Source organism: Cornus florida, unplaced genomic scaffold (genome assembly GCF_030987335.1).
Source record: "Cornus florida cultivar Cherokee Brave unplaced genomic scaffold, ASM3098733v1 CherokeeBrave_3.0.0_Hap2_Chr11, whole genome shotgun sequence".
NCBI lineage: Eukaryota > Viridiplantae > Streptophyta > Magnoliopsida > Cornales > Cornaceae > Cornus > Cornus florida.
In genome coordinates, this window is record NW_026775581.1 from 120524416 (window position 1) to 120804391 (window position 279976).

Here is a 279976-nt window from a genome sequence, read left to right on the forward strand (position 1 = left end):
CAAATTAAAATACATGTTTGGTCAGAATTCATTTTTGTCTTTTTTCACCATAAACTATCTTCTAAACATCATAAAATGTGTGTATGAATCCATCACCCACTATCTCTTATCATCTTTGTGAAATAAAATTTTCTCTTTCCAAAGACTTGTATGCAAATTGAAATACATGGCTTTTTTGTTTTTGGGCTGGGCTTGTCCCTTGTTGCTTCATTGCTGCCCTTTTGGTCCTGCTTTTGTACTTTGGCATAAGGCCTTCCATGTACACTTTTCTATATATTTATATATCATTTGCTTGAATTTCCAAAAAAAAAAAAAAAAATTGAAATACATGGTTAGAACTCCTTTTTTTATTTTTTAAGGACTTTGTAATTTCATAAAGTTTATTCTTGTGGATCCTATTTTAAGATTTTTTTTTTTTGTAGTATATTAATAAATATAACATAATTTTTTGTTTTTTGAACGAAAATTTTCTTTGTATTTTTTTCCTTCTCATCCATCAATAATCATATATACTACCTCTCCTTGTCACTTCAAAGTTTTATTTTTTAAGTTATTTATTATTTATTGTTTACTTGACATATAAAAGAAAAACTAAACTACTTAATAAGTTACAATATATCTTATCGACAAACAATCCTTTTAAAAATTATTTCCTTAATGCAAAACACTTCTTGTACTTTAATAGTTAGACAGAAAGGTGATAAAGACCCTCATATAAATCATATAATTAATAGTTACGTGACTATTTTTATTCTTAATATTAATAGTTATCACTCATAAAACTAATTTGTATTAACATATATTTCGTTAATATAAATTAATTCTAATTAAATTATTTTCTATTTGTATACATTTTTATTAAATTAATATTAACTTAAATAAGTTTAAATAAAAATAATTAAATAAAATTTTAAATTACATTGTTGTTATTAATAAGTTTATTCCTAAATAACACATCAATTGCCGAAGGATGCAAACTTTAATGTAAATAACACAACCGTTCACAAAAGACACACATGTCAAATAAATAATAAAATATCAGTTGTCCAACATTTTCAATAGAATAACTAAAACTAAATGATCACGAAATAAATAGCAAGATTAACATAAATATTAATAAAGGAGTAATTAGAAAAAGTCACATCACCGTTCAATAAAATTCAACAGAAAACATCAAAAACCAATTTAAAATGATTTTTCTAATAAAAGGAGTCATTGTGATAAAATGAAATTTTAAGTTATTTTCATTAGTTAGTCAATGTTCCGTGAAAAATATTGTCTTCTTCATTTTTAGTTTTGGAAGATTCAAATTAAAATTAATTTTATTTTATTTTGAGATATAATAATATATATATATATATATGTTAAATTCTTAGTTTAATAATATTATAATATTACTCTGTGTTACATTGTGCTACCACTTCCAGTGTGTTTGTGGGATGCTAGTCACTCCTTCAGACAGACAAACAAAAAAATACTCCGTACTACCAAAAGATTCTTCCAGCGTAGTCAACAGTCAATTCTCTCACCCTTTCTCTCTCTACAAAGAGAACAGGAAAAATAAAATAAAAAAGGGTGGATCGAGGTGAGGGATGAGAGTGAAGCTAAAGGAGATGAGATCAGAGACGTTGACTCTGATACTGGTGAATCTGGCAGGGATTATGGAGCGGGCCGACGAGTCTCTACTACCGGGAGTGTACAAGGAGGTTGGGGCGGCCCTACACACCGACCCAACGGGTCTGGGCTCACTCACTCTCTTCAGATCCATTGTGCAGTCCTTGTGTTACCCACTCGCCGCTTACCTGTCTCTGCGTCACAAACGTGCCCACGTCATCGCCCTCGGCGCTTTTCTTTGGGCTGCCGCCACCTTCCTCGTTGCTGTCTCCTCCACTTTTTTACAGGTCTACCCGCACTCACTATCTCTCTATATATATGTGTGTGTTGGACATAAATTTGTGTATTAGGTTTTTTATGGTTACATTAGTAGATCCATAGTATTAGTATGTGTCAAGGTAGCGTGGACCACACAATGTTGCGCCATTGTTTGAAATTTAAACCGGGTACATTTCGCAATACATAGAAATGAGATGATCATATATCCTTCGATTTTTTTATTTTTTTATTATTTTTTTTTCCCTGTGGCACTTGTGTGGGATAATATATGTTGATTTTGAAAAGTAAAATAAATCATTTTAAGTTCCGGAGAAAACTAAATTAGATCCATTTGGAATGCTTTAACTGAGTCGAGTTTGGATTAAAAGTGCGCTCCAAATTTTCTAGGTACAATCATGCCATTGATTACTCAAACCTAGAGAACTACGTAGTATTATGATGACTAAACCCAATAAATTTCAGAACTTACATTTATCAAGAATCCATTTGTGTGTCTACATTAAACAAATTCCAAAGTATTGTAAAATGAATGTACTTGGGGAAAATTTGAGGAATTTTCAATTTGTTGGTTTCAATTGTTCGGATCATCTGAAAAGTAGTGTGTAACCAACTGCATTATAATATGATAAGTCGTTGTGTCAACTGGTTATTCAGGTGGCAGTTTCAAGAGGTCTGAATGGAATAGGACTTGCCATAGTCACACCAGCTATTCAGTCCCTTGTTGCTGATTCAACTGATGAAAGCAACCGCGGTCTGGCTTTTGGATGGCTACAATTGACCGGGAACCTCGGCTCAATTATAGGTGGCCTATGTTCACTGCTAATAGCTTCAACATCATTCATGGGTATCCCTGGTTGGAGAATTGCATTCCATCTTGTTGGGCTTTTAAGTGTTGTAGTTGGCATTTTGGTCTACTTCTTTGCCAGTGATCCCCGCTTTTCTGATGGTGATGGTAAAGCTAGAGTTCAGAATCCACATAAACCCTTTTGGTCAGAAGTGAAGGACATGATTAAAGAAGCAAAATCAGTTATTAGAATTCCATCTTTTCAAATAATTGTGGCTCAAGGTGTCTCTGGAACATTCCCCTGGTCAGCTTTGTCATTTGCCCCCATGTGGTTGGAGCTTATTGGCTTCTCCCACAAAACAACAGCATTCCTCTGGACCCTCTTTGTTATTGCTGCTTCACTTGGGGGTCTGTTTGGAGGGAAAATGGGGGATATACTTGCCAAGCGCTTACCAAACACGGGCAGAATAATTCTCTCACAGATAAGTGCTGGTTCAGGCATCCCTTTTGCAGCAATACTGCTGCTCGTGTTGCCTGATGATCCTTCAACGGCATTCATGCACGGTTTAGTCCTTTTCATCATGGGATTAACCATGTCTTGGTGTGCTACGGCCACAAACAAGTAAGTCTCCAAATTAGTATAATCATTTTTGTGAATAAACAGATTTTAAATTTTGGGATTGGGTGGAGGGGAAACATGAAGGGAAGCAGAAGCATGCTTTTTCAAATCTCTCCAATACTTCACAATTCTTTCATGGCCTGAGCAACTAAGGAATCCTTAACAAATAATGAAACTTATGAATATAGACATATTAAGTAGGATGATGATCAAGCATAATTAAACTTTCGAGTAGAATAATGTGCCACTCTCTTCAGCATGTTTTGTTCCTCACTCCCTCCTGCAGATCACCTAAATACCACTGAAACGAATTATAGTATCCTATTTGTTTGCAATATAATGAACCTGGAATATTTGAATCACTCGCCTCTGCTTGCAGATATATATGATTCAGAGAGAGAATCTTGATCGAAACCTTTAAAATCATTCATAATTGGAGCTACAACTTTAATCACCTTTTGTCTGCGAAGTGTTATCCTTTGTGAAGAATTGGTCTGCAAAGTTGCGGATTTCATTACACATTTCGTGAGGAGAAAATTTTTTGTCCAACAAGCAATCTTCCATTACAACAGGGAATTCACTGCTTGAACCATGCCTGGAATTGCCTCCAGTGGAGACATCTCTTTTAATCAAGTAGGCATCCACAAGGATTACTTCATTTGATTTTCACTTTCCATCTCATTGTCTAAAGCATTGGAATTACATGGTAGCATATTTTTTTTTTAATGGGTAAATTAGCATAAACTACTTTTGTTTTTTAAAAACCTTGTCATGTTTTTACTCTTTCTGAGCAAGTATACATGCTCTCTAGATGGTATTTCTTTAATAACTGCACTATTATAAACCATGTAACTGTAAGCATGAATAATTTAAAGAGAGCAATCTTGGTTCAACTCTCTAATATTAGGATTGTCATCAGATGATTATGGTCATCCATGATCCAACTGAGGTTCAATAATTTTGGATAATAAATCAATCCTCCAGAGGCCAGAATTGTGTGTCACTCATTGAAAGTGTATTATTGCTGCATGCATAGTATGTTGAAGTTAGTATTTAGTTCTGCATAAAAAAAAAAATGGTGGAATTAGGGGAACTTGTTAAACTATTTAACCATTCATTTAATTGTTAACATGTATTCAGTCCAATATTTGCAGAGATAGTTCCTGAGAGATCACGAACGAGCATCTACGCTTTGGATCGGTCTTTTGAGACCATACTATCATCATTTGCTCCCCCTGTGGTTGGTATTTTGTCACAGCATGTTTATGGTTATAAACCAATTCCAAAAGGATCAACAGATTCAGAAGAAATTGAAACCGATAGAAAAAATGCTGCATCACTTGCCAAGGCACTTTACACGGCTATAGGCATTCCAATGGCAATCTGTTCCCTCATCTACTCCTTCCTCTACTGTACATATCCAAGAGACAGGGAACGGGCAAGAATGGATGCTCTAATAGAGTCGGAGATGCAACAGATGGAATCGGATAATCTTCCTTTCGGAGAAGAATACTCTCAACTTGTTCATGTCTCTGAATCAGATGAGCTACACGGAAACGAAAGAAGTGTGATTGAAATAGATTATGAAGGAGGGGAAATCCTTGATCTTGATGAAAATGATGAGAAGAGACTACTTTCCAACCAGTCGACATTCTCAGATCTAGGCAAGTAATAAACTCAAATCCATAGAAGCTCATTGTGCAAATCAGGTTCCTTCTTACCAACTCAAATGACATTTAACCTTCACCACTACGTGTTTTTTCTAACTTGGTATGTGGTCAAATAGCCCCTTTTGAGTTTATATTAAAAGGTTCTTTTCATGTTGTCGCCTTATATTTATTCATGCTCCGTATATCTGAGAGAGAAGCAGGTAAGATAATTGATTTTTTTTTTTTTTAGGTCACCCAGTTTCACCGTTTGATTTTCTAAACTCTTGTACCATGACCTGCTTGTATTTTCTATGACTATTTATTTTCGTGCTCCGTAGATGCATGTTGTTCCACTATTAATAGAACTGTATGTATCGCCATGTAGCATGAATAAATGAAAGAAAGCAGTGTACTCCCTGGTTAAACTCTTTTCATTAATTTTGATATTTTTTTGCCCTTTTTTAATTTAATGATCATCTGTCTTTATTCTCTTTTTTTCAATTTTTGTCAAGGATAGGCCATCTTTCTTTTTTCACTATGGGCATAAAAAGCATGTCACAGTCCTCGGATGATTAATTAGGGTCATCCAACTAATTAAAGTTGTGAAAAAAAAAAAAAAAAAAAAAAAAACAAAACAAAAATGTTCTAACTCTTTCAGACAATAGATAACATTTAATGGTTACCCAAAGAGTGAGGAATATTTTTTTTTTTTACAAGTCCAAAGGGTGAGGAATATTGAAGGAGGAAGTCATCTTCCCCTATTTAATTTATTTATTTTTTCTTTTTTTGATTTTACATTGGATTATTAAAAAAGAGTATCTTTTATTTGCTAAATGGTATAATAGTCAAATCACAACTCTACAACCCAGGAAAAAAATAATATTAATAATCACAACTCTACAACCCAGAAAATAATAATAATTACAACTCTACAGCCTGTACTCCGTTCAGGCAATCGTGTTGTGAAACACTTTTATTATGTCAAGTTTGCTTCAAGCTTGCCTATGTCAGGGCCTCCAACTGGTATTAAAAACATAGGTGTTACTTTGGGTGGCAAAAATTGACACGATTCAAACACGACTCGAGTTAAACGGATTTTGGTTGACCCTAAATGAATTCCGGTCATAAACGCGTCAATATGATTACCTCGTTTAATTAATCGTGTCGTATTTGGGTTGAGGGTTTCAACCTGTATAACCTGTTTATACACGTTTAACTATATATGTCGTAAATAAATTTCTATTTAAGTTCTAAAATTACTATATAAACTTGTATCTTATAATTTAATCATTTGTAAATTAAAAATTATTTAGTAATTTGGTTGATTAAAATTTATATTTTTTTTTTAACATTTATTATTTTATTGAGTATTATTAATAATTTAAATTATATATATATATATATATATATATATATATTGTAAATAGGTCATTAAACGCATAACCCGTTTAATAAACAGGTTGGATTAGTATTGAGAGTTCCTAATATGATTATTAAACGAGTCGTGTTCGAGTTGAACTATCTAATATAATACCCTTAAATTGACACGACACGATTACAACCTGCAAACACGAATTGCCACCCTAGTGTTACTTATGAACTCCTCGATAAAAGCTCATTCACTTTAGACAAGGCTCTAAAGCTCATTAATCTTCTTAAACAACTACCAGTACTTGAAAAGTCTACATTAATCTATATATATATATATATATATATATATATATATTATCAAATTGACTCTTTGAATTTAGATTTAGTTATAATTTAAATTTTCTTCAATTTTAAACCTAATTCCTTCCAATTTCAAATTTAAGGTATCAATGTAGTTAAATTTCCAAAATCCTACTTAAAGTCATTTTTGCGGAATTGAAATTGAATCCCCACCCCCAAAAGTTTGCAAATCCAATGCATTAATATTGGTCAGATCTGATTTTATTAATTTATTTTAGGCAAAATTGTAAAAATATTCCCTTAAACCATCAAGAAAGTGAAAAATAAATCAAATCCTGAACCGACGCCATGTTCCGGCATTTAGAAGATCAAAATTACCTAAATACCCCTACTAATTAATTTATATAAAAACATATAAAACTTAAATGATAAATACCAGGACCATCTTGCAACTAAATAATGGTTCTCAGGTTTGTTTTTTTTTTTTTTGTTTTTTGCTCTTTTGCCTAATACCACTAACAATAAAAATGACAATGTTTGTAATTTATTTTTGTTATTATTTTAAATTATTATTATTATTATTATTATTGCTCACCTCACCGGCCAAATACACTATAAACCCAAGAGGGAATTTTGATCCCCACAAAGCAGCAGAGTTTGTATCATGTAACCATAACTAAAAATACATGAATATCTTCTATTTTAATACATATTGCATTTTTTTTTTTTTTTTGTGCTTCTTATTTTAATAAACTAAACAAATTTACAATTGAAGAAAAAAAAGGTAAGAATGAACACTTAGATAAGTTTCTTTCTCTATCTATAATTTGCATTTTTCTACTAATATTTTTTATTATATATATATATATCTATCTTTTGGGTATATCTTTAAAATTTTACTGTAATCAGAAAATACCAAATTAAAATATAATTATAAAATTTAATGTTTTTTTTTTTTTTTCCCCTAGTTGGTACTTATACACAGATGCCTCTACTGAGGTTATTTCTCTTTGAGAAATAGGGACTTAGTACCGCTAGGTCACTATTTACGAAAAAGAAATCACTCATTCATAGAAAAAATTTGTAACTTTTTATTTTAATTATTCTAAAATTTAATAGAAAGAGTCTCCCAAACCAAAATATATAAAATCAATTGAATTCAAATTATTGAATTATTTTAAGATTTGAATTCTATATTGATAAATTTGGTTATCTAATTTGTCTTTCTATACTAATATCTTTCTTATATTAAAAAAATTACTTTTTAAAAATATACAAGAAGCTAAATAAGCAGCCACCAAATTTGAATACAAATTCCTCAAGGTGCTTTTCTTCTCAAAAATGTTTGCAAGGACTGTGATTGGTCTAAAGGCTACATTCCTCTCTCTCTCTCTCTCTCTCCATTACTTACTTTAAAAGTAATCGAAATTTACGTTAGCCAACAATAGGATATACTTATTTAAGTGCTTTCCATGAAACACCCTCCATCTGTCCTCCATCAACCCACAACCTTACACGTGGCAATAATACCAAATCCCGCAAAACCTCAGACCCCACAGTTTAGTAGTGGGTCCATACACCATTTTCGACTCTCACCTCTTCAGACAGTAGGAAAAATTACAACAAAAAGATTTTTCCATCCTGGTCAACTGTCAATTTTCTCTCCCTAAACAGAGCAGAGAAAAATACAGAGGATATGTCAGGGATGAAAGTGAGGGTAACGGAGATGAGATCGGAGACGTTAACTCTGATATTGGTGAATCTGGCGGCAATTATGGAGCGGGCCGACGAGTCTCTGCTACCGGGAGTGTACAAGGAGATTGGAACGGCCCTTCACACCGACCCAACGGGCCTGGGCTCACTCACCCTTTTCAGATCCATAGTACAGTCCTCGTGTTACCCACTCGCCGCTTACTTGTCTGTGCGTCACAACCGTGCCCACGTCATCGCCCTCGGCGCTTTCCTCTGGGCCGCCGCCACGTTCCTCGTGGCCGTCTCCTCCACTTTTTTAGAGGTTCACCCCCTCTCTCCCTCATTCTCTCTCTCTCTATATAGCTATATGTGCATATATATATATGTTGGAAATAAATTTGATTTGAGTGAAATTGGAGAGGAATGGCTTTTATTGTACTAAAAAGTATTATATCTATGCTTGTCGTAGATTTAGTATGATAGAATGTCAGAATGTGGATCACAAAATGTGGCCATTGCTGAAATTCTAACCGGGTGGGAAAATTTGATATGAGATGATATTTCTTTTACTCCTATTTTATTTTATTTTTTGGGGAGGAATTTATGTCAAGAGAACAGGTGAAAACTAAACACCCATTTTAAATGATTTAATTGAGTTGAGTTTGGAGTAAGTGTCTTGTATGAAAATTTATTTAGAAAAATGAACGGGATTAATATCCATTTTAGAATTTGTTTAGTTACACCCTATTAATGATTTACACATTTCAAACTTAAGAATATGTAAAGTGGGATTTGTAGTTTCTTCAAAAGGGGGAAAAAATCTCTGTAATTATCATCTCTTCCATTCACAATGAGCAAGTGCTAAGATATTTGGACGGGATAAAATTAGTTAAGTGGGTGCTTCAATTTGTCTACGTACAATCATGCCATTGATAATTCAAACATAGCAAACTATGGCTAAAACTATAAATTTCATAATTTAGATTCATCATTCCTAATTGAAAAATGGATTTGGGGAAAGTGAGATATTTCTTTTTGTTATTCGATTGTTTGGCCCCTCTGAAAAGTACTGTTTTCCTGCAACCAAACAACTGCATCATATAATAATTAGTTTTGTCAACCGGTTATTCAGGTTGCAGTTTCAAGAGGTCTGAATGGAATAGGACTTGCCATTGTCACACCAGCTATTCTGTCCCTTGTTGCTGACTCAACTGATGATAGCAACCGCGGTATGGCTTTCGGATGGCTACAATTGACGGGGAACCTGGGCTCAATTATAGGTGGGCTATGTTCAGTTCTAATAGCTTCAACATCATTCATGGGTATCCCTGGTTGGAGAATTGCCTTCCATCTCGTTGGACTTATTAGTGTTATAGTTGGCATTTTGGTCTATCTCTTTGCCAATGATCCTCGCTTTTCTGATAGCAATGGTACAGCTATAGCTGAAAATCCACAGAAACCCTTTTGGTCAGAAATGAAGGACCTGATTAAAGAAGCAAAATCAGTTATTAAAATTCTATCTTTTCAAATAATTGTGGCTCAAGGTGTCTCTGGATCATTCCCCTGGTCATCTTTGTCATTTGCCCCCATGTGGTTGGAGCTTATTGGCTTCTCCCACAAAACAACAGCATTCCTCTGGACCCTCTTTGTTATTGCTGCTTCACTTGGGGGTCTGTTTGGAGGAAAGATGGGGGATATTCTTTCCAAGCGCTTACCAAACTCTGGGCGAATAATGCTCTCACAAATAAGCTCTGGTTCAGCCATCCCTTTAGCAGCAATATTGTTGCTCGTGTTACCTGATGATCCGTCCACAGCATTCATGCATGGTTTGGTCCTGTTCGTCATGGGATTAATCATATCTTGGAATGGTCCAGCCACAAACAAGTAAGTCACCAAATTAATGTAATATTTTTGCCTCTTTTTTGTGAATCAACAGTATCTTTAATTTTGGGGTTGGGTGGAGGGGAAACATAAAGAAGCAGAAGCATGAGCTGCTTCAAATCTCTCTCATATTGCACCACACTTTCGTGGCTGAAGCAACTAAAGGAATCATGAACAAAGAGTGAAACTTATGAATATAGACATTTGTTGAGGAGGATGATGATCAAGCAGAATTAAACTTTGGTTTAGAATAGTGGGTCACTCTCTTCAACATGTTTTGTTCCTAACTCCCTTCCACAGATTTACTGAGGACTAGGTCTCCTAAATGCCACTGAAACAAATTATAGTATCCTATTTGTTTGCATAATAATGACCTGAAATGTTCAACATCACTCACTCCTGCTTGTAGATATATACGTAAGCACTAATCACAGAGAGAATCTTCATTAAATTTGTATAAACACTAATCGCAGAGAGAATCTTTATAGAAACCCTTAAATTCATGACGGCAGGCAATTAACTGCTTGAACCATGCCTGAAATCTAGAGTGCCTCCTGTGGAGAGACCTCTTTTAATCTATGAGGAGGCCCCGGACGACATGGGCCGGATCCGACTCGCAAACACTACATTCAGTTCGTACAGCTGGGTCGGCCCATATAAAGACACTGCCATATGGGCCGAACGCGAGTAAGCCCATCAAAGGTGACCAGGACTTATGGAGGAATAGGCCCAGATCCAGCAATCAGTAAATATCTTGTAAATATCTTGTAAATATCTATAAATAGGATAAGGAATGGAAAGGAAGGGGATCTTTTTGGGTTGAGGTGTAAGAATTCTAGAGAGAGAAAGAGGGGAACGAATTTCTTGCATCTTCAATTGGCGCCGTCTGTGGGAAACGCATGGAAGTTTGGTTGATCAATGAGGAATATCGAATGGATTCAAACCAATTCGGTTGATCGAGACTCGATCTTTGGGATTTGGATCCAGATCTGAGCGATTGTGACCTACTCTGGAGGAATTACAATTCTTGAAGCTTTGGCAGGAGTGACTTCAGATCTACGCAACAACGAGTTGTTCGATTGTGGCAGGATCTGACGGATTTAGGGTTCAGACAATTCAGATCTCGTAAACAGTGAGCATAATTCGGAGAATTAGAAGCCAGATCTAAAAATTCCTACTCACGAAGCTCGGATCTACTCGCGAACTTGAGATTAATGCCTTTACTCCGTTCGGGAATAATGATAGGTGAAAGCTCCAATCCGATGGAGGCTGTCCAGCAAACAAAGCTTGAGGAGTTGATGAACTTGATTGAAGCTCTCAAAAAAGAGAATGCAGAATTGAAAGCTGGAATGCAACATCGGCAAATACCTGCGGTTTCGCATCCACTTCCGGTCGGAGAAGGAGGTGTTCAATCTAATATCGCGCATCAAGGCGAACAGGACGAGAACAATCAGTCAGCTCACCACCGTGATGAAAGGATGATGGACAATTTGCCGCCAAATGTTCGTCGAGTTGAAGATCACGAAGGATCGACTCACGTTGATCCGCAGCGGGAAAGGTTCGACCGAGAGGAAGTGATGGAGGTTGATCGCCGTCGAGTAGCGTCGCCTTGGCAAAGAGAGTTCATAGAGGAACGGTCGTTCGATCCGTCTTACCGGCCCTCCATGGTTACTATCACTCATCACGGTTCGGAGGGCAGAACCGTAACTCACAGAGCTACCGCTGGACTCCAGAGAGAGAATGAAGCTCTCCGATCCGCAGCTCGGACGGTGGATTCACCATTCACCGACGAGATCTTGAATGCCCCGCATCCAAGGAAGTTTGCTATGCCAGTCTTTATTCTGTTCGACGGAACGACCGATCCGATCGATCATGTGTATCATATCCAGTTGAAAATGGCCCTGAATACGGAAAACGACTCTTTAATGTGCAAATGTTTCCCTACAAGCCTAGCCGGACCGGCGCTCAGCTGGTTCAAAAACTTGCCTAGGAGCTCCATTGGTAGTTTCAGAAACCTGTGCGATCGGTTCATAAGCCAGTACTATGGGAACAAACGCCCGCCGAAGGACATCTCGAGCCTATTCACGATGAGGCAGCACAAGGATGAACGTCTCCAGGCCTTTCTTACCAGGTTTAATCTCACTAAGAGTATGGTGATCGAATGCCACCCTTCTACGGCAGTTCAAGCCTTCAAGTTAGCCATGACACGCGGAACTCCGTTTCACACCAGTCTGGTAGTGAACACGCCGACTACTATGGATGAACTCAATGAAAGAGCCGATGGCTTTGTGCGCCTAGAAGAAGAGGAGGCAGCTAATGCTCGGACAACGTCGCTTGTGTCGACCGAGGAAAAGTCCAAGGCAAAGATCAGGCAGAAGCAGGCTCAGCCGCAACGTCAGACCTCTTGGAAGGCAGAAAAAAGGTCCAGGGAGGAAGAGCTGATTACTCCGCTGAAGGTCACTCTGGCGAGGCTGTATCAGGAGAACAAAGATAAGTTTCATCCACCACTGCCAATTAGGCAACCCCTCGAACAGAGGGATCAAACTAAACATTGTGCTTTTCATTCTGATTTCGGTCATCAGACTAACGAATGCAGGAACCTGAGGAGGCAAGTGGAGATGTTGATAGCTAGAGGGGAGTTCGCGAGTTATGTTCAAGGTTCGGCGATGGAGCAGAATCGACCGGTGGAACAAATAAAAAGGAGTCATAAACAAAGCTCCCACAATTCACAACCAGTTCGTATAATCAATGCTATCCATGGTCGACCCGAGCCTAGTGAAGAGTCAGAGGAGCTGCTCCGGGTGCGCCTGCGGCAGGCGCAGATGAAGAAAAGGGTCGGCAGTGTGAATACTCTACACCAGCAGAGCCCGTCGATGCAGATAAAGTTCGACTGGACAGACCTGCAGCGTGTTCAACTGCCTCATGACGACCCGTTGGTAGTCAGTTTGACAGTGGCAGATTGCTTGGTGCGCAGAGTTCTGATCGATCCTGGGAGCAGTGCGAATGTCATGCCGAGGGACACATTTGACAGGCTCGAGATTAAACCAGAGAGGCTCAAGCCCACTGGAAATCCCTTGTTGGGGTTCGATGGGAAGAGGGTGGAGCCCGTCGGGATGGTGGAAGTGGAAGTTCAAGCTGCAGAACGAGCTCTTATGGAAACTTTTGTGGTTGTGGAAATTCACCCCTCGTATAATCTCCTGATGGGAAGAGGATGGATTCACAGAGTCCGAGGTGTACCCTCAACTCTGCATCAGGTCATGAGGTGCCTCGGACCCGATGGAGATAAAGTGATAGACATTCGGGGGGATCAGGTCGCAGCCAAAGAGTGTTATTCCGTCACACTAAAGCATGCTGGGAAAGGAAAGGCACCCGTCCGTTCGGCAAGCCCCGGATAGCAATTACAGGAACCTCCGCTCGAGCAGAATAGGGTGGAGGAGTCAGTCGACTTGACCGAGGAGCCCCTTCTGGATGTGCAGATCGATCAGTCCAGGCCAGAACGAACTACCAGAGTAGGTATAAGACTGACCAGAGAAGAGCAGCAAGAGCTAGTGGATTTCTTGTCCCACAATGCCGACGTATTTGCATGGAGTCACCTAGACATGCCTGGAATTAGTCCCTCCGTATCCTGTCATTCCCTGAATGTCAATCCCAATTTCAAACCAGTGAAACAGAAGCAGCGAAGATTTGCTCCAGAACGTAATCAGATCATAGCGGAAGAAGTCGATAGGCTGCTTGATGCGGGATTTATCAGAGAGGTGCACTACCCTGAGTGGTTGTCCAACGTCGTCGTTGTGTAGAAGAAGAATGGGAAATGGCGAGTATGTATTGATTTCACCAATTTGAACAAAGCCTGTCCGAAGGACAGCTTCCCGTTGCCTAAGATTGATCAAATGGTGGATGCCACCACTGGGTATGAGCGTTTAACCTTTCTGGACGCTTATTTAGGTTATAATCAGATTCCTATGGACCCCGCAGATGAAGAAAAAACTTCTTTTGTCACCGAGCGAGGAACATACTGCTACAAAGTTATGCCTTTCGGACTAAAGAATGCGGGAGCAACTTATCAAAGACTTGTTAGCAAAGTTTTTAAGAATCAAATGGGTAAGATTGTGGAAGCCTATATTGATGATATGGTGGTAAAGAGTAGGAAGAAGGATGATCATCTGAAGCATCTGCAAGATGTATTTGATGTACTAAAGCGATATGGGATGAGGCTCAATCCAACCAAGTGCTCGTTCGGTGTGAGTTCCGGACAGTTTCTGGGACACGTGGTCAACCGCAGAGGCATCGAAGTTAGCCCCGCTCAAGCAAAGGCTTTGATTAAGAATGCCGAGCCAAAGACGATCAGAGAGATGCAAGCCCTCACAGGACGAATAGCTGCATTAAGTCGATTTATTTCAAAATTGTCAGATCACTGCAAACCATTCTTTGACACGATTCGGAGCCATGGAAGGCAGGTCTGGGGGGATGAGCAACGACAAGCATTGACTCATTTGAAGGAATATATGCAGAATCCACCAGTCCTGTCAGCCCCAGATCCGGAAGAAAAGTTATTTCTATATCTTGGAGTATCTGGTGTCGCGACGAGTGCCGTTCTGATTCGTTGCAAGGAAGGGGTGCAATACCCGGTATTTTATGTAAGCAAAACACTGACGGAGGCAGAAAAAAGATACTCAAAGGCCGAACGGGTGGTACTTGCACTTGTAAATGCAAAAAGAAAGTTGAGGCATTATTTCGAATCCCACCCCATAGCTGTTCTAACAACTTTCCCAATCAGAACGCTTATGCACAAGCCAGAGCTCTCGGGCAGAATGACAAAGTGGGCCATAGAGTTAAGTTCATTTGATATAACGTATGAGCCGAGAACAGCTGTTAAGGGGCAAGCGGTAGCCGATTTCCTACTAGAATGTGACGCCGAAGATACGGAAGAAGACCTTAGATGCGGTTCTTGGAAACTTTTTGTGGATGGCTCCTCTAACCAGATGGGGGCTGGGATTGGGATCAAACTGCAAACCCCAGAGGGTACTTCCTTGAGCCAAGCACTCAGACTTGAGTTCCGAGCCACCAATAATGAAGCGGAATACGAGGCGTTGCTAAATGGATTAAAGTTGGCCAGAGAGCTACAGATCAAAAGTTTGACAGTATACAGTGACTCGCAGCTGATTGTTCGGCAGGTAAATGGTGAGTACGCGACCAAGGATGACACGATGGGGGCATATCGTTCTGCCGTTCTGCATAAAGCCAAGGACTTTGCAAAGATTGAATTCATACAGCTGCCGAGGGAACAGAATGCAGATGCAGACCGTTTAGCATGCAGTGCTTCGAGTTGCGGTAAAACATTGGCGAGGGTGATTCCAGTAGGAATAGTGACCCAGCCATCTATTTTCGAAGAACCGTTGGACTCTGACCCTTGGCAAGTCAACGTCATACCGTATGAACCGAGTTGGATTGACCCCATCATTACCTATATTCGAGATGGCGTTTTGCCTATGCAAAGGGATGAAGCTAGGAGACTCAAAAAGAATGCTGCAAAGTACGCCATCGTGCGGAACCAGCTGTACAGAAGGTCCTACTCTGGCCCATACTTGAAATGTGTCACCCCCGCGGAGTCGCAGCAGGTATTGCGAGCTATTCATGAGGGTGTGTGTGGCAATCATTCTGGGGGGCGATCGTTAGCGCATAAAGCAATGACACAAGGGTATTTCTGGCCAAACATGTCAAGAGATGCGGAGGAGTTCTCTCGAAGGTGCGATAAATGCCAACGATATGGACCATTGATCCACCAACCACCTGAGGAATTGCACGTAATGGCCTCGCCATGGCCTTTCGCGCAATGGGGGATGGATGTGGTCGGCCCTCTGCCAACTGCAAGAGCTCAGAACAAGTATGTGTTACTGGCCACGGATTACTTCACTAAATGGGTGGAAGTAGAACCATATCCTAGCGTGACTCAGACTCATGTGAGACGATTTATTTGGAACAATATTATCTGCCGTTTCGGTGTTCCCAGATCAATAGTCATGGACAATGGCACAAACCTCGACAGCAGGCAAGTAAGAAAGCTGCTGGAGGAGTATGGAATCAACCAGAAGTTGGCTGCAGTAAGTCATCCTCAGGCCAACGGACAAGCAGAAATCACAAACAGAACCATTTTCGCCTGCATTAAGAAGAAGCTGGAAGATCATAAGGGGAAGTGGTTGGATGAACTCCCGAACGTTCTATGGGCTTACAGAACCACCCCAAGGCGGCCGACTGGGGAGAGCACGTTCGCAATGGCGTATGGTACCGAGGCAGTTATACCGGTTGAGCATTTAGTCCCCACTATCAGAAGCTTAGCATGGAGTCGAGATCAGAACGACAAGATGCTAAGATTGAACCTCGATATGATAGACGAAAGGAGGGACGCAACGGCTATAAGGCTAGCATCGTATCAGCAAGTGCTGGCGAATAGTCACAACAAGAGAGTAAAACACAGGGATTTTGCCCCTGGCGATCTGGTTCTGAAAAGAAAGGTGGGGATGGTCAAAAAAATGATGCCACCCTGGGAAGGCCCATACAGAATTGCAGAAGTCATTGGCAAGGGGGCATATACGTTGGAAACCATGGCGGGAAGGTTGGTCAGCAAGCCCTGGAACGCCACGTCTCTGAAGAGGTACTACCAATAAAAGCTAAGTTCCGGCTTTAATTGGATGTTGTTTGTTGTCAATCAAATACGTATGAATGAGCAAGTTACTGAGATTTACAAAAAAGAACTTTCTTTTCCAACGGTCTACTATTAAAATTTAAAGCCAAGTGGCAAGTGGCATTCTAGCCGAGCGCCAGGCACTTAAGCAAGATAAGTGGCAGCTGGCACTATAAGCCGAACGCCAGACACTTGCTAAAAATTTAAAGCCAAGTGGCAAGTGGCATTCTAGCCGAGCGCCAGGCACTTAAGCAAGATAAGTGGCAGCTGGCACTATAAGCCGAACGCCAGACACTTGCTAAAAATTTAAAGCCAAGTGGCAAGTGGCATTCTAGCCGAGCGCCAGGCACTTAAGCAAGATAAGTGGCAGCTGGCACTATAAGCCGAACGCCAGACACTTGCTAAAAACTTAAAGCCAAGTGGCAAGTGGCATTCTAGCCGAGCGCCAGGCACTTAAGCAAGATAAGTGGCAGCTAGCACCATGAGCCGAACGCCAGACACTTGCTAAAAATTTAAAGCCAAGTGGCAAGTGGCATTCTAGCCGAGCGCCAGGCACTTGCCATAAACAAACACACGGCAAAGCTAGTATAAAAGAAAAAGAGAGAAAAGATATGTATGTATTGAAGATAAGTTGAATAGAGCACAACACATAGGGAAAAAGAGTTCTGTCGTTTCATTAATATTGAGCATTGAGTTTACAAAAGAGAGATGTCCATCATTACAAAAAGATATGGAATGGAAGAATTCAAAGGAGCCCTAGCTAGACGCCTCAGTACCAACAGCATCCTGGTCGTGCCGACTCGCCTCCTCGGCCCCATCAGCCGTCTCACCTTCATGAGGTGGGGAATCAAGGTGAATGACTGAATCGTTCGGCTGGGGTTCAGCGTCAGCGGTGGCTATGGAAGGAACCACGGTTGACGATTGAGGAGCGGTCAGTGGCAGAGCGGTAGGAGGAGCTGTGATGATCCTTGAGGAAGTAATGTCCTGGCACTCATCGAATATGCGCTCCGCTTCGGTGGGTTCTGGGTCGACATAGACCCCCAGAGGTTCGATCCCCAGATCCTTGTCTACCTCATCCGGAGTGGAGCTGGTCTGTCCCTCATCCGGAACCCGGTCGGCGAAACCTTCCCGGAATCCTTGAGCATACCTAAGAGCACCGACCCTTGAGAACCGAGCGTGAAGGGCCAGCATCCCACCACCCACTCTGCTGATCGCGTCGATCAGAGCGGTACGCTCGTCCAGAGCTCTTTTTTCAAAAGCCATCCGAGCAGACTGTTCATCAGCTAGAAAGCGCTGGAGTTCTGCCTTTTCTTCTCTAATTGATTCCCGCTCAGTCTGCCAGACGCTCTTCTCAAGCTGGAGGGCGTCCTTCTCATCCTGAAGGGAATCATTCTCCTTCTTCAGGACATCTCTCTCTTGCTCGGTTTTGTCAAGCCGAGCCAGCACCTCGGTATTCTTCATGGCGAGGAGGTCGTTTTCTTTATTAGCCACCTCCAGGCTGTCAGAAAACTTACGGGCCCTGGCGTTCCCCATCTCCACCTGCTTCTGCATGGCCATCATCTTGAACAATGTCTGCATAGGTGCACATTAAAAACGGTTAAGCCAATAGTCAGGTCGGGGGAAGGCAAGACCAAATAATATGAGAGAATTCATGAGTTAGAAAATAAAAGTCACCTCCATAGCAGATTGGGGAAAGCGGCTGAACACATCCTTCTGGGAAAGGCCCTTTGCCGCCTCAAGGTCCTTCGGAGTCCACATGCTCCTGTAGTAGGCCATAGCGGTCTGGCCATCCTTCAGCATGGTCTCGTTCGGTTTCACGAACGTCCCATCCGTTCGGGTGTACCGAGGGGCCCATGGCGGTAAGGTGGGGATAGAAGGGGGGCCTGAAGCAGAAGCAGAGCCACCAGCTGCAGCAGGCCCAGAGGGAGCAGGAGCTCTGATCGCTCGGTGCAAGAGAGCACCCGGCCCGGAGACCCGGGTCCTTCTAATGAGAGGCTCCTCCTCAGGATCGACTTCACTGTCAGGATGAGGCCTTTTGCCTCGTTCTTTATCCCGACCGCCCCCCGCAGCAGCAGGAGCTATGGTAGCTGGGGAGGACGCGTTCTGGTTGGCAGCAGGGGCGCTGGCAACAGGGTTAATAGCCACTGCGCTCGGGACAGTGTCAGATATGGTGGCTGAGGAAGAAGCTGACGCTGGAGAGAAGGTCGCCCCAGCAGCAAGAGTGGCTGGGGGAGTATTTTTCTTCCTGCCAAAAGAAGGAATCTGAAGTCTGCTCATGTTGTAGCCGAGTGATGAGAGCGCTAAGAGGTTGTCTGAAGTGAGGAGATCTGAGCAGGAAGGAATATCGTTCAGAACGTATTTCTTCAAGTAGTTACTCCTATCCCTGCAAACACTATAGCTCAAGTCATCACAAGGTATTCCCAAGGAACGGCATAAGAAAGTGCAAAAACGAGGAACGCATGTTTCGCAGGGGCAGTCATGTTTATGAGATTTGAATTTCTTATAGGAGGAGACAGAACAGACACCAAAGGCGCTCGGGATTGGGTAATCCTCTGCAGCCGGCGAAGACCAAGCCCCACTAATGCCCACGATGCTATCCCTCCAACCCTTCTCAGATTTTATTGTGTCCGTACATATGGACATCTTCTCGAACGGGTAGAGGTGGTAGAAGGGTTCGTTAGTACGGATCTTACTGACCTTATAGCACAGAAGGAGGTCTATGAGGTCGAGGTCCAGATTTCTGTCACGCATCAACAAGAGCATAACAGATATGATTCTAAAGAAGTTGGGGTTGACCTGCAGAGGGGATATCCCCAATCTATTGAAGACATAACTAAAGAAAGGGTGCAGAGGGAACCTAACAACATTCAATTGAAGGTTCGTGAATAAGACTTCGCCGGGCAGGAGGCCGGCGCCGGTCATAATGTTAACATCCTGGGGGCAAACCCTAACTTCGATGTTGTCAGGAAGTCTAAGTCTCATACGAAGAACATCCAGATCTACAATCATGGTGGAAGTGCTAGAAGAATCTAAAAGGGGGTAAATGGAAGCCTGCCGAAAGTAAAAAAGAACGAAACTAACCTCGGAGGACTGCAAGATCGCTGGAAGAATGACTCTTGAAGGATTTCACCAGAAAAAGCTTAGCACTGTTCTAGAAAGAGAGAGACTTGACTGATGATGGAGACGGTAAAGGGAAGTGAAGTGGAATTCTAGAGCATTATAAAGGCGAGAGGGCCCGAGGGCCGAAGCGTCGGGAAGGCGAGAAATTCCTCGAGCCCCGGAACATTGATTCTGGATCTGACCGTCCGCTCCCCCACGTGGTTATCTCGAGCCGTCAACATCATGATGAGACGCCATCAATAATTACCCCTTATTAAATAAGGGGCAATTATGGGGGCAGTTGAGGAGGCCCCGGACGACATGGGCCGGATCCGACTCGCAAACACTACATTCAGTTCGTACAGCTGGGTCGGCCCATATAAAGACACTGCCATATGGGCCGAACGCGAGTAAGCCCATCAAAGGTGACCAGGACTTATGGAGGAATAGGCCCAGATCCAGCAATCAGTAAATATCTTGTAAATATCTATAAATAGGATAAGGAATGGAAAGGAAGGGGATCTTTTTGGGTTGAGGTGTAAGAATTCTAGAGAGAGAAAGAGGGGAACGAATTTCTTGCATCTTCAATCTAGTAGCTTTCTCCGAGGATTACTTCGTTCAATTCTCACTTGCCATTTCATATTCTAAAGCATTGGAATTGCATAGTAGCAAAAACTACTATTTTTTTTGTTTTAGGTAAATTTGCATAAACTACTATTTTTTCCAAGGAACTGTCATGCATATACTTTTTGTGAGCAAAATATACATGCTGTATAGATGCTGTTTGCACTACTATAAACGTGTAAGCATGAATAATTTAAAGAGAGCAATCTGCTCCCTGGTTCAACTATGTATTATTTGGAATTATTTCCATGCTTAGATTATCTGACATTCTTCACGGAGTACATAATCTTGGTAGAAAACTCTAGAAGCATGTGCACAAGGATTGCCATCAGATGATTATGGTCATCCAACTATTGCATGCCACCATATGTTTAAGTGTGATATGTTTTGTATAGAGTACACAAGGCCAAACAAGTTCTTAGTTCTGCATCAAAATGGTAGAATTAATTAGAAACATATGACCTTTTTAACCATTCATTGTTAACATGTATACAGTCCAATATTTGCAGAGATAGTTCCTGAGAGATCTCGAACGAGCATCTACGCTTTGGATCGGTCTTTTGAGTCCATATTATCATCATTTGCTCCCCCTGTGGTTGGAATTCTGTCACAGCATGTTTATGGTTATAAACCAATTCCAAAAGGATCAACAAATTCAGAAGAAATTGAAACGGATAGAGAGAATGCTGCAGCACTTGCTAAGGCACTTTACACAGCTATAGGCATTCCAATGGCAATCTGTTGCCTCATCTACTCCTTCCTCTACTGTACATATCCGAGAGACAGGGACCGAGCAAGAATGGATGCTATGATAGAGTCAGAGATGCAACAGATGGGGTCGGATAATCTTCCTTTTGGAGAAGAATACTCTCAACTTGTTCGTGTCCCTGAATCAGATGAGCTACATGGAAACGAAAAAAGCGTGATTGAAATAGATTATGAAGGAGAGGAAAGCCTTGATCTTGATGAGAATGATGAGAAGAGACTACTTTCCCATCAGTTGACATTCTCAGATTTTGGCAAGTAACAAACTCAATCAATAGAAGCGCATTGCACAAAACAGAGTCCTCGTTACCAACTCAAATGACATATAACCTTTACCAACGTGTTCTTTCAAACTTGTTATGTACTCAAAGAGCACTTTTTGATTTTATATTCAACCGTTTGTATGTTGTTACCTTAAATTTTTTTCTCTTTCTGAGAGATAAGCAGGTAAAGAAATTGATTCATTTTTTTTTAGGTGGCTGAGTTTTCACTATTTGATTTTACAACCTCTTGTACCATGGTCCCATGCCTTGTGTTTATCTTTCAATAATAATAATAATGAATGAATAAACTTGTCATCAACGCATGATGGCATACTTGTGAACTTCAAATCTCTTGTTGAAATAATCATATAATTTCCATTTTCATATTAACAATAATATTGAGTAGTAACAAGAGGTACATATTCTTTGAAATTGAAATTTAAGACTGGATGCTTTAATTGCCAAAACCGTTGAACACACAAGATGCTGACACCAATCTTATTGCCATCAGAAGATGGTGCCTTCAGTTCAAAATATTGCTTCCAATCCCACAACTCAAACCCAACTGATAACACTGATTATCTGATCTGCTTCAACAAAATGTATAACATGGTCATAGAATTATATTATGTCCCCTAAAACTATATAATCATTTTAGATTTTAATTCAACCTGATTTACTTGAAATGGGTTTGATTTCGTGAAAATTTTGTTCTCGACATCTAGCTTTTCATTTTTCAATTGTCCTTTCGGTTTGGCAGATTATAGTCTATACACAATGCCTAGTTTGCAAGATTTATAATGTTTTGAATCAAGGTTTCCAGATTTACTGCTCTAGATCCATTGGATCATAGCTTTTTATTCTGAAAAACTTTCATCTTTTGTTTTTATTCTGCATAGTCTGAAGTTGCTACTGGTTTGACTGTTATCACTATCTTAAAACCTATAACGGCCATTTATATATTCTTTTTCCTGCAGTTGAGTTACGAGTGGAATATAAACATTAAGAAATAGCAAAAAATTAATTGATAGAAATGAAATATTTAGCAGCAAAGACAGCTTATGTGTCAAAACGACATAGCCAGCTGATGTATGTTGAAACACAGTTGCGACACAGCAAAACTAAGGTATGGGACTTTGAATGTCGAAAATTTCTTTTACACCCCTTTATTAGATAAATCAAAATTTCATTGAAAACCCCCTTGGGTTATGCGACTTTTGATGTAAACTTCTTAGATTTGTCAACTTTATTTAGTGCAAGTCAATTCATTTCTTTCAAAATAAGAAAATTATTAGAAAATGCAATCATAGAAAATCACTCTCCTAATATCTTTTATATATATATATATATATATATATATTGAACAATTACGAACCAAGACTAATTTTGCATTTGTATATTAAGAAACAAATTTTCTGCTGATTGCCCATATCCTCGAGAAAGAACCTGAAATTTGCAAGTATTATTTGATTCTCAGAATGTTAATCTTAAGAATAGCAAATTCCAAACAAGAATACTACATGAGGCTCACCACTCGCGTGTAGTATATCAGCAATTAAGCATTAATTAACACAATTCTCAACACTCATGCAACTTTTCTCAACACTCATGCAACTTTTTGTGGGATTGGTCAACCTTGACATTGTATTAGAAACTCCTATTATTATGCTTGTCGCACCAAATTGGACAGTTTACAACTTACTGTTCTTCTGTATTATGACAAATTGAATATGTTACTTAAATTTGTACTTACCCATTTAATTATGAACAAATTCATGGTTGTTACATTCTTGCCACGAGTTTAAATTTCACAATCCATATTCGTGTCCATTGAGAGATGAGTATACTCGTAACTGCCCCCGCTTACGTGGGTGTGTGTGTATATATATTATCTATGTAAACAAATTCATAAATTCTATAAATTCTATACAATGTAAATACATAATAAATAATGATATATATATATATATATATATATGAACACAATTCTGTGCATATATGTATAACACATGTATACTCGTACCCGTGACGAATTTAAAATCTAATACCATATCCGCCCCTATAATATATAAACGGTTCTTATACTCATGCCATATATTAGGGATGGGGCGGGGCGGGGCGAAGTGGGGGATATATTAGATTTATTTTATTTTTTAATAATACTATAAAAAAAATTCCCTCAAATTTTATCGAGAAGAGTAAGAAATTAATTGCCGCTCAAGTTTTCATATAGTTACAAAGTTAATGCACATAAATTATCCAGAAAAAAAAAAAAAAAAAATAGAAAAAAGAAGAAGAAGAAGTTAGTGCACATTATACTCTTTTAAGTATAAATAAAATATAATAAAAAGAAAAGAAAAAATAGGTAACAAGGGTTCAGAGGCACTCTAGAGTTTTACTTCAACTCTTATTAGCTTTTACTATGGGCATGCATTTCGATTGTAAGAGCAGTCACTCTGCTCAAAGCAAATTATACACTTTTTCAGTGACAACGACACAGAGTTACATGCACAAGCTAAAAGGGGTCCGAATTGTGGATTCAACATGCAATTATAATTATAATGAAAAGAATCGATGGCATAAAGCAGTTGTGTGACCTTTTGCCTTCCGTGGTCTATATTTTGCTCCAGATTCATTGCTTCAAGTGCTTTCAGATGGTTTCTTTTTTAAAATAGTTCTGATATATCGCTCTTGGTTACTAAAGTAGATGTCCGTTTAGCTATGTGCTATAATTATCAGTTAATGTTTGGGTTGTGGGAAAACAGGGAGTTGGGAAAATAAAAAAGTTAGACTTTGCAGCCACATTTTAGTGGGAAAGTGAATACAGTACCCTACATGGAGGCGCTCATATTCAAGGTCCGATCTGCATAGTTTTATTAGCCAAACACATGCACTTCATAAATATCTGTATTTTATGACAATGACATGCTACCAAAACACACACACACACACACACACATATATTATAGTCTGGCATATGGTTAGAATATCATGAAATTGAGCCTCATTCTATCAAAGATTCCAGATTGAACTGTTCCAAAAAAATCTCCTCTTAACTAGTTGATTTTCATTTCATTTTCTTTCCTGGTTGTACTTTTCGTGGTATTAATTGTTCTGCCAAACCTTGAAACTAACTTGACTGGAATGCAATCTTAATATGACGTTACACCATTTTGTTTTTTTTCGGGAAAGTTAATTACCTGATGTTACGACATTAAACCTATGACAACGCATATAAGGATTACATTATTTCTTCAATAGACGGGCCAACATGATTTTTGAATAAACAGTAAATTACATTATACCCCAGGCCACAGGCGTCCAGGCTAAAGTCTCTCTCTCCGTGAATGAAAGCATTAAGATACGTAATGACATGCAGGTGGGTTTAAATTGATTGCCATTTGTTGGAGCTATATAAATCCCAAGTATAGAAATGATGGAAACTTTTAGTGCGGACTAGAGTGGGGTTGCACTATAAGTCTAGCACCATGGAAGTTGGTTATGAAGTAGTTGTGCGCTTGTTACTTACATGCGCGCATATATATATATATATATATATATATATATATATATATATATGTAGAGAGAGAGAGGATCCTCATGTGCAACTGTTTCGATCCTGTAATTCTAGTTATTTTCGTTGCAGGCCTCTTATCAATTGTTTTTTTGTTTTTGAGTTTCAACTTTTATATCAGAAAGTCAGAAACTACATAGTTATGGAGTTGTTCTTTCCTATCTCACTCAAGAATGTCACAATGATACAGAGGTGTGTGCAGGTTAATCAATGAAGAATTATTAGATAGGTTAAAATCACGTAATTATAATAAATTATAATGTATAAAATTTAATTAATTTTTTTAATTATATAGCAGTCTATAATTAATAAGAATTACATGAACGAAACTATGTAATAATTTTCTGCCCTTTCATAATGCAAGAAAACAGAGTGGAAATTCTATGCGACACATGGGTCTCACTACATTAAATGGTCCCACCCTTTTTTTTTTAAGATTCTAAAGTGGACCACATGGTGACATGGTTTCATGGACGACAGCGTGTCTCTGGCCTACCTATACGCACCTTTAAACTATGCCACATTTGTATGTGTTTGCCTGTTTGCATAGAATTTTTTTTTTTCTTTTTTCGATTTAAAAATTGCATAAACTTGCTTCCCTAAATGGAGAAACAAATTATTGTATAAATGTTAACGTATAGCTTGGTTACACTTAAGTCAGCTATTTCAACTATTGGTCTCTAACTCATAGAAGCAAAATTGCCAGATCATAGTATAAATCTTAGGTCTAGCTAAATGACCAAACGAACTTTGGTTACACCTAAGTCAACTATTTCAACTATTGGTCTCTAACTCACAGAAGCAAAATTGCCAGATCATAGTATAAATCTCAGGGCTAGCTAAGTCACCAAACTTTAGTCAAACCCCGAGTCAAGCTTCTGATACTAACAGATTTTGTAGCATTATTCTATGGCTCGGAGACTAGTGATATCACGTTAGGAGTCAAAAATAAGGTTTCATATATTTTAGTGATGATAATGAGTGTGATGTGATATTAGCTTCTTAGGTTGTAACATTTTTGACTTAATTATTATCCCAATTTACATATTAGTGCACACCCTTAATTGCCTTATCAAACAAAATAAGTACAACACTTTGAATAATTCCTACCACCTAAATTTCATATCACCACTCTTCTTAAAATATTCAATTTAAATTTTGATTTAACATAGCAAAAACTAATTAAGTTTCGAACACTACAACGATGTGTTTGGATAAGATGATTTGGAGGAATAAAGAGAGAAAAGAAAAGGAAAAAAAAGAAAAAAAGATAGGGCTCAAATGTGTTTGGGTGGCTTAAATAGTGAGAAAATAGAAGATAGGGAGAGATGGGCCTCATTTGCTATCTCCTCAAAATTGAGAAGACAGGGAGAGAAAGCAAGTGTGGTTTAGTGGTATTTTGATAATACCAAAATTAGCCTCCACAAATAAATATACAAATTTTTTCCATTCAAGTCGCAGTTAACCACTTACAATTATAAAATGATAGAACAGTAATTTAGTTATTATCCTTTCTTTTCTTTTCTCTTCTCTATGTTATCCAAAAATGATTATCATTTCTTTTCTTTTCTCCCTTATCCATCCAAACATGACTATCATTTCTTTTCTTTCCTATCTATCTAAACATAAATAGAAATTATTATTATTTTTTTTTTCTTTTTTTTTTCTCTCCTAACTAATACTATTTTTTTTTTCTCTCTCCTGTGTATCCAAACGCACCCTAAAGAAATTGAAAATAGTCGGACAATGTTCTTCTGGATATATTATATATACTATAGTGGATCCATTTTAAAATCATTTTCCATGTAAAAATTAAGCAAAACTAATTGACATTTGTTTAATGTTGAGCTAGAAAAGTTCAGATTTTTAACCAAATTAACCAATTAATTAAAATATAGGGTAAAGTACACTAACACTCCCTCAGGTTTCGCATAAGGATAGGCAGATACAAGTTGCTATATTTTTGGACAATCACACCCCTTAGTCAAAATTTTGATCCAAACAGCCCCTTAAATTTTGTAAAAAGTCAAGAATGCCCTTTAATATTTTATTAATTTAAATTATAAAATATCAAAACTTTTAAAAGACTCTTATACCATTATACACTAATTACATCTGTATATATATATGTGTGTGTGTGTATATACATTCAGTGGCCAAAGCCACCACCGATCAACACCGTCGCGTCCCACTTCTATCAGTGCTCTGTCCGATGACCCTCGCTGCCACCGCTTTCTGTGAATCCAATGTAAACGGTGACCCCTTTGTATCTCTAACCTCTCATCAACGGTGGACTAGTTTCTGTCTTTGCCGACATCATGTGTAGTCCATTATGCCGGAGAAGATGGTAGAGGTGGTTCGTCGGAGGAAACAGAGAAGATAGAGATGCACCTCAATCTGACCCAATCAATCTAAGACTTACAACATTAAAATTACTAAATCCATTCATCAATTAGACCACCCAAACAACCCCTACCACCTCCCGCCACCCATTACACCACCACCAACACCTCGCCATAACCCACCATCGTGACACCTCGATGAGACCCACCCACCCAACCCCACCACTACTATCTCTATCTTTCTACCAGCAAATCTACAACTCAAAATACAACACGAATCTGTGTAATCAAAATCAATCTCTTCTCCAATCGGATTGAATCTCCATCTTCGTCTCCAACACAGTGGAACGTAGTGAAATTGTTGACCTATTTTCATATCCAATCGAAACCGTAAACGATACACTCTACATCTCAAATCAAAACCCCAATTTTCTCACCGGAATTCTCCCTCGCCTTCATCATCACCGCCTCAATCTTCTCCTCGACCTTAACGTCATCACCGATGGCATTGGAGGGGTTGGAAGGCCGACGAGGGTTTAAAGAGAGGGTTTTGGAGGGGTTTGCAGAGATAATAGGATTACCTTTTTTATGCTCCTCCGGCGGCAGCACGAATTTCTCACAATCGACCCCTCCAACGTCGGTCCATTTTCGACAGTTCTGTGTACCTCGTTCATCACCGTGATGAATTGATGATGCCGATGATGATGCGGCAGTTAAGGGATGATGATGATCCGGCGGCGGTATATGCAGTGGGGCTGATTTGTGGTGGTGATATATATATATATATATATATATATATATATATATATATAACACACCACACAGAGAGATGGAAGAGAAGCTTTAGGATAACCCATTTGAACTTATTCAATTTAAGGGTATTTAAGTCAATTACATTTATTAATTTTATATCAAAGGGTAATAAAGTCAATTCACCATTGTCGTGGGTGTCTTTGTCCATTTTATTAAACTCGCGGGGTTTAATTGTTCAAAAACAGAACAACTTGCATCTATTTGTCCTTGTGTCAAACTTTAAAAGTGTTAATGTACTTTATCTTAAAATTATTAAATCAATTGATTATTGTTATTAAAATTATTAAATCAATTGATTATTGTTATGGAAGGAAAAATAGTTTATTACATTTTACACCGGTGCCCAGAGAGAGAAGAAAGAGAGGGTGAGGTGAGACAGAGAGGCAACACCGCGTTTACTATACCATACTTGTCTAGTTGCAGCATGTGACTCATCTCATCTTTTCACTCCCGAATTAAAGTCTTCCATTAGCTACATTGCTTTCACACACATGTAGTATATATCTCTCTCTAAATTCCTCTCCCTCTCTCTCTCTTATGCTTCTGCTCTCTCACTCTCTGTATAAAATCTAGAGATCCAACTGGGGCTCTAAATCTTACAACCCTCACCTACATACGTACATACATAGATCTCCGGGTTTCAGACTTTCACAGTTCATGGCTCCACTCCACTACTTGAGTCTCACAAAGGTACTCCTTTTTCTTGTTTTATTTCTCTTCACTTGTGTTCTTGTCTGTGCCGACACTCGAACCCAATCTCTCAACAATGAGTTGTTTCTGGGTACAAGAAGAATGTTAGAGGTACAAAATGAAGATCAGCCAATCAAGAAGAAAACAACACCTACACTCTCCACCAAAAATCAAACCAAACTCATCAAACCCACCACAACCAGTAACCAAACCACCAAATTGATTAAGAACACCACAAATTCAACATCCAAAAACCAAACCAAGCTCATCAAACTCAACTCTGATTCAACCAAAAACAAAACCAAGCTCCTCAAATCCACTACAGATTCAACACCCACCACTATCAAAATCCAGATCAAGAAGCTCAATTCCACTTCCAAAATCTCAAATTCAACCAAACCCACCTCGCTTCTCACCAAGAAGTCCTCAGATCTGAACAAACCAAGCACGCCCAAGAACAAGACAACCAACCCAATTACCACAAAACAGAGCCAAACCCAATTAGACAAATCCAAAAACCCAGATAGAAAGCCCAAACCCACACCCACACAAAAAAAGCCAACACAACCCAGTTGGATTGACCAGGAAGATGAGGACGACTTGGACCACCTAGTCTCTGAATTCAGAGATCTACCCTCAAAATTTCAAGAAACTTTTATGCCAGATTTAGATAGAATTTCAACAACTTCAAAAGTCTATCTCAACAAAGCCAACAAAGAGATCACAAAAGGGTTCAAACCCATTGTGGGTAACAAATATGCACCTATGATTGCTTCTTTTGTCTCTTTTGCCTTCATTTTAATCCCTCTACTTCTAGTCTCTCTCCTCTTCAACCGTATCAAAGCTTATTTCTCTCTCCAAAAGCTCTTGATCTTCGTCCAAGTTTATCTCTCCATCTACTTCTCTATACTCTGTTTATCTTCCTTGGTGACCGGGCTCGAGCCGTTGAGGTTTTTCTACGCTACTTCGCAGTCTACGTACGTCTGTGTACAGGTGCTGCAAACTCTTGCATATGTGCTGTACCTGTTGTTGCTCTTGATGTACTTGATTCTGGTGTTCTCGACTGATTCTGGGCTGGGCTCGAAGTTGTTGGGCCTGGGTCAGACCATCGTGGGCTTTGCGGTTGGGCTTCATTATTACGTGACGGTATTTCACAGGGTTGTGTTGCATCAACCGCCCAAGAGCAGTTGGAGGGTCCATGGAATGTATGCCACGTGTTTCCTCGTGATTTGTCTGTTAGCAAGGGCTGACAGGAGGAAGAAGGCTTACTTAGAAGAAGGTGGTGAGGAAGGCAAAAAGAACTAATCTGTGTCTCTCTCTCTGGCCTTTATATTTGGTTATTATTTTAACTGAAAGAAGCGAAAATTTGTCGCTTTTATTATTTTGGTGCACAATTTGTATGTTTATTAAGATTAAAAATAAATGAACGGAGATTTAAAATCAGCCGTTCATTTTATAAAGTCACACTTGTTTGGAAGATCATGTTATGATTGTATAATTTATATGCGTCTTCTGTTACTTCGTAAAAACTGAGAACTGTCCATTGTATAATTGGAAAAACTAATGCTATTCTATGCTTCCAACAATTGATTTTGGTTTCACTGCCACTCAAAAGATGAACATATCCATATTGTACATTTTTGTAAATTGTATTTGTTCTGCGCGGGAGATACTTTATTTTAGGAATAGTACACCACTAATTTGAAGATGTATTAAAAATGCAACTTTAAAATAAAGGTCCTGAGTGTTGTAACATTGACATAAATTTTACATACGTGCAACATCACCAAAGTAAAAGCGTGTTACATTCTTGAAATCACCATGTTACATGCGATTGAAAAGCACTAGTACTTCAGAGATTAATTTCTTTCTACATTAAATATAACGTATTTCGTTTTCAAAATTATAAATGTTGAAAATTAGGTCTTTTTATGAGACTGGGTTGAAACTCGAACTACTCTCCTCTTTTTTAAGAATTGAAAAATTATTGCAGTTGGATTGAAGGTCCTGTAATTGTATTGAAGGTCAGGCTAGATTAATATTGGAGGCCTCATACCTTAGATTGAGGGTTGAGAAAACTCCAACCAGACCAAGTTGTTTTTTCTGATACATAATCCAACCAGACCAAGTTACTGCTGATGAATGTAATAAATTGGAGGTTATGGGTTAGGGCATTGCAGAGGTGGAGGTTACTATAGTCCACAAATTAATGCAGCGAAACGCTTTAAAACGTAACAATCGGACACAGTTGTGCAACCGACACAATTGCTTAGCTTCAACACCGACACAGTCCTAGATCTCTGGGTTAATATAGTCAACTAAATTTAGGCTAACTAAATTATCTCTTTACGACCTCCTTATTGAGCCTATTGTCAAAGAGTTTTAACATCTATTAAATGTAGGGTCCATAGTCCCTTATTATTACCAATTATTAGATAATAACTAGATCAAACTATTTTCATTCAGACCTCAACTATTGAAGGGACAATAATGAAAGCGAAATTGCAGTTAAAAAGGTTGGAGCATCAAACACCAAACCGTCTAACTTTTAATCTTTTATTTTTAAGTTGGTGTAAAACCTTTGCATTATATATGATCCCAAACTAAATTTTTACTGTTTTTTTGTCTCATTTTAATTATTTTTAAGAGTTTAACTTTTTTTTTAAATGATAATTATTAGTAGTATTGAATAAATTATCAAATTTATCTCTAGTGAGTTTATAGTGATGTGATAGTTTATTTTTTATACATTTTACAAGAAGATTAAATTAGTAATATTACAAAAAATAGTACATGAATTTTTTGAAGTGTGACAATTATTTTGGAATGAATAAAAATAGAAATGTTAGACACTTATTTTGGGAGGGAATGAGTATTACTTTGCTATTATTAATAGGAATGTGAAGTTTTTTTGCCAAACTTTTCTTATTATTAGAAAAAAAACAAAAGGAGTGTGCATTACTTAGTGGCTTAGTGTTACAAGTTGGACTTGTCTCACATCGAATCCGAATGGAAATTATAATGAGTATATATGGGTTGAGTATTAGTTCTACTCAATAGTTTAAATTTTTTGGTAAATGGATAAACGCTCAACCGTTACAGTTTATATTAGAGTCTAACTCAATCCTTGATCATATACCACGCCAAGCGCATTCCAAATAAAATCAGTATCTCTATTTCATTTCAATAATAATTCAACATTATATTTATTTTCAACCCTCTCGCACATTAACTGCCTACAAAATAAAACATTATCTCTATTACATGCCAATAATTGTCATCATATTTCTTTTGGATCCTCACACATTAATTGCCTATAAAATTAAATTACTATTTCTAAATTTAAAAATCCAAATAATATTTTAGGTTTCCTTGAATAAAAATTATTAATATTATATTCATATAGTAAACATAGGAAAGTAGATGTCTGGATAGCCAAGTGAGTAAGTGTCTCTAGTGGATTTTGGAATACATCTACTAATATAATTTCTAACCCTTCTTGACTTGTAAAATATAGATATATAAAAAAGAAAAAGGCCTAATTTTTAAATTTTGTTTTAGGCCTCAAATAATATCAAACGCCCTGAGTATAAATTTGGATAAAAATTATAATGAGTATATATGAATTATATATTAACTTTACCTAATAATATAAGATTTAAGATAAATAGATACGCATTCACCGTTACAATATCAGCCAACTCCTCGGACACTCCCAAGTAGGCCAAGATTTTAGGCTTTGTCTAACATTGGTCTAAACTTCGGCTCCTCTTGCATCAACTATCACCTCAATACATTAAATTTTTTTATTTTTTTTGTAGGCCTACAAATGACAAATAAATCTAATCAATCAAGATGCCAATATCTATTTTTTCATCTTTTCCACATAATTCGTCACAAATGTGAATTGTTGATGTGAGTGAAGTTCAGGGTTAAATGGACATCATATTGGTGGGCTTCGATCATGGGTATTTCAGTTGGGCTTGGGTTTTCTTATCATCCTAAATTGTTTAATTGAAGAGAGATGGTACCTGCCATCTAGGGAGTTCTTATGGGCGTTAGACTTATGGTCTCTTTTACTCGTTAGAATCCGATAACAGAGAGACAAAAAGAACCAATGTTCAGTCTGATTCAATGTAAGCCTTAGGACCAGAAGGTATGGGATTGGCCAAACGTGGGTCCCACGCAGCTGCTGACCAAACAGCTTGGTACTCATAGCTAGGTTGGTATAACCTTATAGCTTCATCCCAATTCGACGCATGAAATGGTCAATTTGAGCTCAATCTTAACTCTACACCCAACCCTACTTGTTCAATATGAGCCCAAATTCATTTTTCTGGTCCTAAACTCGGATTTTCAATTCAAACTTAGATTTCGAATTAAAAAGTTAAGTTAATTCAAATTACTCATATGATCATCTCTATTATAAAAATTTAATGTGATGTTGAATTAATTTATGATTAAATTACTCTTAAACAAAAAAATACTTTTAAAACTTATTGGAAAATCTTAATAAAGTACAAACAAATTCTTAAAAATTTATATTTTATTTTTCATAGACAATATGGAAAAATATATTTTATTTGATATTGTTTTTAAACTTCTTTGTGAGATCTCTCTTGATATCCACATTATTTTTTACATTGTGAATCATACTCTGACGAGTAGAAATGTGTGCCATAAAAAATGATGGATTTCAATTGTAGTGTGGAAGGCGTATCGGCTCATTTATCGGAAGTGTCCATTTTAAATTGTCGCGCTCGTCTTATATGATTCACGTTATTGTTATCACGATGTTTTTTTTTTTTTTTTTTAATAATACATTAGTCCATGCATTATAGCCCACCTTATTTGCAGTACACCAAACGCCCGTTAAACATCATTTCCAATGACTTCTTGTGTCCTCTTTGGGAGACTGAAGTAGAGTTTGAAAGAGACATAATGCGCATCGAAGGCTACAACAAAAACATGGATCATTGCACAACAAAATACAATCTTAAATAAATTAACTTGAAGGGGTGGTCATATGTAATGTATTTTTATTTATGAGAAAATATGTAATGTCATTTTATTTTATTTGTTTATTATAAAATATGGAATGCCTTTTATTTATTTAATTACTTGTGAGAAAATACGTAATGTCTTTATATTTATTTTTAAAAAATTTGTTAACAAAAATGTTTCAAGAAATAAATAGTTTTCGAAACATGAGTGGTTGGAAAAATAACCATTTAAATAAATATGTTTTAAAAATATTTTACGATTATATTTTATAAATAATAATAATAATAAAAAAAAACTTAAATAAAATAATAAAAGGTGAGTGTTATACTGCTAAACTGGCCACAAATTGTAGTCAGGCACATCAGCCCAATGACTGAGGTAGTTAGCTGTAATTGAAAGTGTAGCATGATGCAATCATACGGGATGCTGTTTAAAAAAGAAAACAACTTGGGAATAAAATTATTTTCTATGAAATAGTAATTTTATTCCGTTTATATCACAATAATTTTTAACATGACAAAACATACCTTTCCTTCTTAAAATAGATGTCCCTTTAAAAATTGAGACTTATAATTTCCAAAATAAACATGTATGTTTATATATTTTAACGGAACAAACAGGACAACGGTAAAATACTGACCAAAACTGGGCCATGTGAAACAATGAACAAAACAGGACCATGTTTCACAGATGAAGACTTTAGTCCAACAAATTGTGTCTCTCTCTCCTTCATGAAACATGGCTTTATAGCTTTCGAACAAGACAGAAGGTACTAAACTATAAGACCCAAAAAGGCTAGGGGTTTAGGCTTAGTTATAGCTCTTGTAGGTTGGTAAGAAACCGCATTATATCAAACATTAATTATTGTTGAAATTTTATTGCGAAACTTTTTTTTTTTCTTTTTCAACAATGGTAGTGTAATTATTTGGATAGAAAAAATGACTCTATCACGACTATATATACAGTTGGTGACAAATAATTTTGAAGTAGAGCCAAAATACCTATTATCCTCTCTTATTCTATGAAAACTTGACATTCGATAAAACCCAGTTTTTTCATTTTAATGAATAATATGACAAGCATGGTTGGAATATAAATACATATAAAAAAAGAAAAAGAAAAAAAAAAGAAAAAGTTGGAACATAAATCCTAAACTAAAAAAATGTTGCACGGTCAACAGGTCTGAGTTGTCCATGTTGTGCTTGGGTCCCACCGTCCACTTTCCTTTGTAGGAGTCAAGATCGACATTGCTCTTTCCAAATATTTCTTCACCCTAATTAAGGTGTGGCCTCTCGCTATCCTGCTCCCCCAATCATGAAATAAAATTTAAAATTTAAAAAAAAAGAAAGATAGTTTTTTTGGGTTGAGCAAATAAGAAGAAGAAAAAGTTAAAACTTTTCTTATGTCCACATATATATATATATATATATATATATGTGTGTGTGTTTTAATCGTTTTTACTTTACATTACATCCAATTTCACATCAAATGAACTATAAATGTGGTGCAATAAAATAAAACCAAACTCTTCTGAAAATATATAAAGGAAATTGTACTCTGGTCACAGTTAGGAGCGAACATTGGTGGTTCATTTTAAAGCCTATAATTTCGCAGCTATAACCCCACGCGCAGCCCCTCTCACACACTCTCTCTCACACACACTAACGACATCAATCATTATCATACTCTATCAAATAAAGTGCACTCCTTGTGATCATCCTCCACTTTTATATGTATATATTATTTAATTTTTTAAGACACTAACTCAATAAATTATCGAGATATTTATTTTAAGTTTTAAACTCATGAACGAATAAGTACATATATATAATTTTAAAAAAGTTACAATCTTATAGCTTTTGTTTGGACAATATTTAAATTTTCACTAGTGAAAATGTACACCATTTTAGTGCTGACGTGGATCAATAATAAATAAATACGTTTTATTTTAATTACAAAATCAAAGATTAACATGCTTCAAAATTGTCATTTTTGTTTTTATTTCAAACTTTATCCACCAAAATCAACGATAACATCTTAATTAACAAATTGAATAAGATATATACTCCCTTTTTTCATAACTATATTTTCTTTATAAACAGATATACAATTAGGTCAAATATTCAATTCATTTCACAATTCACTCACGCAGAGAAAAGGAAAGAGGAAAATGTGGCTCATAAGCAAAAGCAAAATTAAAATAAATTAGCTGATAAAGAAGGAAAAATTCAAGAAAAAGTGGTATATGCTAAAATATATTTCTCGTTCTAATAAAGTGAAATTTAAAATAAAAGTCTTCAAACATGTTAACATTTTTTTTTTTTTAATGTTTGATTATTTCACAATCTCTTAATTTAATTATGGAGTACTTGTCATCGATAACATGTAATGGTATTAAAGTTTTTTATTTGCAAAATTTCATCATCACTGTTATTTTTATTTTTATCTCATTTGAATAAGGTTGGTCACACTAATTTAAAAGTTTATTACCAAAAAAAAAAATGGTGGTACAAAGTAGGCCGGAGTTTTGACCCGCGGTGGAGAAATACGACCGTTGTAAAGTTTATATCAATAATTGAATATTATCATTTGCAAAATTTATTCACAAAAAAGACGTTACAGTGCGCGTGAGGAAAAAGCGCGTGACATGACAAATTTATTTTGGGAAATTAATAGTAGTATTGCATTTAAAGGCGAAAAAATAGTGTAGTTTCATTACAAGATCTCCTTTGGCTGTCAGAATCGCCCACACCCCTTCAACTTCAGCGTGCACTGCTGCCTCTCTTCTTTGTCTACTTTCTCTCTCCTCTTTTGATCGACGCAACACAAAAGAAAGAAAGAAAGACACCACAGATTCAAAAAGCAAATTTTGCTCTTTTTCGCATCAGAAAAACCATTTTTATGCTTCGGCCACTGTTTCTGAAGCAACTTGATTCAACCTCTTTGGTTCACTACTCTTTCTTCTCACTCATCTGTACCAACTGATTCTTCCAGGTATCTTATTTACTCTCTCTTTGGGTTTTAATTTTTTTTTTTTCTTCCTTCTTGTAAAAATCAATGTAGATAAGGATCTTATTACTTGCTCGAGTTGTTTTTTTCTTTTGTTGTCTTTGTTTTGCTTGTTTCGAGTGTTCATGAGTTTGGTTTTAAGTCTCTGACTAGGGTTTCTTAAAAATTGAATCTTGCTTAAAGACTTGAGGATTTTGTTTTCAATGTTTCCTGGGTTTGTTATCTTACTTCAATCGAATTGAATTGCAAATGTACTACTTTTCTTTGTGACAAAGAAGCAATTTTGTTTGTTTATCCTTTAGATTTAATTGTTACATCTTTCTATTGTAAGTTTCCTGTCTGTCAAACTATCAATATAAATGAGGAATTTTGTGGGCACTATCACTGTTGATTCATGCTACTGATGGAATTGTTCTGTCTCTCTCTCTCTTTACTTTTTTGGGCGTTTTATTTTCGTTCTTGATCCTTTTTCCTACCTTCTCAAATATCTAGTTGCTTGAAATTTGATTCCAGAACTTGTATAATCCAGAAACAAAAACCTTTCGAACCGCAGGTCGCAGTTGCGTTGATGAAGCTCTCACGGTTGCATTAGCATTTTTAACAATATGGATTTTTGATATAATTTGAATTTGTGATCTAATTTCTACTGCAAGCCAATTGGTCGACACCAGAAGTGATATTTTGAATATTGTGTTTTATTGGTCATATTGGTGCACAGATATGAACACCTAAGAAATTGAATTGTTTGTTCTATAATTTTTTTTGATAATTGTTGGTATCCTTCTATAAGATAAACACAATCTATTTGCAGAGCTTCTTGTGTACATTCCAGAAATCATTTGCCTTGGGATCCAGAAGTTAGTTTGGAAAATTTCTCCCAAAAGTTGTTAAGCTGCTGATATTAAATAAGATTGAGCAAGTTTTTCATAATTATTTCAGTTACTAAAAATTGATGTGGTAGGGAAAAGTATTCATGACAGGAAAAGAAGCTATGTTGTCATTCTAGAATTTACTGGAACAATTTTGGAAAAATAATTAATTTGTTTTTTTAAAATATCGGATCTTTGCGAATTAATGCATATAAATGATAGAATAATATCATTTACATATGTTCACGGGTAGCTGAGTTGGCCCCTAAGATGCATGGAAAACCAGACACTTCCACGAAGGCGTCATGTTCGTGTTGAACACTAAAACTTACAATAGTCGTAGACATGTATCGGGCACCTCATGAATGTCTGTTATCCAAAAATAAGTTTCGTTTTTTTTATACACTTGCCAATATATCATAGACAACCCCCCAACATAGACCTTATGTAGCAAAAATATATTTTAAATGGAGCCATATCAATAATCTTGTGAGTAGGATGAACAGACAGCAAAATATCCAACCTTAGTTATTTAAAAAGAATTATATGCGACCATCACAAGGCAAAAATGCAATATACACTTTCCATTACAAGACATGAATATAATTTTAATGATAAAAATTTAATAGGAGTGGTAGTATTAGCATATAGTATAAAATAAAAATTCTCATGATCTTTTCATAGTTTCATCTTACACATTGTGCAATAATTTGTGTAGAAATTAGTAATTAATGAGAATTCTATACCTGTCCATGTAAGGGAAATGACACCAGCACTCCATTTTTGTACACTTTCAGACCACACTGTTTATTTATTTAAATTATTTATTTTCTAAATGAAATGACATAATTTTGATTCAAAAGCACTCTTATGCTTCACACTTATCCCAAAAAATAATCCTACATTTCACTTTTGATATTTTTGCCATTTTATTTATTTAAATAAGTAGAGTTCCGATATCATATCTCCCATATAATAGATGTATATTAATAAAATTTTATCTTTATACATTTTTGTGTTCATATTGTGTCTATATGATATCCGTGTCTCGTAACCATATTTATGCTACATAGATTGCACAAGTTGATGGTCAAAGACCAAACATGTCAGGTTCAATTTTCCGTGGCTTGCCAGATATTTGTGATTTCCAAGTAAACTGTGTCCATCAGAATATTAGGTCTTGGCTAAAAAATGGGCCAGGGGACACATTGGCATAGCAAATTTTGTTGTTTGTTTCGAATTGTCATGATAGAAATGATGTTTTGCATGATCTATGAAATTCAAATGTAGCTGGGGACTTGTCCAAAAACCTTATTACTATGGTTGCAAATACATGAACTTTTAAGTGTTGCTGCCACAGTTTTTTAAGCGGTGTATTTCAATTTATTGTCCATCTAATCTTCTAATGGGTACCAAACTAATCTTCTTATATGATGTTTGCAGTGCTATGATGAATTAACTTCATGCCCTGTTAAGAGTGAGTAATTAACTAACTGAGCATGGATAAAGTATCCCCTGACTGTCCATACCCAGGATGTTTCTTCTGTGTCATGAAAGAAGCGAACCCAAGTAAGCGCAGAGCAAGTGTATTAAAATTCTTCCGCGAACTTCCTTCGCAGGACGATGATGGTCAGGTTCTTCCTATCAGTGGCCTTTGGAACACTGCCATGGCGCATCCCAATGATCCCGAGTTCATTGAGTTGGGAATATTTGAATGCATGGCAGCACTAATTTGGAAGGGTTTAAAGAATCGTCGCTGGCTTTCTCATGACCAAAATATATATATTCCTTATTATGCTGCACATATAATTGGATCCTACACAATGAACATTGAAGAATTTGCTGAAAATGCTGTGCATGCTGGTGTGATCCCACCCCTAATTGAACTGCTGAGAGGTAGGTTAACTTGGGTTGAACAGAGAGTGGCTGTACGAGCTCTAGGCCATTTGGCTACTTATGCCAGCACTTTTCCTGCTCTATCAAGTCACGAGGAGATCCTTGAGCTTTCCATTCAACTAGCGATGAGTTCGCTTGAAATTGTTTACTCTCATTTTTATCAGTATGTTGACAGAAGGCTAAGTTATCATTGTGACCTACTAACACGTGGCATGGGTGGTGTTGAAATGGAGTCCAGGAAGGCAGAGGAATGGGCGAGTCAATTGCAGTGCTGGTCCCTTCAACTTATTAATTGCTTTGCATTTAAAACCGAGTTTCTTTCTATTATTTGCAAACCAGAATTTTTAATAAAACTACCAGGCATGTGGGGCGGACTTGTCAATGAAAACTCACCAGCTGGTATTGGTTTACTACGGACAATTTGTCATCATAGACATGGTAGGGGACCTGTGGCTAGCTGTCCTGGTATTATTGAAGCATTGTGTAATGTCGCGCGCTCATCAGACGACTGGCAGTATATGGCTATTGACTGTCTTCTTTGGTTGCTCCAAGATCCAAGTACTTGTCATAAGGTAATGCTTTTTCAGATCTCTGCTGCCTAGGCCCTGTCAGAAATGTGTTCTAAATTTTTGGAAATTAATTACATGGAAATTGGTTTTGCTGCGTTTTGATGGTGAATAGGTATTTTGATTGTTTATTGAAGATTGTTCAATTCTATCATTTTTCTTTTTTCTGATAACTTTTGAATCTATAAACATTTGATTACTAAGCTTTGTGATCACTTTACTACAGTGGTTACCATTATCTAGTCCAAATATAAACTGTTGACATTTAGCTTCCTCTGAACCTGGAAAGAGTTGAGCTGAGTCTGACAAATTAGTGATTGAGTCGATGTCATAAAAGGACATGTGAAGCATAACTCGATTCTAATTATCAAAAATCAACATTACCTGTTTGCTTTCATGACATAAAGTTACATCTCTTGTTAGCCAATATACCTGTTTGAGCCTATCTATGGCATGAGGAGTCTTTTTATTTATTATTATTATTATTATTAATTTTTATTTTTTTTTATGCTACAATATCAAACTTCACAAATTATTGAGACAATACTATACTTTTTCATATATATGTATAGATGTTGATTACATAGTTTTTGGTTTCTTTAAGACAGAAGATCTGATTCCACAAAGAGAAAAAAAGAAAGAAAGAGAATATATATCTATATATATATATATATATGTATGTATGTATGTATGTATGTATGTATTATGACTCAGTAGAAGCCACAAAGTCAATAAGGTACTTGTTTGATGCTTTGGTTTTGCAGATGCTAACATGCACCTCCAAGAAAATTCTTTCCTTTTATGTTACTATAGTACAGTATTTTGGAGGTAGATATGCACAACTGCTGTACCTTTAAATATGTTTCATGACAAAATTTGACTATTCTAATCTTGGTAATAACGTGCACCAGAAATTTGTATTTGTGGCCCAATGTTAATCAGAAAGTGAGGATGGTGTCCCTCATAAATTTTTTAGAAAGGATTTATGGACACTCACCTTGGATATATTTTGTCTGACTCATGTAATGAGTTTACTATCTCTCATTTTTGTCCCTCTCATTATTATCTATGGAGCCTTAATCATGTCATACCTGTTAAAACCCAAATTTTTGTTGGTGGAAACAAATGCATTCTGCTGTAACATGGTATATTGGTACTAGAAAAACATGAAGTGTTTTTGTAACTGCTGGGAATTCAATTCTGGCCTATAGCCATCTATCTGATTCTGAGCAGAGCGGGAAATAGTTCACTCCACCTTGAGCAAGTGCCAAGATTTTTAGCATCTTCCAATTGAATTCTTTCTAAATTATACATCTGTTATTATATCACACACACAGGCACAAAAAAAGAAAAAAGAAAAAAAAGGAGAGAGATAGATTAATATATTATCACGTCTCATATATCGAATTACAAGGACATGTCTAGATATATAGACATATGACCTGTCCTTCTATCTAGATTTTGGGAAGTTGCTGTGTGTAACATACTAACCAGTTGTGGCTGAAACATGAACTTTTGTCCATCTTTATAAGTCAACGGTGTTTTCTCCTTTTTGTCATGATATGTATTCTTGAACTCATAATCAAACTTTTTGTCATGATATGTCATGATTTTTAGCATCTTCCAATTGAATTCTTTCTAAATTATACATCTGTTATTATATCACACACACAGGCACAAAAAAAGAAAAAAGAAAAAAAAGGAGAGAGATAGATTAATATATTATCACGTCTCATATATCGAATTACAAGGACATGTCTAGATATATAGACATATGACATGTCCTTATATCTAACATACTAACCAGTTGTGGCTGAAACATGAACTTTTGTCCATCTTTATAAGTCAACGGTGTTTTCTCCTTTTTGTCATGATATGTATTCTTGAACTCATAATCAAACTTTGTTGTGTAGGTGATTGATAAGGCAGTACCTGCAATTGTGGATCTTGCTGAAATCTCGGCTCTTGGAGATCACAAAAGGCTTGGGGATTCCATTGTGAATGTTCTTCAGGAATGTATCCAATCACAAGGGATAGGACGTAACTCACTTAGCAATCACACTAAAGAACAGATTGAGGAAATAATAAATTCTCGACAGAGATTAAAATGGGAAAAGAATATGCCGAAAGAGGATCTCCATATCAAACAGGCAGCAGCACTAGTGGTAAAACTTGAAGGAAATTCACTGTTCTCATCAGGAAATATATCTGGTGCAGCATCAAAGTACTCAGAAGCATTGGCATTGTGTCCAGTGCGATCAAGGAAAGAGAGGGTAGTGCTGTTCAGTAATCGAGCTCAGTGTCATCTTTTGTTGCAACAACCCTTGGAGGCCATAAGTGATGCTACGCGCGCACTTTGTCTTCATAACCCCGTTAACCGTCATGCCAAAAGCCTTTGGAGAAGAGCTCAGGCTTATGACATGCTTGGGTTAGCTAAAGAGAGCTTATTAGATGCTATTCTTTTCATAAACGAGTGCTCTCAGTCAACCGATCCTGATCTCTCCTTGAGGCAAAATAAGGTTCCTGATTATGCTGAACGTTTAGTCAAGAAGCAGATGCGTGCAGCTTGGTTATTCAGAGAAGCGGCTATTAAACATGGGGGTGTCCACTGTGAGGGTGATGCTGGTGGCATTTACGGCCAAGAGACTGATGATTCTGAATGGGAGACAGCAAGTGAAAGTGATATAGGAAATAATGAAAGGGATGAAATTGGTGATGATGATTGTGAATGGACGAATGAGGATGAAAGGAAAGACAAGTACAATAAACCATCTTCCACAAAAGGTACTTTGATTGTCTGATTTAATCTTTAGTCTGATTAATATACATCTATCAAATAAAAATTCACAACATATATAAATATGCGTAGAGTAAAATCTTGTTGAATGCTAGTTACTCTGTTTGAGCCATTACATTGTTTTGCCTATTCAAACTCAATTTTACGAGCACACAGCAATTTTACCATAAGAATGCTCTACCATAAATGGTGAATCACTTTATTTTCTTGCAGTATCAAGAGTAGCATCACTTTGTACATCAGACAAAATGTCTAGTAACACACACAGACACATCAAACAAAACGCCTAGGAATACACACACTCCGTTTCCAGTGTACAGATTGTTCATGGGGGTGGGTGACAACTGACAAGTTGTATGTAACCAACTGTGAGAACTAAAATCAATAATCAGGCGTGGGGCTACATATGGTGCCAGGGAGGCTATGGTCTCCCAAAATGAGAATTCCTTATAAGATTGTTCATTGGGGTGGGTGACAACTGACAAGTTGTATGTAACCCAACTGTGAGAACTAAAATCAATAATCAGGCGTGGGGCTACATATAGTGCCACGGAGGCTATGGTCCCCCAAAATGAGAATTCCTTATAATATTATGTTAAGGCATAAGGACATTCATTTGAGAAATATCGAAGTGACACCCCAAGGAAATTTTATTTCTTAATATGCCCTAGCCCTGAATTTTAATACGAGGTGCTGGCTTGTAATTGTGTACGCTGCTTCTATTTTGGAGTTGGGCCTTGTAGCACTCTTGGAACAAAAAAGTTGATCTTTCAGGAATATATGCTTTTTGAGAATTATCTATACAAGGAAGATTGGCCATTCAAACCAATATGTACTCTCTACTCCGGCAACCATTTTGGGACTTTTGACATTTGAAGGAATGGGTGCCGAAATTTTATAGGACTTCCTTTTTATTCATTGAACAATTCTTTGCAATGTTATTATGCTCGATGCAGGATATTTAGATTCAAGAATAGAGTAAATCTGCTGAAAAGCTCAGAAAGTCCTTTTCTTGTTAAATATTTTCTTTGCTACACTGGTACTTATTAGGATGTAGCAATAAATCCATTGCCTCTTTCTTACCGGGGTCCCCTTCAGTAAAATATCAGTTGCCAATTATGTGCTGTGGCCGAAACACTTGAACGGCAATGCATTTGTTTCATCTAGATCTTGTCCTAAAGATGTTGCAGTACTTGATTTTAGCTTATTACTCCATGAAACTTGGTGGTGTGTTTTTCTAAAGATGAAACAAAAAAATTCATATCCTATAATGAGTTGTTAGATCCTGACTTGTAAGAGCTCTTGCAGGGAGAAACATATAAAATCTGTCTTTGTATTTATATGTTCTTGATATTAAGTGCTATGTCTTCGTTTCCACTCCACTATCTTTTGCTGCATTTTTACTGCAATTTTTCTTGTCTCTGTAAGCATAGTTCGTATTCTGATTTGCAATTATTAGAAACTACAACAAAGCTGGCCATTGAATGCATTTGAATGTATTATGCTTGTTTAAATTGGAGGTAGGGCAGCTTTATATTTGGAGTAAAGCTAAGATGTTTTGCTCTTGTAATTGTTGCAGCTTTACACCCAGAACAATATCACTTTTGAGTAAGTCTCCCAGAGAACCATATCATATGCATATATTGTTCTTACTGTCATGATGCGGAAGACAGATATTGTCTATCAGTAAACCACATGAGTCTCATTCTTAATTACCACAGGTTTATCTAATGGTGAGAAAACAAGAGAACTATGAGCTAGATGTGTCCTGTCTCCAGGAGGGAATGGGACTGTAGTATTGCAGAAAGTGCCAATTTTATTGCCAATGGGATGGTAACTATATGTAACAACGCCACATACAATTCAACTTCACAGCAACAAATTTACAAGAGCAGACACAGAAGATCACCAGATTGTTGCACATATTCTTACTTCTATATCTCGAAGTAGGCACTTTTAAATAATTAAAGATACCGTTGGAGGTTGGTTCGGTTTCCTTTAATTAGGTTTGAACTTGGTACTATTTGAGCAAGGCAATAATGCTTTATGATTATTTCACTATGTCTTTAAAATTTCGAATGATTTCATCTTGCCATGCGTGATTAGTCCACCATGTCGACAGGTTGAAGTGTAAATTGCAATTTTTAGCTGATGTAGATTGTCAGTTACTTGTCTTATGTGTTCAAATTCCAATTAGTGGTATTTATTCTTCTTAAGTTTCTGTCTTCTTTTATTTTTGTATTTCGGCATAATGTATTACTGTATATACAGTTCCTTGTGGTCTTTACTAACATTATTCTGGATGCCTTGAACTGATACAGACATGAAGCATGGATACAATATGCAGCTAACGGAAGATGAACCATAAGTCTTGGATGATCAGGGTCATCTAATATGCAAGTATTTACCGTTGTGGAATTTGAATTGTGAATGACACAGCTGTGTGGGTTATGCACCTATTTTAGCCTCTTTAGGTTGCTCATTGTAAGCATGTTGGAAGAGGAAACAAGTCCTTTGGTCTTTGTCTTTAGATGTAAAACCTGTGATATAGATATCTCATTTTGTCCCCCTATTTTTCAACTTAAAATCCAACTCTGGAAAGAACAAAGATACCGAGTCTAGAGTGTGTAATTTTCCTTCTTCTTTTCTTTCTTTTTTCTTTTTTCTTTTTGAGTTATTCAGAAGGCTTGTGTATATAAACCCTTGAGGGTTTTCTGATTGAAGCATATAATATCCATATTTGATTGTTTTTCCTTTTATATGTTGTATTGTTAATGCAAATTGACTGGTTTTTTTTCACATGCCTGTGTTCATGGGATATCTGCAATAATTATGGAGGATTGTGATTCACCATTTGATGTTTCAATGCTAGTACATTTGTCACTATGATGTTTCAGTTTCACTGAATTGCAAAGTTGGCTTTCAATGCTTTTTATGTATTTAAGTTGTCAAAGATGAAGGCATTACCAGGGTATACAGTAAACCAAGATGCTGGGAACCTTTGGTTTCTATGATGTACTCTCTTCCATGGACCCAATTAAGTTCCCTTTGTTTCCGAACCAAAAAATAATAATAAATAAATAAATACGTATTTCTTCTTTAAATGCTTTAATTATTTATAGGATGGAAAACAGTGCGGTTGTAGCACCTAAAAGAAGAAATGGAGTGGAGAGTTGAAAGGTAGTAACTTTAGGCTTCGTTTGGTTAGGCGGAATCAACTAGAAAAGAAACCAAAGAGAAAATTTTTAAACTTTTTTGGAGTTTGGACAAAAGGAAAAAGAAAAGAAAGAGAAAATCTGATTTCCCACATCTGTCTATTTGTCTCCAAAAATTTTCACGCACAAAATTTTCGCCTGAAAGGAGTCCCTTTTTATTTGACTTTTCTATTTTATCCAACTAACTTGTTTATATTTGTTGTTTGGTAACTCATCTCTTGTGACTTTGTAAGTTTTCAACGACTATTTTTATGAAGCAATATTTTTCTTTCTTTCAATAAAATAGGATAAGTGCGTCTTTTTAATGTAATCCACGTATCTAATTCGAAGGTTAAAAAATAAAAGAAAAAATATATTAATATTTAGTTGAGCATGCTCTCTAATTATGTGTAATCCAACTTTTAAAAATTAGTTGCCTTATTTTATTATAATTTTATTATTTTTTATTATTATTATTTTTTTTATCATCTATTGCACAATATTTATTTTTTTGTAAATTTTAACTGATGTAAAAGTAATTTTGATAAATAGAATAATTTTATTTTTACTTTCATCCTACCCAAATTGACAAAATCATATTTTATCGTAACTTTCTCGAAAGATTTTAATACTAACCACTTTAATACTAACCAAATTCATGATAAAATAAATCTTGCTTCTAGATAGAATTTTTTATATTTTTAATCCTCTGTTTTATGTTGCAATTCTAGCTATTCATAATCCGGTATTGATATATATATATATATATATATATATATATATATATATATATATATGGTGAAATATTTAATTTTTCTCCCAAAGAGTAATATTGCCTCTTCGTCTCTAATTTTTTTTTTTTTAATTTGTTTATCTTAAACTAATAATTAGTTTTACCTAGAAAATATTATGGAGCCTTATTCTAAATATAAATAATAAAAATGAATATAAACAATTATATATTTGAATTTAATAATTCATCATTTTACTTAAGGGTAGTTTTAGTATGCATAATCACTTTTTTTTTATTTTCATGCTATCCAAATGAACAAACTATTATTTTTCTACAATTTTCTTGGATAAATTTTCATACTAACCAAATGCAAACTAGAAAATCTTTTTTTTTTTTCATTCACTTCACTTTTCTTTCACTTTCTATTTCTTCTCTTTTCTTACTTATTTCCATCTAACCAAACGGAGCCTTATAGAAAAAGGTGGGCCCGAGGGAGATAGAAAGCAATATAACCATGAAACCCACTATTAGGGATGGCAACGGGATTGGCGGGGATCTCATTTTCCATTTCCATCTCTATTAAATTTTTCAATCCCCATACCCGCCCTCACCCCCGACCCCTTATCCTCGTCCCCGCCCCATCCCCAGTCCCAACCCCGATTAACATATATTAATTTTTTTAAAAAAAAAACATAATTTTTCTTATTTTCATATATATATTAAATCAATTTAGTAATAAATTATTAAATGTAAAGGTATATTAGTAATTTAACACTTAATCGAGGCGGAACGGGAATGGGATACCCATCCCTGCCGTACCCCATCTCCGCCCTGCGGTGGGTTTTCAAAATTTACTCCCATTCCTATTCTTGTTTACATAAAAAGATCCCAATTTTTGTTATAAACAAGGCGGGGCGGGGCGGTCCGAAGACCCAGTAAAATGGAGAATTTGTCATCCCTTCCCATTATCCCAGTAGCCTATGCTTTGGTGAACTTTGAAAAGGAAAAGGAAACATATGTATTGGCTGATTAGTACAATTTTGAGTTGGAAACACACTTCTTGAAACGTTTTACACCTTATTTTAATTTCAACTGGATGAAATTAAAATAAAAAATAAAAATAAGTACAGATGATATTAGACAGAATTAAAGATATTCCTCTCTACATGGGATGCTGAGGTTTCATGACGCAACTATCTATATATATATATATATAACCCAAGTGGAATTCATACGTGTCAGCAGATCAAGTTGATACTTAATTAGGAGATTAACCATCATTGTTCTCACCCCTCTCTCTCTCACACACGCAACCTATATGTGTATGAAGAAAGTGGCATCTCTTCATGGTCTCCAAAGGATCCAATCCCTTGTCAACCTTTTCAATTGTTAATTATTTGCCGACTCATTCCCAATTAAGTTAACCCGGGTGTTTCACAAAATGACAAGGGATGATGATCTAAACATTCCTTCCAATGTCGTCACTATCAATTATCATGCCCAATTTCTTTTGATGGGTGATACGATTTGAGCCTCAACTCCATTTTCTAATCGTCTCTTAAGTCATCACTGACGTTGCTATTACATACTGTAGTTCATAGTACGTAGTATGACATAAGCAACATACCTTTGTTTTTTTCTTCCCTCACACACATTCACAATATTATATTGTCCATGTGGTGCTTAGCGGACTGTTGAAAATTTTGATAGCAAAAGATCCAATGTAGGAGGAGTTGTTCTAAATTAGATAAAAAGAAAACACCCACGGAGTAATAGTTTAAAGAACTTGTATATAATATATATAGCTTGATTTGAAACATAACTTAATCTTACTATAAAACTCACACACTTTAACCATATATATATATTTTTTTTTGAAAGAGAAAAAAGTATCACTTTGATTACGTAGATCAAGTTATCTCTAATTTTATTTGTGGGTAAATAATATGTTTATGCATATGTTATTATCTAAGACTATACAAGATTTATACCAATATGCAAAATTATAACATAAATAATATATAAGAACATGTAGATCGAAATTTGCCAATATGAGTTTGTCAACCATAGTGTAATGATATTTCTTTCATTAGTAGCAACACTTCAAATTAAAGGAAATGAACCAAAGTTTGTTTTATACTCTCTCAAACCCTTAGACTCGGCCTCAAAATGAACCCTTAGACTCACAGTCAAAAATGAACCGTCAGACTTGGACATGGACAACCACTCAAAGAGCTTATAGACGAGAAAAATAAAGAAAGTTGAGAGTAAAGTGCGAATTGCAAATGAAAGAAAGGCCTAAAGGGCTAGTTATAGAGAAAATGGTGTTGATCCGAAATGGGTATGGTACCAGTTCGGGTCTATTTAACTCCCAACAGTCATCAGTTGCACCACTTTGCCAATGGGTACACTACTGTTGTTTAGTTGAACAGTTATCATTTGCACCACTTCAGCCAATGGGTGTAACTTTTCAATTGAATTTATTTGATCCTGGTGAACCACCAACCCAAACTATCATGTCTTATCCGAACCAGCATATTAATTATCCATGCATCATCGGTTCGGGTTTTGAAAGATTTGGATCAGGCCTATGCCCAACAAGCCCAACCAAGCCAAAGCAAAATAACTCATTTTTATCCATGATCAAATGAATTATTTTGGGTTCAATTTTTCGTTCACCCAAAAACAATTTTTGACATGGAAAAACGCATTTCAACGAGAACCCTCCTCAAAAAGTTTAGTGAAACTCACTTTAATTTTAACCTAATTAAATATTGTTTTATCGAGTCAGTTTCCAACTATCCCTATAAAACATCTTGTATCCTAAAAAATTCCCAATTTTGACCCGATACTTGTACATGAACGGACCTAAAAAAGAAAAGAGAAACTTGCATGAGACTGTCCTTATTAACTACTGTATATAATATATATATATATATATATATATATATATATATATATATATATATCAGCTAAAGCACGTGTCAAATAGGAAAGCAAGCACTAGATATGCTATCAATTGGGCAGGATACCACCAGAATATTTTGACTTCCAATGGTCGATCAACAAGTTAAATGATCAACCTTATGAGGAATGCTATTTTCTAATTATAATGGAATGTACAGTCATAGAAATATATCAATATGGATGGCAAAAGAAATGGAATTCAATTAACCCTACTACAAAGGTCCATTTAGAGAACATATATTAGCCACTGAAAATATGGGAAAGGGCTTATCTTAAATAAATATAATAATCTGTGTCTTGGTATCACACTATTCTGGGGAAGGGCTTATCTTAACTAAATACAATAATCTCTGTCTTGATATCACACTATTCACTTCGTGCTCATTCCAATGTGAAGTGTGTGTGTGTGTGTGTGTGTTTGTATATATATGTTCAATATTATATTGTATCTAAGATCTTGGTGGGTGATTTTCTCTGATTATTTTTGGAGCAACTTCCCCAAAAAATTATACCACCTTCCCTCCATTTGTCCTTACTTGATCAAATTACTATATATATTGCCCCAACCCCGATGCCTCCCTTCACCAAATAATAAATCATCTCTCTTTCCTCTCCTCACCAAATATAAACCTCTCTCTCTTTCTCTCCTCTTCTCACCAAAAATAAACCCCTCTCTCTCTCTTTTTCTCTCCATGGATGCACTTCAATATCTTTCCTCTCTCAGCTGTGAATTGAGAATCATAAGAGCCAAAAATATGGAGTTTGTCAAGTCCACGGGACACTTGTTTGTTAGGTGCTATCTCTCTGCAGGAAACAACAAGAGAGTTCGAATTAACAGCCAAGAAATCTCATCAAAATCAGACCTATTTTGGGACGAGTCGTTCTCATTGGAGTGTGCAGGCACCAAAGACTCCATGGACATGCTCGTGCAAGGAAGCGTCGTTCTCGAGCTCCGATGGAGAAGCACTGTACCAGTTCTGGGGAAACTTGGCGGGTCACGTCTCTTGGGTAGAGGTGAGATTCCATGGAAAACTGTTTTCGAATCCCCGGAGATGGAGATAGAGCAATGGTTTAGCTTGGTTCCCATGAGTAGACGCGTGCATGAAGATGTCAAACCTCCTGCACTGCAAGTATGGATGAAGGTTCGAGTTCCGGCAACGATAGAGACGGTGCCGAGGAGGAAAAATGGGAGATTGACAAAGTGGGACGAGTGTGGATGCATGGCTGGTGGGTGCCGTTGTGCAGATTATGAGATTTTTGCATTAGCTGCAGCTTTGGATGCCTTTTAGGCACAAGGTTTTGCAAAGCATGCATGCATGCACTAAGAAGCTCTAGGGTTGGTGGTGGGAGCATTTTGGCCTTTATTGGATTATTGAATATTTCATGTGACTTTTGAAATGTTCTTTTACAAATGTATATATAATGAGAAACACTACTACTCTCTTTTATAATAAATGTTTGATACTTCTTTGGATTAAACAGAATTAGACAAGCTTTATATATATATATATATATATATATATATATATATTGTGGCACTTTTGTATTGTAATTATTGCATCTAATTAGACTTAAATGATACTTAGGTCTACCATTCTAACAGAATTGCATGGCCTAATTAAGTATCACAACTCTTAGACTAAATAATAGGTTATTGGAGAACTATTGATCTCTGGCAATAACAAAACAACACATAAACAAATTTTTAATTAAAAATGACACAAAGCTGACACATTCTCCTCCAATAATATTGTACAAAAAAGATTCATAAACTCTAAATTATATTGTTGGTGCAACTATAGGGATTGAAATTGAGGGTAAAAGTTCCTTGAAATTAAAGCTACAAACATGTCAGCATTGCAAAACCTTTGAACATTCACTGAATTCTCCCCTTTATAACACCAATCCTTCTAGGGCTCCCCCAAAATAAAATAAAAAAAGGGACCACAATAGAGTAGAGAGACATATTCAAACGGTCAAAGCCAATTCAAACAAATGGCAAGAGACTCACATAAGAAATTGTGGATCTTTATACTACCTTCAAATAAGGGAAACGAAGTAACAAGCAATTCTACCAAAAAATTTAAAAATAAAAAATCCAATTTCAAAATTTTTCTCTCTTGCTTTTCTAATCGAAAATCTCAAAATATATCTACAACATGAATACCCTAATCAAGATGAAGGAATAGGAGTTGAGTAGATATTGGGTGTCATATCACTTTTTTTTTTTTTTTTTTTTTCAATGATAAAATAAATTCACACAATTTAAATTCGAATCTTTGATCACCAAGTTTGTACCAGTTAGACTATTACTCATTTGGTACATCATATCACTTGATTCAATTTATTGAGATTTTTTTTTCCCTTCAAGTGGGTCGCATTTGAGTGGATGTTTGGTGTATTAATGACGGGTATGTGTGTATATTTATATAATTGTATCGTGTATGGATAATATAGGATGGTGCTACAACTTTTTGAGGTAGATGCTCTTATCCCGTGATAGTTCATACAGTGTATTAAATACAATTTAAAAAGATAGAAAATTGCGGACCAAGATCTTATTTCTCAAACTAAACATGTTGGTATATGAAATGAAATTAATGAGTCATGACTCATGAGGGGTTATGATCAGTCAGATATATACTGTATATATATATATATAGTAATATTAAAATAAGCCCTTCAGATTCTTTAAAAGTCGAATCTCTAAATCCTTTGTACTTTACACCTCAATAGAATTAACAAAAGATTTGGATCCTTTGAAGATACAGAAGGGATCCATATCTTGTGCTCGTCTTAATCCAATGCATATATATTTTAGTATACGAAAATTACTAAACTAGTAAATTATTTGCTATCCACACTCCAAATACGTAGTAACTGAAAAGAGAGAGGGAGGTGTGACCCACACTCCCTCTATCTTTCTGCTGTTCCAAATTCGGATACTAAATGTGATATTGGACTTCTGTTAATACTTAACTTCATCTCGGAGCTGATTTGTATTGAATTTCAAATAATTAGTTGTTCATTATCATCCTCATCAATGATGGTGTTAGGTCTAGTAGAGTACTTCATAATCCAACCTTGGCATGTATAATTATGCAATCTTCTCGTCCCATCATCCAAGTATTCAAAAAAATTATTGAAGGTGATTCTAAAGAGATTCGACTTCTTAGATATGAGGTGAGAATTTTTATCACTAAACTATCCTTTAGACTTCCACCAATCCAACTATGTAGTTTATGAATAATCAATCAAAACTTATTTCAGGCTAACACGAGCTGGTGAAAATTATAATTTAGTCACCAAACCTAAAGACAGTTGTTACAGTGACCATCATCACTATAATGTGATAAAATTCACTAATGAGTTCATCTAAGAATCATTAATGGCCACAGGACACCAACTAAATTGGAGTATAATTTTTCTTAGGTATAAAATTTATATACATTCAGTTTGTTAATAACTGTCAAATAATTTAAAGTAATAGTTTAACTGCAAGATTCTCACATCACATCTTAAAAATTAAAAATTCAAATTTTTGTAGAGCTATCTCTATGGAAATTTTCGGAAATTACGTTAAATAAAATAAAAAAGAAATTGTCAAATAAATAAACAAAAATTTGCTTCTGGTACACTCTCTCAACCAACAAAACCCACTAATAGTACCGAGTAAAGTTATACATCAATTCTGGGTAGCCTATAAATGTCTGAATTTAAATCCCACCAAACATTCTTTATATTGTTAAGTGTGTTTTACCAACAATATACTTAATTTCATGTCATAATATAGTTTGAAAATGAATGATAATAATGGTCAAAGCTATTATGTAAGTATACATCAAGAAAAGAAAAGAAAAGAAATAAAAATAGGGGTGTCTTGTGAAGAAAATAAGCATAAACTTTCAAATAAAGGCACTTAAAATGTCTTCTAACTTTTACAAATCTGATTTGTGCAAATAAGAAGAACGAGGTGGTCACAATAATTGCAAATGTCTTGTTGAATGTAAGTTGGGGATAAAGCACGCTTTATGGATGGTTTGGGCTAACATTTGTAGGCCCAATAACTATGAAAACAAATTGACCAAACAAATGGAGTTAACATAGTTCAAAAACTAACGGACCCTGCAACTATGAACAGGATGGTGGAACTCACTGTCAAGATGACTAGTTGATTGTTGTCACCGGTGTCACACTTCCGATCAGAATGAAAAGTAAAATTAGTGTATATGAATTAGGTGTTAATCTCATTTAATTGATTAAATTTTTGAATTGAATTACAAAATATTCAACTCGTTATAATTAGTATCAGAGTCAAATTCATGATCATAATCCAGTGTCAGGCTAAGGGGAAAATGTTATGAGTGGCCCCGCGTTAGACTGGGCATATATGCTTTCTAATTAAATACATGAAAGGTCCAGGGTTAAGTATTCTAAAGGACAAAATCAATATGAGTATTTGAGTTATTTAAATATATATTTTTTAACAGGTGTGTTATTTAATTGTCAGCACAAAAAGATAAAAGAATAAAAATCTTGTAAGATGTGTGACAGTATATAAATTTACGACATCAATAAAACAAGCCAAAATAAAAGAGAAAAATAATAATTTCCGCATCTCTTTTAATACTTTTGTTATCTTAATTTCTTCAAAATGGTAGATACCTCCGTAGCTCAGTGGGTAAGTATCTTGGGTGAATTTTGTAATGTCAGACTTCGATTCTTTGCATTTACTAATTTAACTTTTAATACTTCTTGGCTTGTAAAAAAAAAACTTCAAAATAAATTCTTCTCAACTGAGAATAAGAGAAAAAATTAAAGTAATACAAGATTTTATGAATTTATATATAAAAATAAGCACAATTTAGTCAAAAATAAGTCTAATATGAAAATGCTTTTACTCTAAATTTGCATTCTAAACTATGAAAATTTCATAATTGGCCTTTCATTTTATGATAGAGTATTCAAATTTACCTAGGAGTACTATTGTGACTTCGACAAACACTGGCAGGCTACGGGGCAATATGCATTTTATAACACAATGCGTTTTAAAATTGTGATGCCCGAAAACTTACTAGAATTCCGGAGTTAAGCGTGTTTAACCTGAAGTAGTATCAGGATGTGTGACCCCTGGGAAGTCTCTAATCCGGGGAGTCAAAATTAGATAATATTGTGTCGGGATATGATGAAGATTGTTACAACTATCATTCCCCAAAACTACATTGCCTTTAATTTGAAATTGAAGAAATTTCAATACAAATTTTAAATTAAACTTCTTTTAATTCCAAATTTAAAGCACCAATAACTTCCTTCCAAGCATAACATATGGTCAAGTGCAAAAAAACCCCCCTGAATTTTCAAAAGTGTGCAAATAATACCCTTGTCGTTCAAAAACTACCCATGTAGTTTCAAAATTGTGCAAATAAGGACTTTTTGTCATAGGGATAGGTAAATATACGAAAATCCCCCCCAATATTCTTTATACAATAATAATAAAATTTTGCTAGAAGTTGAAATGACCTAAATAAACACAATTCTAAACGGCGTTGTTTTGGGTAATGAAACAAAAATAGTAGACAAAATTGTAAACGGTGTCGTTTTTGGTAATTAAGCACAAATAGGGCTATGATCAGTCATTATACCTCTTCTTCCCAAACACAGCCCCCACAGCCTCATATCACAACCAACACACACAAAGACGAAGCAATCTCTCCACCTCCCTATTCACATCTTGCACAAACATATGGGTGTTTCCTCTGCCGCTTCCTCCTTTGCTTCTCGCCAGTACACCGACAATGCATATCAAGGCCATCCACCCGGCGTCGTAGGAAAATTCCCACTTTGCTCGTCCACCAAAATCACATCCTAACCTACTTCGTACACATGATTGGGAAGCAGAATATAATCTCTAATTTACAGCTCGAGATAAACAGGCTTTGTACAGGTCTACACTCCTTTCGAATTTACTCTCTCGTGTAGTGAAGAAGGTCGTATAAATTAGGGGTGCAAAAAAAAACCGTGTAATCGGAGAACCGAACCGAACCGAACCAAACAGCTGCTTCGGTTCTGGTTTCTCGCGATTCGATTCTAGTTCCAGTTTGGAAATTAAAGAACCGTTATATTACGGTTCGGTTCCGGTTCCAAGTCATTCAGAACGGAACCGAATTATTGTATTAACAAATTATATATATATATATAAGTGTATTAAAATAACAATGTCCAAACAAAAATGAGACCAGTGAAGAGTACTCGAGTACTTTTGTCCATATTTATAGTTATATATATATATATATATTATATTATATTACATGCATGACATTACACAAAGAGTCAAAGATACATGCTTTATATTATATTATTATTATATTACAACACATCTAGGGAAAATAAATTCTCTCTCTAAAGTATAATTTTTTTTTTTTTTTTTTTTTTGGGCTTGCAACAGAAACCCAATGACATCTATAAGAAACAAGACCACAAACACAACCAAAACAAACCACTAACAAGCCACAACACCACAACAAAAACAACAAAACCCATAACCACAAACTTACAAAGACTAGCCCTATTGAATTTACAAAGATGATCAAACACACAAAAGACACCTGACAAAGCAAACCACCATAGGAATAAATCATGGGACCCATTGTAATAATTCCCATACTGCAACAACAGCCACCCAAATAAGGAAGTAAGTTTCAGAAGCGGACGGTAACAGCTTTGCTGGACGGCAACATCACAGACACGTAGCCATATTTCTAACCTTATGTGTTGGGGGCCCAGCCTTCTAGAAAAAGAAGCTTCTCCTAGAAGCATCTTTGCACCAGCGTGGTCCATACGCCCAAGAAACAACGTCAGCGGGTGCAAATCACCTGCTGTGTGATTCCCATGTTGTTTCCTACAGTGAACGATAAGTGGCATTGGTTTGGCTACGTTTTACTCCACTTAATAGACACTAAGACTGGGTTTGGCAATTGCACCACTATTTATAAGTAATATTTCACCACCATTTATAAGTAACATCACAGAAGTTTAAAAGTAATATCACATAGTCTAAAAAGTAACATCACCACTATTTATAAGTATCTTCACCTTCAAAACGTGGTGATGTTACTTTTTAGATTATGTGATAGTACTTTTAGACTTTTGTGATGTTACTTATAAATGGTGGTGAAATGTAAAAATATATATACATCTAAATATGTAACACCCAATTTAGCAAATTCAAGTTTTGGCCTAAATTTTAAACACTCAATTGAAAAAATCGATCTAATTGTGCAATTTTAACACTGGGCATTATTTTGAGCACTCAACTAAGAAAATTCAAATAAAATTAAGAAATCAACAAGGGTTAGAATAATATTTAGCATTTCCACAAATAAATTAATCAAATTAAACATATATTCAACAAATTGTGAAATTAATTACTTGTAGTGCTTGCATTTTCAAAAGATACAATTTTTTTTAGAGGCAAAATACAATTTTTTTTAGAGGCATTAACTACAATAATTCAATAAAGGAGTAGTACTTGTTTTAACAGAAAGAATAATGACAATATACAATTCCCAGATTCTGAAATTTATAAATAGTGGTGATGTTACTTTTTAGACTATTTTTACATTTCACCACCATTTATAAATAACATCACAGAAGTCTAAAAATAATACCACATAGTCTAAAAAGTAACATCACCACGTTTTGAGGGTGAAGATATTTATAAATAGTGGTGATGTTACTTTTTAAACTATGTGATATTACTTTTAGACTTCTGTGATGTTACTTGTAAATGGTGGTGAAATGTTACTTATAAATAGTGGTGCAATTGCCAAACAAAGTCTTAGTGTCTATTAAGTGGAGTAAAACGTGGCCAAACCAAGGCCACTTACTGTTCACTGTAGGAAACAGCATGGGAATCGCACAGTAGATGATTTGTGTTCCAACGTCAGCATGACGCAAGATGAATCCATCATCACCGGAAAACACCATAATCTGAGGACACCGGGAAACCGAAACTCCGTCCCCGACGACCAAGACGGCAACGAGGAAGATATATCCCGCAAAGGGATTTGACAAATAAAGGCTTGGCCATAAGAAATCAATTGAGGAGCCCGTGTTTCCTTGAAGGAATTATCCAAATGGCTACCAAAAGTGAAAGCACCATGGCCAAGAGCAAACAGAAAAAAGGCCGGTAAACGCCAGAACGGAGGACGTAGAAACATCGCCGACACAAGAAGGATGAGCTTTGGCTTCTAGATGTGCCTAAAAAATGGGGAAGAAGAGCTAAGCAACACCAACAACCCCAAGACGGGCACGGCGTAGACAGCGGCAACGAAGCTTCAGCCACATAAACAACCACCGCCCCAAAACAGCACCGCCAATGAAACCGATGACCGAAAAACACAGTCACCAACCACAAGCCGTTACACCCAAGGAAAGAGGAAACGAAAAGAAAACAAATTATCTTGACCATGGCAACCACCAGGAAACTAAGTACAAAAGACAGGGAAACAAAAGAAAGAGGAACAATACCCAGATCAAAAGGGAAGCGCGTTAAGGATTCTGTCAGAAATCGTCCACTGCACGAAATCCCCAAAGATTCTCTCTAATGAGTCTTATCGTCAACAGCCTTGGCCTCCCACTCCCAGGTCATTCTCACAGGCCTCCTTACCGTCATCGCCCTTTGTCGTCAACGAGAGCAATCGTCGTTCATAGTCAGCCTCTGTCACTCAGTCAATAATCTATCTTTTAACCGATGGAGAATCTTTACTCGATCCCTCTCCTAAGTAGTAAAGATCTTTTCACTTCCCGGATTGGCGCCGGAGATTACTCCGTCTCTTTCTTTCCTTTTTTTTATTTTTTTTATTTTTTTTTTTAATTTCTGTTTTAAGAACTGAACCGTGTTGGAACCGGTATCGAACCAATCTTTCATGGTTCGGTTTGGTTTGGTACCATGTGTTAACGGTACAGTTCTGGTTCCGACTCTCAAGAATCGTCAAAAACGGTTCGGTTCCGCCTAGAACCATACCTGTGTGCAGCCCTAGTATAAATCGCTCAATTTGGCAGTCAACTGAATGTTGTAGGTTTCGATTTTTGAATGTTTCTCTTCGATTTTGCCGACCAAGTATGAGTTTTCGTCAACAAAGACTGTTTGGCTGTTGTGATTGAAGAATTCCAGAGGTGGTTTCGTGGGTCAGAACAAAAATAAGAAGTCACAGGGTGTAAGGCAACGGCGATGGAACTAAGCTCGGCGGCGGACATTTTGTCGGAGGTGGGGAAATTGGGTGGGCGTAGTGGAAGAGGGCGAAAAAATCTTGATAGGTTGCCGCCGGTGGGATGGATAGATTTTATCTTCATCATGCAAGTTGTAACCGTTATATAGAAAGAGAATATTTAGATAGAGAGAGAGAGAGAGGGATAAAATAAATAAATAATAAAAATATGAAAAGAAAAATTATATTATATCGAGAGTGAAGAAAATAAATAAAGAATACAAATAAGAAAACAAAAGTATTAGAGAGAAATAAAAAATAAATAAAATACATAAATAGGAGTATTATATAGAATATAATGAGTAATATATATAGAAAATATAATGAGTAATATATAGAAAATACGTGTATTATATATAGAGTATTTATAAAAATAAAATTAATTAAATAAGACTATTATATATATTATACATATAGAAATGAGAGAGAAATGAGTAAATGGTAGTTTGGGTACTCCAAAAGGGCATTATTGGTATTAAAGAACTTTTTTTGTCACATCCTCACATGTCAATTTTGAGAGCGAGAAGTTCTTATTTGCACAATTTTAAAATTACAAAGAATAATTTTTTAATGTCCAGAAATATTATTCGCACACTTTTGAATACTTCACCCCCATACCCTTTCTTAAGACTTTTGATTTGGGTAAAAATTCTCCTTTTCGTGAATTAATACTGTAGTAAGTTTGGTAGAAATTCACTGTAATTTTTATCTAAATTGAGAGGGAAAAACCGCGGAAACATGTTCCAAATCAAAAGCTCTGCGACACAGAGAGAGCCCCTCAGATGTTTGTTGTTTATTCGGAGAGAATACTAATATGACGCGACTGTGATAATTGTGACCATTTTTAACCCCTGATACAGACTGAGTGGTCCGATATGGGCGTCACTTGTAATCACCTAACGTCGCGCACTAATATCCTTGACGACACTGCGCGTGATTATAGAATAGCTCCGAGTGAAGATATTAAAATAGGAGTAGTTAAATACAGTGACAGAGCAGCAGTATAGAGAGAGAAACAGTGTGTGTATCAGTGTGCAACCTCTCTCTCTCTCTCTCTCTCTAGACTCTCCACCCTTCTTCCCAGTCAATATCTTCCATTTCTTTTTCTTGGTTTGAGTAGAAAGTGAATCCAACAATGGAGAGGGCACAACCTGTACGGAAGTCACACACCTCCACCGCCGATCTGCTCACGTGGTCGGAGGTGCCGCCGGCGGAATCTCCTGCCACCGCCTCCGGCAATACCTCTCGCTCCCATCAGGTACGTCATTTTCCGGCCAGAAACGTCAGACCTTATTAGCCGCCGATTTACTAGGGTTTCCAGTCTTTTATTTTTATTTTTTGGAAAATTGTCAGCCATCGGACCGTATCAGTAAGGCGTTGTTTGGAGGTCAGATCACTGAAGAAGAAGCTGAGAGTCTGAATAAAAGGTGAGAGGGATCTGCTTTAGTATGTGCTTAAATCTGTTAATTTATAGTTTTGAAAAGTTGTTGTGTGATTAGTTTAGTACTTTAGTTCTAAAGTTCAAATCATTGTTTGCATTGTTCTTGTTTTGTTTGTATTTCGATGGTCTTGTGCTTTGTGAAGTTTGTACTTGGATGTGCTCAGATCTGCTAATGCATTTTCATCTTCCACATGTTTTTTGAATGTGTTATGAATGGTTGGTGATTTGTTTCAGTCTTTTATTGCTTGATTATTCGATTTGAAAGAATCGCCAGGAACATTGGTCTTCTTGTTGAGCTCTATCTTATGGATGATTGCAAAAATGGTTTAATTAGATCTGTTTGAAATGTGATTGGTTTGTTCAGAACTGTTTCTTTAAGCATGAACATGAACCCTCTCGTCTCTAGTTGTTTTCAGTGATTGTTTTGAGGGTATACAGATCATGCCCCAATATGTGTTTGTGTGCTTTTCTTTTAAACTTCATATATGAAATTTGGCTTCCTATTGCTATTTATTTTTCGTTTATTTATATATTACTTGGAACAGTTCAACTTGTGAATCAGGTTTATCTTGGTATCAATCAGAAGGAATTGAACAATTAACATGGTGCAAATTTATGTTTCTAAGATGAAGGCAATTATTTTTTCTTGTTCCTTCATTTGTTTTTGCTTGCGAAAAACACATCTTGAAAATCTTTTCTTAGTTTTCAATGCTGTAAACTATTTTGAATTATTTATTTATTTTTTAATATCTTTGTTGCCTCTTTCAGCAGTTCAGATCATGTTTAGTTTTTTCATATCTACATTAGGGAAAACCCTTATTAGGTTCATAGTTGTAAACATATCTTACTTTTTCCTTGTATGAGTTGTAATCTAAGTTTTTTTTGAGCTTTCTATTAGTGTATTTATTTATTATTTTTTTAAAGGTTTAAGACTAGGAATTGCGGAAGTACTGTTGCCTATTGAAAAATTAATTAAAGTGCTCCAAGTGTTATTATAGGAGGTTTTGTTGCTTCCAACCTCTTATTTAGAATTGTACAGCTTGACTGCCTTTTGGCCTGTACAAGCTACAACTTTGTAACATGTATATATACATATTCATACATACATACATACATATATATTTGCATATTCTTATCATGTAAGATACGACCTACTTCACTATTAAACAAACTAAGTCAGAATAAACTGAAGGAAAGCTAAGTTATGAACTGAAAGAAATCTTTGAAGAGCAGAACTTTAGAGTCACCTTTGATTGCCGGCGCTCTGACTGGCGATTGCAAATGGAAAAAACTAATGGTTATCTTTGAATAATTGATCTTTGGAGTCACCTTTGATGACCAGCCCTCTGATTGGCAATTGCAAATGAAAAGAAACTAATGCCATGTTTGGGTGCACCGAATCGGTGGCTTGAATTTGGAATTGGAAGAAATTTAGTTAAAATTTTGAACTAAATTTGTTCCAATTCCAAATCCAAGGCACCGATTCGGTGCTCCCAAATGCAACATAATGGTTTAGTATGCAGTGGAGTAAGAGCATCAATGGAAAGCCCTTTGGCTACCTTATTTAACCTTAACTACCTGAAACCATAAAGCTCCCAAGACTTTAGTGTGCTAATAATTATGATTGAGTAGTTTGACTGTTTTTAGTGAGTTAACATAATTGTACTTTGGAGTCTCCTTTGTTGTGTAAGCTGTTGGTAGAACCATATTCAAACTTCAGCTTTTTATTTGGGTATAATTTTTTTTTTTTTTTTTTGATGATTAATTGGTTTAGAAATAGTGGGCAGTAGTATGACTTCCTTATTGGCCAATGCAAGGCACAACTCTGCACAAAACTCAAAAGGATTTATTACCCATGCTTTGTGCCTGCTAAATTGGGTTTGGGCTATTCTAGTTAGAGTATTGCATAAAGCACTTGCGCTACTAATCACGAATCCAGCAATGTGACCATTAATAATTGATTGGGGAAAAGTGACCTCTCTTTTTTTTTTTGGTTAGTGATCAGTATTATTTGAACTATGGCATGCTGCCTTGTGTGGCTCATGATATTAATATTTTGCCTCAATGCTTTGGGAAATCATGATATGACTTGGTAGCTAAAATCTTGACTTGGAATGTAAAATTATGCGATTGACAATTGTATAGAGGGATTTTGTTGATATACTTCATAAAATATTCACTCAGTGCTTAGGGCCTATTATTTATTTATTTTTAAGTCAACATTTGAGCCAGTTAATGAACTTATGGTTCTTTTAGACAAAATATAATCCGTTTTCCAATTTAATATTTCTTCTTTTTTCTTCAGAAATTAATGCATTGGTTTTCCAATTATATATATATATATATATATATATATAAATAGCAGACAAAGTTGTAGTAGGCAAGAATGCAAGCTGGGTTCTCACTCGTAAAATCGAGCTACTCTGTTAATCAGACCTCATCAGTTGCAAAGTTTTGACTTCACATATTGAGCAGTACTTAATAAGTAGCCTCTCTTGCTGAGCTTGCATTCTTGCCCAAATAATATATTTTGTTAGCTCTATTCTTACCTTTTTTGCTGACATTAGGACTTGCCCTTTTGCTCAAGAGGAGCAATCTAAGTCTCTGCATACTAATTAACTTCTTTGTTAGTTTTGAACCCTATATTTATTTTATTTTTCCATCTCTACAATGAGCATTTAACTGATTTACTACTTCTTTTTCTTTCTTTTCTCGTGCTGGTTCCCCATTTTCATTGGTAAAGGATATCATTTATTTGTATTTGTTCTTGCATTGTCACCGCCTCTTAAATTCTGAATGTTTTGTAAGGGAGGATTCAAGATAGTTCTAACATTTGATATTTCACAAAGTGGCCGCGCTGGGGCTCAACTCGAACCAATGGCACTGATGTTCAAGCGTTGAACCGCTGAACCAACCAACTGCCTTTAAAAACTAGAAAATCACTGAGAACTTAGTGAAGGAGAAATAAGTATAACTTGTATGGTAGTTAAAACCTGCCAAGAATCTCACCTCGACTCGGCAATTATTTATTGAATCTCACCCTAAACAAATATGATAATCATGTCCTACCGAACTCTATTTATTCCAACTCCCAAATTGGGAACTCCCAAGTTTTCCAGTAAATGCTAAACTAACACGTGATGACATTGGACTAGAAATTACTATAAATAAGAAAAGAATCTCAGATAAATAATTTAAAGAAAAATAACTTTGGAACTAGAAGCTAAAAAAATTAATTTGAATATTTCCTTCATACTTACCCTAAGCCAGTGGGAACCACCTCATCTTGTTTCATCTCCTCAAGAAACTAATCTGACTGGTCAGACTGTCAGAAGATTTAGTACTAAAGCTTCTCAATAACCCGTGGGCACATGAAAATATTATTTTGTACAAATGGTAGACACTGACTATTAGACAATTGTCCAATATGCCTTAAGCATCGAAGACAGCCTTTTTTTTTTTTTTTTTCCCTATTTTGGAGACATCTTGTTTAAGAATTCAAAGTTTATAATTGTGAAGGAAAGAGGTAATAAGCATTTATATAAAAATTAATATAAAGTGAGCAATTCATTAAGAAAGGAGATATTTAGGATTGAAATACAGGAGGGAGTGTAGTCATAGAAAAATGAAGGCTAGCATGATTATGTCTTATCATGCATGTATTTTCATATCCTTGTCATGCCTATGTCCTTTCTCTGGAAATGTTAACGTATCAAGTTGTCATTAATGTGAAAGTCATCCCCCGGCCATTTCCTTGTCCATGCCATATATCTGAAATTTATTATAAGAATTCCAGAATGGAATTGGAGGCAATTTTCTCCACAGCTTCTGTGGCAATCTATGTGGGTGGGTGTGCGTGGGCAGGTGCGAGGCACTGACAGGCAACCATACTGGGCAAGCTATAGGTGCACACTCCCGCATCGTCTGGGTGTGAAAAAGGCAAGTGCTATATGTAAATTCAACACCCTTCTATGACACAACGTGTTTTAAAGCCGTGATGGCCGTGAACCCATCAAAACTCCGTAGTTAGGTGTGCTTAATTTGGAGTAGTACCAGATGGGTGATCTCCTGGGAAGTCTCTGGTCCGGGGGAGCCAAAAGCGGACAATATTGTGTCTGGATAGGGTGAGGTTGTTACAAATGGTATCAGAGCCTGACCCAGCCGGAAGTGTGGCCAACCAACAATGCAACATTGCCACCACCTCTTATTTGACCTTCTAAGACACTAATCAGTTTAGAGGGCCCCCTAAACCATGGTAGGGACCAGACAGATCATGCCTTTTGAATTAAACTTTATACCACCAAAGGGGTAGTAATGTTGCTTGAATCTGAATTCAAACCTCAAATTCTTCTTTCTGCTGTAATCTTCAGAATCTCCAGCTGCCTCCATTAGAATCTTCACGAAGTACCCTTGTTTTGCTCACATTTTACTAAGGACTTCTTGAACTGTTCAATTTTCTACTTTCAGGAAACCGTGTTCAGGATATAAATTAAAGGAGATCACTGGGAGTAAAATATTTGCAGCTGATACTGAAGATGGTATGCCAGAATCTGGCACTGCTAATTCTAGTCCTAATAACAGAACTGGATTGCGTATTTATCAGGTATTTATTTGATCTTACTATTTAAAATGTGTAGTATGACCATACCTAAAGACTAGGAATCTATCATGGTGACGATATATAAGTTATACCATTGGATTTTCAGCAAGCAGTAAATGGAATTAGCCAGATTTCATTCAGTGCCGAGGAGAATCTCTCTCCCAAGAAGCCTGCCACTCTGACTGAGGTAGCCAAGCAGCGTGAATTAAGCGGGACGCTGGAAAGCGAGTCGGACTCCAAAGTTAAGAAGCAGTTGTCAGATGCAAAGTGCAAGGAACTCAGTGGACATGACATCTTCGCCCCCCCTTCTGAAATTCCTCCCCGATCATTGGCTGCCGCACGTTCCTTGGAATCAAAAGAAAGCAAAGACATGGGGGAACCTGCACCACGGAATGTACGAACATCTGTCAAAGTTTCTAATGTGAGTTACCGCCAATCTCTCAGTGATATTTAGCTTGGGTGCAAAGTTGAAATACAAAATTTAGTGCCAGTTCCTTCTTAAACATACATATGACCACTCATGGAGAGGTTGCGTCAGAAATTGAACTTAAAGAATACCAAAAGAGCCAAGAAGCAAGGATATGGATACGGACAGAGATACAAGACACGACGAACATGGCAAGAACACATCAAATAATATATAGATAATCATATATTGTGCGACTTGATACTTTTTTCCATTGTCCTAAGAACCATAAATCAACCTTTGACTGAATATCCATGAAAGCATACAGCGGCACAGTGGAAGGAAGATATGCTTCTTCCAGTCCTGCCACATGGAATTTTTATTTTTTATTTTATCTTAGATGGTTTTTTTAGGAAGTTTGCTTTGAAAATATTCAGTGTTTTCAGTTCCTGGTTATGTAACTCTGTACTGAACTTGGTTTCGTATATACAGCCTGCTGGAGGTCAGAGCAATATCCTTTTCAGCGAAGAACCTGTGATCAAGACTGCAAAGAAAATACATGATCAGAAGTTCGCGGAGCTAACCGGCAACAACATTTTCAAGGGAGATGTTCCCCCAGGATCTGCTGAAAAGCCGTTGAGTGTGGCTAAGCTGAGAGAAATAAGCGGCAGTAACATATTTGCTGATGGAAAAATGGAATCCAGAGATTACCGCGGTGGTGTCCGCAAGCCCCCTGGCGGCGAGAGCAGCATTGCCTTGGTTTAAGTATGACATGCTTAGCGGTTGTATTATGTTATTGCAATTACTTGTTCATCTTTTTATATACTAGTACGTTACCCATCTTTGACTGATGAAAGCTCTTTGGTGCTTGATTAACCTGTGGGTTGTGGATTGGTGAATGTGGGTTGTTGTAGAAATACAATTTTAGGGTTCGAGATTTAGTTCAGAACACATGGATGGATGCCTAATTGGATTACTTCAATAGTGGTGTTTCTCCTTTTTATACCTAGAATATGGATTGTGCTATAGATAGCATTTTCTTGGGTAATTGATAGTCGTTAAAAAACAGTATTTGTTCCCTCTGTTTTTTAGTATAAGAGTAAAATAATATGCTACAGTTGCAAAACATCCGCCTAGCCAACCTAAACAATGATTTGATTTTCGGCTCTTTTGAGAGCTACGGCAGCGGATTATTTATTTATTCATTATGTATTGCCGTATTGGGATCCATACAATTCTTTATTCTTAAACTTTATATTGCATGCTCATTTCATGACTATCATATATTGAGTGAATCAAAGAATAGATACTCAAGTTTATAATTATTTTATAATATGAAATGTCAGTGTATAATAAAGATTATCCATTAGTCTCTGCTTTTTCAAATTAAAAGTACACATTAAGGATCCTATTTTGAAAGTTATTTATTTATTTCAAAACATCCTAAAATTTTGAAAGGGGAGAAGGTTTCAAATTAAAGTACACATTAAGGATCCTATTTTGAAAGTTATTTATTTGTTTCAAAACATCCTAAAATTTTGAAAGGGGAGAAGGTTAATTGGACTTCTGTTGTCCACTGTCCACCAACGATTTTCTATATAAATTTTGGGTAACATTGTTCATTTAAAATATGGAAATCTATCCAGTGAAACCAGTGCAACTTTCTCGTTTCACTGCAAAAAAGTAAAAAAATCTGAAAAAAGAATGTAATTTCAAACGACTCCGCTGGGGATCGAACCAGAGTCTCTGGTTCCGTAGACCAGCGCCTTACCCTTTTTATATGCTTTGCTTAATAGAAATTTATTTATCTTTTTAAAACATCGCATTCTGAAAATAGAAAAAAAAAAAAAAAAAGGACTGCAACGACTCCGCTGGGGATCGAACCCAGAATCTCTGGTTTCGTAGACCAGCGCCTTATCCATTGGGCCACGGAGTCCTTGTTGCCTTTGTTTTACTTGGTATTCTTATATACCTTTAAAGTCAATACTCGTAACACTCCCTGTCAACGCTGGTTCTGTGTTCTACCTAAGTTGGATAGCGGACGTTTCTGACAAATTATTGACAAAAACTATCAAACAATCCAACGAAAAGAAAATGGGACTCGCGTAATACACTTTTCTACTCCGCCAAATACCTTATTTCTCCACCCCAAAGACACTGATTAATATATATAATCAGTGTATATATATTATCGGCTTATATATATATATTATTGTAGAGAGAGAGAGAGAGAGAGGCGTTATATATATTATCGGCTTTGGGTTTGGGGGAAAAAAATTTGGACGTAGCATAAGCCAAAAGCTAGTGGGAATATTATCTGATCAAAAAAAAAAAAAATACAAAAAAATGGGTAAGCACCAACAACGCTCTCTGAGGAGTAAAGCAGCCCACCTTGTATCTGATCTCACCACTGTCATCCTCAATCCCATCTATGACAAACCCTCCAAGCCTACTCCTCCTCCACCTGTAAGATTCTCTCTCTCCGTTAATTACTATTTTTTGTGTTATTGAAAACTCAGTTTCTGTTAGGAATTTGATTACACCACTATCGATGTTTCATATTTTGATTATTATTAGAGAGACCCAGTTCCAAATTTTATGGTTTATACTCAGTATATGGATTTTCCTGTCACGGCAATCGTTATTTTTGATGTTGTGGAACTCCGTGTTAATTTTTGGAGTTCTTTTCTAGGGTTTTCTCATGGGCAACTTTAACAACAATCAGTTCATGAATTTGATGAAAATTTTTTTTTACTATTTCTTTGATACACAAGCATATTTAGGAGTCATTTGCTATAATCTAGTGAATGTACAGCTCTATACAGTGTAGGATTAGGGTTTAGGCGTCGGTTTACCCTTATCCTTATCTGTTTTTAGCTTTAGTATTTAATGGAATAACTGGGTACTTTTCACGGCTCCATGTTTCTTACATTTGTCTCTTGTTCCATCAGAGGCTGTAAAAGCTTGTCAATTAACAAAGGCAGTTAATGTTTTATAGGGAAGGAAAAAAAAAAAAAAATTCTCCCCACTTCAAGGGGGAAGAGAGAGATTGTAATAATTGGAACAATAACTAATCGCAGAGCACATTCATGTTTATCACAAGCACAAAACTAGTGGAACTCCCTAGTTATAATGTAAAACGTTCTTCACATCCATTTGAAATGAAAGATAGTTGTATTAGATTCTAAACTACATGAGTCTGTAAATTTTTTAATTTGTATGAAAATATCTATATATAATTTAGATTATTTATTTCTTGTCCGACTTATAAGTATTTGGTTTTTGTTCTGCTAGGAAGATGTGACTGAGCCAAAAAGAAATCAAGAAGAGTCAATTACAGAGGAGGGTTCTGGGGATCTAGTTGACGAGCCTGATACATCTTCTTTTACTGCATTTATCTATTCTCTGCTGTCCACCAAAGAATCTGGAAGTAATTCTGAAATTGATGAGCGAAATGAGCCTCAAGCGGAGATGAGTGAAACAGCATCTGACACAATAATGAGAGAAAGTGGCGGAAAGAGAAGTTTGTTTTCAAGGGGTAAACAGTCCCTTGGCAGAGCTATCTATCAGGCTGCAAGATTAGGTGGGAATCGAAGTCAATCCTCAGAGCGCAAGAGCAGTTCCAACATGACAACTAATGGCAGAAATGATTCTGAAGTTGTTGGAGATGAGGGGATTCCTATGCAATCTTTAAATGAGCCTGTGCCCTTGGACGATCTCCCAGAAGTTTCTGAACCCTCATTGCTTCTGTCCGAGAAAACTCGAAATGCTCTTTATGCTGCATTACCCGCACTTGCTCAGGGGAGGAAATGGGTATTGCTATACAGGTAAACACAAGTTATATCTGTTAAAATTTGAATGTTGATCCCTCCCAAAATGTACATTGTTTATTTGCTTCTGATGTTTGGCATATTGCTGCCTGCAGTACATGGAGGCATGGCATATCGCTATTAACCCTTTATAGAAGAAGCATGATTTGTCCTGGACTTAGTTTGTTGGTAATTTTCTTTCCTGAAATATCTGTCACAGTTTGAAGATGATGTCCTCTGGTCTCGAGTTCAAATTGAAGTATAAATGTTACTTACTGCAACTATGCTATGCCTTTGAAGAAGACATTAGCAGTTTCTTTACAGCTTAAGCATTTGTGTACTTTTTGCTTGGAGAAAGCCTCTTTGACTAAGTGAGCATTTGCCTATTTGAGAAAAAAAAAAATTCACTCAGATGGATGGGCATGCCATGTGTCCAATTTCACTAAAAAGCTATTGGATATGGTATTATGGTTGTCTAAACCATTCATAGCTAAATTCTCAAAATATTGTTCTACATTTCTAAAGTTTATCCAACCTCTTCATTGAGCAAATAAAACCAGAATATATACACATGATACAATAATTCATGGGTTATTTGACAATTGAAATACCATATATTTTGAATTACTTCAGAAATAAAAGAGCCATCCATAAATTATGTTGAATGAGGGCAGTAGGATCCCATATCCTTTTTATTTCATTTTTCATTTTCCTTTTTCCTATGGTATTACGGTTGTCTAAATCATTCATAGCTAAATCCTCAAAATATTGTTCTACATTTCTAAAGTTTATCCAACCTCTTCGTTGAGAAAATAAAACCAGAATATATACGCATGATACAATAATTCATGGGTTATCTAACGCATTTGACAATTGAAATCCTATATATTTTGAATTACTTCAGAAATAAAAGAGCCATCGATAAATTATGTTGAATGAGGGCAGTAGGATCCCATATCCTTTTTATTTCATTTTCCTTTTTCCCTTAATATATTTTCTTTATATCCCACAAATTCATTATATAATCTTGTCAAGATATTTTGTGATTCCTTGCAAAGTAATTTCTGAAACTCCATTTCTTTCCATTGCTACATAAATCTGGTATTCTGACTCATCACGTGCCCCAACCCATGGATGTCAAAAAGATAAATGTTCATCCTAATATGCAATGTGGAGCAAGAAAGCTACGCTCTTATGATAAATAATGTGCCCTGGGTATATATTTTAATTCTTACTTATCAAAAAGAAGAAAAAGATTCTGGTTTCCACATACTACATTTTCAACCTGTACAACTTAGTAGTTTTAATATACTAGATTATAAGTGCAATTATTTTGGTGTTCATGACAATTGAAAGACTTGTTATATTTTTCAAGTCTGAGCTTTTGTTATGCTGGTTAATCTGTTTTCTGACATTTTTTTCCGTAAGTTCTTCTATGAATTCTTGACGTGCTGGCTTGCATACATGTAAATTTCATCTATGATGAAATTGTATCTTTATCACATAAGTGCGTTAATTTTATCAGGTTGTTGGAGATCGTAAAGGTGCAGTATTTGGTGGCCTTGTTGAAGCACCCTTAAGACCAACGAACAAGAGAAAATATCAGGTGGTGGTGAACCAAATACTTATTTGGAACTAATTCAGAACATATTTCTTACTAAACTGAATTTTGATCAGGGAACGAATGATACATTTGTTTTCACAAATACACCTGGCCATCCTGATATATTTCGCCCCACAGGTACAAAAATTCTTCCTTTTCCTTTCAGGCAACTACTACTTGAGCATTTGACTGCTTTTTGAAATGTTGAGATTTTTTTCCCCTTAATGAATTAAGTTGATTTTCTTCATGATAGAAACAATTAATAAAACACTACTGGTTTACATTTTAATGCTATTCAGGTTTGTTAAGAGATACTGCAAAATTTCATCTGTAATGGTTGATCTTCTACACCCCCCCCTCCCCCCTTTTAACCCCTTTTAATTATAATTTTATATCTGATCTAAACTCTGATTGCTTCAATGATCCCAGGGGTTTCATGGGATATTATTCATGTTATCATGCTTGTACTACAAAATTATCATACATATTTTGCATTTAACATGAAGAAACGTATTGAAATGCATTTAAACTTTTAATGGTTTATACAAACACCAGCTATAAGTCGGTTGTTATTATCATTCTTCTTAAGCACTTTCTGCTGGCCCAATTTCTGGACCAGATCCAAATGACTGTTAATCATTATTGGATATACATTAGCGCCATAATCTTTCTTTCTGAGAACATGCTAATTTCTATTATGGGTTTCTTGATTGTTTCATAAACCATTCTCTCTACATGATCTCTCTTCTAACTCTCATGGTGTGCTTTATGATTGTGTCAATTTTGTTTCTTGTCATTTACTGAGTTGACCAGAATTGACAACTATGGGCAGGGCTCATTCCTTCAACCTTGCATTACATTATCTTTAAAAGGATTATTGAAATGAGATTATATAAAATTTCTATAACTCATACGAGAATTGCAATAGATCTGATAAGATATATGTTACGACAAACGCAGCGAACCAAGAACAAAATAAGAATCACAACAGAAAAGTAAACACGCCACACATAAAGAACACAAAGATTTACGTGGTTCAGCATACGCCTGCTCCCCAAGGAAGATCCAGTGAATAAATCCTCTTCTGTTATGTCGTACAACTTTTAGTCTTGCTACCGGCATTGATAAGTCTTACAAGTTTCAACCCGTAAACCCTACATCTTTCTTTCACTCTCTTTCCTGAGTTTTTCAGTATTCTCTCGTTGCCCACTCCAAAACCTAGATGCCCTTACGGCCTTAGATACCGGGCTACAAGACCTGCAAGCGAAAGTGGATCGGAATTTTTTTTTCCATTCATCGCGACCCCGGCCGAAACAAAATTCGGGCCACAACATCGCAATATAAATGTTAAAAAGTTGTAACATGATGTTCGGACTTCGTTGGTCATGAAGTATGACCTGAAAGGGTGTGTGACTTTGATCTCAACGGTTCAATCATTCATTTCTTTTTTATGGATTTTTTTTTGGGGGGTGCTGACAGCATCATATAAGCAGGTGTTAACCGCTATTTCACATTGTGCTCCTCTGAATTTCTGGCATTGGGTGGTGGTGGTCACTTTGCACTGTATTTGGATTGTGATCTGTGAGTATTTTTTCCCTTTCTTTATTTCTGAATTCGAACTTGTAATATTCCTTGCATAACTCTCAATCATGCTTAATGAACATAAAGATAGGAATTGCTATGTTGAAATCTAATTTTCAGTTTTCATTATTAAGATTGAATGGATCAAGTTCAGCCTCGGAAACCTATGGGAATCCTTGTTTGGCCCATACTGAAGATTTTGAAGTGAAGGAAATTGAGGTGTACATACGTCTCTCTCTCTCTCTCTCTCTCTCTCTCTCTCTCTCACACACACACACACACACACACACACACAGAGCACAGGCACAGGCACAGGCACGTGCACACTCATACACTATTGCTTGTGGAGTTACTAACTGCACACACACTAGCACATGTACACTATTACTTGCAATTACTACCTGTTATAGTGAGAATTGAAATGCATATGCAAGTGTGATCTAACAGTTGGTTTAGCTTAGCAATGCAACAAAAAATAATGTAGAAATCACGAAGTTTTCCTGTGTTATGCAGTTATGGGGCTTTGTATATGCTTCAAAGTATGAAGAGATGGTTGCTCTACTGCGGACAGAGGCTCCTGGGATTTGCCGTTGGTAAATGATCTTCTAGCTCTAAGCATTCAACAGTTCACTCGTGATCGGTCACCTTGTCTGTCCTACAGTTTACTATCTCCTCTCATGCTTGATTCTTGTTTCTTAACCAGCTATTAACAGAAAGCGAAAAAATTATTGTATATATCACGACGAATGTTCAATCATATGTTTACCGTTGTACAGGCCCCTACTTGTGTATACTAAGAGCACTTCTGCATTCTATGTAGCCAGTTTTGGATATAAAATCGGTGGCGGGAGCTCACCATATGGTCATATATGTGAGCCCAATAGTTGATTTGCTCTGCTTTTCTCAGTTTGGTTAAGTTAATTTTATGATTAGTAGTATCTTATATGTGTGTGTAGAAGTATGAAGTATCGTCAGTTTCAGCATTGTCTTGCAGATATCACCTAGATACATCACACTGCTCATTTGTTTTTCACAATTGAAGTGAATCCTTTGAAAAACTCGCGAGCAGGTTTGTTACGGAGACGGCAGAGAGGTTCTGGAAAATAGATGCATAAAAATCACTGGTGGTCAAGTGTGAGAATGTATGTTCGAGTTTTGAGAGCAGCTACTTTGTGTAAATAGTAAATACTTGGTTTTGCTGAGAAAATTTAAATATAACTAGTGTCATTTTGGTGACATGATATATAACTAATAAATTACGCATTGATATGAGGATGATTTTGCAAGAACATGCATAGGGTTTCTAATACTATTGAATGTTACGTTATTGCATACTTGTATCAAATTGACTCTCAAGGACCTTGTGGACTTCATTTTTATCAAACTAAAAATAGATTTCCTAAAGGTTACAAAAACCCTGACCTTTTTTTATACGTATCATTTTTCTTACAATCTAGCGAAAAAAACAGTCCTGGGCTGCCAGCTCAAGATCAAAACAAACTGTCCTTGGCTGCCAGCTCAAGAATATGACCAGGAATATGAACAAAAGCAATGTCGTCGTGAATATGCGGATGAGAAAGCTGGGCAAGTGCATAGAAGACCCCGTTGTCATGACGACGGACAGGACTAAGACAAGAAAAGGAGAATCACCCAAGTAGCACTTGCACATCAAACGAAACAGAATGAATTTCAACCGGCCCACAAACAAAACCATTCATAAAAAAACCACTGTTTGAATAATAGAACTCATAGAATCACGAAAAACAGCACCCCCACCCCCAATGTGAGCTGAAGAGCAGAATGACACATCCACATTACATTTAACAATATCCAAAGGAGGTGGCAACCAATTTGAAGGGGAGGAATGAGGAGGCAAAACAGAGGTAGCACCAAACATTGTAGGAGCCAGACGATGGAGAGGGCAATAAGAGGAATCCTTAAACTCCCAAATCTGAGAAGAGGCCCAGCGAACAACCCGAAGAGGGGTATAAAGCTCCCCCTCCAAAATAAACCTATTCCGCTCCTTCCAAATACCCCAGCAACAATAAGCCACCATACCCAACACATCCTGACCCTCTGCCTGAGACACCCATTGGGCCAATAAAGACATCCACCAATCTTTAAATGATAAAGGAGGATCAGACGTAAAATCAAACCTCAAAGGCGATAATTTCCAAATCTGAATAAAGTGAGGGCATAGAAACAACAAGTGCTCAATGGATTCCTCCTCAAGGCAACACCGGGGACACACGGACTCAACAGCCATGCCATGCACCAGGAGAAGCTGATGAACTGGAAGAGCAAGCTTACAACATTTTCACAAAAAAGAGAGACTGAAAAATGGGATGCATATGGCGATTTTATTTTCAGCCAAACATGCCAAGTGGAATTTGAATACCCAAGTACTCGTTGCCTGAAAGCTTGTACTGGAGATGGTTGTAATTGTAAAGTGGTGTCTGGAAACATATTTTGGAGATAATTTAATTAAAAATTATTTTAATTGAGTAATTAAATGACAGCTCATGACTTTTATCACAATGAAAGTCTCTTAATAATATTGTTCATTATTTTTTCTCAAAGTAATTAAACTACTTAAAAATAGAAATGACATAAAATTTCATTAAAATATTATCAAGCCATTCACATATTTCAATTTCAAACAGAGTTTTGAAAAAATAAAAATAAATGAACAGTCAGTTCTTATTTAACACTTTCTATCATTAAAAAAAAAAAAAAAAATGAAAAAAAGAAAAAGAAAAAGACCACGAAATTATCTTGAATTTAAACCTAGTTATAAATATGATTTTGGTAAGTAAACCTAATCATAAATATATTATTTTCTTCTCAACCTTCTAAAGTCGTATTATTTGCCTTCGCTTTACTGTAGTTATAATACGGTTCTAGTTTAATTAACCGTAAGGTCACAATTCAATCAGCATTTTCCAATTCATGACAATTAAACGAAGATCAAATGATGATTTAACACTTTCCAGAGCAAATAGAAACTGGCGTTGACTCATTTGAACATGGCCAGCTCCTTCAAGCACACAGTGTTCATATTCTGGCTTCTGTGTCCGATTCTTCTCTGCAATGCGATTGCCTCAAGCTCGTCGTCTTCTTCCTCTTCAGCAACCACAATTCACACCAACAATTGGGCTGTCTTGGTCTGCACATCTCGTTTCTGGTCAGTCCAATTTGATTTCTTCCCTCACACCCTTTTTAATTAAAAGAAAACCACTGTTTGGCTACCGACAAAAGGGAGGATAATAGAGTGATTTTTTAATAAATCAATTCGTAATTAGGGCATTCTGAGAAGCATATCATATCTGCTAGATCCTGTTACTTCGTGTGTAATCTATTGTTTAGAAGATTCTGAATTCGAGGTGTGTTTGTAGTAGAAAAATTGGATTGAAAGAGTGATTTTATATATTCTGCTTCAATTTTTTAAAATTCATTTTCATTTCCTGATTAATAGAAAACTCTCAACAACTGATTTTCAGTTGTATTGTTATGAATGCTTTGAGATGGTGCGGATATTTTGTCTCGGACTGGATTTTCTGTAATATTGTAATAAAGTTAATAAACCAATCTGATAGTTCATGAATTTTGTTTTTTTATTTTTATTTTAATGTGATGAAAACTACACATTTGGCCTGTTTTATTCCTCTAATGCATTACTTAGTTACTTTTAAATTTTTATTTATTTTCTAAATTATTCATTACTTTTGTTCTATTCATGGCACAACATATTTTATCAACTTTGGATCATCTACTTATAAATTTGGAGAAAAAAAGGAACTTATAAAAAAAAAAAATGTGGTGAAGAAAAGGTCAATTTGGATGACTAGATTTCTATTGTGATCGCAATCATCAACAAAATGCTAAAGTTGATACACTGATGGGAGAATTTAGAACCGTCTTATGTACGGCCTCGAGATTTCATGTTATATATAACCTTGCTGTTAAAGTGTTAAACTGATACTCCTGCTGTTCCTATTCAGGTTTAATTATCGGCATATGGCCAATACTTTATCTTTATATAGGTAAGTTTGTTGTTACTTGTATTATTGATTTAAGTTCATTTTGAATCTTTTGATCCTCTTGTATAATTCTTTCAATTACTAAATTATTTTCATAACTTGGCCTTTTTTCCTTTTTAAATTTAGGACAGTAAAACGGTTAGGAATACCTGACGAGAGGATAATACTTATGTTGGCTGATGATATGGCTTGCAATGCTCGGAACAAGTACCCTGCCCAAGTCTTCAACAATGAAAACCACAGACTTAATTTGTATGGAGATAACGTTGAGGCAAGTTTTGTTTCATCTCTTAACTTTTGGCTCTTATTTTGAAGAGTACGCATTCAATTCGGTCCGTTAAACATCAAACTAAGTTCAACCCTTAAACCAGAAGCAGAATTTTCTCCATAAAGTTACATATTCATAAAAGTGGCACACTAGATGTAACTGTTCGTATGATAATTTCATTTTTGACAGAATCGTTGTGTAATCATAATACAGATAAGAAATTTAACTTCAAAAATATGTCTTCAGTTTTAAGTCCCCTCTACTGTGCGGGCATTGTTCTTAACCAAGTGATATAGATTTGTAGATTTTCTTCTGGAATTTATTATTTTGGGCATATATATAATTTTATTATGGTCAAGAGAATTCCTTTGGGGGCCTTTTGCTTAAGCTCAAAGCACAAATGATAGAAATGGTTAGACTGATGATCATATGGTTTAGTTCATGCAGTATGATGAAATATTTGCCACTAATTGCAAGATCATGATCTAATAATTACTGCAAGCTATTTTTCATTTTCAAATGAATTCAACCGCTAAAAGAAAATCTTGGTATTCAATACAAAGTGCTCAACCACTACTTCGCCTCCTCTTCTTTAATTGCTATGGCATGAATTGTTCTTCCAATAAAGAACCATTGTACTGGATGAGATTGTCAACTTTTTTTTCATGTCAAAATCTTATCAACTAATGTGCTGCTCTTACATTTCATATTTCTTTGAGTAAAAGGACTAAACTCCCATTGGTATTCATTATCATTTTGATTTTCTTTGTGGCATACATATATTAGAATTGGACTTCTATAGAAAACCATTTTTTAAGCTGTTTAATATTTAAAAAGTTAAAAAACAATTATGCTACACAATGTTTGAAATAGAAGACATATTTAAACCCCACTTTTGATGTATCATTCAACTATTAGTGTACGCTGATAACAAATCTTCATACGTATATAATCCAGACATGACATGTGTAATATATTATTTTCTTCACAAAAATTGTGAATATATTGATGTGGCTTTACTGAATTTATCACCTTCCATGGAGCATAATGACAAAACAGGATGCTTCTCCCAGATAGTCGGGACAACTTTTTTGAGTTGATTTGTTATTCTAAATAGTTCTCTGATTATACAATGCTCCATGACAGGTAGATTATCGAGGTTATGAAGTGACAGTTGAAAACTTTTTGCGAGTTTTAACAGGGCGTCATGAGACTGCTGTGCCAAGGTCAAAGCGTCTTTTGAGTGATGAAGGAAGCCACATACTCCTTTACATGACAGGGCATGGAGGAGACGAATTTCTAAAATTTCAAGACTCGGAGGAGCTTCAGAGTCATGATTTAGCTGATGCAGTGAAACAAATGAAAGAAAAGCGTAGGTGAGAGTATGTCTTACTTACAACTGTTTGTGTTCACAAGTTGATTTTTTTGTACATTCGTAACTGTGAAAATGAAGGACTATGGTAATGACTATACACACATGGCATCCATAGCTTGGATTCATATAATAATGGTTGCCATTAATTTAAACATTTAAAAGGGCTGTTAGACAAATTTGTCTTATGTTTGTGTAAGATTCTGAAAGCTAGTTTTTCATGATCATTCTCAATTAATGAGTTCTGTTCTTGATTTTGTTCAAATTTCAGATTCAAAGAGCTTCTGATTATGGTAGACACTTGCCAAGCTGCCACTCTCTTTTCTCAGGTTTGTGATTCTATTACTTAATGATGTGATTATTCCACAAATACAATATTCAAGAAACTCTTAATCAAGTTAACTAGGGAAAAAAAACAAGAAACTCTGAATCAAGTTTTTTATTCAGTTTATGGGCTTCAACTCATGTGATTCATTTGTCAGAGAGTTTGTACTCTTCTGAACTGAAAAATAAAATCCAGTCCATATTTCATGGGCCCTGTTTGGGGATTAAATGTAGTGGACCAGACTAGAACAATGTTTAAGGATGGTAAGTGAAGGGGTTGGGACAGGGATTCTCCTTTCTCAATGCTCCCTGGGAAGAAAAGAAAAATTCCCGCCAACACTGACACTAGCATGTCGATGCAAGAAAGATAATATTTGGTAAATTCTTCTCAAAGTGACTCTTCTGAAACACTATAATTTTGCACAAATTGAGAAAGATAATACCTAATAATACTTGTCCACCTTAATATTTTCTATATATGCACTATAAAGAAACCTAAAAGTTGTGTAAAAAGATGAAGTGAAACTCCATTAAGAATAATTGGTACAACCTAGCTTGCTAATGGACCCTTCATATTGTGTCAGTCAAGATTGGAACTCATATGGCTTTTTTGCCCCTCACCATTTGCATTCATATGACATTTAAGTAAGATCGTGTTAACAACGCCATGGGTTTTTAGAATTGTTTGATGAATGTGATAATAGGCATTAAACTATTGTAGCTCGTATCTTGTTGTATAAGAATAATATATGCATTATTTGAGGATTATTCTTGATGTGGAAGGTAATATAATTTCTTGTTTTGTAGCTTCGTTCACCTGGTGTTTTGGCTATTGGAAGTAGCATGAAAGGAGAGAACTCTTATTCACATCACTTGGACTCTGATGTAAGTATGGATTTACTTGCACTTCCATTGTTCAGGTTGTAACTGGATGGACATTGTTATGTCCAAGGATGCTATACTTCTTAATTGTAGTTATTATCTCCAAATTCACTCTCTTGGTATTATCTTTATTCAAATTGTGTCTTTTATGTAGGTCGGTGTCTCTGTTGTGGATCGTTTCACATTTTATACCCTTGCTTTCTTTGAGAGGCTGAATATTTATGACAATGCTTCATTGAGCAGGTATGCGGAAACATGACTTTACAAAATGTTTCACTTTAGCGGCTAGTGCTTCTCCAAACTGGACAGAGAGAGTGTTGCAAAGGAGGCGCGGTGGCTAGGTTTGGGACTTGTAGAGAACGGCTAGTTAAGACTAACATGAAGAGATCAAAATTTGAGTGTCGTAAGGGGAAAAAAAAGGAATATGATCAAATCATGTCAGCCAAAAAGAAAAGAAAAATACAAATGGAAATTCATAGCTCTCTAGGTTAGTGGCTAGTGCTCTGATTCTTGTTTGAGATGAGGAGATATTTAGAACACAAACTGGACAGAGAGAGTGTAGCAAAGGAGGTGCGGTGGCTAGCTTTGGGACTTGTAGAGAATGGCTAGTTAAGACTAACATGAAGAGATCAAAATTTGAGTGTTTTAAGGGGAAAAAAAGGAATATGATCAAATAATGTCAGCTAAAAAGAAAAGAAAAAGACAAATGGAAATTTATATGCTTTATAACAATGCTATCTATATATATTCTTTATATCTTTTTTTTTTTATAAGTCTATATATTATATATCATTCATGCATATATTCATATTTGAGGTTAGGTTGGACTGCGTGAGAGTTCTGCCCAAACCCAATCTGAATTAAGGTCGAGTTGATTTTTTATAACCCAAGCACAAGCTTTTAACCATGGAGTACAGATCATGAGTTGGATTCCCAGAGTGTTGCTGTGTTCTTGGACTATGAAAAATTCCTCAATCCCGACCAAGTTTCTTTTTGGTCATGGACCCCCATGGAGTTGCAGCCCTAGTGGTGTCTCTAAAATTTAAGTAAAGCACACAGACCCAATTTGTCCTAATTGGGACTCAAAACCCTCAACTTCCTCTTTGGGGGGTGGAGTAGATATGGCCAAGCTAAAGTCTTGTTGTAGTGTCTGCCAAAGTTGCTCCACGTGACACGTTGACCTTTGTGAGGTAGCAAAAGGTTAGTTTATAGTGCTCTTTCTCTCTATTATATTATATTATATGCCATGTCTCCTCTTATATTTAATTTTTGAAAGGCATTCTTAATTACTTAATCTGAACTTACTTTTGGTTGGTGGTGTTGTCTCTTATCTTCTAAGTAAATTAATCTTCCTTTCTCACTGGTGCGAGTAGTGGTGCATCTGCCTTAATTCCTATGATTTTAAATTTACCAAGAGAAAGAAAAGAATAATAAATATGGCAATAGGGATGTTTTTTCATTATTTGATTTATAACTTTATATTGCCTTCATCCCTAGATTATTTTTCTGTTTCATCCCTGTGCTCTTTTTATTTATTTATTTCTGTTTTTGTTTTTTATTTGATATTTTTATCCTTTTTCTAATTTGTTTAGCATGAAATCGTAATCCGGAGGATACTTAGGTCAATTGGTTAACCAAATCTAACTGTTTCAGTCATGCTCATTCTCGGTTCATTTATTCTGTCTGTTAACCACCATCTACTCTAAAAGTTTAAGTTGTTAGAGAATGTGTAACATTAATATTTTAAATCCTCTAACATGCCTCTCACATGTGGCCTTCTTTTGGTCCAACACATGTTTCAATTTTAATTATTGGGGTGACGGTGGGGTTTGAACTTTAGACCTTGCCTGCTCTGATACCATGTTAACCACCATTTACTCTAAAAGCTTAAGCTGTTAGAGAGTGTGTAACTTTAATATTTTAAATCCTTTAACACTGTTAATTTTCCTTTTTAAAAATATTTCCTTTGGTTGTTAACAGTTTCTGAAATTTTGATCAATCATGAACTGTCCTCAAATTATTGTCGATCAGTTGAAGCATCTGGGTATTGTTTTCACATTATATAATAGAGTGACTCCTTGGATTTCCAAACATCTACTGGCCAGTAGTTTATCTATAAATTAATAGGAAAAATTTGAATATTCTTAGGACTTTTAGGATGATTTTCTCCATCGATGAATAAATGCTTTAGCTTTTGTTTTTTCAGCCGCCGCCAAATTTTGTGGCAATATATGTATGTCTGGAGACTTACTCCTATCCATCGATTGACTAATCATTGTTTTTCATCTTTTTGAACCTTGGAACATGATTCGTACGTAAATTGTGTGTTTATTTTGCAGTCTTTTCAATTCCTATAATCCAAGCATGCTGTTTTCAACTGCATATTATCGAACAGATCTGTACAAACGGCAATTAGAGGAGGTATGGAGTTCTAGGTCTGTGTCTTATTTATATTCTGGTTTTAAATGTGTAGAGCTGTTGCTTACTTTGCTGTAAACCTCCCCCCACCCTCATCTCAAAACAAATAAATAAAATAAAAGAAATAGGAAAGATTATGAACTTCCTGTTTTTGGTATATATTTATAAATGCATTTTTGTAATATAGGTAGTCAAAACATGCCATTTTTCAGAAGAGCTTTGATTACCTATAGGTTTTGCTAGCATCTCAAGTGTAAAGAACCTCTGCAATCTCTACTTTTGTTTTTTTAAAGATTCAATTTCTTGTGGAAACTTAAATGACAAGCCACTCATATGCTTTAGGCTTGCTTGCAACTTGTTCTATTTCTTATTTTACTAAAATTCAACTTCAGTTATTAAAATCTGCAATTTGCCTTCCACATGCTATATCCTGACATTCAGCTTCGTCAGCTTTTTTTTGCTTGTCTTCTTCTGCTAAATCTTTTTATTGACAAAAAATACAAACTAAATTGTTGAAATCTATAAGTTGCTTCCCACTTGCCATAACCAGATGTCCAGCTTTATCATAAGCTATGTTAAACACACTGCTTTTCGTTGTTGTGACTTTCTGAGTTTAGCCCTTCCAAACTGAGATTGACCAATTCTGCAGAAATAAATTGATCAGATTGACTACTAATTTGCCCATTCTTACCTCATCATTAGGTACCTGTAACAAACTTCTTTGGTTCAGTCATGGAAACAATTCACACTGATTCGGCTTATAGAGGCCACACAGTTAAAGTCTCCAGCAAGGCTAAAATCAAGATCTCGATTGATCAATCAGTTGGCATGGACAAGCGAAGAACTCTAAGTTCAAACATTCAGGAACAAATTAGTGATTCAAACCCAAAGGTGAGTTCTGTCAAATTCCCTGCCGATAGAAAAGGTCTTTCTGGCAATCGTTTCCAGTTATTTTATTTCCCTTTTCTAAAGTCACAGAAATGAATTAAAGAGGGTAATGGACATTTGCTGCAGGATCAACAGGTCTCTTGTCCTTTTACACGTATGTGGAGTAATTTTCAGGACAAGATGGTTAAAGTTGAAGATGTTGATACCTTCGTGAACTATGGTTTTTTAGTAATGCTGTCACTGGTTGCAGTTTCCACTTGGTTATCAGGGTGAAGGTGCCTTTTTTACTTAATTTTCTCCCTTGGATATTAAACTGTCCTTACACGCACACCCCCGGAGAAAAAAAAAAAAATATCCATAACATGTTTTAAATGTTTACTCAAAGTTCCTACAGTATATTTGGCCTGATTGTAATCTCATCTATGCATATGTTCCCCTCCCATTGATGTTCAATTTTTGTAGGAAAGAAGAAATATGAAAATATGCATACTTAATTTTTCTTTGCATACTTCTGTATACATTTAAAGTCTTTAAAATCCTTCTAGAATCAGAAGGTTTAAGATAAGTAGGATTATAACCAAATGTGAAATGTAATTTAAGAAAATTAAAATATATAAGTATTAATGTAGTGAAGTTTTGGGGTGAAGAGATTCAAAATCATCTAGGCCCGATTTTTTACAAATAAGATACAAATTCACCATAGACGAGTCGGCTGCCCGAACAGAACCGCCTGACCCTTGTCTTCAACCTCCGTTGCAAGCGTACCGTTGGCGACAAAGATGTCGGAGGAGTGACCGTTCCGGTCAAAGAGCTCCTCAACCGCCTGACCCTCGTCTTCCTCGTGGATTTTTTTTTTTTTTTTTTTTTTAATGAAATGTTTAATTTGGGCTTTTGGGTTGGGTTCGGGTTGAACCCAGCCCAAACTGAATAAGGTTGTGTTTTTAAAAAACCCAGCCCGACTTAAACTTGAATTATGAATTTATATGTCCAGATTTTAAAATTTATGGGCTGGACTCGGGTTGGGCTGGGCTAACCCGCCCAAGATGCACCCCTAGTTGTGGGCCTTGTGGCATATTAGATGATTAATGTATACCTCTAAATTTTATGAAATAGTTTTTACACCAGTTATACTTTTTGGCATGGAATGTTGGGCTGCTAAGACACAAATTGTTCATAACATGAATGCGGTCAAGTTGTGGATGTTGATATGGTTGTATACCAAGATAGGAATAGATAAAATTAGATAAATATGTTTGTGAAACAGTTAATCAAGATAAAATGATTGAAAAACAAAAGATATTTTGGTCATGTGTAACAAATATTATAACTGGACGGAAGAGTGACATATTCACATCTGATAACGACAGGGAAAGAAGTAGTCCATTACTAAAATTGGTTTTATGTAGTAAGGAAAATTATGGTGACGTTTTACTTGACTTAGGTCATGACCTTATATATGGTGGAATAGCTAAATAAAATTGATGTGGCAAACCCCAAATGGGATCAACGTTTTGTTGATTTTTGAATTGAGTTGTGTTTACTCTGTTCCACAAACGAGTTTGAAACATCTTCATGTGCTCTCTTTTTTAATTTTATATTTTCAACCTTACAAGGTACAGTGCGCTCAATATGGATCGCATTTTCATCTTAATCTCCCATAAATATCTAAAATTGGTTTTGACTGGTATTTTTCTGCTGCCGTCTCAGTTCTCTGATTCATCAACTTAATTGATGCCTTCATGAAAATCTTAATCCAATTTCCACTCAGTTAACTGGGTTCAAATCATCTCTCCTTGAATCCAATAGCATAACATTTGTTTAGTGGGATAGTTTCATATGTCATGCATAATGCCTGTGCATCACGGGTTCGTATAGAACATTATTTTATAAGTAATGCTATTTACAATTTGATTTGACTAGTTTTCATGATTATTGTCTCCATTCTTGTGATGATTCTGTTCAAAATGATGCAATTTGTGCTTGTACGTACAAGTTCTGTGTGTTGGGATTTATATGCCCTGGCATAGCGAATTCCTATCTGGATTGTATTGACATATGTTCCTGACATATCTGAAATATTTATGATTTATATAATTGGTGAATTCAATGTATTATGTTTCAATTCACTATGAAATTGATAGTGTCCAGTTAATTACAAGAAATATTTATATATATGTATGTGATGACAATCAATGCATGATATATAAATAGTAATTATAAATTGTTCATAATCGGTAATTATGGATGGACTCATAATTAATTAAGACTTGAACTGGATCCGCGTTAGGTTGAGATATATTGCGAGAGCCGTCGTATGCAATTACTCCCTATCACCGTCATGGCATTTGACTCTTAAGCATGAGAAAAGTATAGACTCTTTTATTAATTAATAATTACTTTGATTTGTTCGGCGGATTCTTCGGGATCCTTAGACCGACACTTTGGGTAGTTATGTAATTAATAGTTAGAGGGTTATATTTTCAATATTTGCATCATTGCTACTTGTATTTATTTTGTATTGATTATGGTTGATCACAAAGTAAATTCGAAGGCCTTCGTGTGTTTTTAGACAAAATGATTTATTATATATTTATTTATTTAAATTATTATTTTTGTCAAACAAATGTTTTATTGTGATCGAGCCAGAAATAATTAAAGGTACCAAAATAAATATATTAATTAAAGAGTCGGATTGATGGCTATATTTATCCGATAACTAATTATGCATAGAGGGGTCAAAGTGCAATATTGACTTAGAGGTTATTTATTATTTAATTGGAGTTCAATTAATTTCTTTTAGTGGAGTAGAAATTAATTTATGAATTAATTGAATTGGGTCCATGGACCGGGCCAATTATTAATTCATTGTAGCCAATAAAATAATAAGCCCAATGGATTCTCACTCATAGCCCAACTTGATATTGGAATCATATTAGATTTGAGACATATGAATTAGAGATGGAGAAGGATTTGTTGTTTCCTTTTCTTTATTTTTATGTTGCCTATAAATATACATGGTCTATGTATATTTTTTGGGGTGATTTTTATGAGAAGGAAAAAGGAATAAATTTTCTCTCTCTAGAAAATTAGGGTTTATGTTCTCATCTAATGGAGGCTCCCACAAGTCTAGTTTTCCAAGGTCATTCATGGAGGCATATGAGTGATTCCTAAAGGCAAAAGAATTACCAAGAAGATGGAGATCCATGGAAAAGGTGTCTAGCAAAAGGGATCTACAATAAGTGAGAACATTCACTTTAGAGGAGAGATCTAAGGTTTACTCAAACCTTGATGTAAGTATTCAATCTTTTAATTGAATGATACATCATGTTTTATTTTTGCATAAAACTTGTCTCTAAGTGATGAATCAAGATCTATGAATTTAAATCCCTCGAAAAGTTTTTAAAACTAGCACGTTTCCCAACAGTGGTATCAGAGCATGGTTTGATTCATTATTAGAGATCATGATTTTATGAAAATCATCATTCATGGATCCAAAATTATATTCATATATATTTTTATTGATGTATGTTGATGTATGATTTAATATGTTGATATATATTGATACATAATGATGTATGAATGATTGTGAATGAATGATGATGTATGGTTGGGCCATGGATGAAGCTTATAGGTTAAATTAATGTAATTTTATCTTTGGATGAATGTAATTAAGGCTTTGATTTAGCCGTTTGAAAGTTCAATGATGTAATTTAATTTTTTCCATTGTATTTCAAATTGTAAATATTTTTAAAGCCATGTAATCTTCGTCAAAGGATGCTATGAAGCTTCAAGAAGGTCCAAGAGGGTTAAATTAGGCTTCAGAAATTTTCTGGGAGTTTTTAGCAATTTTCCGGAATTTTTCTGGAATTTTTTAAGGCCTAATTTAATTTCTGGAAATTTTTATTAATTTTTCTGGATTTTTCGGCGTTTTTCCGGTGGCCGGAGCATCACCGGCGGCGAGAAGAGACGTCGGAGGAGGCTAGAATCAAGTGTAGTGCATCTGGGGTGAGCCTGGCGCGTGAGGAACACGCGCCAGGAGGTGACATCTGCTGGCGCGTGCATTGCACGCGCCAGCCAAATGTGTATGGCCTCCACGCGCGTGCAGGCGCGTGGAGGCGCGTCCCACGCGCCCCATGCGCGTGCCAGCGCGTGGGGGCGCGTCCCACGCGCCCCAGGCGCGTGCCAGCGCGTGGGGGCGCGTGGCTTCACCTGCAGCATGCCCCAGGCGCGTGTGAGCGCGTGTGGGGCCCTCCAGTCGCGTTCCAAGCCGTGTTTTGCTTCTCCTGGTGCGTACCAACCTTATGTGGGTGTTTGCAAGCTGATGGAAGATCTTCGCGCAGTGATTAGAGCAATTAAATGTTAAAAGCTGATTCCATTGGCCATTTTATTTGCTTTATCTGTCATTTATTGTTGTATGAGATGCATGAAATAATTAATTGCTAATTATTATTGTTCATGCATTGGATCCATGATATTTATTTAAATGGCTTGATTTATATTAGTTAAATTATGAAAATTAATTGGATTTGATTACTAATTAATTAGAGGGCACTTATTGGGAAACGAAAAATTATTTTTATAAATTATTTTTGAAGTGTGCCTCAAGTTAAATATTAGTGATTCGTTTAAAGTCCAAATATTTTCTAAATTTAATTGGATTAAAATCAAGACGTTTTGCATGCATTATATCATGTAAATGAATAAAATGAAAACCCTGATTATGAATGATTAAAAATTGAGTGGGAGCGGGGATTTTTATACATTGCCCCATGGCCTTCGTTATTAAAACCATTGTAATTAGATCTTCAAAAATAAGGCCCCACGCATGATTTGAAGAGTCTTAATATTACAAGAATGGTTGTCTCATGAAAATAAAAATATTAAATGTTCATTGTAATTAGATCTTTAAAAATAAGGCCCTACGCATGATTTAAAGAGTCTAGATTATAATGACAACATATTTAATGTTTTATTTTTCATTAGAGCATTAATAATGTTATACACTCAATCTAAAATCAATCGTGTTAGCTCCCCAACGGAGTGGTCTACACTAGGTGATTTTAGAAAGGCTAAACATAATCGGGAGTCATTTCATATAGATAGACAAGGCATTGTCTTAAGAGATATGGAGATGATGGGATTTGCCCGCCAATAGCAATAATGAACTTCGCCAACCGAATAAGTTATTGGTGTATTGGTTATCCGATTTTTCATGCTGTGGTTAAGGGACCCACATACTATTTTAATGGAAGTGCTCACCTTATAGTAAATGAATCTCAACAATAGTAATAATGAACTCCTCCAACAGGATAAGTTGTTGACATATTGATTGGTTGATTTATTATGCTACAGAGTTGAGGGACCCGCATTAATTAAAAGGGATTGTTCACCAATAATGATAATGATCTCTTGTTCGATTGAGATTTATTATATTATGTGGTTAACAAACTCATTTTAATTTTAAATATGCATGACAGAATTAATAATTCACCTTGCATATTGTATGAATGCATTTATATTCAGATTAATTATGTCTAATCCAGTTTATCTACTTGCTTACATATTCTATGATATTGGACCTTATTTATAATGACTGGAAAATGAACTTAAATATTTTATTCACAACGTAAGGGTACAAAATGTGTTTATTACTCCTATACCTATCTCTTTTACTTTGAGATACCAAATTTGACATTAATGCTTTTAATAAATTAGATAAGGCAAATGATATGACTTGGTGCAATATTCTAGAGTTTAGCTCGAATATACTCCAAAGCTAACATTTGTATTATTTTATTTTCTTCAAGCATCATATTAAATGTCAATGAGATATTTTGGTGAGATTAGATAGAGCATATGCCTAAGTACTGTGTCAAATTTAAATACCATCAAGATAGCCTGATGAACTCCAGTTTGAAATCAAATTTTGGAAAATGATTGTTTATTATTTAAAAATTAGCTGGAGATCAATAAGGCTGACTTGGGTGGTAAGTTTCAAGTTGACATGATTATTGCCTTGTTACCAAACTCATTCGACTCTGTTAGAGTGAACTAAATAAGGAATCAGTTTGAGTTCACACTCGCTGATATTCTTATAGAATTGGTAACAGAAGAAGGGATAATCAAGAGTATGGGCGTTCCTATCAATCTAACCTAGTCTATACCATCTTCTTCTAGGCCCAAGTGGATGGGCAAAGCAAAGAAGAAGGATGATAATAGGACTAGGCTAGCACAAAACAGAGGTATCTAAAAGGTTAAAGGGAATAAGGCAGTGTATGTGGAGGGCGAATGAAACTGTTTCTTTTGCCGTTAACTAAGACACTAAAGGACAAACTGTCTAAGCAATGACGTGGCATAGGAAAATATATATTTAATCATTGAGCCATGTTATGTGGTTGTATCTATTGATTCCTGATGGATAGATTCTGGAGCCACTGAACATGTTTGCAATTTATTGTAAGGATTTCAGGAATCCAGAAGCCTTGATGATATGGGTATATATTTATCTTTTGACCTGATGCCAAGGTTGTAACTAAGTCAGTGGGAGTATTACATCTGAAATTAGAGAGTATGAGGATATTAGTATTAGAGAACTATCTTTATGCACAGAAGTGAAACGCAATCTCATTCTTATTTCACTTTTGGCTTATAAAAACTAGATCGTTATTTTGTAAAACTGGTTTTATAAAATTGAATAGATATGTGATTGCTTCTGGTGTATTGAAAGATGGTTAATATACTATAATCACAAGCTCTTAAGATTTGCAGGATGTAGAAACTAATGTTGCATCTTCTAGATTGAATATTAAGAGAAAATTTGTTATTCCTGACTCATTGTATTTTTGGTGTCTATTTTTGGGTTGTAATCAATCAAAATGAGATTTAAAGATTGGTTAAAGAAGGTTTATTACCTAGTGAGGCAAAGGAGCCTAAACCAAACTTGTGAATCTTGTTTTGAAGGATAGATAACTCTAAGGGCTTAATCAGCCAAATGAAATAGACATAAAGAACAATTGGAGTCGGTACACACGTACACGTGTAGTCTTATGAACATCCAATCAAGATTACTCACGTTTTGGATAAATTTACCTGTTGCGACACAAGTCTTATACTTTTGGTATATTCTGAGAGGGTCAAGACTGATGTGGAGCTCAGATTAGGTAAACTTATCAAGACACTTTCGATCTGATCGAGTATTTGAGTATTTCTTGGGATAGTGCAAAGACTATATGGTCAATGAGGGTGTGGTGTACCAGTTTTCCGCAATTGACGCTAAATTAATTTAGGTGTCAAATAGGAATAACAGAATTCCACTTAACATGGTTAGATCTATGATCAGTAATGCCACATTATCTCTTTCATTTAAGAGTTTAGCGTTAATGACATCGATGCGCATTATGAACTGCATTCCATCTTAGTCTGTCTCAAGGATACCGTTGAGCTGTGTTTTTGACTAAATATTAGTTTGAATCATATGCACATATGGGGTAGTCTTGCACATGTGCGCTTGATATGGACAAGTAAGTTGGAAGCAGATCATAGGCATGCTAGATTTGATAGCTACTCTAAATGTCACTAGGATGGATTATTTTATGATCTCAAAGATAAAAGTTGATTGTTTTCACTCACTGTTTATCTATAAGAGAATCATATTATGAATCACATACCTAGTAGCATAATGTTAGAGAATTTGGTATGAGTACCAGGTGTACCACATGTGAACACACTTATTATAGAGATTGAGAATAATATATGAATTCCCTATTGATGCGTTAGCATCATCTACTACACAGATTCTTGCATCGGTACATTGATGTAGTGGGAGGATTATCATCCAATTCGACAGAATCATGTTTTTAGGTGAGACCATTATGGACATCCCTGTTAAACATGAGTTGGACCCAGTAAGCTACACGGAAGCGTGAACTGATGTGGATACAGATCGTTTTGGTGAGTTACTATGAAATCAGAGTTGGAATCTATGTATTCTAATAAATTCTGGGATCTTGTAGAACTTTCTAGTAGGGTGATTCCTATGGAAGGCAAGTTAATCTACAAAAAGATACCAGAAGATTTCTTAGTGAATAAATCATGAGTATACAAGGGAATGTTATTATTTTTCTTAATTCTATATATTGATGACATCCTACTCATTTATAATGACGTGGAAGTTTTGTCATCAATTATAAGGTAGTTGTTCAATTACTTTTAAATGAAGGATTTTCAAGATGTAAGCTATATTCCTAGGATCAAGCTTTTGCAAGATCAGGTTAAAAGGAAAATAGGCTTATCTTAATAATCCTACATTGATAAAGTTTTGACCAGGTTTGGTATGCATAACTCAAAGAATGAGTTCTTGCTTTATTGATATGGATCGCTCTCTCTAGTAAGTAGTTTTTCAAGGCTAGCAGAGGAGATTGAGCAAATGAGACTGGAACAATATGTTTCGGCATATGAGAGTCTCATATATGCCATGGTCTATACCAAACAGGACATCCGCTACATGGTAGGGATAGTCAGTAGAGATCAGTCCAATACTGGACTTGACAACTGGTCTATTGTGAAAAATATCATTAAGTACCTAAGGAGAATCAATGATATCATACCCATTTATGGATGTGATGATATGGTCCTAGTCAGGTATGCTAGTTCTGATTTTCAATCAGAAGTAGATACTATGAGGTTCATGACTTAGTGTATGTTCACTTAATGGAAGGGAAATCAGTTGGTAGATTGTCAAACAGATTTCAACTGTTGACTCAAACCTGCAGGTGGAACATATTGCAGCCTTAAAGGTGGCAATATAAGCCTATTGGTTTGATCTCACTGATTTAGAGGTTGTGGAGCATACTAGCCTGCCTATCGAGCTATATTGTGACAATAGTGCAGAAGTAGTCCAAACCAATGACACAAGGTTCCATAGAGGAACAAGATACACTGAGAGGAAGTATCATGTTCGACATGATATTGTCCGGCAAGAAAATGCACTTGTAGTTAAAACATTGCATTGGAACACAACTTTGTTGATCCATTATCAAAGGTGTGATTGATCAATAATTTTGATCATCATCTGGATAACATTGGAGTTAGGTGCAATTTGAATTGGCTATGAGGGCAAGTGGGAGCTGTTGGGATTTATATGCCCTGGCATAGCGAATTCCTATCTGGATTGTATTGACATATGTTCCTGACATATCTGAAATATTTATGATTTATATAATTGGTGAATTCAATGTATTATGTTTCAATTCACTATGAAATTGATAGTGTCCAGTTAATTACAAGAAATATTTATATATATGTATGTGATGACAATCAATGCATGATATATAAATAGTAATTATAAATTGTTCATAGTCGGTAATTATGGATGGACTCATAATTAATTAAGACTTGAACTGGATCCGCGTTAGGTTGAGATATATTGCGAGAGCCGTCGTATGCAATTACTCCCTATCACCGTCATGGCATTTGACTCTTAAGCATGAGAAAAGTATAGACTCTTTTATTAATTAATAATTACTTTGATTTGTTCGGCGGATTCTTCGGGATCCTTAGACCGACACTTTGGGTAGTTATGTAATTAATAGTTAGAGGGTTATATTTTCAATATTTGCATCATTGCTACTTGTATTTATTTTGTATTGATTATGGTTGATCACAAAGTAAATTCGAAGGCCTTCGTGTGTTTTTAGACAAAATGATTTATTATATATTTATTTATTTAAATTATTATTTTTGTCAAACAAATGTTTTATTGTGATCGAGCCAGAAATAATCAAAGGTACCAAAATAAATATATTAATTAAAGAGTCGGATTGATGGCTATATTTATCCGATAACTAATTATGCATAGAGGGGTCAAAGTGCAATATTGACTTAGAGGTTATTTATTATTTAATTGGAGTTCAATTAATTTCTTTTAGTGGAGTAGAAATTAATTTATGAATTAATTGAATTGGGTCCATGGACCGGGCCAATTATTAATTCATTGTAGCCAATAAAATAATAGGCCCAATGGATTCTCACTCATAGCCCAACTTGATATTGGAATCATATTAGATTTGAGACATATGAATTAGAGATGGAGAAGGATTTGTTGTTTCCTTTTCTTTATTTTTATGTTGCCTATAAATATACATGGTCTATGTATATTTTTTGGGGTGATTTTTATGAGAAGGAAAAAGGAATAAATTTTCTCTCTCTAGAAAATTAGGGTTTATGTTCTCATCTAATGGAGGCTCCCACAAGTCTAGTTTTCCAAGGTCATTCATGGAGGCATATGAGTGATTCCTAAAGGCAAAAGAATTACCAAGAAGATGGAGATCCATGGAAAAGGTGTCTAGCAAAAGGGATCTACAATAAGTGAGAACATTCACTTTAGAGGAGAGATCTAAGGTTTACTCAAACCTTGATGTAAGTATTCAATCTTTTAATTGAATGATACATCATGTTTTATTTTTGCATAAAACTTGTCTCTAAGTGATGAATCAAGATTTATGAATTTAAATCCCTCGAAAAGTTTTTAAAACTAGCACGTTTCCCAACACTGTGGACATCTTCCCATGGTGTCGTGGTTGAAGCTATATTTTGGTTTTCATATCTGGCTGGATGAATTTTGATTTTCTTCACAGTACCGTTTAATTATGCACTCAATTCTGTTTTCTTGAATACTTTTTTGGTCTGTTTCAGTCTTGCAAAAATATATGACCAGAAAACCAACCAAAGGTCCAAAGAGCATGCTGTTCAAGCAACCGTAAGAGAAAACCTTCATTCGGTACCGGGGTCGGCGGCGTGGTAGATTAACATCACCTGGGGTTGGAGAACCGAATTAGCCATGCCCATTACCCTCTTCAATGATTTTCAATTTTGATTCGAGTAATACCAGGATTCCTACAAGAGCGTTGACCTATTGATGGTTCCAACCTGTATAATGTAATGGCTAATGTTGGATCATTAGACGTTATTAATTTTTTGATTCAGTAAAGTTGGTTCATTCCATTATTATTATTTTTCAAATGCTAACCTGAAGCTGCAGGGAGAGTAAAATCTCATCTGCTTATGATATTCTCCTGTAGTCCTACTTCTTTCATGGACAAGAAACTCACTCTCCGTACCTACAAGCGGCTCTCATCTTTAAAAGTTGAGGAAGTATTCTTATGATACTCCATATTAAATTTGAGGAAGTATTCTTATGATACTCCATATTAAATTTGAAATAATGACCAAAATTTGAAGTGACATTTCGATTTCAGAGACAATTTCAAACTTGAGGATTTCAAGTCGGCCAACACCGGTTCTTGATACTTAGTACTTACGATTGGGGGGAAACTTAATGGTTCTTAATACTTAATACTTACTACTTAATACTTACGATTGAGGAAAGAGATGTCATACCACTAGGCTGAGCTGGTTTGAACTACTCATCTCTCCTTTAAGGGGAAGAGGTCATATTGCCGTGCTCAGTTGGGGCAAATTTGTATTGAAAATCTTTTATTTGATGTAAGCCTATGGATTTTGTAAAATCTTAACAATGTTCCCATTGAATTATGAAAAATCCCAATACATAAATCTTATGGATCCCCTCTCTCTCTCTCTCTCACACACACACATACAAGCACAGACGCATGCATGCATATCGTACAGTATAGTCAAACTTAGGTTTAAGAATTTTAGAAAATTTAATTGTCAAATCAAATCTTGTTTTGAATACGGAACTCGAGCTTGAAATTAAAATTGTTAAAACAAATTTGTTATAGCTTATAAGTATTGACGAAGTAATCCTGAATTTAACCTAAAATAGAAAAGATATTTTTTTTCTCAACTTTTTGGTCCGTAAATATTCTTGCCTTCGCTTTACAATAGTTTGCTTAAAAGTCGGGGTCTGCGGACGCTTCACGCGCTTTAAGATCGAATTGGACCATTTAAGAACGCCTTTAACGACACCGTTTCATAAAAAGGCATCTCGTTTGGTCGTCCCACCGTTTTTCATCAATCGTCGTCGCAAAAACAATAGAACAAAAACCCCTGAAAATTCCTATACTGCTCAGAGAAATCTCCTCTTCAGAATAAACGAAGAATAAAAACAGCACCACAGCACAGGAGAACCCTAATTTTCTCTCAGGTCGCCCATTGATGGCGGCGACCAAGTCCAAAGCTTCGACTCGGAGGAGTTCAGAGAGCACAAACACGAGGGTTTTGCTCTATTCGATGTTGCTCGCGGTTCAATACGGAGCTCAGCCACTGATATCTAAACGCTTCGTCAGGTAAGTTCTATGTCTCTTGTATTTTATATCGACAATACCGTTACAATCTTCTTAATTGCATATGGAAAGTCTTAAATGATCATTTGATCTTCGTTTTAATTGGTATGAATCGAGTCGTAATTTAGGAAAAATGCTGAATGAGTTGTGACATTATGGTTAGTTAAAGTAAAACTGCGTTATAGGTTGTTTATTGACTTAATCGGACCCTAATATGACTAGCGATTCAAAATAATGTCTAGATCGTGTTTATGACTAGAATGATGGAAGCTATTTGTAAAATGTTTGTGGATTCAAGAGCCTCAGAAGTGAATCCAGGGGACAAGAAGTGCCATCTGTTTGACTGTTTTCTATGACATACTACTTCTTGATAAATTGTTGTTGTTGTTAGCTAATTCAGTTGTTCATTTCTGTTGATAAACAAGTTATGCTCAAATGCTGATCAAAATTAGAAAGAATGGAGTCCTAAATGCAAAGAGTTAAGTTTTGCTTAACCATCTGACATTAAATGTTAATGTGTTTTTTTTTTTTTTTTTTTTTTTTTTTAAATCTTGGTTTTAGGAATTTGAGAATTTTAGTGACTGCTGCTTGATACATGCACTCGATAATTCATATTGGGCCATTCAAGAATGTGTGTAGGGTGAGAATGTGTATAAATATTAATTTTATTGAATCTCCAAACTCTGGGTCATGCACAACTAAATATGTTATTTATCAATATTTCTCTCACATATGGGGTAAAATGGTGTTTTATGTAATGTTCAACAAGAGCATTTCACCTTTTGAAGTAATAATATAATAGAAAGATTATAATAAGAGATTTTTATGAACAATTCGATAGCACATTTGAATAGTCAAATATACTTTCTAGGAGTATGTTAGACTAGACATGATGAGTACGTTATATGTCTCTTATCCATGTCTCGGTGATCTTTATCAGAAACAAGTAATTAATTCATTTAGAAGAGCTAGTTTAAGATAAATCAGGTGTGGGATGTGTCTATGACTCTACGCATTTAATTGATTAAATTTTGAAAATCGAGGATGCGAGGACACGACCAAAGATGTTGTACATATATTCCACATCCATATTCACGTGTCCTGTGTTTGAAACAGATACATCTCGAGATAATTCATAATCAAGGGTTTTTTTTTTCAATATCATTAAAATATAGTTCAAGCTAGTTAGTACTGAAGAAGGGAAAGAGGCTTGATAATGCGGAAGATGGATAGAGAGAGGAAGATTTAGAGCTTCAAAATCTGTGATGTTCAAGGATAGTTGGACTGTGCTATCACAGGTTGGTCCAAGAATGTGACCGTCGTAATAAATGTATAATTGTGATGAAGCCATTGGTGGCGTTAAAGTTATGGGATACAGGTCATGTAACTTGGGTTGCATAATAAGATGTTTGTTGAGTTTTAATAGGTTGTTGAGAGCTTGTTTTTTACTAGTATATTTTCTAATATCAAGTTGGCATTGCATTTTTAACGTTGCCAAATTACTAATATATGTTGCCCCAAATGATTGCGTGTTTGTTTTATGAGTCCATCTTATGTTTCTTTGGTTCACATCTTTACAAGATTACTTGAGGACTATTTCAAGAAACTAGTTAGTTTGTGAACTTGGATAATGGCAACTGAACTGGAAGTGGCATGGCCGTCGTCATGACAAACCCTATGTAGAAAAATTGTTCATTTGCTAGTTTAGTTGTGGGCTTTTGTTGCAGGCAGCATCCATTTTATAAATACTTCCGTCATTGTATCTCTGAATAGTCTTCTAAATCAGTAGTAGGAATTATTTTTTGCAACACAACTGTGTTAAACTACTCTTATTTGTGGCGAACATATCCACCTCTACCATGTTCTTGTATTTTATATATATTTAAAGTCTACTCTGCTGGACACTTGCACATATGATGCAACATTTGTATATTTCACCCCAAATGCATCGTTAAGAACAAAATTCATATTAGTAGAATGACTGAGTTAATTATTTTTCTTTCCTATTTTTTCAGAGAATTGCTTACATCATATTACATGCATACAATAATTAGCTTTAAAGTAGCTCCTGCTTTTTCATTCTCACTGAGAAGTGAAAAGACTACTTCCCGTTCCCTTTCCCCTCCCAAAGAAAAACCTTGGCTGAGTAAGTCTCTCAGCAATTTCACAAGGAAATGGTTTCTGTTACCTTATAGGCTTATCCAGTAAGAAACTTAGAAGGAAATATTTACTGAGATATGACCCCCTTTTTCTTTTTTCTTTTTCTTTTTTTGCTAGTTCTTGACTAATTTTGGCAGTATCATTCTTCCTACAGGCAAGAAGTTATTGTGACTACATCTGTTTTGGCATGTGAAATAGTCAAGGTACTTGTATATTTCACAGATTTCAACTTCCCATTTTTTTTTTTTTTCCTGCTAAATACTGATTTCTACTTTCCTCTGTCCATTTCTGATTAACTTATATTCAAGTGTATATGCTTAACAGGTAATTTGTGCTCTTGTACTCATTGCAAGAGATGGTAGTTTGAAGAGGCTATACAAGGAATGGACTTTGGCTGGTTCGTTGACTGCGTCAGGATTGCCAGCAGCAATATATGCACTGCAAAATAGTTTGTTGCAGATTTCCTACAAAAATCTTGATTCGCTCACATTCTCAATACTGAACCAGACAAAACTAATTTTCACTGCTCTGTTTACATATATAATAATGAGGTATGGTCTTATAGAAGTGCAAATTTTATTGAAGTGAGTTTAGTCTGTTGACCGAAAATATTGCTGCATCAATAAATAGTTCTTTTATTGTTGATTTCAATGCACTTAGTTCATATCTCATCATTAAAAGCTTGTGTGACAACTTGTGGTAGTGAAAATAAATTTTACATCTATTAGTTGGTGTAAGAAAAAATATATCAAACTTCATAGAGCACCTTCAAAATTATGATTTCCAGATGAGAAAAAGGTTCCTGCTATGGTCAATTGTGTTATCCATCTGCCAAAATGTTCCTGCTAATCAGTTTGATTCTTAGTGTGTAATTGTCAAATTTCTATATTATGGCTGTGTGAAATGCAGAAAGATATTTTAGCCTCTAAGCGTGAAGTAACTTTTCTTTATACTAGAAAAATTTTCCCCTGTTGACGGGGAAAAATATACAGCAAAGATCTCCGGATAACTTGCCATCTTTCATTGGAGAAGGAAATATCAATGTTTCAGTAGCATGCCTATTCATTTGTTGAAGTATAATGATCTTTTCAAAACATTTTTGTTTCTTACCATCTGATGATTTTAACGAGGCCACGTCTATCTCTTAGATAAAACTTGCTGGACTTTCATTTTTGATCATCAATTGAAGAAAGTTGAAAGGACTTGATGTGCAATTTTTAGCTGAAACATTATGATTATCATTTGTCTGTAGATTTAACCAACCAATACTTTGAGAATCTACATTGTAATGTTTCTGAGAGCCTTTTGTTTTGTTTTTAATTTTTTTTTATTATGAATTAATGTAGGCAGAAGCAATCAATTCAACAAATTGGGGCCCTTTTCTTGTTGATAATTGCAGCTGTTCTTCTAAGCGTTGGTGAAGGCTCTAGCAAAGGTTCTTCTAATAGTAATCCCGACCTAGTTTTATTCTATGGAATTGTTCCTGTCCTTGTGGCTTCTGTACTATCAGGTCTAGCTTCTGCACTTTGCCAATGGGCTTCTCAGGTTAGCAAAAATTATCCATAGTTTTTTTTTTTTTTTTTTCTTTTTCCATTTTAAATGAGTAAAAAATTGTTCACAACTTGGATTGGAATTAGAGCTAAAAATTCTTGCTGTTTGTTTTTTCCTTGCAATTTTTGTTTCTTTGTATTACAGGTCAAGAAACACACATCATACTTGATGACTGTAGAAATGTCTATAGTTGGAAGCCTGTGTTTGCTGGCCAGTACCTACAAGTCTCCTGATGGAGAAGCTATCCGGCGTCATGGATTTTTTTATGGCTGGACTCCACTAACACTGGTAATGATCTTTATCAATATACGTTGTTAAAAACTCCTCATCAGGTTAACTTATACTTGTGTTGGGATGGGAACCACCATAGGCATTAAGTAGATGTATCTTCGAATACTTGGGTGCTGACAATGGAAAAATTATGGTTTAACAGACAGATCATGGAATTATCTTCTATCTGTGTCGTATATGTTGGGTCTGAAGCAGAAATTTTGGATGGTCAAGCACGTCTAATTAGGTCCACTATAAAGCTAGATTGTTCTTTGGTGCTGTTGGGCTTTAATTTGGATATGTGTATGCTTCTGAGTGTTTTAGCTACCATCTTTGAGTACTTTGAGACAAATTCTACTGTTTAGCTTCCATCTCTAACAATGGCAGATGCTTATGTTACTCTGTAGTTCCATGGTCTTTTCTGATTTGGAGGCTTGAGGTCGGGATAAGTTCGAATGAGTTAAAACAGATCCTTTAATATGTTACTCAGATAATTTTCTGTCTCCACTCTTTTTGGGGCAGAATGAAAAGTTTATTAGCGTGTCTATTAAATTGATGGTTTTCCTATGTGATTTTTGCATTTGCTACTAAGTTGTTATGTGCTTCAAACACGTCTTGTTTTATTTTGTTCAGATTCCAATTATATCCAATGCTGTTGGTGGAATACTTGTTGGCCTGGTGACATCTTATGCTGGTGGTGTCCGAAAGGTGAGTATGACCCTGTATACTTAGATGATTATCTAGGATGCATCATGGATTGTTATCATCAAGAGTGGAGATCAGATGTGCTAAAACTCACCATTATTTTCTACTGTAATTCTGACAGATTCATTAACTGAAGATAGGAAACTGAAATTCAAATAAATTGAAGCATTGTTAGGTTAGCTTTTAGAAGCATTTTGCTCTTGATGGCTCAAAATGCCTGGATTATGAATCTAGAATACAAGGATAAACACTTCTTAGATCCTAATCAAGCTATGGCTAATTTTTCTTGGTATTGATAAGCTGTTTGTGATCCAAAGCTTGAAGCCATCTGATTAGCACTTTTAAGAAGCCAAACTGCTTCGATGTGCTGTTTTGAAGGCACATATAGCTGCGGGGACTTGTTAATTCTTTCAAATGTTTCCTTAAGGATCTCATGGCCAGTCAATAATTTAAGTTTGATAATTTGATGAAAAATAATAAAATTTTCATGATTGAAAAATAGACATACGAAATTAAGTAAATGTCTTGTTGGTGGTGGCATAACAGTACTTGTGTAAAGTATTGTCCATTATTTTAATCTTCATTTTTAAATACATGCAGGGCTTTGTTATTGTTTCTGCACTTCTTGTAACAGCCTTGCTGCAGTTTGTCTTTGATGGGATACCACCTTCATTTTACTGCCTTTTGGCCCTTCCACTCGTGATTAGTAGTATTTCAACATACCAGAAATACCCTTACCGCATTAAGAAGAAGGAATCCTAGACTACAAGTGTCATGACAATACGAGAGGTAATACATTGGCCCCAATTGATTTGGGTGGCATTTAGCCTTGCACTGACCTATAGGCTATTGTAGGGGTTTATATTCCAGAAATTTTTTGTAAGTGTACACACATGTACTAGCTTAGGAAACTGAGAAGGGAAATCTTAGCCTTCTTTCATCCAATTGACTGGCATTTGTATTGTATGCACATTGGCGTGGCTTCTGGCCTATTCAGTATAGCAGAAACATGTATGATGAACTGGGAGAAACTTCAATTGTGTCCGCTTGAGGTATGAAGCTCTGTTTGAATCACTCAAATGCTTTGCCCTTGCTTGCTTATCAAAAAAAAAAAACAAAAAAAAAAAATTTGCTTGGCCTTGCAAAAATAAAGCAATAGTAGTTCGTACTCGTGAGATCATCTATAATATAATTATTGAATGTATTGGTTCTCTGATATGGCAGTCTATGCAGAAACCGAAGTGGAATTATATCGGTTTTCTTTTTATTCATTTTTCTAACAATCTTAGAAGCTTTAATTAAGGAGACTGCAAGAGCCACTGAATGCTCCATCACCACGCCTAAAACTGGGCCGTACCTAGGTCTACCGATATTGTTTTTCAGGGTGTATGGTGAATTTGCCATTGCAATGCTTCTAAGCAAATGGTTACAGTTTACTTTCATTGTGATTTTATAATTGGGAAAAGAAAAACTGCATTTGTGATTGTCTTGATGTTCGAGAATCTTTTAGATGGTCCTGATTGATAGACATTTGGTGGAGCAATTAAATTCAAACCCTCAGATTGAGAAAATAGTCCCACAAGAATATTAATATATTACAAAGAAATTTCAACATTATTTTTTATCCGATTAGGCAAATGATTGATGTTTGAATCTTCACTCCATTATAATTATTGGTTAGGAAAGAACTAACTGCATTCAACATTGTTGAGCGCCAGAGCCTATTAATGGTTAGCGTTGGACATTGGTAGTAAAATTATGAGCTTGTTCTACACCCACCCTACTCGTTGGACATTGGTAGTAAAATTATGAGCTTGTTCTACACCCACCCTACTCATTTACTTATCTTGGAAAAAGAAGAGTGAAATTGTTGAACCTGTGATAACTCATTGATTTTTCTGTAGCTAAAATATTAGAGAATTTAGTTCCAAAATAATAATAATAAGGCAAGCAGATAAAATAATAATAATAAGAGACTTGAGGTGCACAAAATTGTTAATGGTGGTTTGATCAATCAAGAAAAAAAAAAAAAAAAAAAAAAAAAAAAAAAAAAAAAAAAAAAAAAAAAATCTGTGATTGATTGTTGTATCAACAAACAAAAATAATGTGTTACTAATCGAGGTCATTAACCTAAACAGGCCTGGCCTTGCAGCCCACCATCTAAGGCCCAGCTGAATATTACCCTTTCTCTGCAATACTCACCAGTTACAGGGTTTTCGTAGAGCTCTCTCACAACTACTCACAAGTCATAGCATTTCCAGTGATCGCGCAAGGAACAGAGCAACAATGGGAAGTAGATTGGGAGGAAGAGTTATTCACTTTGCTAACCTACCCATCAAGCTTCTCATGCCTTCCTCTTTCGAAAACATCAGAGAAATTGCCCTCAAAACCATTCCCTCAGCTTCAAAGGTAAGAAGCAAAATTAAAATTCCCCATCCCCCTTCCCCTCTCTCTCTCTCTACAACTTTCTCCCTCTAAACGACCCTCTTCTCTGGTTTATTTTTTGATTGAAGATTGAGATCAAGAGGGTTCTGGAGTCTCTCTATGGCTTCGAAGTTGAAAAGGTCCGAACCCTAAACATGGATGGCAAGAAGAAGAAGAGAGGGGGCGTATTGTTTGCGAGACCGGATTACAAGAAGGCTTATATTACGCTGAAGAACCCATTGTCGATTTCACAGGACTTGTATCCGATTCGTGTAATTGAGGACGAGAAGAGGGCGAAGAATAAGCAGTCGAAGTCAAGCTTCGTCGAGGAAGGTGAAGTCAAGTCGCATTGGCTCGATGGCAGCGGCAACACTTTCAGGCCGGATAAGGGTTACGTGACTAGACGTGGATGTGGAAGCCGCGGTGGCGATGGTGGTGCTGGGAAGTTCCCGTCGAGCAGTATGCGTTCTTCTTCTTCCAGGTAGTTTCGCTTTGCAATCTCAGAACTGGTCTTCTTTTTTTTTGTTTTGGTGTTTAAATTGGTATCTGATCTGAATGTTTAGTGGATGCTTGATGGTTGATTGATAATGGTTTTGGTACTTTCTAAAACACTTTTAAATCCTGTGTCATTAGACCACCTGTTGCACCCATCTAACTTCATTGTTTCCTAATCATTTTTGAATCTCACCAGTCAGATTAATTTGTTGACAATCTCCACTCTTAACTACAAATGATTTGAGCGATATGCCCCCAAGTTTTTTTTTTTCTTTTTCTTTTTTTCTCTTTTCTATTTCTTTTTTCCGTTTTATTCAAGCATGTAAATGCCAGGATTAGAAGTTTTGGGATTTATTCTCATAGAATAATTAAATAACTATAGCGTCAGTATCTTTATATGGTAATGTATGATTGGTACTATAAGGCTCCGTTTGCTTATGAAAAAAAAAAAAAAAAAAGTTATTTTTTCTGTCATGCATTTGGTTAGCATGAAAATTTATTCAAGAAAATGGTAGGAAAATACTAGTTTGTTATTTTGGATAGCAAGAAAGTGATTAAACATGCCAAAATTACCCTTAGGATTTCAAATACCAAAAAATAAATGAATTTGTATTTGATGATGTTCATTTTTAGCAAAGAAATAGTAAAATGATAGATTATTAAATTTAATAATATAATTGTTTATATTTTATTTATATTTAAAATAAGAACTTGCCTCTTTGAAAAAAATATATAAATAAAGAATTTGGCACAATTAAGTTAATGGGTAAAATAGGAATGTCAAATAAAGAGATACTCCTTTTAGGCGAAAATAGTATTTTCCTGCGTTTTGAGCAGGAAAAGTTTTGGAAGAAAATAGGCAAGTTTGGGAAACAAAAATTTTCCATTAAGTTTCTTTTTTCATCTATTCAAACTCCAAAAAAAACTAAAAAAAATTTCTTTCCTTTCTTTTCTAGTTGATTCCATCTAACCAAACGAAGCCTAAAAAAAAAAAAAAATTACTTTTGACTTTGCCTCATCATCTACCATTAGTGACAGCAAACTCCTGCTTATTTTGACCAAAAGACAAAAGTTTCTTTGGATTTTGTCATTATATCTTATTGTGGCATAATTTACAGCAGTTTCAGACACTAGGTTGCCTGGTTTTGGCCCAATTATGTCTTCTCATGATTGCTATTTAATTAGCTGCCTAGTTGATCGATGAACGTCTACTTATGGTGTGCCTTAGACTTTGCCTGGTAGCAGTTCACAATTCAATACTTGTGACTTAAGAAAGTATACTGAAAATTGATTATTGAAATGGTTTGCACCTTGTATTACAAGATATTTTGTTTTGTGCCTTGTATTCAGGCCGGAGAAGAGTTCTGATGGGGGCCGTGGAGGTGGACGCCGTGGTGGCGATAGTGGCGTTGGGGGCGTGACGTTCCCATGGAGCAGCATGCGCTCTACTTCTTCTAGGTAGTTTCACTTTGCAATTTGAGAATTGGTTGTCTTTTTGGTTTTGTTGGTTAAATTGGTGTCTGATTGTTTAGTGGATGCTTGATGGTTGATTGATAATGTTGCGAATACTTTCCAGAACACTTGGAAGAGCTTTCATGACATTCAATTTCAAATCCTCTCATTAGACCATCTGTTGCGCTCATAACTAAAGTTGTAACTTGATTGTTGCCTAATCATTGTTGAACCTCACACTTCAGGTTAATTTGTTGACAATCTCGACTCTTAACTACCCGAATGCATATATATAAATGATTTGAGTGATATGTCCCAATCTTGTTTTTCCCTATTTACTTCAAGCACGTAAAGCCAGGATAAGAAGTGTTGGGATTTATTCTCATAAAGTAATTAATTAACTATAGAAAGGTTAAAAGCTTTCACCTATGCTAATGTTTAATAAATTTTGTGGTGTGGGGGTTGGGTGGGGTGTAGGGAAGGGTGTTCGGTAATGTCACTCCAGGTGCTAAGTTTTAAAGTATGTTTGAAGCTAATATAGGTAAAGAGCAATACAGATTGCTTTTGCTATTCTCTGAGACAGGAAACTAGGTATTACTAGGTACAATATTTGCCTCTCAGAACTGGGAATGACTAGTTTGCATGTCACTGCTATCAGATGATATGTGCCAGCATCTTTATATTATAATGTACTATTGGTACTATAGAAAAGAAGTTTTGCTTTCTGACTTTTCCTAAGCATCTTATATTATGTGACATCATTTACAGCAGTTTCAGTCCACTAGGCCGGCTGGTTTTGGCCTAGGTATTTCTTCTTCTGATTGCTAACTTAACTAGCTACCTAGTTGATTGATGAACGTATGTGGTCAATAAGTAGGATCTTTATACTATACTGAGAAAGCTGCTGAAATTTTTTGCTCGTAGTTATTAAAAGACCCTTTTTCTTAAATCTTAAGTATGTTTACATTCTTATATAAATTTAAGGACTTCAATTTATAGAAGGCCCTACAAGCACACCGGTGTGGCTCATGTCTCAAGTACTCAATTCATTTTGCAATTTGAAGAATGAAAGGCCAATGTAAGCTTTTGTACAGCACAGGATGATGATGCAATAGATGAAATCTAAGTCTAGGTTCATTTGCGGTTTTTACCTGGATGATGGTTCTTAAAGGCACTCAATCATTTTGTGCAGCATGCATTCATGCATCAAGTGACAGCTTCTTGCAGTCCATTACTTTTCACAGCCTTACTTGGTCGTGCTCTTGGGAGCAAACTATTACAAACATTGGGTGGAGGTATAGTGACAATTCAGGTTTAAAATTGGGAGATACGGAGAGAAGTGACAGGTCCAATTCCAATTCATGTACTGTATATGTGAAGTCAACCATGTGATTATTGTGTGGCTTAAAATTATTGTGTGGCTTAAAAGAAGAAGGTAGACTACAGATATTCAGTCTAGTTGCATGTCATCTTATGTGTGCATTTTTATCCATTGGCAATAGGGTTCTATTTAAATGTGAAATCTGATGCATTTCTAGTCATTCCTTCTTGCTGAAAATGACCAGGCTATACAGTTGTTTTAGGACAAGGCGCGTACTGTGAATCTTACTGCTGATATTGTATACATTTTTCCGTTTCTTGTACACGAAAATCTTACAGGGGGTGCCCCTCAAGTCTACTTCCATATGATAATTGGTCATTCCTTAGGATCTGGACCAATGGAAAAATGCATTGAAATGGATGGTCATCTCAAGGAATATTGTGATTTCTTATCCAGGGTTAAGGGTTCACCTCCCATAAGGAGTCATCCTTTCTTATTAAGTTAATGGTGTGATTTCCCCAAATATTGTGGCACTAAAATGAGCAGGAAACAGATATTATTTGGAGATTTGGTGTTGGTCATGTAACCATCTCTCTTTCAGGTACAAACATGGATGAGGCACCAAGCCTGTGAAGACCACCAGAGTGTGTGTATTGTTGTGCATATATGCACATGTAGTTTCACTGCAATTTTATGCACAATTTTGTTTTTCCTGGTCAAACCCAGGTATGGTCACATGCTGAAAAAGTTCAGTGCCTGCAGATTACCATAGACATTAGCCGGAAATAAAAATTAATAATTCCAACTAATTTCCAGGTTAAAAATCATGTTTTTACTGGGCGAGATTTCGAAGTTCAGTTATGCCACTCTCATGAGTTGGTATTAGAGTGGAGGTCTAGGCATATTATAGATAGCTCGTCAATAATGGCTCGACTTCTCCATGTATTTTTCTTAAAATAGGTGATCTGAAAGATGAAGAGAGAACCAAAAACTATGTACTTCTTTCATGTCTGATCAGAAATTTTGATTTTTAATATTCAATATATCACGTAAAAGACTTCCAAAATCATAACGTAAAATGACCGAATCAACATAGGCAAGTGTGGGTTGAATTAGCGAAATCAACCTTCTACTCAGGTTAGCTATGGACGTTGGATACCAGTGTTTCAGTTGCTACCATATTAATGTCACATAAGCTGCAGCGACCATTGCATAAGACGCATGAGAGTGGGGATTTAGGGATATTATTATGCACGGTTCTTCAAGGATGACACTATTCTGGCATTGTACTTCTCCCTGTAATTTTTTTTTTTTTTTTTGGACAGAGTGACTCGAAGAGATCCAAGGAGGAAATTTTTTTTTTTCATATCAAATCGGAATTTTTGATTTTTAATATTCAATATTTAAAGCACATCAAAATTCTTAAATTAAAATGACCAATTCAACATGGGTAGATTTGAGTTGAAATGATGAAATCAGAACTCATCACTTGAAATGTCAAAATAAATCTTCTCAAATGAGGTTTAGCCACGAACTCACACTCTGAGTAGTTGAAAAACATTTAACAAGTTACGATTGTCGTTGCTGTTATGTGCACAGCAGGTGTGATCTATCATGAGTCCCAACAACCATTACAATTTAAAATTTGTGCTTCTCTGACTTATATTACCATTGTGTTTAGTAGTATTAAATTGGCACTTTAAATTTGGAATGGAATGAAAAGAAATTTCATTCAAATTTTATACTAATTTTTTTTTCAATTTCAAATCTAAATATCATTTTTACTCTATTTGTTCTTATCCAACCTCAATAGTTGAATAAAGAGTCTGATGTAAGGCAATTATTCAATAGATGATAGAGACCAAATTTGTTTCATCATCATATTTCAAAATAAAATTAACGGAAGTAAGAGTGAATTCAAAAGCGTGCAAAAATAACAAAATTGAAGTCAAAATAGAGTAAAACTGAGAATTAAAACAAGTGCAAAACGTAAAAACAAGAACAAGTGCAAAGCATGCACTAGAATGCAAAGCATAAGAACAAAACTTGCCAAGCATTGTGTAACTCAACTCTTAAAATAAAAAATAAATGAATACTGTAAGCCAACCAAGGACATGAACGTCATTCTAATTAAACATAGTGGCACAATTGGTCCACATCCGGGCATCGTCGTTGAATTGGCGGTTTCCTCCCATACGTATAAATTTGATTGAAATCAAAGTGGCGTTCTTTGCATTTTCTCTCTCTCTCTTCCGAAACTCTCTCCCCACATTTGAGAAACACAGATTCAGATCCGTTCGTCCCAACGCAGAGAGATCAAGAACTCTGTATATCCGATGGCGGTTGTGTCTCCTCTGGCCAAGTACAAGCTGGTCTTTTTGGGCGATCAATCCGTAGGCAAAACCAGCATCATCACTCGTTTCATGTACGACAAATTCGATACCATCTATCAGGTAATTCCATCTTATTTCCTCATTTTCTGTCCAATTTGAGAGAACTGGATGTAATTTCCGTCGCACTTGTGCCTAGATCTGGTTTTCTTTTCAATTTGATTGGATTTTCAGATTTATGTTGACGAATTAGGGTTTATATGTAATTTGATTGATGTTCCCAAGAAATTCGCGTTGACTAATGTGTTCTTGTATGTGTAAGTTCAGTTATGTATATGCGTAGTGCTTGCATGTCTTGTACATAAGATGCTTGATTTTCGAGATGATGGTTTGTATATACTTTCTATTCAGTTAGAGGACTAAGAGGAGTGCAAATAAATTTGTTTTTAAGGATTTTGTTCTGTTGCAAATCCTGGCTTCTGTAGATCTAATTTTTTGGCGTGTTATATAGATTGTTTATAATGCTTGTGCTGTCCTTAAATTGTGATTTTGATCATTTGGACATCGTATAATGACTTAGTTGAATTTCAATTTATTTTTCTGCAATAATGTGAGCCAGATACAACAGAACTATTATTTTACTTCTTTTCTGCTTAGCTTGTGTCTCATCACAGTAATTCAAATTATAATTATAGAATTAAACAGAGAGATATTCAGGTGGTGGCTTGGTTATTTGAAGAACAAAGGAGAAGGGTGTGAGGAATATAGTTATAAGTATCATTTTACATTTAAAGGGGAGAGAGAAGAAGCATTTTTGGAGGTGGATGGAAATTTCTAGAGTAGCTGAAAGTTAGAGAGGTGATGTCGGCAACTGTGATTGGTGTTGGACAGGATGGAACTTCTCACTTATCCCACTCTTTTCCACCGCTTCATCCTCAATTTATGGATAGAATAGAACTTTTGTCTTTAGACACTCCTTATGCAATGGGGGAGGGATGAAGTAGACCATATTGTAGTTGGTGATGATTGGTGTTCCAGGCTGGTAGGTTTTTGATTGAAGCTTTTCCCCATTGGTTACAAAGAATAAAGATGGGATATAAAACAAAAACAAAAAAAATTATGTTGTGCAGCAAGATTTACAAGGGTGTTTTTGGTGGAATTTTTATGTTCACAAATGTTATTTTTGTTAGGGACTAATGTGGTATATCCTGCGTTTTGGTGCAAAGAACAATGTTTAAAAAGAAAATCCAGAAATTTGTAAATCCCATCTGTCAATTCATGTAATAAGATCAAATTCTATTGCCATATGAGATGAGAAGAAAAAGAATAAAGAACTATTATTTTATTTGTTTCAAGTCTTTGACATACTTGTTCCTTGGATCTATGAAGTTTGCAGGATCTTAAAAGGCTTGCTAAATGTTGGTTCCTCTTAACCAATGGTTGTCAGTCCGAGCTATTCTCATGAGGCATGGACTGAGTACAAATTGAACCTTTTACATTATTTACCTAAAGCAGCTATTATAAGACTCAAAACTAGCATTCTCATGCTTGGCAGTCCAAACTATTACTACGTCAGGATCTTGACATAGAAACAACTTTGGATTTACCTTGATGAGATCATGTGCATAGTTTTTAAATCACTCCAGCTTGAGGTGTTAGGCACTGTTTTGCATAAACGTATATGTCTAATGTGTACCATAATTGTGGGAACACACACTGCCTGTTGCAGTGCCGTTATCTTTCATGTTACCCATTCCATGATACGGTAAAACAAAAAAAAAATTTATTTATTCAACTTAAATTTTCAAATTAGTTTTGAATTTCTATTTTTTTTTTTTTTTTTTTTTTTTTTTGCAATTTGAATTGCAGGCCACCATTGGCATTGATTTCCTGTCAAAAACAATGTACCTTGAAGATCGAACAGTTCGTTTGCAGCTTTGGTATGATGTCTTTCTTTCCTTCTATTAGATAGATGGATTTTCCACCTATGTACTTCCTCATTTGATCTCACTACTCTCTGTCACACTCATTTTGAACTGAAATTTTTATGGGAGAATAATGGAGGTTTTCATGAAAAATGTGGAGGGAATGTCTTATAAAATTTAGTAAAGCGGTAATTGCAAGGTTTAACAATAAAACTGGTCATTTGTCATTGCTTTATTACGAATCAATGAATATCCTACTGTAAGGATAAAATTAATTCATTGATATAAACGACGAAGCAGTTATGTTTTTTTTATTTTGTTTCTGTACAAAGCTTGTTAATGCTTCAAAAAGGTTGCAATGAACATGGGTGTGTGGAGATTGATAATTACAATGAAGAATTTACTCATCAATTTTATGTGGTTTTTCTGAAGTATATATTATTTTTTTTCATGTAAGACTTTTCTTACCTTTAACATGCTAATTGGATAGGGATACAGCCGGGCAAGAAAGATTTAGGAGTCTGATTCCAAGCTATATTAGAGATTCTTCTGTTGCTGTGATCATCTATGATGTTGCCAGTGAGTAGTAGTCTAACTGGATGGAGTGTTTTTTCCCAAATTCTTCAATGTACATTTTACGACTTCTCATACCAATATGAATACGTTATGCATGAAATAAGGGAAGGAAAAATGAAATCTTTTTCTCCATGGTTTTGTTTTTGTTTATTAAAGCTGATTCTTGAAAGAGAAATGGACAAGAATTTTGCAGAAAACTTTTAGGTCTGCAGATTCTTCTCTTAAGTACACAGTGAAGATGCAAGAGTTTCCTTCTTTTCTTTCTCTCTCTAGAATTCTTACACCTCAAACCAAAAAGATCCCTCTCCTTTCCATTCAATATCCTATTTATAGATATTTACAAGATATTTACTAGATATTTACAAGATATTTACTGATTGCTGGATCTGGGCCTATTCCTCCATAAGCCCTGGTCACCTTTGATGGGCTTACTCCCGTTCGGCCCATATGGCAGTGTCTTTATATGGGCTGACCCAGCTGTACGAACTGAATGTTGTGTTTGCGAGTCGGATCTGGCCCATGTCGTCCGGGGCCTCCTCAACTGCCCCCATAATTGTCCCCTATTTAATAAGGGGTAATTATTGATGGCGTCTCATCATGATGTTGACGGCTCGAGATAACCACATGGGGGAGCGGACGGTCAGATCCAGAATCAATGTTCCGGGGCTCGAGGAATTTCTCGCCTTCCCGACGCTTCGGCCCTCGGGCCCCTCGCCTTTATAATGCTCTAGAATTCCACTTCACTTCCCTTTACCGTCTCCATCATCAGCCAAGTCTCTCTCTTTCTAGAACAGTGCTAAGCTTTTTCTGGTGAAATCCTTCAAGAGTCATTCTTCCAGCGATCTTGCAGTCCTCCGAGGTTAGTTTCGTTCTTTTTACTTTCGGCAGGCTTCCATTTTCCCCCTTTTAGATTCTTCTAGCGCTTCCACCATGGTTGTAGATCTGGATGTTCTTCGTATGAGACTTAGACTTCCTGACAACATCGAAGTTAGGGTTTGCCCCCAGGATGTTAACATTACGACCGGCGCCGGCCTCCTGCCCGGCGAAGTCTTATTCACGAACCTTCAATTGAATGTTGTTAGGTTCCCTCTGCACCCTTTCTTTAGTTATGTCTTCAATAGATTGGGGATATCCCCTCTGCAGGTCAACCCCAACTTCTTTAGAATCATATCTGTTATGCTCTTGTTGATGCGTGACAGAAATCTGGACCTCGACCTCATAGACCTCCTTCTGTGCTATAAGGTCAGTAAGATCCGTACTAACGAACCCTTCTACCACCTCTACCCGTTCGAGAAGATGTCCATATGTACTGACACAATAAAATCTGAGAAGGGTTGGAGGGATAGCATAGTGGGCATTAGTGGGGCTTGGTCTTCGCCGGCTGCAGAGGATTACCCAATCCCGAGCGCCTTTGGTGTCTGTTCTGTCTCCTCCTATAAAAAATTCAAATCTCATAAACATGACTGCCCCTGCGAAACATGCGTTCCTCGTTTTTGCACTTTCTTATGCCGTTCCTTGGGAATACCTTGTGATGACTTGAGCTATAGTGTTTGCAGGGATAGGAGTAACTACTTGAAGAAATACGTTCTGAACGATATTCCTTCCTGCTCAGATCTCCTCACTTCAGACAACCTCTTAGCGCTCTCATCACTCGGCTACAACATGAGCAGACTTCAGATTCCTTCTTTTGGCAGGAGGAAGAATACTCCCCCAGCCACTCCTGCTGCTGGGGCGACCTCCTCTCCAGCGTCAGCTTCTTCCTCAGCCACCATATCTGACACTGTCCCGAGCGCAGTGGCTATTAACCCTGTTGCCAGCGCCCCTGCTGCCAACCAGAACGCGTCCCCCCCAGCTACCATAGCTCCTGCTGCTGCGGGGGGCGGTCGGGACAAAGAACGAGGCAAAAGGCCTCATCCTGATAGTGAAGTCGATCCTGAGGAGGAGCCTCTCATTAGAAGGATCCGGGTATCCGGGCCGGGTGCTCTCTTGCACCGAGCGGTCAGAGCTCCTGCTCCCTCTGGGCCTGCTGCAGCTGGTGGCTCTGCTTCTGCTTCAGGCCCCTCTTCTATCCCCTCCTTACCGCCAAGGGTCCCTCGGTACACCCGAACGGATGGGACGTTCGTGAAACCGAACGAGACCATGCTGAAGGATGGCCAGACCGCTATGGCCTACTACAGGAGCATGTGGACTCCGAAGGACCTTGAGGCGGCAAAGGGCCTTTCCCAGAAGGATGTGTTCAGCCGCTTTCCCCAATCTGCTATGGAGGTAACTTTTATTTTCTAACTCATGCATTCTCTCATATTATTTGGTCTTGCCTTCGCCCGACCTGACTATTGGCTTAACCGTTTTTAATGTGCACCCATGCAGACATTGTTCGGAATGATGGCCATGCAGAAGCAGGTGGAGATGGGGAACGCCAGGGCCCGTAAGTTTTCTGACAGCCTGGAGGTGGCTAATAAAGAAAACGACCTCCTCGCCATGAAGATTACCGAGGTACTGGCTCGGCTTGACAAAACCGAGCAGGAGAGAGATGTCCTGAAGAAGGAGAATGATTCCCTTCAGGATGAGAAGGACGCCCTCCAGCTTGAGAAGAGCGTCTGGCAGACTGAGCGGGAATCAATTAGAGAAGAGAAGGCAGAACTCCAGCGCCTTCTAGCTGATGAACAGTCTGCTCGGATGGCCTTTGAAAGAAGAGCTCTGGACGAGCGTACCGCTCTGATCGACGCGATCAGCAGAGTGGGTGGTGGGATGCTGGCCCTTCACGCTCGGTTCTCAAGGGTCGGTGCTCTTAGGTATGCTCAAGGATTCCGGGAAGGTTTCGCCGACCGGGTTCCGGATGAGGGACAGACCAGCTCCACTCCGGATGAGGTAGACAAGGATCTGGGGATCAAACCTCTGGGGGTCTATGTCGACCCAGAACCCACCGAAGCGGAGCGTATATTTGACGAGTGCCAGGACATTGCTTCCTCCAGGATCATCACAGCTCCTCCTACCGCTCTGCCACTGACCGCTCCTCAATCGTCAACCGTGGTTCCTTCCATAGCCACTGCTGACGCTGAACCCCAGCCGAACGATTCAGTCATTCACCTTGATTCCCCACCTCATGAAGGTGAGACGGCTGATGGGGCCGAGGAAGCGAGTCGGCACGACCAGGATGCTGTTGGTACTGAGGCGTCTAGCTAGGGCTCCTTTGAATTCTTCCATTCCATATCTTTTTGTAATGATGGACATCTCTCTTTTGTAAACTCAATGCTCAATATTAATGAAATGACAGAACTCTTTTTCCCTATGTGTTGTGCTCTATTCAACTTATTTTCAATACATACATATCTCTTCTCTCTTTTTCTTTTATATTAGCTTTGCCGTGTGTTTGTTTATGGCAAGTGCCTGGCGCTCGGCTAGGATGTCACTTGCCACTTGGCTTTAAGTTTTTAGCAAGTGTCTGGCGTTCGGCTTATAGTGCCAGCTGCCACTTATCTTACTTAAGTGCCTGGCGCTCGGCTAGAATGCCACTTGCCACTTGGCTTTAAGTTTTTAGCAAGTGTCTGGCGTTCGGCTTATAGTGCCAGCTGCCACTTATCTTGCTTAAGTGCCTGGCGCTCGGCTAGAATGCCACTTGCCACTTGGCTTTAAGTTTTTAGCAAGTGTCTGGCGTTCGGCTTATAGTGCCAGCTGCCACTTATCTTGCTTAAGTGCCTGGCGCTCGGTTAGAATGCCACTTGCCACTTGGCTTTAAGTTTTTAGCAAGTGTCTGGCGTTCGGCTTATAGTGCCAGCTGCCACTTATCTTGCTTAAGTGCCTGGCGCTCGGCTAGAATGTCACTTGCCACTTGGCTTTAAGTTTTTAGCAAGTGTCTGGCGTTCGGCTTATAGTGCCAGCTGCCACTTATCTTGCTTAAGTGCCTGGCGCTCGGCTAAAATGCCACTTGCCACTTGGCTTTAAGTTTTTATAGTAAACCGTTGGAAAAGAAAATTCTTTTTTTTTGTAAATTTCAGTAACTTGCTCATTCATATGTATTTGATTGACAACAAACAACATCCAATTGAAGCCGGAACTTAGCTTTTATTGGTAGTACCTCTTCAGAGACGTGGCGTTTCAGGGCTTGCTGACCAACCTTCCCGCCATGGTTTCCAACGTATATGCCCCCTTGCCAATAACTTCTGCAATTCTGTATGGGCCTTCCCAGGGTGGCATCATTTTTTTGACCATCCCCACCTTTCTTTTCAGAACCAGATCGCCAGGGGCAAAATCCCTGTGTTTTACTCTCTTGTTGTGACTATTCGCCAGCACTTGCTGATACGATGCTAGCCTTATAGCCGCTGCGTCCCTCCTTTCGTCTATCATATCGAGGTTCAATCTTAACATCTTGTCGTTCTGATCTCGACTTCATGCTAAGCTTCTGATAGTGGGGACTAAATGCTCAACCGGTATAACTGCCTCGGTACCATACGCCATTGCGAACGGGCTCTCTCCAGTCGGCCGCCTTGGGGTGGTTCTGTAAGCCCATAGAACGTTCGGGAGTTCATCCAACCACTTCCCCTTATGATCTTCCAGCTTCTTCTTAATGCAGGCGAAAATGGTTCTGTTTGTGATTTCTGCTTGTCCGTTGGCCTGAGGATGACTTACTGCAGCCAACTTCTGGTTGATTCCATACTCCTCCAGTAGCTTTCTTACTTGCCCGCTGTCGAGGTTTGTGCCATTGTCCATGACTATTGATCTGGGAACACCGAAACGGCAGATAATATTGTTCTAAATAAACCGTCTCACATGAGTCTGAGTCACGCTAGGATACGGTTCTGCCTCCACCCATTTGGTGAAGTAATCCGTGGCCAGTAACACATACTTGTTCTGAGCTCTTGCAGTTGGCAGGGGACCGACCACATCCATCCCCCATTGCGCGAAAGGCCATGGCGAGGCCATTACGTGCAATTCCTCAGGTGGTTGGTGGATCAATGGTCCATATCGTTGGCATTTATCGCACCTTCGAGAGAACTCCTCCGCATCTCTTGACATGTTTGGCCAGAAATACCCTTGTGTCATTGCTTTATGCGCTAACGATCGCCCCCCAGAATGATTGCCACACACACCCTCATGAATAGCTCGCAATACCTGCTGCGACTCCGCGGGGGTGACACATTTCAAGTATGGGCCAGAGTAGGACCTTCTGTACAGCTGGTTCCGCACGATGGCGTACTTGGCAGCATTCTTTTTGAGTCTCCTAGCTTCATCCCTTTGCATAGGCAAAACGCCATCTCGAATATAGGTAATGATGGGGTCAATCCAACTCGGTTCATACGGTATGACGTTGACTTGCCAAGGGTCAGAGTCCAACGGTTCTTCGAAAATAGATGGCTGGGTCACTATTCCTACTGGAATCACCCTCGCCAATGTTTCACCGCAACTCGAAGCACTGCATGCTAAACGGTCTGCATCTGCATTCTGTTCCCTCGGCAGCTGTATGAATTCAATCTTTGCAAAGTCCTTGGCTCTATGCAGAACGGCAGAACGATATGCCCCCATCGTGTCATCCTTGGTCGCGTACTCACCATTTACCTGTCGAACAATCAGCTGCGAGTCACTATACACTGTCAAACTTTTGATCTGTAGCTCTCTGGCCAACTTTAATCCATTTAGCAACGCCTCGTATTCCGCTTCATTATTGGTGGCTCGGAACTCAAGTCTGAGTGCTTGGCTCAAGGAAGTACCCTCTGGGGTTTGCAGTTTGATCCCAATCCCAGCCCCCATCTGGTTAGAGGAGCCATCCACAAAAAGTTTCCAAGAGCCGCATCTAAGGTCCTCTTCCGTATCTTCGGTGTCACATTCTAGTAAGAAATCGGCTACCGCTTGCCCCTTAACAGCTGTTCTCGGCTCATACGTTATGTCAAATGAACTCAACTCTATGGCCCACTTTGTCATTCTGCCCGAGAGCTCTGGCTTGTGCATAAGCGTTCTGATTGGGAAAGTTGTTAGAACAGCTATGGGGTGGGATTCGAAATAATGCCTCAACTTTCTTTTTGCATTTACAAGGGCAAGTACCACCCGTTCGGCCTTTGAGTATCTTTTTTCCGCCTCCGTCAGTGTTTTGCTTACATAAAATACCGGGTATTGCACCCCTTCCTTGCAACGAATCAGAACGGCACTCGTCGAGACACCAGATACTCCAAGATATAGAAATAACTTTTCTTCCGGTTCTGGGGCTGACAGGACTGGTGGATTCTGCATATATTCCTTCAAATGAGTCAATGCTTGTCGTTACTCATCCCCCCAGACCTGCCTTCCATGGTTCCGAATCGTGTCAAAGAATGGTTTGCAGTGATCTGACAATTTTGAAATAAATCGACTTAATGCAGCTATTCGTCCTGTGAGGGCTTGCACCTCTCTGATCGTCTTTGGCTCGGCATTCTTAATCAAAGCCTCTGCTTGAGCGGGGCTAACTTCGATGCCCCTGCGGTTGACCACGTGTCCCAGAAACTGTCCGGAACTCACACCGAACGAACACTTGGTCGGATTGAGCCTCATCCCATATCGCTTTAGTACATCAAATACATCTTGCAGATGCTTCAGATGATCATCCTTTTTCCTACTCTTTACCACCATATCATCAATATAGGCTTCCACAATCTTACCCATTTGATTCTTAAAAACTTTGCTAACAAGTCTTTGATAAGTTGCTCCCGCATTCTTTAGCCCGAAAGGCATAACTTTGTAGCAGTACGTTCCTCGCTCGGTGACAAAAGAAGTTTTTTCTTCATCTGCGGGGTCCATAGGAATCTGATTATAACCTGAATATGCGTCCAGAAAGGTTAAACGCTCATACCCAGTGGTGGCATCCACCATTTGATCAATCTTAGGCAACGGGAAGCTGTCCTTCGGACAGGCTTTGTTCAAATTGGTGAAATCAATGCATACTCGCCATTTCCCATTCTTCTTCTGCACAACAACGACGTTGGACAACCACTCAGGGTAGTGCACCTCTCTGATAAATCCCGCATCAAGCAGCCTATCGACTTCTTCCGCTATGATCTGATTACGTTCTGGAGCAAATCTTCGCTGCTTCTGTTTCACTGGTTTGAAATTGGGATTGACATTCAGGGAATGACAGGATACGGAGGGACTAATTCCAGGCATGTCTAGGTGACTCCATGCGAATACGTCGGCATTGTGGGACAAGAAATCCACTAGCTCTTGCTGCTCTTCTCTGGTCAGTCTTATACCTACTCTGGTAGTTCGTTCTGGCCTGGACTGATCGATCTGCACATCTAGAAGGGGCTCCTCGGTCAAGTCGACTGACTCCTCCACCCTATTCTGCTCGAGCGGAGGTTCCTGTAATTGCTATCTGGGGCTTGCCGAACGGACGGGCGCCTTTCCTTTCCCAGCATGCTTTAGTGTGACGGAATAACACTCTTTGGCTGCGACCTGATCCCTCCGAATGTCTATCACTTTATCTCCATCGGGCCCGAGGCACCTCATGACCTGATGCAGAGTTGAGGGTACACCTCGGACTCTGTGAATCCATCCTCTTCCCATCAGGAGATTATACGAGGGGTGAATTTCCACAACCACAAAAGTTTCCATAAGAGCTCGTTCTGCAGCTTGAACCTCCACTTCCACCATCCCGACGGGTTCCACCCTCTTCCCATCGAACCCTAACAAGGGATTTCCGGTGGGCTTGAGCCTCTCTGGTTTAATGTCGAGCCTGTCAAATGTGTCCCTCGGCATGACATTCGCACTGCTCCCAGGATCGATCAGAACTCTGCGCACCAGGCAATCTGCCACTGTCAAACTGACTACCAACGGGTCGTCATGAGGCAGTTGAACACGCTGCAGGTCTGTCCAGTCGAACTTTATCTGCATCGACAGGCTCTGCTGGTGTAGAGTAGTCACATTGCCGACCCTTTTCTTCATCTGCGCCTGCCGCAGGCGCACCCGGAGCAGCTCATCTGACTCTTCACTAGGCTCGGGTCGACCATGGATAGCATTGATTATACGAACTGGTTGTGAATTGTGGGAGCTTTGTTTATGACTCCTTTTTATTTGTTCCACCGGTCGATTCTGCTCCATCGCCGAACCTTGAACATAACTCGCGAACTCCCCTCTAGCTATCAACATCTCCACTTGCCTCCTCAGGTTCCTGCATTCGTTAGTCTGATGACCGAAATCAGAATGAAAAGCACAATGTTTAGTTTGATCCCTCTGTTCGAGGGGTTGCCTAATTGGCAGTGGTGGATGAAACTTGTCTTTGTTCTCCTGATACAGCCTTGCCAGAGTGACCTTCAGCGGAGTAATCAACTCTTCCTCCCTGGACCTTTTTTCTGCCTTCCAAGAGGTCTGACGTTGCGGCTGAGCCTGCTTCTGCCTGATCTTTGCCTTGGACTTTTCCTCGGTCGACACCAGCGACGTTGTCCGAGCATTAGCTGCCTCCTCTTCTTCTAGGCGCACAAAGCCATCGGCTCTCTCATTGAGTTCATCCATAGTAGTCGGCGTGTTCACTACCAGACTGGTGTGAAACGGAGTTCCGCGTGTCATGGCTAACTTGAAGGCTTGAACTGCCGTAGAAGGGTGGCATTCGATCACCATACTCTTAGTGAGATTAAACCTGGTAAGAAAGGCCTGGAGACGTTCATCCTTGTGCTGCCTCATCGTGAATAGGCTCGAGATGTCCTTCGGCGGGCGTTTGTTCCCATAGTACTGGCTTATGAACCGATCGCACAGGTCTCTGAAACTACCAATGGAGCTCCTAGGCAAGTTTTTGAACCAGCTGAGCGCCGGTCCGGCCAGGCTTGTAGGGAAACATTTGCACATTAAAGAGTCGTTTTCCGTATTCAGGGCCATTTTCAACTGGATATGATACACATGATCGATCGGATCGGTCGTTCCGTCGAACAGAATAAAGACTGGCATAGCAAACTTCCTTGGATGCGGGGCATTCAAGATCTCGTCGGTGAATGGTGAATCCACCGTCCGAGCCGCGGATCGGAGAGCTTCATTCTCTCTCTGGAGTCCAGCGGTAGCTCTGTGAGTTACGGTTCTGCCCTCCGAACCGTGATGAGTGACAGTAACCATGGAGGGCCGGTAAGACGGATCGAACGACCGTTCCTCTATGAACTCTCTTTGCCAAGGCGACGCTATTCGACGGCGATCAGCCTCCATCACTTCCTCTCAGTCGAACCTTTCCCGCTGCGGATCAACGTGAGTCGATCCTTCGTGATCTTCAACTCGACGAACATTTGGCAGCAAATTGTCCATCATCCTTTCATCACGGTGATGAGCTGACTGATTGTTCTCGTCCTGTTCGCCTTGATGCGCGATATTAGATTGAACACCTCCTTCTCCGACTGGAAGTGGATGCGAAACCGCAGGTATTTGCCGATGTTGCAGTCCAGCTTTCAATTCTGCATTCTCTTTTTTGAGAACGTCGATCAAGTTCATCAACTCCTCAAGCTTTGTTTGCTGGACAGTCTCCATCGGATTGGAGCTTTCACCTATCATTATTCCCGAACGGAGTAAAGGCATTAATCTCAAGTTCGCGAGTAGATCCGAGCTTCGTGAGTAGGAATTTTTAGATCTGGCTTCTAATTCTCCGAATTATGCTCACTGTTTACGAGTTCTGAATTGTCTGAACTCTAAATCCGTCAGATCCTGCCACAATCGAACAACTCGTTGTTGCGTAGATCTGAAGTCACTCCTGCCAAAGCTTCAAGAATTGTAATTCCTCCAGAGTAGGTCACAATCGCTCAGATCTGGATTCAAATCCCAAAGATCGAGTCTCGATCAACCGAATTGGTTTGAATCCATTCGATATTCCTCATTGATCAACCAAACTTCCATGCGTTTCCCACAGACGGCGCCAATTGAAGATGCAAGAGTTTCCTTCTTTTCTTTCTCTCTCTAGAATTCTTACACCTCAAACCAAAAAAGATCCCTCTCCTTTCCATTCAATATCCTATTTATAGATATTTACAAGATATTTACTAGATATTTACAAGATATTTACTGATTGCTGGATCTGGGCCTATTCCTCCATAAGCCCTGGTCACCTTTGATAGGCTTACTCCCGTTCGGCCCATATGGCAGTGTCTTTATATGGGCTGACCCAGCTGTACGAACTGAATGTTGTGTTTGCGAGTCGGATCTGGCCCATGTCGTCCGGGGCCTCCTCACACAGCTTCTGCAGATTCTTCTCGTGTAAAAAAGGTTGTAAATATGTGTAAGGTTATGCAAACATGCATATACCTGCATGACATGCGTGTGTAGTACATACATGATATCTTTCCGTGTTTTCAACCCATGACTTCCCAAGTCACAATGAAGCAACCTTACCATTGCGCCAAGGCTCGCCCTCAATTTAATTTTAAATTATTTTGTATCAGAATTTATATTTGCTATTCACTAAAACTTCTCTGCTTTATAATTATCAATGCAAAATTGTCATGTTGCAGATCGTCAATCGTTTAAGAACACTTCCAAATGGATTGAAGACGTACGTACAGAACGAGGCAGTGATGTCATTATTGTTCTTGTTGGGAATAAAACTGATCTTGTCGAAAAAAGGTGGGAAATCAACTGATAGATCATATATTCTCTGTTTGGCTTTGCTCAACAACAAATTCTTTTGTATGTCTGTATGGTTACTGGTAACAAAAGTTTCAGCATTTAAGTAAATCAATTTCAGTAATAGATTGCTTAAAAAATATAAAAAAAAAAAAAAAAAAAAATTAAAAATAGAAAGGACAGGAAGTATAAGTGGTCTTCAATTATTTGCAAATACCTGAATATCATAAGCGATTTTGTCTTTTTATTTTCCTGGAGTTCTTCTAATCTTCCTGCTCTCATGCTTAACAGGCAAGTTTCAATTGAAGAAGGAGACGCCAAGGCTCGTGAGTTTGGTTTCATGTTCATAGAAACCAGTGCAAAGGCAGGATTTAATGTCAAGGTGAAGAAACCTCGAGTAACTAATACATTTTTTTTTTTTGGAGAACCCTGAATTGAATTCTATGATAAAGAATGTTTTCTCTTCTTGTTTCATGTCATATGCTTAGCCCTCTTGAGTAGTGTTCTTGTAGGATATTTCCTAAAGGCATAATAAATTTGTAAGGATTGTCCGGACTCTATGATGATATCATATTCTAATCCAAACGGTTACTCTGTGCTAATTAAAATTGCAGCCATTATTTAGAAAGATTGCTTCTGCCTTGCCGGGGATGGAAGCTCTTTCCTCTACAAAACAGGAAGACATGGTTGATGTGAACTTGAAGCCTACTGTGAATACATCCCACAAAGAGCAGCAAGGTGGAGGTTGTGCTTGCTAGATAATGAATTTGGGAGGAAGAAGTGAAATCACCAAATGCCTAAATGAAAACTCAGCAAATCCGATTCTCTAATTAGCTAATTCTGAAGTGAGATGAGATTCTGGCAGTTCCGATTCTTTTTGTTCAACATACCAATGAGTTGTTCCAAGTCTCTGGACAGAGGTAGCCAGCAACGGTCTGTCTCAGATACTACGGTTCAGTTCCAGGGGATATTCTGTTATTGTTATATTATTACAAACTTTATCAGTTACTGATTTTTTGATAAAACCTTTTCCTGAACTGCATTTAGGGATTCTGTCGCAGTAGACGATAGGATCCAAGAGAGGACAAAATGTACAGGCTTCTTAAGTGGCAGAAGCTTGCTCTGCAGCTTCATGGCCCAATTTCGGCTGCTCTCTTCTTATGGTACATGTCAACTATTTCAATGCACTTTTGGGAAATTTCTTTCAAGCCAATATCAGTGAAGTTTCGCCTGTTGTACTTTTCACAGTGGTTTCCCAAAATGCATAATGCCATTTCATTCATAACAAGCATTGAAATTATAACGAACATGGAATAACTGTATGCATGTGATTTCAATTTATGTACACTAGGGAAAGAAAAAAAAAAAAAAACCCAAAAGTAAGAAGATCTAAAGAAACTAAAGAAAAGAAAATCCCCTTAATAGCAATCTACAGAGACTCCTTCAGAGCAGAGAGTCTGGAAGGAAGCTAAAACCTTATCAGACACTAACAGACCCACCTCCATTCTGCCTCACTCTCAGGGTCAGATATATTAGTATCATTGTTCCGATAATCGACCTGGAAAGAAGAGATGCACAAGTCAATTATTGGAGAAAAATTAAAAATGACAAATTTAGTAACTGACTACATTATCATTTCAAGTCCAATATGGAAACCAGTGCTCATGAATTTTAAAAATAAATTAACAACTTCAGACATGGCATGCATATAGAAGTGGAAAAGCATATTATATTCCACATTAACCATCCAAAATTTTAAGTTAGAGCAGCATCTAATAGAAAAGCCTCATCATATTTGCTTCACCCATGTAGGTTCTTCATGTGCACTGCAAGAGGTATCCATACAAAACAAAATTAATAATAATAATAAAAATCAAAATTGTGATTTTATTAAATCAACGATTTATAAGTTACGTGAAGAAAATTTTAAGAAAAGCGTAATATTAATCGAGTATCAATGAAAAGGCAGAAGAGTATAATTTCAACTAAAACTGTTCTCAAGTCTAGAAAGCTCATTTCGGCTATTTAGGAATAGATACAAGAATCCTCGAACATTTTCCTTTTTCTAGTGTTATGCTTTATTAAATTTTAGTACAACATGCGTATTTCATTATGGCTTCTCAATGGTACCAGATTGGTCTTTTTTTGGACACCCCTAGTCCACTCACCCTCTTTTTAGACTTTTCCCTCTCATGTCTTCCCATTAAACCCCTCAAAAAAATTAGGCAGTAATTTGACAATTTCACTTTCCAAGAAAAAGAAAGAACAATTAAGAAGTAAATAGGTGTTGATGATTCTCAATTATCCAATAGTGTATCATAAAGCATGACTTGTCTGAAAAATTGTACTCTAAGTCCCTCCTTAGAGCATTAATTGCTTTAGAAGTAATTCTAACTTCATACTGGCCATTTAAAATTTCATGAAGCTAAAACCCCTCCTCCTTTTAATGTTCACTCATATCCCTTGGCCAAAAATTTGCACCAATCTTGAATTATTACATCTTGGTTGTTTGAGTAACGTAGTGTAACACCTTTTCTCATCCTGAATGAAAATCTTATTTACTAAATCCATATTTTAAACAAAGTACATGCATCACAAAGTCTCTTCTTGACACAATTCTCGGATAGTTTATTCATAATTATTGTAATTCATTCACCACTCCAATTATATTGAGGCTAGTTAAAGCTGCAACAATGTGTGTGTGTGTCTAGAGCAAAACTCAAGGATGTGAACAACCAGAATTCTTAAGAGTCAGATCGTACAATTATTGGTCAGGATGTATAAAGATACTAAAAACAATTTGACATTCCATATTCTATACAAACAAAAATAATAATACTAATAAATAAATAAATAATTTCTACTCTATAAATTTTTTCATTTCCAAGGCAAAAAATATTTTCATCTGTGCAAATTTCCATATGTAAAATCTTATTGAAATGGATGCAACTTGGAAATGAAGTTCTATTACGAACTTGTCAGATTTAAGTAAAAATGAATGACACGTTGGGTCCCAAACTTACAAGACTGAGAAAAGAAGAACAACTTTTCTTGAATTGAATGAGTTGGAGCGCTTATATTTCCTCGATTTGTTACTAGGCGTATCATGAACCCTCTCAATCATTGCTCTATCTGTTAAACCAAAGGAAATATATGTGAACAAGAGCTTAAAATAATAATAAAGTAGACTGATTGGCAGGGTAAGTAATTGATCTAATTCAGAAAACCAAATTATGTGATCTATGGCTACTAATTACGACAGTCAATGTTTTCTATGTAAAGGAGAAAGGAAAAAGAGTTATGCAAGAGAAAAGAAGCTTTACATAAATATATATATATATATGTATGTATGTATACGGATCTTTAGACCAGCCAAATGGATTGGTGATGACATGCATGGGTATCATGGCAAATGATCTCAATAAGTTGTCTTTTAAGATCATCTAGATTCCAGATAAGCTAGAATTACGCTATTGGCAATGTATGTAATCGCCAATTTTGCCTAGATAGTATAGTGCCTCCCCATTTTCCCCCATGTTGAGGGTTTTAAACCCCACAAATTTTGCAGTGGAGTTTCCAGTCTGCATTGTCTTCTCTCGGGTTTGATTTTGTAGCTTGAGGCATGCTTTGTGCTGCTTATGGCTTTAACTTGGACTCACAAGCATATGTGTGGGCAAATTAATATGAGGATTTGTCTGTTTACTTTATCTTATACGTCCACTCTCCAAGCCATTAGGAGGAATGTCATTTGAAATATCTTTCAGTCAGAAGCACTTTGCACTCAAAGCATCCAGTGCACCATAACAGCATGCCCACTAGCAAAGAATTCTGTTCTTTTGAATTATTACTTGATTAGAGAGAAAATTGAAGTGATTACTTGTGCACAAAAACATACATGACCATATATAGTTTTTGTTTTTTTTTTTTCATTGGCAAGAAACACACATGCACTCACACACCCACTTTGCCTCTTTGGGGACTCGAACCCTCACCATCACTTTGGGAGGTAGGGGAGATACCACTAGGCCACAAGGCCCTTGGTCATTACCATATATAGTTAACAGTCCTAATATTTCACCAAAAAACAGCAGTGACAGTGACAGTGCTTGAAGATGCGTATACCTTTAAAAGGGAGCTTGGTTAACATGAGGCTGTAATTCATTAAAATCTGCGTGAATTTCTCTCCCGTGTGTAAGCTAATCTGTCTCTGCAGCAAATGATGTGAAGTCATCAAACTTGAACTAAACAATGTTGACAATATTAGAAACAAAGGGAATAACAATGCCCTGCATAAAGATCATATGAACAGCCAATTAATAATTCTCCAACATTTTACATTTACATAACTTACCATTAGTGGACCCTCACTCTTCAACTTCTCTACAGTTTCCTCCTTGGTCATAGGAGTCTCCAAGTTCCCCTTCTCGATATCGATTTTTACAATGCATGGTAAATGAGCATCTGGATTTTTCATCCGTAAATCGATGTAGTTCTGATTCAATTGGGCATCCAAGCACATCTCACTCTTAAATGGATTGGGAACTTCTACTAGGCTTAAGAGAGCTAACTGAGGTTCACATTGCATATTGGTTTTGCTTTTGTCAGGCAACATTGAGATGCTATGGGCATCTTGACTCTGCACAGAAGGAAAACATAGAATCTTCACATACTAAGTCAAACTTCAAATTGTCACTTGACCATCAAATGCCTATTTAGCATTAAGTTAATTAATAGTTCAGAAGACACCAAATGGGAAGAGCAAATTCTATAGAACAACATGGGGCAGTGAATCAGCCTCAAGAAACAAATCCACAAGAAAAAAAGAGAGGGTTTACCTAAAATGGATAAGAAAAATGATTAAAATTTACTTTTGTAAGAATGATGATGATCATTATGGTTTAGCTACAGTAGATTAAAAAATGTCTACACTGCATAATAATCGAGTTGTATATGCAATTTAAACTGTTTCAAGTACGAAACCTCCACTCGAAGCAAAAGGAGAAAAAAAAAAAATTTGAACATCAAATAAAGCGTTACTGAGTCTACTGACTAAATCCTAAAATCTCACAGATCAATTTTACATGTGAACTGTAAAGAGGGGAATTAAAATACATAGATTTACCAGTTTCTGATATGGTGAAGTACAAATACCAAGATAATTGAAAATTTGTGCTCAAAATAGATTCTCTAAAGCTCCATCTAACTAGACTAGCAGAATTTACAATTAACTGTGCAAATGAAGATGAGGAATTCAGAATCAGAACAGCATTAAGATTTATAATGCGAACAGATTAGTAGAAAATGCGAGTTAGACACCAAAGATAATCAACAATTAATTTAAGATTTGAAGCTCAAAATGCAACTCAACGCAGAGAATCAAAGGTCGAATTATTCATCAAAAACAGAGAACTGAAAACGAGAACACTCACCTCCTCGCCAGAATTGACCGCCATTACAGAGATGACTAAGAGAGAGAGTGTAGAGATGAAGATTTCTTCAGACGTGTGAGATTCGAAAAGAGAGAGTGAGAGATTGAGTTTGTAATGTGCATTTTCGTATCAGATGTACAGATTTATTTCAGGAGTGGGGGAGCGTTTTCCGAACGGCATGATTTGCCAGGAAAGCTCCTGATCACGACGTTGATGACGGTCACATTGATCGTTTTATTCTGACGAAAATATCCGACGAAAATATCCTTGAGATACAAACTAGGGTCCCGAAACAACACCTAGTGTAGTATGACCTTCTATACATTCTAAAAGTTCTTATATTTAATTTTGTAGACCTAAATCTTGAAAAGACTAAAACATCCTTCTAAATGTGAAATAACAAAGTGAGTGAAAAAATTTAATTAAATGTGAAATAACTAAACTACTTCTCCTTGTATATATTTTATAGGATAGGATTGTGGACAAATAATAATCTTATAATATGTTGTATACATTTTAAATCTCCTTAACATTCAATTTTGGTGCAAACAATGACCTGAATGCTGAAAAGACTAAATTATCCTTCTACAATTGAATAAAAAATAGATTAAAAAATTTTAATTAAATGTGACAGGTATATATATATATATTATCGAAAGAAATAAGGATATTTTTAAACTTTTATATCTTAAAAAATCTTGTGTAGTGCACGTAAATAAATTATTAACAAAACAAAGACCTACGGCCCTTCAATCTCAATTATTTTTTTCAAATCCTTATTTTTCCTTTTTTGAGTAATTTTTTTTTTTTTAAGAAATGATTTTGGAATGCATACTAAATTTAAAACAATAATATTTAATTTATACAGAGTATATATAATACTGTATTTGTATAGTTTTATAAATTTTTATTTTGTAAATTTAAATTTATAAAAAACGGGAACAAATAATTTTCGGTTTACAAATTGTGGTTTTGTTAACTAGTTTAACATATTTTCAAATTTTAGTGATTTAAAGGATTTGTTTTCTACACCTAATTAATGTTCATTATTCGGAAAAAAAATTAAAAGAGTATTGCCACTTGAAGTTTAACTATTATATGTTAGTAGATGGTGTTTGACTCACGTATTTACATTGCACAACATAAAGGACTATAAACATTCTGACAAAAAAAATAATAATAATAAAAAATGGAGTATAAAAAGAGTGTAAGTTTTTTACAATGAAAAAAAAAAAAAAAAAAAAAAAAAAAAAAAAAAAAAAAAAAAGTACAGTATTAAGTATGCACTGTGCACACAGCAACTCATGGGACCTATTCGACCATAAACTTGTAAATACTAATTAATTTTTTTCATTTTCAGAATCAACATCAATGAATTCACATTTGTATGTTGGAGATTCAATAATAAAAAATGTAAATGCTAAACATTAATGCGAGAAATACATGTTGGCAAATTATTGAAAGAGAAGGGTATTTTTTGTAATTCTAGGTTTATTTGTCTCACTGTCACACAGACAGCTGCACGTGAATTTTAGAGCTTTCCCCTAACGACAAATCAATCAAACTGCAAGAAGAGGAGTCACGGGTGATACTATTCAGAGTTTTGCAACCGACCTTTGCCTGTGATGCATTCTGAAATTGCCTGAAAATGACCCACACCACACGATGAAGATTTTGACACCTACTTGTGATTTTTGTTTCTGTCAACCGAATAAATTTCAGATATAAAAAAAAAATTCTCCACTCAGCTGAATTAACTTTTAAAGATAATTTTTGAAAATATATCAAATAATTTTTTATTTTTTATTTTATATAAAGAAAATAATACATTTGACTACTATTTTTATCTAACTGTACAATCGCCTTAATGTAACAATTAATAATTGTCATAAACATCTAAAAAAGTATTTTAATTTTTAAAAAAATTGACAAGAGTCCTTTTCAGATTCTATTTATTAATGGTAACTATAAAAATCGAAATATTTTATAAAAGTACTCTTTACATAAACATGAAATGTGAGCACACGGTCTTGCACTATACTAACTTATAATTGAAAAAAAATAATAATAAAAAATGATAAAACACGTAGGTTCTTTACATTGGTTAGACACGCACCAGTTGTCTCATGAAAAATCGTAAGAGTATGATACCACTAGACTACTGAAACATATTTGAATAATAAAGGTACACAAATAAACCATTTAAGTGGAGAATATTACCAGTAGAATTTACTAGTAGTTGGTATTTGGCTAAGATTGCAACGGTGTGAAGTAATAAAGGCGAAATGAGTCTTGACATGGACTTTAGCTTTAGGTTAGGTCGCATTAACATTATAACAATCAATAATCAACTACCACACATTGGGCAAACTTATTTCAGAGCAATGGTCCATTCCAAAGCATGTTGGGACTTGCAAGTGATTGTTTGAGTAGGTAAAGAGTGGGACTGACAAGCCCGTCAAAGCTCATTAGGGCATGCAGAGGGTGGATGACCAACATTACTCTCTCTCTCTCTCTCTCTCACACACACACACACACAAACCAATTGCAGATTGGATAGTATGATAGTATCACTGCATATGGAAGGGTCCATTGGACTTGGAAAATGACTACCCACCTTTTGGGCTTAGCCCTCTTCTGTAAGTAGATATCTTCTTTCACGTTTGTTGAATAAACTCACGCCTGTTCAGAATCATTTTCATTTAATCATTTTTTTAAAAAAATTGGTTTAAAAAAACCAAACCAACCAAACAAGGCATAACTTTTTAAACATCTAAATAGACTAAATTCAACTGCAACAGCAACTTTACAAGTTCCTAACCTGATCAAAGCCTTAATGCTTCACAAAACTCGAATTGAACTACAGCCTAAGACTGAATTCTTCCTATACAGAACTCAGATAGAACTACAACCAAACTCAATTCTATCTGCTCTCCTTTCCCTATTGGATCATTGCTATTCAGTCAGTCTATCTTCTAATTTGCTAGCATTAGTTCTTTTTTCCTGTTCTATTTTTTTCCTTTTCCAGTATGCTAATTGCGAGTAGTTCACAACCTTTATTGCTGCCAACCATACTGCTGATTTCGATTACTGCCCATTGGGTTTGGACCCCGACCAGCACCGGAACCTCCATACTGACCACTTTGGGGATAATTAGGAGGCCCGACTCCATAATTACTAGTTGCTCCTCGGGGACCAGTAGCAGGCATGCCGCCTGACGGATATGGAGGTCCCCGTCCCTGTGGGGGATATGACCCGCCACTGTAACCTCCACCTTGACCCCCACGATCTTGGTAGTACCCACCGCTAGGGTTTCCACCTGGAGGATACATGTTTGGCCCTCCAGGAGGAGGACCACGGGACTTTCCATAGTGGTGATGAGTAGGTCCAGCGGACATCGGGGGCTGGGAGTTGTTTACAGGATGATTAGGCCCAGTCCAAGGTGCAGGATTAGCTTGTCCAGATTGCTGGATGGGAGGCAGGCGAGCATGCTGCTGTGGATGTGGCAATTTCTGTCTCTTTGCCATTTCTTCATTTTGTCGCTGCTGTTGTCTTCTTTTCTTAGTCTGAAACTCGTGCGAGGATTCATATTTAGGCAAGCTGAGTGATTAAAAGAATAGCAGTATCAATGACATAATTAAGTTAGCCTAGAGGCAAATATTTGACAAGCAGTGATCAGCAAAAATAGTGACGGAGAAGTTTTTTGGTAAACTAAATCAAAGGTGTAAGAATGAAATCTATCAGATGTAAGAAGCCTGTTGGTTCAGTTCTTAAAAATAAGGGATAATTACTGTTACCTCCCCTGTAGATTGCCTAAATAACAGGGACCTCCCCGATTTCAAATATAACAGTGACCTCCCCTGTCAGTGTTGACAGAGGAAGGGAGAAGGGGGCGACCCGGCAGCGCCCGAGGGGGGGGGGGGGGGGGGGGGTTTATTTAGACAATCTACAGGGGAGGTAAGTGTAATTATCCCTAAAAATAATTTTCAAAAACTCTGAAAAAATAGAGAACAGCTTTCAGAGAGACCTATAAAATTTTGTTATCTAAAATCAAGCCTTTTTCTTCATAAACTATCAAAAAAATAATTTTAGAATTATTTTCTATTTTTAGTTCTCAAAAACAATTAAACCAAGCAGGCCATAGCTCCTGATATTGAGTTTTGTGACGTCAAATAGAGGAATGACTATATCAAAATCTTCTCTTTATTTAAATAAGATTAAAATAGTGAAATTATATATGGCATATATTGAAAAGAGACGTACCTTTTGGGATCGCAAGGCAAGGGTTCAGTCCAAAAATATTCAGCATCAAGCGCATCCTTTGCAGACATTCTCTACATAAATTTAAGGTGATTATATAAGTAGAGAACTAAAGGAAGTGTTTAAAATCCAAGTTGTAGTACCAAAGACTATTGAAAGAGAGCTCCATGACTTACAGGGGCCAAGCCACACCAGTGCAAAAAGGAAGAGAAAAATCTAGAAATTAAAATAAATAACTACATGGAATCTAGCAATCTGATATAATTTATTCCTAGTCATTTGAGTTTTTTGCATAATGAGAATGCAAAATGCAAGCGTGGAAACAGTCCATAATCTATCAAAATTAAAATTCCCAAAGAAAGAGAAAAGCATCATCTTTCTTGACGGTACAATGTAATTAATAGGTCACCCTCCCCATCTTCCTTGACTGTACTTGACGTGAAATTGATGAAGTTAACTTGCTCCTTCTTTCCCCTCTGGGCCAGTTGTTGCAATAGAGCACACAAAAAACTTTGAACACTGGTTTCCAGAGGTTCTGGACCATCACGATGAAGTACCATCCCATTGAAGGCACTTCAGGATGATGAATTTCATCAACCTCTCTTGGTGCTATATTTTCATAGCCAAAATATCCCTTCTCCAAATGGGACTTTAGAGTGTATATAAAATAGCTCCATTGCTTAGAGCAAGTTTATTTGGATCTGCTTTTGTCCAAGTGCGAATGAGAAATCTATACAATGGCTTAATAGACTAATGGTTGAAAAATCTAACTTGTACCAAAAGTTCCTTGCAGAATCTGGCATTTCCAAGTGCTTTTGCATATATATATATATATATATATATATATATTCGTAATATTATTTATGTAGATGCTTAATTGATCCCCAATTAACTGGCATTTTTATATTTTTTCTTTTGTTGTTACTTTTTGTAATGTTCATTTAATTATGAAAAAAACAGTTTTATTACTCTTATAGGTTGATTCGTAGGTTTATATGTTGATTTTGATAGAGAGAGGTGGAAAAGGCAATGTGGTGTATTTGCACAAAGAGACTGGTCAGGTTTGTCTTTCTTTTATATCTGTACATACCACCATGCATTTATATGTGTATATATAGTGCATATATGTGTGTGTTTGTGTGTATGTATATTAGTCTGTTATCACCATCTATGCATGAGAAGAATTAAACTGCAAAATAGCGTAACAATGATGAAGATAATGTACAATAAAGGCCTTCCAATTATTTTTTACCCTAGTTGATACTCCCCCCACCCACCCCAAGGAATTGTTTGCACCCAAGATGAGTCGAACCTTAGACCTGATGCTTCATGAGGCACCAGGGCCAAGTGACTAACCCACTTGAGCCATCCCCTTGGGGTTTAGGGCCTTCTAATTATTTTTCTTCAAGGTAAAAAAATAAAGAAATAAATCATTTTTCTTTAGTTTTTCCTATGGTGACATAAATATCTGTTACTGTACTTCTAATTTCCTTCATATAATTGGATCAAAAGTATATAATTTTGGAACCAGCAACTAAAGGTAAAAAATGGAACTAAATTGGAATTTAAACTGTCTATTGTTTTAGCTCATATTTTAGATTTTGCTTTAATAGTTTTGCTACACTTGAATTTCACATTTTTTCTACAAATATTTTTTTAATACATTGGCTGTATTATACCTTTATATTTTACACCATTTTAATTACATGCAATGCAATCAATTGAATTTTAATTTTATATGCATATTTGGAATTTATATATATATTTTCCATATATATATATATATATATACATAGATTACTACAGTTGGAATTCTTACTAAATGTTTCTTTAACTTAGAATTCCTTTTTGTTGAGACCTACAAACTAATTTAGGATTTGATTTGGTTAGTTTAGTTAATTATATTGAATATTTGTTTAACAAGACTGTTCTATCTTATTACAAATACTTAAATGTACTAATTTTTTTAAAGCAATAACCTTTCATTTAAATTATCCAAAATCATTAAAAGGTAAAAATGATGAGTAATTTTAGTTTATTTTCACTCTTCTTTGAAGTTATACATACTTTCATGCATTAAACTTTTTATTTAACTATCTACTCCTTATTTTGTATCATTTTTATTCGCATAATACGTTCCATTGTTACTTTGTCTTTTTCTTTTTTAAGTTTCATTTTCTTCCTCCCTATTTAGACAGCTCTCTACATAGATATGTCTATATGATATTTAAATAGATATCCAGATACAATTAGACCTTTGAATTACATGCATTGTACATGCTTACTATTAAAAGTGTATATTGTTTCTATAAATTTTTGAAATTTTAAAATAAGATATTATTTAATTTAGTACAAAGATAATATATATAGGAAAAAGAAGCGTGTTAAACACAAACTCCTCTATGCATTGTTTTAATATGATATTATTTAAAGGAATAAAAAATTGTGTTAAGCAAACTCCTCTAACTGACCAATTCTCTCAAACGTATGTATATCTATAATTATTATATTTATGCACACTGCTATTAAATGTATGTAGAATTTTTATAAATATATTATTTAATTTAATTCAAATATATATATTATTTATATATAAGTGACAAAATTGTGTGAAACACAAACTCTACTCCTTTGCCAATTCTCTTAAATTTATTATACTTTTTTTTTCTATTTATGGTAAATTATTATTAGTTATTAATTTCATAGTATTTTAAAACTAATTGACTCTTGAGAATACTATTTGAACTAAATAACATGGATTTGTGCCACAGTTTCTATTGGGATTTATTATGTAACGACCCATTCCACCACATGGCATGATATTGTCCGCTTTAGGCCCGAACCCGCACGATTTTGCTCTTGGGCTTTACCCCAAAAGACCTCATACCAATTGGAATGTACAAATCCTACATATATAGCACTTCTCCTTTCCACACCCAGGAGATGTGGGATTGTGCACCTATAGCTCGCCCAGTGTGGTAGCCTACCGGTGCCTCTTGCAACCCGCCCACTGCACACCCACCCACAAGGTCGTCGCATATTACAAATGTCCTTTTTCCGGAAACAAATTTTTTCCTTCTTATAGTATGGTGATTAAAAAATTGCTCCAATATATTGTGTTTGGCATGTAGTATACATCATAATGACTTAGTCAATATTTATGTTTTTTTTTATACTGGTAGATTAAAAGCCATAAAACCATATAGAATCTTCCCATCAGACAATTATCTTATTATTAAAAAAAAAAAAAAAAAAAGGGACTCATTTAGGGGTGGAGTCAAAGTTGATTCTCTTAAATGATTACTTCTTTTTTTTTTTTAATAAAGGATAACAACTTGATAGGTAAGTTAAAATTTAACAAATTTGTTAAATCCAAATTTATTCTTTCAAAATATAAAAAAATAAGCATATGCAAATTAGAATTTTCCTTCTCCTTATAATTTTTTCCTTTGGTTAACCGAAACTCTTTTAATTTCTTTTTGTTTTTTCCCCTTTTTTCTAAGGTAATTTATTACTTGAAAAACTAACAGAAACTATCTTAGATTCTTCTCTCTTCTTTTTTTTTTTGTCCTTTTTTTCTAAGGTTGTTTAATACTTGAAAAACTTACAAAATATATATCTATAACATATTTTTTGTCTATTTATAAAAGATTTTTCGTCACGTGCATTGCACGTGCTCTTATACTAGTTAATATTGAAAGAACTAAAATTCTATGATAATAAGTTTCCTAACTGATGATTATGATGCCACAAATGTGTCTATAAGATTTAAGTGATACCTGTGATGGATCAAGACTTAGCATTCTCTCCAATAATTCCAGAGCATGGCGGTCAAAACTGCAAACCAATTAAGGATTGTGAAAATCAGACTTTCTTGCAACAATAAAAGGGAAATAAAAATATCCAAACTTGTAAGAGCTTCAAATTTTATATTACGTATACCCTCTGAAGACCTCCCTAACTCGTCTTTTCATTGGCCTTGTTGGTTTGAACTTGTTATACCAGGGAATCTTAGAAACTCCAGGCCAGTTAATCTCATCAGGAGCTCCACAAAGCTCAAATATCTTGTTCAATTGCTCAGGCTACGATAAAAAGTTGACCAAATAGAAACAGGATCAATTTTCCATTAACCCTGACAGAATTTAAATAAAATTTGAATATTCCTAAATATTTACATCATAAGCTCTAGTTTCAGCTTCATCTATAGTAAAATAATAATTATTGATAAGATGTAGCATAGTACACCATATTACCAAAATGTGATTAAACTTTTCATCCTCAACTTGTTTTTTAATTGATTACAAAATAATTTCATCAATAATAATTCTGCAATGCTCTAGATGTTATCCACTGGTTACTTGAACAACTCGTTGATTGCAAAAATTGCTGCCCCATCTAACAATGAATCCAGATGAATTAGAATTTCCAAGAGCCACATTGGAAAAGAGATTTACATACATTTGGAAGGAAATTAATGCAAGCTTCACATGGTAATTCAATCACCTTGGTCTAAAACACAAATGCAAACAGAAAAAGAACATCTGAAGTAACGAACCTAGTTGTTTGCCGCACTGATGAAGCAGTCAGCGGAATGGTTTTTTAAGTCACTAAAATATATTATTGTGAATAATATTACAAACGCAGAAGCATTTTTCTTTGATAGGCACAGTCAGTAAGAGCTAGGATCATCTCATTGACTAGGTGACAGTATAATATCTAAGCAATATGATAGCTTGGTCTAAGTAACACAAACTCTAAGAAGTAAGAAGAGGTCTCTGGAAAAGAAGTGGTCATGGAGGCTTTGTAGAAAGCATCACTCTCTAAAGCATTTGGTTACTCTAAGCAAGAATGACATTTGAAATGGTTGAGATAAGCTGAAGTCTTCAACCCTAGAACAAACCCTAGAATCCACTAGGGGTTCCTTGAGTCCACAAGCAAGAAAGAGAAGAAAACTATCTGAAGAATAACTGTTATTGATAAAAACTTCTCAGGCCCTAGGCCAATGCAACCGTATATATATACATATATATATACAAGTACGCTAGAAATTCTGAAGTAGTCAAGACATGAAATTGGTAGGTTCCAAAGAATTTACCAGTTACCAAATAAACAAAATCGAATCAAGTCAAGACGATCCATTATTTCTTAATAAAATATGAGTACCAAAAACCTCAAGAGTCAGCTTTCAAGTAAGACGGTGTTCTTGGCACCCCTCACCTATGTTTAGATTGCATTGGCAAATTGTTCTTCATCAATCCCCTCCTGTTGGATAGAACTCATCCCCAAGTTAGGCTCTGGAACACTAGGGCTACAACTCGAGCAAGTAGGGCAGATTGAGGAGTCAACCCAAGATACGGAAATCTTAACCCAAGCCTGAGCAAAATGATAAGTACGAAGACATTTCTTTGCCTCCAGGAAAGCAAGGGTGAAATACAACTCCCTGAGGGGACTATTGGGTATTTGAAAGCTCAACTGTTGGGAAATGTTATACTAAAGCATTGGGCTTGACTATTGTGAGATGTTTTCATCTGCTGCCTGTTTTAATTCTGTCGAGGTTTTAATATGTCACTGGATTCTTTACTAGCTCAACTTTAAGAATGCCTCTTTACAGGATCTTCAGAAAAAGAAATATGGATTCCGGATAATGGTGATAGGGAAAGTCAGAATGACCCTTTAATTAGAATGCCCCACATCTTGTGACACGCGGGGCGTAGCATTTCTTCTTAAGAAGTTTTTATAACTTCTAATCAAAAGATTCATTCTTTAATAATCACGTACCACCCAAGAAGTGCATTGCTTCTTTGAGTAAAGAAGAGAAGGGCTTTGTATAGACATGCATAAGCAATGTTGCTGCCAGGAAGGGCCTTGAATAGACATGCTTGAGCCATGTCATTGCCCTAGGTTTAACATCATATCATTTTGTTCTATTGATGGGTTATAGCTCCAAAGAACATATACATGGAGCTATGCCAACTTACACGTCTCATTGACTAAACTATTAGGTATACCATGCCACATATCATATCCTCTTTCCACACACACACATGCACAGAGAGAGACAGAGAGATCGCGCCATGTTAGTCAATTCATGAATAAAACATGAGTGAAGCATTAGAGGTTGTCTATCAAATTATGAAATATATTAAGAAGTTTATAACGGGGGCCATGTTAGGCCTTCCAGCTCTATTCATATTGTTGGCTTTTCTGAGGTAAATTGGGTAGGATATTACAAGGATAGGAGGTTCAGTTGATCATTATTTTTACTTTTTTTTGGTAGCAACCTAGTTACATTGAGGAGTAAGAAGTAAAATGTTGTGAATGCGTAAAGGCCGAGTACAATGCTACAGCCTACAGTTAAAACAGCACGTAGGATAATGTGGGTCAAAGATATTCTCTACGGAATGGGGTTTATAACTGGTAAATCTATGAGATATAATATATATATATATATATATATATTGGTAAATATAAATCTATGATATTTTTTTGATATTCCAGCTCCAATATGTCCTGCTACAAATCAAATATTTCATAAGAAGAGAAACATGTAGAAATGGACTGTCGTTTTAATATGATAATAAAGAAACAGACATACTGCCACATTCTACTAGTTGTTTGATGTTGTCACTAAGACTTTTGTAAAAGGTCTTCTGAATTATTTAATAAGTTCGGTAAAATTGAAATTTCTGCTCCCGTTAGTGGGGAGTGTCAAAAACAGAAAAAGAAAAATTAGAGGGTTAACTCTCTATCTTGTTTCAATACTCTTCTTCTTATCAGCCAATTGGACAACCTAATTGCATTCTGTAGTTTCTAAAATTAATGAAATATATGTATAATTCATACAGGTACCTGAACTAGAATTGCTAGAGCTGCCTTCGAGCTCTTCCTTTTAAGAACTTAAGAAACAAATTTATTTTGTACAAATTCATAAATACATCATTTGAGTCTGATCTTTGTAGGGCGTAACATTTGCATTGGCAAAGGCTATGCAGCTATAATAATCATATATCAGTGGATCTGAAATATATAAAACTAAGGATTCTTTTACCAGTAACCATTTGCATTGGAAAGAAGCTAGTGAACAAGGTTTTTACTGGTCATTATTTTTGCAGTCTATTTTTCAACAGAATAATTGCATTTGCTTCTCAATAAGTTTTAATGCCATATTTAATTTATATGGATGCTTAAATTGTGTAAAAAATAAAAATATCCCATACTTGAAACCTCTTCCTAAATATCTCCTACAAACTGTTACTAACCAAAACAAATGTTACTCTCACAAACATAATCATTAAAAATATAAATAAAAATTAAATAATTAAAAAATAAATTTAAAAAATAAAATAAAAATGTCTGGACACAGCAGTACCAAGCTGAAGCCTAGAACCATCTACATCCATTTAGACCACTGAACTCAATTTTGTATCAGGCATGAACTGGAAGCTCCTAGTCATATACAACACTCATAATTGTTATGATAACATAATGAAATATTAAAATTCAAGCAACATTTCTAACCTCATTTTTTCCTGGTAAGATTGGTTTCCCATACAAGAGTTCAGCAAAGATACAACCAACTGACCACATGTCCACAGCCGGACCATACTTTGTGGCTCCAAGCAGCAATTCTGGAGGTCTGCTCAAATTACACATATTAATCTGGATCAACTGAAAGAAAGGTGGAGAATATTCCTACAAAGACGCTAGTTACAGGAAGAGGCTTCCTTATTAATAGCCACTTAGCCTATTATATGAAATAAAACCCAACATTTACCTATACCACAAAGTAATAACACGATTAGTGAGATTTCCATTGTGGTCATTGGAAAATGACCGTGCCAGCCCAAAATCTGCAAGCTTTAGAATTCCCTTATTGTCTATCAGAAGATTAGAGCCTGCAAAAACAGGTAGCAAACAGATATGGGTCCAACCGGAAAGGATTAACAAACCAGATCCAATAAAAAGTAAAATTTAGTTTGGCAACAACCTTTGATGTCCCGATGAAGTACTTGATTGACATGACAGTAGTGAAGACCAGTCAATAGTTGCCTCATATAACACTGGCAAGAATATAGTTCGCAGACTGTCAAGTATTAGATATTCGTTATGATCAGAAACAAAAACATTCTTTTAGCTATTTATGGTCATGATACCTTGATCTGGGCAACTGTGAATCTCAGTCCAGGACGATCAGCAAGGCCAGTAAGATCGTGGTCCATGTACTCAAAAACCATGTAAATGCTGCCCTTGTATTTGTTACCATCTGTATTCTCCAAGAAATTATAACTTGTAACGAAAATCTCATGTATCAAAAAACCATAGGTAATCGAGACAAAAGAGCCAAGAGTCAACCTAGGAAAATATCATAAAACTAAATTTCATGCAAGAAATTTTCTCACCTGGTTTCCCTTGCTCATCCCCCTCAGAACCTAAAGACAAATTCAGAATATTTAAAGTATACGCAAAATAACTCAAACATCGGTTAAGCTTAAATAAGTGATGGCAGCTCTAAGAAAATGAGAAAACACACAAACACACACACAAAATACCTGAAGAGGTCACAATTTCTTTCAGCTTAATAACATTTTCATGCTGCAACTTTTTTAGGATTTTGATTTCCCGAATGGCAGTTATAGGAAACTGCAGAAACAAATGAATGTTGCCAGAAAATTTATTATTAGAACTGTGTGCGCACGCGCTCGCATATTCTCCTGCTAATAGCAACCTTTTACATAGTACACACTAAATCTTAAAAAAAAAAAGGTTTACAATCAAGAAAAATCAACATACTAGCTAGAGAAAGAAGAATACCCCTTCTTTTTCGTTGTCCATGCGTATTTTTTTCAACGCAACAATTTCCCCCGTCTTTATTTCTCTGGCCATGTATACTTGACTGCAAAAAAGAATAATAATAATAGAAAAATAAATAAGGATAAACACACGAAAGCAGGCATAAATACTTAAATAATGGAATAACTGAAACAATACATGGTACAATGTCAACATTAATAAAGATCAAAGAAGCCACAGACTCTGCTGAGGGAAGATTGTAGAAATTTCTTATTGGGAAAAAGAAAAAAGAGAAGGAAGACTAAAGCCAATCGATAACACTTCCTAAATTGGGTAGCATGCCACTCTCAGATGAGTCATGTACCATACTTTGTGGTTTTGTGGCTCACCATGTGGAGTTTAGGAAACTAAAACTATAGCCAGCTTAACAATACCCTGATACAGGAACACTGTAAAAAATAACTACTGACACCATCACTGTCCCTCGTAAGAACTATACAAGCTCAGAAAGACAAACCCTAGCTACACATGCAAGAGCTTCATGTCCTCGTTAGCCTTCCAGCTATCCCTTCAAGAGATCCAGCTCATTTTGTTCTTGCTTTCTTTTGCGCGGTGGGGGGTGACAGAGGACATGCTCGTACAGTTCATAGAAGGATATGTTTTGCCCCCTCCCCAAAAGAACGTGAAGTCACGACATCTAGCTCATCATTGGCCCAAAATACCCAATTAGTTCCTCAAATAAGTTCAAACCATTTTAACTCATATTTTGCCGCCTACTACAACTACTCATGGAGTTTCTTAAGCATGCTCGTGCATGATCTCTGTGACAATCTTTCCATTAACTGTCGTAACATCCACCGAAGGCCTGTCACTCCAACCCCGTGATTAATTAAGATAATGTAAACCATTCACTCCAGCCTCGTGATTAATTAAGATAATGTAAACCGATAAACTGTTTACAATCTGAAGCTGTTTAATTTGGGAACTAACAGTTTGACAATGTAATTGGGATTTTATTTTTTTCATTCTTCACCAATTTTCAATTTCAGGCACTTTTCTTTCTAGGAGCACATGCCATTTCATCATTTGAAATAGAAGCATATGGCATCATGTTATGTGCAATCAGATTCAGCCAAAAAGCTCAAACGATAGACCTAAATTTCCATAAATTATTCCAGAATGCCTCGACCGAAAGGTCAATCGATCGAAGAAAAACTAAAAGGCGTTGATTGATACATCGATAGATTTAACAGGCCCAGAGTTAGTAAAATACGCGTTTTCAAATTAAAAAGGAGGGGGGGGGGGGGGGGGGGGGGGGGGGGGGGGTTGGTTCTAAACTTTTCAAAACTCATCCAATGAATTCATATTCGATTTCTAAGCACTCCAATACTCTAAAAAGAAGTTCTATGGTTCTCTACGAAACACGAGAGATGCAAGTACACAATTCTTAGAGAAATTGATAAATTTATTTTTCAATCACAAGTAAGATTCTTCATAGAACACCCTCTTATATTGTGTGATTGAGTTCTAAAGTAAGGAGCTTCATTGGACATTGGATACTTGAAGATTTATCAACCACAACAAACTGTATGGATTTTGCGACTAGTCATTGTAGATCAAATCAATTGAATAAAGGATTGTGTGAGGAGGGAGTTTGTTGATTGATAGCAGCAGAGATCGGGTTGGATTGTTTGGCGCGAGTCTAGGTCAGAGATAAATACGGGATTGTAGGTCAGAGTCTTGCTTTTTACCCATTAACTATACCCTCTCGGCCTTCTTTTCTTGGGTAAAGGCGGCAAGGGTAGCCTCCCCCTCTCCCTTTCCTTCCACCCACCTATCCATCCAGCAGAATGTAATTTAATGAGTAAGAGTATACACCAAATCCAACATTCCATCTAGAACTAAAAAAGAAGATTAAATCTCCCAACAATTTCAGCTATTGCGCAATCTAATCCAACTTGGGGAAGTCTCTTCATGATTTGATTTCTATGTAGCTACCGGAACATAAGCAAACTTTTTAAGACACGAGAATATAATTCAGTTCTTAAGAAATTCATACCACACCTAAAACTACAACAGACCATCACGACAAAATTGGAAGCATTCTACAAAGGAAAGACAAGCATCTCGTGGCCAACTAGGCTAGGGCGAACAATTGATTTCCCAGCAAATTCACATCCGTTCGCAGTATCTCAGCATTCCAAACTGTACATAAATTCGTCTATCTTTTATAGAAACATACACATACATATATATAATTATATACAATTCAATGTGCTTCAAGAACGTGCATAAAACCATACGAACGCGTCCACGAAGTACTGGATTATTGCACTCGTAATTTCAGAAATACAAAGAAAAGAGAGAGAAACATATGATCAAATAGTAGATACCGCTCGATTGATTCAACTTGCATGCAGACAGGAACGAGGAAAAGCTTTTACAGAGAGAGAGAGAAAGGGGCACTGACCCGTATGTTCCTTCGCCAATTTGTTCCAACTTTTCGAAGTTGTCGACGCTTCGAGAACCCCATACTGGTGACTCTTCCAGGTTGAGCTGTCCAGAAGCCGCTATAGCCATCTCTCTATGCCTATCTATGTCTTTCACGGAGAGAGAGAGAGGGGAACTCTCAAATCAAGAACTAGAAAAATATGAGAAGGCGGTAGCAGGGATTCTCTTTAACTAGTTTCCACTTTTGGGACCTTTGTGTTCAGTAGTTGGGGGCTATTCTGTCTATGATCTAAACTAGAAGGGCTGTGTGTTTTTCTACTAGAAAAGGTGAAATTACAGTGACATACGTTGGGCGGGCTCAACCCGGCTCGTAAATTCTCGGTCTCGGCTGGTTAAATACTGAATTCAGGTTGGAATTTTTCATCCGGAGCCCATTTCCGGTTGTATTCGGATAACTCGAAATGAATATTATATATATATATATATATATATATATATATATATTTATTCCAAATTAAATCTGTGCTCTTAATTTTTTCTGATCCAACGATTGTAAATGTGTATTTCATTCTTTTAACCCTAACAAATCCTTATTTCATTGTGTCCTTTCAAAGTGAAATACCTATTATACCCATCATTTATTAACAATACCCTCCCTTTTCATTTCTCTCTCCTCTCTTCCTCCCTCCATCTGCATTCTCTTTCTTCTCCATCCGCTGTGGCCAGGGGGAAAAAGAAATTAGTTTCAGGAGTGTAAAAAAAAATTAATAATCACGACAATAAATATAAATTTTAATGAGTTATTTGAAAAAGATAAACAATTAACAAAAAAATCTTAGAAGGAAAGAAAAATGAGAGAATTTTGAAAGGGAAAAAAAATCGAAGTTTGATTCAATAAAAAAAATTTGACTTTTTTTTTTTTTTAAGGAAATTAAAAGAATTTAAGAGTAAAAAAAGAGAAGATGCAAAATTTAAGATATAATTTTTGAAAATAAAAATTTTAGGAAAGGCATTATATAAATTTTTTCATATATATATATATATATATGTATAAAAATATATAAATTTAGTATATATATTATAATAAGGCGGAGGTCAGGGGTACATATCCCACCGCCACCACAATCAGTTCTATCTTTTCTATTTACTCTGGCTCACGTCACCTATACATAGTTACAATTCAGGAACCAATTTAGAAAATTATGTAAGGGGGCAAAGGTGAGATTTTTTGTAATTTCAGAGGGGCAACATTAAACTTTCATAAGTACAAAATTGGAAAAAAGAAAAATTACTAGTGTAATATTAAATAAAGAAAAAATTTCAGGGGAACGATTGCCCCTCACTATCAATGCAGTGGGTCCATGCCTGTTACAACCACAAGGGCGGAGCCATCCCTCAAGCCCAGACAGGCCCACTAAATTTTAATACAAATAAATATATAATTTATAAAATATTATTTTGGGTCCTCTAAAATTTATTTTCCTTTCTGAAGGTGGGCCTAAATTTTTTTATACATAAATGGGTATATAATTTATATTTATAAATTAGGGTTAAATGAAAAAAATCCCTGAACTATTGCCATATCAGCAACAAACTCCCCTAAACTACAAAAAAAATGTAACTAATCTACTGAACTATGTAATTTTGTTGCAGATGACTCCATCCGGCAAGTCTCCGGTAGGTTTTGACCATAATAGTGCATAAGTTGAATATAAATGATCATAGTGCCCTTATACACATGAAATGACAAAAATACCCTTAATTGTTAAGGTTACCGCCAAACAAGTCTATTACTTATAATGAGACAGTCAAACACCCCTCAACGGTACGCTTCTGGAACCTAGCACGAGCACCACAACCACCGAACTTCTTGGGCTCGCAGCGTCTGGGGTCGGCCGCCAGGAGGGTGCGATCGTAGTGGACGAGGATGTCCTTGATCTCCTTCTTGGACTGTTCGTCGACGTACTTATGTTAGTAGGCGATGAGGGCTTTGGCAATGGACTGACGGATGGCGTATATCTGGGAGGTGTGACCACCGCCTTTGACTCTGATCCTCACGTCGACGCCGGCGAAGCGGTGGCAACCTAGGAGGTGTTATCTGATATCGGTTGACTCCGCCGGGACGTTTTGTTTTGCCTTCACACCAACATCCTCGGCGTTGTCTATTATTAGTAACGTACAGCAACAGGGGACACGTGTCAGTTAATAGTTATAACCTTAAAGGGTTATTAGGCTGTGTTTTGGAAAGATCGACAAATTTCTCTCTGGCACTCTGTTCAGCGCCGGGCTCTGGTCGTATCAATTTCCTTATTTGTTTGTGTATGTTGTGTAAGGTTCAATATATGTATATATGTGTGTGTATATATATATATATATACCTAACATAAATTTTTATTTATGTATTACTTGTAGATTATGGGGCGGGTTTGTGGGGTTCGATTGGGTTTGATGATTCTCTATGAATTACTCGAGTTTCTATAAAATAAGATTATGGTTGGTGAGGTGGCGGCAATGGGGGTGGCTGGATGGGGGTGGTGGTGGTGGTTTGATTCGGTTTGGCGGAAGTTTCTATCACTGTTGGATTGGTTGACGTTGTGGTGGTGATGATAGAAGTGATCGAGGTGGTGGCGGAGGTGGGGTGGTGGCAATGGGTGATTGGGTTTGACGGTCTGTGGTGGTGTAAGAATAATGAAGTTCCAGCCATGTGAATTAGACATCGACAATGATGGTGGTGGTGGAGGTGGGGTGGTGGCAATGGCTTTGTTGTTGCTTCTCCTGCTGTCGTTCTTGTTGCAGTTGCTGTGATAACGGTGCAGTTACAATATTTGAACTCATTTTATAAATGTCACTCTCTTGTTCCAACTGTGAGCTTCTAGTAGAGACTAATGTTTTATTTCCCGATTTACAAAACCGTGAAGAATTTGGTTGTGTGGTCAAGCACTCCAACAACTCTAGATTAACAGGTATCAGTGTATCATCAAAATGGTCTGATGATAAGTTTCCAACAGTATCCGAAGTGGTTAATGACGAGCATGGTATGACATTATCTTCTTCATCTCTCTGATAATCATCCAAGAAACTATCAAGAACCGGCAGCGAAAGGCTCTCCAGTTACATATAGTGATTGTTTGGGGATTTGAAAACCTTTTGGAGTGGGTTCATTCCCTTCTCTTTACTACCATGATGCATAGAGCTATAAGCTCCCAGTAGTTATGATGAAATGCGAGGAGGAGAGCATCCCACGGGGCTTTGTCTGTGCATTGACTGAACATAGCTGTAATTGTAATTTTAAGCTTAGAGTAAAGTTGGTAGGTTCCTCACCGGTGATAATATCATGAAGTCTGTGTCGAAGTGATCGGAGAAAAGAGATTCCCATAATGAATTATCTAATAATTGAAACACCATTGCTTTGCCACCCTTTGTTCACAGTCGCCCTGAATATGGCTTTCACAGTCCCTGTGATGGTTCGATTTTGTTGGTAGAGAACGAAGAACATACATGACTTCCACAAATGGCTTGTGTGTTTGTACATGGCGCAAAGAAGTGGGTAGGTGGTATGATGGAGTAAAAAGAGGTAAGGTCTCTCTTTGGTGTGTTGTCAATATGCCATTGGTTCCTAATATTTCTTTGCCACGTCATCAAGTTAAGATGACAATATTTGAAGCTGCGTCGTTTTATAATAAGGGCAAAGTTGTCTTTTGTCTTTTTCCGGTGACCCAATGGGGTAAATTGTAACAAAATGATAGTTCAGGGGATTTCTTGTAGTTCAGGGGAGTTTCTTGCAAAACCCCAATAGTTTAAAGAGATTTTTTGCATTTAACTCTATAAATTATTACTTTGGATTTCCTCAAATTAAATCCTAGACAACTGCTGACACCTATATTCTCTCCTCAGTCTTATTTTCTGCATTTGCATTTTGTACATGCATGTGTGTGTGCACATAACAAGACTATTATGCGTATTCCTAGGTCTGCAGAACTGAGATAGAAATTGAGACTTTATCTACATGTTCTTCAATTTACTCCCTCACTGGTCTCTCTTCAATTTTAGACTTTCTTTATTTACTTTCTCTCGCATTATTTTGACGCCCTAACCACTTGTGAATATGGATACATATTACTTTTGGAGTGACGGGAGGAGAGGAGAAATGGTGGCGGTTTTTGGTTGTACTGATATTTAAAGGCTTAATCTCTCCCAATACGGGCTTGAGAGGGAGAGGAGATAGAAGAGACAGAACATAGATGGGAAGATATTCAAGAAAATGTGGTGGTCATGGCATGGAAGTGATGCAACAACGTGATACGAGGAGAAACAGAAGGGCAGAACAAAAAATCTTCAGACTAATTGTTAAAAGTGAAGTAAATAACACTGGATCAAATTGAACCGAAAATAATTTTTTTAATATGCATTTGATTAGCATGCATGGAAATTTTGAAGAAAGTTAGTGAAATTATCATTTCATAATTTTTTTCTTACTTGATATTCACCCCTTTTAAGGAATTGTTTGTATTAAAGGGGAGTCGAACTTTGGGCCTGATATTTCATGAGGCATTAAAATCAAATGACTTGCTCACTTGAGCCTTTGGGATTATCCTTTCGTAATTCAGTGTATACACGAAACTTATAAGATAAAAGATAAAAGAGCAACATTGTAATTTAGTAAAAAATTTATAAGAAATGAAAATTTTCTTGTGTTTTTAATATAATTTTTTTTATTTTTTTATGAGAACATAGTTATGTAAGGTGAATTTTCTCAAAATCTTATTTTTCTTGCTATTCAAACTAAATTTTATATTAGGTTGGAAGGTTTAAGTCCATGTAAAGACAAAATGTATTGATTCTCGAGGGGTTGCCATAATTGGTTGCATATTTACCCAAAAGAACTTAGTTATTCGGTAGTGCAGCATACTAATTCATTTTCCTATTGTGAGACAAGTTCCCTCACTTGAACTTGCAACACCCTCGTTGCGGATTGGGCCACCTTGTCTGCACGAGGTAAAGACTCGGACGTCCTCTGAGTCGGCACTTGGTGTGACACCGGATTAAGAATTGAGTCTAACTCTGATACCAAATGTAACGGGTAGACGCTTACCCATGTATCTAAAAGATTAAGGTATTGAATAATGCTGCATACCCACTCATTTATATTTATTCATTTTTCATCTATATTCGATGTGGAACAATTCTCCCTTGTAACATTAAGTTACTTGGCCCAATTTCAACTCATATTGGGTTTAAATAATTCTTTGATGGGGTGTGAAAGTATCAATTACGATTAGAAAGGAAAAAAGATGTGTTGTTATATTATTTGTTTGTTAGGTAAAAAAAGAGGGGGATTCGAAACTCTAGTAGAACACTAGATATGTTTTGTTCAATTCGAGATATACCTTATAAAATAATTGATATATTTAAGCAAATATCTCAATTTTTTTTTTGTAAAATGCGTACTGAATTAAACAGAACAAGATGTATTACTGTTCACCGGATTAAACAGAACAAGACTTACTAGTGTTCAACGGAGGAAATTTTCTTCCCAAAAAAAAAAGGGAGGTATCAGCCATCATATTGATTTGTCAACGAAAGTCCTCTTGCAACGATTGAAATGTGCAATCTGCGTCTGCCGAGTCAGCGGTCAAACTCAAAGCAAGCCTACGCAGCTACGCCCGACTGCAGCTTAGGTGGTACCTGGGCCGTAATGTCAAATTTTAAAATGTTTTTTCAGACTTCAAATTATTCTATTTAAAAATGAATACCCAACGACAAAGCTAAGACTCACTTTATTAATATTATCCAATAAATAAAAGCATGAACTCTCTTTGTCGTACATAAATACTATACTCTGTGAGAAAATAGGATTTAATGTATTTGCCTTAAATTTTAAAAAAGGAGAGTTTAAATTACATGTTACCAAATTTTGATAAGGAAAACTTTGATGATTAAAAAATATCTTCAACCAAGACAGAAAAAATACAATCGCGAGATAATTAAGTTTATAGGTTGAAGCATTAATTTTGGTAAAAATAAATTAAAAAATAATTGTGGAATTTAAAAGGCCACAAATTTTTTTATATTTTTTTCCTGCACAGCTACTTAAACACACTTATTCTTTGACAATGAATGGTACCACTTGTGCTAGATGCTATTGGTAAAGCCATAATGAATAAAAAAGATGATATATTTGAGATAGCATATGTTTTTCTTTAATGTATTGTCAAATTATGCGTATTCCAACATGGTCAAGCCCTAATTGTAATTAGCTAACCCAATATCATACTTAAGTGGTTTCAAATTATATGAGAACATGAATGTAATCAATTATGTCTAAAATAGGCTTGAAGGTTAAAAAAATTGGTCAAATTTTAGTCAAGTTAAACACTAGTCAATTAGCCTAGTTTGGTAGAGAATTAACCTAAACAGAATGAATATCCAATTAATCGGGTTCATTTTGCAACCCAGAAGAGGTCAATCAACATGTCTGCATGATTATAATAAATAAATATAAAAAAATAAAAAAAAAAAATTGAGCCAAGTCTCCGTAGCGTAATTTTTGTAAACTTTGCACATGCCAAACAAGGCCGGCCGGCCTTGAAATTCTCAAAAATTTTAGAAGTTCTAGGCGAACTTTTAAGTACCAGACCTTTTTGCATAAGATTTCACCCACGCAAAAAAAAAAAAAATTACAAAAAGTGCAGAATTTTCATTAAAATGAGACGACAGTCACCAAGAGCGGCTCGAAATAATTTGGCCTTTTAATAATATATTAATATTAAATAATATTTATTTAAAAACCATATTTCTTACTTTGTGATTCTGTGATTCCCTCCTGCCTTTTTTGCGACGATCCTACTGAAACTGTTGATCATGTTCTCTATACATGTCCGTTTGCTTGCATGGTCTAGAAATTAAGTCCGTTGAGGATGGATTTTGGGGGTTGTTATCCTACATTATGGCCCAAGCGGTGGGTGGATCTAACCGAGAAGTGGAATCAGTTTTCCTGTCCTACGCAGTGCCTAAGCCTTGCCTCGTTTATTTGTTGGACTCTCTGGAAATGTCGAAATGATCTTCTCTTTAATCATCGTCGTTGGGATCCGTTTGAGGCCTCTCAAAAAGCTCTTACGGATTTTTTTGAATTTCAGGAGATCCATCGGCAGTCTCAGTTACTTTCTTTCCTGCCTTCGTTATCCCCAACGTTTCAACATCCTTTAAAATGGAGCCCTCCACCTATGGGGTTTTTCAAACTTAACATTGATGCGGCTTTTAATCCAGCTCGGTAGTTTTGCGGTGGTGGTTTGATTCTCAGAAATTATTTTGGTTATCCTGTGAAAGTGGCCTCCGTTTTCTTTTCTCATGTGGGTAGTCCTTCTCAGACTGAAGGCCTTGTCCTCCGTGAAAGTCTTTCACTAATCCATCTTTGGGGCTATTCAAATGTTATTGTTGAAGGGGATTGCCAGCCAGTGATGAAGCTTAAATCTTCAATTGAGTCCTTATATGTTGTTTTTGCTGATGTATCTCATCTTCTCTCTGTATGTAAGGGATCTTCTTTGGCATGGGCTCCTAGGAGTGTCAATGGTGTAGCTCATTTAGTGAGCAAATCGGCTTCGTTGGTTGAGAGTGGTGATCTGGAGTGGAGTGTTTGGCCTAAATGGCTTCTGGATGCTCTTTCTCTTGACTGTAATTTTGCTTTTTCTCAATAAATTGTTCTCTTGTTTGGTGTTAAAAAAAAAATGCAAAATTACTATTTAGATTCTTGTATTTAAGTTTGGTTAAAATATACAGTTATATGAAATATATATATACACAAATTTATAAAAACAAAAGTTAATAAAACTAAAAAAATATTTAAAGAAAAAGTATAATAGAACCTAATTTAGAAAATCTCAATCCAATACTCCAACAAATTCTTCATCAGAGAAAAAATGGGTTCAAATTGATAGCAATTAGTACTGAGTGAAAAAAATAAAAATAAAAAAAAATAAAAAAACAAAGAAGAAGAAGAAAGTATGTCAGGAATGAGAAAATAAATAGATAATAAAAGATAAAAGTTAAAAAAGAAAATGAAAAGTTTCACCAGTTTTCCGAAAAACTGTTAAATACATATTTAATATTTACTGTGGGTATAAACCTACCCAAAAAAGAAAAATTAGTGATGTTGGAAAAAAAATGCGAATGAGAGAGGAAAAAAAAAATTATTATTATTATTTAAGAATATAAATCTTTTTGATCAATATTAAGATTTTGCATGAGGAGGAGAGAAAGAAAAAGATAGATAGGGAAAAAACAAAGTAAAACACAAAAAAATCATATATAAATATTGGACTTTTTTTGTTAAATATTTTCTAAGTTATCATAAGTTGAATTTGCTGCAGATTTACACGTAACATTTAAATTCTATCAATTACTTGTGTTAAATAATGTCAACTAATTTAAAGAAAATTTAAAAACTATACCGTTTTGATATAAGAAAAATTTACCAAAGTTTAAAATTGCACCGTTTTTATATAAGAAAAATTCATTACCATACTTTAACAACGTAAAAGTCGTTCTCCCTCCCTCTCTCCACTTCTTTCCTGTGATTTTTATCTGTGTGTATATCACACATTTTTTACTGGCTTCCACCAAAACAAATAAGGGCAATAATCAAATAGTTGCTCTTATGTCAACCCTAAAACCTGAAGTATTTACAAAAATTTAATCAAACAAAACAAAGAAACACGATCATACATATTTTCATATCAACCCCTAAAATATTTAATGTATATAAATTCACAATCCAAAAGAATAAACATGAATATATATATATCGACATATTTTTTACTAGCTTCCACCAAAAAAATAAGGACAATAATCAAGCAATTACCACTTATGTCAACCCTAAAACCTAAAACCTGAAGTGTTTATAAAATTTCAATCAAACCAAACAAAGAAACATGATCATACATATTTTCATATCAACCCCTAAAATATATAAAGTATATAAATTCACAATCGAAAAGAATAGAATCGTGGGAAAGAACGTTAATTTTTAGGGTGAATGATATTAACGTAAAGTTTTCATACTTAAATTAGTTGACGTAGTTTAATACAAGCAGTAGTTATATTTTAAATGTCAAATTTCAACTTAGTGTTTAATTAAAAAAGTGAATATAAAAAGTTATTTTAGGATATAAATTTTTTAGGCCCAGTATTAAATTTCTATATTAATTAATTTTTAACAGTATTAAGAAATAATTATAATATAAGTTATATAAGGAAATTTAAAATTTTGAGACCCATCCAAATTGGAAGCCCTAGGCGACCACCTGGGTCAGCCCTGATCCCAAAATATGTTGGCTAGGATGTGAACAAAATAAAACTGTCAATTAAATATATTGACAATTAAGATTGAACACAAAGATTGTTGTAGTTTAGTAGTATCTATTTTATTTTTTTAAGTAGACGGTAAAGGTTTAAGTCATAATTTAATAATATTTTTTTTTATTTTGTAAAGTGGATGGTGAGAATTTAAGTTACAATAAATGGATATGTGAGTTTCTTGACAAGGGAAAAAGAAAAAGGAAAAGAAAAAGAAAATTAAATTCCTATTATTTTTTTTTAATATTTTAAGTCACGATAAATGGATATGTGGGCCCATTTGAAATGCGTTTTGTTTTAATTGTTTTGTTTTTGGCTAAAATTGGAACACTGTTTTTGCTGTAGGGTGTTTCGAAAAAAAATCTAAAGCGACGTTTGAGAACGATGTTTTGCTGTAAAAATGTCGGAAATAGAAACATGCAAAATATGGTTTTGGGCCACGAACAGTTGTCAAAATAAGAAAAAATAATTTTTTCGTGTTTTAATTTTGGGCCACTGTTCACGAAGTGTTTTAGCACTGCGTAAAATAAAATAAGGCTGCACCAAATATGCTTTTGTTGTCAAAATCGACACTGTAGCAGCCGAAAAACAAAAACAGCGAAAACAAAACGCATGCCAAACGGGACCTCCCTTGCCTCATGTGTGAAAGAAGCCTTGCTTGTTGATTATTTTTATTTATATTTATATTTAGGGAGGCACTACTTGCACTTCATTTTTTTACGTTTACACTACAATTTTTAATGAAATGACAATTATAACATTAACTTTACAAATAAACGATTATTACTTTTTAAATGACATAACTGTCCTTTCAGATTTTCTCCCCTTATCTCTAATCTTTAATATTTTAAGTCTCTTTTGGCAAAATAAATTTATTTATTTTTGAATAATATTTTGTTTCTAGGACCAAAAATATATATATATATATATATATATATATATATATATATATATATATGTTGAATAAATTCTCTCTTTTGACCGGACCAAAAATAAAAATAGTAACCATTAAAATATTTATCTCTTTTGACAAGAAAAAAACCCAAAAAAACAAAAATTTTATGGAAGAAATTATCTTTTTTGTTAAGATAAAAAAAAGTACGAAAAAAGGCTAAAAGAGAAGTCAACTTTGTTGAATAAACTATTTGTTTTGATTGCACCAAAAAAAAGTCACGAATAAATTATCTCTTTTGACTGGCAAAAATAAAATTATCAGTATAGAATAAATTATTTTCTTTGAGAGGCCGGACCTTCAAAAATTATCTTATTTGAGAGAACTTTCGAAAAGAAAAAGAAAAGAAAGTATAGTACAGGGGAAAAAAATAGTAAAGGAACTAAATAAGGTAAAAAATAATAATAATAAAGTTATATAAAGGGTAGTTATGGTATTATAAAATAAAGCATAATGCATTAATAAATTGAAGGACCTTTTTCTTCTTCTTTTTTTTTTTTTTTTTAAAGAAAAAGATAAGTGGAGTGCAATTAAAGAAAAGTAGAATGTGAATATCCCCTCTCTATATTTATTATATATATTGAGGATACAATAAGTGATATGGGCCGGTTATAGTCCGCGGACGTGGCATCGGGGCAAACAATTGAAATACAGCCCATATAAGAGCACCACAGAATGGGCCGAGCTCGGAGAATCCATCGAAGAAGGCCGAGCCCATTGGAAAGAAGGCCCAAAACTGATAGTCCAGCAGCATTTGTAATTGCTTATAAAAGGGCAGTGAAGAGAGTAAGAAAGGGGGAGATTTATTTTTTAGTTGAAAATGTAATGAGATTCTGTCAAAATAGAAGAGAAAATTCTTTGCATCTTCAATTGGCGCCATCTGTGGGAAGCGTTGGAAGTTGATTCTTGTCTGATCGACGTCATGTTGATTTAGACTGATTGGTGACGACGAAACTTGATTTCTAAAAGTTTAATCCAGATCTAAAAGATTGCGTTTTGCTCTTGAGAAGTTCTTGATTCTTGATTGATTATGAGAAATTGGCGTTAGGTTTACGCAGCTGTGATTCACTCTATCGCGGCTCAATCCAGCAAGCTCAGACGCCGGAAAAGCTCTAATCTATCGAAGGGAGAGCATAACTCGTAAAAGTTGAGTCCAGATCTGACGTGATTCGCGTCAGCGAAACTCAGATCTAACTTAGAATTTGTGATTCATGCCTTTGCTCCGTTCTGGAATGATGACTGGGGGTGAGAATTCCAACACGGTAGAGAATGTTAAGCAGATGAAACTTGATGACTTAATGAGCATGATCGAAGCTCTCAGGAGAGATAATGCAGATCTAAGGACTGAAATGCAGCGTCATGAAGTTCCAGTGAATCCGCGACCGCTCCCGACTGGAGAAGAAGTTGTACATGCCGATGCGGCGCTTCATGGTGAGGAAGTAGGGAACAATCAGACAGATCTTCACCGCGAGGAGGTCCGGCCAAACGATTTGCCGCCAAATCCTCGTCGTGTTGATGATCGTGAAGGATCAGCTCATGTGGATTCACGACGTGAACAGATCAGGCGAAACGAAGCCATGACTTTCAATCCGCATCAAGAAATGCTCGGCCGAGAAAAAACAATGGAGTTTGGTTACCGCAAAGCTATACCGCCGTGGCACAAAGACTTATCGGCCTTCCCTGGCGATGCTCGACTATCGCAGCTCAGAAAGGAGATCTGTAGATCAGAGAGCAACCGCGGGGTTCCAGAGGGAAAATAAAGCCTTCCGTTCAGCAGCTCGGACGGTCGATTCGCCATTCACTGATGAAATTTTGAATGCTCCGAGTCCAAGGAAATTTTCTATTCCCGTTTTCATTCTATTCGATGGAACGACCGATCCGATTGATCATGTATATCACATCCAGTTGAAGATGGCTCTAAACACTGAGAATGATTCCTTGATGTGCAAGTGCTTCCCTACAAGTCTAGCTGGACCAGCGCTCAATTGGTTCAAGAACTTACCGAGAGGCTCAGTGGATAGTTTCTGAAGCTTGTGTGATTGGTTCATAAGCCAATATTATGGAAATAAACGTCCAACAAAGGATATTTCGAGCCTATTCACAATGAAACAGCATGAGGACGAGCGTCTCCAAGCTTTCCTAACCAGGTTTAACCTTATTAAGAGCATGGTGATTGAATGTCATCCTTCTACGGCGGTTTAAGCGTTTATATTGGCCATGACTCGTAGCACTCCATTCCACACAAGCTTGGTAGTGAATACGCCGAAGACTATGGATGAACTTAATGAAAGAGCTGATGGATTTGTGCGCTTGGAAGAAGAAGAGGCAGCTAACGCTCGGAAGATATTCGTCATATCAACAGAAGAGAAAACCAAAGCAAAGATCAGACAAAAACAGGTTCAGCCACAACGTTAGACCTCGTGGAAATCTGAGAAGAGGCCCAGGGAGGAAGAGCTGGTTACTCCATTGAAAGTCACCTTAGCAAGGCTTTACCAAGAAAATAAAGATAAGTTCCGATCTCCTTTACCCATCAGACAACCCCTCTAACAGAGGGACCAGTCTAAGCATTGTGCATTCCATTATGACTTTGGCTATCAGACTAATGAATGCAGGAACTTAAGGAGACAGGTAGAGATACTGATAGCCAGAGGGGAGTTCGCAAGTTATATTCAAGGCCGGGCAGTGGAACAGAACCAACCGATGGAGCACGTGAAGAGGAATCAGAAGTCGAACTCCCACAATACGCAACCAGTTCGAATAATCAATGCAATTCACGGTCGGCCTGAACCTACTGAGGAGTCAGATGAATTGCTTCGAACGCGTCTTCGCCAGGCACAGATGAAGAGGAGGATAGGCAGTGTAAATGATCTGCACCAACATAGCGCATCAACATAGATAAAGTTTGACATGACAGATCTGTTGCGTGTTCAGATTCCTCATGAGGACCCGTTAGTCGTCAGTTTTATAGTAGCCTAATGTTTGGTACGCAGATTTCTGATTGATCCTGGAAGTAGTGCGAACGTCATGCCGAGGGACATATTTGATCGGCTCGACATCAAGCCAGATCGGTTTAAGCCCACTGGGAATCCTTTGTTAGGGTTTGATGGAAAATGAGTGGAGCCCATCGGTACGGTGGAGGTAGCAGTACATGCTGCAGAGAGGGTTCTGATGGAAACCTTTATAGTTGTTGAGATTCATCCCTCTTACAACCTTCTGATGGGCAGAGGGTGGATCCACAGAGTTCAAGGTGTTCTTTCCACTCTGCATCAAGTAATGAGGTGCCTGGGGCCAGACGGAGCCAAGGTGATTGACATTCATGGGGACCAGGTTGCAGCTAAGGAATGTTATTCAGTAACGCTGAAATATGCTGGAAAAGGGAAAACACCCATCCGTTCGGCCAGTCCGAGATAGCAATTACAGGAGCCTCCCCCCAAGCAGAATGGGGAAGAGGATCCAGTGGACTTGACCAAAGAACCCCTAATTGATATATAGATCGATCGGTTCCGACCAGAACGAACAACCAGAGTGGGGGGAACGAGTTGCTGAGGAGGAGAAACAGGAGTTAGTTGATTTCTTGTCTCAGAACGCCGATGTATTTACATGGAGCCACCTAAACATGCCTGGAATCAATCCTACCGTATCCTGTCACTCCTTGAACGTTAATCCCAATGCAAGACCTGTAAAGCAAAAGCAGCGAAGGTTTGCTCCAGAGCGTAACCGGATCATAGCCGAGGAGGGTGACAGGTTACTTGAGGCGGGAATTATAAGAGAAGTGTATTATCTTGACTGGCTGTCAAATGTTGTTGTTGTGCATAAGAAGAATGGGAAATGGCGAATGTGCATTGACTTCACCAATTTGAACAAAGCCTGTCCGAAGGATAGCTTTCCGCTGCCCAAAATTAATCAAATGGTGGATGCTACTACTGGGTATAAGCGTTTAACCTTTTTAGATGCTTATTCAGGTTATAATCAGATCCTCATGGACTCTGCTGATGAAGAGAAAACTTCTTTCGTTACTGAGCGAGGGACTTATTGCTACAAAGTTATGCCGTTCGGACTGAAAAACGCCAGATCAACTTATCAAAGGCTTGTTAGCAAAATTTTCAAGGATCAAATAGGGAAGAATGTGGACGCTTACATTGATGACATGGTAGTAAAAAGTAATAAGAAAGTTGACCATCCGAAACATCTACAAGACGTATTTGATGTGTTGAGACAATATAGAATGAAGCTTAACCCAACCAAGTGCTCATTCGGCGTAAGTTTTAGTCAGTTCCTGGGACACGTGGTTAATCATAGAGGCATAGAAGCTAGCCCTGCCCAAGCAGAAGCTCTAACTAAAAATGCCGAGCCTAAGACAATCAAAAAAGTGCAAGCACTTACGGGACGGATAGCTGCATTGAGCCGGTTTATTTCCAAATTGTCATATCGCTACAAACCATTTTTTGACACAATACGGAGCCATGGGAGACAAGTTTGGGGGGATGAACAGCGCCAAGCATTAACTGGTTTGAAAGAATATATACAGAACCTTCCGGTCCTGTCAGCTCCAGAACCAAGAGAAAAGCTATTTTTATACCTTGGGGTATCCAGCATCGCGATAAGTGGCATTCTGATCCGTTGTAAAGAGGGGAAACAATATCCAGTGTTCTATGTTAGCAAAACGATGACTGAGGCCGAACGACGTTATTTAAAGGCCGAGCGGGTGATACTCTAGCTAGTACATGCGAAAAGAAAGCTCAGGCATTATTTTGAATCCCATTCTATCATCGTTCTAACCACTTTCCCTATCAGAATAATCCTGCACAAGCCAAACCTCTCAGGGAGGATGACGAAGTGAGCCATAGAGTTAAGCTCATTTGACATAACATATGAACCCAGAACGGCAATCAAAAGGTAAGCAGTGGCAAATTTTTTACTCGAATGTGATTCAGAAGACATGGAGGAAGACCTTCGTGGTTGCTTATGAAAACTCTTTGTCGATGGATCCTCAAATCAGATGGGGGTAGGCATTGGAGTCAAACTGCAGACACCAGAAGGCACGTTCCTAAGTCAAGCGCTCCGGCTTGAATTCAGAGCCACTAACAATGAAGCGGAGTATGAGGCACTGCTGGCAGGACTTAAGTTTGCCAAGGAGCTGAAGGTCAGGAATTTGACTGTCTTTAGTGACTTGCAGTTAATTGTTCGGCAAGTGAATGGCGAATATGAAACCAAGGATGAAACGATGGAAGCATATCGTTCTGCTGTTATGCGGGAAGTCAAAAACTTTGAAAAAATTGAATTCATCCAAATACCAAGAGAGCATAACGAAGATGTCGATCGGCTAGCATGTAGCGCCTCGGGTTCTGGAGAAACATTGGCAAGGGTGATTCAGTAGGAATACTGAACCAGCCATCCATTTTTGAAGAACCTGTGGGCCCAGATCCTTGGTAAGTGAATGTTATTCCATATGAGCCAAGTTGGATTGATTAAATCATAACTTATATCCGGGATGGTACTTTGCCTGAGCAAAGAGATGAGGATAGGAAAATCAAATTAAATGCTGCAAAGTACGCCATAGTGCATAACCAGTTATACAGGAGGTTTTTTTCTAGGCCGTACTTAAAGTGCGTCACCCCCACAGAGGCTCGGCAGATACTGTGAGCTTATTCATGAAGATGTGTGTGGAAATCATTCAGGGGGAAGGTCTTTAGCGCACAAAGCAATGATGCAAGGGTACTTCTGGCCGAATATGTCACGAGATGCGGAAGAATTATCCAGAAAGTGTGATAAGTGCCAAAGGTTCGGACCACTGATCCACCAACCACCTGAGAACTTGTACGTTATGGCCACACCATGGCCTTTCGCACAATGGGGGATGGATGTGGTTGGTCCTCTGCCAACTGCAAAAGCTCAGAACAAGTATGTATTGCTGGCAACGGATTACTTTACCAAATGGGTGGAAACAGAGCCATATCTGAGTGTAACGCAAACTTATGTAAGACGCTTCATCTGGAGTAATATTATTTGCCGTTTTGGTGTCCCGAGGTCAATCGTTATGGATAATAGGACTAATCTCGACAGCAAGCAAGTCAGAGAATTGCTGAAAGAATATGGAATTAACCAAAAATTAGCAGCAATAAGTCATCCCCAGGCCAACGGACAAGCATAAATTACGAATAGAACAATTTTCGCTTGTATCAAGAAGAAGCTGGAAAATCATAAAGGGAAGTGGCTGGACGAACTCCCGAACGTCCTATGAGCTTACAGAACGACCCCTAGATGGCCGATAGGGGAAAGTCCATTCGCCATGGCATACGGAACCGAGGCAGTCATACCGGTTGAATATTTGGTTTCGACTGTCCGAAGCTTAGCATAGAATCAGGAACAGAATGACAAAATGTTGAGATTTAACCTTGATATGTTAGAGGAAAAAAGAGATGCTGCGGCAATAAGTCTTGCGTCTTATCAGCAAACACTGGCTAACAGCCACAACAAAAGGGTGAAGTATAGAGATTTCGCACTTGGCGATCTGGTTCTGAAGAAGAAGGTAGGAATGGTTAAAAAGATGATGTTACCTTGGGAAGGACCATACAGAATTACAGAGGTCATAAGGAAGGGGGCATATATGTTAGAGACCATGGCCGGAAGGCTGGTTAACAAGCCATGGAATGCTACATCTTTAAAAAGGTATTATATGTAGAAGGTTTGAAGTTCTAATTCTGGCATTATTTACTTTCAGTTGTACAGAATTCCGAAATTTATAAAAAGCTATCTTCTTTAAAAATATATATATCGAGTTTATGGAAACTGCAAAGTAAGTGGCATCTGGCACTATGAACCGAACGTCAAAAACTTACCAAAAAATAAAAGAGTGAAAGTGGCAAGTGGCATTCTAGCCAAGCACCAACCACTCAGCAAAGTAAGTGGCATCTGGCACTATGAGCCGAACGCCAAAAACTTGCCAAAAAATAAAAGAATAAAAGTGGCAAGTGGCATTCTAGCCGAGCGCCAACCATTCAGCGAAATAAGTAGCACCTGGCACTATAAGCTGAATGCCAAAAACTTGCCAAAAAAATAAAAGAGTGAAAGTGGCAAGTGGCATTCTAGCCGAGCACCAACCACTCAGCAAAGTAAGTGACATCTGGCACTATAAGTCGAACGCCAAAAAATAAAAGAGTGAAAGTGGCAAGTGGCATTTTAGCCGAGCGCCAACCACTCAGCGAAATAAGTGGCACCTGGCACTATGAGCTGAACTCCAAAAACTTGCTAAAAAATAAAAGAGTGAAAGTGGCAAGTGGCATTCTAGCCGAGCGCCAACCACTCAGCAAAGTAAATGGCAGCTGGCACTACGAGCCGAACGCCAAAAACTTGCACAAAAAATTTGTTGTGTGGTAAAGTGACACACTAGCCGAAAGCCAGCCACTGACATAAAGAGAAGGACCAGATCAGATAGCATTAAATCATTAAGTCAAGGGATTTATGGTAAGAGTTCAATCAAAGGTCGGCCATCTCATTAATAATGAAGTTTCAGAGTTACAAAAAAAAAATAAGGTATACAAATGGCAAAAATACAAAAGGAAGGAGGTCAGTACATCAGAAAGGTTCTAGCTAGAAGCATTTGCCCCGTTAGCTTCTTGATGGTGCAGAACGGCCTCCTCATCATTGTTGGCGTTACCATCCTCACGGGGAGGAGAATCGAACTGAATGACTGAATCATTCTGCTGAGTTTTATCCTCAATAGCATTGGAAGAGTCATTCTGCCGAGGGTTATCCTCAGCAGCAGCGACAGATGGAGCCACGGTGGACAAAGGAATAACGTCCAAAGGCAGAGCGGTAGAAGGAGTAGGAGTGATCCTGGAAGATGCGATCTCTTGGCATTCATTAAATATACCCTCAGCAGGGGTGGAGTCTGGGTCAGCATAAATACCCGGAGGATCAATCTCCAGCTCTCTGTCAACTTCATCAGGGGTAGAACCAGTCTGACCCTCATCTGGAACACGATCGGCATAACCCTCTCGGAACCCCTCAGCATATCTGAGGGCCCCAACCATGGAAAACCGAGTGTGCAGAGCTAGTATACCACCATTTACCTTACTGATGGTGTCGAGTAAAGCATTACGCTCGTTTAGAGCCCTTTTCTCAAAGGCCATCCGAGCGGATTGCTCATTACTCAGAAGGAGTAGAAGTTCTTCCTTTTCAGTCTTAAGGGATTCTCGCTCGGTATGCCAGACACTCTTCTCAAGCTGCAGAGCATTCTTTTCATCCTGAAGAGAATCCGTCTCCTTTTTCAAAGAGTCCCTCTCCTTTTCAACTTTGTTGAGCTGAACCATCAGCCCGGTATTCTGAGCATCCAAAGCATCGTTCTCCTTGTTAGCTGCACCAAGGTTGTCAGAGAGCATGCGAACCTTGGCATTCATCAGCTCAACCTGCTTCTGCATGGCCATCATCCCGTACAGGGTCTGTAGAGATATACATGACAACTGATTAAGCCAAGCAGATGGTTAGAATAAATCAAATGTAAAAACCGTGTAAAGATTCATTGACTGAGGGACAGAAGTTACCTCCATGGCAGATAAGGGGAATCGGCTGAACAGTTCCTTCTGAGACAGACCCTTAGCTACCTCAATATCCTTAGGAGTCTACATGCTCCTGTAGTATGCCATAGCGGTCTGACCATCTTTGAACATGGTCTCGTTCGGCTTTATAGACGATCCGTCTGTTCGAATGAAGCGAGGGTTCCATGGTGCCGTTCCAGAGGCAAAGGCATGCCCAGAGAGGGTAGGAGGCCTAGTCAGAGGAGGCCTGGTTAGAGGAGGCCTGGTTAGAGGTTGCACGGACACACTCGGCCTAGAAGACCTAACCCTTTGTGACAGATGAACGTCATCAGGGCTAAGAGCACTCTCAGGCTGATGCCTTTTTCCTCTCGTCTTTTCCCGTGCGGTAGCAGTAGCAGTGCTGGGAAGGTTGTTGACAGAAGGGATCACATTCGGATTGACAGTCGTAGTACTGGAAATTGGGTCGGCAGCCGTCACGTTCGGATCGGTGGAAGGAGTGGTATCAGAAATAGTGGCAGAGGAAGATACTAAAACTGGAGAAGAAGTTGCTACAGGGGCAACAATGATCCTGGGGGCAGCTTTCCTCCTGCCAAAGGAAGGGATCTGGAGCTGACTCATTGTCTTGCCAAGGGCTGAGAGAGCAAGAAGGTTGTCTGAGGTGAGGAGATCTGAGCAAGAGGGAATGTTAATCAAAACGTACTGCTTCAAATAGTTATCCCTATCCCTGCAAACACCGTAACTCAAATCATCACAAGGAATGCCTAAGGAACGGCATAAGAAAGTATAAAAGCGAGGAACGCAAATCTCGCAAGGACAGTCACTCTTATGGGTTTTGTATTTTTTATATGAAGAGACAAAGCACTCTCCAAAAGAGCTCGGGATAGGGAAATCCTCTGCGGTTAGAGAAAACCAGGCTCTCCTAATCCCAATTATATTTTTCCTCCAACCCTTCTCAGACTTGATCTTATCTTTGTAGATGGATCTCTTCTCAATTGGGTAGAATTGATAAAACGGTTCATCAGTTCTGATTTTGCTAACCTTGTAACAGATGAGAAAATCTACGAGGTCCAGATCTAGACCTCTGTCACGGTTTAGAAGCAACATAACAGATAAAACCCTAAGGAAATTTGGGTTCATTTGCAAAAGGGGAAAGTTTCAGTTTATTAAAAACATAGTTAAAGAAGGGATGCAGAGGGAACCTAAGAAGGTTAAGATGAAGGTGGGAAAATAGAACCTCGTCGGAAAGAAGGCCAGCACCAGTTCTAATATTCACCTCTTTAGGGCAATTTCTAATTTCTATATCGTCAGGAAGATGAAGTCTCATGCGAAGAACATCTAGATCTATAGTCACGGTGAGAATGAATGAGGATTTTAAGGGAGAAAAAGAGGTCTTCCGAAAGAAAAAGGCAAACAAAACTAACCTCAGAGGGAGAAAACGTCAAAGAGTACTGCAAGGTCGCTGGAAAAATGAACTTTTGCAAGAAATCGCCGGAGAAGATTTGAATAGCAATAAAGTAAGATGGAGACGGTAAAGAGAATCGATGGAACATCTATGAGGCTTATAAAGACAAGGTGGGCCCGAAGGCCGAGGAGTTAGGAAAGCGAGGAGTTTTTTTGAATCTCGAAGCACCGACCCCCAAATCTAATCGTCCATTCTTCCATGCGATCTTCTCGAGCCGTCAAGTCATGATTAACAGCCTCTAATAATTACCCCCTAATTATTAGGGAGTAATTATGGGGGCAGTTGAGGATACAATAAGTGATATGGGCCAGTTATAGTCCGCGGACGTGGCATCGGGGCAAACAATTGAAATACAGCCTATACAAGAGTACCAGAGAATGGGCCGAGTTCGGAGGATCCACCGAAGAAGGCCAAGCCCATTGGAAAGAAGGCCCAAAACTAATAGTCTAGCAGCATTTGTAATTGCCTATAAAAGGGCAGTGAAGAGAGTAAGAAAGGGGGAGATTTATTTTTTAGTTGAAAATGTAATGAGATTATGTCAAAATAGAAGAGAAAATTATTTGCATCTTCATATATATATTTTTGTCTTGTAGTTTTTGTTCGGTCTGTCATGCTAAAAAATATAAAAACTTAAAAAAAAAAAAAACTCAGATAAGGATTTGCTATATTAAACCAAATCAACATGTACTGCAACCCAAGTCAAGTACTGATTTTCACAATTTGAGCTCAAGCTCAAATTCAAGTTACATCTCATGCACATTATTGAGATTATACTTGAACTTTAATTCAAAATCAAGATTACCAAGAGATAAATTAGATTATTAGTTAATTTACGAACTTTTAGTGAAAATAATTCTTAACTACTCGAGTTATGAGTTAATAGAGTTTCAAAAGTCAATTAAACATGTCTAAAAAAAGAGTCAACGAAAGTCGGTTCAACACCTTTGCTTTCAAAGGAACTTGAATCGAGTCAAAGAGAATACGAAAAATTTAAGTTTATTTACCAGAAAAATTATATACTTTTCGACTCCATTTTTACTGACTGATATGTGAATTAGTGATTGAAGAGTTGATAAGTAAGACTCCAATTTATATATACATGGAGTAGATTTTTTTAGGATAATAATATTTATAATTAGGAATGGCAACGGGGTGGGTTTAGGCGGGTGTACCCTTGTGATACCCCTCGGATCCGAGACACGGGTTGATCAGGCCCAGGCCCAAACCCGAGGGAATATCAAAACAATTAAAGTATTTTAAAGCGAATACAGATGACAAAATGAAATAAGAAAGATGGAATAAAACTGAAAAAACATAAATTATAAAACCCTCCATGCATAACTGAAATAATAAAACTCCAATCCTCCCAAAACTTCCAGGTTACAACTTGGGAATCCACTGGTGGACCCCTAACCAAAAGTTCAACTGAAACTGAAAATTTAAAATAGCAAATGCTAGAAACATCGAGAAAATCCTACGTAATCAGATGAATGTGAGACTGTCCTCGACAAGCACGATCAAGCTCTAAGGCTGGAACCGTCCTGTACCTGAAAAGAATAATAAAGGAGTGGGTCAAACCCACGAGCAAGTTCTAATCTAATTACAATCCATACAATGACCCGATACACAGATACACCGTAGACACCTCACAATATCTATCTAGTCCATAAGTATAAATATATCCACACTAAGGGACATTCACTAGTCTATAATAGGGGTCTCAACCTGAATAGAAGGTAACATGCGAATACGCACCCAAAGGTGGGCATGAGTACCTAAACCTAACAGGGTACACCTCAATCTATTATAACCAGCTACGCACCACCGCATATACGCACCCTAACCAACGAGTCTGAGACTCAAGCTCAGCTCGTGGTACCATAAACATATATATAACATCCATCCAAATCCAGGGTATGTAGTTCAAATATTTAATAAACTAACATACAACAAACCAACTGGTTAGTCACCCAACTTATTCAGTTGATGTGACTTAACCTCCGTCCATTAATCCAAAAAGCCACTCAACTTAGTTGCAGTTGACATGTCTTAACCAAAGTTAGGATTCAACATTTATAAATCCATTCCTTAAATCCGTTAGGTTAGGTTTAGGTGTTTGGAGCTAAACCGTTCCTAGTATGTCACCGTCCCATACTGGTACATACCATCCTCCATATCCAGGTAAATTACAATGTATATATAATGAACAAGTAATCTACAGTCCAAAACCACTGTCCAAATAATTGCAGAAAGAAGATTAACAATCTAGCAATTAAAATCTAATATTAATCTATGTATTTGCATCAAAGAATTTAATATTCTAACCATTAACATCCAAACCATGCATAATTCAAATTTAATATAACAATGACCCTAATAAAAATAAGTTTTATTAGGATACTGGATCTCCTTAAATTGATAAAATTTAATCAAGCAACTAATCCTTCCTCCATCCGTTATCAGCGTAGAAAATTTATCAATTTTATACTGTTTTTCCCATAAATCAAATTAAATCAATTCAAGGTTTTAATCACACCCTAAATTAACTATTAAATCCCTCTGTGAAGTTCCGTTAAATTTCTGAAATTTAATCAAGCCATTCAGTTCCTTTTTTTTGTTAATAGCATGCATGGTTGTATAGTTTTACACCGCTTCCTCCTTTATAACAGAGACTTAAACCATACAACAAGAGGTTTAATATTATTTAAAACTAACCTTTTAAGCCCTCTGTGAAGTCCCTACAAGCCATCAGAACCATCCAAATGCTCAAATAGTGTCAAAAGTATCAAACAGTGCCGTGAAAACAAATTTCAGAACTTACAAAAGGTTGGAGCCTGCTCTAAAATGAAAGAGCAGGCTCTTTCTCACTTGGAGCCGGCTCCAAATTCCCTTGGAGTCGGCTCTTGTTGAAGAAGAGCCGGCTCTTGCTTTCCAGAGCCGGCTCTTGTTGAAGGAGAGCCGGCTCTTGCTTTCCAGAGCCGGCTCTCCCCCCCTTGAGAGCCTCCCGTTCAGTCTCTGCTCCGTTTCAGCTCATCTTCTCCATCTCCGATCCAGTCTTAACACACTATTGGTCTCTAAAACTAATTTTAGAAGTTTAATTAACACCCGGTAGCTTCCTATTAATTTAATTACAGTAACTAGAATCAATTACAAGGATTACATTTGAATTAAAATGGCTACTGAACTGCATATACTTTAAAATCAAATTGAAATGGATTTACCACAACAGTTCCCTTCCAACTCATTTGTTCTTCCTCTAATTTAAATTTAAAGGACTTAAATTACATCTAATATCCATTTAGATCTTGGTTCATCGCAGTAAGGTTCAAAACCAAAAGTAAAACAGTGGAACGTTTCATGCCAAAACAGAGACAAGGAAAACATACATGCTATAATTGTTTTGTAAATAAAATCTCACAGATAAAACGATCAAGTAAAACATATATAAAACATGCATGGTTAAGTTTAAGGCCAATTAATCTCCTAGAGACTGTCTAGGTGCACAGAACACAAGCCAAAGGGAAAAAGGAAGATAAGAACTTGCCTGTAGTTTTAGACTCAAAACTTGTCGCCATCGTCCTAACTTCCGGCAACCACAGATTACCTTCTAGCCTCCTCTGGTTCTGGTCTAATCCACTAAAATCCTCCCTTGGTACTCACTGTTTTTCTCCTTGACAATTTTTACAGTGTCTCCGTTCACAACCCTCCGTGCTAAGAACTTACTTCACGTTTATGTAATCTGAATTATAATTGTAAACCCTAAACTAAAGCATAATGGTTGTATTTATAGGTTTAACTCCAAAACCCTAATCCTTGTAATTTTAGAGACAGAGCCCTAATCTTAATCCTAGTCGGCCCATAAACAAAACCTATGATTAAATCCTATGTTGATGCCCAAAAGAAACTGTGAATTACAAATAATATAATTAATAATTTACGCAAATAGACACAACTATTAAGAATTTAAATAAACCAAATAATGCACATAAAACCAATTTAATTCAAATTTCAAATAACCAATTAAACAAATGAAAAACAATATAATAAATAAAAATGCAATAAAGACAATAAAATAAATAAAAATGCAATACAATAAATATTAAAAATGCCGAGACTATCCTTTTAAAACTAGGGGTATTACAACCCTCCTCGCCCCCGTAACCGTTTAAAAATTTCATCTTCGTTGTCGTTTAAAATCGCAAAAACGGGAGAATTTTCCACCCCATCCCAGTAATCGTTTAACATTTTTACCCCGTAAGTACTCGCCCCGCCCCGTTTAAAACCACAATTTATTTATTGTTGAAATATATTTGCTCTTTTATTTTTTTCCCTCATCTTCAATTATTCACTGTTGCAACTTTCATTTTAATCAAATTCATTTATTATTTTAATATTGTTATACAGGGTACTTAATATATAGTGGTAAATATATATACTATTGAAATAAAAGTAATAAAGTAATTTGCCTATCTAAACGGGGCAGGGTGGGGCGACCTCTCCCCACCCCGCATCAAACCTGCGTGGGTTTTTATCACTTGAAATCATCCCTACTCATATAAGCAAAACGGTCCTCCAAAACTGCTAAAAACGGGACGGGACGCGGGTTTTTATTATTTGAAACCATCCCTGCCTATATAAGCAAAACGGACCCCCAAAATCGCTAAAAACGGGACGAGGCAGGTAATCACGTGGGCGGATCAAATTGTCATCCCTAATTAGATAGCGAAAAATGATAAAATTTTGAAAGAAGCTTAATTAGAGTAGGATTGAATAAGAAAAAATTGACTTTTTTTTAAAATGGAAATTAATAGAATTTTGAAAATTTAATATTTTTAGGGGCATCACGATGTACAAATTTATATACATATATGTAAAAATAATTTAAAAAATTCATATATATTAAATAATTTTAAAAATTTATTTTTAAGCTCATTATAGGATGTCAGCTTTGAGGCGAGTGCGCCCCATCCAACCTTTTTCCTAAAAAGTACAACCGTGTAAGAGAACCCGATATTCACGTTAAAACAAAGTCGCGCTCGCTCACTCAGAAAGCCTCGTTCTGAATAAACCGTGTTTCCATTTCGGCGGCCTTGTCAGCTCTACCTTCTTCGTAACTTCGTCGCCCAACTGTAAAACTCTAATTTTCTCTTTAAATTTTCCTTACCTCTTTTATCCCCTTCCTTTTTCTTGAAAAATTTCGGTGTTCACGATCTTGATCGTATACGACGATTGCTGAACTTCGATTCAGTTTCATTTGCTCAATTGGTAATCCATAATTTTCGTTCTAACAGTTCAAGGTCTAAAGGATAGTTCTGAATCGTATGCTACTGTTGGGTGAAAGAGTTCGAGTTTCGAGATCGGAGTAAATTGATTGCGAACACAGTGAGTCAATTCATGGCCGAGACTCGGCGATATGGCCTTGCTGGTCAATTTGGTGAGTTTATCAAAATTGGAAACTTTCAGGTTCTTTGACCTAATTTCATGTGATTTTAGTGATCGTAGTTCAATTCTGATTGTTTAGTTTGTCTCTTGAATTGCTTCTCATTGATTTACGATTCACTGTAAATTTTTAACTTTGTATCATCACTGAAATTCTCCATCTCTCTTCTCACACATGCTCACACATATATTGTAATTGCTATATGCCATTGTTGGCGCTGGAGTAAGTTGGGAATTTTGTGTTTTTACTATCGAATATTTTTTTTTGGTTTAAAATGATAAGATCAGGACAGTTATTTGTAATGTCATGAACTTTTTAGGGTCGTATAAAGAGAGAATAGTGAAAAAAGACCGTAAAAATTTATTCACCAGACATATATCTGGTTAATCTTAGAGTGAAAAAGATACTTGATTACTTATGAGAGTCACTTTCTGTGACGATGTATGTGCTTATTACATAATTCATTTTAAATGAAATTGAAGAGGATGAGAAACTTAAAAGAAACGAGTAGTAATGTAGTGACTGTCTTCATATAATAATTGGGTTGCTTTTTACTGTAACGGAAATTCCATACTCAACTCGAAATGAAGCCTATTTTTCTCTTTAATTTCTCACATACTATATTTGTTTTCTCACTTTCTTTTAGCCTGTGCAGTGCCTTCAGTTTCAGAAACCAGTCATTCCTGATTGTGTTAGTCTCTGGTCTTTGTATATATATATTTTTTTCCCTAAATGTCTCGTTTTTGTTGGTCATAACTAAACCATTTTAGATAACTTTGCTGCTTTATGTAGCCTATAAATAACTGATATTCTAGAAGGATGATTATGTCTTTAGAGCAAATTACCTTGATCTCCCTTCTTGTTAGGCAAAATTACGCAGATGTCTCTTTTAGTTTGAAGCATATTTTCGGTTGTAATTTAGATTTATGATGCTATTCTAGTCATGTTGCTATCTGTACATCACTAACAAACAATATGAACTTCTAAATAGCTCAAAGGAGGAAGAACGTAAAAAAGAGGAAAAAAAGGAAGTTTCAGAAAGATTAAGCTGGAGAGACTAGAAAAGTTCAAAGTTGTTATGGAAAGGAGAAAAACAGTGGAGAGGGAGTGATGAAAATTCGAGTCAACCATGAAAAAAATTTAATACCATGAATTATAATAAAATGGATTTTAGGTGAACTGAAGAGGCAAGATGATTACAAAAAAATGGCTTAGAAGAAGGAGAGGGTATGTTGTTAGATGTGACGTGACAAAATTTGAATTTTGCAACTGTTATAGTACATACATATACATATGCTTTTAGAATGGATGAATAGAGCAATTAATTTTGAACTTGTTTTTTTAAATAGCTTTTCCATGCCTGGTTTTCTTCTCTTTTTTCCCGTTTGAACTTAGTTGTGCAGATTTATTGACTAAGATTGTGGTTGAATGCAGATATTGAGCAAATACTCATAGAAGCACAGCATCGATGGCTACGTCCTGCCGAAATTTGTGAAATACTTCGAAATTACAAGAAATTTCGTATTGCTCCGGAGCCCGCAAATAAGCCTCCAAGTATGATTCTTAGCAGCTTTTGATTGGAACATAAGCACACAAAAGTTTTTTGAAATTCTTTCTTGATAATTGATGTACAGACACAGTGGAGAGTCTATTGGAGTTGTTAGTTATTGGGTTTTGTGGCTAATAAGGTTAATGAAAATGGAGGATTTCAGGACTTCTTAAGGTGTATGAAAGGGATAGGATTTCGAGTCATACTTAGGCAAGAAAAGCGGAAGTTTAAGGATCTTTGGGGTACCGTGAATAATCCCTGTGAATGACCTCCTCCTGGAATCTGCATCCTGGATGAGCCTTTGAGAGGGAAGGTGCATGGGCTTGTGAAATTGAATAGTTTTAAGAAAATAATGGGGTTTAAACAGATTGTGGGGTTCTACGCCTTAAAGAAAGTACAGTAAACAAAAGAAAAGAACTTCAGATTCGTATAGGCAAATGCATATGTTTAGAATTGCATTGAACAATCCCAAAGGTGCTATAAAAACTTGTTAAAATTCAGTAACCTGGGTATCAATTCAACTTGAAAATTTACACAGGCATACATAGACTGCCGCACTTTTTCTACTCAAAACAGTGATTTTTACTTGAAATTGTGAAGCTTCTAGACTTTGCTCAGCAATTCTGTCTAAATCAACTAAAGACCGAATAAAAAGATACAATAAGTAACCTGACAGAAAACAACCCCCACAGGGTAGCCGGGTTGGTTTAGAGTCTTTGAGCACAATTCAGACATTTCGTGTTCAACTCTTGGGAGTGTTAAACCCATGCTTTGGGCCTACCTGATACCCGTGGTTTGGGATGATTATGGGTATCCGAAGGGAAAACTTGACACAGAACATGATTTGTGGACCTACATTGACTTCAAAACTTAATGTAATATGGATTTATCAGAAAAAGAAAAGAAAAAAGAAGAAGATAAACTCAACCAGTATCAACAAAAGAAATTATAGAAAGCATTAGATAAGACACAAGACAACTTAAGATACTGATTTTTGGTCCCAGCCTAAAAGCTAAACAACAAATTTGTCTCTCTTTAGATGTACTCTTTCTTGAGATTCTTACTACCTGCATCATAATCATATAACCTTCTGAATGGGTTGGGGGTGGAAAATGTTTCTATGGCCAACTTGCTTGTAGTTCAATTTGGTTTTTGTTTTTGTATCGAATATCTTTTTTTTTTTTGATAAGTTTTGTATTGAATATCTAAGATCAAGTCTGTGCTGCAACTAGTGTGGATGATAATCAATCTTTCAAAACTTGGTGCTTTTGTAGGCATGCACTGTAGAAAGTCAATTACTTGCACATAATAGAAATTAGAGATCTTTGGGATGGGCAATTATGTGCAGCTACCTCATTTAAACCCTTCTTGTTGTTATCATCATTCTTAATATTATTAAACATGGTTGCTAGCTTAGCTGGTAAATCATGTTAATTAGTAAAACCACATGCTTATGTCTCGTAAGGAGTTTGAACTTTGAAACTGTATCTCACATACCCACATCTAACTATAACAATAAAAACAACTACTTGTTTAAGATTACAATTATGATTAACTACCTGTTAAAGATTTCTTCAAAGTAATTTTTCAAATTGTGTTATTCCTTAACTGGCTCCTATCTCCTATTTTTCCTTATAGTTCTCTATTTCTCTTTGGCACATTTATAGAAGCCAATGGTAACTTCCTTTTATAGTTCCATAAACTACCTCTCTCTCATCCTCCTAGTTTCAAGTTTTTTTTTTTTTTTTTTTTTCACTTCTATTTCCTTTTTTTTTTTTTCCTTCCTGTTTCTGACATCATACCTCTTCCCCTTCGATATCTTCCTTGCCTAACACACTCTAATCTCCACAACTTTCTACATTAAACTTTAATGCCTGACTTTTATATTTGTCATTGCCTAGTGCAATTGTCTTGTGTTTTCAAATGACATTGTAATGGAGATTTCCATTTTCAAACCGATTGATGTTCTTGGTCATCTATTATTATCAGGTCATTGTTTAATGTTTACCCATTGGTAGATTAGATTATGCTTGAGATGTCATTCTCCAAACAACTGGTTGTTTCTGCTGGAAATACAGTTGTCATGATATGTCATTCCATACTTTTTCATCCAATGCCTTGGTTCTTCACTTCTTATTTACTTGATATGAAAGAATGATAGTACTGTTTCACCTCTATGTTCCCATACCTTAATTGCAGTTTTAATTATTCCTTCTTCCATATTATTACACTTCTTTGACTATTGAATATGAGGATTAACTAATTTTGGTCTCAAAATTGCATCTTTATCTTCATTGAACTACTTCAATTAGTTGTTTCTTTATTTCTCTTTTTTACCTGATAATTTAGAGATTCAGAATTTGCAGTCAGGTCATGTTTAGCTAATAGAACAACATTATTTGTACTTTTGAGTTGTAAGTGAATTTTTTATGCACAAGGTTATGATTATTAAAGTGTCATTGTGTCTGTTGGAGGGAGTTTTCCTCATCAAAATTCTCTTCATTTTCGTCGTGTCTTCTCCTGGACATAACCTTGGTTTGACATGCATCTTCTTTTCAGATGGTTCACTTTTTCTTTTTGATCGGAAGGTTTTGAGATACTTTAGAAAAGATGGACATAACTGGAGGAAAAAAAAAGATGGAAAGACAGTGAAGGAAGCTCATGAGAGGCTTAAGGTAAATGCCCTAGATGATGCTTTACAGTTATATTGGAACAGGCTTTACTTTTACATGTAATTATGATTAATAGTCCAACTATTTGCTGATAGCTTGTGTTGATTTTTTTTTTTCATGCTTTCAAATTAATTTTTCTTGAAAACAAATTGCCTTTCAGGCTGGGAGTATTGATGTGTTGCATTGCTACTATGCCCATGGAGAAGAGAATGAAAATTTTCAAAGGCGCAGTTATTGGATGCTTGAAGAGTGAGTGTACTGAAGTTTGCCTTGCGTTTATTGATTTTTTTTATTTAACTTTTCTGTTTGTGCACAATCTCTCTCTCTCTCTCTCTCTCTCACACACACACACACACACACACACACACACACTCAATGTGTCTGGACTACCATTTGGTAGTGGCCTTTGATATTAGCTATTCTTTTTTCAGATCAATTAGCATGGGTTGGTTGAATCTCCATATATTTGTCTACATATGCATGTACTACACATATTTGCATGTACATATGTACATGTGCATATATATATGCAGCCAATATTTATAGAACTCCATTTTTGTGTTTTTAGCTGAATTGAAGTTGATTGTGGATAATATTTGGTAAACCAGTTATATATGATTTTGAGACTTCTTCGCTTTGCTTTGGAATTCCTATGAGTTGTATATGGTTTAAAGGAGAAATATAGGGTCTTACATTTTCCACTCATTTTCTCTTATCATGCTAATAATTGATTAGTCTGTAAATTATGTAGATGTCCATGCTATGGTTTAACTTTTGACAATTTCCATGAACTTCCACAAATCAATATTACGTCCAATTTAACAATAGTTAGATTCAATTCTGTGACTTGAATTTTGCTATGTCATGGACTTTCCTATCCCCTTATCATAAATTTGCGAACATGACCTGACACAAGTCTATGGGATCTGTGTCCGACGTACCTACCCAAATTAGACAACGGAATCCTCTAATTGTGATGATAAAAGAAGAAGAAAAGTTCAAATTTGATAGCGCACAACGGTTTCCTGCTCCTAGAATAGATGAAGTATATATATTTTCAAAATATTCCATTTCAATTCAATTATTATTGATTATAGGGTAAAGTGCAAATAACCCCCCTGAACTTTCAGTCAATTTCACAAAACCCCCCTGTACTAATAATTGCCCCCTAAACTATCAAAAAATTGCACTTTAAGGACAAAATCAAATATCACGGTCACCGGAGGTCATCCAAAATGTTAGATTACTAGACTACCCTTTAGTGGAACGTTGCCGTTTAATTGTTTTAGCACCTGATGTTGTTGACGTGGCAAATGCAATCTGAACATCTAATACTATTACGACAACACATCACCTTATCACCAATAACCACTTAACATAACTGCCAAACACGACCTTACAGTACTTATTTTAGCACCAAACACGGTCTCTCTACAGAACGCTCTCTCTCTCTATGCTCTCTGTTACGTTTTCCTTCTCTGTTGCCGATGATATCGCCGACCAATTGCAGCCTTCGGTAGCCGACTTGGCCGACGAGCTGGTTCTTCAATAAATTTCAGCGGGGTCATTGTGATTGCGTTGTTGATGCTTAAAGCTTCTCGCCGGTGGTCATGGAGTTTGATGTTGGGCTCTCACCCGTTTTAATGGAAGTCGATTATGCTCTTGGTAGCCTAAAATTCTTGATTTATTTTTTTCCCCCCAAATTATTGGTTCAGCGTCTGTTTGTTTCTTTCCTTGGCTTGCCCCCAAAATTTCTTTGTGTTTGGCAATCTCCACCATCGCCGGCACCTTCCCACACCACCACTCAACAATCATCTTGTTACTTTATCTCTCTCGTCTCTGCATCAATGTAATTTTTTTTAATAGATCCTTTTGTCTTCTATATTTTCTTCCCTCTTAAAAACCCATTGCAAGAGGGAACTTTCATTGCAGCCCTCAATATCGCAATCTATATATATATATATATATATAAAATTGAACAGAGGCCTGTTAGATGCTAGATCAAGGATCTTGTATACCATGTTGATTTGTCCGATCCAATAAAATGAGGGTAAGGAATAGCCATTTCAACACATACTTGGTTTTTTGGAAAACAAAGAGAACCCACAAATGTTAAAAGGGTTCTTACAGTGTTAATGGTGGAGGAAGAATAGTTCATAATGGGGTTTGAACGTGGAACATGCAGTTGACTGGTCTTTGTGAGTGGTTCTAGTTGGAGTTGTTTAGTTTGGAGTGGATTGCAGAGTGTGACCATGGTGAGACTTCCACAGAGAAGGCGATGATTTATGAACGAAAATTAGGGTTAACAAATGGACAATTTAGGGCTTTTATTCATTAATTATCGAAACAGTAATAAGGGTAGCACTGTCATTTTGAAAATATAGCCTAGGTCACATGATAATTAGATGACGGAACAGTGTTGCCTGACCTTTTTTGCAAAAAATTAGATAGTTTAGGGGGTTTACTTTAAAAATAGAAGTTCAGTGGGGTTTCTTAAGAGAGAGAGTAAAGATCAGGGGGGTTATTTGCACTTTACCCTTGATTATATTTTTATAGAAAAGTAGCATCATAAATTCCACGATTATATAGCATATTATGTTTTTAAATGTGCAAGACATGCCCATGTACTTGTATCCAAGTTTTGGACACATTTCAAGTTGAGTGCACGTGTGATTTGGAATTCAGGGAGGTCCAACACATGGACACATACCCGCACCCCATACTTGACCTGAGTCCAGGTAACATGGGAATTTTGTTTTCTCATTTTCATGCTTTACTTTATGATTCCCTGAAATTGCATAATTTAGTGTTCAGTTGAAGTAAAAACTTCCAATGAGCAGACTACAGCATGGAACCCTTGTTCACTTGGGGTTTTTACTTCATCTGACATATTCTTCTTGTCTTTCTGCGTGTACTCTTGATACTTGACATTTTTGTATTAATAATTGTGGTGCAAATGATGTTGGTACTTGGTATGTGCTTTTATCTTTTGAATGAGGATGACCTGTGATCTAGTTTGTGTTTTAACAGTAATGCAAGCTAGTTTTTTAGATTTGTATGCACAACCATCTATACTGTGAAGTTCATATCTGGACTGTGTTGCCTTCATCTAAATGATGGCGCTATGAATAAACAAAAGTACAATGAAGTATTTCCACAAGTAGAGGTGAATGTAACTTAGATTGCCAAGTTAATTGTACATATGTATGCTTGTATGTACAACTGTGTGTGTGGGTGTATATGCCAGTTTCTTTGTACTTCATCATGTCAAAATACTACCTTATAAAAGAATTGAATAAATTTATTATTATATTTTCCCTTCCCGTGCATCGAACTTGCAGGTACAGTTCACTGAAATATATGGTTTCCTAATTCCTGCTGCCTAGCTCTATACAGCTGAGGGCAAGACAAATTTTGCTATTTGGATAGCTTGTTAAGAAACTGTGATTTTTATTCCCTTGCACATTAAATATGCCTAGTGACACCTTACTTTTTCTTCAAGTCAGTGGTGTGTGCTAGCATAGTAAACTTTCTTACTATTAGCTACTACCAACTTGATGCAACATACTCTTATTGCTTTAAAATGACATGTTACATGGTTGATTCCCCCCCTGCTTTTGTTTCTTTTAGTTTCTTTTTTAGAAGGGCTTTTTTGGGGGCATTCTCATTTGTTTTGTATCTGGTTGATCATTACTGCAGGGAACTTTCACACATAGTTCTTGTCCACTACCGGGAAGTCAAGGTTACAACTTTATCCCTTTCTTTCTTTCTTTCTCTTTTATTTTTTCATAACCATCTTGGATGATTTTGATGCCTAAATAGAAGAATATAGCCTTTTCTGTCTTTACCCCTGGACCACTTCTCAAGCCATCATGTGCCCATGACTTGTTGTTTCCTTTAGGCATAGCCGCATAGTGGCTGTTACGATGTTCATATCACTTGGAAGGAAAATATTATCTTGTCAATTATTTAGCACTTTGGTTCATCATGCTAGTGCTCTGTCTTCAACGTATTATTGACTAGCTCAAAAGGGCCAGTTGGAGTGTGTAGATAGGCTTTGAATAAGAGTTGGGTGAACTATTTCCAATAATGCCAACAATGGATGATGTTATGGACTGCCTCTCACTAAGCATTTTCTCTTCAGTTTCTTCTTTGAATTTTATGGCATTTTAATTCATTTTAACAGCAGCAGCCACAACCTCCAACATTGCTAGTACTTGAATGCTCTTTCAACTGATTTACATAAAACCTTAAAAAAAAAAGAAAAAAAAAAAGAAGAAAAAATCTCCTGGTGCATAAGGTTTGGGTTGCAACTTGGAGCTGTTTATGACCAACCCAAACTCAGACCAACCTAACTCGGTTCTCTGTTCCACAGTGCAGACTCAGATTGATGGTCTAAAAGAATCGAACCAAATAGAAGTGAAAATTTTCGGTTTGGTCTGAACAGTTCCGGTTCACCATGTATTAGGAGCATGCACACACATATATGTTTTTCTATACATTGAATATACATAATTCATTTTTTTACAAAAACTAATATTTAATTCTTAACTATACATGGCAAACCATCCAATGTGGCCGGCTCGAGGGGATCCCAACCGTAAGATATTTAGGAGTTCAAGATGAGGCAATGCCTATATAGAGAAAAGATAAGGAAAAGTTTCCTTTGCCAGTTGATGTGCGACTAACTGCAAGAACCTCACTTGCTGATGCTCTCACCCTACATTAGAAAGAAACCTCTGTTTCAGTGGGCGTTAAAGTCCTACCTTCCATATAAAGAACAAAGAAGTACAAAGCTAAGTTACTAAACCAAGCTCCCATAACCTAACCAATGCCTTGCGAAATTGGACTGAACTGATCCGCGGACATCGGCTTCAGTTTGGTTCTTAAATTGGTCAGTCCAAATGCACACCCCTTAATACACAGCAATGCTTCATTATCTGGTCTGTACATTGCTTTATTGCAGTGGCTGGGAGGTCCAATCGCGTTAATTATTGCTGCGAAATGATTTTTTTTTTTGGAGGGGGGGACGCATCTTACAATTGGTCAAAGCCAGTTTACAGTTTTTCAACCTGATCCAGGCCAAACAGCTTTGACTTTCAGGGACAAACTTGTTTAGGAACATTGATGCGTTCACCATTGATTTCTCCTACATATTTCATATGTACCGTTTGTTGTTGAATTCATTAGTTTTATTTTTCATTTCCCTTCTTTTATGCATTTAGTGTACGAGATCCATTATGTCTCTATCTCCAAGAATCTCCTACTGGGATACTAAAGGAACAAGGGAAATGAGTTGGAGTTCCCAAAAAATAAGAGAGAGGTTATAAGATGAAACCCTTAGAAGGATGCTGAAGCCATCCAACAATGTCCTATCAGCATATGATCTCCTCCTTCTAACCCCTTTAAAAAAAGTCAAGATAAAGAACACCTGTTCAAAGCCATAACCTGATTTTACTCACATGGCATATAAAAAGCCACAAGCTTGAAGAATTCTCTCCTTCCAAACTAGCAAAGGGAATAGTACTTGAAATCATTTTGCATTGTTGCCCAAAAGTGTCTATAGTCCAACTTGAAAAAAGGAGAGGCTAAGTAAGTTTGGACCACATAAGACCTAAGGACCAAATAAAATAGGTAAAGCAGTGGTGAAAGGGGTAATATTCCACTTGGTGTTACAATTGTACATTTGCTTCTTGTTGTCTAATTGGCAAGGTTTGATAATTGTGGTATCTTCAGGTTTATGGTTTGTAATATTTACAGGAACCTCCATTTCTGCGCAAAATCTGCAATGGAGAGTTGACATAATGTCATCCTGATTATTCCATACCCAAATCATTAGAACATTGTCTAATCTATTTTAGGGGTCAACTACATGAATCCCTATCAAGTACTGTACATTCTTTTAATTCCAAGATATGATATCTCTCTCTCTTTTTTCCCCCTACCAAAGGCCATGTTTTCTTTTACCTTACAAAACTATTTCCTCTTTTCACTGCATCAGTCTATATTTCTTTACCCTTTTACTCGTATCTGTGAGAAACTTGGACTTGGTTGCGATTGAACTATATACTCATCCTCTTGTGCTCCTGACTATATTTTGTATTAATAGTGCTGTTGGAAATTTTAATATGCAAACCAAATTTAAGTATTTGAATATAAGAAAAGGATTATGCACTAAGTTAAAATCAGATTAGATCAGGTTGCCCAATGCCTAAATTCAAGTTGAACCCTATTTTCAGACACCAAAACCCAAGCTTTGCTATTGGTTGGGTCATATCAATTTCCTGATATCTTGTTCAACAATGTTTGGTATTCCCTCATTTCTACTCCTTATTTTACCGAATATTCATGTGAATACTTTCCCTTGCTTATCATGGAATTTTATTTTATTTTTACTTTATAAGCATCTCTCTATAACTTTTTTAAAGCATTCACTCCTATATTTATTCATGAACAGAATTTAGAACTTTCAGGAACTACTCCCTCTGTCCCTAAATAGTAGTCCATTTTTCTCTTTTTACTAGTCCCAAATTAGTTGTCTTCGTTGAAAAGTCAAAGCATCTTTTTATTATATATCCATCATTGTCCTTTATCTTTTTAAAAAATTTCAAACTTTGTAACTATATATATATTAATTAAAAAGGACAATTTAGTAATTTTAAAAGGGAACAATGCATTAATTGCATGTCCCCTTAAAAACTCCAATTTCTAAACATGGACTTCTATTTAGGGATGGAGGGAGTATTTTTATTGTGATTTACTTGTTCGTTGAATTATAACCCTCCTCTTTTTTATTTTACAGCAACAAGAATTAAATCCCCGACCGCTCTTTTCCTTTTTGGATTTTTTTAGAAGAGAACCTAAATATTAATTAGACTGTTGGAAACATCGAATTTCAATGTTTTGGTTAAGTCTCACAAGTGTCATCCAAAAATTGGGTTGAGTGTAGAAGTTATTCTCCTTAATCTAATTGACTACATTAAGGCTACGATTTCCTTATGCATATGTTCTTTGAACTTTGGAAATGTGATTTTCGCTTGAGTGTCAGTGCCATCATATATGTTGGCTATTACTTGAAATCAGGCCTCTATTGATTTCCTGAATTTTCTATCTCAAATTACAAATTTTACTTCGAGTAAGAATTTTCTTGTGTTTTTTTTTTCCCCTTCTTATTAGGGCAATAAGACAAACTTCAACCGCATTAGGGAAGCTGAAGAAGGTATTCCCTATTCCCAAGAAACTGAAGAAAATGCATTCAATTCCGAGGCGGACAGTTCAGCGTCTTCCAAATTTCACCCATATAGCTACCAAATAACTTCACAAACTACAGATACAACAAGCCTGACCAGCGCTCAGGCCTCAGAATTTGAAGATGCCGAGTCAGGTACATTATTGGTACATTTGTTGTCTTAAGTTTCCAATCAGTTACAGTCTATTGACATTGACTTTATCTCACACTAAAATTTCTATATTATTTTGTGGATTGTAGAACTGTTGATTAGTAATGATTTTTCTTAACCAGTCCTTCATAATAAATGATATCTGGTGCACAGCATATAATCACCAAGCAAGTTCCACATTCCATTCCTTTCTGGAGTTACAGCAGCCTGCTATGAAGAAAATAGATGATGGACTTTCTGTCCCTTATTATCCAATGCCGCCTTCAAGTAATATATTTTCTTCACTTTGTTCTATTTTATCTATATTGCAATTTCTGCAGCACTTTCTGATAGTTGGGCACTATTACATGACATGACATATCAGAAGGTCTTAATCCTTAAATCTGTTAGCAGATGATGATTATCAAAGGAAGTTGCCACCTGGGATGGATTTTTCCTCAGTCACTCAAGGAGATAAAGATAAAAACAGTATCCCTGCTGGTTCAGCATATGATCCCCGGAAACATCTTGACTACTCGTTGTGGGATGATGAGTTGGAGAACTATACTGCTGAAGTTCAATCTGTTTCTTTCCAGCCTTCACTTTCCTCTGCTCAATCTGATTCCATGAGTGTTACTCCCGGACAAGGAAATGAGATAATGGGGCAAGTTTTTGCAGACGGCTTTGCCAGAAAGCAGGACTTTGGAAGTCATCCATGTGGCCAGGAAGAGGGGCAGGTACAGAATGGTCCAGAGTATACTGTATATATTTCTTTCTATACCATAAGGCATGATATATGTTTAGGTGGGAAATTGGTATAACATGGGTGAATATAATAAGAATTCGACAAATATTAATAATCATCATCTTAATGGGGGTCATTACAATTATTCTCTCTCTCTCTCGGTAACGAAGCGTGTCCCCACCCCCTTCGAGGAACACACGATCACTCTTAAACCACGGGTATCGGGCAAGCGCAGAATGGAGGTGTGACGCCCCCAGGAGCTGAAACCAAGACCTCACTCTGCCGGTTGGAAGGATTTTTATATTCCGCCTGTCTTTTCCTTCTCTCTCTTGTCTTAGCAAAGTAGGTTCCAGTCAAACTTTTGGTTTGCTACAAGCTGGGCTAAGGGACTGCAGTCAGTTGTTTCCCCTGCAGTCATTAGCTCGTTCTTGACAGATCTGATCAGGTGTTAATAATCTGGAGTAAAATGATTTGAACCTTTGCTTGCGAGTACCAAAAACCGATCCCTTGCCACTTGGCTATACTCTGTGATGGGATCATAGGACTGGGTTCCAAACCTGCCTTAATATCAAATAGGGCGCAAGCTAGGGGTGTTAATATATGAATGAGACTTCATCCTTATTACAAGTGATACCCCAAATTCCTAAAATCCTCCTATAGTCCTGAGCTTGGTGTTATCTTCTGGCATTTAAATGATAGGGGGAGTCATTCTTGCTTTCTCTCTTGTTGGTAAGCATATCTGTCGTCGTATTGCTGTTGTGCCGTGCTGCACTGTTCCACTAGTTTTGTGGTTTTGAGGGGGGAGTCCAAAAAGGCAAATAAATACCGTAGCAAAAAGCAAGGGATTCCCGGGGGGCTGAACGATAGTAGAGGCGGCAAGGGAGGTATTCTCATAACAGAAAGAACGGAGAACAAGCAGAGAGGTAAGAGCAAGCAAGACTAGGTTATAGCAACACAACAGAGGGTAGACTACTCTTATTGGAGGAAGAGGCTTCAGGTCACCTGTCCCCTTGACCCGGACACGAACTAATCCTTCTCTTTCTCTCTGTCTCTTGAATGTATGCTTGGTTTCTGTCAAATCTTTTTGATTACCTTAAAAAACAAACCAGAATTCCGTCTTGACATGATGAGTAGTAGTGCCCACCTGCAGAGCGTAGTTCTCTCTGCAGCCTTGAAGTAGACTATTTCTCGAGTGTGATCCTATCAGCAAAGCCTTTTTGCAAAAGGAGTAAGTGGCGAGATAGATGACTAAAAGCTGATGATCTTTGCCCCTTACTAGTAAAGGGAAAAGCCATGTACATGTTGTCTTTGTGTTGAGTAGGGACCCGTGGATACCCCTCAGTACCACTTATCTCATCAGTGAAAGCGGTCGGTGAGGTGCATCTCGAAGGGGTCTCCCCTAGCAGCAAAATACTTGATCTCCTCATGGAATACCACCTCAAGGCTGTATTCTGCAGCTCCAGGACCACTCCTCAATTGGGTCATGCCTAGATTCTTTATGCCTACCCTGCTGCCCTGTGGGCTTGTGTTCTCTCTCTCTCTCTCTCTCTGCACACAAACACACGAAGTGATTAATATGCTTTTATGTTTATGGTTGTGATGTGGATTTACTTTCCTTCAAGAGAGTTTTGGAGATCAACACATTCACAAAAATTTGCACGGACAAGAAGTTCCTTCAAATTGGATAATAGATAAATCAATACCAGGAATATATAATGATGCTGCAATCATTAAATCTCTAGTAATACACTAATTGTATATCATTATAGTAAAAGGAAGTGCTACTGAAGCCAGCTTGAAAACAATGCATAGTATTGACGAAAATATTCTTATTGTATACAATTGACATCTTAGAAGCAAACGCTTGTTCGTCACATGGAAAATTTATTTGCTACCTTACATAGATTTTACGCCATTGGAACCATCAATGACCATTCAATATAGTTTATTTGATCAATGTCTTTGTATGAGAACATAAAGTTGATGGTGATTTGTCCATCATAATCTCATAACTTATTTTATTTTGAGGTTTTGAGGGGCACTAGAAAAGGATTTGAGGGGTGGGGAAGGGGGAGGAACGAGTACTAAAGCAATGGGAAAAGAGAGTGAGAAAGTAGCAATGGAGAGTACAAAGCCTGAACCCAGAGAACAGCCGCCAACACCCAAACACAAGCCTAACCTTTAGCAGGCTAGCAGCAGGGAGGTATTGGCATGTCCAAAAAAAGCTCTCCTCTGAGCTAGGAACATTGCTTTTGATATAGAACTCATAGAGAATCAAGCCACAGTACGCTTCAAAGATGAAGCAAGATATAAGATCATTTAAAATTATCATATCTACTAGCAATTGCATAATCTTAATAACTCCTCCTGTATTTTTGCATCTATTAGTTCAGGCAAAAACATCAAATCAGACTGTAAAGGCTACTCTTTCTTCTTCTTCTTCTTCTTTTTTTTTTCAATTAATGTAATTTTTCATCATGTATTAACTTTCATTGCAAACAGACTTCTGAACGGGATTCTTCGCGCATGTCCAAGTGGCCCATGGATAGAAAGTTGCATCCAGACTTGGCATATAATCTTACTGCTAGGTTTCCAGAAGAAGTTAACCATGCGGGTCTACTCAATTCTCTAGAGCCTTACCATCCATATCCCGCTGATCAAAATAAGCATCCCATGCAAAATGACCTTAAAATTCAGCCAACAAACGTGGTAGGTGGAAGTTCTCTGAAAGCAGAACTAGGTAACAATCTGCCTGTGGAGGGAAAAGCTGATTATTCTGTTTTGAGACCACCATTATTGGATGGCTTTCTAAAAGAAGGTCTGAAGAAGCTCGACAGCTTTGACCGATGGATGAGTAAAGAGCTTGAAGATGTAAATGACTCACATATGCAGTCCAGTTCTGGGACCTACTGGGAGACTGTTGGAAGTGAGGATGGAGTTGATGTTTCCAATATTTCTTCCCAGGCGCACTTGGATCCCTATATGCTGGCTCCCTCTCTCTCCCAGGACCAACTCTATAGCATTATTGATTTTTCACCAAACTGGGCATATGCAGGATCAGAAATCAAGGTACATTATGATCTAATTTTTCATATTCCTTGTTACGATTTCAATTGTGCTTTTGAATGTTTTGGTGATTCACCATAAATGGGTAAACTGGCTAAGGGATCTTATATTACGAGTACTTTTTTTTTGGTGGTGGTGGTTGTTGCAGAAGTAATTAAAATGTTTTATATTCTTATTTTTCACTGCTTCTTATATATTTCACAACCAGGTCCTGATTACGGGAAGATTCTTGAAGAGTCAACGTGATGTAGAGAAGTGTAAGTGGTCATGCATGTTTGGGGAGCTGGAAGTTCCAGCGGAGGTTATAGCAGATGGTGTTCTTCGTTGCCATACTCCCCTGCACCAGGCTGGGAGGATTCCTTTTTATGTAACATGTTCCAATAGGTTAGCATGCAGTGAAGTGCGAGAATTTGAATATCGAGAAAATAATATTCTAGATGTGGATGTCGCCGATACAGATAGTTGCAGCACAACCGAAATTCTTCTTCGTATGCGATTTGGAAAATTATTGTCTGTGGGATCTCTCAGTGCCCCAACTTCTGGCTCCAGTAATGTAGATGAGAATTCCTATTTGTGCAGTAAAATCAGTTCATCAATGGAAAATGACGATTTTGAGTGGGACCAAATGTTGAAGCTTACTGCAGAGGATGAGTGGTCCCCAGTAAAAATAAAGGAGCAGCTGCTTCAAAAGTTACTGAAGGAGAAGTTGCATGTATGGCTTCTTCAGAAGAGTGCTGAAGGTGGAAAAGGCCCATGCATATTAGATGAGAAAGGTCAAGGTGTGCTACATTATGCAGCTGCCCTTGGTTATGATTGGGCTATACAGCCTACAATAGCTGCTGGTGTGAGTATCAATTTCCGGGATGTTAATGGATGGACTGCACTCCATTGGGCAGCATCTTGGGGCAGGTATGGATCTTGAATGGTTTATTAGTGATTTCTTTATAATTACTTCTGATACATTTTCATTCTTTAATTTTTTCGGTGGACAAAATAATATTAATTTCTTCTGCGTCTGTTTATTGTATGGCTTAATAATGCAGACAGTTGCTTTTTAAATAATATTCATTAGTAGGAGTATCTCTTTTGACCTTCAAATTTTAGTAATTCTAATTAGCATTGTTTTTGGTGGTTTCTTCCTGCTTGAACCTTTGTAAATATTAGAGAGCGCACAGTTGTTCTCCTCATCTCTTCAGGTGCAGCTCCTGGATTAGTAACGGATCCTACTCCAGAATATCCTTCTGGCAGAACACCTGCTGACCTAGCTTCCAGCAAAGGACACAAGGGAATCGCTGGTTTTCTTGCGGAATCTGCCTTAAGCTTCCAGCTTTCATCACTTGAGTTGAAGGACACAGAGGAGCGTGATGCTGGAGATATTTTGGGGACAAAAGTGGTACGAACTGTGTCAGAACGGACTGCAACTCCAATTAGTGACGGGGACTTACCTTATGGACTCTCCCTGAAGGATTCGTTAGCTGCTGTCTGTAATGCTACTCAAGCTGCTGCTCGCATCCATCAAGTCTTCAGGGTGCAGTCATTCCAAAAAAAACAGCTGAAAGAGTACGGAGACAAAAAATTTGGAATGTCAGATGAGCGTGCTCTTTCTTTTGTGGCTGTCAAGACAAGTAGGCTGGGACAACATGACGGGCCAGTGCAAGCTGCCGCAATTCGAATACAGAACAAATTCCGTAGTTGGAAAGGCAGGAAAGAATTTTTGACAATCCGGCAGCAAATTGTTAAAATACAGGTACGAGGCAATTGCTGATAGAGATTTGCAAATTTTATTTATTAGAACTATTTTACAGCAATAAAATGGTTTTTGGCTTTGGGCCTTTCCAATATTATACATACATACATACATATATATATACATACATATATATATATATATATAAAAGAAGAAAGTTGGAAGCCTCTGAAAGCGCTGTGGAGGTCTCAAGAGTTGCATCAATGAAGAGAATTGATGCAGTGGTTGGTCTGAGAGTCACGTCTATTTGATTGAAGCAATGTGATGGTTGGAATTTACACCCATTTAGTGCAAGGAATGGACATACTTTTTGTGTAAAGGTGCAATTTGTACCACATAATAACGAATCATATGATCTTTATTACACATCTATTTGAATAGGTGAAATTAAGGTAGCAATCTTAATTATGTGAAACAGCACAATCACTAAGGGACACTACCTGTATGAAAGGACATCTAGATTCAGGCCCTTTGGACATATAACAGAAATTGAACTGCTATTTTCTCAAAGTTGATCAGTTGAGGCCAAGATGTTCTTTTTTTTCTTTTTTTTTTGGGTCAAATGTTATCAAGGCACTCTTATTTCTTCTTAAGATCTCTCAGGTATCTTATTACTTTCCTTCATATTTTATGTCCATTATCTTATTCACTATTTGGCCTCATTGTTCTCATGTTTGTTGCCCTTTTTACTCGGCATAAGTTTATGGCTCCTTTAATCTTTTATGCACTTAGTCTTCTAAAACATGATCTAATTAACAATGTTTTTCTTCATTAAGTTTTCTTGAGTTCTAACCATATTGCTTTTATGGTGGAAAGGCCCATGTAAGAGGGTTTCAGGTAAGGAAGAACTATAAAAAGATAATCTGGTCAGTAGGAATTGTGGAGAAGGTAATTTTGCGCTGGAGACGCAAGGGAAGTGGGTTGCGTGGATTCAAATCCGAAGCACTTCCTGGTGGTGGCATGCAACACACATCCTCAAAGGAGGATGATTATGACTTCCTGAAAGAGGGAAGAAAGCAAACAGAAGAAAGGTTGCAAAAGGCCCTAGCTAGGGTGAAGTCTATGGTTCAGTATCCAGAGGCTAGAGATCAGTACCGTAGGCTGCTGACTGTTGTCACAGAGATGCAGGAAACCAAGGTATTTCCACCTTGTAAAATATCAGATGGCACTTGAATCATAACAAAAATTAAATCTGGAAGCGAGAGTCAGGCCTTAGTCTCTCTCCTGCTTTTAAGATTTCAAGTCAAATATTGTACCAGAAGTATAAATTATGCGTACACCTTTATATGTTAACTAGTTGTGGGCACAACTGCATGTCACTGGAACTAGAAACACAGCATATTAGTGGGATTCTTCTCCGCACTAGTTCAAAATTTCAGTCAATTTGGTTTTTACGTCACAGCATGAAGAGCATGATAAAATAATGGATGTGCTCATCTTATGAGTTGATCCAAATAAACCATAGACATAGCAACCATAAAAAACGCATTACCTGTATATTAGCCCATGTTACGTGGAGCCTGCATGAAGTATTTGTGTATATTATATAGTATGAATATTTATTTACATATCTATTTCCTTTTGTTTGGGGATTTCGCAAATATGATACATGCATACACCTGAAACACGTACCTGAGACCATACTACGTAGACATCAACACATCTTCAAATTTACTTAATTAAATTTCGGATCACAAAAAGGTAATTTGCCATTTTACTTCGTAATTGACAATGACTGACCATAATCTGAACTTTAAAACTGGGAGTGCAAGATTCTCGTGCTTTTCCAGTAACAATTATGCAGTTTAAGTTCATGAAGTTCTTTCTCACTAGATTCCTAGATAGGATGGTGTTTGTTTGCATATTGCAACATTATTCTACCATATAATTGGATGGTGACCACTGAAATTTCATGATTTTTTCTTCTTTTGATTTATCTTGCAGAACGTATACAATGGGGCTTTAACCAGTTCAGAAGATACAGGTGACTTCGAAGAAGATCTGATTGATATTGAAGCATTGTTGGAAGATGATTTCATGTCCTCAGCGCTTGACTGAACCTTCTCTCATTGTATCCTCTTGCGAAATCTGGTTTTCCTCCTGTCTATGTTGACTGATAGAGCTGTGTCAATAGGTTGTACTGATATTTATTTGTAAATGTAACTTGCATTTAACCATCCTATATCTCCCGAGCGGTTAGGAGTTTTAGCAGACTGGAGATTACTGTAACCAACTGAAACCTTTGAATTGTGTGAAACCTGTAGTTCGGTCGCTGCAATATATTATTATTTGTGTACAAATTTGCTACTTCTGTTGACGACTAGCTTGAACTCGTTGAAATCTTTCGCTGTGAAACCTTTAGTTTGATTGAATTGCGATGAAATTGAATCCATGGAATATGTGAGATTCATGAAACATGCTCAGCTCTTTTAAATCTCAATTTGAGTCAACGAGTCTAGTTTTAACTCGTTTCTAGAGCTATATAATTTATCAATGATCATCTCTGCTATAGGCTTGGGTCTTTGGCTAGAATATAGTTTATGCATCAATCATCTACTCCATATCTGTATTCCATGTGACCATGCCTGCAAAACTTTGAAGACGGGGGTGTTTAATTTCTCCAAAAATTGGGTGTGTGTGTTTGACATCTCTCGCTGCTGTGGAGCTGGTAGCCTGACATTGGAATGGAAAGGTATGGAAATGATATACAATATTCAACAATGTTGACTTTGACATGATATATTGTGTCTTTTTGATGGAATATTGCCAGCTTTATCTTATAAAGTAGTTCCACCCTTGAAAATATGGGCATCACCACCTTAAATAATGACCTAACATGGTCTTGCGGAAGATGAAATCAAAGATTCCCTCGATGGTTTGACCAGTGACCACCATATATCTAAGTGGTTCCATTGCAACATTGTCAAAGTTAGGGTTGGCAGTAGGAACCTATCTTCTATCCTCACCTATCAAGATAATAGTTTGCACATTTTACTTTTATGTTTATGAAGTATGTTGTTTTTTTAATGCTTATTTTGGGTTCTGCATTTGAAGCAATGGAAATATATATATATTTTTTGGGGGGCGGAAATTGATACACTAGTTTAAAGTGAACCAGTATGGTCTTCAATTTCGTTTTCAGTTTCACACATTAATCTTAATTTGGATTGATCAAGTTTGGGTCTAGCTTGATTGTCGTTGGGACCCATAACCCATGTGGGGTCTTATAATCTCAAATGGTGGTTGTACTAGTGACATTAGTGTATAAATGATGGGGAGACAAGTAAGAATGAGGTGTTTTGATAGAAATCTATTTCATTATCATCAATCATGGATGCACCATATTGTTTTCAATTCCCTTCTTACCAACTCCAACAGTGTCACCCATCAGCTTTATCCCCATAGCTGTTAGCTGTTATGCCTTTAGAATATGAACCAGATTCTTCACACTGTATCCCAACAACCAATATATTCATGCATCATATGGTGATCTCTCTCTCTCTCTATTCTCTAATGCTTATTGTCTTCCTCAGAAAATAGATGTTGCTTTTGCTGATGCCAGTAGATCCCTTCACTCTCTTTCACTTGCTTATAGGTGGGAAGACAGACTACAAATCCAAGGTATGTCATTCTCCTGGATATGGTGATTCAAGTACGTTTTTTTTCATGGTGAAGTGAAACTAAACTGTAGAATTTAAAGGAGACATGCCTTTCTTTTCCGAGGTTATTATCACCATCCATTATTATCCTTTACATATCCTTCCTGTGACATATATATATATATATATACACATATATAGGGACATGTTGTGAATATGAGTGTGTGTTTGCTTTAACTTTGGAAAAAAAAAATAAAAATGACAAAGCCTGGTTGCCTGAAATATTCAATAAAACTGCTTATTTGAGTTCACAATTTGCTAGTCCATTGGTTTTCTTTCTTAAGAACCTCTCTTTTGGTATTAGACTCAGAAATGTCACTCCCATAGTAGAAGTTTCTGATGATGTATTACAGGGCATTATTGCCTCGAATGCCTCTTCCATAGATTGTGAATCTGAGATGCTAAGATTCACAGTTTATACTCCATTTTTTATTTGAGTGGTGCTACTAAAGTCGAAGAATTGAGAGGAATCCAAATTTTTATTTTTATTTTATTTTATTTTCAATATATGTAATGCAACACCGGACCAACCTTGTTTCGACTCTTTTAGGAGTTTGGCCTGCTAAAAACCCACCATTAATTTGGGCCCGAGTCTATAGACAAGTTGCGTCTCAATTTGTTTTGGGCCCAACTTTTTTAGGTCATGGACCGTGGAATGATTGAACCATTAAGGCACTTACTGTCAATCCTACCTTCGTTTTAGAACTTTGTTGATGTTCCCTTTCTAGGATTTGCGTCAAACAACAACTTGAATACGTGGCCCATGAATCATTCTTCATTTCCAACTGTTTATGTCCAGGATAGGGTTGTCTAATTTTTTTCCTTTTGTTTCTCTAAAAAAAAAAAAAAAAAAAAAAAAATTTTAACCATATAATTATAGACCACTTATACCATCTCCAATGCAAAATGCTATTTTTACATGCCAAATTTATATTTTGATAGGAGTTACAATGTTAAAATGCTATATTTTAGCAATTCTGTTGATGCATTTCATCCAAAATGCAACCACTATTATTTTTCAACTACGATTTCCAACTATCAATTTTCAACAACCAATTATTATTATTATTTTTTTTGTGAGTGTTTGCCTTATTAAAAAAAAAAAAAAAAAAAAAAAAATCATCAAATCCAACTGAATTTTGAAATTTAGGCAATTTTTGGATTAACACACACACACATATATAAACACAGACATATATACCAACACTGACATACACAAGCACAACACCAAACTACAAAATCTACAAGAATCAGAAGTTCAAAACCCATATATTTCAGTTTGGCAGAAGCAATAGTAATAGCTATAGTTTGTGTTATAATTGGCACAAGATTTGGCAAAGCTATATTATTACAGTCCATTGGAGAGCCCATGTTAAACTCACCTGCTATATTTTGAAAATGACAGCCTATTTAGCAGTCCATTTGAGTTGCTTATCTTGGTGATAAGATTGCCCATTTAGTATCTAAATCTCGTGATTTATTAGATTCAGTACAACAGTGATACAATGTCATTTCCATATATCTTGGTGACAAGATTGTCTATTTAGTATTACATAAACCTTGTCTTCTGCCATAGAAATTGATAATAATATGTCTATTTAGTACCTAAACCTTGTCACCTATTAGATTCAGTACAACAGTGATACAATGCCATTTTCATAAATCTTGTCACCTACCAAATTTAGTACAACAGTGATACAATGTCACTTTGCTGATACATTATCATCGATTAATTAAATCTATGTCGTCGGAGTATATTATGTCGATTAAATTCTAAACTTGTAGTTGCATGACAATTCATGCATGTATGTCCCATGAAGTGGACTCAGTTTAATTATTTTAATTAATTAATGATACCGTGTCAACAAAATCCATTCAACCAAAATTTGTGTTCTGGAATTTGTCAACTATTAAAGGACAGCAGTGGTTTTTTTTTTTTTTTTTTTTTTTTTTTAAAAAAAAAAGAAAAGCAAAAAAAGAAGGACAGCAGTTTTCACGAGGCTAAAATTTTGGGAATAAAGGGAAGTTGAATTTGGCTGATATTTAGGTAACATCCGACTCAGAAAAAAATGACTCGTGTATACATATACGTATTTGTATATACTGATGTGTTCTAAGTAAAAGACAAATTTTAAGATTTAAAAATTGGAGAAAAGCAGCTCACCTCACTAGCAAATAAGACTAACCTAATAATGGATTAATTTAATCATTTATACAAAGTCATCATTTGAAACCCCCACCAAAAAAAAAAAAAAAAAAAATAGAAAAGAAAAGAAAAAGAAAATCATCACTTCAACCAAATACATTCAGATGCTTGATCCACTTAACTCTAAGTTCCTAGAATCTTTTAGCGGAACACTTTTTGTTCCCATTCCAACAATCAATTTATCTATAAGCTACTCCCATTATTTTTAGCTTGAAAATATTTTAAAACAAACAAACTCAATTTTTCAAACCAACTCAAAAATTCAATTTGAGAGTATTTTAATGAATCATCAACTTGTTTTATTTTGATTTAAAGGTTATATATAACCAATGGTTCGATCAGCAGTAGGTCTATGCAAACATTTTTTTCTTCATCGACCTTCCTTGATAATTTAATATTTTCGTTTCGCGCGCGGTGCTGTATAAATATATTTCATTCCAATACAAGCTATCTTTTGTCGAACTTCTTGTATATAACACGCACACACACACCTAGTGGTACTGAATAATATATGCTGAGTACATAATTCTCTTCCCTAACATGAAAACAACCCATTTTGTGTTGATTTCTGAGTGTAACATTTTGCTAATTCTAGTCATTATATGAATTGTGTGTGATTTTTTATATTTACATACCAATCAAGCAATATAATAGGGTCATTAAAAATATGAAGATGTGACAAAAGGACAAAGTGCGTGGGACCATATTTGTTACGCAAAGCTTAATTATAGTTTTTAATTAGTGTTACAATATTACAGCAATTGCATTACACAGTTCTATATAATGTCCACGCACATAGAAAATGGTATTAGTACAATTAAATGATTTAAATGTGACATGGTAGAATAGCTCAACATGATGGAAGCACTTCTCGGTTTCACAGAATAAGCTGCAATAATGTACCCTAATTAAGTCAAGTGACTTTATTTATTTTTGTTGAATACATGTCAAAGAGATTAATTAAGGTTAACTGAATTTATAAACAAGAACATACAGTAACACACTGCAGTAAATGGTAGGTGATTTTGGCTTATATCCCACTTTAATAAGTTGTTATTGGCTATATATCAATCGATGGATCGAATTATGATTCGAATCCGGTCTGATTATCCGAATATGAATTGGAAAAAAAAAATCGATAATGATCCAAATTTGATAATTCGCTTTCTTAACAAATTAGATATAGATTATAAATTATCTGATCAGATTATATATATATATATATATATATATATATATATATATATATATTATATTGCATTATATATTAGTTTTTTTTTAAGTAAATGAGGATAGCATTGTATATTATTTATCTACTATTACATTTTAGTTACATGTTTATGTATATATATATATATATGTATGTACATGCATTAATTATCTATTATTATATTTACGTATACTAATTATTTACAGTAATACTATACTTATTTGGTTGTGTATCATCCACCCTTTATATTAACAATTCTCCACTCCATCTAATCTTATAAATTATACATTTTAGTGAATATGATTTTAATCCAAATTTGGATCCGATTCGATTCGAATCTGAGCCAAATAGGATATGGATTGATATATTCAATCCAATAACTTGTTCGGAATCTGAATTCAATAATTCGTTAGTTTGACAAATGGGATATAAATTTGATCAATTCGATTTGTTAACAGGTCTAATTGACTACAATGCCTAGCTCTTTCTAATTTCTTTACCATTTAAATATTCAAATAAAATTATTACACATGTAAGAAAATTCTAAAATTGTTGATGTCTGGCAGAATTGTTAGTCCCATGGTGTCAACAATTGTATAATAACTAGTGATATATATATATATATATATATATATATATATATATATATATTATTGCTAAAAACGTATAAGACATAGGTTGTTGCTAATTAAAAAAAGTTAAAAATTAGTAGAGTTTTTAGGGACGAAGAAGCTCTTCTTGAAATGTTTTACGGCAAAAATATGTTCATCATTAAATATCTTTTTTTGTTTTTGTTTTTTGAACCATAGATATCCCTATATCCGACATCTTAAAACACTCAATAATAACTAATTCATTATCGGACACATATAATCTCTTCCTTGGGTCGCATTGCTGCGTCAACGGGCTGGGAGAATCTCCAAGCCCACCATTATGTACATTTAGAGGAGCTTAGTTTTGAGTTTGCTCTCTTGGGCCTTGTTTGGGCTTCTTGGGCTCCCTTTTCTTGTGTAGAATTTTCTCTTTCAATAGGGTTTAATTAATTAATTAATTTACGGAAAGATTTGCAAATAATTTCACTGCTTTAGAAATTCTTCGAATTAAATATTTATCAATTAACAATTATTTTTATTCATTTTTTTTTCCCACAAAAAAGTCACGCACTTATTGGGACTTAACCCCTCACCGTCTCCTTTACGAAATAAAAAAACATACTACTGAACTACACAGTCTTTAATAATTAATTATTATTCACTTTTCGTTTCTTCAGAATACTACTACATCTTTCTGTTTTCTTGAAATAGGAGGACATTCTGACTTTTCTTCCATATGTCTCTAATTGTGTATGATTATGAAAAACCATCAGCCATGACCCAAGTAATGTTCATGTCAATCCAAATTGAATATTTAGAAGTGTAAATTTTACGAGTGTCTGCACAAGTCAGGTGTCTCAATTGTGTAATATTTTTTCGTGTCTATAACCCTATATATATATATATATATTGCAATCTCCGAACAAGTAAGTGATTTAAATCAAACAAATATCAGATTGACAACTATATGAGATGATTGTCCCCAGTTATCATATTTTAAATTAATTAAATATATGGGTTTGATATAATTGTATAATATATGTTGATTAACTGTCAAACTCACCATCTTTCATTGTCCTTGGCTGTTATTGTGATGTCATTGCCGATGGAAGTTAAGCCAACAAATAAGACGTAGTGGTTGATGGCTAAAACAATGATTTGGTAGAGTACACTAGTCCAATATATATTTAATATAATACTTTATATATATATATGTATAAGCATACATATTCATCATATTACACCATATTATAATCATGGTTGCATACGATCCAAGTCATAAAATATTCCCAATCCCACAATATTGGACATAACGGTTGAGAAAACTAGACACTAGTATAATATATATATATATACATGTGTTGTCATAATGATGAGTCAATTAGAAGATTTGAGCATTAATTGTTCCATTAGAAATTAATTTGATTAAGTACTGAGTAACTGGTCGAAGTATCATTTCACAAGAAATCAATGCACATCATTTAACAAACCAAACAATTAGTAATTAATTATTAAAAAAGTAACTGATAATTATGGTCTCTCTTTGAAACCCAAATTAACCATGTGTTGTTTGGGCATAAAATTAAGTGAAGACCAATAGGCGGCTAGGGTTGAGTGCTTTTAAGAGAAAGCTACCAAATCTTTCGACACGTAATTGTCATTGAAACGGTAAAGATATGATGAAATTAGCATAGATTTTCTTGGCCCCACATCAAATATTTTAATTGGTTTTGATTTAGGGTTGTTGGGCTATTAGTAGTTGACAAGGGTAAAATTGGAAATTTCTGTATTCTCTCACAAATCCTATTCACGTGTAATAGACGTAATAGAAGTATGTATCTACATATATTAGCATATGCTAGGGTTGTTCTTTGCAGTTTGCAATTTTTTATTGTTGCTGTTTGTATTTGTTTATCAAGTGTTTAACTACGTTTAGAGCAACTGTCAATGTCACATATTCATACAAAAAAAAAAAAAAAAAAAAATGGAACATCACTAACCTAATTAAGTTAAGATTAGCTTATATTAATTAGCTAGTGAAGATTTCAAATACAGATCAATGAAGAACAGAGCATTGGAATTGTTCGTTTTTGTTGTTTTCCTCTTCATTAACTAATACAAGGTGACCATGGTGGATAGGGTTCTGTGAGTAAAGCCAAACAAGCATATTGATTAATGTTGATAACTCCATATTTAGATTCAAATTAATTAGTACTGAATTAATTAATTCACACAGTAGTACTGGATGGAACCTCTGTTTAAGAGGTGGGTTCATAATAGAAGAAAGAAAAAAGACTTGTTTTAATTAAGTTGGTAATGCGGTACAGCATAAATGCTAATTAAACCAGTTGGATTTAATAGATTATACAGTATATATTGATTTGACAGTGTTTAATAATTAAGAGTAATACGGGTAAGCCACACGACTAAGTCTTACTAACCCATTGATGATCCTATACTTATAATTTTAACTTCCTAATACCATATCGATCAATTGTGTAAATCTGAATCAGATTTTCATGTTCATGTGATTATGTTACAACAGAGTCAATCGATCATGGAGATCGAGAGAGACTAGAACCCTAAATTTTCACGTCGGGTTCAAGCTGATCAATTGCTTGGGATCCAGTTCGAAGGTGCTAGAAGTCTATGATTTTTTTTTTTTGGTAAGGTAAGTGAAGTTGGCCATAGAACAGTGATGTTTGCCAATTATCCTCTAATAGTGTAATGGCACATACACATGTCAGTATACTGTGTGTGTATGTGTGTGTATATATATATATATAAAACATATACAGTAGTAGATAATACTTGGAAAACATCACTACTGTGTATATATTTATATATAAATATTATATATGTAGACGTCGACTTTGTGCATGGAGATTGAAATAAATACAGATACGTGGCATTATTGGGCATAATTAGGAAGTGGGAATTTAGAAGTATTGGGTAGAAACCCAAGAGATGAAGCAATTCAGTTGTTTAGCTGACACTACAACAATCATTATTTCTAATTGCGACTGACATCACACACCCTTTTAAACTAAACCTGTTTCTTTTAATTGTCCAGGGTGGTCCAACCGACAAGGAACCTTGGTTGAACAAGCAATCGATCTCTCTCTTTCTCTCTCATACAATTACAAATTTTCTCTCTCTAGAAAAAAAACATTTCACTTGTTTTCATGAAGAAGGTGAGAAATTAGTATATATTTGGGTTTCTTTTAAAGGTAAAACTTGTGCCGACAGCAAGCAATATGAGGAGAGAGACACAAGGGGCAGTGTTTTCTCACATCTTTCGTCCTTGTTATTTTGACTTTATGTGGGTAGTGATGTGGATACTTTTTTTATTGAGTTTAGGTTTGAAATAGGCTGCTAATGAAGTAAGAACATGGACCCGGCATTTTAACCCAAAAAAAAAAAAAAAAAACATGGACCCGGCATATATTATATATATCAGAATTAATACAACATCAATTATATATTTATCAATGCATGGCACAGCCTCTGCATGCATATGTGTATGCGCGCGCATCCACATTGATTATATGCTAACACATGCAATGTCAAAAAATGAATTAACCTAAATGAGCTTATTTAATTATTCATTTATTTATTTATAAATATATATATCAACACATATAACAATAATTTTCAAAAAACAAGAAAAAAAGGAGATCTTTCAGGATTTTGAATACAATCGATCTGTTTGAGAAATTAATATATACTCATTAATTTTCCCATTTTTGGAAAAATTCCTGCATCTTGCCGGTGAATGTTGGCTCTCTCTCTCTCTAGATATATCTGTGTGTGCGTGTGTGTGTGATGCAGGACAAAGAAGAAGAGGACAAGGATGAATAAAGGAATGGGCATTAACGTGTTGTTAGGGTGAAGGAAGGATGTCTTTTTGGTTTCAAAGGTGGTGGAAATTGAAGAGTTTGATGTACCAACTTCCCCTCTAATCAGCTTCCTTAATGGTCAAATGAGTCACATCTCTTCATGTCCCTTTCTCTGTGTAAGTTCTGTGATGAAACCCATTTTCTTTTTTTTACGATTACAACGGTGTTGAACATATGCAATAGTTTGTTATTTTATCATTATGATTGATTGTGTTTCAAGCATTCCATTATACAACTCAAGAATTGTGTTTATACCACATACCATTTATATTCATGTTGCTTAAGATACATATGGAATTGGGTTTTGAAAACCTAACCTCCAAACAAAAATAAAAACAGAGACGTACCTATGATCACTGTTGTTGATTACATATGCAAAATCATGGTGCACACATGGAAATATATTCTATAATTAATATTCTCATATACTATATTTTCAATATTAGGCATTTATACCTTCTGAAAAAAAAAATAATAATAATAATATATATATATATATATATATATAAAGCATTTATAAGGCTAATCCCAATGTACATTAGTCCGAATGGTCTAGTCTGGTCTGATCTCCTTTCTCCGAAGGAGATGTTAAGCACGGTTACATCCTATATACTATAGAGTAATAATATTTGTACCAATTTATTGCACCGAACGTTTCTAATTGGTTATTTATGTATAGTACATGTAAGTGGAGGGTTCCACATTTTTATTTATGCGATTTGTTGTAATGAATTGTCAAACTTGCAACAATTCGATGTAACAAATCGGTGCAAGTATCATTACTCTATACTATAACATGGATTGGGAAATTATATGACAATGACATTTATTGTTTGATTGTATTAATGACATGAAATCGCTATTTGATTAAATAATGACATGTAATGACGTGATTCATTAAAATAAAGTACTTTTACACGTAGTATTGTATTACAGATGTATAGAAGTCTCTTTTGATGTTTGGATAGAAATTGGTCCACGTACAATGGGAATTTGCAATAACTCTCCTTTATTTCCACATGATATAATTTCTAGAATGGTTCTATATATTGTTATTTCTGAATTAATTTGTCCATTCTCTGCAATTTTCAAAAATATTTCCCATCAATGTTGTAGCTTAATGTCACTTTCTTACCTTTCAAAGTAGAATGTGATGGTTCAAGTTTTTGGTTTTGTTTTTGTTTTGTTTTCCTTTTCTTTTTCAGAAAGGTAAAGTATTACATTGATAGAATAAAATGGTGTTTACAAAGATGATTACATGATTCGTTGAAGGATCAAGTTTCCATATAGACAATGTGGGTGTTCTTTCTTGTGATTTAAAAAAAATTAATAATAATTTCCAGAAAATTTTAAAATTTGTTTTTGACGTTACCTGCAGATATATATATCACTTCTGGGAATGACAATGGGTTTCAACAGAAAATAACTACTCTAATCCCTGTCAGTAATTAGGTCCTGGTTATTGAAATGTTTTTTCCCGTTAAATATTGTTGCTTCGAGGGTGTAGATCCTGTATGTGTAACTATTACATTGTGTGTATATATATATACACACACGAATAAGTTTTGAATTGTGTATATTTTAAATATGTGTATATAGATTGGCCAAGAGAGGAATGAATATATTAAAAAGAGGGAACTTTGGAAGATATATATATATATCTCGTTGATGTGCGCACTGCGCATATATACACACGTAAGGCGGCCAGAAGTTTCGGAAACGAGGTCCCAATCTATATAAATACGTAAAGTTCCATGCAATCAATGACGAAACATTGCCCCCTCTTGCGTGCATGGAATGAGTTCCTCCGACCACCGGTGAACTGCCACCTGTTTCATGATAGTAATATGCGTTTTTATTTATTTATTTATTTCCCCAAGTATAATGGTTTTATTCTTACCCAAAAATAAATGTATAATGGCTTTATTATGTAGTGCTTTAGTTTGTAGTTTTCTTAATTTTAATGTTGATGACTACCCTTCAATCTCGATCGCGGAAAATTATTGGCTACCACGGATGCCAACTTTAAAGTGTTCCCGACGAATGAATTAATAATTATTAATTTTTTTTTAATTTACCATTGCTGATATATATACTCTAAAATTATCTAATAATTTTTTATTTAAATTATTTTATTATTTTATATTCTACTCCGTAATAAATAACTCATCCAATCCACTTTGTCTCGAGTTTAACATTTTCCCAACCACTTAGTCGGAAAAACAACAGCCTGCCATTAGTTTTAAGGAGGTAATTGCTAAGATAATATGCTGGTTAAATTGACAAAAAGAAATTGATTTGTATTTTTCACATTAGCGTAATTTTTGGTGATCAATTGACTTGATCATGTCATTTTAATGTAGGGGAATTCAAGATTTTACTAATCGTTGAAGGAGAGATAAAAAATTGTTAAAGTGTGCATAAATATGTACTGCATATTGATTCAATGCTTCATTCCAATGTTATGGTGCGGACACAACGTAGTAGATCTAGAACAAAATGGACAATGCAATGGTTGGATGTTCGATTGGAGCTCCAAGAGCATACATTCGGGATTTAAGCTACTACACACCTCCACCATCAAAAGAATATTGTTCCTTAATTTGATTCTTGTTTGAATTTTAAGTGTTTAGTTAGTGTTCACGATAAGTGAAATCTTTCTCACTAAATTTATTATTTCAAGCAATATCCAAATTACATTGTCAAATACACTGCATTGTGTTATTGAATGACACCTTAATTAATATTTGTTTTAGATAATTATTTAAGATTAGATATATAATAAAAAAAAGTTGTACACCCATGCACGCGCGCGCGCACACACACATATATATAGTTTTAATCCGAACAGCTCTAACTAAATTAAAATAGATCTAAATCGATGGTGAACAGTATAATTAAAGTGAACCAATTCCAACCATATAAAAACTAGTACTGTATGGATTGGTTCAGTTTTACAAGCTGCCTTAGCTTGCTTTATATATTATTAATATTAATTATATGAATTTAAAGTCTTAAAATAAGTTTTTTTTTTTTAAACCAAACTATTGATTAATCTACAATTGAATCAAATTATAAGATTTGAATTTGTTGAGATCGGATTGACATTTTCAACACATTCATACACATCCTTAATATAATAATAGTGTGTGTATATATAATATATACATGAAATATTAGTGGGAAGGATATGTTGGTCATTTCAAGATGAAAAGTGTGTCGTTGGTCTGCTGCAAGCAAATGCCACGTCAGTCACCTTGTATGGGTAAAGAATAAGAAGACAAGTGGGGAGACTAGTGTGTATATATATGTATATAGAAACCTCCCGGTTTTGGTAGGATAGGAGGGAGGCAGACAATCCATAGGGGAACATAGATCGATATACAAATACAAAATTTAAAAATGGGAAGGTCTCCTTGTTGTGATGAGAGTGGCCTCAAGAAAGGTCCCTGGACTCCTGAAGAAGATCAAAAACTTGTCAAATATATCCAGAAACATGGCCATGGAAGCTGGAGAGCCCTCCCTAAACTTGCAGGTACCTAGCTACATGAACCTGCAATATCCTCATCTCTCTCTCAATCTTTATATATATATATATAGGTCTCTTTCTCTCTCTAATTAAGTTGCTGCTTAATTTGCAGGTCTTAACAGATGTGGAAAGAGTTGCAGATTAAGATGGACAAACTACTTGAGGCCTGATATCAAAAGAGGAAAGTTTTCACAAGAGGAGGAACAAACAATTCTAAATCTCCATTCCATCCTCGGGAACAAGTAATTTATATAAACTCTTGAATTAAATCCTTTTCATATATATATATATATACATACATACAGTGATATATAACTAATTATACAATTTATTATTTTATTTTTCACAAGGTGGTCTGCTATTGCAACCCACCTTCCCGGAAGGACAGACAACGAAATCAAGAATTTCTGGAACACTCATCTGAAGAAGAAGCTAATTCAGATGGGTTTTGATCCAATGACTCACCGTCCGCGAACCGATATTTTCTCGAGCCTTCCTCATCTGATAGCTCTGGCTAACCTGAAAGAGCTGATGGAGAACCATTCATGGGAAGAACAGGCTGTGAGACTACAAACAGAAGCTGCTCAAATGGCTAAGCTCCAATATCTACAGTACCTCCTTCAACCTCCAGCTTCAATGCCAACTAATTTCTCCAACAACGTCATGAACAGTAATACTAGTACTGTCACAGACATGGACAGTTACAATCTTTTGAACTCACTCTCTTCAATGAAAGACAGCCCCATTTTAAATTCACCCCAGTTTGATCAAATTTCTCAGAACCCATCTTCTCTTGGACCTAATAATAATGCTCTTCAATCAATCCATGATTCCATCTCTTTCTCTCATTTGCCAGACCTACAGGTACTCCCTTGTGGCTTTAATCAAACACCTATGAACAAGAACACAGTTCAAGCCTCTAACTTCGCGGTGCTCGGTGGTCAAGTTGAAATTAATTCACCAAGTACTAATTCTCTATGGCAACTTCCTTCATCTTCATCTCAATCTCCTACACCACTTGGTGCCCCACACATGACCGAGACGTCGATCACGAATAATACAGGGGATGCTTGTAGTACCTCTAGCTATGGAGGATCTCCCCCTTCATTTTGGCCAGACATCCTCCTTGAAGACCCTTTGTTTCATGAGATTGCTTAGCTAGCCTTAATTAGATCATGTGTTGTGAAAGGTTTGGACTTTGGAGTTTGCCCCACCCCTTTTTTTTTTTTCTTTTCTTCCTAGTATATATAAATATATACTGTTCATATATTCCATATACAGTATTGCGGCACAATACATTCATCATATGTATAAATATCTATATGTGTTTGTCTGTGTATTATACAAAGAACCTGGTACTTGTGTAGTGTTGATATCCATTTTCACATTTCTTCAAGTGACCAATCACATTGTGCATTTTTTTTTTTACAAGGTGCTAGTTAACTCCAAATATCCACAAATATATATATATATATATAAACACCATGATTAACTAACACTATCCATGATATATATATATATATATATATATATATATATATATATATATATATATCATGGATAGTGTTAGTTAATCATGGTGTTTAATAGTTTGAGTTACGGAGTATTCATTAAGCATGTTTTTTTTTTTTTTTTTTTCCAGGTAAGTACTTATTAAACATGTTGTTTCTGTATATGTAACCGGCAACTTGTAGTCAATGCAAATAAGCTACTTTGGGAGAAAGTTTCCATGTTAAGAATTTCCATCTAGTTCCTCAATTTCATTTTCCTAGAAAATGATAGGAAAAGAAGGAAACACGATTAGCTACATAGGTAGCAAATATATAGTATAGTAAATGCATGTTTCAACCACGAGATGGTCCAAGATAGATTCCATATATAATGTCCGATATGTCTTCTCTGCAATTACAGCGAACTTTCAAGGAAAAAGAAGACACGAGTCTTGAATGAGAAGCTCATTGATGTCCACATTGGTGTCTAATATAGTATGTTTTTCTTCTTATAGTTTCTGTAACTTTATGTTTAAAAATATATACCCTTTATTATATTTGTATGCATATATATTATATATATATATAATTTGTGAATGGTGAGTTATGATCAATTCATTGACCGAACCTTTCGACCTGCACCAGCCAACTACTCCGAGGGAGTTGCTAGCTCCAAATTTCATTTCACTTTCTCGTTTATCACTAATACGCCCTTTTATAGCTATGAAAATTTGTATGTAGGTTTTGGGCTCAGAGAGAGAGAGAGAGAGAGAGAGAGAGAGAGTTGACTAAAGACAATAACGTCAAAAACGTGACGTAAAAGGATTCGCAATGATAAGGGGGACCCAAGTACTTAGAAAACTTTTAGAGTTGTATAATTGAGTTGTTCCTAACCAACAAAGACCAATGGACATACTTCACCGCCAATCTTTACCCTAGACTGCATGAAAATTTCCGTGCATTGTATTTGGTAGGGTATATCGTAATGCAAAATCACACTATAACATTAATAATCAAGAGTGTTACTACTAAATTTATTAGTTAACAGATGCGTCAAATCGATGTATTGAATTTAGAATTATAAAAAATTTAATATAAATTTTGAACTAAACTTTTTTAAATTTTAAGTTAAAGATACAACAAAATAGTATTGGTCTATTATGTTGGGTCAAGTGTAAAAAAAATTTCTAAAGTATATTTACGGTGCATATTACACCCTTTATGTGTAAAAAATACTCCTAAAATTTTAATTTGGTACAAATAGGTAACTTTGACAAATTTAAACTCTAAATTTGATTAAATTATTCTTACTGAACCATTTTATAAAAAATATAAAAATAGATAATTTTATAAAATAACCGAAAATGACACTATTGGAGGATGCCCTTCTAAAAAACACTCTTAAAGTTTCAATCTGGTGCAAATAGGTTCATTGGACAAATTTAAACCCTAAGTTAACTAAATAACCCTTACTGAACCAATTTATAAAATATATAAAAATAATTTTTTTTATAAAATGACCGAAAATAACACAATTGGAGGATGCTGGCAATGGACAAGTAAAGATAAAAATATAAGTATAAAAGAAAAGTAAAGACAAAAATAGAAAATAAAAAACAAAAATAAAGTGTAAACTAAAGAAAACAAATTTGCTCCAAACTCTGAAAACCAGTGCACACTGATACTGGAATTTTTTTTTACAATGTTGGTAAAAAAAAATAATAAAGAAAAATAAATTTTAGTAGAAAAGAGTAAACTGAAATATTAAAAAATTCAAATTCTTATTTTACAAATTTTCAAAACTTTTAAAAAAAATGTTTAGAGATATATATAAAGAAAAAAGTTTCAAAAAATAAAAAATATATAAGATAATGTGCACATAATAAATTTTGGATCCTAACTAAGATTAGTAGACTTTGGCAGTTTGCTTAATTGGGAAGCAGCAGTTAAATTTCCATTTTGTTTCACTTGTTATTATCTGGTTCAGATGTGTTGTTTCCCTATATAAATTTACTGATTGGCGGTTCATAGTACGTTCAAATTCTTTGGTACAGATCATCATCTCATTTGCACTGTCAGTGATTATTAATATGACTAGCAGTTGTAACTGTTAGGTAAGGCTGCATACCCACTCATTTATACCCAATCTCTTTCCCATCCGATTCCGATGTGGGATAAAATGACCCTTGTTACATTCTCCCCCACCCAAACTCGCAACGCCCTCGTTGCGGTTGGGCCACCTTGCCTACCCGGGTGGACTCACCCGGACACCTTCCGGGCCGGACGCTTGGCGTGGCACCGGATCAAGGATTGGGTTTGGCTTTGATACCAACTGTAACGGGTGGGCGCTATCCCATTTACCCAAAAGCTCGAACTGTTGGGTAGTGCTACATACCCACCCATTTATACCCATGTCACTTCCCATCCGGATCCGATGTGGGACAAGTTTCCCCTTGTAACATTCTCCCCCACCCGAACTCGCAACGCCCTCGTTGCGGTTGGGCCACCCTGCCTACCCGGGTGGACTCACTCGGACGCCTTCCGGGCCGGGCGCTTGGCGTGGCACCGGATCAAGGACTGTTGTAACGGGTGGACGCTTGCCCATTTACCCAAAAGCTCGAACTGTTAGGTAAGGCTGCATACCCACTCATTTATACCCAATCTCTTTCCCATCCGATTCCGATGTGGGATAAAATGACCCTTGTTACACTAGGAGATTAGAAGCGTAGTGATTATATTCCTTTCAGTATTTTCAGAAGAGTAAAGGGTAAAACAGATATTACAATATAAATTTATGTTAGAGAGAATATTTTTACACGATGTGAAAATATTAGAAATTTTTTTTTTTTGGGTGTAAATTGTCCTTTTTACAAACAAAAATAAAAAATAAATTTGGAAGTGACATTTATAGAGGCTTTGGGTTAGAAAGACTTCGTCTAGATGTTAGACAGTAACTAAATTTGACATTCAAAAAAACAAAAAAAAATGACATGACCAAAATTACCTAACGATGGCTGCCAAAGTGAATGCGAAAAAGGGGACAAAAAACATGTTCGAATAGGTGAAATTCATTCAACAATTTAGACGGTAACTAAATTTGACCTTTCGAAAAAAAAAAAATTTTGACATGACGAAAATTACCTAACCATTCGAATAGGTGAAATTCATTCAACTTATAATCAACAATTAGATTTTGGACATCATCATTTATTTTATATAATAAATAATATGTTTTTCTGAGTAAGTTAAATTTATATATATACACACACACGATGAGTTGAACATCTATCCTATTAACACGCTCTGTCGGTGCGAACATAGTAGAGCTGAATCATAAGTTTTTTTTTGGGCTGTAAATTTGTTCAAAGCCTATTAATTCTAGTCACTGGGTAGGTGGATACTTGTTTGGGGTGGCAATTGGTGTTTCTCTATTGCATTCCTAACATATCATAACATAAATATGTTCTGCAATAGGTACATTCGGACCGCTTATGTAATACATGTGCGATAATAAACGATTAAATGCGCTCGATGCACGATACCGCAGTACAAAATTTTTTTTCTCCTAAACCCGAATACAAAAATAATTATTAAAATAAAAATACTACACGACCTGTCCCAACTTATTTAACATGTAGTACATGACTAAGACTTGACCTGTCCCAGTTTTTATTGGCATATTTATTAAAAATTTCATACAAGAGTCATTTCTAGCTAATAGGAACATGTACATTTGGTTGGAAAAAATATCTCATTTCTAATCGAATTTTAAATTAACTATGAGATCAAATACGTACACCACATGTTTAATTAATATATTAAATTAGATCAATATAATTATGACCGATCTGAATACAATTAAATCATCAAATTCAAATATATTTATAATGAATCGTGTTTAAATCTAATTAGTGTGTCGTGTCTTGTTTTGTATAAGGGTGTCTACTAACTGTGCTTGGAATGAGCTAGACACAGCCTACCAATCAAATTTCGGTTTGGACTGGTTTTGATGTAATTTCTGGCAGTCAATAAACACTCTTATTTATTATTATTATTTTTTTACAAGACAAGAAGGGTTAAAAGTTAGATTAGCAGGTGCAAATAATCGAAACATGACACTTTCAAAATTTATTGAAGACACTAATCACTGGACTATCAAAACATTACACCAATCACTGGACTATCGAAACATTTCCCAGTCAATAAACAATTCATTAAAGACACTACTCACTGGACTATCGAAGCATTTCCAAGTCAATAAACACTTATTTTTTCATTATGTACGAACTACAAATATATATATATATATACTTGGACGAGAATGACAGTGACACTTGCTTATTTTCTTTGATCGGGATAAATAATTGTACTGTAAGATTTAAAAATTATTATACATAATGTTTCTTTTTATATAAATATAATAATAATAAAAACAATGATCCCACTAGAGTATGAGAGTTGAATAAGCGAATACCATACGATATCCATATCTGTGTATATATATAAGAGGAGCAATGAGAACAACGATGCTACTAGCTATTTCCATAGTGAGTAGGTGGATTTTCTACCTTTTCTAACAAGGGTTTGACTACAACAATCAACACACCGTTACCATCATTAATTAAAGTTGTAGATTAGAAGGTTGGAATTTGGATATGATCAATCAAGATCGGACGGTCACGAAAGGTTGAGTAATTCCCTACAACTAAGCTAAAGTTTGAGCTGTCGTGGAAGAAAAAGTAGAACTTAGATTAAAGTCAAGATGGTCATTCTTGTCAACGAAAAATGAAAACCATAACTTGCCTAGATTTATTTTTTATTTTATTTTTCTTAATATAACAGAGAAACAAAAGGTTCACCACCTAATCCACCTCTTATGTTTAGATGTTAACCAAAGGCAATTATTAGGGCATTTTAATTATAAAAAAAAAAGTAAAAAATTCAAGGTGCTATAATTGACATTGATGTAAATGTTTCGATAATTCGGTGGGTTAGTATTTTCGGTGAATTTTAAAGTATCTGACTTTAACTCTCTGCATTTACTAATTTAACTTCTAACACTTCTTATCTTATAAAAATAAATAAAAATATAAAAAATATCATTCATGGTGTTTGAAATAAGTCAATATAAAATTCAAAATGCCATTAATTTTTTATCTTTATTTTTATTATATCTAGGGAAGTGGTTAATCAAATGAATTTCACCATGGCTTTTTGACTTAAATGACTTCTACTGAGGTACTATGTTTGAATACATTTATTTATTTGATTTCATTTGATTTGAATTTATTTATTTATTTGGTTGTGAAGTTCAAAAAGAGACGGATACAATAGGAGCTGTTTGAATTGAGGTGCATGATAGACTTTTATGGATGATTACCTACCAAAAGAAATACAAAAAGGACAGAATTTTATGGATGATTATGTAGGTGTGTGTGTTGGGACTTGGGAGCGTCTTAGTTTTAGTTGACGTTTTCATAAAATTAAAAATTCAAAGATTGAGTTAAATTTTAAGGGCTAATTATAAATTGAATTATTTTTATTTGTTTGAAATTTAATCAAGTGTTTAATGAAAGTGATAAATATTGAGGTGTCCTTCACCTAAAATTTTTAGTGAAATTTTTAATAATTTTTAAATTACGTCATGATTTGACGTTTTTAATTAAGTATTGATTTGAGTTATCAAATAAAAGGTAATTTTTTTTTTTCACTAAATAAAAGGTAATAACTCATGCTATAATCAAAGGAGAGATACTAAACAAATTAATGTAGTGGACATAAAAGAATCCAAATTAATTCTTAATTTGTTACATTTACAAAATTATATGGGACATTTATAATGTAATTTGGTAAGAGAAAAAGAGTGAAATTATGACTTAACTGTGTGATTTACTGTAAATGATTTTTATTACGAAATATCAACAATATAATCCTTATAACATCCTATTTCAAATGGTTTGATTCGTCGTTAATATTTATACATAATTATGACAAAAAGACAGAAACTTTATTAAAAAAAAAAAAAAAAACAAATCATAAGATAAACCTCGTAGTAGCATTACTAGAAGTGAAAGCTATGAATTTTGTATGAGTCGATTTCATATATGGTGCATTCTTAATTGTTCTCAAAATTTAAATAATTAAAGGTGTGATTGTGGGTTAAAATTTTAAAACTACTTTATAAATAAATATATGGTTTTTATCGGTCAAAGGAAAGTAGTATCTTTTTCACCTATTCGCATAGGCATACAAATAAAGTGCAAAAATGAAATTTCCACATGGTAAGCCAATGGTTTGTGTTTGTTGTTTAGCTTAAAGGTCACATTATTTAACACATATCATTGCATATTTATCTACTGACTTTTTTTTTTTTTTTTTTTAAATAAGTACAATTGTATTGACAATTTGACATTGCAAAACTAGTCCAATAATGCCGACAACTCTTCTGTTGAAGTTCATAGTTCAGGAATATTTCTTCTTAAAAGTAGAAATTTAAGAGTTCAAAATTTTCATTGAACAAAATGATTGTGCGTATTTATCAGGATTAAGAAAAAGTTAAAAATCACAAGAAGTTGGTACCAATTATGTGAAAATGTATGGCGTTAATTAATTAAAATTTCATTTACCCCAAAAAAGAAGAAGAAAAACACAGTCTAATCGTCCAATGATCAGCCAATTCATGACACTGTGCTTGAATATATATTATGCTGAAAGTGTAGCTATCTGGTGGGGGCATCTAATTATGTTATTGTCATTATTAACAAACTCCTATTATTGTTAGTGTCGCAAAGTTGTGTGCATTAGTCTTTCACTGTAAGTGCATGATTAGGTGCTTTCAATTTTATTTATTTATTTTTTTGTCATCATCTAGAAACACACTACCAACCTTACGAGAAAGACATTTTTACACATTTAATATTTTGTTACTCGTGTTATTAACCAATTGAATTGAGCCGCATAAGTAAAAATTCTTTATTTTAGTAAATCTTATAAGTATTTATTTATTTCGTATTTTTTATTTTTTGTCATTGTCAATAAACACATAACTAACCTCAGGAGAAAGACATTATTGCACTTTTAATATTTCGTTAGTTGTGCTGTCAACCAATTGTATCCTGTCACATAAGTAATATATATATATATATATTATTTTAGTAGGTCTTATAAGTATGTGTCAACATTTAATAAGTTAGTGATACATGTCATCACTGCAACGGACGCAATTAAAATTTTCTCCTAACTCACATACCCATTTTGTTCGTTTGGGAATTTTAACCCTTACCATCTATTTTGAAAGATAAAGGAGATACAAGATCGTTAAAAGTTTTAAGTAAATTTTCTTTAATTCTTGCACGAATTCGGTACTTGGAACCGCTAACATAAGTTTATTATCTGTTGTAACTAAAAGGGACTTGAATTTTCAGCAATGTTACTACGAGTTGCTTAATTTGTGGTGATCTAAAATATGACATTTTTTTACAGGTTATTTTGCAGTCCTCTGTTCTGAATCCTCTGCTGCTCATTACTCCAATTAACTCCGTATTAATTGTTCTATCTGTATCACAGCTTGGGGAGGAGATGCTCTATTATGTATAACTGCTACACAAAGTGAGACATGAGAACCAAATTCATTTCTTTGTTCACATTGCATTTGATCATAGATGTTAACATGATAACAGATACAAGATTATATTAATGGACAAGCTAGGGTTAGGTTTTTGAATTTGCTAAATCTGTACAAATCAGTAAACATCCTGACATTGACTTGAGCGCATATGACAATTGCAAAAGCCAAGAGAAAAAAATAATGAGAATTTTTAATATAGAAGAGCCAATTGTTTACTAAGATAACAAAATGATCACCATATAAAAGGTTATATAAAACCCTTATTTTAGTATTATGTAGATCATAAATTTTTTTCTTTTTCTTATTTCCGGGTAATTAAGTGTATTCTGCAGATCATATTGTTATGACTAATTCTTTTTAAGATCACATTATAAAAAATTCCGCATTAATTTTTTTTTTTAAAAAACCCTTTTAATTTGGTATTATATATATCTCATTGCTATGATTAGATTCCTTTTAAAATCACCCTTATATTCTGAATAAAACTGGAAAAATGCTGCATTCTCCCTTCACTTTGGTTTAGCTGAAAACTGCTCATATTGATTATATCACGATTAATTATCTAACTTGTTAAGATCAACGGAAAGTTGGAGCGACGTTTAACCTACACACCTAACATACACACCTAACAGAGGAAATTTTTTTTTTTTTTTTCATTCATCAATCCGAAAAACACGTGGATAATGTGTCAAATTTAGGATGCTTGGACTTTTATCTCATGATTCTATCAGTACCTCAATGGATAATGCAATCATAAGGATTTTACAACTCTACAAGTGCAAAGTTTAGTATGCTGATGTTTTATGATATCCTCCATTACATATGCATTGTCAAAAGTAACAAGATATATGATATCCTCCATGACATATACAATATATATTTCTTCAATTGTACATGTATTGCATGTTATACTTGTGACTAACATTGAATCCTAGACATTGACCTTAAACTATTTTGGTGTGAAAGGGTTATCAAAGTATAACATGTATTGCATGTTATACTTGTGACTAACATTGAATCCTAGACATTGACCTTAAACTATTTTGGTGGAAAGGGTTATCAAAATGTCTTTCTGAATAATTTCATAAAACAATGGGTTCAAGAAGATCACGGGTATGACAATGTAAATTTTGTTCATTCAACACCCGTGTGCTTTCCTCTTCTCTGAACATAAATCAATAGAAGAGAAGATAAAAAGCATTCATATATAAATACCATTTGATGAGTTCTTCGGAAATTGGAATCATCACTTTTGCAATACTTTTTTATATAGAATCAATCACTAGGATTAGACGTATTTGTTAAAAGAAGCTATGTCGATTGAAGCTCTAGCAATGGCAGGCGTCGACTACATGGAATACAGCAGAACCATTGAAGCTTCCGAGGGCTTTGCCTTGGGACGTCCACCTCCATATCTTCTAGCTGATCAACCAAGTCCAAGCACTGAATTTAACAAGAGTACCGATAAATTGGTACTTGATTGCGAGCTGGTGAAAGCAAATATGCGCGAATGGGCTAAGGCAGTTGCTTCAACAAAGTCTGCTTCTAGACTTGAAATTTGAGTTAGATTAACCAATGTATCAAAATTGTATTCAAAATTTAACACTAAGGAGAAAAATATTATTGTAAGATAAATTTCATTTATGGTGGCAAAAGAAGAGCCAGATTACAAATGCACAAATTTTCATTGTTTGCACAAATTTTTTTTTTTTTGGTCTGATTGATATAAAGGCAGGAATAAACGGTTGGTTTTTGGGTTGATATTTGAGCATAGATCCCAGGAAACAAACAAGAGGGAGAACCCTAGCTCACATCACTGTACAAAGCTATCTAGATCGAGTTCTTTTTTGTCCAATGATTAAATATACCTAATAATATGGGACTTCCAATAAGTATTAATATTGTTATCTGATTGATTTGATTACAGATATTGCACCTAAGAGCAAAAAGCTAATCGATCAGAACCATAGTTCTCTTTCAGTCCCACTGAAAGAATGCATTTTTGAGATATTGTAGACAAATGTTACCAAATGGCATTTTGGGATGTACACACAGATGACATATGTGAGGAATGAAGCTGACCATGCATATCGAATATATACAACACATCATCACAAATCAAGTTGAAAAATGTAAGTCATGCACTTCTCGTGCACATTACGACACACGACACAAATATATACAAACAGGTGACGTGAGGAATTGCATATTACAAATACTCCCTCTGTTTTAAGATATTTGTTCATTTATTATTATTATTTTAAGATGTTCCAAAATACGTGTCGTATTTAAAAAATAGATGTAATTAGTGCACTTATTCACTCTTACCAATAGAATAAAAAACTATTAAAACACTGCCATAAAAAATTAGATTTTCCAAACAGGTTAAGGTTGTGTTTGCTAGAGCTTCTTACCCCTAGAAGTCCTTCATTACGAAGGTCACTGAAGAACTACTTTGAATGAAACGAATTTGTATAAAGAAAGATGTTTGGTAAATTCATTTTTTAAAGTCCTTCCAATTAAAAATTAATTTACCCACATAATTCAACATTTTTTATTGTGACAATGTTACCCTCAGAGTCATAGCACAAAAGACAATTATTTATATAGTATATATGTGTGATATATATATATATATATATAAATATCTATTCTTCACCAGCAAGTTCGTCACTTAGATTTGAATGCCTTCATCACCATTTATCAACAGTTTCAACTCCTCTCTCTCTCTCTCTCGGTCTATATAATCAATTACCTAAAAATAGCCCCTAATAAATCTAAGCTAAAATCACCCTAATTTGCAGCAGGTCCGTCTCAAATAGTATTTTCAAAGATGCTCTACCTCTCACGACTCACACCCAAAGTCATTAGCAGCTCACAACAACCACCCACACCATCCAATTTGATGATTATATTTTTTCCCTCACTCACACACACACACACACACACATATATCTTGACTCCCCTCTTTTCAACTCATATATATATTTTTCCAATGTCAGAGAGATTAGAGAAGGGGAAAACCAAGCAAGACACAAAATAAATAAATATATAAATGTCTAACATTAAATGTCGATCACACAATCTTTTTCCGGTCAATGAAATCCATGGCAGACTTAAATGTTGGGATTTATATACCCTGACATAACAAATTCCTATTTAGATTATAGTGACATATGCTCCTGACATATCTGAAATATTTATGATTTATATAATTGGTAAATCAATGTATTACGTTTCGATTCATTATGAAATTGATAATGTCCACATGATTACAAGAGATAAAGAGATATTTATATATGTATGTGATGGCAATCGATACATGAATATAAATAGTAATCATAAATTGTTTATAGTCGGTAATTATGAATGGACATTTAATTAACTAAGACTTAAACCGAGTCCATGATAGGTTGTGATATATTGTGAGAACCGTCGTATGCAATTGCTCTCTATCACAGTCATGACATTTGACTCTTAAACATGAGAGAAATATATACTATTTTATTAATTAGTAATTACTTTGATTTGTTCGGCGGAATCTTCGGAATCCTTACACCGGCACTTTGGGTAATTACGTAATTAATAGTTAGAGGGTTATATTTTCAATATTTGCATCATTGCTACTTGTATTTATTTTGTATTGATTATGGTTAATCATAAAGTAAATTCGAAGGCTTTCGTGTGTTTTTAGATAAAATTATTTATTTATTTAAATTATTATTTTTGTCAAACAAATATTTTATTGTGATCAAGGTGGAAATAATCAAAGGTACCAAAATAAATATATTAATTAAGTAGTCGGATTGATGACTTTATTTATCCGATAACTAATTATGTATAGAGGGGTCAAAGTGCAACATTGACTTAGAGATTATTTATTATTTAATTGGAGTTCAATTAATTTCTTTTAGTGAAGTAGAAATTAATTTATGAATTAATTGAATTGGGTCTATGGATCAGGCCTTAATTCATTGTAGCTAAGAAAATAATAAGGTCAAATGATTCTCACTCATAGTCCAACTTGATATTGGAATCTTGTTAGATTTGAGATATGTGAATTGGAGATTGAGAATGATTTATTGTTTCCTTTTCTTATCTTTATGTTGCTTATATATACATGGTTCCTGTATATTTTAGGAGAGACTTTTGAAAGAAAAAGGAATATATATCTTCTCTCTCTAGAATTCTAGGATTCGTGTTTTCATTTAATGGAGGTTCCCAGAAGCTTAGTTCTCCAAGGTCATTCATGGAGGCTTATGGGTGATTCATAAAGGTAAGATCATTACCAAGAAGATGGAAATCCAAGGAGAAGACATCTAGCAAGGTATCTACAATAAGTGAGAACATTTACTTTAGAGTAGAGATCTAAAATTTACTCAAACGTTGATGTAAGTATTCAATCTTTTAACTGAATGATATAACGTATTTTATTTTTGCATAAAACTTGTCTATATGTGATGAATCAAGATCTCTGTATGAAAATCCCTCGGAAAGTTTTTTTAAAAAATTTGCACGTTTCCCAACACTAAATTGGTCGGATTGCAGTGATGCATAGAGTTGGTGTGTGAAAGATGTTGTCCTCTCCGCTGTCTTATCCGCCATCAACTTCGACACTGCTGGCAAACAGAACTTGGGATCTAAGAAAGAGATGGCGAAGGAGGAAAAGGGATATGGACTCTTGCAATAGCACATTGTATCGAGAAAGAGAAAAGACAGTTTGTAATAAAATAAAAAATGAAGGGTAGTTATGGCAAAATAAGCAGTATATGGGGATAAAATAGTAAACCTATTATATTTCATTAACCCATCTTGCACACTTTCCGAGAAGTCGATTTAAAAACAAGTATTTTGAGCTTTGATCCAACCACAATGGACTTTTGAAGACTTCCGTTTTCTTTAAAAGTCCGTTCCGTAGATGACGCCAAACATCTAGATTTTTGTAGGAATGCCTTTTGGGGCCTAGATGTCCGTTTGGAGGCTCCAGAAAACTCAGTCAAATAGGCCCTAAGTATTTTGGAACAGAAGGAATAATAAGAATTAAGCTGACCATGCACCTCGGATATATACAACACGTCATCAAGAATCTAGCTATATTATATATATAGATGTAAATCATACGCATGCAGATATGAATTAGGAAGGAAATGAGATAAAATATACCGAAACGCATATGTAAGTTATTCACATGCATATAAGAAGGGAAATAGATAAAATATACTATATATATACATATATAGATGTAAGTAATACGTATGCAGATATGAATTAGGGAGGAAATGAGATAAAATATACCCAAACTCATATGTAAGTTATTCACATGCATATAGGGAGGGAAATAGATAAAATATACCCAAACTCAATTATCTCACGTGTAATTTCGCCAGCCACCCATAAAATAAACTCAAATTTCACCAAACTTCACACGTGTTGACGCTCAGTCCACTGTGAAGGTGAAAAATCATGACATGAGGTTGGTAAAATTGTATTTACTGAATGTAATTAACTAATTTTATATTTAGGACAATATTTGGGTCTTGTCCTAGGACCAGATGTGGTTCAATGAAATTTAAATATCTGTATAAAATTACAAAAAAAAATAAAAAATAAAAAATTAAAGATTAGACATTATGGCTCCGTTTGTTTCGACGTAAAATATTTTTTTTGAAAAAATATATATTTTTTTTCAGATAAAAGATTCTTTTATTTTTATTTTGTTGGTGTTTGGCAGAGGGTTACGTCAAGGTTGAGGTCGAGTCCATCGAGCGGGGTATGTAAAATAACTTGTCGAAAATTGATAAATAAGTTATTTTTGTTAAATTTTGATATATATTTTTTTCATAAATATTTTATGACAATCAAATACTAAAAAATATAAAAATATTTTACGTCTAAACAAATGGAGCTCACGAATAAAGGTCAAATACAAACTTGGTAGAGAATTCACTATCGACATTATTACTTGAGCGGTCATTAGCTGATTCCACAATTTGAGACCATGGTTCAGCCCTTTAATGAGAAGTTGGGCCTAATTACCTTACTGAAACCAATTATAACCGGCGTCATAGTGGGTTAAAGTAGTCCATTTTCTATTTTCCCAAAAGATGAAGCAAATTGTATAAAATGAGAAGAATTAGAAGTGGGCCTTTGCTACAAGCCCAATATAAACCAAATAGGCTATTAAGTCTATGATAGGTTGCGATATATTGAGAGAGCCGTCGTATGCAATTGCTCTATATCTCATGGCATTTGACTCTTAAGCATGATAGAAGTATAGACTATTTTATTAATTAGTAATTACTTTGATTTGTTCGGCGGAATCTTCGGAATCCTTACACCGGCACTTTGGTTAATTATGTAATTAATAGTTAGAGGGTTATATTTTCAATATTTGCATTATTGTTACTTGTACTTATTTTGTATTGATTATGGTTGATCACAAAGTAAATTCGAAGGTCTTCGTGTGTTTTTAGATAAAATGATTTATTTATTTAAATTACTATTTTTGTCAAACAAATGTTTTATTATGATCAAGTCGGAAATAATCAAAGGTACCAAAATAAATATATTAATTAAGTAGTCGGATTGATGACTTTATTTATCCGATAACTAATTATGCATAGAGGGGTCAAAGTGCAACATTGACTTAGAGGTTATTTATTATTTAATTGGAGTTCAATTAATTTCTTTTAGTGGAGTAGAAATATCAATGGAAACCTATATACATGTATGTCTGTGTCTATTTTAAGTTCTTTTCCCATCATCTTCACCTACCAATTCAATTCTATCAACTTGTTTTATATATATGATATCCTCCATGACATATACAATATATATATTTCTTCAATTGTACATGTATTGCATGTTAATCCTAGACATTGACCTTTGAATCTTTCTGAGTAAATTCATCAGAAAGGTAAAACAATGGGTTTAAGAAGATCACGGGTATGACAAAGTAAATTTTGTTCATGCAACACCCGTGTACTTTCCTCTTATCTGAACCTAAATCAATAAAAGAGAAGATAAAAAGCATTCATATATAAATACCACCTTTTATATATAGAATCACAAAGTACTAGACATATTTGTTAAAAGAAGCTATGTCGATTGAAGCTCTAGCAATGGCAGGCGTATTACATGGACTACAGCAGCAACATTGAAGCTTGCGAGGGCTGTGTCTTGGAACGGCCACCTCCATATCTTCTAGCTGATCAACCAAGTCCCAGCACTGAATTTAACAAGGGTACTGATAAATTGGTACTTGATTGCGAGCTGGTGAAAGCAAATATGCGCGAATGGGCTAGGGCAGTTGCTTCAAAAAAGTCTGCTTCTAGATTTGAAATGCAAGTTAGATTAACCAATGTATCGAAATTGTATTCAAAATTTAACACTTAGTATAAAAATATTACTTTAAGATAAATTTTATTTATGTTGGCAAAAGAAGCGCCAGATTAGAAATGCACATATTATCTTTGGTTGCAGTAACATTTTTTTTCTTTTTCTTTTCTGATTGATATGACTTATGAGCAATCCAAAGGCAGGAATAAAGACTTGGTTTTTGGGTTCAGACTTGAACATAGATCCTATTGGCCATGGAAGGAGCCAACATTTTTTGTTTTCAGGAGGGGCATATTGTACATTAAATACATATAAATTAGTGTTTATGGAGTAAATATATACATATGGACAATACTTACGTCATTACTATTGAGGATCTACAATATACTAACTATTGATGTGGATCAATAATAAATAGATATGCCATCTTTTATTACTAAATCAAAGATGGTGGGTAAATACTTACTTACCAAATCAGAGATAGCGATTTGATTACCATCTATAATTTGACAATTAAAATAGAATGTGTCAATTTATTATTGGTTCACATAAGAGGCCAGGGGACCAGGGGGCCCCCTTGGTCCTATACTGGCTCCGTCCCTTATAGTTGAAATTAAGAGAAATGTACATTATTTAAATAATTATAGACACTTAAATTTGTAATGGTCTCATCACCTTTCGATCAATCAAGAAGTCAAATACTCTTAGTCAAATAAATTCTATAAATGTGGGTTCAAGATCCTAAAAGTTCAAATCTTTAAACAATGTGTGATTAAATTCAAATTCGAATTTGAATTCATCTCTATATAAAAGGAGATAAATATTATATTTATGGGAATTAGTACAACTGTTGGGGAGTTTTCAAATTAAGCACCCAAACGTTTGGCCTATAAATACAAGACCACTCTATACATTGGAGGACACACATAGAGAGATGAGTAAGACACCAAAGTCGAACAATAAACACGTCAAAACCGTTCTTCTTCAAAGGCCTTCAACTCATCGTTCGATATCAAGCCTCGCTAGCCCTCATTCAAAAATTCATTCGAGTTTTCTTCAGTTTTGAAAAACTCAAATAACATTGAACCACTTATCCAAGATCAAGATTCTAAAGTTCTTGTACAGACTTTTTAAGGAGATTTAATCAGAGGGAGATTCTGATTGTAACAAAATCGCCTATCGAAAATTGTACTCATTTATTTACCCCCTTGATTATGAGTCTTCTGCAGTAAACCCCCTATCTAATTTTTTACTAAAGAACTTGTCACGCCCCAAATTTATAAGGCGCGATAAATTATGATATAAAAAGAAATTGGGACAACAATCCTTGTTGGAACAAAATTCTACGCAATGCCCAATCAATAATTCGTATAATTTTTTATTTTAATCGAAACAGGGCAAACTAAAATTCTTTAGAGACTAGACTCAAAGGTTAACGTGACCAAATCAATCCCCGCAGATGAAAGTTTGCCAATGAAATCAGTTTTCAGATCGAAGATCGGCCCTAACTTTAACCATGATGGAAAATTACAGAGCTGACAAAATTGAGAGGCCTTGGATTTTAGGAACTAGACCAAAAGGACTATAAACCTAAAATTTTTAATAATTATCTGAAGTTAGAAGGTGACTCAAATAAATTTTTCAAAAATCGGTTTACACCCAATGGAAATGAGTTGGAGAGCAACCACTATGGGATTTTTATAAAAATCATCACCTGCCCACTTGAACTTGTTACTCTAGTAGGGGAACTTACCGGGAGCATTTTAGTTAACAAGTCCTGTATTGTTTCCATTGCGGGTTGCTCTTTGGTTCTTGACTTGATCTTGCTTGACATGATTGAGTTTGACGTCATACTAGATACGGCCACTTTGAGTTCCTTGTCATGCCCTTTGGATTGGCCACTACCCCGGCAACATTCATGGGTTTATTGAACCGCATCTTCCAACCATATACAGGTGTCCACAAAGAGTTTAGTGGAATGCAGGTGTCCACGCCATTTGCATGCTTAGGACACCTATGTGTACCAGGTTGACACCAAAGCTTTAAAGCACCATTTATTTTTATATTTCTCTGCTTACAACAACTTAAAAAAAAAAAAACAATTAGAAAGAGAGAATAGAGAGTTAGAATGAGAGGGTACTGGCCGAATCTAGAGAGAGAAAGAGAGAAGGAGAAATAGAAGAAAGGAGGAAAATTGAATGAGGGGGTTGTAGGAACTCTTCATCACCACCTATTCTTTTTTTGCCATTGGTAGGGATTATTCTAATACTTGCTGCTTTGAGAGATTTTAATTAAATTCGTCTCTTTGTTAATTTTTCTTTCATACATTGAATGATATTTAGAGCTGATGATTTTTTCCCTATTTTAGAAGATGTTTTATATCTTGTTATGACTTGATTGTTTCAATTTCATGTTGACTAAGCATATTCTTTGCGATTCAAGTATCTATTTGGTTCAAAAGTTGGGAATGATTGCTATAATTGATTTTTTCACCATACATTAGTGGTTAAACTTTATTTCCCAAGGCTGCTCTAGAAACCTAAGAGAGGGGTTCTATTATTTGATGTTTTCTGAAAAATTAGAGTCCATAAATTTTATTTAATAGATATACCATGCTGAACCTTTTGAAAAACAAAGTCTTAGGCTAAATTATAAATTTTCTATATCATGTTTTGGTACTTGAAATACTTCTTGGGACAAACTTAACACTTGAACTAGGGGGCTAGGAGGGTAATGTCCCGGTTGAAAGGGGTACGAGTTACCCATAGGTGCAAGTTCCGCTACCCACGTGGGGGACCCATGACAATGGGGGTTTGGAATTAGTTTTGCCCTAATTTGAAGGGGGAGTGGACAGCAGCGAAACACTCTGGTCTGTTCTAAGGATAATCGATAAAATGTCCCAATAATAAAAATCGTATTTGAGTTTCTTAATGGAAAGGTTTCTAATGCAGCTCCATTTAATGTCCCAATAATAAAAATCGTATTTGAGTTTCCTAATGGAAAGGTTTCTAATGCAGCTCCATTTTTTTTTTACTTCAGTTTCAGAATTTTGATAAATTAAAGAATTGATTTTCTTTGCATTGAAATGTTCTCATTACTCTGTTAATGTCTTGGTATAGTTTTACATTAATACTTTTTCAAATCATATGCATAAAACCTCATAGAAGCATTTATTAGATTTTTCCTACTGGCTTTGTTCACTCCTAACATTTTTCAGGGGTTGTCACCCGAGATGGTGGACTCAAGGATGCTAGCTATGAACTTTGAATTTATTTAGTGCTGGATGTGTTTTGCATCAAGCCGAGGTTGCTGTACTAAATTGAAGATGATAACATGCACTCTTCTAGGGGTTTGGCCTGGTTTTGGGATTGTATATAAATGCCCTACTGTAAAATAAAAATCATGCTAGGGTGTTAATGTATGTACATAGTTTGTTTTGGTTTGAGAGTTGTACTCTTTGTGTATGGATGGTTTTGCTCTTTTGTGTGAAACATGTTGAACTTATCTTACAAGTGACCTTAGTATGTAGATGTCAGCATGTTGTTACTTAGCATAATGAGGTGCTAACATGATTTTCCTTGACCTTGCTTATTGTATAATCTTGTTGGGATAGGAAGGGAAAATGTTTTGTGTAAAATGGAATGAATAGATTGTGTTTGTATTGTCTAGCTAAAAAAAAAATTAGTTTGTTGCTCGTTGTGGAATGAGTTTACGTACAGTGCTTACTCCTAGCTTTGTTGAACGTGTTAGAATGAATTTTAAATTTTTGTTTATAGAGTTGCTGTCTTCTAAATGCTCCAAAATTTTTACCATACGTAGCCTTATTAGTCTAATTGTTCTTTGAAAAATTTGAGGATCATTGTTGTTAAAGAGAATAGTTGTTCTCTTCCATGCTTATGATGTTATGTTGCAATAGGTGATCAATTATCCCTCATCATTTATATAAAACATCTTCTAAAATAGGGAAAAATTCATCAGCTCAAAATATCATTCAATGTATGAAAGAAAAATTAACAAAGAAACAAATTTAATTAAAATCTCTCAAAGCAGCAAGTATTAGAATAATTACTTCCAATGGCAAAAGAAGAATAGGTGGTGATGAAGAGTTCCTACAACCCCCTTATTCAATTTTCCTCCTTTTTTCTATTTCTCCTTCTCTCTCTCTCTCTTTCTCTCTTTAGATCCGGCCAGTACCCTCTCATTCAAACTCTCTATCCTCTCTTCCTAATTTATTTATTTATTTTTTAAGTTGCTGTAAGCAGAGAAATATAAAAATAAATGGTGCTTTAAAGCTTTGGTGTCAACCTGGTAAACACATAGGTGTCCAAAGCATGCAAATGGTGTGGACACCTACATTCCACTAAACTATTTGTGGACACCTGTGTTCCACTAAGACTAAAACTATTCTATATAATGACAACTATGCATAACTTAACCAGGTAATCCCCTATTTGTTCCTTAAGTTGACACTACATTTTTACTTAATAGCAAAATGGCACCACACTAGTAAGTAAAAAAAATAATAATAATATTGATATAAATAGCAAGTAGGATGAACAAAAAAATGCAGCTCATAAAGCATATAAATATATCTACATAAAATATATTTAAAAGTAAGGCAATTAAATCCTCTTAAGCTTAAAGGGCCTAATTAAATTATAGGGTGTTACAGAACCCCTCCAACTATCCGAGGGAGGTAAAGAGTGAATGTTTAGACAAAAATGCCCTTATTGTTGTTTTATTTAAATCCTAATTCATTCAAATTAACTTCAAAAATTCATATATCACAAACCATACATCAAAAAATTACAAATAATATATGCACAGAAAACTTATGAAATGAGGATTTCATAAATATAAGATTTGTGCAACAAGCCACCATAAGCAATCTAAGAATTTGCTCCACCAATCTTATTTTATTTTTAATAAAATACTCGGATATATGCAAGAAAATTTTAAGAATTATTCATTAGCATATGGAGCATAACAAATAAAAAATTTAGCCTCAGTAGAGACTGATTTTATAAGATATCATATTGTGTGTCAAGGTATTTTTATTTTTTTATAGACTCACCATTTTAAAATGGGTTTATTAGAAAAGGCATATAGTCAAGGGAGGTTTATTATACTTTACCCTTTATAAATTTGTTATTTGTTGCTCATTTTCATTTCTAGATCTTTGAACACAAAATTTGGGTGTACAATGTGATGGTTTTTGTCTTCAATTCATATAGTCCCTTGAGAGAGAAACAAGACCGACTGTTGGCAAGAAATATAGTGTACTAAGAGGAATGACCGAATGAGCAATATGAGAATGTCTCTTGTTTGTAACAATTACATCCATCAATACCTGGAATGAACAATATGTAAGATTGACTTGAAACTATTGCAATAATTTTACTCCAACGATGCATTACATGGGTTCAACAAATGGGCAAGGCAATTCCCCCTAAAAAACACCTACCTTGCGGCTAACTCTGTATTTAACTATGCTAACAAAAAGGAACTTAAATTTTCAGCAACCCGGCTACTAGTGGCTACAGCTATTTGCAGTCCTCTGTTCTGAATCCGATGTTGGTTACTACATGGGAGGTATGGTTCACTGTATCGGCCGATACGCGATCCTTTTTTAAGTTTGATACACAATCCGTATCGGCCAGTTTACACTACGTAAACAATACTGCGAGGAGATGTTCTATTATATGTATCACATTTTACAATTTTTTCATCAATCCAAAGAAACACATGGAAAGTGTGTCAAATTTAGGATGTGAGAACTTTTATCTGATGATTCTATTAGGACTTTATTAGATAATTCAATCACAAGGATTTTACAAAGAGTGCAAAGTTTAGTTTGCTGATGCTTTATGATATCCTCCATGACATATGCATTGCCAAAAAGTAACTTCTTTTCCCACAATCTTCAACTACCAATTCAATTCTTATAACCTATTTTAACATTAACATTGAATCCTAGACATATTTTGGTATGAAGGGGTTTCAATATGTCTTTCTGAGTAAATTCATCAGAAAGGTAAAACAAGGGGCTTCAAGATCACGGGTATGGCAATGTAAATTTTGTTCATGCAACACCCGTGTGTTCTTTCCTCTTCTCTGAACATAAATCAATAGAGAAGAAGATAAAAAGCATTCATATATAAATACCCTTTGATGAGCTCTTTGGAATCATCACTTTTGCAATACTTTGATATAGAATCACTAGTACTAGATATATTTGTTAAAAGAAAATATGTCGATTGAAGCTCTAGTAATGGCAGGCGTCGATTACATGGAATACAATAGCAACATTGAAGCTGACGAGGGCTGTGTCTTGGAACGGCCACCTCCATATCTTTTAGCTGATCAACCAAGTCCCAGCACTAAATTCAACAAGGGTACCAATAAGTTGGTACTTGATGGTGAGCTGATGAAAGCAAATATGCGCGAATGGGCTAAGGCAGTTGCTTCAACAAAGTCTGTTTCTAGATTTGAAATGCGAGTTAGATTAACCAATGTATCAAATTTGTATTCAAAATTTAACACTAGGGAGAAAAATATTATTGTAAGATAACTTTTTTTTATGTTGGCAAAAGAAGAGCCAGATTAGAAATGCACATATTTTCTTTGTTTGAACAAACATTTTTCTTCTTTTCTTTTTCTGATTGATTTGACTTATGAGCAATCCAAAGGCAGGAATAAACACTTGGTTTTGAGGTTCAGACTTGAACATAGATCCTACTGGCCTTTACAGTTGAAATTAAGAGAAATGATATTTAAACACAGATCATAAACTATTCCTTGTTCTCTCAAACGTACAATGTACATTTTCTGTTTAATAAGTTCATAAATATACTAATATATTTAGACAACCATGTAATTTTAAATGAAGCTCTAGAAATTGCATTTTCAAGGACCAAAAAGTATGTTTTCCTGTTATAAATTTCTTCGTGGGTAGTAGTTTTCCGAAACCAGTTGAAAAATGTAACGACCCTAAACTGATACCATTTATATATATAAAAAAATTCGGTATGACCTCTACCAAACAGGGGCCTACAACAACCTGCTTAATTAAAAAAAAATGCAATAGCCTTTCTTGGCCTTTCAAGACTACTCCAACCTGTCCCAACACACAATACAAAAAAAAAAAATATATAATACATTCCCCGATACTACCACATCAACAATCTGCTCAAGTTGGCCCATCATCGTCATCCCATTCAACTTAAGCATTTACATAGTCTCAATTTACATCCAAAAATAGTCAAGTACCTTAGTTATGTTACATGGCCATGATAAAATAATATTAATACTCTTTTCCATAATTTAAGACTTTACAAAAATTAACCAAAACACAAAAGGTATCAAAATAGATCTTTAGTTCTCTTCATGCTTGAGAGGGATTGGCATCCACTATTTCCTTTCCCGGCCCTGAAAAATGTTAAATAATGGGGTGAGCGTAAAACTCAGTAGATAGTGTCTAAGACGCACCTCTTGAAACCCCGTGAATCTAAACAGAGAATAGGACAATAGGAATTGGGGTCATGCAAAGCCAGGAAAACACAATAGCAATTCCTAGTTCAAGGCAAATAAATCTCGTGCTATGAATGCAATGTTATGCATGTTACTCCCTATTTTCAGAAAACATCCATCACTTCACAAATTGTTAATATAACCCGCCCTTTGGTGACTCCACAGCGACACGAGAGAATGATTGACCACTGTCCCTAACCTTTGGTACCTCCGCAGCGTCATTTGGGGCCTAGATAGCTCAACCACACTAGGGCAATCTCCCTAGTTCCCTCTAAGTTATATTAACACACCCGCCCTTTGGTGACTCCGCGGCGACCGGGTTTTCCTCAAAACCTTTTTTATCAAATTTCTTCCCAAAATCCCCTTTTTATTTATTCAAAATCATTTCCCATCCTTCATGCCCCATGATATGCATCTATGTCTCATGTATTCAATGTTAGGGCAATAAGAAATTTCCATAATACTTCCATAATTAAACAAGTTTTATAATAATTCTAAGAAAATTTCCATGAGCTTCCATGTATCATTTCTAGCAATTTTGTCAACACAATAACATAAAAAAATTACAATAATTCTAAGAAAATTTTCAGAAGCTTCCATGTATCATTTCTAACAATTTTGTTAACACAATAACATAAAGAAATTAATAATGAAGCATACTTTTATACAAATCAACAATTACACATATAATCATGAACTTTACACCCACAAGAAAATCATTCTAGAGATAATTAATTTCAATTAAGCATGTTGGCATCAAATAACAAGAATTGACTCACAAAGAAATAAGAAAATGCAAATTAGAGACCCCTACCTCAATTTTATGCAAAACCCCCAATTTTTTTCACCTCAAACCCTAGGATTTCAAATTTCCTATGGTGCACCAACCAAGGAATTGCTCTTACCAACTTGTAGGCCTTGCCGTGAGCTTTAATTTACCGCAAACGACACTTAAAAATACCAAGAATTGAAAGAGGAATCAAGAATGGAAGCTTTGAAGTGAAAAAAAGAAAAAAAGAAAAAGAAAAAGAAAACAGAAAGCTGAGAGGAAGACAGAGCAGCGGGAGAGAGGATGAGAGAACAGAGAGCAAATATGGTTTCATGACGACTTAAAACATTTGTGGGTCCCACCCATTTTCTTTTTATTTTTATTTTTATTTTTTGTTTTTAATTTACACCATACACATACATATACATAACTATATAAAATTCACATAAGGCACATTAAATAAAATGCATGGAATGCAAATGGACCCAACTAAAATTTCCGTGTACAACAATTCCGGTAGCGGGTCGGGACCGTCTGGCCCGAAAAACTGAAAAATGCAAAAATGATCACCCTTACATTTTAAAGAGTCCTGGACTCATTGAAATACTCCAAACAACTCTCGGACACAACCGACACACTCCGCAGTGTCCGGTTTGTACAACGTGAAAAGACAAAAATGCCCTTGCATCAACAAAATTCCGAAAAATTGAAAAATGAAAGAAAATTGAAAACTTCACAAAAAATCTCTCACTGTGGATTGATACACACCCTTTAAGCCACGAAAATAATGGTGATGAAGATGATGGTGACAATGGCAAGCACAAATAAGAATATTTATGGTATCATTTCACCATTGAATAATCGAATACTTCTTGAGGCTGAAAATTGCATTTTGATTAGAGATATTTCATGTTCCAAAAAGGGTTGACAAGGACTGAATCTAGATTAAAAATTTAAGACAGTTGGAGATTTAGAACTTAGTAATGTTTCTGAAGAACATTAATTATAAGAATGACGAAAAGCATGAGGCAATTAATTAATTAAAAAAAAAAGGGGAAAAATGACGGAATCCAAACTAAAACCGCCAACATATTGTTCACTAAGATAACAAATAGGTCGATTAGATAATGCTTTAAAGAGTGCAACACAAATTTAATTAGGATTGCATTATTACCATTTTTTTTTTTTTTTTATCATGAGGGTTTTGCGACTCTGATAAAGGAACTAATGAGTCATTAACCCCAATGGTATAACTTCTCATTCTTCAAAGGGGAGGTGATGACTTCAAGTTCCGTCAGTGGGTGATTTGTGAAATATGCTTGATAAAGGAGTTAATTTCTCATCCTCAAAGACTTAGAGGGGGAGGGGGAGGGGGTGGATAAAAAATGTGTATAAATGAAGGTGTGAGTGTGCTTGTTGTCAAAAAAAAAAAGAAAAAAAAAAAGAAGAAAAAAAAGTGATAAAAGGAGTTTAGTATGCTGACGAATTTTGTGATATCCTCCATGACATATGCACTAGCATAAGGAGTTTAGTATGCTGACATAATAAATTGTATTTGCCGAATGTGATTAACGAATTTTATATTTAGGACAATGCTTGGGTCTTGTCCTAGGACTAGCTGATGTGGTTTAATAAAATTTAAATATTTGTATAAAATAAAATAAAAAAATAATAAAAATTGGGCATTATGTATAAAGTTCAAATACAAAGTCGATAGAGAATTTCACTACTGACATATTACTTGAGCGATCGTTAGTTAATTCCACAATTTGAGATCCTAGTTCAGCCATTTAATGAGAAGTTGGCCTAATTGTCTCCCCGAAAACAATTATAAGCATCACACATTATAGTGGGTCAAAGTGGCCCCCAAAGTTTAAGCAAATTGTATATAATGAGAAGAAGTACAAGTGGGCCTTTGCCCAAAACGACCAAGTAAGCAACTGGCAAACAAGCCCGATATAAACCAAATAGACTATACAACGCAAAAACCCTGGAGCAACTCAAAACACATTGCCTGATTTAACGGACTAATGAGCCCTTTAACGCAGAACATATGGCAACAAATTCGGTGCTAGCCCTATGATTGACTATGGAGCAATTCTCCATAGCTGATTCAATCTGGCGGTCTGCAACATGAAGGAGGCAAGTTCCATTCCGAAAGGATGTATTTTGTAGCTGAGCAGTTCTTCAAAAACCCCAATTTGAGGATAGATGGGAATGTGATGCTGTTGCAAATTTTTGCAAGAACAATTCTCTGCGGTGAAAAGATTTGTTGAAAAATTCGCTGATTTCGTTCCTCCCATGTATGATATAAACAATGGATGAGAGGCAGAGCTTTCTGAGCAAGTTGAACGGGGAATTAATCTTCCATCTTTCGCCGATGATGGTAACCAGATCCTCCCACTCCTTAATCGGAGTGTAGAATCTGCATCGGTCTTGGAAGAATGTCCAAATCGGAGAGATGAAAGTGCAATTGAAGAAGAGATGGCTGTGGTCTTCTGGGTGATTACGACATGGTGCACAGTCGTTCTGAAATCGAGCCATTGATTTGTTGTCGAGGGTGGACAATCTTCTTTGGACCGCAAGCCATAGAATGAACTTCATCGATCCTTGGAATGGAAGGACAGAGCCATACTAGATTCATCCATGGTGCAAGTGGGCCTGTACCTGTGAGATCAAGTCTCGCCAACTCGTTCGAAAATCCATTTTAGTTTTCTTCGACTTTGAAGAGTTCGAATAACATTTAACCACCTGTTTAAGATCAAACTTCTAAAGCCCTTGCACCCAATTTTTAAGAAGATTTAATTAAAGAAAGATTCTGATTGTAATAAAATCGCCTATACTCATTTCTTGATTATTAATAAAATTGTCATTTGTTACTTTTTTTTGTTTCAAACACAAAATTTGGGTATAATGTGATCGTTTCTGTCTTCGTCATATAGTCCCTTGAATGAGCAATCTTACAGTTAAGATTGACTTCAAAGCAAGGGCGGATCCAAGGATGGGCGAAGCTGAGCTTCAACCCACTCCAAAAAAAAAATTTATCATATTACTTTAAGCCCAGCCCCCCAAAAAAAAAAAAAAAAAAATTAGTAATAGTAGCCCAGTCCAAAATTAGTCCAGTCCAAAATTAGTTCACCCCATTCAGAAAAACTGAATCCGCCCTAACTTTAAAGTACAATAATTTAACTTCAATAAATGGGTTAATTTGTTCAGCCTAAAAATCATTTTCCTTTCAGTTAACTCTGTATTAACTGTGCTAACAAAAAAAGGGACTTAAATTTTCAGCGCCGCAGCTAGTTGCTTAATTTGTAGTGATATCTAAAAGTTCACATTTATTACAGGCTATTTGCAGTCCTCTGTTCTGAATCCTCTGCTGCTTATTACCCACTTAACTGTATTAATTGTCCTACCTGAATCACAGTAGACAATTTTTTCGTCATTCCAAAGAAACAAATGGAAGGTGTGTCAAATTTAGGATGCGAGAACTTTTAGATTCTATTAGGACTTCATTAGGTCACAAGATAACTCTAATAGTGCAAAGTCAAAAGTAATTAAGTTCTTTTCCCACAATCTTCACCTACCAATTCAATTAATTTCTCACCGGATTTGGTTTAGATAATTTTCAATTAACAGTTATGCTTTAGTTAATTGAAGGTTATCCTGCTTCTTTGTTTGGGCTTATGCCCTTGTTGCCCATTTGGGCTTGTTAACTTATTTGGCAATGGGCTCTGGCCCCAAATCTTTGTAAATATTTCACAATCAATCAATGTCAGTAGCTTTATTCTCCCAAAAAAAAAAAAAAAAAAAAAAAACCCCTGATTTATGAAATCCTCCATGACATACAATATATATTTCTTCAATCGTACATGTATTGCATGTTGTCATTGTGACTAACATGGACTTTTGAAATATTTTGGTGTAAAAGGGTATCAACATGTCTTTCTGAGTAATTTCATTAGAAAGGTAAAACAATGGGCTCAAGAAGATCACGGGTATGACAATGTAAATTTTGTTCATGCAACACCCGTGTACTTTCCTCTTCTCTGAACCTAAATCAATAGAAGAGAAGATAAAAAGCATTCATATATAACTACCATTTGATGAGTTCTTCGGAATCATCACTTTTGCAATACCTTTTTTTTATATAAAATCACAAGTACTAGACATATTTGTTAAAAGAAGCTATGTCTATTGAAGCTCTAGCAATGGCAGGCGTCGATTACATGGAATACAACAACAACATTGAAGCTTGCGAGGGCTGTGTCTTGGAACGGCCACCTCTATATCTTCTAGCTGATCAACAAAGTCCCAGCACTGAATTTAAGAAGGGTACTGATAAATTGGTACTTGATTGCGAGCTGGTGAAAGCAAATATGTGCGAATGGGCAAGGGCAGTTGCTTCAACAAAGTCTGCTTCTAGATTTGAAATGCGAGATAGATTAACCAATGTATCAAAATTCTATTCAAAATTTAACACTAAGGAGAAAAATATTATTATAAGATAAATTTCATTTATGTTGGCAAAAGAAGAGCCAGATTACAAATGCACATACTATCTTTGTTTACACAAACATTTATCTTCTTTTCTTTTTCTGATTGATATGACTTATGAGCAATCCAAAGGCAGGAATAAACACTTGGTTTTGGGGTTCAGACTTGAACTGTAACGACCCGAACCCGTGGGTCCTAACCGTTAACCGAGTCCTTGTCCTGACTCGAGGTCAACTAGGTCTTACCATCCATCTTCCTTGTCCAACACCATCATAAGGGTCAATCTGGGTTTCAAAATACTTTAGAATACAACCTTACAACAATAGTCAAACAATGCAGGTCGAAGGGGAATGATCAGCCGGCTGATAGCCTTTCATCGGTCGACTGACGGAGCAGGTTCGGCCGGCTAACCTACAGGGTCGGCTGGCTGAAACGACTCCAAAACTTGCATGCTCTCGGGACTTTCACTATAGCCTGTCGGTCGGTTGATGGTGGGGGTTCGGTTGGCCGAACCTGGGGTTTCGATCAACTGATGATCAGGGTTAGCCTGCCGAAACATGGTCCTGCACAACCCAACTCACTGGTAATGCATTCAGACTGTGCTTTGTGCATGCTAAACCCATGGTAAACCTGTTATGGATTGAAATTCCGAATTTACGGTAACAATTCAAGAATTAATCAATAAAAAAGTACTAATAATTATTCAAAACATGGTTTCTTTCCCATTCATCATCAAGTATTTACATAGTCTCAACTTGTATCCAAACACCAATAAAAGTTATAGTCTACATTACACGACCATGGCTTGCAAAATGAATATACATCACTATGGTTTTGAGACTTTACAAAAATGTGATAAATATACAAAAGATGGCAAAAATGGTTTCTAGTCCTTCTCACGCTTGTGAAGGGTCGGCGTTCACTACTTCCTTTCTGAGTCCTAAAAAATGTTAAATATAATGGGGTGAGCGTAAAACTCAGTAAGTAGTGCCTAAGATACACTCTTGTAGCCCCGTGAATCCAAGCAATGAATAGGACAATGGGGAATGGGGTCATGCAAAGCCGGGGAAAATTACAATGTCAATTTCAAGTTCAAAACAAGTAAATATCGTGCCATGAATGCAATGCCATGTATATCGCTCCCCATTTTTAGAAACATTTTTCACTTCAGAAACTGTTTAACATAACTCGTCCTTTGGTGACTCCATAGGGACACGAGAGAAGGATTGACTACTGTCATTGACCCTTGGTACCCCCGCAGCGTTATTTGGGGCCAAATATTTCAACCACGCTAGGGTGTTTCCCTAATTCCTTCTAGGTTACATTAACACACTAGCCCTCTGGTGACTCCGCGGCGACCGGGTTTTCTTAAAATCACTTTAATCAAAACATTTCCCCAAAAATCCCTTTTTCATTCATTCCAAATCATTTTCGTCCATTCATGCCCCTTGGTATGCATGTATGTCTCATGCTTTCAATGTTATAGCAATAAGGGATTTTATACTACACAAATAAACATGTTTTACAAAAATTCTAATAGAATTACATATATTTTCATATATCACTTCTAGCAAGTTTACAACATAATAGGCATAGAAAATCAACACTTAGACAAGGAAATTAACACATAAGCATGTTTTTCCTATAATTCAATTAACACATATGATCATAAACTTCATATACAACATTTACATTATCCTCAAGGCAAATAATGCAATATTAAACATGCTTTGCAACAATTAATGAGAAATAACTCACAAAGGAACAAGAAAAGTATGAATTAGGAACCCCTACCTCAAGATTATGCAAAACCCCCCAAATTAATGCCCTAGATTTCGAAAATCAAGGAGTGCACCAAACTATAAATTGTTCCGATCAATTTGTACCGTGAGCTTCAATTTGCCACAAACGGCTTCTAAAAATACCAAATATTGACAGAAAGATCAAACTTTGAAGCTTGGATAGAAAAAGAAAAAGAAAAAAGGCAAGGAAAAGAGCTGAGAGAGAGACCAATGGGAGAAAAGAAAGAGAAGTGAGAAATGAGGCCAAAAATGGCTCTTTGACCATTCTTAAAACACTCATGTGGGACCTACCTCTTTTTAAAGAAAAACTCTTCTTTTCTCTTTAATTTAAACCACAATTACCCACATATATACACATATTAATCCACAACGATATAAGACACATTAATTAAAATAAGTATGATGCAAATGGACCCAATTAAAATCCCTGTGTGCAATAACTTCGGTAGCGGGTCCCACACGGGACCGTTCGGCTTGAAAAACGAAAAAATGCAAAAATGATCACTCTTGCATTTCAAAGAGTTCTGGACTCAATGAAATGCTCCAAACAACTCTCGGACACAACCGGCACACTCCGCAGTATCCGGTATAAAAAACGATAAAAGACGAAAATACCCTTGCAGCGACAAAATTTCCGAAAAAAGAAAACTGGTGTAAAACGGAAACATCACATGAACATCGATCCTATTGGCCTTTACAGTTGAAATCAAGAGAAATGTAATTTAAACAATTGTAGACACTTAAATTTGTAATGGTCTCATCACCGTCTAATCAATCAAGAAGTCAATACTCTTAGTCAATTAAATTCTATAAATGAGGGTTCAAGATCTTAAAAATTCAAATCTTTAAAGAATATGTGATTTAATTCAAATTTAAATTTGAATTCATTTCTATATAAAAGGAGACAAATCCGTTATATTTATGGGAATGAGTATAAGGAATTTTCAAATTAAGCAACCCAAGCTCTTGGCCTATAAGTACAAGACCACTCTATACATTGGAAGACACACACAGAGAGATGAGTAAGACACAAAAGTCAAACAACAAACATGTCAAAACCATTCGTCTTCAAAGGCCTTCAACTCACCGCTGATCGTTCGAGATCAAGCCTTGCCACCTCATTCAGAAATTCATTTGAGTTTTTTTCAGTTTTGAAAAACTTGAATAACATTAAACCACCACCAATCCAAGATCAAGCTTCTAAAGTCCTTATACAGACTTTCTAAGGAGATTTAACCAATGGGAGATTCTGATTGTAATAGAATCGCCTACCGAAAATTATACTCATTTATTTATTATCAATAAACCTCCCTCAATTGTGGGTCTTTTTCAGTAAACTCCCCGTCTAATTTTTTACCAAAAAACATCTTCAACTATCCGAGGGGGTCAAGAGTGGATATTTTGACCAAAATGCGCCTATTGTTGTTTTATTTAAATCTTAATTCATCCGAACTTTAAAAATTCATATATCACAAACCGTATATCAAAAAATTGTAAATAATATATGCACTGAAAGCTTATAAAACAAGAATTCCATAAATATAAGATTTGTGCAACAAGCTACCATAAACAATCTAAGAATTTGCTCCACCAATCTTATTTTATTTTTACTCTGATATATCAAAAAAAAAAAATTCAAAATTATTCATTTGCATATGAAGCATAACATATAAAAAAATTTAGCCCACTAGAGACAGATTTCATGAAATATCATATTGTGCATTAAGGTATTTTTATTTTTTTTATAGACTCAGCATTTTAAAATGGGGTTTACTAAAAAAGGTCCATAATCAAGGAAGGTTTATTGTACTTTCCCTTTAATAAAATTGTTATTTATTACTCATTTTCTTTTCTAGATTTTCGAACACGAAATTTGTGTGTACAATGTGATAGTTTCTGTCTTCAATTCATATAGTCCTTGAGAGAGAAACAAGACCGACTGTTGACAAGAAATACAGTGTACTGAGAGGAATGAGCAATATGAAAATGTCTCTAGTTTGTAACAATTAGATCCATCAATACCTGGAATGAACAATATGTAAGATTGACTTGAAACTACAATAATTTTATTCCAACAATGCATTAGATGGGTTCAACAAATGGGCTAGGCAGTTCCCCTAAAAAAAACATTTACCTTGCGGCTAACTCTTTATTTAACTGTGCTAACAAAAAAGGGACTTGAATTTTCATCAACCTGGGTACTAGGCTACAGCTATTTGCAGTCCTCTGTTCTGAATCCGATGTTGCTTAGCCTGCTTACTACATGGTTCGCCGTATTGGCCAATAAGCAACTCCTTTTTAAGTCCGATACGCAATTCGTATCGGCTAGTTTACACTGACTTTGTCCAAGTCCGTTACACCATTACCGATACCGCGATTGTGACCAATACTGTGAACCATGATGGGAGGAGATGTTCTATTATATGTATCACATTTACAATTTTTTCATCAATCCAAAGAAACACATGGAAAGTGTGTCAAATTTAGGATGTGAGAACTTTATCTCATGATTCTATCAGGACTTTATTTGATAATTCAGTCACAAGGATTTTACAACTCTTGAGAGTGCAAAGTTTAGTATGCTGATGCTTTATGATATCCTCCATGACATATGCATTGTCAAAAGTAACTTCTTTTCCCACCATCTTCAACCACCAATTCAATTCTAATAACCTGTTTTAACATTAACATTGAATCCTAGACATTGATCTTTGAACAATTTTGGTGTGAAGGTAAAACAATGGTTTCAAGATCACGGGTATGACAATGTAAATTTTGTTCATGCAACACCCGTGTGCTTTCCTCTTCTCTGAACCTAAATCAAAAGAAGAGAAGATAAAAAGTATTCATATATAAATACCATTTTCTGAGTTCTTTGGAATCATCACTTTTGCAATACTTTTTATACAGAATCACAAGTACTAGACATATTTGTTAAAAGAAGCTATGTCGATTGAAGCTCTAGCAATGGCAGGCGTCGATTACATGGACTAAAGTAGCAACATTGAAGCTTGCGAGGGCTGTGTCTTGGAACGGCCTCCTCCATATCTTCTAGTTGATCAACCAAGTCCTAGCACTGAATTTAACAAGGGTACCGATAAGTTGGTACATGATGGTGAGCTGATGAAAGCAAATATGCGTGAATGGGCTAAGGCAGTTGCTTCAACAAAGGCTGTTTCTAGATTTGAAATGCGAGTTAGATTAACCAATGTATCAAAATTGTATTTAAAATTAAACACTACGGAGAAAAATATTATTGTAAGATAAATTTCATTTATGTTGGCAAAAGAAAAGCCAGATTTGAAATGCACATATTTTCTTTGTTTGCACCAACATTTTTGTTCTTTTCTTTTTCTGATTGATATGACTTATGAGCAATCCAAAGGTAGGAATAAACACTTGGTTATGGGGTTCAGACTTGAACATAGATCCTACTGGCCTTTACAGTTGAAATTAATAGAGATGATATTTAAACACGGATCATAAACTATTCCTTGTTCTCTGAAACCTACAATGCACATTTTCTGGTTTATAAGTTCATACATATACTAATATATTTAGACAGACCATGCAATTTTAAATGAAGCTCTGGAAATTGCATTTTCAAGGACCAATAAGTATGCTTTCCTGTTATAAATTTCTTAGTGGTTGGTAGTTTTCTGAAACCAGTTGAAAAATCTCTCACAATGGATTGAAGCATACCCTTTAAGCGACGATAATAATGGTGAAGATGATGATGGTGACAATGGCAAGCACAAACAAGAATATCTATGGTATCATTTCACCATTGAATGATCGAATACTCCTTGAGGCTGAAAATTGCATTTTGATTAGAGATATTTCATGCTCCAAAAATGGTTGACAAAGACTCAATCTAGATTAAAAATTTAAGACAGTTGGAGATTCAGAACTTAGAAATGTTTCTGAAGAACATCATAAGAATGATGAAAATCATGTGTTGTGTGATTTATATGTACCACTCGCAAGTGCACGAATCTTTGCAGATAGGGTTTACTTGTAAGGGTGTCATGACAAAGGAACTTGTGTAAAATAAGTTTGTCAACAGATTTCTTAAATTCCAAATTAAATTAACTTGAAAGTAGGATAATCGAATCGTGATGATTAATTCTAAATTAACTAAGTAGAAAAATAAAATAAACTAAAGAACGATGATCAAATTTGATGTAGAAAATAGAGAGAGAGAGAATTAGGGGTATGAATTCACCACTAACGTCACACCACCAGTCAATTGCATCAATTTATTAGAGATATATCATATAACATGCACAAGGAATTAATTATGGCTACAAGCACATATTAATTCAGTTAGAAAATAATATAATTTAAAGCTAAGTATGGACTATCTTCGATTGGTATAAACCATTTACCTAATTACTTACTCTAGGGTGTAGCATGGTCTATCTTTTCTAGGCATAATCCATCAAATCTCTAACATTATATTCAGAGAAATACCATTGTGTAATCATCTCATTCACAACTACAAGAAGCGAATGAGTTGTGTTCAATCACAAGATCAAAATATCTAAGACAAGATAGAAAAATATTTGTAATTGAATTAAAACTTTAAAATAGATTCTTATTGAAAATTCAATTAAAGACCCTATAGATTACACAATCATACATGATAAAAATTATTCTCTAATAATTAAATATAATCAAACCAGGGTGCTAAGCTAGGACTACATCACAACCCTAGCAAAGCGTTTAGCCAAGCATGATTGGAGTGAAGTTCTTTATGGTTGAGGAAGACGTCTTCACCGCCATGGATCGATCTCTTCTTTCTTTTGACTACTCCTCTTTGATCTCAGCCTCAAGCTCCTCTGTATCATCCTTCAATGTTGTAGAAGACTCCCTTTAGATAATAAAACATCGGCCCTAAAGTTCCCTTTTTCATATAGGAGACATACATAGAAATTCTGTCAAATAAGGACTCTAAAATTCGTGCAGACTTCCAAGCCAATTTTGACAAGGTAAACAACTGTTTTAGGGAAATACAAAATTGTAGCTCTTCGAATTTACTTTCAACCATCGCGGGAATTTAGCCATTTTGACACTCAAGGAGAGAGATACAGCCAAATTACCAAAACGGGTTTAAGTTACCAACTTTGGCAAAAGTTTCCTTTTTGGAGAAGGATTTTTCCTTTTCTTCTTCTCTCCATTCTCATCAACTTGTGGTTTCCTTTGGACTAATTTCTAAGTATAATTAGACTTGGATCTTCAACATTGCTCGGTCCCACTGAATGTTATCTTTTAAAACTCAAAATTACTGGTGTTGACTGATTTTACAATTAAAGTCCTGAAATAAGAAAAAACAATAAAATAATGTAAAATCACAAATAAACTATTATTAAGTGAACAAAACATGCAAATAAATGGGCTAAAATGTGTAACATTCAGTGCCTAACAGTATGAGGCAATTAATTGAAAAGGAAAGGGAAAACTGACAGAATCCAAAATAAAACCGCCAACATATTGTTCACTAAGATAACAAATGGGTCGATCAGATGATGCTTTAAAGAGTGCAACACAAATTTAATTTCATGTGAATTTCCAAAAACTTCTGACTTATTAACATTTTCCTTGTACACTCTTCTATTTTAATTGGGATTCTGCATTTGTCCTTGTTATGTTTAATTCTCTTTCTGATCACCCTTATTTATCCTTTATACACCCTTCCATTTCAAGTGATGCTTTTTTCCATTACTAATAGTAAGACTCTCATATCACAACTAGGAGTTCGAAAATTTTAATTTTCTTAGTTAGAGTGCACGTTAAACATGTATCTCTCTAGTGGTAGTCCAACACCACCATCACAAAAAATTAAAATAAAAAACTATATCTCTTGGTTTTATTAGGATTGTATCTTTTTTTTTTTTTTTTTTTTTTTTTTTTTTTTTTATCTTGAGGATTTTACGATTCTGATAAAAGAATTAATGGGCCATTAAACCCCAATGGTGTAAACTCTTATCCTTCAAAAGGGGAGGTGAAGAGTTCAAGTTCCGTGTGATTTGTGAAATATGCGTGATAAAGGAGTTGACTTCCCATCCTCAAAGACTTAAGAGGGGGAGGGGACGTTCCAGCTGGGGGTGGGTAAAAAATGTGTGTGAATGGGAGTGCAATGTGTTTCTTGTCATTGAAAATGAAAGAGAGAGAGAGAGAGAAAAAAAAAAAAAAAAGTGATGAAAGGAGTAAGAGTATGCTGACGAATTTTGTGATATCCTCCATGACATGCACCAGCATGATAAAGTTCTTTTCCCACCACCTGCAGCTGCCAATTCAATTCTGATAACGTGTTCCGTATGCATATATAGTGATGATATGTTTTTTAGTGTATTGTACATGAAATGCACATTACACTCGTGACCTGTGTAAAAAATTGACATTGACTGTTAGAACTTACTGTAGGTGTACCAGACTAAAGTTTGGCCTTTGATGAAGAGTACTAGTCCTATGCCTTTCTGAGTAAAAGTCCTTCAAATAAATTTATCAGACTCGAGAGAGAGAGAGAGAGAGAGAGAGAGAGAGAGAGAGAGAGAGAGAGAGAGAGTACATATGAGATCACGGGGTATAACATTATAATTGTAATTTTTCATGCAACACCCGTGAACCTAGCTAAAAAATCAACTGAGAATAGGAGTGGAAGCATGCATATATAAATGCCTCTTCTATGTGGTCCTTAATTGGATCAATTTTGATATATTTTTACATAAAATTACGATCAGTCCTAAGTACATTTGTTAGATAATTAAGCTACCTATGTCTATTGAAGCTCTAGCAATGGCAGGTGCCAATTTGATGGAAAGTGGCATCCACCTTGAAGCGTGGCAGATGCGCCGTCATGACTTGGAACAGCCACCTCCATATCTTGTAGCCGATCAACAAAGTGGTAGCACTGAAGTTGACAACAATGGCGCTGATAAGTTGCTACTTGATGGCAAGCTGCTGGTGCAAGCAAATATACGCGAATGGGCTAAGGCTGTTGCTTCTAGGAATAGAGCTTCTCAATTTGAAATACAAGCTCGATTAACTAGAGTTTCATATTTGTATTCTAAATTAAATTCTAAGCACAAAATTATGAAATTGTAAAAGAATACTCATTTATCAAGCCATGTTGTTACTCAATTTGATTTTTTATTTTTGTTCATTTATTTTTTTTGGTATGATATAGCCGTTAGAAATTAGATGGTTAAGAAAAAAGTTATAAAAGATGATGAGAATGGGCATGGATTCAGAATGCAATACAATTAAATCAAACATAACATACGACCTTGGCGATCAAACTAAAACGGACCTTGGTTATTGATTCTAGTGGTAAGAAGGTTGGGCGTAGATTGGTAGCAACCAAAAATAAAAACAAAAAACAGAGGTTACAGAGCGTACAAAATTTATCAGTACATATTAAAATGACATTTAGGATGTGTAATGTGTACAAAATACAAACTCTGTAATTCACTACTGATTTGGTTACCTGATCTGTCACTAACCGTTGGTTCGGTTCGGTTCTGATTTATGTCACAACAATTTTGGTCTCAGTTCCAATTTTTAGAATCTGCTGAGAATAATTCCAATTTCGCACCGAACCGTGTGCATCCCTACGCCCATAATGTTCAAGGTAGAAAAAAGAATGCAAATACCGTTGATGATCCTAAAAACTCAAATCGAAAAGCGTCTCTGACCTCAACAAGATCTTCAGGTCCATTCAAAGACGACATTGGGAGTATAACATGCTGTCTTTGTGCCAAAGAAAAATAAAAAAAAAACTCAACGTTATGCTTTGGATGACAGCTCTAACTCCGTAAGATTAGCTGACGTGTATAAGAAGTACAATAGAGAAACATCACAAAATTCATTTGGTTAAAACAATAGAAAACGAATTAAAAATTGCTTGATTTGGAGAAAAAATTAAAATTCGAACACAACTGAGAATATCTTAGGAAGCTTTGTTATTACCAAAGAAAGCCTTAAAACCGTAATTTAGAATGGTTGCCTCAGGCATTATTAGTAGCTAACTCGAGGTTCCAGTCAAATAGATCATAGATGCATGCACGCGCACGCACATATACATATTTCCGCCGTAACCTAGTAGTATCTCCTTATATTCTGTCCAGATTCTCCAGAAGATCAATGAGGAACCAGATGAATATTCACCAAGTGCATGCACATAACATTTATCACAAATAATGTAACAAAAAGGGAGTTTTGAGAGCGAAACAAACAATATGAAGAGCTGATACAAGCAATGCATTGTTATGCGTAATGGATACACAAGTATGCTTCATTCAGGCTAATCTACCACAACAAAATTATAGATTGGCTCTGATTTGTGCTTTACCTCATCTTCCACCAGACAACTCAATCGCATCCTGATTATGTATTGAATCTTCTCCCCAGTCAAATCTTCTCTGTAGTCTCTCAGTCTCCTGCCTACGGTTAACTTCAACGTGCTGCCATTCTTCCCACCTCTCAGCCAGCCCTTCTCCTTCCAGCATCCGGACCACCTCTGACATTGCTGGACGATCCTCCGGTGAAGATTGTGTGCAGAGCAATGCAACCTGAATCATCATCTCCACTTCTTGTATGTTGTAGTTCCTATTTAGGTTTCGGTCCACTATAGCATCTAATCTTTTTTCTCTTTCCAGTTTCTTGACCTTCAAGGAAACATTAGCAAAATCTATTAAGCAGTGGAGACAGAGAAGACTAGTATCAGTACAGAGCTAGATATGCTAGAAACAATGGATAGCTATGGCATCCAGAAACCACCGAAAAACTTGATATTTCAAGTTCAATTTGCAAGCATCAGATTCACAGGTTCATCACGTTGAATGATATTTTCATTATAAGAAATAATAAATAAAATGAGGGGAGAACTCCCAATTCAATGGATCTGGATGCAGAGCATCTCATCATTTTAATTTCTTTAAGCGTGTAAATCTCAAGGGACAAATGCAACTTAAATATATGAAAACCAAAATGACATTATTTAATTTTAAGCGGTCTCATAATATCTGGACAAATAGCTGGCCCTAATCAAAGTTCATTAAGCATTAAACCGACATCTTGCGTTATTTGTGGCAATATGAATGTTGATATTAATTCATGCATTTATGTACATATTTATGAGAAAGCACACGAATATATTGATGCCTCACCCAGCAGTAAATATAAAGTGTAGCTCATGGCTTGGACACTTCACACCTAACCTCCCAGGTCCTCATAGTAACAGTTACATTGCAATTTCGATTAGATGTGCTTGTGCACATACACAAATGCAAATATATATGTGTGTGTGTATATATATATATATATATATATATATAGAGAGAGAGAGAGAGAGAGAGAGAGAAAGTATGCACAAACCATGAAAGTGGGTTATCTTACATGGTCAAGCAATAGAACATCGTCTTCTTCTTCCAGGCGTGAAAAGTCTATAGCCCGCTGACCAGTTACAAGCTCCAGAAGCATAATCCCATAACCGAAAACATCAGTCCTTCCTGAAGACTTTCCAGTGGACAAATATTCAGGTGCTATGTGACCCATTGTTCCACGAACTTGGGTTGTCACATTAGTCTTCCTCACATCCACTAACTTTGCCAGCCCAAAGTCACCAACAACTGCTTCAAAATCTTCATCCAATAATATGTTAGCGGCTTTAACATCTCGATGAATAATTTTTGGATTACAATGTTCGTGAAGGTACTCCAGCCCACGTGCAGTGCCTAAAGCCACTCGTTTTCTTGTAGGCCAGTCTAAAATAGGCTCCCCAGGTTTAAGCTCTGCATTTTAATGCTCAAAATTTGTCAAACATAAGCAGAAAGCCACTCTAAATTAAAGATCACCAAATTCACAAAAGATAAATCAGCATATTTGTACTAGTGTCTTAGTATCACTAGAAACAGATCTTTCAAAAGGTGCATGTAATCCAAAACTCACAATTGTATGACAGTTGTGAACATTTTCACTTCTTAGGATATGTAAGTACGGACATTAGTTTGAAAGGTCTGAGTATAAGCCAACTAAAAATATTAAGCACTTACTCCGACCAGAGGAAGAAGCCAATTAGGAATTTTTGCGCCGTAAAGAAACAAGGACCATTACAAGTGCGCAAAGCCCGAAATAGACCTAGAGGGGGTGAATAGGTCTTGAAAACTAAATAACAAACTTTAACTGATTTTTAAAATTTCAGCCATCACAACTCACTGAAATTGAAATATCAATCAATAAGCTTGTTAAACTAGGTAGAGTACAAAAATATAAAGTATAAAATCATAAACACATGAACATCCATTTTTACGAGAAAAAAATAATGGAACCAAATCAGTCAACCAAAAGAAGAAAGGCATACAACACTAGGTTAAACCAGATTCTAAACCTAAGTGCTTTCTCCTCTTCACAGAGCATCTTCTTAGTCTTTTTGGTCTTGTTAAACATAACAGTCAACCAGGCTATAATTTGCCTCCTTCAGGGGCTTCTGCCACAGAATCCTCTGGGGCCACGTCTGTTAGGTATGGACAGGGTCCCCCTCCCCAAGAAATTGACGAACACCACCCAATGGCTAATGAATAATCCAATGGTTCCATTTGATCACACTATAGTTTCCCCTTCTTCCTTAGCAGAACATGTTCCTTTACATAAAAGAGGGCTTTTCCCAAAAGGAAAGATATCGCAACCAAAAGTCTCCACAGGGCCACCACTTTCATAATTTCATCAAAAGCCTCTTTGGGTCATAAAGCCATTCCTATTTAATTTTTTTCATCATCAACTATTCCTGAATGAAAATGATATTGCTAAGAAGGATATTGTTGCTACTAGAGAATTTCGAAATTGTTCAGTGTATTGATTTCTCTAGGATCAACAATAACCTCTCTAAAACCACCAAAGGCAGTAATTGTATCTCCTCTAACTCCCATAATGATGGTTGAGAGTTTAAGTTCTTTAAACTGAAGGACCCTCAATCATTGTATTCGATTATGATAAGTAAAACACACACAACCGTGTCCCAAATGGGACCTGAGCTCTGTATGCAGGAGATTCCACTCAAGTTGGACAACTGGTGGCATCATAAAATACAATTATGGTTAATCAGAAATATTCATATAAACTAAAGCATACGCTGTGGGAGAAGTTTATAATAACTTGATCATAATACACCACATTAGAAAAATCAAGAATCATTAAAGACAAAAAACGGAAGTATATTTATCAATATTATATATAGAGAGTAATCCAAAAATAAAATAAAACATAATTAGCAGACTTAAAAATAATAATAAGTAATTAGCCAATTGTAGCCCCAATGAAATGGTGAGCAAAAGAAAGAAGAGGACTTCCATAAGATGGTTACATAAAAATAAGAAACTTGCTATTCAACAACTCAGAAGAGGAAGTTTTAATAACTGTCAAGGTAGTTAATTAGAACTCTTACTACTTAATAATCTAATTCTGTCTATACCATATCTATATAGGAATATACTATTCTCGGTTATTTCTTATAGTAGACCATTCCCAAGAAATAAATATAAAAAGGCTACATATATGCATATACAGACATATAAACAAGATTACAACCAAAAAAAAAAAGGAAATAAGATAACATAAACAAGGGTAAATATCCTTATAGTATCTCATATTCACATAAACAGATTAAAGAACTAATACCTCGAAGACGATATGCAACACTTAAGTTCTGCATAAAGGGATACACCAAAAGGCGTTCCGTTGGAGTTGTGCAGAACCCAATTAGCCGTAATAGATTCCTGTGAACAGCTACACTTATCATCTCAACTTCACGCTGGAATGCTGCGTCTCCACCAGGACTGTCATAATCAGTTAACCGTTTCACAGCAACTTTTGTGTTATCTGAAAGCACTCCTTTATAAACCTTTCCAAAGCCTCCCTGTCCAAGTACATTTTTCTCACTAAAGTTATCTGTGGCGAGCTGTAATTCCCTCCATGAAAACCTTCTCAATTGTCCGAACGGAATTCTGCGGTCAACTTCACCTGAGCGCAGAGGACAAGAAAAAGGAAAAAAAGATATCAGCAAATTCCCGAAGTAACTGAAGTCAAAAAAAAAAAAAAAAATCAAACCCTCAACTAGAATTTACCAACAACAAGGGATTAAGAAAAGTAACAAAGACATCATGGAAACGAATGAAAAAAAAAATTTAAATAAATATAAGCCCTGTAAAGCCAACTATTAAGTGGACCAACTAAATTTCAAATTCAAGTTTAGAATAACATTTTTTTCTTTATATGGTTACTCTCTACTGGTAATAATATCTGCCAATGGGTTTCTATCCTTTTTCTTTTACACAGTAGCCAGATGTGAGATGTCCCAGACTCACACCTAGAGGAGTTAAAACCTATGTTTGGTATTTGAGAAGCCAAACTTCTTGGTATTGAAAAGTTTTACGTCAGCAAAGTTTTACATTAACCAAGTTGTCCTGTAACCACATTTGACCTGCCTTCTTATCAAATCAATCCAAAACTTAGCCCAGTCCAGTAAACTGATCAGAGTTTGAGGCTGAGTTGTTGATATTTAGAACACGTTTTCTTTTACAGTGTTATATGAAAAAGATCAGGAATCCAATAGATGGCATGATCTTAAGATTTTTCTGCAATTGTAGGTAGGAGAAGAATGAAATACAGCACAAAACACCATCCTCAACAAGTATCTGAAATGCCACAGAACAGATATATTCCCAGCAATACCACACAACCATATTCAAGAAACAGCAAACTTCCAGTAAGCAATAAATATTCAGCATATCAAGCAGCCTCTGCATTCAGGTTCATAAATTAACAAGCAACACAGACCTGCAACATCTACAAAAACTTCACGCCTGTAGCCTTTATGCCTGCCCTTCCACAAAAACAACAGCACACCACCAAAAACAAGAAAACCTAGAAGTCCGCCTACAATCCCAACTATTATTCCAGTTTTTGGTCTACGCAAAGCACCTGCCAAGATAGCACAGGCATAAGATTAAGCTTGTCCAGGTAAGGGAAAATTGTGCAGCTATATAAATTTCCAATACTATAAAGCAGAGTCTTGTCAAATGACTAATTCTATTACCTCCATTATCAGATACACAAATGTGAGTGAAATTTAAGCTACAATTCAAATTGTTCCCTGAAAAACTGCAATAAGCAGCTGAAGTCAAATTAAATTCAAAGCTGGTGTTTGTATGTTGAGAGAGAGAGAGAGAGAAGTGAACAACGTTGATTACTGCCTGAACTAGGAATCGATATCATTAAGAAAACTTTGTTCATACTTGTATTTTGAAACTTGAAATAAACGCTCGGGTATTTGACCGGTGAGACTATTTGAAGAAAGCTGACTGCAAAAGAAATTCCAAATATGCCATCAGAAGCTGACAAAAGGTATACCTATTCAATCAAGAGGCAAATCTTATATTGCCATACCATATGTGCATCGCAAGAGATCTAATCACTTACATACTAATCAAGTTTGTAAGATTTGAGAGTGACTCAGGGATGGTCCCTGTGAGATTGTTTTGATTTAAATACCTGCTTGAAAATCAAGTAAATCACATGGAATATAAGAAAAATAAGCAAAGGCATACTAAATGCTATAGAAATGCTAATACAATGCAGACGGCATTACATACAAGAACTGAAGCTTCTTGAGATTGCCCAGGGAAGATGGAATTTCACCAGTTAAACGATTATTTTCCAAATCCAACGTTGTCAGGCTTGTCAAATCTCCAAATTCTTTTGGTATCCGGCCAGTTATTGCATTTCCCTGCAATGAACTGCATGACAAATCCATCTGGTATGTATCAACTATCAAAATTATACATTGGAATTGGATGACATAAGAGTTGCAAGTTCATTTGCATATCTGTCACTAGATAAAGAAATTCATCCAGAAATGCAGAACTAAAAGTTCTTTGAACCCAAAGTATAAATGTTCATGTAATAGTCAGTAGTCAGTACTAATCTAGCAAATATGAAACTGTTCTGCTGCAAGGCATATCTCTTTTATGCACACATGGAGAGTTTAATTTCATAGCAAAACAGAGATAATGATGAGAAGCACAGGAGATACTATAACAAGGCTTAGGTGCTGTTTGATAATTCAATTCAGCGCTTAATGCTGAACGGATTAAGCACTTATTCAATTAAGCGCATTTGATAACGTAATTTAAGTATCACTGAAAACAGTAAGTGTCACTTAAAATGGGGCAATATTTTAAGTGACACACACGTCACTTATCACTGAATGTTGAACGCCGAACGCTGAAAATTAAAAAAGATATTAAAAAAATATATATGTTTTAATTACCACTTACAAACTTCAGCACTTAAAAATTCAGCTCTTAAAACTTTCCGTACTTAATTTTATCAAACAGCACCTTAGTGTCAAATGTCAATCATCAAAAGAAGCAAGGAGACCTAACAAGGAAAGTTCAAGCGAGACAGCCATAAGTCTAAAAAGGAAATATTAAACGATTTGATCGTAAATTCTGAGATTTTACTACCTCTTGCCCTTCGAGGGAAGATGAGAGTGATATACATCTAGAGAACCAGTCTGTGAATGAGATAACAGTGGAGAAACTTATAAGCAAGTGTGCTGAGGCAACTCAACTAGAAGACTAAATGTCACTAGAGACAGGTCCTCTGGCATTATCTCATAGAGTCATACCAATTTATAATATTGAACACAGATATGAAATCTATGGCAATCCCAGTAACAATAGTCCATTGCAAAAAGTTGAGGCAACATGCACAGGCAAACTAAATGTACCCAGAAATTAGACTAATGCAATTCAACAATTCTACCGACTGCTCCAATTTCCCTACACGTACAGTGTCAACAGAGTCTTCAGAACTCCTATTTTAGGGGACAAGAATCCAGAAAGTCCCATGGATGTCAATGATCTGCAAACAAATAATACATATAATCATACACAACATTTAGGGAAAAACTTGCTTCGATGACATGGGCATCAGTATGTTAGCATGATATCGAGGTCAGAAGGAAAGGAAAGATTACATCACCAAATTACTTACACGGAAGTGACTTTATTACTCGGGTCACATGCAACTTTGGACCAAGTGCAGGGGTTAACTTGATATGTGTTCCAATCGGAGAGCTGATCAGATGAAGCATTCAGTGAAATCCTCAATGCATAGAGTGCGTCTCCTGAAACAGGCCTCAAGATTATCCACCATTAAGACAAATCTGCCTTTCCAAACTAATCAGCATGACAAAAACTTTAGAAAAACGGGTATAAGCAAATATAAGAGGTTAAATAGCAATACTGAAGAAATCCCTAATATTCCTAAACTCATGATGCTCTGCCATGTTATCAGAAAATTTTAATGCCTTAAAGATCTCTGTTTGGAACACATTTGGAAAGATGGAATCCAAGTTTTTTGAACAATAAATAGCGATCCTAAAAACAAAATCATCCATTTCTTCTCCTTGGATTCTATTTTAGGAAAAAATTGAGCATAGCACAAAAGACTACTTAAACAGGATGCATTTAGTTACATGATTCAACATATTTAACTTCAACAGAACATATTTTTGTTTTGTTTTTTTTTTTTTTTAGATAAGTAACTTCAACAGAACAATTTTTGTAAGTAAATGAAGAACTTGTGCATTCGACCATACATAAGCCTACCTCTATACCACATTTATAGATTGTAACACAATGATACGATACCGCTTATAATTTTAATTCTGGTTCCAGTTTAATAGAAGTTATTTTTCTATTACATACTAGTTACAAAAGGAACATAAAATTTGATGTCAATCTGACATTAACCACTCCACCAGAAGAGGATTTCATATAAGTCTAGAACTTTATAGTATGAGATTTGGACTTACATTCCAATAGAATACTTCCCATTACACTATCACTCCTTAAGTATCAAAAATATTTTTGCAGGGTAGCTATGTCGGTGCCTGACCAAGTCCATGTGAAGTGGCAAAACTTACCGTAGACCCATAAACACATATCCAAAATTTCTGGATGAGTCCACTTATCTAAAAAAAAAAATTCTGGATGAGTCGATATTAAAAATATATACTTTGAAATATCATACACTTGAACAGTTGACTGAAACTTCTGACACTTGGCTGAAACATAATACAAGCAATACCCAACACTTAGAAACAGGATGAACACATCCAAAAGTGTGCAACACAGCAACGCCCTAAAAGAAGAAAAGGAAAAAAAAGAAAATTCGATATTGAACACAGGGCTACCACAAATCATGTGTGCAATGGGCACTCTTTAATATAGAGAAAAAATATATAAAATATAAAATTAATTAATTAATAAGGAAGATAAATTATATAATTATAATCAGGATACTTCTAGGAAGATAAATTATATAATTATAAACAGGATACTTCCAATTTATGTATTCCCCATTATGAAATTAGGAAAAGTATATTTTTGCAGAGTCAGTAATATAGCAATGCTCATGAAATTATTAGTATAGAAATTTAAAAATTAATCAAGGCTACATAGTTGTCTTATAGAATACTTGTAATAGGCTATCACCTTAAGATGGTCCTGCCTACGTGGGGTACTGGGAGGGAAAAACTAATTAAAGACCAAACCATGTTATTACTTTGCACTAAGTGACGATTCTGAAAGTTAAACTTGTGTCTTCACACTTGTCAGCCCAACTTTTAACATTACATCAAGTGACTGCCCCAGCCATATATAATACATCTAAACACCAAAAAAAAAAAAAAAAAAAAAAAAAAAAAACCATTTATCTAGATATTGTCATCTCTTGTCTTTTCCGTACCCTGATTTTCATATTATCAATGTTAATGTATTTGTGTAATGACATGTCATGTTTACGTCCATGCCCATTCTACTTGACCTACTTGCCGAGAGAGAGAGAGAGAGAGAGAGAGAATTCAATTCAAATGCTTTTGTTTGGGTAATGGGGAGGGAGAAAGAGTAAACAAATTATAAGGTTGTGGTTCAACAAGACATTACGATCTCTTAAAATGATGCCAAAATACCAAAAGACAATAACCCATCTAACCTTTTGCCTTCTTTTAGTGACAAGTGAAACTAACTCTAAGAAATGGGGAAGGTAGCAATACTGGGCATAAAACATATGCTATCAAAATGAAATAAATGTAGGATAAACAACATACCTTGCTCATCCGGCAATACAAAAGAATGCAAATATGCCAATATTAGAATTGCATAAACCAATTCCATCTTCATCATTCCCAGTTATTTGGTTCAACATAAAATGTTATTCCTGCGATTAAAGTAACATAATTTAGAACTTTTGAATGCATGAATGAGTGTCATCCCTGCAAAATCATTCCAGCAACACATTAAAATCGTTTTTATAAAAAACTAGACCTAAAGCTTACACACTTAAATGATTTTCTTTACTAACTCATACAAAATAATTTCCAAATGCATCAAGATGGGAAAATCAACAAATGTCATTGTGAAAATATGGAGCACAATAAAGAAAGAAGTACATCAAAGAAGGAAATTAAGAGTATGGAAGATGAATTAAATTATATAGAAAATCAATTAAAAGTGTTGACGATATATATATTTAAGGTATACCTCTCTAACAGCTTAAACTTTTGTAACAGTAACAAGGTATAAGAGCAAGTAGTCCTATATTTTGATACTCAATGCTGCACACACTTGGCCGACTCATCGAAAGAGCCATTTTTTCATAAAGCCATGTATTTCATGCTCTTAAAGCACTTTTGTTGGTTTTACACTCTTCCTCTGATCACTATTTCCAAATTACATTTTTACTCCTACAAAGTTAGGTGTCCTTCCAATTTGATTTGCTGAAACTCAAAATTAGAAAGCAAAAATGTGGCTTGAATGAATTGAAAGGTCATAAAATCCCCCATCCAGGTATCCGGGTTGTAACTCCACAGTCCAACTCCCAACCACCATATTTTAGGGAGTTCAAGAAGCGGCTATATTCTGTAAAGGGGTAACTTTTAGGGGTTACAATGCTTCCCTTTTAAAAATATATATATATATATTTCGTAGTGAATTTTACTTTAAAAAATGCTGCTTCATTTTAAGGAAGGTCAAGCAACAGCAAGCTCTTAATTTTCGATAGGCAATGGTAAAATAAATAAATGATAAATCCTATAATAATTCTGTTACCCTTCATCTTCGCAAACATAGTCTCCATAATGATCATTTCTTATTTTTGTTATGCTGCACCACGGGAGATGATTTCATAGTAATTGTTTTTGTCATCTAACTGTCGGGCCAGCGGTAACGTATTTGCATAAAGATCCAAGATTTAACACGGATCAGCACAACTGCCCAAAATGTATGGACGAGAAGGGATAGACCACTATAAATTTGTAAAGAATTCCGAAGGAAAAGTATACCCTACACCCAAGCACCCGATTACCGATCAATACATCCTGCAGCCAATGCCCAAGCCCTTATCAATCTACAGGTCCACAAGCACTCAAGCATCACAGTTCACTTCTTGTCGTCAGTGTTATTTTATCTCTATCAACCATATCCCCATCTACGGGTTGTGTGAGGTGAAGAGGGCGGCTATGATAGATCCATCTCTTTCATTCTTATAAAATCTCAACCAATAACCTAGGTATCCATTTATAGAGTCTTAACCCAAATTCCTTGCTGAAGAAGGACTACAATCCATTTTTATCCAATTTCCTAAAACGTTTCAAACAACAATGACTCTAGAATAGAAGCCCAACAGAATAAAGAATTTAAGATATAATTCCCAGCAATTCCATCAAGCCAATCATCACCTCTTCCACGGCCATCGTACAATTTGCTACAATATGATCCATTGACAGTCATGATCAAGTGCAAGTCGATCGATTGATTCTGCTTCTAACTAAAATCCCATTGCATCAACTAGTGAGAGTTCTTGTATTATTTTGATATCCTTTAGATAAAAACGAACTATCCATAACAAAGCTTTCAACTCTAATACAAATTGTTGGACTAGTGAAAGTACAATTGCATAGAGATCTAACCATGATAATAAGTGATCATACAAAAGCCACAGATTTAACGTACTTCAACACAACTTATCCGACATCCACAAATGAGAAGAGATAGTTGTTGAGAATACCCAACACCCTAGTACCCAAATTGCCACTTAGTATATCTCATGGTCAATTCAAAAGCCCTTCAATTGTCCAATATCCACATAAACATCACACTTACCTGGTCAGTGGTCTTCCAAATTTATTGACCATCTATACGTGTCTACAATGTGTTTAAAGTAAAGACAAGGAAGCCCTCATTGACCCATCTCTCTTATTTTCGTATAAGTCTCAAATTATAGTTTATGCATCCATTTATAAAGTTCTAATCATTGTTACTTATTACACAAGGAACACAGTTCCTTTTCACCAAAGCTAACCAAAGAACATTCCTAGCAAAATAAGATTATAAAACAGAAGCCCAATAAAATTAGCAAAGTGAGACATAATTTCAAACACTTACATAATGGCATATAATAATTACTGTAATAATCATCTAACGTTAGCAATTATATATTTTTGTATGATTGGGTGTGCTAGAAGTTTTCGAGCTTGTTTGATCAAAAAGTGTAATAAGTCAAATTAATAATGGGTCGAGAATAAAGGGCTGAAGAGTCCAACAACTTCAACAACTCCAAAGTATATGAAACATAGAAACACTGAAAACTATTGATTCATCGTATCATCATCCTTACTTATTAAAAAACATATCATCATCCTTGCCTTAAAACCCATATGAATGAAGTCGGTCACATGAATTCTCTTTTTCATTTTTACTTTCACATCGTTTATACATCTAACGTTAATTTTGGTTGCCTTCTCTATCTCTTAACTTCTATTAAAAAAAAAAAAAAAATTATTCTTACTAGCGCATCCATACGTCTTCGTTTTTATGTGGCCATACCATATGACTCTACTCTCTCTTAATGGTACGCACTCCTAGTTTTTCTCTCTCACTTTCATTTGTAATCCTATTTCTTCTAGTCACTTCAACCATCCATCTTAACACTCTCATTTCGACTACAAGAACGCATTATTCTTGTTTCTTTTTTAAAGCCGTTACTCTACTCCAAATAGAATAGTTGGCCTATCTTTAGAGGAAATTGTTGATTTTTTTGCCTCTTTGAAAGCGTAGAGGCTGTTTTTGGCCTGTGTTTGTTCTCTTGGGATGCGCTCCCCTTTTGAGCGCTTTTGATATAGAATACTTATCACAAAATATATATATATATATATATATATATATATATAGAATAGTTGGCCTAATAACGGTTCCATAAAAATTTCCTTTTAACATTTTTTTTTTTTTGAGAAGTACAAGGATTTTCTCGCATAAAATGCCACTAGCCTGTCTCCATTTTGCCCACCATGATCCAATTCTACTAATTATATCAATATCTATCTCTCCATCCTTTTGTATTATCGATTTAAATATCAAAGTGGTTATTTCGAATAATTTTTTGTTTTTTAAGTGAGATTAATATATTATCAAGATCTGAATCTTTATTAAATTTACATTTTATATACTCTGTTTCAATTCTACTAATTTTCAATCCCTTTGATTCTAAGCATTTCTCCACATTTCAAATTTTTTGCAAAGTTCTCTTTAGAAGTGGAGGGAGAGGGGAAGAGGGAGGAGGAGAGGGAAGGAGACTTCTATTGTTTGGCCAGTGAAGCTACGCATTATTTCGTGGAATGTCCAAGGTCTCAATGACCCAGATAAAAGGAGGGTGGTGAAGTTGGCAATTCGGAAGTGGGATCCACATGTGGTGTGTCTGCAAGAATCAAAATTTGCTTCAGTTTTGGACGAGATTATTAGGAGTATCTAGGGCGGAAGATTTGTGGATTGGGTCGCGCTGGAAGCTATGGGCTCTTCGGGTGGCATCCTTGTGATGTGGGACAAAAGATGGGTTTCTAAGCTGGATTTTTGGGTTGATAGGTTCTCGGTGTCATGTGTTTTTTCTCTGGAGGAAGATGGTTTCCTCTGGACATTTTCGGGAGTCTACGGTCATAATGATGATGATGGTCGTCCCCTGACGTGGGAGGATTTGATTTGGTGAGGCATAGATGGTTTCATCCCTGGTGCATTGGAGATGACTTCAAGATCATTTGTTCTCCTTCAGAAAGATTAATTGGGGGAAGGTGGACCACAGCTTTTCATTGATGACCACAGTCTGATTGACCTTCCTTTGGAGGGAGCTACGTTCACATGGTCTAGTGGCAGAGAGTGTCCTACACTATCTCGTTTGGATAGATTCCTTTTGACAGGGGATTGGGAGATGAAGTTTCTGAATATTATTAAGGCGGCGTTGGCTCGCACAACTTCGGATCATATTCCTTTAGATCTCGACTGCGGTGGAATGCGAAAGAGGAGCTCACCCTTCAGATTTGAAAACATGTGGCTTCGTACGGAGGGTTTTATGGAGAGAGTTCGATCTTTGTGGGAGAGTTATGTGGTTTCTGGTAGCCCCACTTTTTCCCTTGCAAGTAAATTACGACGACTAAAAGAGGACCTCAAAAAATGGAGCAGGGATGATTTTGAGAATTTGGAATGGAGGAAGAATCGTGCTTTTGATGAGATTGCTAATATTAATAGAAAGGAAGGGGAGGGTAGCATTAATGAGGGTTTGGTACAGAGAAGGGTGGAGTGTCAAGTGGAAATTGCTGAGATTGCTTTATTAGAGGAAATTTCGTGGAGACAGAAATCCAAGGCTTTATGGCTTAGGGAGGGAGACAGAAACACGAAATTTTTTCATCGGTTGGCAAATGCTCACAGGAGGGGTAATCATATCGAAAGAATCACGGTGGATGGGGAGCTTCTCTCCAAGGAGGACGATATTTGTAAAGGGGTTACCTCTTTCTTTCAGAACTTATTCACGAAGACAAAGACATGGCAACCTTTGCTTGGTGGTTTGCATTATTCCATCTCTGACTTTGATGGTGTCAATCTAGAAAGGCATTTTTCTGAGGAGGAAGTGCTGAGGGTTGAAGAGTTGCAATAGGTATAAAGCCCCAGGTCCAGATGGTTTCTCGATGAGATTTCTTCTTGAAAACTGGGCATGGTGAAGGGGGATGTCATAGGCACTTTCTCTGCTTTTCACTCACAGGGACACTTTGAGAAAAGTTTGAATGCAACCTTTATTGCTCTTATTCCAAAGAAGGGGGAGTGTCTGACGTCAAGGACTTTAGACCTATCAGCTTGGTGGGGAGCATTTATAAATTGATTGCTAAGGTCCTAGCATCGAGATTGAGGGGTGCCTTGGATAATGTCATCTCAGATTCTCAAAATGCTTTTGTTGGAGGCCGTCAAATACTCGATTTTGTCCTTATTGCTGGTAAGTGTGTAGATTCCAGGCTCATTTGTGGGATTTTGGGTGTTCTATGCAAATTGAATATCAAGAAGCTTATGATCATGTTGGCTGGAGCTTTGTTATCTACCTCTTGGAGAGGGGGTTTGGTGAAAGATGGAGGAAATGGAATGAATTTTGTATCTCTAGTACTCGATTCTCAATCCTTATAAATGGAGCACCGATAGGCTTTTTTGGTAGCTCAAGAGGGTTACGATAAGGGAATCCACTATCTCCTTTTCTTTTCCTGATTGTGATGGAGGCTTTCAGCAGAATGATGTCAAGGGCAGTTGATTGGGTTTGTTTAGAGGTTTTAGGGTTGGTAGGGATGTTGCTAGTCAGCTACAGATCTCCTATTTGATGTTTGCAGATGACACCTTGGTTTTTTGTGATGCGGATGTGTCTCAGATGAGATATTTGAGATGTGTTCTGATTTGGTTTCAAGTCATTTTTGGGTTGAAAGTTAATGTGGGCAAAAGTGTCTTAGTGTCGGTAGGAGAGGTTCCAAATATCTCTACTTTGGCTCTTGTTTTAGGGTGCAACACTGGTTCATTATCCATTCCTAATTTGGGTCTACCTCTTGGAGCTCCATCCAAGAGTTTGGGTAGTTGGGATCCAGTGGTGGAGAGGTTTGAGAAACGGCTTGCCGGGTGGAAGAAACAGTACCTCTCCAAAGGGGGGAGGCTTACTCTTTTGAAGAGTACTATGTCGAGTCTTCCTACGTACTTTCTTTCAGTCTTCCAGATTCCCTCTTCAGTGGCTGAAAGGATCATGAGGTTGCAGAGGAATTTTCTGTGGGGTGGTAAAGGGGAGGAGTTCAAGTATCATCTAGTACAGTGGGAAAGGGTTTGCACTCCAATTCAGCAAGGTAGGTAAATGGCTTTGGAGATTTGGGATAAAGAGGAACAGACACTAGAGGAGGGTGATTGTGAGCAAACATGGGCAGGCGAGAGGAGGGTGGCACACCCCCGATGTTAGGTTGCCATATGGGGTTGGGGATTGGAAACACATTCAGAAGGGGTGGGACGAATTCTCTAAGCACATCAGATTTCGTGTCAGAGATGGCAGTAGGATACATTTTTGGGATGACATATGGTGCGGGGAGCGTTCCCTTGCTAGCATTTTCCCTTAACTCTTGAGGATTGCTTCTGATAGGCATGCCATGGTGGTCGAATGCTATCGCCTTAATAGTGGAAGAATGGTCTGGGATGTACGTTTATTGAGATTGTTTCAGGATTGGGAGATGGAGGATGCTATGAACTTTTGGGATATGTTATATCGCCAAGAGATGGTTGAGGAAACTTTCGACATATGCGTTTGGGCTCCATCTTCACTTGAGCGTTTTGATGTTTGGTCATTTTATCATTGTTTTGCAGATGCTCTAGGCTATCTTTTCCATGGAGGGCCATTTGGCAAACAAAAGCACCTCTCAAAGTAGCATTTTTTGCATGGATCCCAGGACAACCTTTAGATAAGAAGACAAATCGTGGTGAAATGGTGTTTTATGTGCAAAAATGGCAAAGAAACGGTTGATTGTCTTCTTTTACATTGTTTAGTGGCCTGAGATTGGTGGCTTTTGTTTTTAGGTTTGTTTGGGATTCATTAGGTTATGTCACGGTCTACCAGAGGCTTGATTGAAGCCTCGAGAGGATGCATAGTGGGGGGCCAAGCTCGTGACTCTTGGAGGGTTACTCCTTTGTGTATCTGGTGGTGTCTATGGCTTGAAAGAAATAGGAGATCACTTGAAGGAAAGAAAAATCATGTTGGGTCGTTGAAATTCTCCATCCTTAGCACCCTTTTTTGTTGGGTTCTAGGAAGAAATTATAAATCCTTGGATGAGCTTGTAGAGTTTTTGGATTTGTTGAAGGTTTAGAGGCCCTATTTGGCCTTTTGTTGTTTTTGAGGGACGCGTTCCCCTTTTGAACTTTTATTGAATTTTTTACTTATCAAAAAAAAAAAGTGGATCCATTAACACTATATCATTGGCAAACAACATACACCACAGAATGTCTCTTTGAAATTCTTTTAATATTTCATCTAAAATTATAGCAAATAAATATGGACTTAGCACTAATCCTTTGGCGTAATCCTACTTTTATAGAGAACTCACTAGTCTCACCACATATAGAACAAACTCTAGTTTCTGTGTTTATATACATATCCTAGAGAACCTTATTATTTGCATAGGAGTTAGTTTTTTTTTATAAAATCCACCAAATTATATGTCTTGGGACTCTATCATATCTTTTTCTAAATCTAAAAACCATACGTAGATCTCTTTGCTTACTCCTATAGTCTTCAACTAATTGCTTTATAAGTATATAATATTGATCTCCATGGCATAAATCCAAATTGGTTAATGGATACAGTAGATTCCTTCCTTAATATTTGCTCTAATACCTTTCTCATAGTTTCATGGTATGACTCATTAAAATAATTCTTCTGTAGTTGCTACAATTTTATATATACCATTTATTTTTGTAAATGGTACTATTGGCTTTACCTCCACTTATTTGCCATCATGCCATCTTTTAGAATGTTGTTAAACAAATGTGTTACAGTGTTAGCCACTCAATTACTTACTTTCCTAACTTTCTCCAAGCCTCTATAGGTATATTATCAGCACCCACTGAATTTTTTTTTTTTTTTTCCTCCAATCTTTTGAAGTGTGTTATTACTTCCTTTGGTGACTTCATTTAGCGTTCCTATATTAAATTCAATCCCTTCTGCTTCCTCTCTAAGGTATTCCCGGTTGAATAATCAATTGAATTTCCTCTCAAGATTTATATAAAATGATTAAACTTATTAACCTAAAACGCTAATTTTCATTTTATTCTCCTCATATGTGTAAATACCCTTATGACTGATTAACCACCCTACAATATATACGCACACGGATATGTACTCCAACATATATTTTTTATAAGCTCCCACGCCACAATATATATAAATAAACGAATCTGTATATGTCTGTATATGCCTGCATATTTTTGCCTGTGTGATATATACAGGTAAATGTAGTCAACATACTTAATTCTTCCCCTGTTGACCCAATTAATTCAAGAGAATTGGTTTATTTCTCCAACTATTTGCCCATTAAAATTTTATCTATACAACAGGAATATAACTGAGAGATATTAATGACCCAAGCCCCAATCAAATTCAACAAACCAAAAAATGTAATTCCAGTACCTCCTCATCAAAGCAAACTGATAGCGAATCGTAAAAGCTACCCAGCTCAAATCTATCTGATCGAAAAAAAAAATCAAAGAATCTTTAACAGCCATAAAGACCATATATATGACTCATGAAGAGCTATACTACTGTCAAAAACTAATGACAACATATATGTACACATATAACACAGAAGAAGAAGAAGAAGAAGAAGAAGAAGAAATAGTACCTTTTAGAAGAAACAAAATTAGGGCTTTGTTAGATGAGAAGTGAGTGTATTTGCATCGAATCTAAAAGAAGCTTCTTGGATGTATTATCTGTAAATTTGGGAAATATAAGAAGCTCTGCAATTATTACATGTCTCTCTCTCTCTATACACTCTCTCTCTCTCTAGTCCCAGTCGCGGTCGTGGACCCAGAAATGGGTCGAGACAGTTCAAGCACTCGCCTTTCTCTCGCGGCGTTCGAGACATTTTGGAAGTGAAACACATGTTCTTTACAGCGGTAAGACAGACTGGTCAAGCGCGAAGATCCCTGTAGTCCCACTATATATAATTTCAAGAATGAAGACCTAAGTCATCTGGAACTGTAATAAATATATATATATATATATACTCCTTTTACTATGTAATATTTTTAATATTTATATAATAATTTAGTAGTTAGTTAATTTGTGTATGATATGCAAATTAAACGCGTACGTACGAATTTTGAAAAAATAATTTCGTTTGTCCATAAGAGTTGAAAGATACGATAAAATACGCATTTTTTTCCATCACTCCGTATTCGTTTTATTGCTCCGTTTAATTTGTAACCTAATTATTTTTTTCTTTTTCTTTTCGTGCATGAAATACAGGTTTGTATTGTATTTTCTACCCTCTTTTACTTAGTATAGTTATTATCTTTTAAGTCATTAAAATAATGTTATTTGTTATACAATCTCTTATTGTTGTCACTCCAATTATGATCTTTAATCAAAGTACTGAAAGATATATATGAATCACAAGTTTTTATTGATGTTTGTAGATATTTATAGATTTTTTGTTTTGTTTGTGAGATATTCGAAATTTTATTAATATCTTTATTATTATTATTTTAGAAATTTGTAAATCACCACACTCCCCAGATGTTTTAGTAAAGTATCACATTATATAGTTATGATTTTTTTTTATATAATTATTGTGATAGTATCAATTGTAATATATTTATTTTATTATTTGTTACATATTTTTTATTATCCTTACAAATATATCATATATATAAGAATATAATAAGATATATATAGTCGAATTTTTGATCCTGCATTTTTAGTGTATATAACGGATCATACATATATGTATTCATATTTGTATTTTTACGTTGTCGTATTTTTTTGCCGAATTTTTTAAACATATTTTTAAAAAAATATCGAATTATACTCGTACATTTCCGTAATCGTATTTTTTTTGTACCGTATTTTACTAACTATATACTAATGATTATTATATAATTTTTAAAATAATAAAAATATAATTTCATTACCACGAGAAAATGTGTTTAAATTATATTTATTATTTATAATATTAATAATATTTAAATTACAAAAATATTTTATGCATTATAGTTTTTTTTATACATTGGGACATTATACCATTGGGCTAGATGTAGGCTGATAATTACAATTATCTTAAACAAATCATATTATCACATTATTTGTATTAAAATGATCTTGTTATAAAAGAAAATAAATTAAAATATATAGAATTATATTAGTCTGTATAAAACTTCAGTTTAGTCAAATTAAATCAAATAAAATGAAAAACAAAAATTATATGAGATAGTATAAAACTTCAGTTTAGTCATTTAATCAAATAAAATTAAAAATAAAGTGTGACGTAAGCTCATGCGTGTTATAGTGTGGTGCACTGTATCATATTTCTTCTCTAATTTAAAATCAAATATAGCAGCACAGCATTTTGGCATTTTTCGCCGTCAATTTTTATACTATTAATTAAAGGGAAGTACAGGTTGACACTTGACAGGTTGAAGGGTAGTGGGCTTCTTATCTGTATTTAAATTTTTTTCCACACATCTTATCACACTGTTGACTATTGAGACACCAACGTCTTTTGTCTCTCCAGGGCCACTTGTCTGGATAATTAAGAGGAGAACAAAATAAATAAAGAAACAATTTTTAATTATAAAATTTTAAATATAAATATATTGCAGAATATGTTTGAAAACTTTAAGCGCCTTATTTTTGGCATATTTCGCCCTCAGTCATTTATTTATTTTTTTTTTTGAAACAGAAATTCCCCTAGACATGACCTCTTAGGGATTCACCTCAAATTACAAATCTGTGCCACGTGTACCGGTCCCTCAACACGCGCAGCAGTCAATCAAAAGGAATAAATGGCTTAGAAAGAGTCGAACACCGGCCATTTCAAACTTGCCTCCAAACTCCATCCATCACAATTATGCCTCCGGAGCATTTCGCCGTCCGTTTTTATATGTTTGACATCACTAAAAAATTCTGTTTATATATATTTTATAGGATATGTATACGGGTTTAACTGTATCTTTGTTTACATCAATATTATATTAATTATATTTCCAATGTGTTGAATGATTGTTTAATTTTCTATCGCATGCCTTCTATACCATCATGCGAGACACACATCATCAGTGACGACCATTCATAATAAAACACAACAGTAATGAAGAAGACGCAAAGAGGCCTAAATAAATGAAAACTGTATTTTTTATTTTTATTTTATTTTTTTATGAATGATTAAGCGTATGCCTTGCAGACCCATGCCTAATGAGTAATGGAAAATAGCTGATAAACCATGAACAAAACTCCATTATTTACAACCATTATTATTATTATTATTATTATTATTATTTTTAGGAATAATTATGCATATGTCTGCCCATGCTTAATGAGTATTATAATTCTTAATAATTGTTGATAGAAGAAGGTGTTGCATGAATAAATAATATTTTAATATTTTTCTTCAACTCGTATTTCTTGAAGTTCTCCGTTACATCACATAAATACAATTTCTTTTGTTACCATTTCAAATATCTTCCACAGCCAAATATATTTTTACAATCATGAAAGTCAATAGTGACAGTAAAGAGAGAGTCGTATAGTATGAAGAGAGAGAGTTGTACAGTGCGAATAGATATAAATTATGTTGTGATCTGTAGAAAGATTTATACTGCATGAATAAAGAGAGTCGAATCAGTTGTACTCACAAGTAATTAATTTTTTTTGGTTACGGTTTTGATAAATAAAAAGGTTTTGCATCAACCAAACACCAAAAAAATAATAATAATAAATAAATAAATAAAATTTACATCCAAACAACAACCAAAAAAAAAAAAATTATCAATATTGTGAGGTTTAAGTTGTTTTCAATTAAAAAGGTTTCAATGGAATGGAATGGAATTTGCCGCAAACACCGGTGCCGCCACCACCAGAACCGCATCCACCAATATATCGACAGGGACGCAACCTTTTGAGGACCATAATCGTTTATGGATGCAACAGCCATTAAAAGTAATTGGTATGTATAACAATGTTTGTGATCCTTGTCACAGGAGCCGCCCCAACTTTCTCCCCCACCTCTCTCTAACTTTCTCTCTCTAATAGGTAGTTTCATCTTCTTCACTCTGCCTCCCTTTCATGAGAGGGGAAAAATGAAAGTCGTCTCCTACAACTGCAATAAACTAGCGTGTGTTTCTATAAATGTGTTTTGTGGGTATTTTTTTACTCCGTTTTTTGTTTTCTTTGACTAGATCTGTTCATGTTAGGTTCGTTTTCGGATCACATGGACGGATCTGTTGATTTTTTCAACTAAATTTCTGGTCTAGGTTAGTTTTGGTTTTTCTCGACTTGATTTAATCTTTTTCTCCTTAATTTGATCTTGTGCGGGGTTTATTAGGTATTGGAGAGTCTTGTGGTTGTAACTTTGGAGCCATTGCCATAATAATGGCCAGACCTTTCGGTCTTTTCTGTTTGCTGCGTTCTCCGATGGTGGTTCCGTTTGTAAACTGTTGGGTTATATTTTCTCCACAAATCTGGAACATGTTCTTCATTTATTTGTTTTGCTTTAAGATTTGTATACCTTTTTTGATTTGACTTTATGCCTCTGTATTGTGATTTTGATTTTAAGTCTTTGTGTTTTTTAATGACAAAAAATAATAATAATAATAATAATGTATAACAATGTTTTTGTCTTAATGTTAGATTCCTTTGATTTTGATTGTGTGTATGTCTGCCCATTATAATGTTGGATCCCACTTTATGTTCATATATGAAATCTGCGCATTGTTGATATGATTTAATCTTTATGTTGTACTATTGTTGACTTTAGGTTGACTGTAGCTTTACTTAATTGGCTTTAAATTATATTATATGCTTATGAAGCAACACAATAATTAGTATAGAGACCACCATGGTCAGTTCTAGACATTCTGAAACAGAAATATAAGTGTCATGTTCAGAGTGTCCTGATTTATTGCAATCTATCTTGTTACATATTTTTAAGAAAAAAGTATATTTTAGTGAATAATTTTAAAATAAAATTGTTCTAAAGTGAGTATAAAATAAGAAAAAGAGACAAAAATTATTTTCTGTAAACGAGTCAGTATTATAATTATGTTGAGTAGCTTACAATCAGAGAGTCAAATTCTCTAAAGTTTGTGATTTTTATGCAACAATATATAGAGATAGTTTTAATCTATAAATTTACTTTTTTACTTATTTAATCAATTAATGTGAGACAATAAGCAAAGAAATATAGCATGGTCAGCAAATCACAAAACAAACCACTGTAATAGAATAATCAAAGAAATTGTATATATATACACGTACATGAGGAAGGATACTGACATTAATATCAATATGTAAATTGAAAAAGAGGAGAAAAGCCTAATCTCTTCCTTTTTCTATCATCGCAAAATTGAAAAAGAGGAGAAAGTGAAAAACAAACGACCAAAAGCTTAACAAAAGAGGATAGAGAGAGGATTGAAAGCTTTTGGAGCAAGAAGCAAACTTTTTGCTCTAATAATTTCTCTTTATTGACACTTTATATTTGTCTTTAGATTACCATTAGACTCGAATAATTTACATTCTTTTCGTTTACATTCCTTCAATTCACATAATGTTAGCAAGTGGGATTTAAAAAACAATACATATAAACACGATTACTACATTTCATTTCTTTTCCTAATCAACTGCACGATAATTAGTGAACACTATCTCATTTTCTGTATTTTCTCTCTCTTATTCTTTCTTTTTCTTTTTCACTTTCCCAAACTTAGCCTTAATGAGCCCCTTGGAGCCCACTATTGGGCTCAGCCTAGGGTGGAGCAGCCTCCATTCTCCATGTATATGTATGCCGTGTTGTCTTTCAAGCTCTAGAAACACAAGCTCTCTCTAGACACAGGGTTGCATGCTACTCTTCCATAACTTGTTCAAGGTCATAATAGCGAAGATTTGGAGGAGTTAAGAATCCATCGAAATCAGTCCATTGCTAAGAAGAAAAGAAGTGTTGTCGCAGAGACAATCTACCATTCATTCAAAGCTCGTATATTCTTCTTCTTATTCAATCCAATCCTGAACCTTGAGCTTAGAATTAGCCCTCCTTCCCAACACCAACAAGAGTAGCCATTGAAGACAGGAGGGAGGAATACAGAAGAGTAAGGATTGCAATTGTAGTATTGATGGTACAAGTAGCAGCAACACTACTGGTTATGACTTTTTAGGATTGAAGACCAGTGTTTTGGATTACAGAAGGTTGGAGATGAAATGATCAGTTTCAACGACTTTGGTATTAGTAGTCTCAAAATCTCTCCAGCTTTCTCTTGTAATTTGTATAATTATTATTTACTACAGATGACCATCTGGTTATTCATTTAAATAGCATATTTTGTGAATGCTATCTATTGATTCCTAATTGATCTATTTTCATTTGTGAATTGAATGTGGCTGATTTAGTTGAAGAGTTGGGTTCATAACTGGTTCATAGCTTATCTTTGATTTGCCTGCTCCTCTACGGATAAATTTTTTTTAATGGTATGTTCCACAGTGCATTAATTAATGGACCGACTATGAAGGGCACAATTATATGATTAAAGCACAAATTCTAAAGAATTGACCATAACGTCTTGTTTTGTTTTTTATTTTAATCTGACAAAGAAAGCATTTACATGACAAAATCAAAGAATTACGGATACAGCAAGAAAAGCATGAGACATAAAACCTTTCCCAATAAGACTAACACCCTTAAGCTTTAAAGGGTATCAGAAAAAAAACATAGGAGTCCTAGCATCAAGGCAATTCCAAAAAGGCTAGATATGGAAGTACAGCCCAAGAATAGCTGAGAAGCAAAGCACCCAAATATTCAGAATAAGGACCTATCAAATCACCCAAAGATCCCATGGCATTTGGCTGAAACAATTTACAATCATTACTTTTACGTGGTGCTTAGAGAAGGACGCAACAATAAATGCAACAAAATACACCACCACACACGAAATTCCAAAGCAGTCGCAGCCATAACGTGATAAACATCTTAATTGAGAAAATAATAATAATAAACATCTTAAAATTTTAAAACGAATGATCCATATCACCTAGTCATTTTACTTTCTTTAATAGTAAGATAATCATTCATTTATGTCATCTCCAATTCATCTACTTTATACAAAATATATTGAACAAAGCTTTGGAGAGAAGTGGGTGACAATGAGCCACCTTTAAAATTAAATATTTGGTCAAAACTCGGTAACAGATTTAAGATTGAGAGTTAAATTTTAAACCTTTTTTTTTAAATTTGACCAAGATTCAAAGGAGTTTGACAATTTAATTGTTCGGAGTAATTTATGAGGAGCTTGGAATTTGTTTATCTTGAGACTCAACATGTGTGTGTGTGCGCGCAAGTGATGTGAGGATAAAAAGGCTAAAACTTGAAAATTAAAGGAAATGTAAAGTTCTTCAAAGATTACTCAACTTCAAGACGCATTCTAAGTGATTGAAATCTCTCGCCACCTTGTTACTATCCTTCACCGTGTCCTCCAAACCGAACTTCATCACAATCACCCTACTTCTCACTGGCTAGAGTATCATCATCATCGAAAAGTTGCACGAATACCCACCCACCATTAACGGATAATTTAGCCGTTAGTTACGGTTATTTGTTTTGTTTATTGGACGGGGAACTTCATTGGTATTTCTTTTGTCCTAGTATACTAGGCTGTTTGACCAAAGGCCCACCATGTAATTATCATTCATTTATGTCAGTTGCTTAACTTTGGGAAAGAAAAAAAAAATGTAATAAAAAATTTTCATTAAAGAAATAAATATCATTTTTAATACATAAATTTTAGAGAAAAAACAAAGATAATTGAAGCTTTAGAATTTTCAAAAAAAAAAAAATAATAACTGAAGCTTTAGAGAGAAAGAGAGTGCAAAAAATTTGGTCATTCGGAATAGAAAATTAGAAGAGAGAGAAATTATATTGGGTGGTCCAGTGACGGTCTATGCTTATTATATACACGGCTTAGCAGCGAATTAAAAAAAGTTGCCAAGACTTGAACCCCGGTCTCGCAGGTGAGAGCCGAGTATCCTAACCAACTAGACTACAACGGATTATGCACATTGAAGAAAATAAACTTGAGATGTTGAACAACTTGGTATTAGAAAATGACACTACCCAAAAATAAGAAAAAGTTACAAAAAGTATCTATTATCTGTTGAACAAATATGTATCATATACTATAGTATAATTTATTTAAATATTATTTGTAAATATAATATTTATTATAATAATCTATATATATATTTATATAGTTTAATATCAAGAAAATAAAACTATAAAATAAAAGAACCTGTAAAGTCAAGGCTAGAATTTAATTCTATAGCCTTAAGACAGATACGCCCCGCTACGGTGCTAACGGACTCTTCGGCGTCTATCTCCCAGGATACAACGACTTTTCTTCCTTTGGTAGTAGCACTTCAAACCAATGGAATAGGCGAACCGGCTCGGTGAAGTACTCTCAGACTCGGATTCGGACTCGAAGTGAATGACTAAGGTTCGAACCCAATTAGTTAGGGTTGAACCCAAATAGAATCCTTAAGGTTTGAACCCAATTGGTTAGGGTCGAACCCAAACAGATTATAAAAGAAAAAGAGGGAGAAGTAAATTCAGAAGAGAGAAGATTTTGTTCTGAATTTGGTATATTGAAATGAATCCAAGGAGGGCTATTTATAGGCTTAATGGTGCCTATTCCAAATGGGTGCACCCATATTCCGAATGGATGCAACCATTGTGGACCAATGAGACATTAGAAAGCCAAAACTGATTTAGGTTCAAAAGGTGCAACTCTTGGTTCAAACAAAAACTCTTTTATGGTTTTTAATTTGAATTTAAACCCAAAACAGATTAATCCGATCCAGCCCAGCAAGCAAACTTCGGCCATTAATTCAGCCCAGCCCAGCGTGCTCCACCCGCAAGCCCACTTAAATAAGTCTAGTAGACAAATAAAATAAATTTCAACCACACAGGCCTAGTCCAACTTTGTGTAAAAAGGTTAGACCCATTTTACAATTAAGCCCCGCCCAAGCCAGGACCTGGCGGGCGGCGCGCTCGTGTGTGGTAGTTGGTTCGGATCCAGGCTAGCCTAGGTCCTCCCCCTCTTAAAAACTTGGGTGCCCTTGGGCCCAAACCCAAATCCCATACTAGACATATATATACTTAAGGTTGCTTTGCTACTTTTTCGATGTGGGACAAGCATTTCCCACTTTATTCACACCCATTTAGGCTTTATAAATCACTTACTTTGGAGCCAATTTCTCATTCACCCGGAAACGGATTTGAGAAAATAAATATACCACGTTAATCTCCTCGTAGAGAGGAACGCGCTCGTCAATAGATTCGCAAAAAATTCTTAGCGGAATCTTTTAAAAAATCCTTCCAAAGTTTTGCGTTTTCTAATACCGTTTCCAACAATCCCCCACATAAATGAAAATTTGTGCAGATTACAAAAGGAGAAGATACAGACACTATAGAGAGTACTATTGGAAAGTTACTGCATCGGGATAGGTAGCTTTTGGCCTTGAACCTTCCCTAGTGTATTACTATCGGATTTACTGGCTAACCAGTGAACATGATGTCTTGAACTGTTTAGCCGTTTATGTAAACCAAGACAATAGTAAACACACAGTTCCTTCCCGCACAGAGTCGGTTCTCATGGTTGTGTTCATATGGCCCTGAACAACGCTTGGTATTTCATGAGAGCTTTAGAAAACTTAGCCTTAGAAGTTTTCATAGAAGCGGCCCCACTTCACACTCATATAGGTGACTTCTTATTAAGAGTATCCTACCATACCCCACTTGAATTTTCAAGATACAAGAGTCATTAAAAGCATAACATATCCTACTCATCGCTGTAGGTAACACTGTCTCATCATAGAAATGGGTAGAAGATTAAATCTTCCCAGTGCTTCTGGTGAGCCATTCAGAATTTCTGTTGTCCCTTTGAACCTAGATCTTGGGATCTCCAGTCAACTAGGTTGGGTTTCCATTAAGATGACTCGTTAGCTTTCGGCTTTAATCCCATTCCCCTCGATGAACTATACACTTGCTCTTTTGTCAAACCTTTTGTAAATGGATCCGCTAAATTATCTTTTGACCTGATATAATCTATTGAGATTATCCCACTTGAGAGCAATTGTCTAACGGTATTATGTCGTCGACGTATATGTCGAGACTTACCGTTGTACATATTATTTTGTGCCCTTCCAATTGCTGATTGACTATCACAATGTATACATATAGCGGGCACCGGTTTAGCCCAATTTGGAATATCTTCTAAGAAATCACGAAGCCACTCAGCTTCTTCACCAGCTTTATCCAAAGCAATAAATTCAGATTCCATAGTGGATCTGGCAATACAAGTTTGTTTTGAAGATTTCCAAGATATGGCACCTCCTCCAACAGTAAAGACATAGCCACTTGTGGATTTAGAATCCTTTGTATCTGATATCCAATTAGCATCACTGTATCCTTCAAGTACTGCTGGATATCTAGAATAATGTAATCCATAACTTATAGTATATTTTAAATACCTTAGAACCCTGATTATTGCAGTCCAATGGTTCTTTCCTGGATTACTAGTATATCTACTCAATTTATTAACTGAGTATGCTATGTCTGGTCGTGTGCAATTCGTCAAATACATTAAGCTTCCTATAATGCGAGAATACTTAAGTTGTGATATGTTAGGACCAGTATTTTTCGATAAATGAAGATTTACATCAACAGGAGTCTTTACAAGACTACTATCCTCTTTATTAAACTTTTCTAATATTTTCTCAATATAGTGAGATTGAGATAATACTAGACCATCTGATGTTCTAGAAATCTTAATTCCTAGTATGACATTAGCTATGCCTAAATCTTTCATATCAAAATTTTTGGTCAATATCTTTTTAGTAGTTTTGATTATAACATCATTACTACCCATTATTAGCATATCATCCACATATAGGCACACAATGACATATCCATTTTGAGTGTTTTTCACATACACACATTTATCACACTCATTAATTTTAAAACCATTTGACAACATCACTTTGTCAAATTTTTCATGCCATTGTTTAGGTGCTTGCTTTAATCCATATAAGGATTTTACAAGTTTGCACACCTTCTTTTCTTTTCCTGGAACTATAAACCCTTCAGGTTGTTCCATATAGATTTCCTCCTCTAATTCACCATTTAAGAAGGCAGTCTTAACATCCATTTGATGTATTTCTAAGTTTTGTAGTGCTGCAATAGCTAGTAACAATCTAATGGATGTTATTCTTGTGACTGGTGAATATGTATCAAAATAATCCAAGCCTTCTTTTTGCCTGTATCCCTTAGCAACAAATCGGGCTTTATATTTTTCAATTGAACCATCAGGCTTCATCTTCCTCTTGAAAATCCACTTATACCTTAAAGGATTAGTACCAGGAGGAAGATCCACCAGCTCCCAAGTATGATTTTGCATGATGGATTCAATTTCACTATTTATGGCTTCTTTCCATAAATTAGCTTCAGGAGAAGACATAGCTTCCTTGTAGCTTTGTGGCTCATTCTCCAATATATATGTCAGAAAGTCAGGACCGAATGACTTAGATGTTCTAGCTCTTTTGCTACGTCTAGGTTCTTCCTCATTTTCATCATCTATAGACTCTTGGTCTATATTCTCTTGTATATTGCTATTAGCAGTATCATAATTTCTTTTAAGAGGATTTTTGCATGGAAATATATCCTCAAAGAAATAAGCATTCATTGACTCAATAATTGTATTGACATGGATATCAGGAATGTCTGATTTATGCACAAGAAAATGATATGCACTACTATTCTGTGCATAGCCTATGAAAATACCATCAAAGGTTTTTGGTCCTATCTTAACTTTCTTAGGAGTAGGAACCGCAACCTTAGCTAAACACCCCCACACTTTTAAGAATTTATAGGAAGGTTTTTGACCTTTCCATAATTCATAAGGTGTCACATTTGATTTCTTTTGAGGTACCTTGTTGAGAACATAATTAGCAGAGAGCAAAGCTTCCCCCCCACAAATTCTGGGTTAAACCAGAACTTATCAACATAGCATTCATCATTTCTTTTAAGGTACGGTTTTTGCGTTCAGCAACACCGTTCTGTTGAGGTGAATAAGGAGCGGTAGTTTGGTGAATAATACCACGTTCTGAGCAAATGTCAGCGAATGGTACTTCATATTCACCACCTCTATCACTTCTAAACATCTTTATCTTTTTTCCAAGTTGATTCTCAACCTCATTCTTGTAATGTTTAAACATTTCCAAGGCTTCATCTTTACTTCTTAACAAGTATACATAACAATATCTTGTGCAGTCATCAATAAAAGTAACGAAATACTTTTTCCCACCTCTAGTTGGCACAGATTTAAAGTCACAGATATCACTGTGATTTAATGCTAGAGGTTCAGTACTTCGCTCTATGGAGTGAAATGAGGTTCTAGTCAATTTTGCTTCTACACATGTTTGGCATTTTCGATTTAAATCAATATTAAATTTAGGTATAGATTCCATGTTAATTAATCTACGAATAGTATCATAATTAACATGTCCTAACCTACCATGCCATACATCAGATGAGTCAATAATATAAGTAGAAGAAGCACTAGCTTTATTATTATCATTAATAGCTTTGGGTACAACAGTCATTACATTGAACTTAAATAGTCCATTACTTAGATACCCTTTGCCCACATACACCCCATTCTTAGTCAGCACAAACTTATCAGATACAAAGACCAGCTTGAACCTATTCTTGCTTAGTAGTGACCCAGAGACCAAGTTCTTCCTGATGTCTGGTACATGCAACACATTATTAAGAGTGAGCTCTTTCCCTGAGGTCATTAGTAGCTTGATCTTTCCTTGTCCTTCAACCTTTGCAGTAGAAGAATTCCCCATGTAGAGTTGTTCTTCATTATCTATAGTTTCATAGGTAGTGAACATCCTCTTTTCAGAGCAAACATGACGAGTAGCTCCTGTGTCCACCCACCATTCTCTGTTGTTACTTACCAGGTTGATTTCAGAAACCACAGCTGAAAGATTTAACTCTGATACATCAGTTGTCAACTTATCTTCTTCAGCTATGTGCACCTCAGTTGTCTTCTTTTTAGGGTTATGATGTGTTTTGCGGCTACGACAATCTTTAGCTCGGTGTCCTAGCTTGCCGCATATGAAACACTTCCCAGTGAACTTCTTGTAGTTTCCTTGGCTAGGACCTTCTCTAGAGTGCTTCCTCTTCTTATTTTTCTGTTCAGCTTCCACTACATTTGCCTTTGACACCATTGAAGAATTTTCGGCTCTCTTTTCAGATGTACGATTATCTTCTTCAATTCTCAGCCTGACAATTAAGTCTTCGAGCCCCATTTCCTTGCGCTTATGCTTCAAGTAATTTTTGAAATCTTTCCAAGTAGGTGGCAGCTTTTCAATTATTGAAGCTACTTGAAAGGATTCACTCAATGTCATATTCTCAGCATGTATCTCATGTAGGATCAGCTGGAGCTCCTGCACTTGGCTCACGACTGTCTTGGAGTCTATCATTTTGAAGTCCAGAAATCGTCCAACCACGAATTTCTTCAAGCCAGCATCCTTTGTTATATACTTTTTGTCTAACGACTCCCAAAGCTCTTTAGCAGTATTTATTGGACTGTACACATTATACAAGGTGTTGTCCAATCCATTGAGGATATAGTTCTTGCATAGGAAGTCTCCATGCTTCCATGTATCAACAGCTCCAAGCTTGGTAATGTCTGTATCACCCTCATCTAACACTGGAGCAGTCTCAGTCAGATACTTGCTTAGATTCAGAGTTATAAGGTAGAACATCATTTTCTGTTGCCACCTTTTAAACTCCGTCCCGTTGAATTTTTCGGGCTTCTCCCCATGACTGACGAGAACATTAGGCACGGTAATACTCGTACTTGCCATTTGTCTGTTATATATTGATATACAGACCACGAGTCAAGTTATAATAATTATAACAACAATAATAATTAAATAATTATTACTATAGTATAAAGTTATCTGTCTTAAGATTGTTGAACAAATATGTATCATATACTATAGTATAATTTATTTAAATATTATTTGTAAATATAATATTTATTATAATAATCTATATATATATTTATATAGTTTAATATCAAGAAAATAAAACTATAAAATAAAAGAACCTGTTAAAGTCGAGGCTAGAATTTAATTCTATAGCCTTAAGACAGATACGCCCCGCTACGGTGCTAACGGACTCTTCGGCGTCTATCTCCCAGGTGAAGATATAAGAAATTCCTTCCCCCTTTCTCTCTCTAGAATTCCTGTATCTTACAAGAAATTCCTTCCCCCTTTCTCTCTCTAGAATTCCTGTATCTTACAAGAAATTCCTTCCCCCTTTCTCTCTCTAGAATTCCTGTATCTCAACCAAAAAGATCTCCTCTTTTCTTTACCTTACTTCTCCTATTTATAGAGATTTACAAAATGTCGATGGACTGCTGGATCTAGGCCCGTTCCTCTATGAGTCCCGGTCCTCTTTGATGGGCTTATGCGCGTTCGGCCCATATGGCAGTGCCTTTCTATGGGCCTGACCCACTTGTACGGACTAAATGTCGCGTTTGCAAGTCATATTCGGCCCATGTCCTATCGGGCCTCCTCAACTGCCCCCATAATTACCCCTTGTTTAATAAGGGGGTAATTATTGAAGGCGTTTCATCATGACGTTGACGGCTCGAGAAACCCACATGGGGCAACGGACGGTTAGATCCAGAATCAATGTTCCGGGGCTCGATGAATTTCTCACCTTCCTGACGCTTCGGCCCTCGGGTCCCCCTCGCCTTTATAAGGCTCTAGAATACCACTCCATGCCTTTTTACCGTCTCCATCATCAGTCAAATCTCTCTCTTTTTAGAACAGCGCTAAGCTTTTTCCGGTGAAATCCTTCAAGAGTCGTTCTTCCAGCGGTCTTGCAGTGTTCTTTGTTGCTTTCTACCTCAGAGGTTAGTTTTGTTCCTTTTTACTTTCGGCAGGCTTCTTTTTACCCCTTTTAGATCCTTCAAACACTTCCACCATGGTTGTAGATCTAGATGTTCTTCGTATGAGACTTAGACTTCCTGACAACATCGAAGTTAGGGTTTACCCTAAGGATGTTAATATTATGACCGGTGCCGGCCTCCTGCCCGGCGAAGTTTTATTTACAAACCTTCAACTGAATGTCGTTAGGTTCCCTCTGCACCCCTTCTTTAATTATGTCTTCAATAGACTGGGGATATTCCCCCTGTAGGTAAACCCCAATTTCTTTAGAATCATATCCGTTATGCTTCTGTTGATTCGTGACAGAAGTCTGGACCTTGACCTCATAGATCTTCTTCTGTGTTATAAGGTCAGTAAGATCCGAACTAACGAGCCCTTCTACCACCTCTACCCGATCGAGAAGATGTCCATATGTACGGACACAATCAAATCTGAAAAGGGTTGAAGGGATAACATCGTGGGCATTAGTGGGGCTTGGTCTTCGCCGGCTGCAGAGGGTTACCCAATCCCGAGCGCCTTTGGCGTCTGTTCTGTTTCCTCATATAAGAAATTCAAATCTCACAAACACGATTGCCCCTGCGAAACATGCGTTCCCCGCTTTTGTACTTTCTTATGCCGCTCCTTAGGAATACCTTGTGATGACTTGAGCTACAGTGTTTGCAGGGATAGGAGTAATTACTTGAAGAAATACGTTCTGAACGATATTCCTTCCTGCTCAGACCTCCTCACTTCAGACAACCTCCTAGCGCTCTCATCCCTCGGCTACAACATGAGTAGGCTTCAGATTCCTTCTTTTGGCAGGAAGAAAAATACTCCCCCAGTCACTTCTGCTGCTGGGGAAACCTCCTCTCCTGCATCAGCCTCTTCCTCAGCCACCATCTCTGACACTATCCCGAGCACGGTGGCTATTGACTCAGTTGTCAGCACCCCTGCTGCCAACCCGAGCGCGTCTCCCCAAATCACCACAGCCCCTGCTACCGCTGGGGGCACTCGGGACAAAGAACGAGGTAAAAGGCCTCATCCTGACAGTGGAGTCGACCCTGAGGAGGAACCTCTCATAAGAAGGACCCGGGTCTCTGGGCCGGGTGCTCTCTTGCATCGCCCGGTCAGAGCTCTTGCCCCCTCCGGGCCTATTGCAGCTGGTGCCTCTGCTTCTGCTTCAGGCTCCCCTTCTCTTCCCACTTTACCACCATGGGCCCCTCGGTACACCCGAACGGATGGGACGTTCGTGAAGCCGAACGAGACCATGCTGAAGGATGGCCAGACCGCCATGGCGTATTATAGGAGCATGTGGACTCCGAAAGACCTTGAGGCGGCGAAAGGCCTATCCCAGAAGGATGTGTTCAGCCGCTTTCCCCAATCTGCCATGGAGGTGACTTTTATTTTCCAACTCATGAATTCTTTCATATTATTTGGTCTTGCTTTCGCCCGACCAGACTATTGGCTTAACCGTTATTAATGTACATCTATGCAGACTTTGTTCGGAATGATGACTATGCAGAAGCAGGTAGAGATGGGGAACGCCAGGGCTCGTAAGTTTTCTGATAGCCTGGAGGTGGCCAATAAAGAAAACGACCTTCTCGCCAGCAAGAATACCGAGGTATTGGCTCGGCTTGAAAAAACTGAACAAGAAAGAGATGTCTTGAAGAAGGAGAACGACTCTCTTCAGGATGAGAAGGATGCCCTCCAGCTTGAAAAGAGCGTCTAGCAGACTGAGCGTGATTCAATCAGAGACGAAAAGGCAGAGCTCCAGCGCCTTCTGGCTGATGAACAGTCTGCTCGGATGGCTTTTGAGAAGAGAGCTCTGGACGAGCGTACTGCTCTGATTGATACAATCAGCAGAGTGAACCGTGGGATGCTGGCTCTTCATGCTCGGTTCTCAAGGGTCGGCGCTCTTAGATATGCTCAAGGATTCCGAGAAGGTTTCTCCGACCGAGTTCCGGATGAGGGACAGACCAGCTCCACTCCAGATGAGGTCGACAAGGATTTAGGGATCGACCCTCTGGGGGTCTATGTTGACCCAGAACCCACCGAAGCTGAGCGCATATTTGATGAGTGCCAGGATATTGCTTCCTCAAGGATCATTACAGCTCCTCCTACCGCTCTGCCTCTAACCGCTCCTCAATCATCAACTGTGGTACCTCCCATAGCCACTGCTGACGTTGACCCCCAGCAGAATGATTCTGTTATTCATCTTGATTCCCCACCTCGTGAGGGTGAGACGGCTGATGGGACCGAGGAGGCGGGTCGGCACAACCAGGATGCTGTCGGTACTGAGGCAGCTAGCTAGGACTCCTCCGGACTCTTCGATTCTATACTTTTTTGTAACAATGTGACTTGAATATTTCATTTTTTGTAAACTCAATGCTTATTATGAATGAAATGACAGAACTCTTTTTCCCTTTTTCCTTTGTGTTGCGCTCTGTTCAACCTATTTTCAATACATATATACCTTTTCTCTATTTTCTTTTATATTAACTTTGTCATGTGCTTGTTTATGGCAAGTGCTTGGCGTTCGGCTTGCGGTGCCAGCTGCCACTTTTCTTGCTCAAGTGCCTGGCGCTCGGCTAGAATGCCACTTGCCACTTGGCTTTTCATTTTATAGCAAGTGTCTGGCGTTCGGCTTATGGTGCCAGCTGCCACTTATCTTGCTTAAGTGCCTGGCGCTCGGCTAGAATGCCACTTGCCACTTGGCTTTAAATTTTTAGCAAGTGTCTGGCGTTCGGCTTGTCGTGCCAGCTGCCACTTATCTTGCTTAAGTGCCTGGCGCTCGGCTAGAATGCCACTTGCCACTTGGCTTTTCATTTTATAGCAAGTGTCTGGCGTTCGGCTTATGGTGCCAGCTGCCACTTATCTTGCTTAAGTGCCTGGCGCTCGGCTAGAATGCCACTTGCCACTTGGCTTTAAATTTTTAGCAAGCGTCTGGCGTTCGGCTTGTGGTGCCAGCTGCCACTTATCTTGCTTAAGTGCCTGGTGCTCGGCTAGAATGCCACTTGCCACTTGGCTTTAAAAAAAAAAAAATTTATTATTATTATTATTTTTTATTTTTAGCAACCCATTGAAGAGGAAAGTTATTTTTATAAACTTCAGTAATTTGCACATTCATACGTACTTGATTGACAACAAACAACATCCAATAAAGCCAAAACTTAGCTTTTATTGGTAGTACTTCTTCAGAGACGTGGCATTCCAGGGCTTGCTGACCAACCTTCCCGCCATGGTTTCCAACGTATATGCTCCCTTGCCTATGACTTCTGCAATTCTGTATGGGCCTTCCCAGGGTGGCATCATTTTTTTGACTATCCCCACCTTTCTTTTCAGAACCAGATCGCCAGGGGCAAAGTCCCTGTGTTTCACTCTTTTGTTGTGACTATTCGCCAATACTTGCTGATATGATGCTAACCTTATAGCTGCAGCGTCCCTCCTTTCGTCTATCATATCGAGGTTCAATCTTAACATCTTGTCGTTCTGATCTCGACTCCATGCTAAGCTTCTGATAGTGGGGACCAAGTGCTCAACCGGTATAACTGCCTCGGTACCATATGCCATTGCAAACGGGCTCTCCCCAGTCGGCCGCCTTGGGGTGGTTCTGTAAGCCCATAGGACGTTCGGGAGCTCATCCAACCACTTCCCTTTATGGTCTTCCAGCTTCTTCTTAATGCAGGCGAAAATGGTTCTGTTTGTGATTTCTGCTTGTCCGTTGGCCTGAGGATGACTTACTGCAGCCAACTTCTGGTTGATTCCATACTCCTCCAGCAGCTCTCTTATTTACCTGCTGTCGAGGTTCGTGCCATTATCCATGACTATTGATCTTGGAACGCCGAAACGGCAGATAATATTGTTCTAAATAAATCGTCTCACATGAGTCTGAGTCACGCTAGGATATGGTTCTGCTTCCACCCACTTAGTGAAGTAATCCGTGGCCAGTAACACATACTTGTTCTGAGCTCTTGCAGTTGGCAGAGGACCGACCACATCCATCCCCCATTGCGCGAAAGGCCATGGCGAGGCCATTACGTGCAATTCCTCAGGTGGTTGGTGGATCAATGGTCCATATCGTTGGCATTTATCGCACCTTCGAGAGAACTCCTCCGCATCTCTTGACATGTTCGGCCAGAAATACCCTTGTGTCATTGCTTTATGCACTAACGATCTTCCCCCAGAATGATTGCCACACACACCCTCATGAATAGCTCGCAATACCTACTGCAACTCCGCGGGGGTGACACACTTCAAGTATGGGCCAGAGTAGGATCTTCTGTACAGCTGGTTATGCACGATGGCATACTTTGCAGCATTCTTTTTGAGTTTCCTAGCTTCATCCCTTTGCATAGGCAAAACGCCATCTCGAATATAAGTAATGATGGGGTCAATCCAACTCGGTTCATACGGTATGACGTTGACTTGCCAAGGGTCAGAGTCCAAGGGTTCTTCGAAAATAGATGGCTGGGTCAATATTCCTACTGGAATCACCCTCGCCAATGTTTCACTGGAACTCGAAGCACTACATGCTAACCGGTCCGCATCTGCATTCTGTTCCCTCAGTAACTGTATGAATTCAATCTTTGCAAAGTCCTTGGCTTTATGCAGAACGGCAGAACGATATGCCCCCATCGTGTCATCCTTGGTCGCGTACTCACCATTTACCTGCCGAACAATCAACTGTGAGTCACTATAAACAGTCAAACTTCTGACCTGTAGCTCTTTGGCCAACTTTAACCCATTCAGCAACGCCTCGTATTCCGCTTCGTTATTGGTGGCTCGGAACTCAAGTCTAAGTGCTTGACTCAAAGAAGTGCCCTCTGGGGTTTGCAGTTTAACCCCAATGCCAGCCCCCATCTGGTTAGAGGAGCCATCCACATAAAGTTTCCAAGAGCCGCACCTGAGGTCTTCTTCCGTATCTTCAGAATCACATTCTAGCAGAAAATCGGCTACCGCTTGTCCTTTGACAACTGTTCTCGGCTCATATGTTATGTCAAATGAACTTAACTCTATGGCCCACTTTGTCATTCTGCCCGAGAGTTCTGGCTTGTGCATAAGTATTCTGATTGGGAAAGTTGTTAGAACAGCTATAGGGTGGGATTCGAAATAATGCCTCAACTTTCTTTTTGCGTTTACCAGTGCAAGTATCACCCGTTCGGCCTTCGAGTATTTTCGTTCTGCCTCGGTCAATGTTTTACTGACATAAAATACCGGGTGTTGCACGCCTTCCTTGCAACGAATCAGAACGGCACTTGTCGCAACACTAGATACTCCAAGATATAAAAATAACTTTTCTTCTGGATCCGGGGCTGACAGGACTGGTGGATTCTGTATATATTCCTTCAAATGGGTCAATGCTTGTCGTTGCTCATCTCCCCAGACCTGTCTTCCATGACTCCGAATCGTGTCAAAGAACCGCTTGCAACGGTCTGACAATTTTGAAATGAATCGACTTAATGCAGCTATTCGTCCTGTGAGGGCTTGTACCTCCCTGATCGTCTTTGGCTCGGCATTCTTAATCAAAGCCTCTGCTTGAGCGGGGCTAACTTCGATGCCTCTGCGGTTGACCACGTGTCCCAAAAACTGACCAGAACTCACACCGAACGAGCACTTGGTTGGATTGAGCCTCATACCGTATCGCCTCAGCACATCAAATATATCTTGCAGATGTTTCAGATGATCATTCTTCTTCCTACTCTTTACCACCATATCATCAATATAGGCTTCCACAATCTTTCCTATTTGATCCTTGAAAATTTTGCTAACAAGTCTTTGATAAGTTGCTCCCGCGTTCTTTAGTCCGAAAGGCATAACTTTGTAGCAGTATGTCCCTCGCTCGGTTACAAAAGAAGTTTTTTCTTCATCTGCCGGGTCCATAGGGATCTGATTATAACCTGAATAAGCGTCCAGAAAGGTTAAGCGTTCATACCCGGTGGTAGCATCCACCATTTGATCAATCTTTGGCAGCGGGAAGCTATCCTTCGGACAGGCTTTGTTCAAATTGGTGAAATCAATGCATACTCGCCATTTCCTATTCTTCTTCTGCACGACAACGACGTTGGACAACCAATCAGGGTAGTGTACTTCTCTGATAAATCCCGCATCAAGCAACCTATCAACTTCCTCGGCTATGATTTGGTTGCGTTCTGGAGCAAATCTTCGTTGCTTCTGTTTTACTGGTTTGAAATTGGGATTGACATTCAAAGAATGACAGGACACGGAGGGATTAATTCCAGGCATGTCTAGGTGACTCCATGCAAATACATCGGCATTGTGAGACGAGAAGTCAACTAGCTCTTGCCGCTCTTCCATGGTCAGTCTTATTCCTACTCTGGTAGTTCGTTCTGGCCTGGACTGATCGATCTGCACATCCAGAAGGGGCTCCTCGGTCAAGTCAACTGACCCCTCCACCCTGTTCTGCTTGGGCGGAGGTTCCTGTAATTGCTATCTGGCGCTTGCCGGTCGGACGGGCGCCTTCCCTTTCCTAGCATACTTTAGTGTGACGGAATAGCACTCTTTGGCTGCAACCTGATCCCCACGAATATCTATTACCTTATTTCCATCAGGTCCGAGGCACCTCATGACCTGATGCAAAGTTGAGGGTACTCCTTGGACTCTGTGAATCCATCCTCTTCCCATCAGGAGATTGTACGAGGGGTGAATCTCTACAACCACAAAAGTTTCCATAAGAGTTCGTTCTGCAGCTTGAACTTCTACTTCCACCATTCCGACGGGCTCCACCCTCTTGCCATCGAACCCTAACAAGGGATTTCCAGTGGGTTTGAGCCTCTCTGGTTTAATCTCGAGCCGATCAAATGTGTCCCTCGGCATGACATTCGCACTGCTCCTGGGATCGATCAGAACTCTGCGCACCAAGCAGTCTGCCACTGTCAAACTGACTACCAACGGATCTTCATGGGGGACTTGAACACGCTGCAGGTCTGTCCTGTCGAACTTTATCTGTATGGATGCGATCTGCTGGTGTAGAGTATTCACACTGCTGACCCTTTTCTTCATCTGCGCCTGCCGTAGGCGCGCTCGGAGCAGCTCATCTGAATCTTCGCTGGGCTCGGGTCGACCGTGGATAGCATTGATTATGCGAACTGGTTGTGAATTGTGGGAGCTTTGTTTATGGCTCCTTTTTACTTGTTCCATCGGTCGATTCTGCTCTGTTGCCGAGCCTTGAACATAACTCGCGAACTCCCCTCTAGCTATCAACATCTCCACTTGCCTTCTCAAATTCCTGCATTCATTAGTCTGATGACCGAAATCGGAATGGAAAACACAATGTTTAGTCTGATCCCTCTGTTCGAGGGGTTGCCTAATTGGCAGTGGTGGATGAAACTTATCTTTGTTCTCCTGATACAGCCTCGCCAGGGTGACCTTCAGCGGAGTGATCAGCTCTTCCTCCCTGGACCTCTTTTCTGCCTTCCAGGAGGTCTGACGCTGCGGCTGAGCCTGCTTCTGCCTGATCTTTGCCTTGGACTTCTCCTCGGTCGACACGAGCGACGCTATCCGAGCATTGGCTGCCTCCTCTTCTTCTAGGCGCACAAAGCCGTTGGCTCTTTCATTGAGTTCATCCATAGTCGTCGGCGTGTTCACTACCAGACTGGTATGGAACGGAGTGCCACGTGTCATGGCTAACTTGAAGGCTTGAACCGCTGTAGAAGGGTGGCATTCGATCACTATACTTTTAGTGAGATTAAACCTGGTGAGAAAAGCCTGGAGACGTTCATCTTTGTGCTGTCTCATTTTGAATAGGCTTGAGATGTCCTTTGCCGGACGCTTGTTCCCATAGTACTCACTTATGAACCGATCGCACAGATCTCGGAAGCTACCAATGGAGCTCTTAGGCAAGTTCTTGAACCAGCTGAGCGCCGGTCCAGCTAGGCTTGTAGGGAAACATTTGCACATTAAAGCATCGTTTTCCGTATTCAGGGCCATCTTCAACTGGATATGGTACACATGATCGATCGGATCGGTTGTTCCATCAAACAGAATAAATGCTGGCATAGCAAACTTCCTTGGATGAGGGGCATTCAGGATCTCGTCAGTGAAGGGTGAATCAACCGTTCGAGCTGCGGATCGGAGCGCTTCATTCTCTCTTTGGCGCCCAGTGATAGCTCTGTGGGCTACGGTTCTGCTCTCCGAACCGCGATGAGTGACTGTAGCCATGGAAGGCCGGTAGGACGGATCGAACGACCGTTCCTCTAAGAGTTCTCTTTGCCAAGGCGACGCAACTTGGCGGCGATCAACCTCTATCACCTCCTCTCGGTTGAACCTTTCCCGATGTGGATCTAAGGTCATGGCTTCATTCTGTCTGATCTGCTCATGTCGCGGATCAACGTGAGTCGATCCTTCGTGATCCTCAACTCGACGAGCATTTGGCGGCAAATCACGGTGGAGAGCCGACTGACTGTTCTCGTCCTGCTCTCCTTGATGCGCGATATTAGATTGAACACCTCCTTCTCCGGTCGGAGGTGGACGCGAAACCGCGGGCATTTGCTGATGTTGCATTCCAGCTTTCAATTCTGCATTCTCTTTTTTGAGAGCTTCGATCAAGTTCATCAACTCCTCAAGCTTTATTTGCTGGACAGCCTCCATCGGATTGGAGCTTTCACCTATCATTATTCCTGAACGGAGTAAAGGCATTAATCTCAAGTTCGTGAGTAGATCCGAGCTTCGTGAATGGGAATTTTTCAGATCTGGTTTCGAATTCTCCGAATTATGCTCACAGTTGACGAGATCTGAATCGTCCGAATTCTAAATCCGTCAGATCCTGCCACAATCGAACAACTCGTTGTTGCGTAGATCTGAAGCCACTTCTGCCAAGCTTCAGGAA

General features: G+C 36.2%; 19 protein-coding genes, 1 long non-coding RNA gene and 1 other non-coding gene across 36 annotated transcripts; 16 read left to right on the plus strand and 5 right to left on the minus strand.

Annotated features, from left to right (window-relative positions):
• The first annotated feature begins 1440 nt into the window (after positions 1-1440).
• LOC132286057 (uncharacterized) lies at positions 1441-6100 on the plus strand. 2 transcript variants are annotated; one of them, XM_059788309.1, is made up of 3 exons: positions 1441-1901; positions 2548-3299; positions 4437-6100. In XM_059788309.1, the coding sequence occupies exons 1-3, from the start codon at positions 1593-1595 to the stop codon at positions 4966-4968; spliced, it is 1593 nt and encodes a 530-aa protein (XP_059644292.1). In that variant the 5' UTR covers positions 1441-1592; the 3' UTR covers positions 4969-6100. The 2 variants fall into 2 exon arrangements, with proteins under 2 accessions (XP_059644292.1, XP_059644293.1); XM_059788310.1 differs by having other exon boundaries at positions 4451-4538.
• A 2004-nt stretch (positions 6101-8104) lies between these two features.
• Positions 8105-21963, plus strand: LOC132284062 (uncharacterized). 2 transcript variants are annotated; one of them, XM_059786123.1, is made up of 3 exons: positions 8105-8630; positions 9441-10192; positions 21104-21263. In XM_059786123.1, the coding sequence occupies exons 1-3, from the start codon at positions 8313-8315 to the stop codon at positions 21114-21116; spliced, it is 1083 nt and encodes a 360-aa protein (XP_059642106.1). In that variant the 5' UTR covers positions 8105-8312; the 3' UTR covers positions 21117-21263. The 2 variants fall into 2 exon arrangements, with proteins under 2 accessions (XP_059642106.1, XP_059642105.1); XM_059786122.1 differs by having other exon boundaries at positions 8209-8630; positions 21090-21963.
• Positions 21964-28802: 6839 nt separating this feature from the next.
• LOC132283584 (uncharacterized) lies at positions 28803-30559 on the plus strand. The gene has a single exon (XM_059785565.1). It carries the CDS (start codon positions 29009-29011, stop codon positions 30344-30346), a length of 1338 nt encoding a protein of 445 aa, XP_059641548.1. The 5' UTR covers positions 28803-29008; the 3' UTR covers positions 30347-30559.
• A 6209-nt stretch (positions 30560-36768) lies between these two features.
• LOC132283121 (uncharacterized) lies at positions 36769-45941 on the plus strand. Of its 4 annotated transcripts, XR_009471950.1 has the most exons (6): positions 36769-37039; positions 39367-40391; positions 42299-43169; positions 44762-44790; positions 44904-45164; positions 45504-45941. XR_009471950.1 is itself a non-coding variant. In XM_059785018.1 (5 exons), exons 2-4 carry the CDS (start codon positions 39423-39425, stop codon positions 44788-44790), a joined length of 1869 nt encoding a protein of 622 aa, XP_059641001.1. In that variant the 5' UTR covers positions 36769-37039; positions 39367-39422; the 3' UTR covers positions 45504-45941. The 4 variants fall into 4 exon arrangements, 2 of the variants coding, with proteins under 2 accessions (XP_059641001.1, XP_059641000.1); XR_009471949.1 differs by lacking the exon at positions 44762-44790; XM_059785018.1 differs by lacking the exon at positions 44904-45164.
• Positions 45942-50768: 4827 nt separating this feature from the next.
• LOC132282002 (uncharacterized) lies at positions 50769-51365 on the plus strand. The gene has a single exon (XM_059783645.1). The coding sequence runs from the start codon at positions 50769-50771 to the stop codon at positions 51363-51365; it is 597 nt and encodes a 198-aa protein (XP_059639628.1).
• An 8978-nt stretch (positions 51366-60343) lies between these two features.
• Positions 60344-66870, plus strand: LOC132285256 (uncharacterized). Its single transcript, XM_059787425.1, has 5 exons — positions 60344-60603; positions 60699-60772; positions 65254-65389; positions 65493-65807; positions 66285-66870. Exons 1-5 carry the CDS (start codon positions 60481-60483, stop codon positions 66555-66557), a joined length of 921 nt encoding a protein of 306 aa, XP_059643408.1. The 5' UTR covers positions 60344-60480; the 3' UTR covers positions 66558-66870.
• Positions 66871-67655: 785 nt separating this feature from the next.
• Positions 67656-67728, minus strand: TRNAR-ACG (transfer RNA arginine (anticodon ACG)). Its single transcript has one exon. It is a non-coding gene; the product is annotated as a tRNA-Arg (tRNA).
• Positions 67729-67853: 125 nt separating this feature from the next.
• Positions 67854-73706, plus strand: LOC132285255 (uncharacterized). The gene is made up of 8 exons (XM_059787423.1): positions 67854-68258; positions 69087-69619; positions 69718-69790; positions 71127-71207; positions 71279-71342; positions 72698-72785; positions 72920-73004; positions 73299-73706. Exons 1-8 carry the CDS (start codon positions 68139-68141, stop codon positions 73380-73382), a joined length of 1128 nt encoding a protein of 375 aa, XP_059643406.1. The 5' UTR covers positions 67854-68138; the 3' UTR covers positions 73383-73706.
• A 1966-nt stretch (positions 73707-75672) lies between these two features.
• On the plus strand, positions 75673-93964 carry LOC132283515 (uncharacterized). Of its 2 annotated transcripts, XM_059785470.1 has the most exons (11): positions 75673-75969; positions 76787-76828; positions 76952-77100; positions 78244-78469; positions 78737-78794; positions 79597-79674; positions 79826-79914; positions 82011-82092; positions 82792-82980; positions 83104-83252; positions 93670-93964. In XM_059785470.1, exons 1-10 carry the CDS (start codon positions 75812-75814, stop codon positions 83248-83250), a joined length of 1218 nt encoding a protein of 405 aa, XP_059641453.1. In that variant the 5' UTR covers positions 75673-75811; the 3' UTR covers positions 83251-83252; positions 93670-93964. The 2 variants fall into 2 exon arrangements, with proteins under 2 accessions (XP_059641453.1, XP_059641452.1); XM_059785469.1 differs by lacking the exon at positions 93670-93964 and having other exon boundaries at positions 75674-75969; positions 83104-83483.
• Positions 93965-94933: 969 nt separating this feature from the next.
• LOC132286118 (UDP-N-acetylglucosamine transporter ROCK1) lies at positions 94934-101000 on the plus strand. The gene is made up of 7 exons (XM_059788380.1): positions 94934-95243; positions 97555-97603; positions 97725-97951; positions 98747-98945; positions 99096-99239; positions 99855-99929; positions 100527-101000. The coding sequence occupies exons 1-7, from the start codon at positions 95113-95115 to the stop codon at positions 100686-100688; spliced, it is 987 nt and encodes a 328-aa protein (XP_059644363.1). The 5' UTR covers positions 94934-95112; the 3' UTR covers positions 100689-101000.
• Positions 101001-102129: 1129 nt separating this feature from the next.
• On the plus strand, positions 102130-106477 carry LOC132286119 (uncharacterized). Of its 3 annotated transcripts, none has more exons than XM_059788382.1 (4): positions 102130-102335; positions 102440-102831; positions 104196-104303; positions 105490-105761. In XM_059788382.1, the coding sequence occupies exons 1-4, from the start codon at positions 102213-102215 to the stop codon at positions 105509-105511; spliced, it is 645 nt and encodes a 214-aa protein (XP_059644365.1). In that variant the 5' UTR covers positions 102130-102212; the 3' UTR covers positions 105512-105761. The 3 variants fall into 3 exon arrangements, with proteins under 3 accessions (XP_059644365.1, XP_059644364.1, XP_059644366.1); XM_059788381.1 differs by lacking the exon at positions 105490-105761 and adding an exon at positions 105282-105381; XM_059788383.1 differs by lacking the exon at positions 105490-105761 and adding an exon at positions 106220-106477 and having other exon boundaries at positions 102131-102335.
• A 1338-nt stretch (positions 106478-107815) lies between these two features.
• Positions 107816-122379, plus strand: LOC132286120 (ras-related protein RABH1e-like). Its single transcript, XM_059788384.1, has 6 exons — positions 107816-108071; positions 109818-109888; positions 110364-110452; positions 120889-121000; positions 121292-121382; positions 121615-122379. Exons 1-6 carry the CDS (start codon positions 107955-107957, stop codon positions 121756-121758), a joined length of 624 nt encoding a protein of 207 aa, XP_059644367.1. The 5' UTR covers positions 107816-107954; the 3' UTR covers positions 121759-122379.
• LOC132286121 (uncharacterized) lies at positions 122362-126731 on the minus strand. Of its 2 annotated transcripts, none has more exons than XM_059788386.1 (5): positions 126430-126731; positions 125352-125636; positions 125123-125201; positions 124024-124132; positions 122362-122558 (listed from the first exon to the last, which is right to left on the minus strand). In XM_059788386.1, exons 1-5 carry the CDS (start codon positions 126451-126453, stop codon positions 122480-122482), a joined length of 576 nt encoding a protein of 191 aa, XP_059644369.1. In that variant the 5' UTR covers positions 126454-126731; the 3' UTR covers positions 122362-122479. The 2 variants fall into 2 exon arrangements, with proteins under 2 accessions (XP_059644369.1, XP_059644368.1); XM_059788385.1 differs by having other exon boundaries at positions 125123-125207.
• Positions 126732-129114: 2383 nt separating this feature from the next.
• LOC132283529 (cyclin-dependent kinase C-1-like) lies at positions 129115-142334 on the minus strand. Of its 2 annotated transcripts, none has more exons than XM_059785488.1 (12): positions 141950-142334; positions 139501-139582; positions 139239-139329; positions 139089-139118; positions 138843-138952; positions 138677-138749; positions 138464-138584; positions 138208-138325; positions 134626-134771; positions 134469-134526; positions 130693-130763; positions 129115-130029 (listed from the first exon to the last, which is right to left on the minus strand). In XM_059785488.1, exons 1-12 carry the CDS (start codon positions 142057-142059, stop codon positions 129486-129488), a joined length of 1554 nt encoding a protein of 517 aa, XP_059641471.1. In that variant the 5' UTR covers positions 142060-142334; the 3' UTR covers positions 129115-129485. The 2 variants fall into 2 exon arrangements, with proteins under 2 accessions (XP_059641471.1, XP_059641472.1); XM_059785489.1 differs by having other exon boundaries at positions 134632-134771; positions 141950-142332.
• Positions 142335-148847: 6513 nt separating this feature from the next.
• Positions 148848-149624, plus strand: LOC132282003 (uncharacterized). The gene is made up of 2 exons (XM_059783646.1): positions 148848-149200; positions 149288-149624. The coding sequence occupies exons 1-2, from the start codon at positions 148848-148850 to the stop codon at positions 149622-149624; spliced, it is 690 nt and encodes a 229-aa protein (XP_059639629.1).
• A 17606-nt stretch (positions 149625-167230) lies between these two features.
• LOC132284589 (calmodulin-binding transcription activator 3-like) lies at positions 167231-187141 on the plus strand. Of its 3 annotated transcripts, XM_059786702.1 has the most exons (14): positions 167231-167361; positions 167524-167666; positions 169107-169226; positions 171781-171896; positions 172054-172142; positions 175593-175635; positions 179070-179277; positions 179447-179560; positions 179687-180009; positions 182520-183086; positions 183292-183992; positions 184248-184830; positions 185647-185967; positions 186775-187141. In XM_059786702.1, the coding sequence occupies exons 2-14, from the start codon at positions 167627-167629 to the stop codon at positions 186886-186888; spliced, it is 3339 nt and encodes a 1112-aa protein (XP_059642685.1). In that variant the 5' UTR covers positions 167231-167361; positions 167524-167626; the 3' UTR covers positions 186889-187141. The 3 variants fall into 3 exon arrangements, with proteins under 3 accessions (XP_059642685.1, XP_059642684.1, XP_059642686.1); XM_059786701.1 differs by having other exon boundaries at positions 167231-167666; XM_059786703.1 differs by lacking the exons at positions 167231-167361; positions 167524-167666; positions 169107-169226; ... (1 more) ...; positions 172054-172142; positions 175593-175635 and having other exon boundaries at positions 179124-179277; positions 179416-179560.
• Positions 187142-199799: 12658 nt separating this feature from the next.
• LOC132286874 (transcription factor MYB93-like) lies at positions 199800-201275 on the plus strand. The gene is made up of 4 exons (XM_059789290.1): positions 199800-199932; positions 200039-200168; positions 200277-200800; positions 200873-201275. Exons 1-4 carry the CDS (start codon positions 199800-199802, stop codon positions 201082-201084), a joined length of 999 nt encoding a protein of 332 aa, XP_059645273.1. The 3' UTR covers positions 201085-201275.
• A 22088-nt stretch (positions 201276-223363) lies between these two features.
• On the minus strand, positions 223364-225120 carry LOC132286875 (uncharacterized). The gene is made up of 2 exons (XR_009472875.1): positions 224726-225120; positions 223364-223809 (listed from the first exon to the last, which is right to left on the minus strand). It is a non-coding gene; the product is annotated as an uncharacterized LOC132286875 (long non-coding RNA).
• Positions 225121-238222: 13102 nt separating this feature from the next.
• LOC132286872 (probable LRR receptor-like serine/threonine-protein kinase At5g10290) lies at positions 238223-256952 on the minus strand. 4 transcript variants are annotated; one of them, XM_059789288.1, is made up of 14 exons: positions 256769-256952; positions 256558-256613; positions 248150-248259; positions 246031-246163; positions 245827-245898; positions 244626-244769; positions 244453-244524; positions 244269-244334; positions 244070-244134; positions 243811-243954; positions 242653-242994; positions 240376-240770; positions 239330-239645; positions 238223-238724 (listed from the first exon to the last, which is right to left on the minus strand). In XM_059789288.1, the coding sequence occupies exons 3-13, from the start codon at positions 248223-248225 to the stop codon at positions 239331-239333; spliced, it is 1824 nt and encodes a 607-aa protein (XP_059645271.1). In that variant the 5' UTR covers positions 248226-248259; positions 256558-256613; positions 256769-256952; the 3' UTR covers positions 238223-238724; position 239330. The 4 variants fall into 4 exon arrangements, with proteins under 4 accessions (XP_059645271.1, XP_059645269.1, XP_059645270.1 ...); XM_059789286.1 differs by having other exon boundaries at positions 238223-238728; XM_059789287.1 differs by lacking the exon at positions 238223-238724 and having other exon boundaries at positions 238863-239645; positions 256558-256609; positions 256769-256951.
• Positions 251884-253020, plus strand: LOC132282004 (uncharacterized). Its single transcript, XM_059783647.1, has 2 exons — positions 251884-252074; positions 252192-253020. The coding sequence occupies exons 1-2, from the start codon at positions 251884-251886 to the stop codon at positions 253018-253020; spliced, it is 1020 nt and encodes a 339-aa protein (XP_059639630.1).
• Positions 253078-254241, plus strand: LOC132282005 (uncharacterized). The gene is made up of 3 exons (XM_059783648.1): positions 253078-253186; positions 253297-253353; positions 253736-254241. The coding sequence occupies exons 1-3, from the start codon at positions 253078-253080 to the stop codon at positions 254239-254241; spliced, it is 672 nt and encodes a 223-aa protein (XP_059639631.1).
• Positions 256953-279976: the final 23024 nt, after the last annotated feature.

Coding starts and splice junctions, on each gene's coding strand:
- LOC132286057 (XM_059788309.1), top strand. CDS start 1,593: ATGAGAGTGAAGCTAAAGGAGATGAGATCAGAGACGTTGACTCTGATA. Junction 1,902..2,547: donor TCTCCTCCACTTTTTTACAG/GTCTACCCGCAC, acceptor CTGGTTATTCAG/GTGGCAGTTTCAAGAGGTCT. Junction 3,300..4,436: donor TGTGCTACGGCCACAAACAA/GTAAGTCTCCAA, acceptor ACATGTATTCAG/TCCAATATTTGCAGAGATAG.
- LOC132284062 (XM_059786122.1), top strand. CDS start 8,313: ATGTCAGGGATGAAAGTGAGGGTAACGGAGATGAGATCGGAGACGTTA. Junction 8,631..9,440: donor TCTCCTCCACTTTTTTAGAG/GTTCACCCCCTC, acceptor CCGGTTATTCAG/GTTGCAGTTTCAAGAGGTCT. Junction 10,193..21,089: donor AATGGTCCAGCCACAAACAA/GTAAGTCACCAA, acceptor ACATGTATACAG/TCCAATATTTGCAGAGATAG.
- LOC132283584 (XM_059785565.1), top strand. CDS start 29,009: ATGGCTCCACTCCACTACTTGAGTCTCACAAAGGTACTCCTTTTTCTT.
- LOC132283121 (XM_059785017.1), top strand. CDS start 39,423: ATGGATAAAGTATCCCCTGACTGTCCATACCCAGGATGTTTCTTCTGT. Junction 40,392..42,298: donor ATCCAAGTACTTGTCATAAG/GTAATGCTTTTT, acceptor TTTGTTGTGTAG/GTGATTGATAAGGCAGTACC. Junction 43,170..45,503: donor TAAACCATCTTCCACAAAAG/GTACTTTGATTG, acceptor GAACTGATACAG/ACATGAAGCATGGATACAAT.
- LOC132282002 (XM_059783645.1), top strand. CDS start 50,769: ATGGATGCACTTCAATATCTTTCCTCTCTCAGCTGTGAATTGAGAATC.
- LOC132285256 (XM_059787425.1), top strand. CDS start 60,481: ATGGAGAGGGCACAACCTGTACGGAAGTCACACACCTCCACCGCCGAT. Junction 60,773..65,253: donor GCTGAGAGTCTGAATAAAAG/GTGAGAGGGATC, acceptor TTCTACTTTCAG/GAAACCGTGTTCAGGATATA. Junction 65,808..66,284: donor CATCTGTCAAAGTTTCTAAT/GTGAGTTACCGC, acceptor TCGTATATACAG/CCTGCTGGAGGTCAGAGCAA.
- LOC132285255 (XM_059787423.1), top strand. CDS start 68,139: ATGGGTAAGCACCAACAACGCTCTCTGAGGAGTAAAGCAGCCCACCTT. Junction 71,343..72,697: donor TGATATATTTCGCCCCACAG/GTACAAAAATTC, acceptor TCATATAAGCAG/GTGTTAACCGCTATTTCACA. Junction 73,005..73,298: donor TTGAAGTGAAGGAAATTGAG/GTGTACATACGT, acceptor TGTGTTATGCAG/TTATGGGGCTTTGTATATGC.
- LOC132283515 (XM_059785470.1), top strand. CDS start 75,812: ATGGCCAGCTCCTTCAAGCACACAGTGTTCATATTCTGGCTTCTGTGT. Junction 76,829..76,951: donor AATACTTTATCTTTATATAG/GTAAGTTTGTTG, acceptor TTTTAAATTTAG/GACAGTAAAACGGTTAGGAA. Junction 82,093..82,791: donor ACAAACGGCAATTAGAGGAG/GTATGGAGTTCT, acceptor CCTCATCATTAG/GTACCTGTAACAAACTTCTT.
- LOC132286118 (XM_059788380.1), top strand. CDS start 95,113: ATGGCGGCGACCAAGTCCAAAGCTTCGACTCGGAGGAGTTCAGAGAGC. Junction 95,244..97,554: donor ATATCTAAACGCTTCGTCAG/GTAAGTTCTATG, acceptor TTCTTCCTACAG/GCAAGAAGTTATTGTGACTA. Junction 97,952..98,746: donor TTTACATATATAATAATGAG/GTATGGTCTTAT, acceptor GAATTAATGTAG/GCAGAAGCAATCAATTCAAC.
- LOC132286119 (XM_059788381.1), top strand. CDS start 102,213: ATGGGAAGTAGATTGGGAGGAAGAGTTATTCACTTTGCTAACCTACCC. Junction 102,336..102,439: donor CCATTCCCTCAGCTTCAAAG/GTAAGAAGCAAA, acceptor TTTTGATTGAAG/ATTGAGATCAAGAGGGTTCT. Junction 104,304..105,281: donor ATGCGCTCTACTTCTTCTAG/GTAGTTTCACTT, acceptor TATAAATTTAAG/GACTTCAATTTATAGAAGGC.
- LOC132286120 (XM_059788384.1), top strand. CDS start 107,955: ATGGCGGTTGTGTCTCCTCTGGCCAAGTACAAGCTGGTCTTTTTGGGC. Junction 110,453..120,888: donor GATCATCTATGATGTTGCCA/GTGAGTAGTAGT, acceptor GTCATGTTGCAG/ATCGTCAATCGTTTAAGAAC. Junction 121,001..121,291: donor ACTGATCTTGTCGAAAAAAG/GTGGGAAATCAA, acceptor CATGCTTAACAG/GCAAGTTTCAATTGAAGAAG.
- LOC132286121 (XM_059788385.1), bottom strand. CDS start 126,453: ATGGCGGTCAATTCTGGCGAGGAG. Junction 125,637..126,429: donor CGGTCAATTCTGGCGAGGAG/GTGAGTGTTCTC, acceptor CCTTCTGTGCAG/AGTCAAGATGCCCATAGCAT. Junction 124,133..125,122: donor AACCAAGCTCCCTTTTAAAG/GTATACGCATCT, acceptor TTGGTTTAACAG/ATAGAGCAATGATTGAGAGG.
- LOC132283529 (XM_059785488.1), bottom strand. CDS start 142,059: ATGGCTATAGCGGCTTCTGGACAGCTCAACCTGGAAGAGTCACCAGTA. Junction 134,772..138,207: donor TCTTACCAGGAAAAAATGAG/GTTAGAAATGTT, acceptor TTTTTATCGTAG/CCTGAGCAATTGAACAAGAT. Junction 134,527..134,625: donor GAGGTCTTCAGAGGGTATAC/GTAATATAAAAT, acceptor ATTGGTTTGCAG/TTTTGACCGCCATGCTCTGG.
- LOC132282003 (XM_059783646.1), top strand. CDS start 148,848: ATGGATTTTGGGGGTTGTTATCCTACATTATGGCCCAAGCGGTGGGTG. Junction 149,201..149,287: donor GCGGCTTTTAATCCAGCTCG/GTAGTTTTGCGG, acceptor TCATGTGGGTAG/TCCTTCTCAGACTGAAGGCC.
- LOC132284589 (XM_059786701.1), top strand. CDS start 167,627: ATGGCCGAGACTCGGCGATATGGCCTTGCTGGTCAATTTG. Junction 179,278..179,446: donor ATTTGAAGATGCCGAGTCAG/GTACATTATTGG, acceptor TCTGGTGCACAG/CATATAATCACCAAGCAAGT. Junction 185,968..186,774: donor CAGAGATGCAGGAAACCAAG/GTATTTCCACCT, acceptor TTTATCTTGCAG/AACGTATACAATGGGGCTTT.
- LOC132286874 (XM_059789290.1), top strand. CDS start 199,800: ATGGGAAGGTCTCCTTGTTGTGATGAGAGTGGCCTCAAGAAAGGTCCC. Junction 199,933..200,038: donor AGCCCTCCCTAAACTTGCAG/GTACCTAGCTAC, acceptor CTTAATTTGCAG/GTCTTAACAGATGTGGAAAG. Junction 200,801..200,872: donor AGACCTACAGGTACTCCCTT/GTGGCTTTAATC, acceptor TCGGTGGTCAAG/TTGAAATTAATTCACCAAGT.
- LOC132286872 (XM_059789288.1), bottom strand. CDS start 248,225: ATGATGAAGATGGAATTGGTTTATGCAATTCTAATATTGGCATATTTG. Junction 246,164..248,149: donor TGTATTGCCGGATGAGCAAG/GTATGTTGTTTA, acceptor GGCCTGTTTCAG/GAGACGCACTCTATGCATTG. Junction 240,771..242,652: donor TGTTGCATATCGTCTTCGAG/GTATTAGTTCTT, acceptor ATTAAAATGCAG/AGCTTAAACCTGGGGAGCCT.
- LOC132282004 (XM_059783647.1), top strand. CDS start 251,884: ATGGGCTCTTCGGGTGGCATCCTTGTGATGTGGGACAAAAGATGGGTT. Junction 252,075..252,191: donor ACGTGGGAGGATTTGATTTG/GTGAGGCATAGA, acceptor TGATGACCACAG/TCTGATTGACCTTCCTTTGG.
- LOC132282005 (XM_059783648.1), top strand. CDS start 253,078: ATGGTGAAGGGGGATGTCATAGGCACTTTCTCTGCTTTTCACTCACAG. Junction 253,187..253,296: donor TATTCCAAAGAAGGGGGAGT/GTCTGACGTCAA, acceptor ATGTCATCTCAG/ATTCTCAAAATGCTTTTGTT. Junction 253,354..253,735: donor CGATTTTGTCCTTATTGCTG/GTAAGTGTGTAG, acceptor TGATGTTTGCAG/ATGACACCTTGGTTTTTTGT.